Below are 288358 nucleotides of genomic sequence, written 5' to 3' on the forward strand. Positions count from 1 at the left end.
TATAAAATGTAGACTGGCAATGGCAAGGAAAGCATTTCTGAAGAAGAGAAATTTGTTAACATAGAGTATAGTTTTAAGTGTGAGGAAGTCGTTTCTGAAAGTATTTGTATGGAGTGTAGCCATGTATGGAAGTGAAACATGGACGATAAATAGTGTGGACAAGAAGAGAATAGAATCTTTCGAAATGTGGTGCTACAGAAGAATGCTGAAGATTAGATGGGTAGATCACATAACTAATGATGAAGTATTGAATAGAATTGGGGAGGAGTTTGTGGCACATCTTGACAAAAAGAAGGGACCGGTTAGTAGGACATGTTCTGAGGCATCAAGGGATCACCAATTTAGTACTGGAGGGCAGCGTGGAGGGTAAAAATCGTAGAGGGAGACCAAGAGATGAATACAGTAAACAGATTCAGAAGGATGTAGGTTGCAGTAAGTACTGGGAGACGAAGAAGCTTGCACGGGACAGGGTAGCATGGAGAGCTGCATCAAACCAGTCTCAGGACTGAAGACCACAACAGCAACAACATCATAGTGGTTTCCATTTCGCGATCAATCGGAACTTTCCGAATAGGCCTTAGTATTTCCATTCCATAAATCTTTCCTTCAGCTTTATCCTGTAACTCTTTTTGACATCATATAGTGTATGTATCGATCGTCAGGCATATGAACCAGTGCTTCAGGATGACCATGTATAATATTCTAGCATCGTAAGAGATGGGAATTTTTGGACGCCAAGGACGTAAGAGGAGCAGGTGAGGTACCACCTGTACACAATCAAAGTAATAACGGCGCTAACGCTGTGTCCCGCGGTAGCGGCGTGGATTCTTCCGCTATCAACGGCGAGTGCAGAGAGCTGTGCTGGAGGGTTCGCGAGCACCGCTCCGGCGGAGGGGCTGCGGCGCTGTGGGAGGTTATAAAAGGCCGCGGGCCCGCCAGCTGCCAGCAGTAGCCAGAAGCCAGAGCAGAGCAGAGCAGAGCACAGTCATGGCCGTCATTCCGAGGAGTCCCGTGGCGGTGCGGCCCGGAGGCAGCGTGCTGCCGCAGTACCTCGCCGCCGCTGCAGGTGCGTGCCTCGCTGTCCCTGCCAACTATTCCGCTTCCTGACCTTCGCACAAGTTCCCACTATTTTTTTTCTTTTTTTTGAGTTATGGGTTTGAGGCGCCCGCCACGAATTCATCTCCTACCCCAACCTTTTCATATCAGAGTAGCATTTGCAACCTACACCCTCAATTATTTCGTGGATATATTATAAGTCTCTGTATTCCTCTGCAATGTTTACCCTCTACAGCTCCCTCTAATACCATGAAAGTTTTTCCCTGATGTCTTAACAGATTCCCTATCATCCTGTGCCTTCTTCATGTCAGTGTTTTGCATATCGCAACATTCGTCTGCAACACAACATCTCAAATGCTTCGATTCGCTTCTGTCGCGGTTTTCCCACAGTCCACATCTCACTAAAAAAAAAAAAAAAAAAAAAAAAAAAAAAGTGTTCAAATGGCTCTGAGCACTATGCGACTTAACATCTGAGGTCATCAGTCCCTTAGACATTAGAACTACTTAAACCTAACTAACATAAGGACATCACACACATCTATGCTCGAGGCAGGATTTCCGGACTGAAGCGCCTAGAACCTCTCGGCCACAGCGGCCGGCTCTCACTAGCAAACAATGCTGTGCTCCGAAGGTACGTTCTTAGAAATTTCTTACTCAAATTAAGGCCTTTGTTTGATACTAGAAGCCGGCCAGAGAGGCCGAGCGGTTCTAGGCGCTAGTCTGGAACCGCGCGACCGCTACGGTAGCAGGTTCGAGTCCTGCCTCGGGCATGGATGTATGTGATAGGTTAGTTAAATGGCTCTGAGCACTACGGGACTTAACATCTGTGGTCATCAGTCCCCTAGAACTTAGAACTACTTAAACGTAACTAACCTAAGGACATCACACACATCCATGCCCGAGGCAGGATTCGAACCTACGACCGTAGCGGTCACGCGGTTCCAGACTGAAGCGCCTAGAACCGCACGGCCACTCCGGTCGGCTAGGTTAGTTAGGTTTAAGCAGTTCTAAGTTCTAGGGGACTGATGACCTTAGAAGTTAAGTCCCATAGCGCTCAGAGCCATTTGAACTATTTGATACTAAAAGACCTCTCTTGGCCAGGAATGCTCCCTTCGCCAGTTCTAGTTTGCTTTTTATATCCTCCTTGTTTGCCTTTTTATATCCTCCTTGCCCCTTCCATCATGAGCTATTTTGCTGCCTAGGTCGCAGAATTCCTTAACTTCGTCTACTTCCTGATCCCCAATTCTCATGTTACGTTTCTTACTCTTCTCCTTTCCGCTACTTCTCACTACTTTCGTCTTTCTTAGATTCACTCTCAGTCCGTATTTCGTACTCAATACACTGTTCACCCCATTTAACACACCCTATAATTCTTCCTCACCAGCCAACAAATAAGCGCAGTTTAAAACCCAGAAGCACGTGCCGTTATCTTACCTTCCGTGACTGGGCAGGAAACTCATCGACACTTCTAAACCGTTTTCTTCTTCTTGTTTTTAACACATTTAAAGTTTCATTCTCGGATAATTAACATGCCCGAAGTGCATGTACATATTTAAAATAATTTTCGCAACTCCTTTCTGATAGATTCAATTTTAAAATAATTTACAAAAAATCGTAACTGAACCTGCGCCACTGTCGTGCGAAATAGGTTCAACACGAAATATGTCTTAAATCAGTAATCTCGGCGTACCTTCTTGCTGCAAATAACGGCGCTGCCCGACACCATTGTCCCGCTTGGCAGTGTTCGCGTCTCAATAACAGATTGTGGCTGCAGTGGATCTCAGTTCTGGAACATCCCTCACATAATTTTGCGGAAAAGTTTCATCGCCTACGTCAACAAGTATTGCATCACAGTATTCCTCCTTTGAAGAGCTTTCTAGTACGAATAAAAATGTACAAATGTGTGTGAAATCTTATGGGACTTAACTGATAAGGTCGTCAGTCCCTAAGCTTACACACTACTTAACCTAAATTATCCTAAGGACAAACACTCACACCCATGCCCGAGGGAGGACTCGAACCTCCGCCGGGACCAGCCGCAGCGGTTAAAAACATATGCATGTTCCAGTCTGAAAAACCATACTATCTTCAGTAACACATTAACAGAAAATGGTTCTTCTATTTGATGTAAGAGCAGTGGCGCACGTTTATGCAACTGCCCCCTTCTCGAACGTAACTGGCCAACGTCCAACATAGCACTGTGAAAAACTTGGTTCTCAGAGTTACGTAAAGAGCCTACAAATTGCTATCTTTTGAAAACTGTTTATGCAGTTTCAGTTTGAACTCACGCTTCAGTACAAACCTGGAGATAAAAGCAAAACCTTGACGCAGCATCACAGTTTTTCTCGGCACGTAATCGTCAGTGTCACTGGAGGAGCCACTCACAAGTCTGTCATCATTCTCACAATCTGTGAGACGCTTCTGGCTGTACAGTTACAACAGTGAGTTAGCAGCGTCACAGATTTGTTGACATTACCCATAAAGATTAATTTGTGGTATTTTATTTTTATCTGTTGATAATTGATGCTCTATTAATTTCTTATATTTTCTGTTGAAGCTTATGTGCAGTACAGGCAAAAGCTACAACGTCGTCTCCACAATGAAGGTGATTTTCGTACACTCCACAAGTATGTATTCCTTCTACTTTTTCCCATTTCAAGAATTTAGAACTTCCCCTTTTGCTGCGGAAAATAATTTTGACAATATCGATTCTTTATGCTTTACTCCTACTTCGGTACTGGATTTCCACTGTCCTGATGTCTAACGGAAGCGCAGACGTATGCATTTTTCGTCACTCACACGGGCGGCTGAAACAATGCCTAATTTCTCAAGCGCAAGTTTTGATAAAACAGTGTTGAACTCTTTTCCGAAATATATATGAGTTAGGGGTAAAGGAGTAGCCCATGGTAATTTCTCCAGTCTACGAATCCATCTTGTGATATATTTATTTCTAAAGTCAGCTTGGTTCGTTGATTTGTGTGTGGAATGGCAGGTACAGTAACGATTTCCTCATGAAGTTTTATTAGCAGTTTGACAGTAAAGTTAATCTATTAGTACTGAGAAGAAAGCAAACTTTAAAATATATAGAACACTGAATATGCACAGTCCACATAACTGTTATAGTATTATATGCCATTTAACTCTCCTCAAATCCACGAGTAAAATTATATTTGTGTTCTTTCCTAGAGAATATCGGAACGGTAGCCACACAAATCTTTCTTTTTTTTTTTTTTTTTGTTCGTAATTTACTTGAGTGAGGAACAAACTTCCAATGTCTGATGTGTCTCGGATGTTTACCTTCCTTGGAAGAGTCTTATCTTAGGGGCACGCACTATCTCGCTTGTTGTGTCTTTGACTGTTATTTTGTTTAAATCCAATGAATCTTTGTTTAAATCCAATGAATCATAGTGATGATGTTGCACTGGAAACGTCAACTGTTTCGCAGCTATGATATTGTCGGCAACGGCTTGAATATTTATGCAGTTTTTACATCCATATGAATCCTTTGAAATGGTTTGTGACAGCCTTAAACTCCTCACCTTTTTACACAGGACGGTCGGCATAAATGCATTTGCGACTGGCTTTATTCTGTCGTTTAGGCAAAATCAGAGTCTAAAGGGAGAAATGTGTGTATAGTGGCATGAAGTCTTGTTTTGTCGAAAGCAGTTAATTCGAAAGCTTGACACACATAATAGTTTTAAAAAATAAAATAAACATCATAGACTTGGATCGACAATGGAGAAACTTAATACGCACCCTTTTCATGCGAGAAAGCTAGCAGGTAACCACTTCCAACTTTAATAGCCTCGAGAAACTGTACAGGTTATATCAGATTAAATGAGACACACAGTTCACTCCGTAGAACGATAATGACGAGTTTATGTATTTACAAAAGAATATACACAGTATCTGATCAGAAGCATCTGTACATGCAGTCCGCATTCAGTGTCCGGATATTTTTGATCAAATAGTGCACGCAAATGTTCCTTCGTCCTCAGGGACGAGGAAAAGAATAAAATCATACTTTTTTCTGTTACTTAACGCAAACGTATAAATTTATATACGTTAACGTTATTAGATAATTCCTACTGCAATGTAGCTTAACGCTGTCGAACCAAAACATACATTGTTGTCTCCGTAAACATTACTGGGCTCGGTTAGCCCTTTGATGTGTAACGCTTCTTGACATATTACACCTTTGCAACAAGATAATTCATTTTCTTAAATGTTTGCCCAATCACTTTCGTACCTTTTGGTATCGAACTACTCTTTGAAAATGCGCTTTTCGCCTGTTGAAACGTTTTGTGTAACTTCGAGTGTCCAGTCACGTACCTTAACACGGAGAATTTAGCGAACGATCTTATCACCTACATGTGATTCATCATCATCATCATCATCATCATCATCATCACATCATCATCATCATCATTTAAGACTGATTATGCCTTTCAGCGTTCAGTCTGGAGCATAGCCCCCTTATAAAATTCCTCCATGATCCCATATTCAGTGCTAACATTGGTGCCTCTTCTGATGTTAAACCTATTACTTCAAAATCATTCTTAACCGAATCCAGGTACCTCCTCCTCGGTCTGCCCCGACTCCTCCTACCCTCTACTGCTGAACCCATGAGTCTCTTGGGTAGCCTAGCTTCTCCCATGCGTGTAACATGACCCCACCATCTAAGCCTGTTCGCCCTGACTGCTACATCTATAGAGTTCATTCCCAGGTTTTCTTTGATTTCCTCGTTGTGGACACCCTCCTGCCATTGTTCCCATCTACCAGTACCTGCAATCATCCTAGCTACTTTCATATCCGTAACCTCAACCTTGCTGATAAGGTAACCTGAATCCACCAAGCTTTCGCTCCCATACAACACAGTTGGTCGAAAGGTTGAACGGTGCACAGATAACAGTATTGGTACTGACTTCCTTCTTGCAGAAGAGAGTAGATCGTAGCTGAGCGCTCACTACATTAGCTTTGCTACACCTCGCTTCCAGTTCTTTCACTATGTTTCCATCCTGTGAGAATATGCATCCTAAGTACCTGAAACCGTCCACCTGCTCTAACTTTGTTCCTCCTATTTGGCACTCAATTCGTTTATATTTCTTTCCCACTGACATTACGTTCGTTTTGGAGATGCTAATCTTCATACCATAGTCCTTACATTTCTGATCTAGCTCTGAAATATTACTCTGCAAACTTTCAATCGAATCTGCCATCACAACTAAGTCATCCGCATATGCAAGACTGCTTATTTTGTGTTCACATATCTTAATCTCACCCAGCCAGTCTATTGTTTTCAACATATGATCCATAAATAATATGAACACAGTGGAGACAGGTTGCAGCCTTGTCTTACCCCTGAAACTACTCTGAACCATGAACTCAATTTACCGTCAACTCTAACTGCTGCCTGACTATCCATGTAAAGACCTTTAATTGCTTGCAAAAGTTTGCCTCATATTCCATAATCTCGTAGAACAGACAATAACTTCCTCCTAGGAACCCGGTAATATGCCTTTTCTAGATCTATAAAGCATAGATACAATTCCCTGTTCCACTCATAACACTTCTCCATTATTTGCCGTAAGCTAAAGATCTGGTCCTGACAACCTCTAAGAGGCCTAAACCCACACTGATTTTCATCCAATTGGTCCTCAACTAATACTCGCACTTTCCTTTCAACAATACCTGAGAAGATTTTACCCACAACGCTGATTAAAGAGATACCTGTGTAGCTGTTACAATCTTTTCTGTTTCCATGTTTAAAGATTGGCGTGATTACTGCTTTTGTCCAGTCTGATGGAACCTGTCCCGAATCCCAGGCCATTTCAATTATCCTGTGTAGCCATTTAAGACCTGACATTCCACTGTATTCGATGAGTTCTGACTTAATTTCATCCACCCCAGCTGCCTTATTGCACTGCAATCTATTGACCATTTTCTCCACTTCCTCAAATGTGATCCTATTTCCATCATAATTCCTATCCAATTCTACCTCGAAATCTGAAACATTACTGATCGCATTTTCACCTACATTGAGCAACTCTTCAAAATATTCCCTCCATCTGCCCAAGGCATCCACAGGATTCACCAGCAGTTTTCCTGACCTGTCCGAAATACTTGTCATTTCCTTCTTACCTCCCTTTCGAAGACTGCTAATTACACTCCAGAATGCTTTTCCAGCAGCTTGACCCATAGTCTCCAACCTGTTTCCAAAGTCTTCCCAAGATTTCTTCTTTGATGCTGCAATTATCTGTTTGGCTTTGTTTCTTTCTTCAACATAACTTTCTCTGCCTACCTGAGTTCTAGTATGTAGCCGTTTTTGATAGGCCTTCTTTTTCCTTTTACAGGCTGCCTTGACTGTGTCATTCCACCAAGCTGTCTGCTTCATCCTACTTTTACACACTACTGTTCCAAGACATTCTTTAGCCACTTCTAGTACTGTGTCCCTGTACCTTGTCCATTCCTTTTCCAATGACTGTAATTGACTACATTCAACTAACTGGTACCTTTCTGAGATCGCTCTTATGTACTTGTGCCTGATTTCCTTATCCTGAAGTTTCTCCACTCTTATCCTCCTACATATGGACCTGACCTCCTGCACTTTCGGCCTCACAATACCAATTTCACTGCAGATTAAATAATGATCAGTGTTATCAAAGAATCCCCTGAATACACGTGTGTCCCTCACAGCCTTCCTGAATTCCTGATCTGTTATTATATAGTCAATGACATATATGGTTCCCCTGACTTCCCAAGTATACCGGTGAATGTTCTTATGTTTAAAAAAGGAGTTTGTGATTACTAAGCCCATACTGGCACAGAAATCCATGAGTTGTTTCCCGTTCCTGTTGGCCTCCGTATCCTGTCCAAATTTACCCATAACCTTTTCATACCCTTCTGTTCGATTTCCAATCCTGGCGTTAAAATCACCCATGAGCAGAACACTGTCCTTATCCTTTACTCTAACAACTACATCACTGAGTGCCTCATAAAAACTATCCATCTTATCTTGATCTGTCCCTTCACAATGCGAATATACTGACACAATCCTAATTTTCTTGCTAGACACTGTCAAATCTATCCACATCAGTCGTTCGTTTACATACCTTATTGCAACTACGCTGGGTTCCATTTCTTTCCTGATGTAAAGCCCTACACCCCATTGTGCTATTCCTGCTTTGACTCCTGACAGGTAGACCTTGTATTCTCCCACTTCCTCTTCTTTCTCACCCCTTACCCGAATGTCACTAGCCGGCCAGAGTGGCCGAGCGGTTAAAGGCGCTACATTCTGGAACCGCACGACCACTACGGTCGCAGGTTCGAATCCTGCCTCGGGCATGGATGTGTGTGATGTCCTTAGGTTAGTTAGGTTTAAGTAGTTCTAAGTTCTAGGGGACTTCTGACCACAGCAGTTGAGTCCCATAGTGTTCAGAGCCATTTGAACCGAATGTCACTAACAGCTAAAACGTCCAGCCCCATCTTACTTGTAGCCTCTGCCAGCTCTACCTTCTTCCCAGAGTAGCCCCCATTGATATTAATAGCTCCCCATCTCATTACCATTTGTTTGCCAAGCCGTATCTTAGGAGTCCCTGGTTTGTCAGTTAGAGGTGGGACTCCGTCACCTCCAAAGGTCCGAGGGTGAGCACAAAGGTGACCACGACTCAGAATATGTCCGGGATGCCCAGCCTTATTCCAAAGTAACTGGTATCCCGACTGTCGGGACCACTTACTTGGCCACTCATACGTTGCCCGTGGTTCATGAACTAGGACATGACTACAGTAACCCACACCATGAACCACCTACATGTGATTTCTCTCGAAAAAATGCTGTCTAACAAATCTTTGCTTATATGGATAAATTTGAGCTGATTTCTTCAGGATCACTCTTCTTTTTCTATTCTAGTTGGTTCCGTACTTTAGTTGCGTTAGAGAGCTCTTAAATATCGGAGTATCACGCACATACTCTAGTCGGCTTTTTCATTTATCGACTTTCCCACCTCATGGTGGGACAACGTTTGCTCGAAATGGCTCACTTTTCGTATAGGGACGACCCATCTGTAGATATATGATTCACATTGTGAAGGGCGACACACGTGGACTTTGAATTTCATATCTGTCGGTACAGAAATGCGAATAGTACCCACTTAGGGTGAAGCATTGAGAGTGCGAAAAGAGGGTATGTATTTGCAGTTACATAAAAAGAGATCCCATTTAAAACTTCGCCTACATTTCCACGAATAATTCAGGCTCATCCAGCACGGCTGTTCAATACAAGCGCGAGCGCACTAAACTTCCACGAATCATTTTAAATTCACCAAAAGAAAGATCATACCATCGTTAAATTAAAATCAAGTTATAGCATATAACTGCTAATATTCAGCTAGTTAAAAACCGAAAAACTACTTCCGACACTAAAACACACTTCCGTATCTGAACTTCTACTAAGTCTATTCACAGCTCTTTAATATAAATTTTCGTATAGTCGTTGTTGTCGTCATCGATCCGGCGAATGATTTGACGCAGCTGTTCACGCTAGTCTATCCCGTGCAAGCCTCTTCATTTCCGCAAAACAACTGCAGCCTAGAGGCATTTGTGCCTGCTTGATGTAGTCAAATCTTGGTCCACCACATACCCCTCTGTTATCAAACTGACGATTCCCTGACGTCTCAGGATGCGTCGGTTCGGTTGTTTGGGGGGAAGAGACCAAACAGCGAGGTCATCGGTCTCATCGGGTTAGGGAAGGGCGGGGAAGGAAGTCGGCCGTGCCCTTTCAAAGGAACCATCCCGGCATTTGCCCGGAGCGATTTAGGGAAATCACGGAAAACCTAAATCAGGATGGCCGGACGCAGGATGCCTCCTATCAACCGATACGTTCTTAGTCAAGTCTTTGGTTTCCTTCAGTGCTAGATCAGTCTCCAGGTAGGTTAACATGGCGATACCTTACAACGATGTCTTTCTCCCTTCTCAATAACTACTTACCTTTCATGTTCTCCGAATGTTATAAATGTAATCTAGTTGTAGATAACTTTCGTTCGATGTAGTTTATCCCTGCTAGCTACAGAGTTTCAGAGTGTGTATTCCAGCCAACATTTTCAAAAGCTTCCTTTAAATATACATGTCCTATAAATGTAGGTTTCTGTCTTCAGCCTATTTTGTAAAATAAGTCAGTATCGCCTCACGTGTTTCTTCAAATGGTTCAAGTGGCTTCAAGCACTATGGACATCTGAGGTCATCAGTCCCCAAGACTTAGAACTACTTAAACCTAACCAACCTAAGGACATCACAGACATCCAAGCGCGAGGCAGGATTCGAACCTGCGACCGTATTAGCAGCGCGGTTCCGGACTGAAGCGCCTAGAACCGCTCGGCCGGCTCGCGTGTTCCTCCATTACTCTGGAACCTAAAGTGAATTTCCACGAGGTCTGTCTCTATCGATTTCTTCGTTCCTCTGTAAATAGTATTCTGCAACCACGTCATATTAAAACGAAACTTAAAGAGTTGGAAAATATTGTCCATTTGAAGTATTACAACACTAGCCTTGATTCTCGAAACCAACACAGACTCCTCGTCGTATCACGTCCAGAATCGAAGTTCCTATCTCCGCAACTTATATAGGGGCTACCTCCTTCACTGTTTCATGAGACAGCCGCTGAAAGACCATTAGATCACGCACAGTCCACTCACGTAAGTTCGACGTCAACGGAAATAATCATTCACAGACGGCCGGTGGCAGCACTAGCAGCAGAGGGTATATAAAGCGTATGTAAACAGTCCAGTCGCTGCTATAATGCGGAATGGGAGTGATTTATCTGATGTCCAAAATGGCTTGACCATTGGCTTTCGGGCCAAGGATGGAAGCATTTCCGAAATGGCTAAGTTTGTACAGTATTCACTTGCCGCTGCAATTGAAGTATACATACATGGCAAAATGGCGCTATCCAAAACAGGCGCTGAGGAAGATGATGACTGCGGAGATGTGTAGAGGCGAATAGACGTGCAACCGTTGAGCAGCTGACTGTCCAGATGAACCGAGGGGCTAGCAGCATTGTCTCCTCAACGACTATTCAGCGAAAGTTGCTGCTTATGGAATTCCGCAGCAGGCACCTGGTTAGGCATCCATGCCGACTGTCCATCAGCGGCGAAAGCTAGGATTTCCACGCCGATACCGCAACTGCACGTCGACTGTGCGGAGACAGGTGGCGTTTTCAGATGAATCACGTATTACGGTCCATAGGAGAAACGGACGTTGGCGTGTACGGTGTGAAACGTGTGAACGCAACAATCGTCGGAAGGATCCAGGCCAGAGGAGGAAGCATTATTGTCTACCGAATGTTTTAGTGGCGTGCGCTGGATGATCTTGTCATTCTGGAAGGCACAATGGATCACTGCAAGTATGCATCTATCCTTGGGGACCATGTCCATCCGTACATACATCTGATTTTTTCTCGGCACAATGACATCCCTCAGCAAGACAATGCAACATTTCTCACACTCGCAGCATGCGTGCGTAGTTCGAAGAGCAGCAGGATGGGTTTACCTTACTTCCCTGGCCACCAAACTCCCGGGATTTATACAAAGTGCAGAATCTACGGGACCAACTCGATTGGGCTGTATGCGCCATGGATCCAAAACCGACAGAATTAGCAAAAAAAAAAGCAAGCTAGAGGGTTCAGGCTTCTGGCCTAAATGTTACCGTCTTTACGCTTCAGTAGTCTTAAATAGAACGCTGGCCATAAAAATTACATCAGGTAGGATAACAAATAAGGAAATGTTACTCATTGCGCGTATACGGCACAGCAGGATGAAGACATTATTATCATATATCTAGGTGGAGTCACAATGCGAAAATACATTATGTGATCAAAAGTATCCGGACACTTGGCTGAAACTGATTTACAAGTTCGTGGCACCCTCCATCGGTAACGCTGGAATTCAGTATGCTGTTGGTCCACTCTTAGCCTCGATGACAGCTTCCACTCTCGCAGGTATACGTTCATCAGGTGCTGGAAGGTTTCTTGGGGAATGGCAGCCCATTCTTCATGGATTGCTACACTGAGGAGAGATATCGATGTCCGTCAGTGAGGCCTGGCACGAAGTCGCCGTTCCGAAACATCCCAGTGTCCTATAGAATTCAGGTCAGGGCTCTGTGCAGGCCAGTCCATCACATGGATTTCACTGTCGTGGAACCACTCCGCCACAGGCCGTGCATTATGAACAGGTGCTCGATCGTGTTGAAAGATGCAATGGCCATCCCCGAATTGCTCTTCAAGAGCGAGAAGCAAGAAGGTGCTTAAAACATCAATGTAGGCCTGTGTTGTGATAGTGCTACGTGAAACAACAAGGCGTGCAAACCCCCTACATGAAAAACACGACCACACCATAACACCACCGCCTCCGAATTTTACTATTGGCACTACACACGCTGGCAGATGACGTTCACCGGGCATTCGCCATACCCTCACCCTGCTATCGGACAGCCACACTGTGTACCGTGATTCGTCACTCCATACAACGTTTTTCCACTGTTCAATCGTCCGATGTTTACCCTCCTTACACCAAGCGAGGCGTCGTTTGGCATTTACCGATGTGATGTCTGGCTTATCAGCAGCCGCTCGACCATGAAATACAAGTTTTCTCACCTCCCGCCTAACTGTCATAGTACTTGCAGTAGATCTTGATGCAGTTTGGAATTCCTGTGTGATGGTCTGGATATATGTCTGCCCATTACGCATTACGACCCTCTTCAACTGTTGGTGGTCTCTGTCAGTCAACAGACGAGGTCGGCCTGTACGCTTTTGTGCTGTACGTGTCCCTTCATGTTTCCTTTTCACTATCAGATAGGAAACAGTGGAAGCCGGCCGGAGTGGACGAGCGGTTCTAGGCGCTACAGTCTGGAACTGCGCGACCGCTACGGTCTCAGGTTCGAATCCCGCCTCGGGAATGGATGTGTGTGATGTCCTTAGGTTAGTTAGGTTTAAGTAGTTCTAAGTTCTAGGGGACTTATGACCTCAGCAGTTGAGTCCCATAGTGCTCAGAGCCATTTGAACCATTTTTTTTTAAACAGTGGACCTACGGATGTTCAGGAGTGTGGAAATCTCGCGGACAGATGTATGATACAAGTGACACCCAGTCACCTGGCTACGTTCGAAGTCCATGAGTTCCGCGGAGCGACCCATTCTGTTCTCTCACGATGTCTAATGACTACTGAGGTCACTGATATGGAGTACCTGGCATCAGGTGGCAGCAAAATGCACTTAATATGAACAAAGCATGTTTTTGTGGGTGTCCGCATACTTTTGACCACATAGTGTATATAGAGTGCAATAATTAGTGGACAGATTTGTCAGCTCTGTCACCAACAATGGCTCTGTCCTATCTAGGCATCGAGTCAAAATGGGCGTGAATGACAGATGATGTTATGCAATTTCATGGTGCTTCAGCTCTGTGTCAGAGTTTCTGAATCGTAGTGGTTGGTGTGTGGTTGCATGCCAGTCTCTCGGCAACCAGTGATAAGATTTTTTCCATTGAATGAGAGACCTAGAGAGCGCCTGGCCAGGACAACTGTCTCACACCCTCTGTAGCGACGTAGGTCAGGACAGCACGAAGAACGCGGGGTCTTGGGTTATGTTGTTGAAATATAACATCACAGTGTCCTCGAAGAAATGGCACGGCCACCGACCTAAACACTTCAGAAATGTAACGGCTGCTGTCTAAATTAACGGCTGTGCGAACCAGAGGGGATAGTGTTGTGTACCCAATGGCAATCAATACTGTAGCGACCTGGAGGTGAATGAGATGGGAATGGGGCAGAAGTGATGGAGTAACGGGTTGTGGAGACGTAAGCGCTGTCCAGGGGTGGCTGGGAAATTTTCGCTGCAAGATACGAGGGGAGTTGAATTAAGTAATGCAACACTTTTTTTTCTGAAAGCAGTTTGGTTTAATTTAGGTTCAAAGCACCATATTATTCTGCACTCTCTTGGCTACAAAACCATATCTCCTTTTAATGCCACGGCCTAATATCACCTTTCTGGAAGAGTCTGTATACCCGCAGGGTAACACTCTACAGGTCGACATTGGAAACAACGTCTTGCTGCATCAATAACCTCCACAACATCCTCGAAGTTCCTGTGGCGTGCATCCCCCATTGGGTGAAACACATGGAAGTCGGAAGGTGTGAGATCCAGGCTGTAAGGTCGATGAGGAAGAACAGTCCAACGAAGTTTTGTTAGCTCTTCTGGAATGCACAGACTTGTGTGAGGTCTTGTGTTGTATAGCGAGATGTTTGTCTGTGATCCGTTGATCGCCTCGAAACATAGCGAGGTGGCGCAGTGGTTAGCATACTGGACTCGCATTCGGGAGGACGACGGCTCAAACTCGCGCCCGGCCTTCCTGATTTAGGATTTCCGTGATTTCCCTAACGCTTCAGATAAATGCCGGGGTAGTTCCTTTGAAAGGGCACTGCCGACTTCCTTCCCGATCCTTCCTTAATCGGGTGTTGTGTGTTGTCCTTAGGTTAGTTAGGTTTAAGTAGTTCTAAGTTCTAGGGGACTTATGACCACAGCAGTTGAGTCCCATAGTGCTCAGAGCCATTTGAGCCTTCCTTAATCTGATGGGACTGGTGACCTCACTGTTTTGTCCTCTCCCCCCGGCCGTACAAACCAATCACCTCGAATGAGAGTGTCCACACGTTCCAGCATTGTACGAGTCTCAGCTGTGTGCGGCCTGTCAGCACGTGGGGGATCGGACAGGTTTGCAAAAACTTGTTTCGATGGTGACAGACGCCTGATCCAACGACTCATCGGTATTATGATGACTGCAATATGTCCGTAGACATTCTGAAAGCGACTACAAATATCTACGATGCTCTGGTTTCCTTCCAAAAGAAATTCAATGACAGCTCTCTGCTTGGAGCGCACCTCCGTTAGAGACACCAGTTTGAAGGTTACGTATAGCGCCGCACCGATTGGAACTTCATGAAGCTGTAGAAGCTGAAGTGGGAGTATTTCACGATCGTTCCACAAAAAATTCCGCATTTTTCAACAGAAATTGGCTGATAAAAAAACGTGCTGCATCAATTATTCAACGGCTCTCGTACAGCATATTTTATTCACCTTGGAGTACAACGTCGGAGTGATGTGGCGGCCCTCAACAGGGGCGTGGTCTGTTGCCGATGGCGATGTCGTAAAGCCGCGGCAGTGTGATGACCGATAGATGTCCGCGTCCTGCTTTGCTTACACTGGTTACATCATTCAGCAGCGCATGCCTGAGTCAGCTCTATGCGGTCCTGAGTGAGCAGTACCAGCGACGCGTGCGTCTGCAGAATTAACGCAGGCTACAGCGGCTACTGGGTTAGGAGCTCGCGCTGTTATTGAGGGACAGCTGCTGTACCGCTATGGCTGCGAAACGCTGACCTCCGAGGCAGAAGTTCAGAGTTACTGTGGTCGCTGGTGGATGACTTCCCATTGTCGAGCAAGTACGCGGTGGTGGACTTGGAATTGTGAGCTGGTCTGGTCGAGCTAGCTGGCTAGACCGGTGTCGGCTGTTGGCTGGCCCATAGCGTGCTGGAAACCGACGTGGAGGGTGCTGCCAGACTATGCACAACTGTGCTAGAATCAGGGAGTGTTTACGGCGATGAATAGCTCACTTGTTGTGCCGTTTCACTGCTTCCAGACACGTGAAGATCGACACCTCGGTGTCCCAACAGTGTGGAAATACACCACAGGTCGGTCTGTTGTTGCGAAGCGTTTCTGCGATGTCACTATTGCGCGGCTCAGCTCAGCCGCCTCGCAGTGTACAAACAGGCTCGCTTGTGAAACTACATATCAGCGCCTCTGTACCCGTCTGCTTGCCTCACACACTGCTGCCATGGGTGCTGCTCAAAATTTAGCGACGGCGTTACAGTACCGTCACGCCTGGTACGGGGCTTGTATGACGATGACGAATGCAACCAGACAACGTTCGTTCTCCTCGGAGCCTCCATACGCGGATATGTACATCGTGATGCATTATTGTGACAGCTGAAAAGACGACGTGGTCCAAAAGGAATGGAAATGAGCGTTTGGCATCATTGGCCGGGAGGCCCCTTGAAGGGCAGGTCGAGCCGCCTTGGTGCAGGTCTTATTACATTCGACGCCACATTGGGCGACCTGCGCGCCGGATAGGGATGAAATGATGATGAAAACAACACAACACCCAGTCCCTGAGCTGAGAAAATCTCCGACCCAGCCGGGAATCGAACCCGGGCCCGTTGGACGGCAATCCGTCACACTGACCACTGAGCTATAGGGGCGGATGACGTGCTCCAGACGCGTATACAGTGTTTTTGAGCGCATCGACGCTTCTTTGTCCTCTGCTGGGTTAAGCGGAGTCTCAACAACGGTCACTGTATTGACAGCGCTCCGAACCTCGCCTCACTGGGCATGTGGCTACTTGTCTCGAAGTAAGCAAGCCTGTTTACTGGCTGTACGAATTCCGGTACGTGCTGATTGTCGTTACTCCTTCTTACACGAGGAATAACAATCTCAGAAACAATCAAAATTCAAAAGCTACTCCTGAATGAGACACTCGCTACCTAAGCATTCCTTCATCTACATCTACATACAAACTAAGCAAGCCACCGTATAGTGCGTGGCCGAGGGTATGCAGTACCACTACTAGTCTTTTCCTTTCCAGATCCACTCGCAAAAAGAGGGAAGAAAAGACTGTGAATAGTATTTGCAGCTCCATAAGAGAACTAATGTCTCTCGTATTTTATCTTTGTGGTCCTGTACGAGTTGTTGCCGTATGTAGATTCGTTCTGCAGTCAGCTTTAAATACCGGTTCTCTAAATTTTCTGGAAACTGTTCCTCGATAAGAAAGTCGCCTTCCCTCCTGGGATTCCATTTGAGTTCCCGAAGAAAACCTGTAATACTTACGTGTTGCTCGAACCTACCAGTAACAAGTCTAGCAGCCCCTGTCTGAATTGCTTCGATGTGTTCCTTAATTCGACCTGGTGCCGATCCCAAACACTCTAGCAGAGACCTTTATGCACTCTCATTTACAGTTGATCCACACTTCCCCAAAGTTCTCCTAATGAAAGTCGACCTTGGCCTTTTCTACTACAATCCTCACGCGCTCGTTCCATTCCCTATCGCTTTGCGACGTTACGCTCAGACATTTAAACGACGTGACTGTGTTAAGCAGGATACTACTAATGCTGTATTCGAATATTGCGGGTTTGTTTTTCCTATTCTTCCCCATTAACTTACATTTTTTCTACATTTAGAGCTAGCTGCCACTCATCACACCAACTAGAAATTTTGTCCAAGTCATCAACGACAACACCTTCCCGTATGAGAACTTTTAACATTGCAGCGCGTCAGCAATCGTGAATAATTTAATGATTATAAAGAATCCGCCTCGATTGCAGATAGAAAACGGATGTTGACCTAGGTTTCGGCGCGGATAACCACGGCTTCTTCGGAACACACTAAAACTAAAAACTGCCTAAAGAGGCATGGTGCAACATTTTTAGTCAGTTTGTAGTTTTAGTGTGTTCCGAAGAAGGCGTGGTTATCCGCGCCGAAACCTAGATCAACATCCGGTTTCTATTTTAAATCGAGGCGGATTCTTTATAATCATTACATTTCCGTATATCACTGCAACATCAGCAAGCAACTGCAGATTGTTGTCCATTCTGTCCGCCAGTTCATTTACGACGTATCACGCTTCGCTGGGGGACCACTGACGATACCCTTATCTCTGATGAACACTCCTCGCCGAGGACAACATACTGGGTTCTATTACTTAAGAAGTTTTCCAGCCACTCACATCTCTGTGAACCTATACCACATGCTTCGTTAACAGTCTGCAGTGAAGCACCATGTCCAATGCTTTCCGGAAGTCTAGATATATGTAACCTGCCTGTTGACCTTCATTGCAGTATATCTGTTGTGTTGGCAGAAGAGCCAACACCGTGTTGCTAGAGGAGGCCGAAATGCACGCGTTTTAGCTCACGCAGGCTGGCGTGAGGAGGGAAGGACTATACTGACGTGAGGTCTGGAACATGACAAGGAATTAGAATTCAGAAAGCGGACGTAATTAGTTGATACTTAACTTTAAACCATCAATGATGAACGTCGATCTTGACGGTACATGAGTCAGAATATTATCTGTTCTGAAGACATAGTAACTGAATATGGCGCCTTGCTAGGTCGTAGCAAATGACGTAGCTGAAGGCCATGCCAAAGTGTCGTCTCTGCAAATGAGAGCGTATGTAGTCAGTGAACCATCGCTAGCAAAGTCGGCTGTACAACTGGGGCGAGTGCTAGGGAGTCTCTCTAGACTAGACCTGCCGTGTGGCGGCGCTCGGTGTGCAATCACTGACAGTGGCGACACGTATACTAACGGACCGCGGCCGATTTAAAGGCTACCACCTAGCAATTGTGGTGTCTGGCGGTGACACCACAACATCATGTTAGAAAATGGTAAGTGAATTTCGCACGAGAGAATCTTTCTAAAACCGTGTTGATTCGTTCAAATGGTTCAAATGGCTCTGAGCACTATGGGACTTAACATCTGAGGTCATCAGTCCCCTAGAACTTAGAACTACTTAAACCTAACTAGCCTAAGGACATCACACACATCCATGCCCGAGACAGGATTCGAACCTGCGACCGTAGCAGTCGCGCTGTTGATTCGTGGAAACAAGCTTTTCGATCCTAAGTTGTGCAGAAAACCGATGTTTAACATATTCGTTTCTAATTTTGCGTATACGATGTTATCTACAGGAGTCACTTGCATTTTTTTCCCCAATCGCTTGGGAGTTTGCGCTGGGCGTGAGATTCGCGGTAATCATTTACCGACTGTAGGTAGCCTTAGTGCTGTTTACCATTTTGTGGTAGCGCTGAAATGACAATCATTTCCAGTCCAAGCATGCAGTGCATTTCAAGAAAATTTGAAGTTTTTGTATTCCGTCTTCATGCTGCTGCAGTTTTCGGGCTAGCTGTGTACCTGAGTGTATTGAATTCTTAGCTAATGGTGTGGCTACCCTGTTGAAGTGCCTGTCCTAAGAAATGGCCGCGCTGTGTGCACAAACGTCGTACTCGTCAGAGAGGGACGCGGAGTGCGCGCCGCGCCGTGGACGGCGGAACAGCGGCCAGACAGTACAGTAGAGTACAGTACAGATGAGTCAGCGCTCTGACAACAAAGCGCGGGCGGCCGTCTGGCCACCGTTCACAATTATCCCTCCCGTCTCTTCACCGCACTGTCACTGTCTACAGCTACATCTACACTCCGCAAGCCAGGTTTCGGATTTCACGAAACGCTCGTGGGAAAAATGTCTGCCGGTAGAGCTCCGTACATCAAATTTCTCCAGTTCTCGTGATTATTCCGCGAGCCGAATGCGGGAGGAAGTAATACGTTGCCCCATTCATCCTGGAACGTAAGATCTCTCCGTGATACAAACGTCCCTCTTGTAGAATTTGACACTGGAGTTTGTTAGGCATCTCCGTAATGCTCTTCCGTCGAATAAACGATCCCATGACGAAACGCGCCACTCTTCGTTTGGATCTTCTGTCTCCCTCCTATTAATCCTACTTAGTAAAGGTACCGGACTGATGATAGGTACTCAAGAATGGGTGGAACAAGTGTTCTGTAAGCTACTTCTTTCGTGGATGAATTACATTTCCTAAGATTTTTCCGGCGTCTGCTTTTCCTACGATTTGTTTTACGCTGTCATTCCACTTTAGGTCTCTCCGGATGGTTACTCCTAGGTATTTTGCGGTCGGTACTGTTTCCAGTCATTATACGATAATTACTGTTCCCAGTCATTTGTCGCCTATAGTATAGCCGAACAGTTCCTTCATACGCCGCGTACAGAGTAGGCACTTTTATTACTGCAAGTTGACAGACTTCAACAGTCTTACGCTGCCATCGTCTGATCTCCTGGAACTTGCTATAAAACTCCCATTCACATGAAGTCAAAGCAAAAAGGGCATTCCCGACGTAGACAAGCCTTGATAAAAATCCAGTCTATAAAATACACACAGTTGGTAAAATGCACACAAATGATAAATTAGCACACACTTAAAATCCTCGTATCGTCCATGCAAGCTGGTGCCGAGCATGTAGTGTTTAACATAGAGGCTGCAGACCCGCTACGGAATTACCTACACTGAACAGCCAAAGAAACACGTACACCTGCCTAATATCGTGTAGAGCCCCCGCGAGCACGCAGAAAAACCTCAACACGACGTGGCATGGACTCGACTAATGTCTGAAGTAGTGATGGAGAGAACTGAGATCATGAATCCTGTAGGGCTGTCCATAAATACGTAAGAATACGAGGGGATGAGATCTCTTCTGAAGAGCACATTGCGAGGCATCCTAGATATGGTCAATAATGTTCATGTCTGGGAAGTTTGGTGGCCAGCGGAATTTAAACTCAGAAGAGTGTTCCTGGATCCACTCTGTAGCAATTTTGGACGTATGGGGTGTCGCATTGTCCTGCTGGGATTGCCCAAGCCTGTCGGAATGTGCATTGAACATGCGTGGATGCGGGTGATCAGACAGGATGTTTACGTACTTGTCACCTGTCAGAGTTGTATATAGACGTATCACGGGCCTCATATCACTCCAACACTCACGCCCCATACCATTACAGAGCCTACACGAGCTTCAACAGTTCTCTGCTGACATACAGGGTTCATGGATTCATGAGGTTGTCTCCATACCGTACACGTCCATCCACTCGATACAATTTGAAACGAGACTCATACGACCAGGCAACATGTTTCCAGTTATCAACGGTCCAATGTCGATGTTGATAGGCCCAGGCGAGGCGTAAAGTTTTGTGTCGTGCAGTCATCAAGGGTACACGAGTGGTCCTTCTGCTCCGAAAGCCCATATCGATGATGTTTCGTTGAATGGTTTGCTCCCTGACACTTGCTGATACCCCAGCACGGGAATCTGCATCAATCTGCGGAAAGTTTGCACTTCTGCACATTGACCAATTATCTTCAGTCGTCGTTGGTCCTGTTCTTGCAGGATCCTTTCCGGTCGCAGCGATGTCGGAGATTTGATATTCACGGTACACTCGTGACATGGTCGTATGGAAAAATCCCCACTTCATCACTGCCTCGGAGGCGCTATGTCCCATCGCTCGTGCACCGACTATAACACCACGTTTAAACACACTTAAATCGTGATAACCTGCCATTGCAGCAGCAGTAACCGATCTAACAACTGCGCCAGACACTTGTCCTGTATAGGCGTTTCCGACGGCAGCACCGTACCTTCTGTATCTCTGTATTTGAATACGTATGCCTACACAAGTTTCTTTGACACTTCAGTGTATCTCACTGTTGGATGGTGATGTTAACACTCCACTGGCAGTGTGGTGCTGCGTGCCAAACTTGTGAGAGTCATGTTCGCCAGCAGCCTGCATCGACGACACGAGGATTTTAACTGGGTGCTTTTTGTTAACTGTTTGTATTTTATCGACTTGATTTTTATCAATATATGTACACGTGGGGAGTGCCTCTTATGCTTTGACTTCATGAAATGTAACATTCCAATTTTGTAGCAATCTCCAGATCAGATGATGGCAGCTATAAAAGTGTCTGCACTGTGATCGCGGTGTGTGAAGTGTGTTCATTTTCAACCACACTGGCATGTGTATCTTACAAAGCAGTGATACTCTTCTCCTATTTACGCTGAGGCTCAACTCCCAGCCCCTCCGCCAATCGTCGATGTTCTGCAGATCGTCCTGCACTTCACTACAGTACGGTGGTACAATAACGTGTATGCTTAGTGTACCGTGTTGAAAGATTTGGAGGTCTGTACGCTCATGTAAAATTTTGCCTTCCCACACCATAACATGTAGACCGCATTACGCTTTCCCACCTCTCGCCATATGATGGTACGTCCAGCATTGGCGAACATGATGTTTTCGGTGTTCCAGGTAGTTATGGAGTGCGGAGCCATATTGTTTCATGGGCCTGCTGACCTCCAAATCTCTGAACAAAGTACCAGTCAACGTTATTGTTACACTGTACTCCTTCCCCACGTGCTTCGGCCCTGAACTCATATCTATGTATGAAAACTCGCGACCACATCGAACTGCGTAGTGGTGGAGCTCTTGGAGGGAGAGGAATGGCTTTCAAATGGCTCTGAGCACTATGGGACTTAATGGCTGAGGCCATCAGTCCCCTAGAAATTAGAACTACTTAAACCTAACTAACCTAAGGACACCACACACATCCATGCCCGAGGCAGGATTCGAACCTGCGACCGTAGCGACCGCGCGTTCCAGACTGAAGCGCCTAGAACCGCTCGGCCACACTGGCCGGCGGAGAGGAATGGACTGGTCTGCCCCCTCCCCTGATTTGAATCCCATCGAGCACGTTTGGGATACTTTAGGGAGACGTGTTGCAGTCCTTCCACATGCACTGACACCATCCACCAGTTGTCAGCCACGCTCTTTATTAATCTTGTGGTCAGCACGGGAGCACGTTGCAGAGCGCGCATTGCCGTTCGTGGTGATAACGTATCCTATTAAGGACCATGTTTCGCCTTTTGTAATGTTCAGAGGACCGTCATGAGCCGTGGTATAATTATTCTCTCTCATCTAATTCGTATTTCTTTCAGATACCTTCTGTATTATTCTGCAGTAGTTCTCTATGTAGGGTCCAATTTCCATCGAGCTATGTTACTTGCCAGCGACACATCAAGCGGAAGTTAACTTTAGTACGCCAGTGTAGTAGCGGTCCTATAACACCAGTTTACAGTACTCAAACGTTCTTCTTTACTAATCTGCTTTCAACATGACGCATAGCGCTTCTCTCGTAACGTCTGCCGTTAGAGCAGGATGGCCATCTCAGACACACGTGTGACGAAGGGCGCAGCTCTTCTTTGATTATTCTTCATCTCTTCCTCTAATCCTAGCCGGTAACGCAATCAGATTGACGAGCAGGTCTCAAGAAGCGGTCGAACGAGTGTTTTGTTGCCGCTTTTTCGTGGCTCATTAACATTTCCTTACGATTCTTTGAATGAATCTAAGCCTGGTATGTGATTTTGCTACAATTACTTTTGCCTGGTCGTTCCTCTTCAGGACATTTCTGACTAACACACTGCAATATTGTAGGATTGTCACTGTTCCTGACCTGCGAATTCGATCAGGGTATGGCCCTGTCTCGGAAGCTACACGAGCAGGTTACATACACAGACAGAGAGAGAGAGGGGGACAATGAGCAAAATTTTGTGCCTCCATGCATGTTCACTTTGAGAAAATATAGAGACGAGAACTGAAAAATAGATTGAAAATAAAATTAAATGCTGGCATGTTGTACTGATACCATGAGAATTAAGTCACCTTTCACAGAAGAAAACGGTGTTAACTCAGCCATCAAGGAAACGCTACATGAGGTCGTTAGACATGGAGTAAAAGAAATCGTTCATAACAGGGGCGGTGTTACCTCAGACAAGTAAACGTAATTTCTAAGGAACACTAATTTGGTATTGACTCTTGAGGACGCATGTCCCCATAATCGTCCTAGCTGTAAAGGAAAATCTTGCGCCTGTGATTTCTTCTCACTACGGATACGGAAGCCAACGCCAGTCCGTCCTTTGTACTGAAACGGCAGTAAAGAAATACGACGTCGTTTGCAACGGATTTACACACGGTGCGTAATCGAGTGACCTAGGCAGACAGGAAACGGTCGCCCATTCTCTGCCGGGAAAGTTACCGAATGACCTAGCAGTAACGTGGTGAAGAAGTAGAAATCGAAACTGATGCTCCGCAGACTATGGTAGGAATGTCAAAGGCACGCCATATCATTGCAGAGGGCCACTTGTTAAACGTGAGAGTAGTGTAGAATTTTGATACTGACCGCATGCCGGAGAGGTGTTTAGTGTAAGGACCAACTGAGGCCATTGCAGAAGTTACCTTATTGGCGAAGGATGGGAAGCAATGTATATTTACTGTATTAATTTCAAACTATTAATTTATTGCAATATTTGATATCACTGTTATATAAACGGATTTAGTGTCCAAATAATGCTGAAATAATTATCATATTTCTGTCATCCACTAAGATTAAAAATAAAATAAGAAGTTGTCAGTTGTGTTACTAAGTGTCTCAGGGCCACTCTCTAGAGTGTTACTTAATACTGTGAGACGTATGCATTATCGGCAGGACGACTTTCATGGAAGTGCTGTAATACACTTCCAAAAAGAAAGTTGACAACGCACTGGTGACGAGCTTTTCACATCGCGCCCGCAGGGGCTTAGTATTTCCGCACGACAGGCATTGCAGAACTTATGTGAAGACGGTCGTCTTACTGGTCAAAGCTGTTACTACCTAAGGATGTATCTAGCAAATGGCAGGGGGGAGGTGAGGGTGATATAACGTCCATGTCTAAGTCCGAAGTGATTTCACTCGATTCAAATTCGAAGTCCAAGAACAAAGTTAGTCTCTAAGTGAGAACCCGAACAAATATACGTACCAGTCACATAAATGCGACTATTGCCTTTCTTCGTTATCAACGTGCAATATCCACTCAAACGACATCTGGCAGCACTGGCAATGGAGGCTACATAAAGCGTGTCGGGGGGGGGGGGGATGCGGAAAACAGTGCAGTCCTTGTCGTAATGCGGAAACGGAACGATTTATCTGGCGTCCAAAAGGATGTGATCATCGGCTTTCGGGGCAAGGATAGAAGCATTTCCGAAACGGCCAAGTTTGTAAACGGTTCACGTGCCACCGTGGTCAAGGTATGCCGAGCGCCGGGATAACGGTGATGTACCACTGGACATGGATGACAGGCGTGAACGACGGTCGCAGAGATGTATGCGATTGTTCAGCAACTGATGACCCAAATCTACATGTACATATATACTCCACTAGCTACTAAGCGGTATGTGGAGTAGGGCATAATTCACGCCAAAGTCATATTCCCTCCCCCCCCCCCCCCCCCACCCTCTGTTCCACCCGCGGATCGCACGAGGGAAAAAGACTGTCTGAACGACTCAGTGCGAGCTCTAATTTCCCTTATCTGTGAATGGTGATCATTGCGCGATTTGAAAGTTGGTGGTAATAATATATTCTCTAAATCCTCGGCGAAGATCGGATTTCGGAATTTAGTTAGCAGGCCCTCCGTTTAGCGCGTCATCTATCTGCAAGTGCGTCCCACTTCAAACTTTCTATGAGATTTGTAACGCTCTCGCGATCGCTGAATGTACCAGTCATGAATCTTGCCGCTCTTCTTTGGACCTTCTCAATCTCTTGAATGAGACCCAACTGGTAAGGGTCCCATACAGACGAACATTACTCTAAGACTGGACGAAATAACGTGTTGTAAGCTATTTCCTTTGTTGAAGGACTGCATCGCTTCAGGATTCTACCAATAAACCGCAATCTAGAGTTCGCATTGCCCGTTACTTGCGTAATCTGATCATTCCATTTCATATCATTTCGAATAGTCACACCACAGATGTTACCGCTTCCAAAGACTGGGTAGCACACTGGACTCGCATTCGGGAGGACGACGCTTCAATTCCGCGTCCGGCCATCCTGATTTAGGTTTTCCGTCATTTCCCTAAATCGCTCCAGGCAAATGCCGAGATGGTTCCTTTGAAAGGGCACGGCCGACTTCCTTCCCCGTCCTTCCCTAATCCGATGAGACTGATGACCTTGCTGTTTGGTCTCTTCCCCCACACAATTCCCGCCCCCCCCCCTCCACCCCCACAAAGACTGGGCATTTACTTTGTACTCTTACATTAATGGGGATTTTCGCTTAGTTATACGCAGTAGGTTACAGTTACTAATATTGAGAGATAACCGCCAGTCATTACACCACACATTTATTTTCTGCAAATGCTCATTGATCTGTTCACAACTTTCGTATGACACTAATTTCCTGTAGACTACAGCATCATCGGCAAACAGTATAGTGCCGCTGTCAACACCAAGGGGCTACTAGCAGCGTCTCCTCAACGACCGTTCAGCGAACGTTGCTGGTTATGGGCCTTCACAGCAGGCGCCTGGTTCAAGCACTGCTGTTCATCGGCGAAGGAGGCTGGAATCTGCACGCCAATTCCGTAACTGGACGTCCACTGACGGTCGACAAGTGGCCTTTTGAGGTGAAACACGTTTTATTCTCCATCGGACAGATGTTCGTTGGCGTGTGCGGCGTGAAACTCTGAAAGCAAACACTCTGCAACACTCGTCGGAAGGATCCAGGGCGGAGAGTTAAGGTCTGGGGAATGTTTCCGTGGCATTCCCTGGGCGATCTCGGCAGTCTCGAAGGCACAATGGACCAACACAAGTATACAGCTATCCTTGGGGACCATGTCCACTCCCACTCGCAGTTTGTTTTTCCTCAGCACGATGGTATCTACCATCAGAACAACGTAACATGTCACACAGCTCGCAGCGTACGTGCATGGGTCTCAGAGCACCAGGATGAGTTTACCTGGACAGCAAACTCCCCGGATTTAAACCCCATCGAGAATCTGTGGGACCACCTCAATGGGGCTGTACGTGGCATGGATCCTCAACCGAGAAACCTGGCGCACTGGCCACCGCACTGGAGTCGCCACGGATCGCCATCCCCGTCGAACCTTCCAGGACCTCACTAACTCTCCTCTCAACGAAACCTGGAGAATTATAACAGGTTGCTTGAAATCAACTCCAGTCGAATGGCTTTACCTCCTGGCAGGAATAGCACCACCACCTGTTCAAAAATGGTTCTGAGCACTATGGGACTCAACTGCTGAGGTCATAAGTCCCCTAGAACTTAGAACTACTTAAACCTAACTAACCTAAGGACAACACAAACATCCATGCCCGAGGCAGGATTCGAACCTGCGACCGTAGCGGTCGCGCGGTTCCAGACTGTAGCGCCAGAACCGCTCGGCCACCAGCGGCCGGCACCACCACCTGTTCGAAGAGGGATATCAGCGAACAAGGAAAGAAAGGCAGTGGCTCAGGAAATTACTCATCCTCTGAATAGGCATGAACCGCATACGCAACGAGTGAAACCAAGGAAGAGTTTGCTTAGGACATCAAAGGAACTTAGAACCACTACTGAAAGAGCTAGGTTACAACTATGGAGGGCTACGACCTGCCTTCCTCCTGGTTGGAAAAGAGTTGTTGAAGCCTTACCTGCAGGCCATGACAGGGAATGGACAGCTTGGAAGTCCCTGAGTAGACTGAGATACGGAGTTGGAAGATCAAAAGTTAATATGGCAAAAAGGGGATACACTGATCCAAATAATATTCGGTGTGACTGGAGAAGAACAGACAGTCCAGCACATGCTTCGGTGTCGGTCGTGTCCACTCTCCTGTACAGAAGATGACTTTCAACAAACAACAGAAAATGCACTGGAAGTGGCCAAGTTCAAAAAGTCAAAAGTAATTTAATCACAACTGTGTAAAATGTATGTACATGTACCTGTATTTTTCTGACACGAAAATAATAATAATAACTGACTCTCTTCTTGCAATTTTCGCAGCAAAAGGTGCTTATGTGACTGCACAGTGTGATTGAAAGTCCGTACAAAATTATGCGTAATAATGAGACACTAAGAGTAGTAGATGAGTTTTCCTATTTGGGCAATAAAAGATCTAAAGAAAGGCCGGTATCGAGAGGATACAAAATACTATCTAAAATGGCAAAAAAGTATGTCTGAAAAAGAAATACGTCAACATAGAATACAAATTAAAGTGTTAGAAAGTCTGTACTGGCCGTGTTTGGTGTGTAGCGTTGGATGGAACTCAAAAATGGACGACAAACAGTTTATATAACAAGAGAATAGAAGCTTTTGAAATGTGATTTTGAAGATTAGGTGGTTGAATTTGATAATTTATGAAGAGATACTGGATCGAAATGGGAAAAAAGGAAATTTACGGCACAAATTGATCTAGAAAATAGGTTCAGTTGATAGGACACAGCTCCAGGCATCAAGGAATCATCAGCTTGCTAATAGGGGGAAGTGCTAGGGTAAAACTGTAGAGAGAGGGTCCAAGACTTGACAATAACAGACAAGTTGCAATGTGCGTAGGTTGCAGTAGATATGCAGAGGTGAAGAGACTTTCACAGGATAGACTAGTATGGACAACTGCAACAAACCATTTTTCTGAGTGAAGACCACAACGACAACAACATTAATATGATTTAAATAATAAATCAGTGACTCAGTGTCAAACGGAGTCACAGTTTAACAGGCATTGGACGAAACAGGAACCCTAAAATGAGCCCTTAAAATGAGATATCTCCAACGATCATACGAAAATAAACTTATTGGGCCACATGACGGTATTCGGTACTTAAGCTATTACAATGTACAAATCCTTAGTCTAGAAATTACACAGGTGGTTCAGAGCCTTAAACTGAGTATTAACGACTGGAAAGGAGCAATACATGAGAACCAGGCGTTTGCAAATTGCTTATGTTTCGTAGCAAACATCTGCGTTCTTCATAGATGTTGGTTGCGCTTCCTTGGAAATCAGTACACAGAAATCTATGATGTGTCCACGGCGTAGGTTACAACTATTTACAGTTACGACTGCTTGTATTTAGTGAACGGTGCAACAAAGTGCAGAGCTCGGAAACCAGGACAAATGCGGGGCGGAAGATTTCACAACAGGTGTCATCATATTTGGAAGAAACTTATCCACGTATAAGCAATTCGCAAGCTACAGACAACTGCCCAGAGTTTTGGACAAATAATTATTCGAACAGCAGAATATGAGATGGTGGCGGATCGTGTGTGAGGAGATATATCAATCAACAGGGGAGAGGGTAATGTTCGTGAGAATATGTGATGTTTCCCGGTCTGTGTTTCAATCTAGTGACCGACTGTAGAATTCCTTGAAGGAATACGCACTAGAGACCGCCGTAAACAGTTTCTGGCAATGTTTTTGTTGTTGGAAATAGAAATGCCGTGTGGCTATGGGCTCCCGAGGAGTAAACCGTTCGCCTGGTGCAAGTCTTTCGAGTTGACGCCACTTTGGTAACTTGAGTGTCGCTGGGGATGAAATGACGATGATAAGGACAACACGACACCCAGTCTCTGAACGGGGAAAATATCCGACCCAGCCGGGAATCGAACGCGGACCGTTAGGTATGACATTCCGTCGCGCTGACCACTCAGCTACCAGGGGCGGACGTTTTTGTTGTTGTGAGACATGTGGTTGTACTGCGTTGTTCAAAATGACCAGACACTTTCAAGTGATTGTAAACAATATTTGCATTGACGTTAGGTGATACATAGAAACAGTGACTCAATAAGTTCTTTGTGGCATGTTCACACATGTTTAACCTCTGAACCGTTATTTTTTTAAACACGACACTCATCCAGTCTATAGTCCAATAAAATTGGCCCCACTCTCTGGTGCCCTCGTAGATGTCAGTCACAGCTGACCTGACACGCCCTCCTAGGTCAGCGATGCTGTGGAGGTGTGAAAACAGTGTCTTTGATGTAAGGCCACAGGTACAAGTCACACGCTGTGAGATTCGCAGAACGTGAGGGCTTTGCCAGCAACTGGATGATGATGATGATGTTTGGTTTGTGGGGCGCTCAACTGCGCGGTTGTCAGCGCCCTTACTAATTCCCAACCTTTGCTCAGTCCAATCTCGCCACTTTCATGAAATCCAGCAACTGGAGATTGCCAGCTGATCTGCTGCCGATCCACCGTCGTAGTAGCTCTACATCCAACAATTTACGAACATCTCCGTGGAAGTGCGCTGGAACACCATAATGTTTCCATACATATTATAAGGGACAGTCAAATGAAAACCGAATATCCACCGCAGCGGAACCACGGAATGGTTCCATTCAAAACCAATCACCACACGCGTTAAGACATTTATTCCACTGGGAGACGAGAGATCAATTCCTATTTCGTGGAATGCTGTCGGTCGCTGACGGATCTACAACTGTTCCCACTCTTACACTTCCTCGTCCGACTGGAACCGACTTTCACGCATGTATTTCTTCAGGCCGCCAAAGATGTGAAAGTTACACAGTGGAAGATGCAGGCTATAGGGGGGATGTTGCAGTGTTTCCAAACCAAATCGCTGAAGCCTAGCCTGCGTCCGATTGCCAGTGTGGATGCGGCGTTATCGTGCAGTAGGATGATTCCGAAAAAGATTCGTGGGCGTCGGTTTCAGTCGGCTGAGGGTGTACAACAGTGGGTGTGGTTTGGATCAGTAGCGGCCGACTGCGTTCTACGAAACGGGAGTTTATCGTCTCGTCTCCCAGAGGGATAAATGTCTTAACGCGTGTCGTGACTACTTTTCAGTGGGACCATTCCATGATTCCGTTGTGGCGGGTGTCCAGTTTTGATTTAATTGTTCCTCACATGTAATCATATAACACCATACCTCAATACAAACACTTTTTACAAACATCTGAAAGTGCCTAGATCATTTTGAATAACCCTATATTCTGGGCAACGACTCTAACTACTCGCATTTTGAGTTTTGCTCATTGCTTGTAATATATTAAAAATATGTAGAAGATATTGTTAGTTCTTCAGTTACAGAATTTTATGGCTCGTAAAATTTTATATATATTTCTAAAAGTGGTTGTGTAACGTATGGAAGGTGAAGCCATACTTCGTCATTCGAGCACCGTTTTGTACCTTGAAAGAGAAGCTGGTCTTTTACCAATGATCGTGTGATATTTGTAAATTAACTGTGCTTCTTTAACCTCTCAACAATCTGACCTGTCTTGGAAATGAAAAGTTTTCAATAGATTCTATTTCAGAACACATTTTACTCGTAAATGTTTTCTGATAATACTTGTATTTAATTTACTGTCACTTACTGATTGTTAGTGTGTAGTACAGTAATAATGTAAAAGGCTATCATATACAGTACTGAAAAGATGTTATCGATTACAACTTCTTAAAATTCCAATAGAATATTTGTTTATAGGTACAAGACCATATTGTACCGTGGACATTTTTTCACAGTTGGAAAAATGTTACTTTTCCGGAGTAATTTTTGTAATTTCAGAAAAAAACTGCAGCTCTCAAAAAGAGAATGCCATCATTTAAAAATGGAATAAGAAAATATATTAAACTTCTATTACAGGGCCGCCTAGAGGCGTCAGTATAAGTGTAACATGGTGCAATACTCTCCCGTACCTCTCAACTTCTCCGTCAAATAACGGTTAGAAGAATGCAGTTTGAACAGTACAGATGGGCAAAAAATTGCGCCCACACGAAAAACAACGTATGCAAGCAATGGGAACAAATGATTTGGATCCCAGAGTTCGTTAACGTTAATGGATTACATCGCAATGCTTGCATGAGAATGGCGGTCGCCACTTTCAACAGTTGCTATATCAATAAAAGAAACTAATTAGTTGTTTTCGACCATTAGACCCTTATCTCAAAGTTTTGCATTTAGGATTACTGCCGTCTGTACGAGGGTGAGTCAATAAATAAATGTCAAACTAGGATAAAGACGTCAGAGCCGCGTGTACCAGCCTACGATTTGTTATCCTTTTCAACATATTTCGCTTGTAAACTTCAACACATCCCGCCGTTAGAAAAAACGCTAAAAACCTGTAGCACATAGTTCTTGTGACAGCGTTCGCACCTAACGAGCGACCTCTCGGGATATAACAAGTTTATTTGGTTCCTTAAATTGCTGCAACCCAAATGACCGATGAGTCCTGGGGATAGGGAAATACTCCTAGGCGAGGAAACAGTGTGCCATCACTGTGTAACCTGGGTGGCCAGGACGCTCCTTCTCTGCGACTTTTTCTTGTCCTTTGCTGAATTCCTGTATCCAATCGAAGACAAATTTTCATGGAATACAATTCTAAACAGGTAAGGGACAAATTTCACTTTGGACGTTGCAAGATCCCCTCGTTTCTCAACTGATATCTCTTACTAAGCTTAGCCGCGAGTCCGTAGGGGGTGGTATATGTGACGTACAGTATAACTGGCCAGCATTTCCATCCGGAATTTGCGAGTGTAAGTCGGACCTTCCTTGATCTGCCTTGGTTGGTCGTGTCGTCGGATTTCCTCCTACCTGCGTGCGGTGCAGCTCTCGTAAATGTCGTCCCGTGCAGATTCTTCATTGGCGCATTGGATGTCTCTGTCGGTGGAAGCTAATTATCTGAAATTGCTATCGATCAACTTTGGGGTATCTATTTACTCGAAATTAACATTCAGAATGCCGTAATATCACTTTAATTCCTATTAGATCAATAATGAAACACTCATGTTACAAACTACTCGTAACCGAGAGCATGGCTACCATCGAACAAGACAGGAAGAGCTCTTAACGCCAACTGCCGACTTTGGCGCGCAGTCCGTATCTCTTACTAGTTTCGTCACAGTTCGTGGATTTCCGATCAAGTTCGTACTTACTAAGATATGCATTTGTTAATGAACGGGTGTGAATTTTAACGAGGCAAAATTATGATAAATAGCTTTAAACATCCAGAGGCTCCTCCTAGTATTCATGTTGTCATAAATGACTTTAATTATTAAATATAAATAAACAAAATCGGTGACTTTGGCGCCAAGATGGCGGTACTTCCCGTCATGTATATTTCCCAGGCTGACGCTTGTTGCTACGGTCCAGCGCCGAGCCCCACCCCACTACGCGCGACATATGGTCGCTTCGTCACCTAGACAGCCAGCGTGGGAAATGCTCTCCGGTTCATGGCCGGCTACGGACTACAGCACTTTCTATCGTGAATACATCAATAAGAGACAATAATTTTTTAAAACTAGTAAAAATGTCTTCCTCACGTAAGAGGCACCTTACAACTTGTTCTGTGAACAGTTCCTCGATCACAGAAATCCCGTTGTTCTACTCGGATACACACCTACCATCTTGGTCTAACTGCAGATCAATAATCATTGACCGCAGAATACAGTGTATCGGCTATCTTCCACGTGACATGTGATGCCATCTTCGATACGTGTAGGAGCGAAAATTAAAACGATATGCGGTATTCTGACGTTTGCTACTTATTTATTGATTCACCCTCAAATAATTTTGACCCTAAAGTTTTGGCACACTCTGCCGACGCTGGCTGATACAGGCTAACGTTACTTGGTAAATTCTTGATACTGTCATCAGCAAGTGCCCAACATACGAACAGATGTTAGAATAGAACGACCTATGCATATAGCTCCATCACTCATTCCACATCCATACTCTAACAATTTTGATCTTGTAGCCGCAATTCGTTGGAAGATGTCTCTCAACAAACAAACAAACAAACCTGCCTGAAAGAAAAGAAAACTGCCTGCCTTCGTATAAACTTTTCACACTGTGCTATCTTTATTTGACTTTTGCCATTTCAGTCGATTATGTTCTACATACTCCCACAAACTTGACTAACTATTAATCGGGCCTGCATGATGTCGTATATAGTTTGTCAACTGGATATGTGGTACTAATTACTTAGCATCCCTTGTAGCAGCATTCTATCAATTGCTGATGCCAGTTATTAACATTGATACAATTACTGTACCGAAGTAGATATTAGGTAGGCCTAATGACCCAGTTTATACGAATTATTATTTGTTTTCGTACCTTTTTGTATGTCATTGTGTTTCTGTGTCTAACTTGCATGCCATTTTGTGTAACGTGTGTTCTTTGTGTTACAGGTGTGAGAAAGACACAGTAAATATTGTCTTTGATGAGTCTAGTAATGGCGGCATGTTGTGTGTTTAATATGAACGCGCTGCATAGAGGGAGGACGTCTCTCCCGGGCTTTACTTATTTTGCAGCTTTTGTAATAACTCTCATTGTGTTGTATGCCGTCATACAGCGCTTTCCTCAAGCACTGAAATGTGTAAAAGCGTATGTAAGTAAGCATTGCACAATAATTAAGGGAGATTTCAGTCACACCAGTTTCTCCTAATTAGTACATGCTAATTACTTAACATCTATGCTTTTGATGTAAATTCTGTGCTTGAAGATAGCAAAATGAATTACTTGAAAGAGAAGAGCTGCAAAAATACACGAACGGTTCACAGCGGAAGAGAGTGCAACTGCATCATAAATCAAGTGGCCATTGTGATACACACATGCAGATGGGTTACAAATAAGAGATAATGCTGTAGCCAAAACCCAGAATCCCTCCACAACCCTGCTGTATCCTCACCACGTTCGTTTTCGTAGGGGGAATAATGGGGTGTGTTTTACATAGACGTATTACGAAGTGCTATGCTTACAAAGTGGAGAAGTAGCACAGAAATATCAAGTTCAATGTGTTTTCCGAGATAATAAATGCCATGCAGTGCAAGTCGTCACTCACGTGTGTGTGTGTGTGTGTGTGTGTGTGTGTGTGTGTGTGTGTGTGTGTGCGCGCGCGCGCGTGTGTGTGTGTGAGTACAGAAGGCAGTAAATAAAATCAGGAGAAACTGTGTTACAGAGGGGTGGAAGAGAGAGTGAGCAAACAGAATGACAGAAAAAAAAAATTCAATGCAGGATTTGGGATTCGAAGTCGACTGCAGCCTTGAGCTTAGGCTATCTAGCTCAGACAACTCTGCCAGATGTTCCAAACAGGAAACAGGACACAAAAGAATGTCGTACGTCAGTTGTGCTTAGGACTCGTATGTTTCAACATAAGAACGCACCCTCACCAAAATGACAAGGAAGTGATCAATTGAGGAGCTTTCCCACACCGGGAAACCGGAAAAGCGAAATAATTCTCAGCAGCATAGGGAAGAGACAAGGGAAGATGGTCAGACACGCATAACCTCCAGTATTACGGAAGACCAATGGGGCGTTGACTGAAGTGACGCAGTGCTAAAACAATGGACAAACGTATCGAAGGATGCTGGTCCTAACCCTCGTCTGACTATCGAGATACATGTTCTCTGTGATTTCCTTAAACTGCTTTAGGCAAATTATAGAATGGTCCCTATGAAAAGGATATTTCCAGTTTCGTGTTCCAATCCGAATTTTCAATGAAATCGTCTTCGATGGGATGTTGAAATCTTCCATTTTGGAACAGAAGGGCGGTTTACTTTTGATTTAGGTGATTCGCGTCAGGCAGCAGGCGTCTCATGTTGAGGACATCGTTTGAAGACGATACGAGACATTTGGATATTAGAGAAGTGATCCCTAACAAAGTGAGTGCCGAAGGAAACTCTCTTGCGAAACTTGCAGAACCAGCACTCATGAAAGAAAGGATATTGCGGGGACATGGCTTAGCCACAGTCTCCGGGATGCTTCCAGAATGAGATTTTCACTCTGCAGCGGAGTGTGCGCTGATATGAAACTTCCTGGTAGATTAAAACTGTGCGCCGGACCGAGACTCGAACTCGGGACCTTTGCCTTTCGCAGGCAAGTGCTCTACCATCTGAGATACCCAAAGTTTGGAAGGTAGGAGACGAGGTACTGGCAGAAGTAAAGCTGTGAGGACGGGGCGTGAGTCGTGCTTGGGTAGCTCAGATGGTAGAGCACTTGCCCGCGAAAGGCAAAGGTCCCGAGTTTCAGTCTCGGTCCGGCACACAGTTTTAATCTGCCAGGAAGTTTCATATCAGCGCACACTCCGCTGCAGAGTGAAAATCTCATTCTAAATGCGGGTTAGTTTTTCCTATTCATCCAATTTAACTTAAAGTTTTATACATTCAGAGCTAGCTGCCATTCATCACACCAACTAGAAATTTGGTCTACGTCATTGTATCCTCGTACAGTCACTCAAATTCGGCACCTTCCCGTACACCACAGCATCATCAGCAGACAACCACAGACTATAGCCCACCATGTCCGCCGGATCATTTACGTATATAGAAAATAACAGCGGTCCCATCCCACTTCCCTTGGGGCACTCCTGACGATACCATTGTCTCTGATGAACACTCGTCTTCGAGGACAGCATACTGGGTTCTATTACTTAAGAAGTTTCCGAGCCACTCACAAATCTGGGAACCTATTCCATACGCTCGTACCTTCGTAAACAGTCTGCAGTGGGGCACCGTGTCAAATGCTAGACCGCCTGGGTACACTAGCAGTGTGTGACAGAGTAGGACGAGACCGCGGTCGGCGCAGGAAGGGGAGTGGCGGACGCGGGTGCGAGGCTCGGCGAGGCTGAGGGCTGGGTTTTTCCACTTGGCAGGAAGTCGCCATTGGCCCAGATTACAGCCCCACTCCGCGCCGAGCACCGGCCGCCACAGGGAGCGAGCACCTCGCCACTTGGCACTCCACAGTCCACACCCTGACACCCGCCACAGCGCGCGCAAGCACACGTGGCAACCAACTGCCATCCACTTAGATATCATGCAATGAAGTTACGGTGTGTCGATGTCGCTTTTCCCCGACATTTTCGTACCACAAACCGTATCAACCCCAAGATATATTTATCGAGAATATATTTAACGAGACATTGCATCAAAATAGCATATATCACTACATCTACATCTACTTCTACATACATACTCCACAATCCACCATACGGTGCGTGGCGGAGGGTACCTCGTACCACAACTAGCATCTTCTCTCCCTGTTCCACTTCCATACAGAACGAGGGAAAAATGACTGCCTATATGCCTCTGTACGAGCCCAAATCTCTCTTATCTTATCTTTGTAGTCTTTCCGCGGAATATAAGTTGGCGGCAGTAAAATTGTACTGCAGTCAGCCTCAAATGCTGGTTCTCTAAATTTCCTCAGTAGCGATTCACGAAAAAAACACTTCCTTTCCTCCAGAGACACAAATCTAGCAGCCCGCCTCTGAATTGCTTCTATGTCCTCCCTCAATCCGACCTGATAGGGATCCCAAACGCTCGAGCAGTACTCAAGAATAGGTCGTATTAGTGTTTCATAAGCGGTCTCCTTTACAGATAAACCACATCTTCCCAAAATTCTACCAATGAAGCGACGACAACTAGCCGCCTTCCCCACAACTGCCATTACATGCTTGTCCCACCTCATATCGCTCTGCAGTGTTACGCCCAAATATTTAATCGACGTAACTGTGCCAAGCGCTACACTACTAATGGAGTATTCAGACATTACGGGACTCTTTCCTACTCATCTGCATTAATTTACATTTATCTATATTTTGAGTTAGCTGCCATTCTTTACACCAATCACAAATCGTGTCCAAGTCATCTTGTATCCTCGTACAGTCACTCAACGACGACACCTTCCTGTACACCACAGCATCATCAGCAAACAGCTTCACATTGCTATCCACCCTATCCAAAAGATCATTTATGTAGATAGAAAACAACAGCGGACCTACCACACTTCCCTGGGGCACTCCAGATGATACCCTCACCTCCGATGATCTAATCTGTAAGTTTAAATTGTAAACCATCAAAGATGGGACGAAGCTGTAATTCATTTTCTGACGGATCGGTTTGTGTCTATGAGCAACAGCACAAGACATGGGTCGTCACGCAAACCTATTTCTGCCAGCAAAATAAAACTGAAAATGTTTATTTCAGTGTTTATTAATTTTTGTTGTATTTTTCCAGCCATGTGTCAAACGCACGGTATCGTAAGTAGTTTTGACTTATTAGGTGATTCTAATACGTTACATAGTGAATTGTCGTAGCACTACGTGTGTGGAGATCATTCAGTGCGCAGTGTCTAACGTGGTGTTCAGCAGCGGACGACCCCGTTGTGTTCCCATGCTGACCTAGCGAACATAGTCAATTATGATTACAGTGAGACCGGACCGCGGATCAATGGAATCGTGTCGCTTAGTAGGATCAATCGCGTTCATTGTTAAACCACGTCGATGGTCGTGTCCAGGTAGGGGTCATCGAGGCGAGCGGCTGCTCGAAACATGCAGCGCGCCGTGGACGCAGGCCGGTGGGAGCAGTATTATGTTGTGGGGGCAGTCACCTGGGCTTGCATGGGACCTGTGATATTAATCGAAGGCACTATGACAGTTGTGGACTTCGTCAACATTATTAGGGACTACCTGTAACCCCTTATGCTTGATGTCTTCCCCAACAGCGATGTCACATTCCAGCAGGATAATGGTGCATGCCACAAGACCAGAATCGTGCTGCAATAATCTGAGGAGCATGATAGTGAACTCACGTTGTTGTCTTGGCTATCAAATTCGGCTCATCTGAATCCGGTGATATTCAGCTGGGGCGCTATCGGGTGCCAGCTCCGAGCCCACTAACTAACTGACCGTCAATCACGGGAAGTGGGTGACCTGTGCGTAGGCATCTGGTGCCGCAAACTTCTGGAAACCTATCAAATACTTGTCGAAACCACGGCACGCAGAATCACTGCTGGATTGTGTTCCACAGGTGGACGAACATGCTGTTAAGTACGTGGCTCATCAGTGTTAAGCTACACCTTGACGTATACGACACTAAAATTTTTTCATTTCAATTTGCTGTAGTTAAAATGATATTCAGATTAAAGAGTTTCTTATTATTAAGTGTTGATATCCACTGAAAGTCACTGCAATTGTTTCTTGCATTTTATGAACTGGAAACATTTTTAGTCTTCAGCAATGATCCACTTTCCAACCGAATTGCAATGAAATATATGAAAACCATGATATACAGCTTTTTGGCTTCACAAAGTTGTCATTCAAATGAGTGTCCGCTCAGTTTACTTCTATCACCAAATCACAGTAACAGACGGTTTGCTCCAAAACACTAAGCCCCCGATTCCTATGTTCAGTGACGAAGCACGGACGAAATGGTTCAAATGGCTCTGAGCACTATGGGACTCAACTGCTGTGGTTATCAGTCCCCTAGAACTTAGAACTACTTAAACCTAACTAACCTAAGGACATCACACACATCCATGCCCGAGGCAGGATTCGAACCTGCGACCGTAGCAGTCCCACGGTTCCGGACTGCGCGCCTAGAACCGCGAGACCACCGCGGCCGGCGAAGCACGGACGTTCAACTTCTTGTCAGTTACTCGTGCTTTCAGCATTGTTCATCTATTTTCGATCGATGCTCAGGACAGTAGCACGCGAACAGGCGATCAGCTTCGCCGTTTCCTATATGCTCCCTTTCAGGCAGGTCAAAGTCGATTAAGCAGGCGAATTTCCGCATTTGAGCCACTTGTCGCCTCTATAATGATTTCTCCCCCCCCCCCCCAAATTCGCCACTGCTCCGTCATATACACTGGTGTACAAAATTAAAGCAACAAAGCGCTATTTTCCCGTCCTGTGTCTAACTCAGGAAACTGTCAAAAGGTGTCCCTACGATCGTGTTGTGTACGGCAGATGGCATTCAGGTCAACGGACAACCACTCCGGCGATTAAATCAGGGCACCTACCACATGAGTTAGTGTTTACCGAGTAGTCTGACATCCGCAAGCTGCGTACAGTCACAGACGGTGCAGTATGGCACAGAGAAGACGCCTTAGGAGAGGCCATAGGGAGAATGGAAGCAGGACAGTCGCAAACTGACGTGGCCCGATGGCTTAGTGTGAACTGTTCTTTGTTTCTTGGATGTGGCGACAGTTTATAGAGACCGCAACTCTATCCCAAAGACCGGGGCAGGGCCGGCCACGTGCGGCGTCAGAAATAGAGGACCGTTATTTGGTGTACCGTCGGTACCGCCGTAGCACTGCACGGCAGCTGGCATCTGACCTCGCAGCATCGACGGGACGTGTTGTATCGAAGCAAACGGTGTACATAATGCTTCGGAAGAGTAGCCTTTATTGTTGGAGACCTGCTGTATGTGTGCCTCTAACACGTCTTTACAGAAGGGAGCGTCTAGAGAGGAGTCTTCAACAGGCAACGTGGACGGTCGAACAGTGGTCCAATATCGTCTCGATTCAATTTGGAGAGTGGTTCTTGACGGATTCGGCCGGCCGCTATGACCAAGCGGTTCTAGGCGCTCCAGTCCGGAACCGCGCGATCGCTACGGTAGCAGGTACGAATCCTGCCTCGGGCATGGATGTGTGTGACGTCCTTAGGTTGGTTACGTTTAAGTAGTTCTAAGTTCTAGGGGACTGATGACCTCAGATGTTAAGTCCCATAGTGCTCAGAGCCATTTGAACCTTTTTTGACGGATTCGCATCTTGAGGGAATGTGGAACACGATTTCGGGATCCAAACATTGTGGAAAGAGGGTAGTATCGAGGAGGATCCCTTATGGTGTGGGTAGGGATTATGTTTACCACTCGAGCACCTTCACACGAAATTGTGCGAGTGGATCGGCAAGGTTTAACTGCTGTAAAGTATCATGAGGAGATCTTCGGACATCGTGTGCTGTTGTTGCGAGGTGCAGTGGGCCAAGACTTCTTACTGAAGGACGATAATGCTCGACCTCATAGAGCACGGGTGGTTAAGGATTTCTTGGAAACGGAAGACATTGCATGCATGGCGTTGCCTCCTCGTCCTCCTGGTTTAAACCCCATAGAACATGTCTGGGATGCACTAGGAAGATGTGTTGCATCACGTCAGCAGCCACCAACCATTCTCCAAGGCTAGCGAGCAGCTCTGCAAGAAGAATGAGCGTTATTTCCTCCTCATGAGACTTATGACATCATTCCCCACATGCCCCGTCGTTGTCAGGTCTGTATTGCTGCCAGAGATGGTCACACCACATATTACTCACATTAACCACTTGTCGGAATGTGTGCGCAAATCCTTGTAGTTGACAAAAAAAAAGGAGAAAATTTTTGTTTTCCGTTGTGCATGTTGCAGTTGTTTACGTTCTGTATGCTTTACATTGTTTCTACTTTAATATCAACTGTTTAAATTGTTCTGTGGCAAAATAAACTCAACCTTACTATATTTCGGTTTGTTGCTTTAATTTTGAACACCAGTGTACTTCTCTTACCGCTTCACGTGCCCTCTGCGCAAATAGGCGGCATACCACCTCGCGGTGCGCAGTGGTCATAATGTTATGGCTCATCAGTTTAAGAAGCTGGAAATTTGTGGTAAGGACTACGGGACCAAACTGCTGAGGCCGTCGGTCCCTAGACTTACGCACTACTTAATCTAACTTAAACTAACTTACGCTAAGAACAGCACACACATCCATGATCAGTCTAAGGTCGCATATGCTCAAAATGAGCTCCTTCCATCGCAATGCATTGTCGATAACGGCTTAAAATAGAGCGACATACCATTTGTAATGTTTCTTATGGAACGGCATCGCAGGCTTGCTCTACTCTCTTAGAGCATCCAGTGTTTGCGTTGTGTCCTTGACAGCACTCCTGACAAAGTACTGTATAACTGGATTAAACCCGGTGACTGAGGTGGATACTCCACAGCACTTACTCTTCGTCCTATACATCTCGAAGGAACTTATAACACTAGCTACTCGTTTGCTGTGACACAAACTAGTGTTACCCTCTGGGAGGATTTTGGGTTTTGACCGTATGTTTGTCTAGTTGATAAGGGATATCGGACAGTAATTTCGATTATAATGCAATTTATAGAAAACTAAACAGGCTTTACTTTGGGGATAATGAAAGTATAAAAGTTTATACGAATGAAACAATAAACGGTCTAATTAGGCATATTAATTTGAAACATTAGTTCAAGGAAATTGAACATTAGCAGTTGGTGTGCTTTTCGTTAAGATTCCCTTTGAGTAGTACACTGGATACACACAACTACAGGGCGATCGAAGATGTGGGTAGCAGAAGTTACCACTAATGGACAAACCAGTTATCATGTTGTTGTTGTTGTTGTGGTCTTCAGTCCTGAGACTGGTTTGATGCAGCTCTCCATGCTACTGTATCCTGTGCAAGCTTCTTCATCTCCCAGTACCTACTGCAACCTACATCCTTCTGAATCTGCTTAGTGTATTGATCTCTTGGTCTCCCTCTACGATTTTTACCCTCCACGCTGCCCTCCAATGCTAAATTTGTGATCCCTTGATGCCTCAAAACATGTCCTACCAACCGATCCCTTCTTCTAGTCAAGTTGTGCCACAAACTTCTCTTCTCCCCAATCCTATTCAATACCTCCTCATTAGTTACGTGATCTACCCACCTTATCTTCAGCATTCTTCTGTAGCACCACATTTCGAAAGCTTCTATTCTCTTCTTGTCCAAACTGGTTATCGTCCATGTTTCACTTCCATACATGGCTACACTCCATACAAATACTTTCAGAAACGACTTCCTGACACTTAAATCTATACTCGATGTTAACAAATTTCTCTTCTTCAGAAACGATTTCCTTGCTATTGCCAGTCTACATTTTATATCCTCTCTACTTCGACCATCATCAGTTATTTTACTCCCTAAATAGCAAAACTCCTTTACTACTTTAAGTGTCTCATTTCCTAATCTAATCCCCTCAGCATCACCCGATTTAATTTGACTACATTCCATTATCCTCGTTTTGCTTTTGTTGATGTTCATCTTATATCCTCCTTTCAAGACACTGTCCATTCCGTTCAACTGCTCTTCCAAATCCTTTGCTGTCTCTGACAGAATTACAATGTCATCGGCGAACCTCAAAGTTTTTACTTCTTCTCCATGAATTTTAATACCTACTCCGAATTTTTCTTTTGTTTCCTTTACTGCTTGCTCAATTTACAGATTGAATAACATCGGGGAGAGGCTACAACCCTGTCTCACTCCTTTCCCAACCACTGCTTCCCTTTCATGCCCCTGGACTCTTATAACTGCCATCTGGTTTCTGTACAAATTGTAAATAGCCTTTCGCTCACTGTATTTTACCCCTGCCACCTTCAGAATTTGAAAGAGAGTATTCCAGTTAACGTTGTCAAAAGCTTTCTCTAAGTCTACAAATGCTAGAAACGTAGGTTTGCCTTTTCTTAATCTTTCTTCTAAGATAAGTCGTAAGGTTATTATTGCCTCACGTGTTCCAACATTTCTACGGAATCCAAACTGATCTTCCCCGAGGTCCGCTTCTACCAGTTTTTCCATTCGTCTGTAAAGAATTCGCGTTAGTATTTTGCAGCTGTGACTTATTAAACTGATAGTTCGGTAATTTTCACATCTGTCAATACCTGCTTTCTTTGGTACCAGTTATCATAGAAAGCAAGATTGTACTCCACTCATAATAACAACAGTTACGATCACAATCATTATGTAACTCAGCGCTGAGATGTTACTGCAGGACACAATGAACTAAAGTTGGGCATGAAAAGAGTTCTGACTTAACTGACAAATAAATACCACAAATAAAGTTAAATAATACTACACATACACATTTTATACTCCCATTTATATAAAAGTATCAGATTTCTTTAGTAGCAATAAATATCCCAATTATCTTTCTGGTATGAGAAGAATATAGTGGGGACCCATAAACTGATACTGTCTCTCTAGGCAACTCTATGATTATTTCAGAAGCGAAGTTCAATTCACTCAACATTAATTCTTAGCTCCACTTGGAATAATTTATGTTTTCATCCTTGAAAGCAAATTACTCAACACTGAGCTCGAGTAAAAAAAGAAAAAAAAATCGTTCGTGTTAGCAATAAAGGCTAAATTACGTGTTTCAAATAAGTTTAATTTAAGTGCTTTTTTTCATTACCTGTGAAGCAGTTATTTTAGACAATAACATTTGCACTCTCTGTCACTGAATGTTTGCACATTAATACACAGAAACAAATCACTACTTAGTTAGAAACAGGGTACTCGGTTTTCTGCACTCTTAAGAGGGAACCCGCTTCGGTTCATGACTAGGATAAAGTTAGGGTTCAAAACTCGGGTTTATAGCACTTGGATTATTATTGAAAACACTCACACAACTTAACTGGTCCATGCTCTGATTCATACCTGTATGCATGAAGTTGGTGGAGCAGTGGCGAAGTAGTGGTGGCAAGGGACGTGGCGGCTAACTGCACTCACGGCTCTTGATGTTGAATGCTCTTTACAATTTCTTATTGGCGACGGGTTTTTACTGTGTTAGAGCCATCCCGTATTGCCGAGAGTACTATGCAACAGCCAAATCCACATCCGAGGCTACTTTCCATGCAAAACGGCTTCCAAATGCCTCCCTTGGCTCCCTCGATGTTTACCGTGCAACGGCTAGAAAGTGACTGCGTACCGTTCCCACCAAGGAGCCGCCCAGTTCGACCGCCAAAACCACCTTTTACATCGCGCCAAGCCAATTCCTTTGCGGAGGGATTTCCGTACAGCTTTTACCTTTCACAATACAAGTTCCCCAAGCATCAACCAGCTTCCAATATACAAATTTTTATTTATGGACATACATATATTTTAAAATTGCATTATTTTTAAACATCATTTTGCTTTTACAAACTATATATTACAAACTTCAACTTTCCTGTCACAAATCAACTAACAAAGAACAAACACTTGATAATCACAGATATATAGTTAGAATAAACCTATTTCTAATCGATGTTGGTATTACAAACTGAAATTCCGTCACATCAAGTTGAAAGTGACGCCCCATCCTGTTGAAAGTAATAATCTTCATTCGCAAAATCGCGTTAACATCCGCAACATTTCACAATAAAAGTCACCTGTGACACCACCTTCAAAGAAGTACGGCCAGAGTAACTCAATTAACACCGGATTGATACTCCACGATTTACTTATAGATTTTCGTTAGCCCAGTGCACGAACAAAGGATTGGATATTGGATGGTTCATTTTCTTCACACATGTTGATGAACCATTCAAAAAACTCAGTTTGCTTATCAGGATCATCCTCGTTCAGAGCATGGACAAGTGTCGGAATGTAAGGCTTCCATCTCTTCTGAGTTCGCAAAATTCTGTGAACATTGGTTTTGGTTATCCTAGTCTCACAAGAGCATTGCCTCGCAGATTTTGTCGAGAATTCTATGCACGCAAGAATCACTGCATCAAAACTTCCGTTGTCCGTTTCACGTCTCTTTCGTCCACTACGTCCCTTCTTCACGTCATGCACCGTTCCATTGACTTCAAATTTGGCTCGCATTCTTGTAATTGTTAAGCGTGAAGGTGGGTGAGTTCCACCTTCAGTTCTCCGACGCCGCCGAACCTTCTCATATTCTCTGTTTTCCAGTAACAGTTTAGTACCCAAATATTTCTATTTGCTTTAATTACAGAGAGATTCAGTTTGAAAGTTTATGCATTACTTGGGACATGTCCCAAATGACCACACGAGCGATGGCACACAGCATCTCCGAGGTAACGATGAAGTGGGGATTTTCCCGTACGACCATTTCACGAGTGTGCCGTGAATATCAGGAATCCGGTAAAACTTAAATCTCCGACATCGCTGAAGCCGCAAAAAGATTCTGCAGGAACGGGACCAACGACTACTGAAGAGAATCGTTCAACGTGACAGAAGTGCAACCCTCCCGCAAATTGCTGCAGATTTCAATGCTGGGGCATCAACAAGTATCAACGTGCGAAAATTCTACGAAACGTTATCGACTTAGGTTTTCGGAGCCGAAGGCCCACTCGTGTGCCCTTGATGATTGCACTACACAAAACTTTACGCCTCGCCTGGGCCTGTCAACACCGGCATTGGACTGTTGATGACTGGACACATGTTGCCTTTTCGGACGAGTCTCGTTTCAAATTGCATCGTGTGGACGGACGTGTACGGGTTTGGAGACAACCTCATGAATCTATGGACCATGCACGTCAGCAGGAGACTGTTCAAGCTGGTAGAGGCTCTGTAATAGTGCGGGTCGTGTGCAGTTGCAGTGATGTGGGACCCCTGGTACGTCTAGATACGACCCTGACAGATGACACGTACGTAAGCATCCGGTCTGATCACCTGCATCCATTCATGTCCATTGTGCATTCCGACGGGCTTGTGCAATTCCAACAGGACAATACGACACCCCACACATCCAGAATTGCTACGGAGTGCTCCAGGAATACTCTTGAGTTTAAACACTTCCGCTGGCCTCCAAACTCACCACCATGAACATTATTGAGCATATCCGGAATACCTTGCAAGGTGCTGTTGAGAAGAGATATCCACCCCCTCGTACTCTTACAGATTTATGGTGTCAGTTCCCTCCAGCAGTAATTCAGACATCAGTCTAGTCCATGTTATGTTGTGTTGCGGCAGTTCTGCGTGCTCGCGGGGGTCGTACACGATATTAGGCAGGTGTACCAATTTCTTTGCCTCTTCAGTGTAGTTATGTTTATGTTTGTATATAATACTTTTATATTTGACATGCCGATGAGTAGTGATCTTCATGGTACTGGGGTGTACATATGCAGCCTGAAATGACTTGTAACACTGATGGATAATATGTTGTAAAAATTCAAAAGCATATCCCATGATGACAGCATAGGTCTGTCGAAACCTGCCATCCAATAAAATGCTTTTTTAGCAATCTTGGTTTGCGGAGTTCCCTCAGTTACCATAAATTGCAGAATGCTCACAGACTGATCACGTCAGTCATGTATTTGAAAAAGGGGTAAAATCGGACTCTTTTGGCCATACTTCATGCCTCCAGTCACCTACTTTTTCTGTGTTATTTTGGGCAGGGGAAACGTACAGCTGTATATGCCGCTATGAACAATGGCATATAACATGGCAGCACCCTCCGCAATGTTCGCTCGGAAACTGGTTGAGACGGACCTGCATTTACCATCAGCACCTATTCCTGTCGGTTGGAAATCGCCTATCATTGACACAACGTGACACTTGATTTTGATCCCTGTCGGTTAGGATCGTTTTACGAACACTTCCCTTACGCCATGTTACCTCCTACGAGTGGTATACCATTCCTCTTAAACGAGTTGGACAATCCGCGTTGATACCTCAAAAAAAATCGGGCAACTACGACAGTTCATTTCTACCATTCTGTCACGTCTCCACGTCGACTAATCTTACTGCAGTGATCTATCCAAGCGGATGAGCTTCACAAATTGAGCACGTTAATGACACGTAATTCCATCTCTGGCCCTTATGCAAGGAGTTATTTGTCTTGGCCGTGACTGATAGTTGTTAGATGTCCTCGTGAGGCATATCGTGCCAAATTCTGTCCAATTGGCTCGTTATATCGTCAAAATCTCGAGCTGGTTGGAGATCCCTGCCAATAATGCTAAAAATGTTCTCAATCAGAGAGAGATCCGGCAGCCTTGCTGCCAAGGTGGAATTGGTCAAGCACGAAGACATCAGCAGGAACACTCGCCTTGTGTGGGTGGGCATTATCTTGCTGGAATGTAAGCCCAGGACTAATTATCACGAAGGGCAACAGAACGTGGCATATCGTCGACGTACCGCTGTGCTGAAGGGTGCCGAAAATGACAACCAAAGATGTCCTGCCATGAAATGAAATGTCAACCGTTACCATCGCTCCCGGTTGTCGGGCCGTATGGCAGGCGACAGCCAGTTTGGCACCCCACCACTGTCTGGGCTGTCGCGGTGGAGCGGTTTTAAAAAGTTCGCTAGCACTGAGTGAAGCAAGCTGCAAATTAATGTAAACCTACCTCAGAGCAGCGTTCGTTCACCTTCCGTTGCTCTGCATTCATATGTACTATGTAGACGATGTTAAAAGCAGCGTTGAAGAAAACCATCGTCCATACTTACGTTTCCATAGTCCGCGTAACTCAGGTAACAAAATAAACCTGTAAATCTCTAGTAATAACGAGCAAAAGTGGAGGCTTTCTTCCTTCACTGATAAATGTCCGCTTCCCGATACTAATGTTTTTTATTGTCTTTTAGTTGTGGTGTCAACAAGCCCACATAGCACATCTACTACTAGTTCATGTAGCTTATATCACACGCAATACAGCCAGAATATTACGAGTTTAATACAGTCAATACTCTGCTACGAAATGAGTTTCACACTCGATCCTTTTCAGTGGATTGTTCAAATGAAGATGCTCGCCAAAATGTTCTGTAAATGCATACTGAACACGCCACGCAGAATTCTTCACAAAGGCCGATAGTTTCACACGCGGTTCTCTACAACAAACACTTCAAAATCTCCCAAACTTCACAGAACTGTCGGTAAATGCATCTGCTTGCACGGCGATATAAACCGAACACGAAATAACAGTCACTTCTGCATTTTACAAATAACTTTTTCGTACACGTCTAACATGACCTTCTCGTTCGGCAGCTAGTCCACGACTGACTAAATGCCGTTGCTTTCAGGGCATATAACTCATTCCAATGCGCGGGAAAGACTTTACTCTGATTGGTTAATGAAAATGAGCAGCCAATAAGATCAATGTTTCAAGATCATATTCGCGCTTAAACTGTTTTACTCCAATCAACATTCGCAGATACATTTACGTCATTTCATGCAGCAAATTTTAACAAAATGTCCCACCAAACCAAACCAAACCAAACGAAAGCTAAGAGAAAACTATGCTTGAAATATACTTCATAACTGATTATCCTCTTATTACCTTTCTGGCTGCCTTATTACAAAAGCAAACACCCGTAGACATACGTCATCCGCCAGTTAGGCGGATTTACAGTTTTCATGACACCCTAGTGGCATAACACTTGCTAGTTATGTAAGGTGTAATACAATATAGAACTGAAATATGACGTATGCCTCCACACATGCACTCAAATTCACTCTCATTTACTCTCACCCTAACACAAAATATAAAAATTAACTTTTAAACTGTTATTTTCATTACGAAAAAAAGAAAAATTATCGAAAGTTAAGAATTGGAAATCTTTATAGAGTGCTATTACTGTTTTCAAATAACAAAAGAAATATAAACTGTTATTGTTCCTATCTGAATTTACTTTCTTAAGTGTCGGTTAAGTACTTTTAGTGGTTTTTTATATCTCCGAAACTATTAAAGGTAGCGGTATCAAATTTTGACACGAAGTTCGTCTGAATAATAAAAGGCCGTTTACCAAATTTGGAACAAAACAGATAATATTTAACATATTTATTTAGTTTCTTAGCTGAGGCGAATAAGTGATTTCAGTATGCGCCACAGTGAGCATCCTGACGGTCCGCTTTAGCGATTCGTGTGGCTAGGATGCATACGGCAGGCCCCACTATACTGCAGGCTTCCAACACAACTTGTCACAACGTAACAAAACTTAATGCAAAAATCTGCAGTCGCGTAATGTCTGCAACGCTACAGTGTCTCCATACGCGTTTTCTGGGAACATCTGGCCTCAATTCGAAACGGCACTTATCACTGAAGCCAATGCTGCTACAATCAATGAGATCCAGGATTCCACGTCGAGACAATCCAAACAACGGTGGGATACCAGCCTGACTGTCGCCTGCCATACAGCCGGACAACCAGGAGTGATGATCAGGAGTTCAAAATGGTTCAAATGGCTCTGAGCACTATGGGACTCAACTGCTGAGGTCATTAGTCCCCTAGAACTTAGAACTAGTTAAACCCAACCAACCTAAGGACACCACAAACATCCATGCCCCAGGCAGGATTCGAACCTGCGACCGTAGCGGTCTTGCGGTTCCAGACTGCAGCGCCTTTAACCGCACGGCCACTTCCGCCGGCGATGATCAGGAGTCCCATTGCATTTCACAGCATGACCCCTTTGGTCGCCATCCGCGACGCTTACAGCAAAAAATGGCTCTGACAAGGGAACCTCCCCATCGCACCCCCCTCAGATTTAGTTATAAGCTGGCACAGTGGATAGGCCTTGAGAAACTGAACACAGATCAATCGAGAAAACAGGAAGAAGTTGTGTGGAACTATGAAAAAATAAGCAAAATATACAAACTGAGTAGTCCATGCGCAAGATAGGCAACATCAAGTATATTGCGGGCATACTAGCGCCGTGGTCCCGTGGTTAGCGTGAGCAGCTGCGGAATGAAAGGTCGTTGGTTCAAGTCTTCCCTCGAGTGAAAAGTTTAATTTTTTATTTTGAGACAATTATCAAAGTTTAGGTACTCACACATAATCAACTTCGCTCTCCAAAATTCCAGTTCATGTTCGGATTTGCTTGGACATATGCAGGATTTGACGGTCTACACACGGAAGAATTTGAAAACGTTAAAAACATATGTTTTGACAGAGCACAGGGAAAACTGTGCGACTGTGAAACTGTTGCATTTATTTGTTGCAGTTTATGTGACAAACTCTTACGTTTTCATCACTTTTTTGGGAGTGATTATCACATCCACAAGAAAACCTAAATCGGGCAAGGTAGAAGAATCTTTTTACTCATTCGCCGAGTGTAAAAGTTAGGTGGGTCGACAACATATTCCTGTCATGTGACGCACATGCCGTCACCAGTGTCGTATAGAATATACCAGAGGTGTTTTCCTGTGGAGGAATCGGTTGACCTATGACCTTGCGATCAAATGTTTTAGGTTCCCATTGGAGACGCACGTCCTTTCGTCTACTAATCGCACGGTTTTGCGGTGCGGTCGCACAACACGGACACTAAACTTATTACAGTGAACAGAGACGTCAGTGAACGAACGGACAGATCATAACTTTGCGAAAATAAAATTTTCACTCATGGGAAGACTTGAACCGAGGACCTTTCGTTCCGCAGCTGCTCACGCTAACCACGGGACCAGGGCGCAACTGAGCCCACAATATAGTTGATGTTGCCTATCTTACGCATGGACTACTCAGGTTGTATATTTTGCTTATTTTTTTCATAGTTCCACACAACATCTTCCTGTTTTCGCGATTGATCTGTGTTCAGTTTTTCAAGGCCTATCCACTGTGCCAACTTATAACTAAATCTGAGGGGGGTGCGATGGGGAGGTTCCCTTGTGAGTTCTATGGGACTTAACTGCTGAGGTCATCAGTCCTTAGAACTACTTAAACCTAACTAACCTAAGGATATCACAGACATCCACGCCCGAGGCAGGATTCGAACCTGCGGCCGTAGCGGTCGCGCGGTTCCAGACTGTAGCGCCTAGAACCGCTCGGCCACTCTGGCTGGCCTGTGACACTTACAGCACAGCGCGTCATCCTGCGATCCGTTTTGCTGCCCTTTATCGCAAGCCATCCTGGGCACGCATGTCGCGCACGGTAAGAGTCTGTACTGCTTGCCTTCGTGCTTGCCGAACCCTACATTGACCAGCAGAGTCGCCCAGGACTGAGAACGTTTGGTACATCATGGGCAGGGCCCTCCAACGGGCTCGGAATTCTGACGCTCTGAGGCGCCAGTTGGACAGAATTTGGCACGATATCCCTCAGGAGGACAACCAACAATTCTATCTGCTTTCATAAGAGCCAGAGAAGATGGACCTACACGTTATTTACTTCCTCAGTTTGTGAAACTCTTCCTCTTTAATAAACCATCCAATGTATCTAAACTTTTAATCATTTGTTTTTCTGTGCATGTACATCCAGATACCGATATCCGTCCCGTTTGGGAAATACTACGCGGTGCGTCGTTTTTTGTCTTAAAGTGTACCCGCTGACTACTTTCCTGGTAAAAAAGCAAGGAATATTAGGGTTTACAATTCCATTGGCAACGGTCATAAGAGAGGAAGCGCAAGTTCGGAGTTTTTTTTTTTTTTAAGGATGGGGAAGGAAATCGGCCGTGTCCTGTCATCCTGGAATTAGCCTGGAGTGATTTAGAGAAATCACGGAAAATCTAAAGCTAGATAGTGGTCGGATGCGGGTTAGAACTGTAGGCCTCCCGAGTGTGAGTCCACTATGCTAACCACTGCGCCACCTCGCTCGGTGTTTCCCCACTGTGTGTTGTAGTGATCGCTGCTTGTAACGCATACAAAGACTGAAGGACAGGTCTTGTACCTTTGTCGCTAAAGAAACAACTCTTGAATGTTTTGCGATGCCCAGTTACGTGAGAGCTCAACTTGTTGAGCGAATTGCCGGCCGTTACTTTCACTCCAGTCAGACGCGAATGGAGATTGCAATCAGCAGCAGAGCAATAGCCTCGTTAACGAGTTCCCAGCAGGGCACAAATGGGGAAGTCTTATGAGGGGCTTTGCAGGCGATTCATCTGCACGACGGTACAACCGCAACACTCGCGTAAAGCTTAATCTGGCCCGAAATTGGCGTTCTCGAGTCTTCGACAGGAAGCTGGTTACTCGAAGGAGCATTAAATCGCTAATGTTCCATAAAACCTGCCAGTCTGCGCTAGGAGAGAACACACTTCTGCCGTAACGTGCTCCCGGCTTTCTCTCCGAGAACGGACAGGCGCGACGGAATCTCTGTCTTTTTGTCAGATTTCCAAGTCCCCGGGTACAACAGTTCCGTTACAGGCAGTTCTCTAGAACGATCAGGCAGCCCGGCGTAGCAAATGGAATCGGCTGTGTCTGTTGAAATGGTCGACTCGCCATTTGCTTGACGAGACTGAGGGAAGAAATTCAAAAACGTTGGTCGAAGGGTTACGATATCCTCCGGCTTTTTCTGATATGTTTCTGTGAGGGGAAAAGGTAGGCGGAGAGGGAGGGGAGAGTTCGGGAAAGGTGTGGGTGTAGCAACAGAAAAAACTAGAAGCTGAAAGTGATCCGAAAATTGGTAACGTAGAACAAAAGGAGGTCAGAAAAGAAGATATTGGATACAGTGGATATCGAGAAGTGTCGCTTTTCTTCACCTTCTGGAAAGGCACTTCTGTGATCACCTACATCAGTAATATATTCCTGGTTTAGGGGGTTGTTAAGGATATGAAGCCCAACAGTCATCAACCTGAATGTTGGTTTGTACACTAAGTGCCGTACTCGATGAGGTATGCTCTTGTCTTTCTCTGACTTGAGGAACGTTTCGCCCAGCAATTTAGAGGAAACTTATAGCTTTTTGACATGGAATATCAACCACATACACAACAATATAACCACAAGTAAAAATTAAATGCTCCTACAATAATCATAACTTTACCTAAGCGTTATTTAACCCATTACATTTTTGGGCGGAAGCATATCGGTATGTACGTCCATCGACTCACTGTATAATTAGTATTATTTTTGTCCATAATTAACTTATACGATTTAGTATTAGAAAATCCCACAAGAATAGAATGCCAATTTTGGAACATATTTTTATCAGGTAGGTAAGGCGAACTGAGTTTTGTATAGCTTCTTTACGGATGAAAAAGTGGCTAAAAATACACTTCCCACAATCACACACATTTCTAACCTGTTTTCAGCTTACGATATCATCAGGTGACAAATATTGTCGTCGGTATAGGCTATCAGAAAGTTGCTGTCACCTCTAATGAAACGCCTAATATACGAGGGCTATACGGAAAGTAAGGAACGATAGGTCGCAAAATGGAAACCATAGTGAAAATCACAACTGTTTTATTTGCAAGGGTTAGCTACACCTTCCAGCTACTTCCTTCACAGTCGCCGCTCAGACTTAGACATCTATTGTAGTGCTGTACCAACTTTTCAATTCCCTCGTTACAGAAGACAGCCGCCAGAGGTTTTCGACAATTATCTACTCTGGACTACAGCTCGTTGTCTGTGTGAAAATATTGTCTTCAAAGCCAGCGGTTCATTTGAGCAGAGATGAACCTCAGGGGTAGCCAATTACGGTGTGTATTGTGGGTGATCAAACACTTCCCATCGAAAACGCTGCAGAAGCACCTTCATTGCCCCTGCAGAGTGCGGCCGAGAATTGTCGTATAGAACAAAGCGCATGACAGTTATGTTATGTGGATTGCATAGCCTCAGGCGAAATCTTTCGACAGACCCTCATACTTTGCGGGAGACGCTAATTTCTAGCCATCTTTACGTTCTCATTGTTATCTCAGAACTGAAAAGAGCGACATGATGCGATCGACGGGTGTACTAGACACAGTGCCCAACTCGTCTGTGCAAAGCTTCGTCAGTTTTTCATTGTATTTTTCATTTCGCGACCGATCGTTCCTTACTTTACGAATAACCCTCGTACTAAATGAGAATAATAGCAGTGTCCACGATATCACCACTGAGCTGGATAGTTGTGACTCTTGCAGACAGAAAGAGAAAGTCTAAAGTTGCTAAAGGTAATTGATTTGATTGTGTTGTGCATTACCTACTAAGTTAACTGGGATAGACTTTACCTATAATGTGAAGGTCGTGGCATCGCCATGCTGTTTCGATTCAGATGGTATGTCAACTGCGCAGTATTTCCCGGTCGTGAGTTCGGGCATGGGTATTAGGAGCAGAATAATGGGTGTTAATTACACTCCTGGAAATGGAAAAAAGAACACATTGACACCGGTGTGTCAGACCCACCATACTTGCTCCGGACACTGCGAGAGGGCTGTACAAGCAATGATCACACGCACGGCACAGCGGAAACACCAGGAACCGCGGTGTTGGCCGTCGAATGGCGCTAGCTGCGCAGCATTTGTGCACCGCCGCCGTCAGTGTCAGCCAGTTTGCCGTGGCATACGGAGCTCCATCGCAGTCTTTAACACTGGTAGCATGCCGCGACAGCGTGGACGTGAACCGTATGTGCAGTTGACGGACTTTGAGCGAGGGCGTATAGTGGGCATGCGGGAGGCCGGGTGGACGTACCGCCGAATTGCTCAACACGTGGGGCGTGAGGTCTCCACAGTACATCGATGTTGTCGCCAGTGGTCGGCGGAAGGTGCACGTGCCCGTCGACCTGGGACCGGACCGCAGCGACGCACGGATGCACGCCAAGACCGTAGGATCCTACGCAGTGCCGTAGGGGACCGCACCGCCACTTCCCAGCAAATTAGGGACACTGTTGCTCCTGGGGTATCGGCGAGGACCATTCGCAACCGTCTCCATGAAGCTGGGCTACGGTCCCGCACACCGTTAGGCCGTCTTCCGCTCACGCCCCAACATCGTGCAGCCCGCCTCCAGTGGAGTCGCGACAGGCGTGAATGGAGGGACGAATGGAGACGTGTCGTCTTCAGCGATGAGAGTCGCTTCTGCCTTGGTGCCAATGATGGTCGTATGCGTGTTTGGCGCCGTGCAGGTGAGCGCCACAATCAGGACTGCATACGACCGAGGCACACAGGGCCAACACCCGGCATCATGGTGTGGGGAGCGATCTCCTACACTGGCCGTACACCACTGGTGATCGTCGAGGGGACACTGAATAGTGCACGGTACAACCAAGCCGTCATCGAACCCATCGTTCTACCATTCCTAGACCGGCAAGGGAACTTGCTGTTCCAACAGGACAATGCACGTCCGCATGTATCCCGTGCCACCCAACGTGCTCTAGAAGGTGTAAGTCAACTACCCTGGCCAGCAAGATCTCCGGATCTGTCCCCCATTGAGCATGTTTGGGACTGGATGAGGCGTCGTCTCACGCGGTCTGCACGTCCAGCACGAACGCTCGTCCAACTGAGGCGCCAGGTGGAAATGGCATGGCAAGCCGTTCCACAGGACTACATCCAGCATCTCTACGATCGTCTCCATGGGAGAATAGCAGCCTGCATTGCTGCGAAAGGTGGATATACACTGTACTAGTGCCGACATTGTGCATGCTCTGTTGCCTGTGTCTATGTGCCTGTGGTTCTGTCAGTGTGATCATGTGATGTATCTGACCCCAGGAATGTGTCAATAAAGTTTCCCCTTCCTGGGACAATGAATTCACGGTGTTCTTATTTCAATTTCCAGGAGTGTAGTTTGGAGGGATATACCCCAAGCTGACGAGAGATGAGAAAATAACTGCACAGACGCAGAAACGTATGCACAGGAAACCGTTGTCGAGACAAAATCGGCGTGGAGACACGTAGCCAACAGCCTGCTCAAAGTTCCTCAATATCGAGGCTCTTGCTTGTCCATAAATTTATCTGTGAAGTCATTATAAACTAATACGATAGCTATCTTGATGACTGAAAAAGCTTCATGCTGACGAGCAAGGTATTCATCTTCTTGTTGACAGTTCGTAACGACAATTTTGATAGGAAGTCAATGTTGGAGACTTGCTGGATCTCTCTGTCAAACAACAATTTGTTATTGGGATTGGAGGAAATTTAATGAAGTGCAATGGTCCTGTGAAACCTGTCGTTGATATTCTCATCAGAATTTCGCAGAGAATTGATGAAAGTGAACGGTGTTAGAGGAGATCGAAAAGTCATACTCAGAGAAGGCAAGTTTGACATAAGCGTATCCTGGGGTGTATCCTTCATTCTACAAATTGCTGGCACAATGGAACTCCATTTCTCTAGTTCTTTGAACTAATTTTTGCTCGGAAATTGAATGATAGGAATGGTAATTTCTCAGGAAAGGGAAACTGGTACCTTAACCCTCTATTGCCCAAATTATTATTTCCTGTAGAAAAAAATATTTATATGCACAGAATGTTAGAGAATAATGTATTTAACACATATCAGGTGAATTTTTGTTTTTGAAAAAAATTATTTTTAAAAATAGTTCTGTGACTCTGAGGTCACAGTGGGCAGTTACATTGTTTGTGTATAAAGCAGCCATATTGTAACACTCAAGTCACACTGGTCAAGAAAGAAATAACGATCCTAATGCGAAATATAACGATAAAATTTGACGTGACTTCAGAGTCACGGTGGGCAGTAGAGGGTTAATATTTTGTTTGGATAGCTGCGTAGCAAAGAGTAGCGGTTATTGTGACTAGGCGAAACTCATTTCCGTTGTGCGTTGCCGTGTTTTAAGTTTCGTCACGAAATACAAAAGGAAATTTTTGAAAACTCATTTCTTACCACAGATTAATTGGACAAAGGGCTTCAAGATTTGTTTTAATGAAACTGGTGTCAAAGAGGAGCTGAGGAGGTTGTTTCTAGGTTCAGATGGCCGATGTTTGTAACAGTGTTTAAATGAATGTTATTGTGAGGTATCACTTGAGCTGTTCATCACATCACTAAGACTCTATATTTCCGATCACTGGTGACCTACAGAGAAGGAAAGCTCCCCCATAAGATAATGTAAATTTAAGAAAGAAAACCATGTCACGAAACGGAAACGTCTTATTGAAGGCAAACTTATAGGAGTGGCCCAATCAAACATAAAAATACAGGTACCCCACCACGTAAGTGTATATTCATGTAGAAGCTCATCTATCTACAATAGAACAAGCGGCCATAACAATTTGGTTTATTACCATGAAGCACCAACATGTGAATTTACCATTAAGATAAGTACGTGAACATTTCATACGTGGATTAGGCATTGTAATAGTGAAATCTAGCCTTGGCACAGGTGGGGAACACAGTAAAAGCGTAGTCATGAAACTAAATCGCGGATACGCCCACTGACTGCAAGAATGACTATAACTATTAGATGCCGTGTTTCTTGGCTTCCGCAAGGCGTTTGATACAGTTCCCCACAGTCGTTTAATGAACAAAGTAAGAGCATATGGACTATCAGACCAATTGTGTGATTGGATTGAAGAGTTCCTAGATAACAGAACGCAGCATGTTTTCCGAAGTAAGAGTGATTTCAGGTGTGCCACAGGAGAGTGTCGTAGGACCGTTGCTATTCAGAATATATATAAATGATCTTGTGGATAACATCGGAAGTTCACTGAGGCTTTTTGCCTATTCCATGTACTGTTAATAGAAATGACACACCTGAACAGGTCGACTGTGAACGAGCGGTATATTCTGACGACGCTAGACACATAAGAACTCTCGCAACGTTCTTTTGATCCTCCGAATGCTATTACAACATTTGGATAAAATAACACACTACTGCAACATTGGAAGATTAAATCTAAAATGTCATAATATATGGTTGACAACTATGCACAACTACCGTACCCCAAATTGCTTATCAGTGGCAGTGATTTGCCCTCGTATGATTCCTGTGATGTATTTTTGCCTTGAAACTGAATAACACTCTACTTGGAATAACTACACACAAAGGTTGCGCAGTCTTATTCTACCAACCCCTATAGTGAGAGCGCAGCAGCTTCCCAGACTTCGCAAGGTACTGCTGTGGCGTCATCTCATACTTTCAATCGTTTTGTATTGTCCTTAATTGTGTTTAATCGGAAGCTGGTAGGTGTGTCCCCAATAAAGATATTACATCAAACTTATGGCACCCACCTATCTACTCCCTCATATAGCAAATATCCATAATATCTCAAGAAAAATCACAAAAATTGGACCTCTACATCAGAGAAATTCACACACGAAGAAATTAGAGACATTGGCTGCGAGTGGGCCTCGATTAAAATCAATGGAGAAAATTGAAAATTTGTGGTAGACTGGGATTCGAACCCATGTGCGTTGCTTACTAGGAAGACGCTCTGACCACTAAGTCAACAAAACAGAGTGTCCAATGCACCTGCGCGGACTACCCTAGCACGCCTCCCATCAGACCCAAATTCCACGCACTGTTAATGTTGTGACCCTTGCCAATCATTCTCATTACTCTCGGCACTCTGACGATTACCGTAAGATTTCGAACCTGGCGTGCATCCGTACTGAACAGATCACTGGCCGTACTCGCTTTAATTATACACTACTGGCCATTAAAATTGCTATACCACGAAGATGACGTGCTACAGACGCGAAATTTAACCGACATGAAGAAGATGCTGTGATATGCAAATGATTAGCTTTTCAGAGCATTCACACAAGGCTGGCGCAGGTTGCGACACCTACAACGTGCTGACATGAGGAAAGTTTCCAACCGATTTCACATACACAAACAGAAGTTGACCGGCGTTCCCTGGTGAAACGTTGTTGTGATGCCTCGTGTAAGGAGGAGAAATGCATACCATCACGTTTCCGACTTAAAGGTCGGATTGTAGCCTATCGCGATTGCGGTTTATCGTATCGCGACACTGGTGCTCGTGTTGGTCGAGATCCAATGACTGTTAGCAGAATATGGAATCGGTGGGTTCAGGAGGGTAATACGGAACGCCGTGTTGGATCCCAACGACCTCGTATCACTAGCAGTCGAGATGACAGACATCTTATCCGCATGGCCGTAACGGATCGTGCAGCCACGTCTCGACCCCTGAGTCAACAGATGGGGACGTTTGCAAGACAAGAACCATCTGCACGAACAGTTCGACGACGTTTGCAGCAGCATGGAGTATCAGCTCTGAGACCATGGCTGCGGTTACCCTTGACGCTGCATCACAGACAGGAGCGCCTGCAATGGTGTACTCAACGACGAACCTAGTTGCACGAATGGCAAAACGTCATTTTTTAAGATGAATCCAGATTCTGTTTACAGCATCATGATGGTCGCATTCGTGTTTGGCGACATCGCGGTGAACGCACATTGGAAGCGTGTATTCGTCATCGCCATACTGGCGTATCACCCGGCGTGATGGTATGGGGTGTCATTGGTTACATGTCTCGGTCACCTCTTGTTCGCAATGACGGCACTTTGAACAGTGGACGTTACATTTCAGATGTGTAACGACCCGTGGCTCTACCATTCATTCGATTCCTGCGGAACCCTACAGTTCAGCAGGATAATGCACGATTGCATGTTCCAGGTCCTGTGCGGGCCTTTCTGGATACAGAAAATGTTCGACTGCTGCCCTGGCCAGCACATTCTCGAGATCTCTCACCAACTGAAAACGTGGCCGAGCAACTGGCTCGTCACAATACGCCAGTCACTACTCTTGATGAACTGTGGTATGGTGTTGAAGCTGCATGGGCAGCTGTACCTGTACACGCCATCCAAGCTCTGTTTGACTTAATGGCCAGGCGTATCAAGGCCTTTATTGCAGCCAGAGGTGGTTGTTCTGGGTACTAATTTCTCAGGATCTATGCACCCAAATTGCGTGAAAATGTAATCACACGTCAGTTCTAGTATAATATATTTGTCGAATGAATACCCGTTTATCATCTGCATTTCTTCTTGGTGTAGCAACTTTAATGGCCAGTAGTGTACATGTGGTGTCTCTTCTTTTGGGTATGTCCAAAAGAACAGACGCCACATATAGATCAAAATTTCGGTGAACAGTCCAATGATGCTTTTATGAAAAGAGTAAAAATGGCCCTCATACTATACTTGACGGAGTAACATACACCTACATACATCATAAGCAGCCACCCAGCGCGTGTGTCTGCCTTCCGACCCTAGTCACGCAGGGTAATTTTTGGGAGGACGGACACAGTCCAGTGGTGCTTGGGTGCTGTACAACACAGCCATTGAGAGAGGCAGCGAGGTGTGCTGTAGCGGAAGACGGGACGAGGACCTGAGGAGCGCGCGCTGGTGTTGCAGCGAACCTGGCGTACCTGTGCTGCGGCACGTCGCTGGGCTGGTCGTCGCCGGCGCTGCCGCAGCTGCTGGAGGCGGGCTGGCTGTCGCTGGAGGCCGCCTCGTGGGTGGCGTCGCTGCTGCCGCTGCTCGCCGCGCTCGGACCCGTCATAGGCGGGGCCCTCTGCGCCACGCTGGGCGCCAGGTGAGTCCCGCCCTGCGATCTCTCGCTCCACTCTCACAGCCGGGTCCAACTGGCCCAGCCATGAAGACGACGGCAAGTGACAATTACCACATAACATTTGATGAATTCTACACTCTGGCACTGTCTTCGTTGGTCATTTGGGCTCAATTCGAGACGAAACTCGTCACTGAAGACAGCTCTACTCCACTCAGTGAGATCCGAGTCCGAAGACACGTCTGGAAATGACCTGGACAGTGGTGGGATACCAACTTGACTGTCGCTCGCCATATGGCCCAACAACGAGCAGTGACGGTCTCGGGTACCATTTATTTTCACAGCAGGATGCTTTTGGTTATCATCCGTGGCACCCTTACGGCGCAGCAGTATGCCGACGACATTCTACGCCCCATTCTGTTGCCCTTCACGGCGAGCCATTCTCGGCTTACATTTCAGCACGATAATGCCCTCCTGCACACGGCGCGGCACGTTACTTTTTACCGCCCTGTCAATGTCCAGCAATGTTCATATGTCTAGCTAATAGCTGTAGTAGAAAATACTAGACCACTACTGTCTACTGCAGGTCGCAACGTACATAGAATTGCCCGGTAAACGGGATGTGGCTAGTACTGAAATAAAAGTTTTAACTTGGCAATGTAAATTTTCAGGTGTATTTTTACGATAAAGATCACAGTTAATACTGCCAAGTCCGTACTAAGTGGCTACACAATGTAAAGTTCCCACGCACACCACAATCACACACGTAGCCAGTTTATGGTATTTACACCCATTACCAAAGTTAATATAGTTCACTGGATCGTTTAGTCTTAGGTCGCACAACACGCCACGCGGTTTTAACTAACAGTCAAAAGCAATAATTTTGATATTCCGTCCGAAATTCCACACGACTTCCACTATACCGTTCACTTAAATACACTTTGTACTACTTCGCGAACTCGTAATTAGCATTTTTCCGCGATTTCACAGTACTTTCGTCGGAGCTGCTTTCAATGAGATGTTACTAGTTCGAACCCTCAGCCCCGACTAGCTTAGATCATATCAAAGGCTTTGTTCCCAGCGTAGATGGTCGCGAGCCTGCATTTTTCTGATTGGCTGATATCACAAACACCAAATCAGGTTGCAGTATTATCCCGCGCTTTACTTCAATGACCAATCATAGTAAAATATTTCTTTCTATGGCAATTGCTAAGTAAATAAATTTAGAAAAGCATCAAATATAAAATTACTCCTTCTGAAATTACCGATTAATTTGTGTTCTACTCACGATTTTTTAGTACCATAAACTGACTGCACATTTAATTATAGTAAATTCCCTGTATAATTTAACTGGTACTTCGTGAATAAACAAAACAGTTTTCATTTACCTCTGTTCTTCTTCACTTAAACAACACTCACACTGCTAATTACCACATATATAAAACAATTATAATTATGTAAATACATTAAATATTAGTCAAACATAACTTTACAACATTGTTTTGACTACGACTGCTAGCACTGTCCATCAACTGCTGATCTCTGCCGCCTACTAGTACAACTACGTGCAGCTCTGTAACTCAGCTGGTGACATCTGTCGATGACTCATGCCTATAACGATATCGTCCTAACAAGTGACAGGAGCGATGCGAAGGCGCTACGCCTCAACGGCAAGAGTGTCTAATGCTTTAGAGATGGGTCGAGCTCGTTCATTCCCGTGAACTACTTCATTCATTTCACTCTTTGCCGTGAAGCGTTCAAATGAAGTAGTTCATTCGTGAAGTACGGAAGGCTGGCGAAGTTGCCCAGTTCGCCGCTCAGCCGCGGCTACGCTCGCTTCGCCTCGCTCGTACAATAAAGCTTCGTAATACTTCATAATTTTACCAACAGATGGCCGAACTATGCAGTAACGAGAACGCAACTTTTTACGCTCTTACAGAGTCTGAGAGTTAAATAGAACATGGTCGAAGGGGACAAAGGAAAGATAAACAGAGAAACCTGTCACATATAAAGAAGGTATTACATTTAATCTTGCTCGACATTTTCTCATGAAGCGCCCAAAAAAGTCTTTATCTGCCAAGTGAAACCTATTTTGTTGTACTCATGGACTGAAAACTAGGGCTACCAACGAAATGCAGTCCAATTTTGTTCCTTTTAAAGTTTAATCCAAAATAGAATGAGTATGTTTACCACTGTTACAAAGTCTATATACCTACGTAAAGTAATTATTCAGAAGTTTTCCTGTAGATTTTATTTTTGTTGAGAATAATAACCCTCCAAATTCAAAACGTAAATTGTCACCTGTAGGCATTGGTACGATTTCAGGTAAAATCCCTCTTTATTTTCTTTGGAAAGCAGTTTTTGTGTCTGTTCACTCTTATACAATGGCCAGCAACTCGCGATCGCGTAGAAGTAGTGAGATTTGGGGTTTCTTCGCCGATTTAGGTGATGGTAAAGCAAAGTGCAATTATTGTTCTAAGTGTATTTCATATAAAGGAGGAAATACATTTAATCTAGCGCGTCATGTTCGAGTGCTGCATCCAACAGCGTCATTGTCAGTCAGGCGCTTAGCGCCCCCTGCTCCTGCATCTTCCGATATTTGTTGGATGAAAAACCCGGGCAATCCGGAACCAACATCAGCAAATGCCAGAAGCGAACAGCAGTTGGTGCCAGATAATAACAGTATCACTTCAGTATCAGAAAGCAGACCTCAATATCACGGAACATTACCCATGTATTTTCCGAAACCTCTTTCTAACAAAAGAAATCAGGAGATAGATTTCGCACTTCTGCAGACTGTTGTAAAGGATTATTTGCCCTTCAACATAGTGGAAAGCAAACATTTCCAAAATTTTGCAGGCAAACTGAATGGTGCTTACAGAATGCCATCTCGGGAGACCATTTCCAATACGCTGCTACAACAACAGTACGCCATGATATAAGAAATTGTGAGAGCCAAAATTAATTCTGCGGAAGCGGTTGTGCTGACAATGGATGGGTGGACCTCAACTACAAATGAGAGTTATTTGTCGGTGACAGCACACTACGTTAAAGACCTGGAGCTGGCGTCTTCCCTCCTAGAGTGCTTTAAATACGACGAAAGGCACACGTCAGAAAAACTCTCGGAAGAACTGCTACGTGTCACAAGGGAATGGGGCATTCAAGAAAAAGTCGTGTGTGTCGTCAGCGACAACGCTGCTAATATTGTGGGAGCTATAAGACTCACAGCCTGGAAACACATCCCCTGCTTTGCGCACACACTCAATTTAATTGTTCAGAATGGGCTTCCGCACATTCAACCCATTCTGAATTAAGTAAAAAAAAATTGTTGAATTTTTTAAAAGAAGTTCGCAGGCCTGCACGAAACTGAAAAAGATGCAGGAACAGTTAAAAGAGCCAGTTCTGACACTAAAACAGGACACTGTTACAAGATGGAATTCAACCTATGATATGCTGCGAAGAATAATCGAGGTTAAGAATTCCCTAATGACAGTTATCACTCTGAATTATCCGGATCTTCCAAATCTGACTGCAGAGGGCATTTCAAGTGTAGCACAAGCCTGTGAACTGTTGAAAGTTTTCAAAGACTGCACTGAGGAAATGTCAAGTGAAAATGTTGTCACTGCTTCTAAAGTTATACTCCTTAGTCGCTCGTTGAAAAAATGGTGTTGCAGGTTTGTTAATAACACTGAAATTCATGCAGACGTGCAACAGATGGCCGAAAAGTTAGCTGAAGACCAAAAACGACGATTTAGAAATATAGAGGAAAATTCCATTTTCGCGGAGGCAACTGCATTGGATCCCCGGTTCAAATTACATGGTTTTTCTGATAAAAATTCTGCTGAGAAGGTGAAATTAAACCTGAGGGCTGAGAAGGTGAAATTAAACCTGATGGAGGCACTGTGAGAAATTTGTGACGAATACATCCACTGCTACTGCAACAATCTCAGTTCCAACCACTGAATCTACTTCCAGTCTCTGGCTCGAATTTGATGAAGTGTTTTCCAGGCTGCAGAGTAATCCACACCCGAGAGCTGCTGCAATAGTGGAAGTGGACGAATACTTACAAGAGCCCCTGCTACAGAGACAAGGCAATCCACTTCAGTGGTGGTCTGAACGGCTGTCAGTATACCCCTCGCTCTTTGAACTTGCAAAAATACGACTGTGTATTGTCGCAACCTCCAAGCCGTGTGAAAGAGTGTTCTCGAAGGCAGGACACCTTATAACTGACAGAAGAAATCGTCTGACAGGGAAAAAAGTGGAACAAATCATGTTTTTAAACGGAAATCTCTGAAGATTCACCAAATCCGTTGATGCTTATTCATAAATATATGTGTGTATTTTTTTTAAATTTAATTAGGACAATCCTCAAATTGACATTTAGTGTAATTATTACAATAATGTGTACGAGATAAACATTCCTACATGAACGATTATCTTTCAAGCGTGGATTCCACGCATGCTTCAGTTCCAGACTCACAAGGTAAGCATTTTAATTTCATGTTGGCTGTGCGTACTCACACAGCCAGCCTCTTCGTTTGTATTTTAATATTCATTTGTCTGCAAGCGCTGCCAACGGTAGCTTACCCGTGGAAGCGAAGTATAACTGCACAAATAGTCGCTGGTAATGATGTCAGCACTGCAGGAAGCAGCTGACGCTACCTTCCCCTCGCCCCTCAACGCGTAACCCCTCCTATCCCTATCGTTCACCACAAACACCGCGCGATTCGTCGACAGGCAGTGGAGGGAGGACTGAAGTGAAGGGAGAATGAGTGACGTAGCGCCGATGTACTGGGGGAGGGAGAGGGGAAGAGAGTGAGTGAACTAGAAAAAAGTGTGGAGTGTGCTATCTGTGAAGAGTTTGAAGTACCAGTTCTTTGAAATTGAGTGGTTAGTTCACACTTCACTGGAGTGAAGCGTTCATTTGAACGACTCATTCACGAGCTCCCCATCACTATAATGCTTGCTAAACCCTTCCTTGGCCAGCAAGGTCACTAGATCTCTCCCCAGTTGAGAACGTTTGGAGTATTTTGGGCAGGGCCTTCCAAGCAGCTGGGGATTTTGACGATATAACGCGCCAATTGTGAAACCTTCCCTTTGAAAAATTAATGAATTACTGTGCTGATAAACCTCTACGTTATTTGATTTTCAAACAGCTGAGCAAAACTGAACGTACTCAGACATTACTCTCTTTACTTATTCTGATCAACACTAAACTGACACACAACATTTTTAGCGCAACGCAATCTAACTTTCAATAATCCCTACAAGAGAATGGCCCTGACCAACAATAACCTATACCTTTAATGAATCACTTACCTCAAAAAAATCTTCGTTACTCGAACTACTGCAATACAGCGAGCGCCAATACTGCCAGCTAAATAAAAGGTTCTAACTACAGAAGGCCCTAACTACTGATAGGCATAGTTAGCAAATGAAAGATTTTGATAGAGAACAAACATTGTATTTACCTTAATAGCCGGCCGCGGTGGGCGTGCGGTTCTAGGCGCTGCAGTCCGGAACCGTGGGACTGCTACGGTCGCAGGTTCGAATCCTGCCTCGGGCACGGATGTGTGTGATGTCCTTAGGTTAGTTAGGTTTAAGTAGTTCTAAGTTATAGGGGACTGATGACCTAAGATGTTAAGTCCCATAGTGCTCAGAGCCATTTGAACCATTTTTTTTTTATTTACCTTAATAATATTCAAAAGTTATTATATAATATCTCAGTTCATGATATCCAGTATTACAAATTAACTCTTTCTGGCGGACACACGTCCAGATCGTCCGCTCTTAAAATTCTGCCATCTCTCTCCCCACATCCACCACTGCTGGCGGCTCACCTCCAACGCGCAACGCTACGCGCTGTTCACATCCAACTGCCTAACACTACAATAGCGAATATTCCAACAATGCAAACCAGCCACAGACTTCACAGAGCACAGTCAGTGATTTTCATTTAGAGCGCTACGTGGCGTTACCAACATAAAAACCTAAACAGCCTACTTACAAATGGACAGATTTTTGCATGATATCCCTCAGAAGAACATCCAATAATTCTATGAATCAGTGCCAAGCCGAACGACTAACTGCATAAAGAACAGAGGTGGACCCACACATTATTGAGTTGCTTAATTTCTGAAGCACTTTCTCTTGAATAAATCATTCAATTTTTATGACATCTACATCTACGTGATTACTCATGTATTCACAATGAAGTGCCTGGCAGAGGGTTCAATAAACCACCTTCAAGCTGTCTCTCTACCGTTCCACTCTCGAACGGCGCGCGGGGAAAACGAGCACTTAAATTTTTCTTTACAAGCCTGATTTCTCTTATTTCATCCTGATGATCATTTCTCCCTATGTAGGCGAGTGCCAACAGAATGTTCACGCAATCGGAGGAGAAAACTGGTGATTGAAATTTCATGAGAAGATCCCGTCGCAACGAAAAACGCCTTTGTTTTAATGATTGCCACTCCAATTCATTTCCTTGGCACTATCTCCCCTATTTCGCGATAATACAAAACGAGCTGCACTTCTTTGTACTTTTTCGATGTCATGCGTCACTCCCACCTGATGTGGATCCCACACGGCACAGCAGTACTCCACACTAGGGCGGACAAGCGTGGTGTAAGCAGTCTTTAGTAGACCTGTTGCACGTCCTAAGTGTTCTGCCAATGAATCGCAGTCTTTGGTTTGCTCTACCCACAAAATTATCTATGTGATCGCTCCAATTCAGGTTATTTGTAACTGTAACCCTAACCATTTAGTTGAATTTACAGCCTTCAGATTTGTGTGACTTATCGCGTAATCGAAATTTAGGGGATTTCTGTTAGTACTCATGTGAATAACTTCACACTTTTCTTTACTCAGGATCAATTGCCACTTTCCACACCTTACAGATATCTCATCTAAACCATTTTGCAATTCGTTTTGGTCACCTGATGACTTTAAAAGACGGTAAATGACACCATCATCTGCAAACAATCTAAGATGGCTACTCAGATTGTCTCCTATGTCGTTAATATAGATCAGGAACAATAGAGGGCCTGTAACACTTCCTTGGGGAACACCGGATATTACTTCTGTTTTACTCGATGACTTTCCGTCTATTACTAGGAACAGTGACTTTTCTGACAGGAAAACACTAATCCAGTCGCACAACTGAAATTCTATTCATTTGTTTCTCCGTACATGTACATCACAACTATCATTTCCTGTCCCATTTGGATAATTCCTTCGTGGTGCGCCGCTTTTCTTTGTTATTGTTGTCTTAAAGTGTACTTGCATATGAAACATCGAGCCACATGTATCGTTGGATAGGAGACTTCCTAGCAAACAGATCTCAGGACAACGCGTTTAGTGGGGAGGCATCGTGAGTAACAGAGATACTGTCTAATCTTCGTCAAGATACAGCAGTAAGGCCACTGATATGTAGGGCTACAAAACGACACCGACAAACTTTGAGGGGTTGTAGAGGGTGCCTTGAGGAACAAATTGTGTATGGGAACCAGTGTCCGAAGACGCTACAGAGCGTCGAACTTAGCACTGGGCCAGCCCTTCGGAGGCAAACGTAACTGTACGCTGACGGACTGCAGGCAGCACGCCTTGCAATAGACCTGGCAACATTTAGGAAATTGTAAGTGGGCTGCTCCTGTGTCGGCAGCGCTGTGTAGCGCTTTGCATTGGATCCATGACTGCACTTTTTAAGAGACTCTGTGGCTGGTTGGACTCGTTGTTGGAAGTTAATCGCTAGTAGTGTTGGGCAGTTGGAAGTTAGTCGCCAGCAGTGATGGAAGTATTGTTGGGGAGTTGGAGGCTTTAATGAAATTTCATTAAAGAATAATAATCAGTTACCTTTTTTTATTAATTGTTTTTTGTTATTTTATCTTTCTTTCAGTCAGTACGTACGAACTTTGTTGTAGAACGCCTTATTTACGTGTGGTAATAAAAATTCATTTAGACAGAATTAAGTACATTTAAAATTACGTGAATTCATATTAAGTGATTAAGAATATTTAGTTGAGAATTAAATCCTTTACATAATTCGACCTTGGCACACATTTTCTAAATGCAGTGGTTTTTTTTTAAATATTTACTGAATTCTTTCCCGGCGTTAGCTATGGAACACAAGACTGTCTCTATTAGCAGAAAATGGTTAAATATTGCCAAGCCGACGTTTAATTATCATTGATAAAACACACTTCACTATACATTTAAGTTATTTGAAAGAACCAAAATTGTTAAATTTCAACGTTAACTATCCGCCTATGAATGCACAAATGTGAAACTAGTAATAAATTCCGCCAGTCTCAGGATCGCTGTAAAAGAAAAACATTTTCTTAATTCACTGCTAATTTTTATCTGCTCCCGATTTACGGGTTTGGTTAATTTTTCTTAGCGGAACAATTTTTTTAATGTGCCGCCGCTGCAAATCGTTCGGTCGCGGCACAGCCCAGCAACACCGCTAAAAATGCTGAAAATTCTTTAAAGAAATATTATAGATGACATGGGCAAGCTAATTTACATTAGTAATACACACTTTTGTTAAATTATAATGTATTTAGACCACAACAATAATTCAACTTACATTAGTTTGTAATTTCTCCTCTAATGGCGGCTAAATCTAGATACAGACAAAAGAAGTCTACCCAGTAATAAAATGCTACGTCACAGCTTCCTCTCACTCTCAGCTCTCGAGGAAGACGACAAAGAATACACACTACGTGGTGCTTTTTATACTACTGCTGACCATTAACATCTCTTTGTAATCTTACAACATTATTTTCCTCTGTGGCTGAATTTTACATTTTTGCTATCGCAGATATTGACACATTTCGCAATTACATTATGAGTATATAAATATTACAATCATAAATACATTGAGAATATTACTACAGAAAATATTACAATAATAACGAATGTCCTTTACACAAAATTAAATAATATTCTTTGTTAAATAATTACAGTATATACAAATTGCTTCATAGCGGCGTATATAGTACAGTTAAATTTTAGTTTATTAATAGTGTGAGTGTTGCCAGGGAACGTTACAAGGCGAACAGCCAGCAGTGATGGATGTTGAATGTGAGAAGTTAGAATTGATGGAGGGTTGAGGTCTGAAGTGTTAGCGTAGGCTAACAATCTGGAAGTACCCGACTTGGAGATTGAAAATTATTCATGATTATATATCTTTGTACTGGATGTCAATGACGATTTATATTCGTGTTTGAACTGGATGTCACATTATTAAGATAAAAAATACATTATTTGGTTTGCAACAAAATATTTCCGTTGCTAACCACATGCCTATTACTAGTCATTGGCTTTATTAGTTAGAATCTTTTATTTAGCTGGCAGTATTGACGCTCGCTGTATTTTAGTAGTTCGCGTAATGAAGATTTTTGTGAGGTAAGTGCTTAATGAAATGTTTAGGTTATTGTCAGGATTGGTTCTTATTTAGGGCCACTCTTTTGTATTAATTATTTGAAGTCATGTTGAGATTTTTTTGAGCAGTCAGATTGCGTTGCCCTAGACTATTGTGGGTCAGTGTTGATAAGAAAAAGTAAAGAGATGGTTCAAATGGCTCTGAGCACTATGGGACTCAACTGCTGTGGTCATAAGTCCCCTAGAACTTAGAACTACTTAAACCTAACTAACCTAAGGACATCACACACATCCATGCCCGAGGCAGGATTCGAACCTGCGCCCGTAGCGGTCGTGCGGTTCCAGACTGTAGCGCCTTTAACCGCTCGGCAACTCCGGCCGGCAAAAGTAAAGAGAAAGTAGGCTCAGTAAGTTCAGTTTTACTCAGCTGTTTCAGAATCAAATAACGTAGAAGTTTCATCTTCTCAGTCATTCAGCAATTTAAGTACAGATTCGCACATTTAAATAAAGAAGTTTCAAAGTTAGATGGCGCCGAACGCGTCCACGCCCGTCACAACAACACTGTAGACAGCACTAACAGGGGAAAGACAAAACACAGGCGCTAGAAACATAGCGGATATTCGTAAGTTTGTCTCGTGCTGGTGTGGTTCACCTGATTCGAGCAGCGCGATATGCGTTTCGTTTATGGCGAGGCGGGAAGAATTGGGTACGCAGCTTTAAGAGTCTACGGGCAAACATATCCAAATAGCTGTCAGCCTGACCGTTCTATGCATGCGGAAAGTCATCAGCGTCTGGATGCATCAGGCGCTTTCAAAGGACGTCAAAACGGCGGAAGCAGCGAACGAAGCTTTCGCATGCTGTGATCAGAGGGGGACATATCAGACAGATTCGACACAGACCCATCCACAAGCCCTTGCGCTATGGCGTACACCTTGCAAAGCAACCACGTAGCTGTTTGGAAGATGATGCATGAGCAGGAAAGGCACTTATTCCATTTACAGAAGGCACAGTCGCTGACAGCCCATGCGGGGAGTTCGGGCAGTGGCTTTTGTAGCATAGCGCCACGTATCTGTATTATGCTGCATATATTTTGTTCATAGACGAGGCGTCCGTCAACCGTGAGGGTGTGTTTAGCGCTCACAACTGTCATTTTTAGACGGAAGAGAACCCCAACGTCACGCACGGACGAAGTTATCAAGAAAAGTTTACCACAAATTTATGGACTGGCATGATGCACAATTACTTCATTGCTTTCTCCTCGACTCACAGATGATAGCCATCCAACATTCGTTCGAGAAGTGCTGCCGAAATTACCTTAGGAGGTGCCACTTGCAGTCCATCGATGTATGTGGTTTCATCATGATGGGGCACCAACACACTTCAGTCTAGCTGCCGGAACCCAGATAGGACAGATGTTTGGAGATCGCTGGATTGATCGAGATGGCCCTGTAACTTGACCGTCTCGGTCACCTGACATTACCTCTGGAAATTTTTCTTGTAGAGTCATCTGGAAAATGTGGGGTATGAAACCCCAATGAAATCAGTGAATAACTTAGTTATAAAAATACATGCAGTATGTAAAGACGTTCGCACCGCACCCAAAATATCTTTCAGCGATTGCATCAGTCGATGATAAGCAAAAGACAGGCACACTGGAGGCAGACATTATGAACACCTTATCTAATTTTATTTAATTTCTTGTAACAACAAAGTAAATAGTAATGCTCACTCCTTGAAATTTGTTATCTGCCACAGTGAACATTTGTATTCATATTTTCTCTCCTTTAAATTAAGTAAAATTGCCGAATTCTCAAAAGCTCTGCCTTTATTCATTGAGCGCAACTGATTTCCGCAAGCTCCAGTGGAGCAGGCGGCGATAGCTGCTGAGTAGGTAGACTTTAGCCCCCTGTAGTTTCGACGCTGTCGGTATATTTCTATTACATATTGTATACTGAAAAACACTGGAGATTTTAGAGGGTTATAGGAGAAAAAATAAACTGAATGGAATCCGTGTCGGAAACAGTCATTCCCAGACAAGGCCTGTCTACGCAGCAAATAGCTCCATCTTCCGCACTGGCTGTCGTGGCACTCAGTCGCTAACATCGAACAACAAAGACACGAGGTTTATACATAGGAGGTCGGTTCTATAAAGAATCGGGGTGGGGGTTTACTGGATGTATGTACACGGCATGGCAATGTGAATAGCACCCGCTGCCTTTTTGCAGCTAGTTACTTAAAATGAAGTAAAGTAAAGCTGTTACCAACCCAATAGTTGGTTTGAACAGCACAGAGCTTTACTAGGAAAGGCCTATTGGATGTGGTATGCCATTGCATTCATATTCCTGGTTTACCCAACCAGTTGTGGGTGAATTACAGTTTAATGTAGGTTCTTAATCGCGATGCAATCTGGCCTTTTTCACATTAACGTTGTCAAAGGAAAAACAACTTACAGGCACTTTGGCACTGACGAGAACACAGCAAGTGCCAGAACCCAAAAAATTCGCTCAATGGAAGAGGAGTCACAATAAGCGATCATGTGTCGCTGTTTATTTCTAGATATTACACCATTTGTTAGAAGACGACGGTCAAAGTTTTCTAGGAACTTTATGAACCTTTTAGTGGTGGTACAGCGGCTAGCGTTAAGGCTTCACTGTTTTGCGACCCGGGTTCGAAACCAAATTATTGTTTTAAGTTTTGTTACTGTTTTCATTTACCTATCCATGTCCGTAGAAGATTACTGCAGGGATGTTTTCTAATGTATATTGATATAACATTGTCATTTGTCTGCTTTCTGAAGGAAACATAAATGAATAAGAAAATTATTTGAAAATTTTTACGCTGAAATTCCTATAGTGTTTCTTGATTCATAGTTAACTGGAAGCGCCAGTTCTCGGAAAAGTGATTCGTCATCCGTGGTTTCCGCCGATATTATTAAAAACGTGAGAAATCTTCATCAATGTTAACCACATTTCTTTCCCGAGTGAAGTTCCTATGGAGAAATGTCACTGTGGCTTGTCTTCGTGCGATGCTGATGATGGTCGGAATTTCTAAGTTTCGAGTATTTCAACGTCTGGTGTCATCCAATGGAATCAATCAAATCTTCCTGAAGAAGAAATATAAGAATAAAATATAAGAAAGTATTATGAGAATTGATATAAGAATGAAATATAGGAATATGAAAATTTAAAAAGATTTTAACCCCTGAAAATGCCATGCCCACATACATTACATAATAAATGTATGTTACTTATTGTAAAACACAGTTGTAATTATACAATTAATATAACATCCTTGTATCTCCTAGCTTGATAAGAAACATTCGCCTAGTTACCGTCTAATGACACGGATAAATAAATGACAAAAAATAAAATAAAATGATGACAATTGGATTTCTAACACGGGCCGCAAAAATGTGATGCCGCGACGCCGTTCCCTGTGCCATCCCCTTCAGTAATCTTGAGGCGCGCTAAGAGGCATCTGCAGTACGTCGAAAAATTTGAACGTCATTTCTCAGAAACGGTAGAGTATGTACGGATAAGACGAGACATGGTTCAAATGGCTCTAAGCATTATGGGACTTAAAATCTGAGGTCCTCAGTCCCCTAGTCTTAGAACTACTTAAACCTAACTAACCTAAGGACATCAGACACAACCATGCCCGAGGCAGGATTCGAACCTGCGACCGTAGCAGCAACGCGGTTCCGGCCTGAAGCGCCTAGAACCGCTCGGCCACAGTGGCCTGCGACGAGACATGTATTCGCTTGTTTTGACCTCTCTTACATTGAACGAAGTTTCTGGGAAATTAGGTTGTGACACTTACTGTGTTCTCCTGGAGAGTCACGGAGAAGCAACTCGACTATCGTTACAACTCGATAAAATTTCAGTGGTGCAAACCTTAGCAGCTTACTTTAAATGTTAAGGAATGCACTTCTCGAAATAGTGAAACGAATATTCTGTGACTACAGTATCAATACGGTCATATAGGCTCAAGTGAACATAAAACATGTGGCACACTTCAGTTCAAATGTGTTTGTGTGTGTGTGTGTGTGTGTGTGTGTGTGTGTGTGTGTGTGAAATCTTATGGGACTTAACTGCTAAGGTCATCAGTCCCTAAGCTTACACCCTACTTAACCTGAATTATCTTGAGGACAAACACACACACCCATGCCCGAGGGAGGACTCGAACCTCCGCCGGGACCAGCCGAATAGTCCATGACTGCAGCGCCTGAGACCACTCGACACTTCAGTTCATTGGCGGGATACTGCAGAAATATGGTTGATCTCAAAATAAAAAATCTACTCGTGATCCATCTTAGAATGTTGCTCAAATGTCGGAGAATCCATACCATTTAGAATATTGAAAATACAGAATGAAGGGCAGTCCGAAGGGGCTCAAGTGTGTTTTCCTCACGGAGGACCATAACGGGAACGATGATAAATCTGAACTGAAAGATGTTTAAGGATAGATGTCATAAATATTTACAGATTTTCAAGTCAGTACTAGGTGGGGAATTTAGGGATATACTTCAGCCCACTACGTATCACGAAGACAATGTAAAACTAATAACAGCGCTTAAAGAGGCATTTAAGAGGTCCTTCTCGAGATCTATAGGCGAATGGAACGGGAAGAAATCTTAACATGTGGTACAACAGTAGTAAGTAGCATATGCCACGAGCTAGAAATTTTTTTGCAGAGTACAGATGTCAATGTGGAAGGAGATGGTTTTTAATACCAGTTCATATCGTGCGGTGGCTTGCGCAGAACAGATTTAGGAGCGATGACCTTGAAGCGCAAGTACTCCGGAATATGATTGCATGCAATGACAAGCCCTGCTAGGCAGCTGACATGTAATTACACGGCCGGTGTCCGCGGAAACAAACACTAGTGCTGCAGAAGTTTCGAGGCGTAACGGCCGCTTTTCAAACAGTTCCTGTCGCCTCGCCGTGGCCGCCCCGTTGCTTGTGGCAGGCATTGCACTCAGACGCTTCCAGAATGTGCCTCCCGGACGGGAGAAAGCCAAAGGCAGCGCACCAGTTCTGTTTTCGCGAATCAGACCACTTCTGCAGAGAAACGCTCTCGTTCGCTACACGAGAAGTTTTGCACAAACTCTAGTAACACTTCAATTTTTATCGATACCTGGCTGATTCCCAGCGTCACACGGTCATTTGTATTGCTGAGCATTAAAATTGCAAGACCACGAAGACTGCTTGAAACAAACGTTACATTGACGTGAAGTGTACTACATGCTTGGATGTGCGAATGATTAGCACTTCAGCACAACCGTACAGTCTTCACTATCTGATCAAAAGTATCCGAACGCTTCTTAGGTGACATTAATATGGAATGTGTCCACTCTTCGGCTTTATGACGGATTGAAGTCTACTGGGCATCTTCAATGACGTGCTTAAATGTCCGTATGGCGAATGACAGCCCATTCTTCATAGAGATAAACCAGAGAAGAGTTGGACACTGGGGTTTGGAGCGAAGTCAACATTCTAACTCGTCCCAAACGTGTTCCATTTTGTTCAGGCCGGGACTCTGGGCACACCATTTCAGGAACGTTATTGTCCAAAAATCTTCACCTCAGAGATGCTGTTTTATGACAGGGTGCGTTGTTGTGCTGATACGGTCAGTCATAATCTCTGATTTGTTCCTCTGATCTGCGCAATACACAATTCTGTTAAATGGGTTCATATCCTTCCGCAGTTAGAGTTTTCTTAAGCGCTGTACGGGAACCACATCCTAACTACGAGAAAACACCATCATGCCGTGACACCACCTTCTCCGTACTTCACTGTTGGTAAAACAAAGATGGCAGGTAACGTTCTCCAGCCTTTCACCAAACCTAAATCCTTCCACTGGATTTTCATAGGAATAGCGCGATTCAAATCACTCTTCCCCCATTCATTCATTTCCCAGTGGCGTTGCTCTTTATAGCACCTCAGCATTTTGCGGCCCTTCGTGGCAAGCCATTCTGGGCTTACATTCCAGCAATATAATGCCCGCTCGCACACAGAGAGAGTTTCTATTGTTTTTTTTTTTTCGTGCTTGTCAAACCCCACCTAGGCCAACAAGGTTGCCGGATCTTTCCCCAACTGAGAACGTTTGTAGCATTATGGGCAGAACCCTCCAAGAGGCTTGAGGTTTTTTACGATCTAAGCGCCAATTGAACAGAATTGGGCACAATGTCCCTCAGGAGGACAGACAATATTTCTACGAATCAATGCCAAGCCGAATAACTGAGGGCCACATCTTGAGCAACGCTAATGACTAATGTGTGTGAATTCCTAAGGGAGCAAACTGCTGAGGTCATCGGTCCCTAGACTTACACATTACTTAAACTAACTTATGCTAAGAACAACACACACCCCCAGGCCAGAGGGAGGTCTCGAACCTCCGGCAGGAGGGACCGCGCGGTCCGTGATATGGCGCCTCGAACCACGCGGTTACTCCGCGGTGCTTTGAGCAACGTGTTATTGACTTTCTCAGTCTGAAGCTCTTTCTCTTGAACAAATCATTCAGTTTTTCTGAAATTGTAATCATTAGTTTGTCTGCACATATACATCACATCTACTAATTTCCGCCCGCATCTCGTGGTCGTGCGGTAGCTTTCTCGCTTCCCACGCCCGGGTTCCCGGGTTCGATTCCCGGCGGGGTCAGGGATTTTCTCTGCCTCGTGATGGCTGGGTGTTGTGTGCTGTCCTTAGGTTAGTTAGGTTTAAGTAGTTCTAAGTTCTAGGGGACTTATGACCACAGCAGTTGAGTCCCATAGTGCTCAGAGCCATTTGAACCATTTTGAACTAATTTCCATCCCATTCTTATAATTACTTCGTCGTGCGTTTTTTCACCTTAGAGTGTAATTTACAAATTAATTTAATATTACTTTAACACAAACTAGATTACTTAAGTTTTTATCTTCCTCTCCAGCTGCAAGAATCAATAAATACTTTTGTGAACATACTTCTGCACTAGCTGATTACCTTACATAATGAGCGACTAGTACGATGATTTCAGAGATGAATGGTTATTCACAACATACAGAAAGCGAAAACATTTACTTGCACTTCTAATTCCTTCAGGTACGCTATGCACAACAAAACTAATTTCTCAAAATTTCCAGAAGATGCTACTGAACACTGTTCGTGCAGTACGGCCAAACTTAGTTATAAATGTTTATCAGGAATGCCGCCAATCACCCTATCGATTTCGAAAATTGTGGATTTTAGATTAATGTCAATTCTTTTTTATTACTTTCACACTTGAGTACTCTAGATCTAACCACACTCACAGGTATTAAATGTATACGAGACCGTTACAAATCAACCAAGCTTTATCGGAGTCTGCGGTTCCGACCTTGATATCGTACATTTCCGGTCAGTTTTACGTGTCACCTCTGTCAATCCCCACATCCACTACCAGTGCTCTCAGGGTGTCGCATCTTCACAGAATTTTTTCATCTGTTGTAGCCACAATGTACTAAGTTTGATTCAAATGTCTCCTTGTGTTTCAGTGCTATGGTGAGTCGTATGCACACACATGTTTAGAAAAAAAAAAAAAAAACATAATACCTTGAACGATTACAGATAAGTCGTTTATATTCACAGGACATGTACATTACTATGTTTTGCAGAAATGATTAGCATTTCAGTAACGCAGGTTCAGCATCTCTACTGTTGCATTGTAGGTACAGGGTCCGCTATGGGTCCTTATAGCTTTTTCCTTGCGTAATGGCATCGGCGCATGTAAGGCGCGAATGGCGTTCTTTGGCATAGCCGTCCATGCTCCATTCACCTGATTCCAAAGTTTATCGGTGGTGGTGGTTGGCATTGGGTCACAGTGCCGCACCCGTCGTTTCACCATATCCCACACATTTTCGATTGAACAGCCAAGATCGGATAAAATATTTCATTATTTAAGACAACTAGTTCGATTATTCTCAAAATGAGAAAATTCAATCACATTTTCGGTTGGCGACAAGTCTGGTAAAGTGATGGGTCAGGGCAAAAGGCCGACATCCTGTGACACCAAGAAAGCACGTGTTGTGCATTGTCTTGCTGAAAAATGCACGTGGGGTGCTGTGCAGAAAGGGTATGGTTACGAGTCGCAGGATATCATTCACGCAGATCATTCTGGTCACAATGCCCTGGGCACACACCATATGTGATTTGTGGTTGTACCCAATAGCACCCCACACCATAAGGCCTAGAGCTGGTGCTGTAAGTCTTGTTCGAAAGCAGTCACTCTGATGCCGCTCCCGCGGTCTGCAGCGAATCAAAATGCTGCCATCATTTTCAAACAAGCAGAACCTAGATTCCTCCGAAAACGCTATCTGATGCAATTCCTGTCCCCGGCGACGTCGTTCTGTATACCACTGCCGCCTAGGTTGTTTTTCCACATTCGTTAAAGGTGGTGGAGAAGTGGGCGACGCGCACGTAACCCGCGCCGTAATAAAAGGCGATCGACTGTCATCCCTGACAGTGTACGATGTGTTACACAGATCCACTGTTGCACCCGGGCCGAGAAGGGCGCACATCTGTCCTGCAATGCCATTCGGATGAGGTGTCGATCTACTCGGGGGGGGGGGGGGGGGGGGTCTGGGTGGTGCAACCCGACCCATCTTGTGTTCTACGTTGCATGGGGGCTTAATTATAATATAATGCAAATAATTTTAATTTTTTGCTTTAGTAGCTGTATGTCCGATTACGAAGTCTCGTAAACGGTTGGTCCTGACTAGTATTATTACGCAATCTGACTGCATAGAACAACAACAAAGACTGAAATGAAAATTTTCGTTAACACAATTAATTAATTAAGTCCCCAGCAACTATAAAACCTACGAAACCAAAGCACAAGTATAACTGTTCTGTGTGTGGAAGTATGACTCAACGTACGCATCTGGCACGGTTCTTCTTCAATAACACAAGAAATTTTAAATATCATTTATACTGAATTAATTAAAGAAAATAAAAATACCATAATTACTCAAGAGAACCAGAATTACACTCTAATCCAAGAACACAAGCCAGATGCTTTGTTGACTGAACCTGTAATGACGCATTATTTAAAACATGGAAATAATGAAAAAAAAAACACGGAATATTTTACCTTCATATATATTGACGAAAAGCACTCTGATCATTACAGTATTTCCATTCGAACAACATCTGCTGTCTATCCCATCAAACAACTGCATAAAACATGGAGCAAACACTTTTCATTACGACATCTCAGCGAGCACTGCGCTCCGCTACCTCTCAATAATCACAGCCTACTACGAGTTCTGAACAAGCACTGCCCACCACGACATCTCAAGAATCATAGCCAGTGGAGGCGGCGGAACAATACTCTCTAGCGCGATCTCTGGCGCTGTGGCTCAGTGTAGCCACCTTTCATATGCCCTTCCTCCACGGGCTAGAATTTGATGGTATTTTTGCCAGCATTGGTGGTGAAAATACCACCAAATTCGTCAAAAAAAAATACAGACCAAAATAAAAGATAATATTAATGCGTAAATATCATATAACTAGATAAAATTTTGGCTTTGCGCTGACCTTTCAATAACCTAATATATAGAATACAGTAAGCAATACAAATTCTTTCATACATGTGACTTTACATAATAGTTTACACAAGTATTATGTGGTTAAACAATTCAATCAATAGCGTCAGCAATGACGAATATGTGCAGGTAAGAGTCTCATAACTTTTCACAAACAGTAATACACAAAAATCGGTTTATACAAATATTCACATAAACGCTTTCCATAGCTCAAGAATAAGCAGTTGACAGTTCCAGCAGTAGCACCCAGCAATGGTCAACAGGTGCAAATACCAACAAGTAACATTTTTTCAGTAGAAACAGTCCATCAGTGGCACCCAGTAATGTTGAATAGGTGCAGACATCAACAAGTGACACCATTTCAGTATAAGCAGTTCCATTAGTGGCACCAGCAATGTTGAACAGGTACAGATATCAACAGGTGACATCTTTTCAGTAGAAGCAGTCCATCAGTGGCACCCAGCAATGTTGAGCAGGTGCTGACCGCAGTCCATAACATTCACTTTCACTAATCACACTGTTCATCAGCAGAAATTAAACATGTCCTAGTGGCACCAATCATGTAGAAAAAGTGCAAATCACAGTCCATAATATTCCCTATCACTAATCAGTCAGTTACTCAAAGTTCATTAGCACAAATTAAACATTTCCAAGTGACACCCATTATGTTGAACAAGTGCAGGTAACAGTCCATAATATTCACTATCACTAATGAGACAGTTCAGTCATGAACAATAGTTTGAGTGCACACACAATTAACAAAATTATTATCAATGCTCTTACACTAAACATACAAATCATAATAAATGCACAAATGATATCAGGTAGTTGTCATATTAACTATTACAGTACACAATAACAGTAAACCTATAATATTTATGGGTCTCAGTGCAAGCCGCAACAAACAAGTAAAATAATATTTAGGAGATAGGTTGGATCACTTCTCTGGGATTATAAAAGGAAAACACACAAAACACACTCACTCATCTTTCATCCACATTTAGTGCTACTGTGTAGTTGAATAGTGTTAACTGTGTAAATGCAATTCTGTCAAAATTTTATGTTCATCATGTGTATCAAGTAGTAGTGGCAGCAATGTATAACAGTCAATAATAGTTAGTCAACGTCATAGTCATCATGTCAAGACCAATGTTTGCCAAGCCAGATCAAAATGTACGGTTGCTGAACAACTGTCAGTGAGCCAAGATATGCAATTACTTCCTCTCTCCAAAAAAAGTATATACTGCTTAGTGATTTAACAAAATGTGTGTGTAGACAGTCTTCCTTCTACTTAAGTGTTCTAGTCTGCCATCTTCATCCTCCTTGTTCCATATAGACCAACAAAAAAAAAATATGCTCCTCACTTACTTCACCTCTTATCCACCAAACTCCAATAATCATCAGCATCCCATAATCTCAATACTTCAATAACACCTCATACGTCGATACATATAAACCTTATCATCAATATCATTTACCTTACCTCTTGTCCACTAAAACTCCAATAATCATCACTTAATCTTAATACTTCAATAATACCTCTTCAATACGTCGATACATATAAACCTCAGCACCAATATCATTTCACTTCCATAACAACTCTTTCCTCTAGTCAGTCTCCTCGAACAAGTACAGACAAAATCCTAGTGCAACTTCAATTCATCATCCCATACAATCCGAAGACACAGTGTCCACACACAACCTCTGTGTAATCCATCTGACCCAAATATTCTACTCATTATGAATCATAAAATATATTTTTGTTTCCTTGTTCATCATTAAATAAAAGAAATGCATACATGACCTCTAACAGCCTTTAGTTCGAATAACTCTCAGTAATTAAGTACGATTACGGAGTGTGAATGATCACAATATTTCACAGTGTGTACACCACTTCAAGAATCATGGCAGAAGCAAACATGTGGAGTATTTTTTGTGTCAATTGTCACTTCCTATTTCAATTGCTCACGAAGAATGCAGTGTAACAACTGTCAATGGTCTAAACCTAATATTGGTATGTCATGCCGTTAGCTTCCTTCCTATTAGCATAAATTTATACAGCTTCCATAAAACCTCCAGCTCATGTGACTTCTATGAAGTTTCTTGTACTAATGTCATTCGTAGAATTATAGCAGTTCATTTTCTTATCTTAAAAATATAAGGCACTGAGCATAAGCAAAACATGCAATAGCGAGTAAATATACCAGTAGAGAACAGAATGTCAACAAGTGGATGCAGCACAATCCCTATAACGAGTCTCCGTCAAGCGAACAATCTATAATTAATACCATAGTGTGGCCTAAACTCCATGTACGTACACCTCATATCAGCATTTCTATATATAGCAAATTAAAGAATAGTTATGACAACAAAACAGAAATGTGTAAATATGCAATCCATACGCAAAGCAGCAAATATATATCTTACACAATAAACAGGCCATTATCATAAGCAAATAAATGTTCATACGTACTCTTAATAAGTAAACATGAAGGCGCAAGCAGATAAATCACAAAGTATAACTTACATACATAACCACAGTCAGCACAATATATCAGTTGACAATTACAATTTAAATAAATAAGCACAGCAGGCACATAATAAAAAAAATGACATCAGTGAAAAGGCATAGCAGCCAAGCGATGCATAATATACATAAGTAACAACACTGTTCATTAATCAATAATTGTCAAAATCAGCAAATATACACAAGCACGTCGCTTCACAAGTAAATTCATAGAACATGAAATTAGCACAAAGTATGAATCACGTAATTGCGAGCAGCAAATTACGTCTAAAGTACGTACCTAAGTGGAAATATGTTACCTGAAAAATAAACTCAATTAACAGTTACCTTTTTTTTAGTTTATTATGTGGTGTCACCGCTAGACACCACACTTACTAGGTGGTAACTTAAATCGGCCGCGGTCCTGTAGTACATGTCGGACCCGCGTGTCGCCACTGTGGGATCGCAAACCTAGCGCCACCACAAGGCAGGTCTCGAGAGACTGAGGAGACCTCGTCCCCAGTTGTACGGACAACATAGCTAGCGATTGGACGTGCTAAGCCTTGCTCTCAATTGCCGAGAGATAGACAGTAGAATAGCCCTCTGCTAAGTTAAATGGCGACCACCTAGCAAGGCGCCATTTGTATCAGTGCCTATAGCTTACTAATATTCAAGAGAGATGTATTCCAAGGACTAATTAAAAGTTAAGTAACAAGCATCTACGTACTTTTCTTCTTATTCATTTATAAGTCTCATGTTCCAGACTTCACGCCCGCCTGCGTTAGCATTGCGTGCCCTATCGGCTACAGCATTGTGTCTAGGCTGTATGGTCTAGACACAACATATTACTTTTTTCTTCGAAATTACATTCTTCCTGAAATTTTCTCCATAGCAAGTCGTCTTAACGTCGGACACGCACAGAATTTACCTGAAGGTCTTAAATATTTTATACAACCATATCCTGAAAAATACTGAACGTTAATAACATAATTTATAAAGTCACTATAGCTTTATACTGAATTTAATCGGAGAAATTAGATTGTGTATTTGTTTACGTCTGTCAGTGCATTCGCACTGAGCGCTCGATCAGCTGTAGGCGCGTGACGTAGGAGGTGATTGTTTGCGGTCAACGACTGCCTCGTGCGCCGCGCAAACTTCACTGTTGCTTTGAGTATCTGCCGCCGCCGGAACACGGCGCGGTATCCTTGTACTCTCCGCATGTTTACGTATAACTGTTGGTTTCTCGAAAGTATGTCATTCCACAAAAATTTTAACGTTCGATGTGTGATGTATTCCCTTAGAGCGTCAAGATTTAAGAGTTTCTACTTCAACAGTGTTATCATGAATGATTTTGCGAACTCTATATGGACCGTTATAAAGCAGAAAAAATTTGCGACACAACCCCTTTCCTTTGTGAGACAAACGATGAGACTTAATTAATACCTTTTGACCAACTGAAAAAGTTTTTAAACGACCAGGACGTTTAGCTGATTTCTCTCTTCTAGCAGCCGCAGATGCAATATTTTGCAGAGCCAGGTTCACAACTTCAGAATGCCGCAGTTTCCGTGAAGGCGGAAAAGGAACGATTTCAGAAATGCGATTTGTTGGTACTTTATATTTTAATATCAATAGAGGCGGTAAAGAAGTTGAGTCATTAGGAAGTTCATTCAGAATGTTTTGAAAAATATGAAGATACTGATCCCAAGTTCTGTGATTCTGATGACAATAAAGACGGCACAATTTATTGATTTCCTTCATCCATCTCTCTGAAGCGTTAGATTGAGGGTGAAAAAGTGAAATGAAAATTGGTTTAATCTTACGACGCCGTAGAGTACGAAGCCAAATTTTAGAGCAAAACTGAGATCCATTATCTGATATAACCTTATCAACATGACCAACTTCTTTAAGAAAATGTTTGATGAAAGCATTAGATACTGAACGAGCTGTTGCTTTGCGTAAAGGTGTAAAACACACATATTTTGATGTCAATTCCACTGCTACGAAAATGTACGCAAAACCATTAGTAGAACGAACCACTGGACCGAACAAATCGACTGCAGCCATGTCCTTTAATTTCGCTGGAATGATAGGAAACAACGGTGCTCTGCGAGAAACAGTTGACGGCTTAGCCTTTTGACATAATTTGCATTTGGCAAGAACAGAACGAATACGTTTTTCCATATTACTGAAGTAGCAATTTTCTCGTAATTTATGAAAGCATTTTCTGGGACCAAAGTGTGCATAACTGAAATGTGTAAACGAGGTGTGGCCAAATCATCCAATCTAACAAAGCGTCTAAGAAAATTACAGACACCAAGGAAACTACGAACAGCACGTTTTGTGGAAGGAACAGCACAATTACGAATAGCGTCTAGTTTCTCTGGATCAGGAAGAATAGCGTCTGTAGAAATAATGTGACCGAGAAATTTCACCTGTGAACGACCAAATTCAGATTTTTCCAAGTTCACTGTGATGCCAACTCTTGCAAAAATACGTAATAATGAATCCAAAATTTTGTTGTGCTCACTCCAAGAACGTTTAGCAATAAGAATATCGTCAACATATGAAGTAATGTTGTCATGAAGATAAACAGGTAAAATTTCGTTTTAACTACGAATGAATGCTGCAGAAAATATAGTAAGTCCAAACGGTAATTTCTAAAGTCACTTTTGGGTAAAACAGTCAAATCCGGTTATTCTTTACCTACTGTCTAGATAGATTGATAGTAGAAGAATTGTTTTTATAGATACAAAGAATAGGGAAAGAGTAGGCAGCGGTGCAGAAAACTAAAAGGGAAATAGCACCACTACAGCTCGGGGCCCTGTGAGCGCTACGGCACATATTCACTTAGTGTAGTGAATCCCCTGAGGACTTTAATAGCTGCACATAAAATTCAGTTTGTGACTTAGTGGCACACCTGGCGGAAGTGCGTACGTAAATTGATCTAACCATGAACATGGATGTATGTCATTCTTAGAATTGCGGAAGATCTTAAATTTCCGAACAGTCAAAAAGTGTTTATAGTCAAAGTTTTCGCCTCGTGGCGACAAAGACCTACCGCGTCTGTCCCAGTCCCAATGTCGATTATTGTCAAGTTCCCGCGCCTGGCGCTCTCTTGTTACATCCCGTAAATGAAACAAATTACTTTCTTCAAAGCCCTCTGCTATCTGTGATACTAAAATTCGTCTGCTGTCTTTTCCTACGATTTCGCTTTCAATATATTTGTCTTGCTTTTGTAATGCCTCAAATTCCCTTTTGACGCGTTCATTAACTTTTTCCTGATTTTCAACATGCTTATTTATGTTCTGGTACTCTTCGGTTTCTGCAAATGGTAATGGAGCTGTATCATCCGAATCTCTGTCCCCATGTAAACTAAGACTTGTCAATTTATCTGAAATCTCCTCATCTCTTTCCAATAAGTTTACGTCTTCCGTAAGTGTCGCGACTCGGGTTTCGGTATTGTCACATTTAGTAGTTAACTGTTCATACTGTTGTGTTAGGTTATTTAATCTGTCATTTGATACGGATTCCTCGATTCTTTCAAGTATTTCTTCATTACCGTGTGCACGTTGTAAATTCAACTCTGAAAATTTTTGTACTATCACGCGATCTTTTTCTTCCCGTTCTCTGTCCTGTTTCTCTTGTCTGATTTCTGTTGAAACTAAGCTATTATTGTGAGCCTTCAAAATCGGTTGTACTTCTTCTCTAATTTCTTTCTTTGATTCATCTTTCATGTTTTTGAAACATGTCCCTGTTCGTGAGCCTAACTGTGTTGCCATTGTTTCCATCTCGGTTTTACTTATTCCTATCTCTGTTTTAATTTCAGATCGTAACTGTGATCCCAGTGAGTCTAACCGTGTTTCCATTGTTCCCCTATTTGTTTTTAATTCAGATCGTAACTGTGATCCCAAATTTAATATTGCACTCATCAACTGCTGCATGTCTTCTGTCGTTAACAACGTATTCTGAAAATTTTTTGATTGTGAAAAATTTTGAACTGTTTCCGGACTATTTTTCCGACTTATTAAATTGTTTTACACTTCATTATTCACCATACTGTTGTCCTGTGTTGGCGAGTTCGCCATGTCGACAATTTCGTCATTCTCACTATTCATCATTTTTGCCTTTTTCATTGATCGCGTAATCATTTACAAAACATACAAAACTCGTCACTGTACGAAAATTACACACAATGCCTCCTTATTTCCAACAATACCATTCACACGAAATGTTTCCCTCAAACACGATTAACGAACAACTGAAATCTTCCTAACTGCACGAAATTGTCAAACCCGTATACAAGATAACAAAATTAAATTCTGCAAAAAAAAAAATACCATTAGAAGAATGACAATTACCAAATCTACACATGCAATATAGACTACAATTACTAAACTACAAATTACTACAACAATACTACTGTCTACACAATCAGAAGAATTCCAAGGGACGATCCGAAGCAGCGGTCGCCACGTGCATGGGGGCTTAATTAAAATAAAATGCAAATAATTTTAATTTTTTTTATTTAGTATCTGTCTGTTCGATTACGAAGTCTCGTAAACGGTTGGCCCTGACTAGTATTATTACGCAATCTGACTGCATAGAACAACAACAAAGACTGAAATGAAAATTTTCGTTAACACAATTAATTAAGTCCCCAGCAACTATAAAACCTACGAAACCAAAGCACAAGTATAACTGTTCTGTGTGTGGAAGTATGACTCAACATACGCATCTGGCACGGTTCTTCTTCAATAACACAAGAAATTTTAAATATCATTTATACTGAATTAATTAAAGAAAATAAAAATACCATAATTACTCAAGAGAACCAGAATTACACTCTAATCCAAGAACACAAGCCAGATGCTTTGCTGACTGAACCTGTAATGACGCATTATTTAAAACATGGAAATAATGAAAAAAAAACACGGAATATTTTACCTTCATATATATTGACGAAAAGCACTCTGATCATTACAGTATTTCCATTCGAACAACATCTGCTGTCTATCCCATCAAACAACTGCATAAAACATGGAACAAACACTTTTCATTACGACATCTCAGCGAGCACTGCGCTCCGCTACCTCTCAATAATCACAGCCCACTACGAGTTCTGAACAAGCACTGCCCACCACGACATCTCAAGAATCAGCCAGTGGAGGCGGCGGAACAATACTCTCTAGCGCGATCTCTGGCGCTGTGGCTCAGTGTAGCCACCTTTCAACGTCCGTCCGTGAACCATTGTGCACACACTCGTTGCACTGCCAAAACACTTCGTCCCATACGAGCAGCAATTTCCCAGGTAGATGCATCACATTCTCTCATTCCAATAGAACGCCCTCTTTCAGATTCACTGATTTGAGGTACGATTCGCACATACGTCTGCGAAGCATCCTGCATGTCTGCTCAAACCTTCGGTTTATTGCACCAACGAGAGCCGCAGGCACGTTTTAGCGGTAGATGGTGTTGCTTCGCGATATCGATGTTGACCTTGAAGCCGCGGAACATGCTAATGCACATGTCCTGTATGTGCGTCTTATCTCTAGTCGTTCAAAGGTTTTTTTTTTTTTTTTTTTTTTTTAGCATGAGCTTACACACTAACATGAGCGATAAGTACACTACTGGCCATTAAAATTGCTACAGCAAGAAGAAATGCACATGATAACGGGTATTCATTGGACAAATATATTATACTAGAACTGATATGTGATTACATTTTCACGCAATTTGTGTGCATAGATCCTGAGAAATCAGTACCCAGAACAACCACCTCTGGCCGTAATAACGACCTTGATACGCCTGGGCATTGAGTCAGAGCTTGGATGGCGTGTACAGGTACAGCTGCCCATGCAGCTACAACACGATACCACAGTTCATCAAGAGTAGTGACTGGAGTTACTCGGCCACCATTGACCAGACGTTTTCAGTTGGTGAGAGATCTGGAGAATGTGCTGGCCAGGGCAGAAGTCGAACATTTTCTGTATCCAGAGATGCCCGTACAGGACCTGCAACATGCGGTCGTGCATTATACTGCTGAAATGTAGGGTTTCGCAGGGATCGAATGAAGGGTGGAGCCACGGGTCATAACACATCTGAAATGTAACGTCCACTGTTCAAAGTGCCGTCAATGCGAACAAGAGGTGACCGAGACGTGTAACCAATGGCACCCAATACCATCACGCCGGGTGATACGCCCGTATGGCGATGACGAATACACGCTTCCAATGTGCGTTCACCGCGATGTCGCCAAACACGAATGCGACCATCATGATGCTGTAAACAGAATCTGGATTCATCTTAAAAATGACGTTTTGCCATTCGTGCACCCAGGTTCGTCGTTGAGTACACCATTGCAGGCGCTCCTGGACTGTGATGCAGCGTCAAGGGTAACCGCAGCCACGGTCTCCGAGCTGACAGTCCATGTTGCTGCAAACGTCGTCGAACTGTTCGTGCAGATGGTTGTTGTCTTGCAAACGTCCCCATCTGTGGACTCAGGGATCGAGACGTGGCTGCACGATCCGTTACAGGCATGCGGATAAGATGCCTGTCATCTCGACTGCTAGTGATACGAGGCCGTTGGGATCCAGCACGGCGTTCCGTATTACCCTCCTGAACCCACAGATTTCATATCCTGCTAACAGTCATTGGATGTCGACCAACGCGAGCAGCAACGTCGCGTTACGATAAACCGCAATCGCGATAGGCTACAATCAGACCTTTATCAAAGTCGGAAACGTGATGGTACGCATTTCTCCTCCTTACACGAGGCATCATCACAACAACGTTTCACCATGCAACGCCGGTCAACTGCTGTTGTGTATGAGAAATCGGTTGGAAACTTTCGTCATGTCAGCACGTTTCAGGTGTCGCCACCGGTGCCAACCTTGTGTGAATGCTCTGAAAAGCTAACGATTTCCATATCACAGCATCTTCTTCTTGTCTGTTAAATTTCGTGTATGTAGCTCGTCATCTTCGTGGTGCAACAATTTTAATGTCCAGTAGTGTAAATTCGTACGAAAACACTATCTGATGCCATTCCTGTCCCCAGTGCGTCGTTCTGTATACCACTACCGCCTAGGTTGTTTCTGCACGTTCGCTAAATGTAGTGGAGAAGTGGGCGACGCGCACGTAACCCACGCCGTAATAAAAGGCGATGAACTGTCAACCCTGATAGTGTACGATGTGTTACACAGTTCCACTGTTGCACCAGGGCCGAGAAGGACGCACATCTGTATGCAATGCCATTCGGATGAGGTGTCGATCTACTCGGAGGCTGTTCTGAGTGGTGCAACCCGACCCATCTCGTCGTGTTCTACGTCCTTCCGTGAACCATTCTGCACACACACGATGCACTGCCGAAACACTTCGTCCCACACGAGCAGCAATTTTCCGGGTGGATACATCACATTCTCTCATGCCAATAGCGCGCTCTCTTTCAGACTCACTGATTTGAGGTACGATTCGTACATACGTCTGCGAAGCATCCTGCGTCTCTGCTCAAGTCACACTGATCCATTACCTTCGGTTTATAGCGACAATGAGAGCCACAGGCATATTTTAGCAGTAGGTGGTGTTGCTTCGCGATATCGTTGTTGACCTTGAACCCGCGGAACATGCTAATGTATATGTCCTGTGAATATGAGCGTCTTATCTCTAGTCGTTCTAAGTGTTCTGTTTCTTTCTGAGCATGAGAGTAAAGTCGAACATGAGAGATAAATATATATAGGCGGCAGTTTCGACGATACTGAAAGGAATACACTCTTTGAAATTCTGAAAATAGCAACGGTAAAATACTGAAAGCAGAATGCAGTTGTAAGAGTCAAAGGACATAAAAAGGAAGCAGTGGTTGGGAAGCGAGTGAGACAGGTTGTAGGCTATCCCTGATATTATCCAATATCAGGGATAGCAGCGGTGGAAACCAAGTTTCCCAAAAGAGAAGTTGCTGTATTGCCTTAAGTTCTTCCCTTACCAGTCATTGAAGCGTAAATGAGGAGTTTCCATTCAGTGATTAAAACACAGCAGAACTGACAGGACGTGCACTTTAGAAACGTGCGAACATTCTACGTCATTTTCGGTGTAGCCTCCCTATAGTAGTCCACAAAAGCCACCCAACATTTTTGCCACAAGTTTCTCTATTCCATTGTGTTTTATTCATTTCATTACTCGCACTTCGATGAGGCACAAAGAACATAGAACAAATCAACATCTGTTTTTGGATTTTTTTGTAATTACAATAACTGTGAATGTACATTGTGGTTCAGCTAATCTGGTCATCTCAAATGCTTCCAAATTACGTTAAAACAGATAGAATATAACTTCTAAATAATGTTATTTCCCCGAAACTGCTAATCGGATTCTGCAGAGTGGAACACTGTTGAGTTCGTCCCTTTTAGAACTACAGTACTAACTGAAAAAAATTAAATTTAAAAACGATATTGATACCGAAATCTCCGTAATTAACATTACTATGAAAAGACGCCATACGCCCTTTAGTGACGATGTCTTTCACAATAAGTGAATTCGAGCGTGGACAAATTGCTGGTGTTAGTATGGTGGTGGCTTTCGTAACCAAGGTAGTCGAAGTGTTTGTTGTTTCCTTACACCTGTCGGAGATTTATGCCGCATACCGGGGAAAATGGAAAAACGTCATCCGCTAAGTCACAACGCGGCCGAAAATGTGTGCTGACAGAAACAGACGCTCATTGAAGAGGAGTGTGAAGATAAATTAGAAGATCGCGGCAGCAGAAGTCACTACAGAATCGAATGTCGCACCCGGGAACCCTGTCAACATCAAAACAACACGCATAGAGCTCCATAAATAGGAAATTTCAGGGCGATCTGGAATACCAAAACCACTCATCAGTTATGCAAATGCCCGAAACAGGAAAACGTGGTGCCGAAATAAAAAGCCGGCACTATGGAGCAATGGAAGAAAGTCATTTGGTCGGATTTGTCTTGTTTAATGCTGTTTCCAAGTTTTGGCCCGAGTTTACAACCCAAGAGTGAAACATGGTGGGTGTTTGGTGATGATTTGGGTAGCCAAATCGTGGTATTCCGTGGGCCCCATGGTTATTCTGCAACGTCGCGTGTAACCATTTTCGATGAATATGTCCATCCGAAGGCGCAATGTTCGTTCTCCAACGGAGATGCTGTGTTCCAAGAGGACAGAGCCCTTGTCCATAGAGTTCGCGTCGCCCAGGATTTTTTGTGACCACGAGGATGAGGTCGCACCGCCCCTGGCTCAAACTAGCACCAGACCTCAGCATTATTGAGACTGTTTGGTCTGCTTTGGATAGAAGGGTGCATGGTCGCTACCTGCCTCCATCATTCCGTGCACTCGCCACTATATTGCAGGAAGAGTAGTATAAAATTCCCTTGAAAACCACAAGGGGCCTGTATTGATCCGTTTCGAGACTACTAGAATCGATTCGAATGCCACCGGTTTTCCTACACCGTATTAGACGTGGACACGTTGCGGCGGCGCGGTTCTTTCCGTCCCTTTACGACGGACCTGCACCTACCTGTGGAGATTGTCTCAGTAGATCATCAGCAGGAAAGCCGAGCGAAACCTACTCTACTTCGACGTGAACGAGGCTGCAATTAAAGTCACTAATCTACGTTTCGGGAGAAAGCTTTCACACGCAATGAAAGGTTGGAAATTTTGTCCTCAATTAATACATTCTGAAACTTAGGTGAACAAGTATCACTGCCAAGCCCGTGCTATAGTCTCAACACACTCACTCGCAATCCCTTTCACTCACGTTAGCAATTTTATAATGTTGCGTTTCCCGAAAACGTAATAGCTAAAAAAATACTGATTGTTTTTGATTGAAAATGGTCGCCAAATATTAAGTTTGTCGGTACCAAATGCAGTCACAGCTTTTAGCCACCGAACTGCTCAATACGCAACGCCGAATTTATTTTTCTCTTCATAAAATTCACTTAAAAATTCCGAAATTTCTACACACCCATCAGAATAATTATGCCGTCACTTTATAACACTTTTTATGTATTAACACTGCTAGATCCGGCAACTTATTGTTTCCATCAGTACTACTACTACTACTACTACTACTACACACGTCCGAACTGTTTCATGGCTAGGCTTCGACTCCTCTCTAGAATAGTAGAAGTCTTCTCTACCAGCAGAGAAAGGCGCGCGAAGAATATTGCTTTACGATTGGTCAGTTTACTCAACAGCCAATAGCAAAACAACATTCTCCCCCATCAATCCGCGCTTTTTATCAATAACCAATCGCAAAATATTAAACCTAACGACTGCACTTTTTACCGACGTAATTATCTAATATGCTGAAGTTTTGTTTATGCATAAAGTTTTTCACTGTTATTTATATCTGAATTAACTTTCCCTTTACCATAAACTTACTTTACAAATCTGTTCAACAAAAATCCCCTTTGTCCATATCCATACTTCAAAAAATGGCTCTGAGCACTATGGGACTTAACATCTATGGTCATCAGTCCCCTAGGACTTAGAAGTACTTAAACCTAACTAACCTAAGGACAACACACAACACCCAGTCATCACGAGGCAGAGAAAATCCCTGACCCCGCCGGGAATCTAACCCGGGAACCCGGGCGCGGGAACGCTACCTCACGACCACGAGCTGCAGACAATATTAATATTTCTTCGAAATGTTCCCACACTAAATCCTACTACATAACTCGTTAAACAATTATCTTCATATTAACCTTAAACCACACTCACGCATCATTCATACTACTAAAACACATTTATAACATTTTACACACAAAAAGACATAACACTTTATGAAAATACTAGAACAGTTTATGAAAAACATTCTATTACTTTAGTGCACCCTAGTGGGTACTTTAGTGCACTCTAGTGGGCACAATCTAAATCAGTCCCCTATCCAATATTGTCCTCTATCGGCTGATACATAAACTACGTGCGTGTCCAGTCTCGCCTCACCATCTGTGACTATCCAGCTCTGAGACAAATCTCCCACTTAACCGCCTCCAAGGTAGGATCGGTATACGGCGCTACACCTCCATGTGTCTTTGCGGTTCCCATATTTTTGTCTCCTGTATCTATTGCAAGGCACTGTTTCTCCACCGATTGGTGCCTCTGAGATTATATATATATTTCCTTAACATTGAGACATTTTTGTGCACAAATGCAGAATATTGCAGACAATAGGCCTCGATAGGAGGCAGAAAAGACGTATCGCCATATTTTAAAATAATTTTTATTTTATTTTGGCTATAAGAACTAGAGTACTTCACTGGTTCGCAACACACAGATATCAACTTTAATTTAGGAGGATCTTACTAACTTTTCATCTCGGCAAGTGATCTGAGCTCTGAATGAAGATAAAATTTTGAATTGTATTTTATTGTCCCACAAGCCCATCATTCGCGGGATTCCATCATCAGCGGCATTCTTTATTTCCCCGTCAAATAGTTACATTTTTAGACTTAGTTTGTTGATTAAACAGTGGTCTGTTGGTGTGATTCTTTTCCCTCCGGTGACTCAGTTGTGTCCCTCCTGCCTGTACAAGTACACCATTCGTTTGTGAGGATATCACTGCCCAAACGTGTAATAGACTTTATGGACACCGAAATTTGTCCTGTCTGATTACCGAGTTTCTTGCCGCATCGTCGTAAAATACGTCCGAACTGTCTGGCGCAGTCATACGGGATGACACTGGTTCAAATCCCCTCCCGTCCATCCTAATTTGTGTTTTCTATTGTTGTATCCATAGATCGATCAACGCAAATGGCGGGACGGTTCCATCGAAAAGGATGCGGCCAGTTTCTTTCAACACTCTTCCCCACATAGTGTTTGTGTCCAATCACTAATGACTCGTCAACGAACGTTAAACTCTGATCTTCCCTTCTTCCTTTCGTAAAAAAATGGATCCATAATCGTAAGCAGACTTCACAAGAGTTCCGCACAAAATGAATATACTTTCCTGGCGAATTTCCCACTCTGTGCTTCCGGCACATTTCAGTTAGTCCATATTTGTTTCAATCTCAGAAAATACAGGTCGAGTCAGCTGCCCCTACCACGGTCGTTTTATCCAACCCACAATATTACAGCTGGCCTTCATAAACCACGCGCGAGATTTTCATATTCTCTCTTTCGCTACGCGGGAACTATTAGTCCTGCAAAGAAAATGGGTCAACTGAAGGATGGGATACAGCCCGTCGATTTTGACCAGTGAGTCATAATTTACTCTTAGATATTAATGTCTATTTTCGAGCCTTAGGTAGTAAATCGGTTGTCTTCCATGGCGTAGCAACATTATAAATTGAATAAATGTGTTTTTAAAAGACAGGGCTAGACATTGTGTACGATTTTTGTCGCTTGTATTAAATCATTTGTTCGTTACAATTCATTCGGTACTTTTTTTCATTCATGGTGAGTTGGAAGAATTGTTTTTCATTCTGGACAATTTTTACTTTTAAATTTTTGTTTATAGGTATGGATTTATCTATTCATATGAATACGGAAGACTTCAAGCAGTGTTCGTCAACTGCAGTACGGAATACAAATTTTACAATTGTCGCTTTTTTTCCGCCTTCGTTAGCACTACTATTACTACGGTATTTTTCAGTCGATACTAGTACTATCGAAGGCGAAAATACCGATGCATGAAAAGTTTGTATTCCGTACCTCAGCCGGCCGCGGTGGTCTAGCGGTTCTAGGCGCTCAGTCCGGAACCGCGCGACTGCTACGGTCGTAGGTTCGAATCCTGCCTCGGGCATGGATGTGTGTGATGTCCTTAGGTTAGTTAGGTTTAAGTAGTTCTAAGTTCTAGGGGACTGATGACCACAGACGTTAAGTCCCATAGTGCTCAGAGCCATTTGAACCAATCCGTACCTCAGTCGACCTATATAGATCAACTGAAGAATAGAATACTAGTGCTAGGAAAGACGAAAAAGCGACATACGTAAACACTGACATTCTGTACCTCAATTGTACTACGAAGGACAATATAGATCAGCTAAAGTACGGGAAACAAATTTTACCTTTGTCGAATCGCCTTCGTTAGCATTAGCATCCTATTCTTCAGCTGACATATAGGTCAACTGAAGAACAGGATACAAAGTTTACCCATGTCGAGCTTTTCGCCTTCGCTAGCACTAGTATCCTATTCTTCAGGTGATCTATATAGGTCAACTTAAGTACCAGATACTAATTTCACTGTTTCAGGTTTTTTCGCCGTCGCTAGTACTACCATGATAATTTTCAGTTGATATTAGTATCGAAGGCGTATGTCGCTTTTTTTTCGCCTTCACGTAGTTCAACTGAGACACAGGATGCCAATGTTACATACGTCGATTATTTCGTCTTCGCCAGCATTAGTATCCTACTCTTCAGTCGATCTATATGGGTCATAATTTTACAGCTGTAGGATTTTTCGCCGTCGCTAGTACTATTATGATAATTTTCAGTCTATACTATCAACTGAAGAAAAGTAGTAGCGGAGTCCAAAAAATGCAACACCTGTAAAATTTGTATCCCGTACTTCAGTTGACCAACATAGGTCTACTGAAGACTAGGATAGTAGTGCTAGCGAAGGCGAAAAAGTCCAGACACATCGAATTTGTATCCTGTACTGCAATTAACCTATACAGATCAGGTGAAGTTAGGGATACAACTCATACGTCAACTGAGGTACACCATGCTAACGTTACTTCGTCTTTTTTTCTTTTTTTTGCACTAGTATCCCATTCTTCGGTTGAGCTACACAGATCAACTGTTTTCTCTGTCACGCATTCTTTTGTTTCTCAACATAAGTCTTTGCTGTTAAGTCTGTGCAATACATATCTGTGGTAAGTTCTGATGTCATTGGGTTGTATCCCATTCTTCAGTAATTTCGAAAAAACGAACTGGACATTTTTTGTAGCAAATTTGATATACTGGGATAGCTTTCCGCTAGAGGCTATAGTTTTTCGAGTTATTCAAGAAAACATACAAAAGTGATCTTCAAACGCACTCGTACTCCCACACTCAGCCCCCCTGGTCAGACTGTTCCAGTTATTTCCCACATTCGAATTTTTTTGGCCTTGATTGACTGGCCTTTTTACACCACCGGCTGAGTCGAGCACTTACACATTGTAAAATTGACGTTTGTATAAACTTTACCTAACAATTTCGTGGATTTTTAGCAGCATAAAATAAACACATTGTTGTATTCGTCAGGCCGTCTGACTACGAAAGTACTGTGCTTGTAAGGGCTAAATTTTGATCGAACTGTCAACGTAATTAATTTTAGCGCAACTTTTGCAAAAGTTGGTTTTCGTTCATTACACTTATCGGCACGTTTATATTAACAATGTTAACGAAGTAGCCGACTATGCTGGTGGCATAATAGCCTAACCAAAAGGGACGAAAGTAAGTCTAATATCAGGAATAGTCCGTGCAGTCGGAAATTTTTGCACAGTACTAGAAGAGTGCCACGAACAACACATTAGAAGAGGGGTGAGTGTAGAGTGGAGGTGCGTTTCTTGAATAACTTGAAATTCATGGCTTCCAGAGAAAACTTATGCCAGTACAAAATTTAACTATTTTAAATTTCCTACAAAAAGGTCCTACTCATTTTTTCTGTAACGGTGAGAGTTTACGCGTATCGAGCGAGAGAATATGAAAATCTCGTACGAGTGTTATGAAGGCCAGATATAACATCGCGGGTTGCATAAAACGACAGAGTTACTGGCAGCGTTATCACCCTGTATATCGTTTACAATAGATCTCCTCGTAAACTTTCCATTTGCAGAAGTGTAACTTGCGTTCTGAATACGATATTAATTCCATCAGGCTTCGTAATATCTGGGCAGCGTGGAACTGTTCTTAGGTTCATAAACGGCGGTCGAGGGATTTTCCGCGATCGCCCCCCAGCCACGTTTTCAGCTCGGGTGCAGCATGACCCGTAACTCCGCCCGCTGCGCCAAGATTCGCCGAGCGCCGCCAGCTCACCTTCCCGTGGCGGTGCCTTACAGAACTTCACGGTGCTTCTAGAAACTGACGGCTGGCCTTGAAGCGCCATTTCCGTGGACCGCCATGCGCTGCAACTGCTGGAACACTGCAACGCGCGCCGGTTAACGACGGTGGCTGTAACTCGGGTTCAGTAACTACCTATTCATATTTTAGTGCACGCCACTTTATCCCAAACTGAAGAACAGAGCAAGGAGTTGTCATAGTGAAAAGAATTATGTTGTGAGGTTCTACATCTATACCCCACAAGCCACCTTACGGTGTGTGGCAGAGGGTACTTTAGGTATCACTCTCGCTTCCCCATTTTTATTTCCAATCGTGGATTGTTCGTGAGAAGAACGATTGTTAGTAAACCTCCGTATGAGCTTGGATCTCTAATTTTACGTTCGTGGTCTTTTCTCAAAATGTTCACTTGTGCTAAAAACAACACACACACACACACACACACACACACACACACACACACATCCATGCCCGTGGGAGGACTCGAACATCCGGTGGGAGGGGCCGCGCAATCCGTGACATGGAGTTTCAAACTGCACGGCCACACTTTTCTCGAGATATAAGTAGGAGAAATCAATATACTGACTCATTCTTATAGGACATTACGTTCTCGGAACTTTAAACTGTACCGTGATGCAGGACGCATCTCTTCCAGAGTCTTCCTCTGGAGTTGGCTCTAAATCTCCGTTACGCTGTAGCGCTCACTAAATGAACCTGTAACGAAACGTGCTGCTCTTCTTTGGATCTTGTCTACTTCCTCTGTCAATCCTATCTAACTTGGATCCCAAACTGGTGAGCAATATTCAAGTATTCGTCGAGCGAGTGGTTTATGAGCTACGGTGTTTGTTGATAGACTACATTTCTGAAGATTCTTCCAGTGAATCTTCGTCTGCCATCTGCCTCATCCACAATTGATTTTATGTGGTCGTGTCACTTCAAGTCGCTCTATATGCATACTTCTAAATATTGTATGAAAGTACCTGTTTCCAGTGATTTGTCTGCAATCGTATAATCATACAGTAATAGATATTTTAGTCTATGTATGCGCGATACGTTATATTTATTTACACTACTGGCCATTACAATTGCTACACCAAGAAGAAATGCAGATGATAAACGGGTATTCATTGGACAAATATATTATACTAGAACTGATATGTGATTACATTTTCACGCAATTTGGGTGCATAGATCCTGAGAAATCAGTACCTAGAACAATCATCTCTGCCATAATAACGGCCTTGATACGCCTGGGCATTGAGTCAAACAGAGCTTCGATGGCGTGTACAGGTACAGCTGTCCATGCAGCTTCGACGCGATACCACAGTTCATCAAGAGTAGTGACTGTCGTATTGTGGCGAGCCAGTTGCTCGGCCACCATTGACCAGACGTTTTTAATTGGTGAGAGATCTGGAGAATGTGCTGGCCAGGGCAGCAGTCGAACATTTTCTGTATCCAGAAAGGCCCGTACAGGACCTGCAACATGCGGTCGTGCATTATCCTGCTGAAATGTAGGGTTTCGCAGGGATCGAATGAAGGGTAGAGCCATGGGTCGTAACATATCTGAAACGTAACGTCCACTGTTCAAAGTGCTGTCAATGCGGACAAGAGGTGACCGAGAGTGTAACCAATGGCACCGCATACCATCACGCTGGGTGATACGCCAGTATGGCGGTGACGAATACACGCTTCCAATGTGCGTTCACCGCGATGTCGCCAAACATGAATGCGACCATCATGATGCTGTAAACAGAACCAGGATTCATCCGGAAAAATGACGTTTTGCCATTCGTGCACCCAGGTTCGTCGTCGAGTACACCATCGCAGGCGCTCCTGTCTGTGATGCAGCGTCAAGGGTAACCGCAGCCATGGTCTCCGAGCTGATGGTCCATGCTGTTGCAGACGTCGTTGAACTGTTCATGCAGATGGTTGTTCTCTTGCAAACGTCCCCAGCTGTTGACTCAGGGATCGAGACGTGGCTGTACGATCCGTTACAGCCATGCGGAGAAGATGCCTGTCATCTCGACTGCTAGTGATACGAGGCCGTTGGGATCCAGCACGGCGTTCCGTATTACCGTCCTGAACCCACCGATCCCATATTCTGCTAACAGTCATTGGATCTCGACCAACGCGAGCAGCAATGTCGCGATACGATAAACCGCAATCGTGATAGGCTACAATCTGACCTTTATCGAAGTCGGAAACGTGATGATACGCATTTCTCCTCCTTACACGAGGCATCCCAACAACGTTTCACCTGTTAACGCCGGTCAACTGCTGTTTTTGTATGTGAAATCGGTTGGAAACTTTCCTCATGTCAGCACGTTGTAGGTGTCGCCACCGGTGCCAACCTTGTGTGAATGCTCTGAAAAGCTAATCATTTGCATATCACAGCATCCTCTTCCTGTCGGTTAAATTTCGCGTCTGTACCACGTCATCTTCGTGGTGTAACAATTTTAATGGCCAGTAATGTATGTTCATGGTCAACTGCCGCTCGCTGCACCAAGCCTCGATCCTCTGTAGGCCTTTCGGCATTTCGCTGCAATTTCCTAGCGTTGCGACTTCTCTGACAACAGCATCGTCCGCACAAAGCCTAATGGAACTTCCGATATTATCTACTAGGTCATTTATACACACTGGCAAGAGTAATGATACTAAACACTTACTTGCGATACCCTCAAACTTGCTTTTATGTCTGAAGACTTCTTTCCGTTGAGAATGATATGCTATGTTCTGTTTCCTAGAAACTGTTTATGAGACCTGAGTTTCTCCTGGCGTATACAGTTTCGAAACAACTTACGAGAATTCAGCCAGGTAATATTTACAGCTACCGCAGATATTTCGGCGGGAAAAGACCCCGCCATCTTCAAGGCTTGGCAGTTTGTGCCTTGAAGATGGTGTGGTGTAGTCCTGCCGAAATATCGGCGGTCGCTGTAAATATTACCTGTCTGAATTCCCGCAGGTTGTTTGAGAAACTCTTTAGACCATTCACATAGTAGATCCGATACTATGTACGCTTCTATTTTGTTCACTAAGTGGCAGAGAGGAACTGTAACAGCATAAACCTGGTCTCCGGTGTCTACTGCTTTCTGGGTGTCAAGGATGAATAGAGCGATTTGGGTATCACACGGCCATTGTATTCGGAACCTTCGTTGATTCCTACAGAGGAGATTTTTTCCATCTGCATAAGTGTCATAATACGGCAGCAAAGAACATGCTCCAAAGTTCTACATCAGATCGACATTAGGGATAGAGACCTGTAGTTTCGTGCGTCTGTTCGACAACCCTTTTTTTCAGTCTCTAGGAACGCTTCGCTCCCCAATCGAACTACAGTACGATCCTCCTCAGTGAAACAGTTTTGGAAAAAGGCGTTTAGTATTTCGTTCTTTCCTGTGGCGGCCTCCGTTTCGATATCGTTACGGAGATCGTCTGTACAGATGCCATCGACCCATCTACAGATTCCACATAAGACCATTATTTCTTATGAATTTGTCACGTCGATAGACAGAATTTTACTTTTTTTCTAGTTCACGCTTCAGATATTCTTATTACAGTGATTTTGGCTTCGCTCAGGTGTTGTCTTTGGATTCTGACTACGGTTAAATTTGCAGTGAAGTTCTCTTTTCGCAGCATCTTTCTACCATTCCTGTCGAACCACATGGATCTTTCCCATCCGTCCAGCTTCGCTCAGCACAGATCTGTGTAAGGCGTATTGTACAATAGTCTTTAACTTTGTGCAATGATGCTCACAATTTTCCGTCCTGGAGATGAATTTTTCACGTTGGTCGCTCAAGTAATGTGAAATGTGTTTTGGATCGCGAAAAGACCGCCAAGGTAAAAATTAGAGAGATCCGAGCTCACAGGCTTAGCAGCAATCGTTCTTCCCGCGAAGTATTCTCGAGTGGAACAGGAAAAGGGGGAAACGGTACTGGTAGGCACGTAGTACCCCCCGCCACACATCAGACAAGAAAGCGAGTCATCCAGTTCTGAGCTATGTTGACCATTTCAAGTCTCTAGCTCATCGGGAAGTTAGTTTGAAGTCAACAGCAAAATTTGTACCGAACAGACAAATAGACAAGAAATTTGTTTTTTGCGACAACCTCACCTCCGTATCTTTACACGCTCTGGGTGTATCTGGGAGACTTGTCGTAGCAGAATCCTGCTGTATAAACTGCAGGGCACCATTAACGCATACTTTCAAAACCGTAACGAAACGACAAATCTAGAGGCGCCCTTTATTCAGCAGTAAATGATGGATAGCTAATGATGACGCTGAAGTTGTACAAGTAGGGTATTAAACAGCCGTTTCCAACTATCGGGAAATTTTCAACCAAATCCGAAATTCAATACTCCTTCCAACACGGACGTCCTGTATTCCCCTAAGAAAATGTTAGTGTGGTACTGAATGGCATCTGGAAATGGTCGAGACGCTATAACGCCAACGCTCGGCTTTCGGGATATCGCTTTCAAAGAACCTGAGTACCGGTACTAATAGAGTGTACCACACACAAATTACGATCACAAGCGAGCCACGGAGGCCAATGCGGAACGCATCTGCAGCGCGGCAGACAACGGTACTCGCGCGTCAAGGTGACGGGCGAGTAGGCAGAGCTGGTGAACCCGTTTGAGCAGCGTAGCCTTACGCTCAGATGTGGCTTGGCGTGCAGCCTGCGTCGCCGACAAACACCGCACCACGCTGTCTGCACTTTGTCTGAGGTGACATTTACAGCGTTCTTCCTGTCAAACGAGACAACCGTTACTGTCTTCCTATTACGTCTGAGTTTACTCACTTGCTGCGGGTTTCCGCGAAGTCGTTTGGGCCAACTTTCGCGCTCTGAGTCAGTTTCTGTAAAATTCTTCAGGGCTGTATACAGTGTCATTTTGCAAAATACTGAAGTTTGGCCGACAACTGTAAGTGGCCTTCATCAGGGTGTGTAGTGCTACTGGGCGAGTGTAGTTTCAACTGTAACATACTGTTTTCATTTGTGTCGCTACAGTTCCTTATCAAAGTAAGGTTCTTTCTTCTTAACCAATCCCTGTTATTCTACCAGGGAAAGGGGACCTACGGGGTAACGTGGAATCCGAACCACGTGTCAATCCTGGCATGTTTTCACATCACTGAGAGGGAAAGGCTAGCTAGCGTAAAGGCAGACTGAAAAATGCGCTGTCTGAGCGGGATTCGATCCCGCGACCTCACGGTCCCCAGGCTCTCGCTTCACCACCACACCTGCAAGCCCGACAGTCTGTTACCAGAAACTCTTCTTTGAATATTTTAGACTTCCTCCATCACTCCTACCTGGCAATAGAACCAGACTTCGCAGAACAATGCATCAGTCTGACGAGTGTTTTGCACGTTATCATCGTCGTGGGTGGTCTACGTTACCTCAGACTTCTTGCAGTGGATTTAAATCCAGCACCTGCCTTTTTTTAGCCCTGGATTACTAAACCCAAGTAAAATTTACGATTTTAGTCGGTTCGAATTTGCGGTTCCCGCCAATATGGTAATGTCAATATAGGGTGTAAAACACGACATTTTGTACTCATTTTGCATGTGACACACCACTGAACACCCTGTAATTTTAATTAACTAATGCACAAACTGTAAATCATGACTTACTTTCAATAAAATGTGGAGTAGTAAACTTTACAATTGTTTAGTAACAATGTAACATTTCCGCCCTTTAGAGTTATAGTGTTAAGATCACTTTTACGTGGTCGTCCCACTTTACAGTGCTCGTTACCCATACTCCCACATATTTCAAGACTGTGACAGTTTCCAGCTATAGTTCAGCAAACGTGTACTCGAACAATAATAGATCTTTCCGTCTATTTATGCACAGTCAATTGCATTAATTTAGCGTATGTTGACGATCAACCGCCAGTCGCTGCACTAGGCTTCTTCGTGGTTTGTATGAGGCGGAACTCTGAGCCCCATGGAAAAAGGGGTGACCCGGCTGAGTCACTCAATTTGACTCTTAGTTTGATCACGAGGTGTGGCCATTAATTGCACGCGTTCATCACGTAGACTGACGTGAGGATCAATGAACTATACTTGACGGGATGTATCTGGAATATCTTAGGTGATTAGAAAGTTAGTAAACAGGAATACAATTAAATACTTAGCTTTAATTCAGCATCAGCGTGCGGAACGATTGGAAGTGGAATGATCATATAAAATTAGTTGTTGGTAAGGCGGCTACCAGGTTGAGATTCATTGGGAGAGTCCTTAGAAAATGTAGTCCATCAACAAAGGAGGTGGCTTACAAAACACTCGTTCGACCTATACTTGAGTATTGCTCATCAGTGTGGGAATCGTACCAGGTCGGGTTGACGGAGGAGATAGAGAAGATCCAAAGAAGAGCGGCGCGTTTCGTAACAGGGTTATTTGGTAAACGTGATAGCATTACGGAGATGTTTAGCAAACTCAAGTGGAAGACTCTGCAGGAGAGGTGCTCTGCATCGCGCTGTAGCTTGCTCGCCAGGTTTCGAGAGGGTGCGTTTCTGGATGAGGTATCGAATATATTGCCCCCCCCCCCCTACTTATACCTCCCGAGGAGATCACGAATGTAAAATTTAGAGAGATTAGAGCGCGCACGGAGGCTTTCAGACAGTCGTTCTTCCCGCGAACCATACGCGACTGGAACAGAAAAGGGAGGTAATGACAGTGGCACGTAAAGTGCTCTCCGCCACACACCGTTGGGTGGCTTGCCGAGTATGAATGTAGATGTAGATGTAGAACGTCGATCTTGACTTTGTGCAATAATATTTACAAGTGCAGTTATAGACTTAACTGGGAATACTTCTTTACAATTCTGATTGCTTCACACATAGATCAATTCTTAATGCATGAACTGTACGTGGCGCCTGACTAGGTCGTAGCTACTGACTTAGCTGAAGGCTATGGTAACTAGCATCTCTGCAAATGAGATCTCTGAAGCTATAACGAGTGAACCATTCCTATTCGTGTCGGCTGTAGAACTGGCCAGTGCGCTAGCTTGTCTCGTAAGACCGGCCGAGTGGCGGCGCTCGGTCTGCTAGCGTCGACATTGGCGACTCGCGGGTCCGATGTGTACTGATGGACAGCGGCCGATTTCAAGCCTACAGCCTAGTAAGTGAGGTGCCTTGCGGTGACACCACACTTCGCATGTCTTCTTGCACGTTACTACAGTTTTATAGTGTTCCGTCGTCTCTACAGAGTGTTTCCGTAAGAGCGTGCAAAAATGTAACAGGACATAGAGAATGCTCCACTGAACAGTGACGGGTGGAGAACCTGGGTTGGAGAAGCCAGCTTAAGTAGATAATAGAAATAAAATAACATTACTGTTCAGTTTTATATTTACGTTAGTTAACAGTTAACTGCAAATACCGTAACTGACATAATGAAAGTACCATTTGTTCTGTGTCTTGCAAAATGTGCTGAAACTGACGGAAATCAACCTCAGTGCAAGTCTGACATCGACGAACAAGATTCTGACGCACCCTGACAAATATCCCTGGTGTGGTTCTCATATTGCCAGGTCCGCCGTTTCTTCTTTCCGGTGAACCAGTCTCCTGCAGTCGTCAATCGAGGTGTGTAAACACACGTCGTGACGGTTGATGCCTCTTAGGAAATAGTTCCCTGTACAGCCTTTCAGAAGCGAGGCCATATCAACGTACTTCCCCATACACAAGATTCATGTCAGTGAGTTCTGCGAAACTGTACCGGCACTGCTCCATCGTATTGTACTGTACGTCTCTGAACAACACCGAGGAATGGCTGGGGCTGTCGTTGATTCATAGCACGTTCTATCATGGGACAATGTAAATACAGCAGAGCCACCTTATGGACGAGAAAAGTAAACAAAAACTGCATCTTGACTTCCTAGTAATCAGTCTTGGCTCTGAGCACTATGGGACTAAACATCTATGGTCATCAGTCCCCTAGAACTTAGAACTACTTAAACCTAACTAACCTAAGGACAGCACACAACACCCAGCCATCACGAGGCAGAGAAAATCCCTGACCCCGCCGGGAATCGAACCCGGGAACCCGAGCGTGGGAAGCGAGAACGCTACCGCACGATAATCAGTCTTGTACATACTTTATTTCTTGCAAGGAAAGAAGGACATGTAAATAAACAGCACAGTACGTGTTAACGTGTACGCATGTTAGTTGAAACTGAGCTACAAAACAGTAATGCTAGACAAAGCGGTCAACATATTTACTTCCATATCTTGTTAAGCTGACTTCTCCGACCCCAGTTTCCCTAGCTCAAATTCTCCAGTGGAAAATTCTCTATCTCCTGTTACATTTTTGCATGCTCTTACAAAAACACCCTGTATATACCACACAATCATCGGCGAACAGCCTAATTGAGTTTCCGACATCTACCAGTTTCAGTTTGCCTATGTAAAGACTTTCAGTGGCAACAAGAATATGATTTTCAATATTCCTCGTAGTTATTATAGAATTTAAAAATTTAAGATGCTTTCAAAATCTACTCATTAAGACGTATAAACTTCCGGTACAAATTTAAAAGAATAAGGAATATATTTCGGTAGAAGCTGTTTGTCTTGAGGCAGCGTAACTGATGGCGCGCAGTCAGTATTTGAGAATGACAGCACTTAACGACTGCCAACAAACTTTACACATAATTTCAACCCTTTACAAAACTTTTTCCCGCCGACACTCTTCATAAGATAATGAATGGGAAAAAATTTTTCGCTTACTACATTTTCGCGGTCCATGCAGTCTAACTTCAGTATAAGGCATGATATTCTGATTTATTACGTCTTCACTACAGACTCCATTCGCAACACAAATGGTTGAAATGGCTCTGAGCACTATGGGACTTTTAACTTCTGTGGTCATCAGTCCCCTAGAACTTAGAACTACTTAAACCTAACTAACCTAAGGACATCACACACATCCATGCCCGAGGCAGGATTCGAACCTGCGACCGTAGCAGTCGCGCGGTTCCGGACTGAGCGCCTAGAACCGCTTGGCCACCACGGCCGGCTATACAGTATACATGCAGGGTGTAACGGCTATAAGAGCAGATATTTTTAAATGTGGTCCTTAGTATGTACACACATCATTGTGTTCGTATTTCCTCTCTGTATCTAACAGAATTCCCGCAGACACGTCACATAATTTACTACCTGACTTTTCTACACACTCGGAACTGCACCACTGTGTGAACTATACATATTAGTGTAGACTAACCGTTTTGCGTCCACATGTCAAACTTCAACACTTAACCTGCTCCCAGTGGAAAACAAGGATTAGTGGCTTGCTCGTGCCATATGTACTTGAAGGTACTAGCCAACCTAAAAACGTACTACTCGTAACAGCTAGAATTATCAGCCTGTAAATGAAGTGAATACTGATGTATTAATAATAGTAGTACTGTTGTCCAGCACACTATTCTGTCACCCATTAATTTTTTTGAACTCTCTCTCATATATAGGGTTGGAACTTTAATAGTGGCAACTATTTATTTACAGCTCGTACAAAGTAGATATGTGTTTCAAAGTTTTACTGACCTTGAAAGTATTCACCAGCATTTTGTACAACCCGCTGCCAGTGATGTCGAAGTCGTAGGATACTCTTAGCAGTGCCAGTTGTGTTGACAGTTCGACCGGCGCGGTCTATTCGCCGACTAATTTGAAGCAGTCCTGGAACAAATGCTGTGAAGTGTTTCGTTCAGTTTGGAAATCGAGAAAAAAAATGTTCAAATGTGCGTGAAATCTTATGGGACTTAACTGCTAAGGCCATCATTCCCTAAGCTTACACACTACTTAACCTAAATTATCCTTAGGACAAACACACACACACCCATGCCCGAGGGAAGACTCGAACCTCCGCCGAGACCAGTCGCATAGTCCATGTTTGCAGCGCCCCAGAACGCTCGGCTAATCCCGCGCGGCCAGGGGAGTGCAGTAGGTGGTATAGCACTTAGCAGCCCCATCAGTCAAACAAATCAGTAACAGCTTGCACTGTACGTGCTTGAGCATTGTCCTGCAAAATGATGGTCAGGTCCTGCAGAAAGTGTCATCACTTCTGTCTCTAAGCTGGTTGTAGGTTGTGTTCCAAAAATGTGCAGCACAGAGACAGAAGTGATGACACTTTGTGCGTGACCTGGCCATCATTTTGCAGGACAATGCTCAAGCACTTACAGTGCAAGCTGTTACTGATTTGTTTGACTGATGGGGCTGCTAAGTGCTGTACCATCTACTGAACTCCTTTCACTTACGCTCTTGTGAGTTGAACTCGATTTCTAAACTGAAGGAAACACTTCACGGCATTCGCTTCGGAACTGCTACTAATTAGTCGGGCAATAGGCCGCGCCGCTTTAACTGTCAACACAACTGGCACTGCTAAGAGCATCCTACGACTTCCACATCGCTGGCAACGGGTTATACAAAATGCTGGCGACGACTCTGAAGGTCAGTAAAACTTTGTACGAGCTATTAAAGTGCCAACCCTCTTATGTATATGTATATAACGAATCCCTTTATGAGCGTTTCTTTGATGACAGCTCCTCCACCCATTAGCTGCCCTATCTACTATAAGGCTTCAGCGGTATCTTAACATCCGCTAAATCACGGAATACTCTACTTTGTAATCCGCAACTGCAGAACAGCTATCGCTCCAACGAACCTGACTCCGAAAACTCACGTCTGAGAAGATTATGTCCGTTTAGGATTGTTGGAAACTGCCAGTAACACTCAGCCCCACGGTCCCACCATATCCGCCTTCTTCCCGTCACGCCATCCAAGGCCGTATCCCCTATTTCCTGAGTCAAGAGCAACTCCCATAGTAACTTGAAAATTTGAAGCCCTTCATCCAACCAGCACTGTGACTGCAGCACGATTGGCTAGTTTCTTGCCCATTGTAGTTGGCTTAGTCCTCTATAGCTAAAAACCACCCTATACTCAGTGTTATCACCTAGCAAAACCTCTAGAAACCTAATTTTGCCAACTAATTCACCAGTAAAGTATCTGTGGCATAATGGGAAAACCGATGAATACTAACTGAATTAAGAATTAGCCCCGGAACCTCAGCGAAGTATCCATCGTGTACTGAAAATTTTCCCAAATACCACAGTGCATTCTGATTCGGGGAAAATATGCTCCATCTTTTAAATCTGCTAACATAGTGAGTATCTTAGGTCCCACATGCTTCAAACCACATCAGTATCAATGATTCCAGTGGTATCTCGCACCACAGTGAATGCATGTGAAATTACTTTCCGGATTTGCCCATCGAATAGTTACTCTTCCAACAATTTGGCCCTACCGGCTTGGAAAAGTAAAGTTACAGGTTTACTACACAATAAAAGAAGAGGTAATTCACATATTATATCATACCGTTACGCTATACACTGCCTTTAGCAAGATAACCATAAAGTTTTAGAAGGCAAACATTAATTGATCGTCCACCAGTAACAACATTCCTCCTCTCGGTACTTGCAGAACCACACAACTTATGGCACCCACGTCGTAGCATTGGCTGCTTTCGTCGCTCACAATAACTGCTTTTAGTGTGAGCACATAGCAGAACAACACATTCTGTTGTGTGCAATTGAACCTCAGCCCACTATTTCCCCTGCCATAGGTAGACCCACGCAATTTTGTGATGACTGAAATGATACTCCATACAGCACAGGCTATATGACGCCTGATGAAAAATGCCCAAGGCGGTTTTCTACACAACCAGGTAAAATCTAATGAACTACGGGAACAAACGAGAGTTTCCAGTATCTGTGAAAAGGTAAGAAACTTCAGTTTCTCATCAGTTGCAGGGAAGAATATTATTTCCGATCAGTATTAGAGAACTGACTAATGCCTATGAACCAGGATACACACAACAGTACTGTGTTCATAAGACATTTCATTCATCATTGCTGTACTGAAGTTTTCGCCGCATAGAGGTCGAGGATATCTGTATACGTCTTGACCCATTAGTGTTTCCGTTGGCTAATTAACTGTGGATTCTTCAGACTTTCATAGACTGACTAGACGACGTCTTTGCATTAAGACAGTGAACTGGGAACAACTCTTGTACGACACATTTACGGCACTGAGTGCCATGTCTGCGTAAGCAGAAGAAACTAACGATCAAAGTCCGAAAACAATTTATTAGACTGTTCAATTAACCAAAAAACTTCTCCAAGTATAACACCAACACAAAACAGTGACCCGTCTTCGAGTCATAACTATATACCAGAAAAAGATATAAAGCAACTGAAATAATTTCCTACTAGTCTCCGCCAGAGACTTCTCCGACATTCCAAGCCTAATCCAGAGATCAGCGAGAAGATCCAAGCCGGGCTGGCAGCTATCCGAGTCTGCTGGCGGTCGATGAACTGCCGATGTGCGGCCGAGCGCCGGCCTTTATAGCGCTTCGGCGGATGAGTACCTCGGAAATATTTTCCATCACGAGGTTTGACGTGTGAAAATAGTTCCGGGATCTGTAGCGACCTCTTCCTTATGTTTATGTGGGCCGGTAGTGGCCCCTGGTAGCCGCTGATATCTTTGCTGTGGTGGTGTTGTTGCTGTGGCCGTTCATCAATATTGCCTGTCGGTTGTGTAGTGCTTCGGTGTGCCTGCGAGGCGGGTATCCCGCGACTGCAGGCTGTCAGTTTGGTTGCTGATACTCTAGGCGCCGTAATGTCTGGTGAGGAAGGCCACAGCACTGAGGATCAGTCCTCACCAACGCCAAGAGAGAATCCCAGCACTAAGAGGGATAAACTGCGCTTTCTCCAGAAGTGATACAACTTTTCACTCAACTTCTTGAAGAACAATTGTTAAGTTTGCAAGTCGGGTTGCACATGGTATAATTAATGCGTAATTAATCTCACACCCAGGCCTAATGCTCTGAGATATGCGGGGCTATGATTTTAAATGAAAATACTAATAGTAATGATTTTTGAGGACATCATATTCGCCGTTGACTGTAGAAATTCTTTATTTCACAATTGCAATTTCGGCTTTCAGGCCATTATCAAGTGGTAGTTTTGCTTCAGAACATCCGACACGTGTACATGTTATTGTCCGAACTGAACATTTTAACTAGGAGAATACAGCAAGACTAAACGAGCCCAAAGCTTCGTACATCGACCACTTTATAATGGCCTTAAGACCGAAATTGCAATAGTGAAATCGATAATTTCTACAGTCAGTGGCGAATATGATATCCTTTAAAATAATTCAACGTGACTGTGAATCCGAACCGCGATATGTTAAATAATAACTCATTTAGAATAAAATCCTTTTGGGTTTTAGGCCGCAATATTTTAAAAAAGAAGACAACCATAACAATAAATGTTGCGACCGTATTTGCAGCGATCGTCTTCAGAGCAACTACAAGAGAATCACCTCAGAGAACACCGAAGGTCGGTTTATATTGTTGCCTTCGGTTTTAAAATAATGAGGCCTCATTCTAAAAAGAATATTATTTAAATTCACGTTGGCCGCGGAAGTACTGAATTTCCTTGTCTTAATTTAAGTGGTTCACTGCTAGCCGTTTCTTTCTTGGTATATTTCTAATTTTCTAAAGTTGACAGCTGATAAAACGCTTGAGCATCATGGAGCCGAACGGCAATTAAAAACTATCGCTAGGACGGAAGGTCAGAACTGTTCTGATTACAGAGATGACCCCGCCTCCCTGGCGGTGGCCTTCTCCTCCCTCAGTAAAACTAATTCCTTTCCGCGGTTTTTGTAGGCAGATGTAGCAAATTTTATAATTTATTTTGTGAGTAGGTTTAATAAAAACGAAATATTGGTGTGAAATGTTAGTTAAATAATTGATGAAAACTGTTGTACACAACAAATTAAATGTGCCATTGTAGTAGATAAATTATGAACTTTCTGAAAAATTGAAAGTACAACAAAATCTATGTATGGCAGCCTCTATGTACTGGTTTTAGTACAGTGTATAACAAAGAACCGCTTGCATTCGCTCTTTATGAATTATTATTAATACGTCAATTATTAACGAGGAATTGTTATTACTTCAACTTTACTTTGAATGTCCTTCCTTTGGACGAAGCAAACTCATTGATTATGTCACTGAAGTCAAGTTTAGTAGCTGTGTAGTATTCTATCGACAAGACATCTGAATTTGACGATCTGCTTTCACCTTTACTCGACCTTGGCTCAAATGGCTCTGAGCACTATGGGACTTAACATCTATGGTCATCAGTTCCCTAGAACTTAGAACTACTTAAACCTAACTAACCTAAGGACATCACACGCATTCATGCCCGAGGCAGGATTCGAACCTGCTACCGTAGCGGTCACGCGGTTCCAGACTGAAGCGCCTACTCGACCTTAACAATTTTTTTTTTTTTTTAAATCTTGAATCAGCTGAAACAGAATTCACAAGATGCTGCAGTCATTGGCATTGTCAGAGACATTCTCATAGCTACATCGTTGTTTGAATAAACATGTTTTAAAGAAACTTCAAAATATCCAAATTAGAAGCCTTGTCTATGGTCTTGATCACCTCTTGCATCTGGATATTGACCACAGTTATTTCGTTAACTAGCTCCACTGTACCAATATCTGCTATAACGAGCGTCTATATCTACATGGCTGTTCTGCAAATAACACTTAATTCCCTGGCAGAGTATTGATCGTACCACCTTCACACTAATTCTCTATTATTACACTCTCGAATACTACGCGAAAAAAAAAACCAGAATTAGGTGCACATTTTTCAAGATAAAAAGCTGTATACTACAGTAACAACAAAATACCTTACCTAATACTTATGTAAGGCCCACTTCCAGTGGCCTTATGACACCAGATACTCGAGAAACGTAGCCGATGACCAACGACAGAGTACACTTTTATTTACCCCAGCGTTCAACTTAGATCAACAGAGTAGATGCAGCGACTAACAACTCCCGTAACATAGCAATCAGCGACAGAAAGCATTTTCTTGAATTCTTTATTTACGTAGCAGAATATACCAATCGATACTTGGAAGCAGCAACTGGCTGAAGGTGTAACTAAATTACGTATCCCCTTCACATTCCTTTTTCTTGCTTGTTTGCTGCACCGTCGTGCTCGCTCTAGTTCTGAGTCGGCAGAAATCGGAAGCCTTTGTTCAGATACCATTTGCTTCAGCAGCTGCTAGAACACTGTAACTAACAAGCAGCAAGAACCCAGTTGTTGAACAAGAACATGCTGTGTAGGTCGCAGTAGTGTGGACCAAGCGGACTGTTGCCACGTAAACCTTGTTAACGGCTACTTGGACGAAATGACATTGTAGAAGCGATACTGCGACAAAAATGTGTGCGAATTCCTAAGGGATCGAACTGTTGAGGGCATCGGTCCCTTGACTTACACACTACTCAAACTAACTTCGGCTAAGGACAACACACACACCCGTGCCCGTGGAGGACTTGAACCTTCGGCGGGAGGGCCCGTGCCATTCTTGACATGGCGTCTTTAACCGTGCGGCGATACTGTGACAACAGCGTGCTCTCACGGTCGCGATCTGGTCCAGAGAAAGGATTCTAGCAGACATCAAGTTAATTCTCTGAGAGTCTTTCTTTCTCGTTTCTTTTTTAGCTCGGTCAGTTTTTGCGCCACTGCCTCAGTAGGTCCTGCAGAAGAGTCACTAAATAACTATCCTTTCAAGCGTGAGGCTAACAAAAGCAGCCACTTAGTAACGGGCGGGTAATATGGGACAAGCAAAAAGCGTCACAACAGTACTCAGTTTCAATAATTTTATCGTATACCTACGATCTTTCAGTATTTACATTTATCTATTATGTCACTTGTCTTGGATTAGTCATAACCTACAGGGCTATTACAAATGATTGAAGCGATTTCATAAATTCACTGTAGCTCCATTCATTGACATATGGTCACGACACACTACAGATACGTAGAAAAACTCATAAAGTTTTGTTCGGCTGAAGCCGCACTTCAGGTTTCTGCCGCCAGAGCGCTCGAGAGCGCAGTGAGACAAAATGGCGACAGGAGCCGAGAAAGCGTATATCGTGCTTGAAATGCACTCACATCAGTCAGTCATAACAGTGCAACGACACTTCAGGACGAAGTTCAACAAAGATCCACCAACTGCTAACTCCATTCGGCGATGGTATGCGCAGTTTAAAGCTTCTGGATCCCTCTGTAAGGGGAAATCAACTGGTCGGCCTGCAGTGAGCGAAGAAACGGTTGAACGCGTGCGGGCAAGTTTCACGCGTAGCCCGCGGAAGTCGACGAATAAAGCAAGCAGGGAGCTAAACGTACCACAGCCGACGGTTTGGAAAATCTTACGGAAAAGGCTAAAGCAGAAGCCTTACCGTTTACAATTGCTACAAGCCCTGACACCCGATGACAAAGTCAAACGCTTTGAATTTTCGGCGCGGTTGCAACAGTTCATGGAAGAGGATGCGTTCAGTGCGAAACTTATTTTCAGTGATGAAGCAACATTTTTTTTTAATGGTGAAGTGAACAGACACAATGTGCGAATCTGGGCGGTAGAGAATCCTCACGCATTCGTGCAGCAAATTCACAATTCACCAAAAGTTAACGTGTTTTGTGCAATCTCAAGGTTTAAAGTTTACGGCACCTTTTTCTTCTGCGAAAAAAACGTTACAGGACACGTGTATCTGGACATGCTGGAAAATTGGCTCATGCCACAACTGGAGACCGACAGCGCCGACTTCATCTTTCAACAGGATGGTGCTCCACTGCACTTCCATCATGATGTTCGGCATTTCTTAAACAGGAGATTGGAAAACCGATGGATCGGTCGTGGTGGAGATCACGATCAGCAATTCATGTCATGGCCTCCACGCTCTCCCGACTTAACCCCATGCGATTTCTTTCTGTGGGGTTATGTGAAAGATTCAGTGTTAAAACCTCCTCTACCAAGAAACGTGCCAGAACTGCGAGCTCGCATCAACGATGCTTTCGAACTCATTGATGGGGACATGCTGCGCCGAGTGTGGGAGGAATTTGATTATCGGCTTGATGTCTGCCGAATCACTAAAGGGGCGCATATGGAACATTTGTGAATGCTTAAAAAAACTCTTTGAGTTTTTGCATGTGTGTGCAAAGCATTGTGAAAATATCTCAAATAAAAAGTTATTGTAGAGCTGTGAAATCGCTTCAATCATTTGTAATAACCCTGTACACTATCTGAACACACCTGTTAATGGACATTAATATGGGTTGGTTCCACCCATCGACTTTATGATGGATTGAACTCGTTTGGGACGCTTTCAGTGAGGTATCTGAATACACCTGTGGAGAAATTGCAGCCCATTCTTCCTCAAGGGCTAAAACTAGAGGAGGTTTTGCTGGAGAGAAGTGGACGTTCTAACTCATCCTAAAGATATTCCATTGGGTTTATATTGGAATTCTGGGAAGGCAATCCCATTTTACAGTGTGCACTGTGGTACTGATAGGAACAGCCATCGTTTCGAAAATGTTCCTCCACTGTACATAGTACACTGTGGTGTAAGATAAGCTCATATCCTTCCAGATACAGTAACACTACCTCCTCTGTAAGTCACTGTTCGCGGGTAGGGTTCTCCATGAATTCGCCAAACCCAGAAGCTTTGATCTTTTTGCCAGAGGTTATAGCGTGATTCATGACTCCAAATAGCTTGTTTCCAGCCATCCACTAACGAGCGGCATGGGCACTGACTATAGAAATGTATGGTTTATTAGGAGTTGCTCGGCCATTGTATCCCATTCTTTTTAAATGTTGCACACTGTTATTGTACTATCTGAACTGCTGGTAGCACTCTGAAACTCACGAGCGAATCCTTCCGCTGATTTCATGCAGTTTTTAGTAATCACCATCAGCAATGCTCGAGTGTTCCTGTCCGCCAATACATGAGGTGTGCCTGGTCTTTCTTTAGTTGCGGCTGCACCTTCACGTTACCACTTGACAATCACATCACCAGAAATCTACTTCGGCAGCTTTAGAAGGGTCGCAATGTCCCTGACGGATGTGTTACTCGGGTGAAATCTTATGACTAGTCCAAGTTCTATGTCACTGAGCTGTCCTGTCCGACTCATCCTGCTGTTTCTGCTTCTCTATTGAGAACACAACACTCCGTCCCTCTTTTTATACTGGCAGGTCTATCTCTCGTGACATATAGTGCTCAATTATGCATTACACAGCCGTACTCGGACACTTTTGAGCAGAGAGTGAATGCGAGATTTGCTTTGTACGGGTGTTGTAATGTTTCACGACTGAGCGCTACAATTGTTGCCGCACAGTAACCGCGGCTGGCTGCAAGGGCGCCCATAGGGCAGTTTATAGTGGTGGGTCCAAAACCTAAAGGTATGGAGCATTTTTAATACGAGGGGTATTCAATAAGTAATGCAACACATTTTCTTCTCAGCCAATTTCGGTTGAAAAAATGTGGAATTTGCTGTGGGATATCACGGAAAATTTCTGCTTCATCCCCTATAGTTCCATGAAGTTCCGACAGGTGGCGGCGCTTTGTGTAACCTTCAATATGGCGTCTGTACAGGATGTGCGTTCGAAACAAGGAGCTGCCAGTGAGTTTCTTCCGGCGGAAAACCAGAGTATGATATTTATAGACGCTTCCATAATCTCTACGGAGACCTAGCAGTGAACAAAAGCACGGTGAGTCGTTGGGCGAGGCGTCTGTCACCATCACAAGGAGGAGTGGAAAACTGTCCGATGTCCTGCGTGCCGGCTGGCGGCACACAGCTGTGACTTATGCAGTGTTGGAGCGTGCGGACACCCTCATTGGCGGTTCTCGAATGAATTTCTCCTTCTCCACGACAACGCAAGAACTCACACAAGTCTGCGCATCCGAGAGGAGCTCACAAAACTTCATTGGACTGTTCTTCCTCAACATCTTCAGCCCGGATCTCGCACCTTCCTGTTTGGCCCAATGAAGGGTGCACTCCGCAGAAATCAGTACGTAGGCGATAAGTAGGTTACTGATGCAGAAAGACGTTGGCTCCGGCGTCGTCGAGTAGAATGATACCGTGCCGGTCAACAGGCCGTCCCAGTAAGGTGGTTAAGCCCGCCCGGTTGGCCGTGCGGTCTAACGCACGGCTTCCCGGGCGGGAAGGAGCACCTGGTCCCTGGCACGAATCCGCCCGGAGGATTTGTGTGGAGGTCCGGTGAACCGGCCAGTCTGTGGATGGTTTTTAGGCGGTTTTCCATCTGCCTCGGCAAATTCGGGCTGGTTCCCCTTATTCCGCCTCAGCTACACTATGTCGGCGATTGCTGCGCAAACAAGTTCTCCACGTACGCGTACACCACTATTACTCTACCACGCAAATATAGGGGTTATACTCGTCTGGTGTGAGACGTTCCCTGGGGGCTCGACCGGGGGCTGAACTGCACAATAACCCTGGGTTCGGTGTGGGGTGGCGGAGGGGTGAAGTGGACTGCGGTGGTCGTCGTGGGGTTGTGGACCACTGCGGGGACGGAGCCTCTCCGTCGTTTGTAGGTCCCCAGTTAACATACAATACAATACAAGGTGGTTAAGGCCACTGCATTGATCAGACATTATGTTCATAAATAGGGTTCTGTAGCCAAAAGAATGCAGAATAATGAGGTGAATTGGAATCCTGAATAAAATCAACCTGCTTTCAGAAAGAAAAGTATTGCATTAGTTAATGAACGTCCCTCGTATTCTGGAAGACTTGTGGCGTCTTGTAATCGGCCATAAAAAGTTTCAGCTCAGACCCTATTACAAACCTGCATAATAGCGACTGTTCCTTAAAGAACACACCTGACTGGACTATATTGAGAGCCCACTTGCCCGCTGACGCCGCGCTGTCGTGTTGTGTCGGCACAGGCGCGCGCTGCTGGTGGCGGGGCTGCCGTTCCTGCCGGCGTGGCTGGCGACGGCGTGGGCGGCGCAGCACGCCTCGGTGGCCGGCCTGTGCGCCGGCAGGGCCATCGCCGGCGCCGCCATGGGCGCCGTCTTCACCGCGCTGCCCGTCTACGTCACCGAGATAGCACAGGTAAGGCAGGAGCGCCACCCGCTCTAGCGGCCACGGCCACTGCTCCAATCGTTAACGACGCAGTACATATTTGATTTGGTATTTCCTACCTTCCGTCCTCCGGCGCCCACTGCGTCCCGCTAAAAACAATGCCACCTACGGGCACTTGAAATATACTAGACCGTTTGTCTGTGCGGGAAATCATATACTGACCACACAAGTCGCACTGTCAAGCTCGTTTTACACGAGTGATCTCTTGTCTCATTTGATCACGTTATGCGACAGCAGATATGTAAATTGCATGAAACTGGCAAATTCTTATCAATTTTGGTTTGCTGATAACGCATATAACAATGAAAATTGAAACTTAGCTCTGTAACAGAGTCGGTACTGCCGAACCATTAATTCCAGGATGATCGTCACTAATCCGAGATGGTGTGTACGGGATGATGGGTTGCAGAGTACCAGCAGTACAGCAGTCGTGGAAGGGCTCAGTTAACAAATACATTCTTTATTCGGTAAGGTGCTTGTACAGTAATCGATGGCGGCGACTCGATAGCGTGCGTTGACCTCCGAGCAGTGTGACTGCCTCAGCACAGCACGATGTGGTGCACGGACGCTGGTAGGAGCGCTGGTTCAGCAGAGTTGCAGTGGCTGGTGTTGGCCTATAGAAGTGAACGTGACGTCAGGCGTCAGCAGGCAGAGGGCATGCATGTGCTGGCCGGCTGACTTGCTCCAGCAGTCGGTCATGCACATAGTGTGCTGGCACACAGACCCCAAAGACCCCGACACCAGTTGGAGACCTCCAGAGACCACACGAAGCCTCCTAGGGCGTGGCACCCTCTTGATGGCTCTAGCTCAAAATCCCAAATCATGAGGTCTAGCAGCGGCTAGTCGACCAGCCGCTAGAAGTGGCTAGACATAGACAAAGCTGATTGGTGCGCACAAGGGGTGGTCAGCTGGCGTGGGGTATGTCTCGAAGTCGGTGGTACTCGGAGACAACATACCGCTAGGGTCTGAATGACGACTGTTTACAGTGGCTCTGCTCAACTTTGTTGTGACACGTCCTCTACCTTCATTCATATAGGGGACCCAGGCAGCGCATTTTCAGGAAATTTAGCTTGCCACTGTGGCGGACTGGAATCTCGAACCACGCTGTTACATCACTATTCCAGCCCAAGTATCAGGACTGCACAGGCAACTAACTTGCCTGCCTTGCCACAGGTGGTGAAATTTGGTCTGAGGGGTATTGCCACAACAGATGTGGCTTTTGTTTTGCAAATTTTTTCATTCACAAAGAAAAACAGTACAAACTTATTGCTAAAAAATGGTTCTAAGCACTATGAGACTTAACATCTGAGGTCGTCAGTCCGCTAGAACTTAGAACTACTTAAACCTAACTAACCTAAGGACATCACACACATCCATGCCCGAGGCAGGATTTGAACCTGCTACTGTAGCAGCAGCGTGGTTCCGGACTGAAGCACCTAGAACCGCTCGGCCACAGCGGCCGGCAAACTTATTGCTAACATATGTATCATTGCTACATATGTCAATTATGAAACAATGTAACAAAAATATTGTTCAATGCTCAGCTCACACCCGCTCATCATCTTACTTCAGTTAGTATGTGGGTAGAAATGATTCTAACTTGTTATTATGAAGTGATTTTTATACACGAGATGACAAAACTCATGGGCTGAAGCACCTAGAACCGCTCGGCCACAGCGGCCGGCAAACTTATTGCTAACATATGTATCATTGCTACATATGTCAATTATGAAACAATGTAACAAAAATATTGTTCAATGCTCAGCTCACACCCGCTCATCATCTTACTTCAGTTAGTATGTGGGTAGAAATGATTCTAACTTGTTATTATGAAGTGATTTTTATACACGAGATGACAAAACTCATGGGGTACGGATATCTACATGTACAGATGGTGGTAGCATCCGTACACAAAGTGAAAAAGGGCAGTGCATTGCCGGAGTGTCATTTGTACTCAGGTGATTCACTTGAAAAGGTTGCCCATCTGAATATGGCCGCACGTCGTGGATTGACAGACTTTGAGTGCGGAATGGTACTCGGAGCAAGACACATGGGGCACAACATATCGGAAATCGTCAGGCAATTCAATAACCCGAGATCCACAGTGTCAATGGTGTTTCGAGGATATCACATTTCAGGCATTACCTCTCAACATGACAATGCAGTGGCCGATGGCCTTCACTTAACGACCGACAGCAGTGGTATTTGAATAGGATTGTCAGTGCTAACAGACTAGCAACACTGCGTCAAATAACCGCAGAAATCAATGTGGGACGTACTATGAACGTATCCGTTAGGACAGTCCGGCGAAATTTGGCGTTAATGGGCTACGGCAGCAGATGAACGACGCGGGTGGCTTTGCTCACAGCACGACATCGCCTGCTGCGCTTCTCCTAGGCTCATGGCCATATCGGGTGGGCCCTAGATGACTGGAAAACCGTGACCTGGACAGATGAGTCCCTGTTTCAGTTGGTAAGAGCTGATGTAGGCTTCGAGTGGGCACAGACCTCCACAAAGCCATGGACACAGGTTGCCAACAAGGAACTGTGCAAGCTGGTGGTGGCTCCATAATGGTGTGGGCTTTGCTTAAGAGGAATGGACTGAGTCCTCTGGTCAAGTTGAACAGCTCATTGACTGGAAATGGCTATGTTGGCTACTTGGAGACCATTTGTTGCCATTCGTGGACTTCATGTTTCCAAACAACAATGGAATTTTTATGGATGACAATGCGCCATGTCACCGAGTGACAGTTGTTCACAACTGGTTTGAAGAACATTCTGGACAATTCGAGTGAATGATTTGGCAACCCAGATCGCCCGACATGAATTCCATGCAATATTTATGAGGCATAAACGGGAAGTCAGTTCGTGCACAAATTCCTGCACTGGCAACACTTTCGATATTGTGGACGGCTATAGAGGCAGCGTGGCTCAATATTTCTGCACAATATTTTCTGCAGGGGACTTCCAACGACTTGTTGAATCCATACCACGTCGAACTGGTGTACTACGCTGGTCAAAAGATGGTCCGACAAGATATTAGCAGGTATCCCATGTCTTTGTCACCTAAGTGTATAAACCAGGAAAAATTTTGTAAATAAAATGAATCGCGAAAGCGAACATGTAAGCATTTCAAGGGAAAGCTCTCACGATTGAGTGAATCGAAAGCCAAAGAGAATTTTTCATTGGCCCACAGCGTGGAGAGCCTGCCTGGAAACATTTTAAAAATGTTTGTTTCGACTTCTGAAGAAATAGGAGAGAACAAAATTGTAAGTAGCCTATGAGTGGACTGTTGTCATGTTATGAAAAGCTCGGCTGCAACATGTCTCTGAAAATATTTTTCCTTCGTGCCAACCTTTACTTCTTCCCTGAAAATTATGGAGAAGTTTCTGAAAAATTTGATGAACAATTTCATCAGGACCTTGTAGTCGTGGAAAAGATGTATACAAGGAAGTGGCATCCTCCTATTTTGCCATATTACTGCGAGGGTATTGCTAGGGATGCTGGCGGTTAACTTATAATCGGTAAGCCAAGTGAAAATATGTAACTGATTTACAGTTAGATAAGAAACTTCAGGTCAGAATATAGATAACAGTTATTGTATCTTTCTGTTAACTGTGGCTCTTTTCGCCAAAGAAATGGAACAAGAACAGTGACATTAAGCCTCGTGTAGGATGATATCAGGCGGCACTCGTAGCCTCATATTATATGTGGTTCGTCTTCAAAAACATCATAATATTTCTTCGGTATCTTAGCCAGATCAAATCGCTGGTCGAAGGTTAAATAATATCTACGCTCCTTAATACCACGAAAAGTAATTGTTTGAAGTTACTACACAGCTGTGTGTTTACTCTAACTAATAACTATTATTATTTTTAACCCATGGCAGTACTTGCTATTGTGACTGTCAGTTCTTACAGTAATAAGTAAATGGACATATTAACACCATCTATTAGAAAATACCGTTTACCTGAGATCGATTCTTGCGTCTCTGTTACGTAGGAAATCTATGCACAGAATAAAGTCTATCACTAAGTCATCTATTGCTAGGAACCTGCATTCTGTAGCTATGTTTCCTACGTGTGTAGGCAGACGGGACTGTGTCTTCATATTTCTAGATCTGGCGCCTACAGCTACCATGATCTAACAGTTGCTGACACGTTTAGTGGGTACTTTCGTTTCTCATTTATCATCTTATATAAACCACTGAAAATAACATTTTCAGTAGCACATGTATGGAGAATTATTGTAACCAGATATTTAGCTACATTGGCTCGTAGAGCCGATTGTTACATTTGTTACAATAAAGCTCATCCCGAATTTTAACCCCGTCGTTACATTGATGTTGTTGTCTCGGTAGCCAAGGCTGCACCTGTTGCCTTAGCGCCTTTATTTACGGTTACCAGATGAAATACTATCGTTACTATGCTTGAGCTGCACGTCTTGCCCATTTTCTGTCGAGTCTGAATCAAATCAGTCGAATCGAGGATTGTCCTAAGCTCCTCCAAGTTGATTTCAGAGGCGTTTATTAATTTTTCACTGATTTCTCTACGCAACTTATCCTTTAGAATCTGAAACATTTCCCAATAACACAACGGCTTGAACTTTTTCACGCACATTTTGTGTTTTGTTTGTACCTAGTAGTCCATCCATTATAATTTTTGTACAACCTAAGGCAAACCAGCATTAACTAATATAATTTCAGTAATTTAAAACGATATGAGTGTTTCAGAAGATGGCAATGCGTCTTGCGTTTAACAAATTCCTTTAATCATCAGGTCTTTCTTGTGTAACAAAGCCTCTTGCTTACCTGCAATATTTTTATGCTAGGTATTTGTACATATGAAATCTCACCTATGAGATTTAGTACTACAGACATTGTCCGTGCTAATACATAAGTTCTTTGGAACAACTGTGTTAAATTGTCTATTATTGTCTTGTATGAGTAACTTACTGACCTACTTTGGCGCTAGATTCAACATCACTGTTATCGAAATGATCCATTTTCGTCTGATTGCTATCTTTATCATAATATAAATAATTTGGAAAAAAAGTTCGAAGTCCCTACGTCACTATGAAATTGACAGTATTATCAACCATTTTTAATCTTATTGACTGAAAGCACGATTAGTACTACAGTGATAAGCTTAAAAAAACTCTAGCCGTATCTGTCCATCTTTTTCATACAGTATGTACAAAATTTCATATTGAACCCAAAAATCTTTCTAAATACAGTAATTAACTACAAGAGAAAGTCTAGATCAGTCTACTCGCTCAATGTTAAATTAGTTTTTAAAGAGCAGCTTGGTTGCAAGCAGGATGGAATGAAATCTGTAAGATATTATCCCAGCTTGCATTCACCGGCATTGACAGAAGTCATCTCCTCTGGGCGCAAAAGTTGCATCACATAGTTCTTCAAAATAGGTTTCGTTTGTAATCGGTCTCCACACAAATGTTGCTTACCAAGAAACAAAAAAGTCATTAATTATAATTATAACAATATAAATTAATTAAAAGTGTATTATTTCACTTTGTCCTATCGCTATAAAGCCAGTTTATAATTTATATCTTGTTATATATAATTACCTATAATTAAACGAACTTAGCATAAAATATGAAAAATTAAAATAATCTAAAAAAATATCGAGTCTGTAACTTATTCACTATTATTCGCTGAATTGAAGTTCGATCTGTGTACTGCAGGTAAGTGAGAATCTAAGTTCTAAGAAAAAACTTTAGTATATGTATTAGTGATAGGGTTGAATCCAATGAAAATTATCAAGTTTTACTTGATATAACTTTACCACACTATTCATTAAATTATTTCAAGGCATCACAACAAGGCAGCAATATTCCACTGTCGAACACTGTCGGTGCACATCTGTGTACAAGACATTAGTGAGGTGAATAATGGCCGATAATTCCTTTTAAAATTTACGCTGAAGCCGCAAGAAATCATAGTGGACTGTGAGTTTAAAACTCACATTTATTACTGCTTGGAATGTATCGATATAGGGTATTATTCGTAATCAAGTTCCTGATTTATCATTTACGTTGGTCTACTTGTTAGATGGAGCTGTGTTGCCTCCAGGACATAGTGCTTGGCTCACTGTGTTCGCTAACACAGGGCTTAATCATGGGCAGACTACTAGTGGAATAATGTAGGTAGCCTTTCGTGCCAGTGGATTACCCGTTGGCAGTGATTTCTTGGATATCTTTGTTGATTGCAGATGTTTTCCACAGTGTGAGGTGCATGCAGAGTAGGCTTCCTGGTGGCCTTCAGTATGATGACGTAATGGTTTACTGTATCTACATCTACATCCATACTCCGCAAGCCACATGACGGTGTGTGGCGGAGGGTACCTTTAGTACCTCTATCGGTTCTCCCTTCTATTCCAGTCTCGTATTGTTCGTGGAAAGAAAGATTGTCGGCATGCCTCTATGTGGGCTCTAATCTCTCTGAGGGAGCAATATACTGGCTGGCTCCTCGGTGAAGGTATGTTCTCGAAACTTCAACAAAAGCCCGTACCGAGCTACTGAGCGTCTCTCTTGCAGAGTCTTCCACTGGAGTTTATCTATCATCTCCGTAACGCTTTCGCCATTACTAAATGATCCTGTAACGAAGCGCGCTGCTCTCCATTGGATCTTCTCTATCTCTTCTATCAACCCTATCTGGTACGGATCCCACACCAGTGAGCAGTATTCAAGCAGTGGGCGAACAAGTGTACTGTAACCTACTTCCTTTGTTTCCGGACTGCATTTCCTTAGAATTGCTCCAATGAATCTCAGTCTGGCGTCTGCTTTACCGACGATTAATTTTATATGGTCATTCCATTTTAAATCACTCCTAATAACTACTCCCAGATAATTTATGGAATTAACTCCTTCCAGTTGCTGACCTGCTACATTGCAGGTAAATGATAAAAGATCTTTCTTTCTATGTATTCGCAGCACATTACAGTTGTCTTCTTTGACATTCAATTGTCATTCTCTGCACCATGCATCAATTCGTTGCAGATCCCCCTGCATTTCAGTACAATAAGTATTGGGCTCTTCATGATGGCAGTCTAGCTGTCAGGGGGGCAGAGGTTGAGTACTCTTCATGAGTGGAGCTGTGTTGCCTGCCGGACGACGTGCGCAGCCTGTTGGGCTCGCCAATTCAAGGTTTCGACACTGTTGGCCTACCAGTGGAATATTGAAGCTGGTCCTTCTAGACAATGAAGCAGATGGTACAGATTTCTTGGATGTCTTTTGTTGGCTGGAGATGTTTTCTACAGGGTTAGGTGCATGGCACATTACGATTCCTCATGCAGGCCTCCATCATGTGTGACCTAATGGTTTATTGTGTGGAGCTATACATGATGGTGGCCCAGCTCGAGTACACTTGATGAGTGGAGCTGCATTTCTTGCAGGACGAAGTGCACAGCGCATTGGGCTCACTGATACAGTGCTTTAAAACAGGTGGCCTGTTGGTGGAATATTGAAGGTGGCCATTCATGATAGTGGAGTAGATGTTGGTAGAGATTTCTTGGATTTCTTTGTTAGTTGGAGATATTTTCTACAGGATTAGGTACGTGGCACAGTAGGCTTCCTGATGCAGGCCTTCATCATGAGTGGCCTAATGCTTTACTGTGGGGACCTTGTAATGTTGATGCATTAATTTGTTCTGAAAGCGGTGCTGATATTCAAGATAATAAAAGCGGGTTAAAAGCCGTGAGCTATCTGGGGAACTTATCCATGCATTACTGAGCAACTGTTTCACCAGGTATCCAGTCTAGCTTACCAAATTGCCAACCAAACTAACATTAATTATAAACTTTTAATAGTCATCTTAAGACAACCGGTGATATATATACATAAAAAGAGAATTTAAATAAAAAGAAATAAATCAGTTTATATTTGGGCATTTATTTTAACTTTGATCATTGTTCCGTTAAAATTTCAGCATATTAAACTTGATTCATAACTAAACTGGTGCCTTATTTAGGATTGTGAAAATATGAGTTGGTAAACTTATGGAACACATCAAATATAGAGCCAAGATTGGGAGACTGCATACAACACTGCATTCATAAAATAACACACGAAGAACATTGAAACATATGCAAGAGGAAATTAACCACAACCAACCGATTCAATTTTCACCCAAAGAAGTTACATTCGTAGCGCAATCCTGTCCGTCATGAAATTACCACACACTGGTATACTAAATTCATACTAACTCTCTGTGAAATCTTCCCGAAAAGAATAGCTGAGGGCTACTTTGATGATTACACTACATGCTTCACGTGGTCGACTTGGTTTACACAAAGAGTGTAACTCCACAATAATTTTGATAATTAAAATAAATTACATCGAAACACAAATTACAAAAGAAAAACCTCGAACTGGTTACTATCGTCTTACTATTAACCTGATGGGTCAAACGATTGTATAAGCACGTGGTACTGGTGTCACAAAGTACACCCCACATGGGTTGAACATAAAGAAAAGTTGCTATATTGAATAATATTGTCAAGACGAGACGTTTAATCTCACGCACATTCGCATTTAAGATTGATGATCTTAGTTAGAGTTACTGATCAACACCTGGTTTACTCACAAAGTAATGACAAAGCAACTACTGGAAGATATTCAGAACTTCACACTCGAATTACACTGCGTTGCAATTTAAGATAACATTATATATTTTAGATCTAAACCTGAAATAAAGGTGATTAAATTTTCAGTTAGGCTGAACTTATGAAATCCTTTGTCCTACGGACTTACCAGAGACGCGCTTAGCTGGAGATCTTACCACTTCAGACGCTCGCCGTGGACAGACTGCCCGTGGGCCCCTACCGAGGGTGCTTGCAGATACAAAACGGAAGTGACCAGAGAGGCAGCTTCCTATACCAACATGACAAGGGATGGACAGGACCATACCAAGAATAGAAACCTCTTTGCTTTTAGAAAGCGTAGCTACCTGTTCCGACGTTGGTCCTACTGTTCTCTAGCAGACAGGCTTGTCTGCTACCATCAAGCATGCAACTAGAAATACATTTGAAACTTCCTGGCAGATTAAAACTGTGTGCCCGACCGAGACTCGAACTCGGGACCTTTGCCTTTCGCGGGCAAGTGCTCTACCAACTGAGCTACCGAAGCACGACTCACGCCCGGTACTCACAGCTTTACTTCTGCCAGTACCTCGTCTCCTACCTTCCAAACTTTACAGAAGCTCTCCTGCGAACCTTGCAGAACTAGCACTCCTGAAAGAAAGGATATTGCGGAGTTCGAATCTCGGTCGGGCACACAGTTTTAATCTGCCAGGAAGTATCATATCAGCGCACACTCCGCAGCAGAGTGAAAATCTCATTCTGGAAACATCCCCCAGGCTGTGCCTAAGCCATGTCTCCGCAATATCCTTTCTTTCAGGAGTGCTAGTTCTGCAAGGTTCGCAGGAGAGCTTCTGTAAAGTTTGGAAGGTAGGAGACGAGGTACTGGCAGAAGTAAAGCTGTGAGTAGCGGGCGTGAGTCGTGCTTCGGTAGCTCAGTTGGTAGAGCACTTGCCCGCGAAAGGCAAAGGTCCCGAGTTCGAGTCTCGGTCGGGCACACAGTTTTAATCTGCCAGGAAGTTTCATATCAGCGCACACTCCGCTGCAGAGTGAAAATCTCATTCTAGAAATACATTTGCTCATTCATCCTTTCACACAGAGGGGAAGGGGGATGACAGTATCTGATCATATACACTATATAAAAGAAAACGGATGTAGGTTCCGTATGAGACTGTGTGACATGAATTACATATAAACTGTGTTTTAAAGTGTAGTAGTGTGACAGATCGTTCTTGATTATGTGTAAAAGTAACACGTTCCACAGCTCAGTCTCCTCCCAGATAGTCAGAAACACCACAGTAAATTTAGAAGTGGAATGTATGCCGTAAATGACAACAGTTTTAAGAAATTAACATGAAAGGAATCCAACAGAGACCTTTCAACCTCTTCATGATGGAAGCCCAGCTGAGAGAAGGGCAAAGCTTCAGTAAACTTGATGAGTGGAGCTGTGCTGCCTACAGGACAAGGTTCACAGTCCATTGGGTTCACCGATATAGGGTTTCAATATGAACAGCCTCCTGGTGGTGAATCGAAGGTGGCCCTTCAAGACAGTTGATTAGATGTTGGTAGAGATTTCTTGGCGCTGTTTGTTCGTTGGAGATGTTTTCTACAAGGTGAGGTGCATGACACAACAGGCTTCCTGACGCTGGCCTTCATCACGAGTGTCCTGCTGATGAATTTCTGTATGGGTTCCTCAGTAATGGTGGCCCAACTGTCAAGGGGCAAGTCTCGGGTCTACATGTTGAGTGGAGCTGTACCGTTCGGCAGGACGAGGTGCGCGGCACGCTGGGCTCGCTGATGCAGGGCTTCATCACGGGCGGTCTGCTGGTGGAGTACTGCGTGGGGCCGTTCACGACGGCGGCGCAGCTGTCCATGGTGTCGGCGGCGACGCCCGTGCTCTTCCTGCTGGCCATGCTGGCTGCCGCCCCCGAGTCGCCGCTGTTCCTGCTGTCCCGTGGCCGCCGCGACCTCGCCGAGGAGGCGCTGATGCGGCTGCGTGGCCGGCCCGCCGCCGGTGTCAAGGCCGAACTCCAGAAGATGGAGGTGCGTCGACCCTCTCACTGTCGCTTGCTTATAGCCACATAGTACCGCACCTGTAGCGGTTAGACACACAAGACACAAACGGTGATAATCCTAGACGGCCGGCCGGGGTGGCCGAGCGGTTCTAGGCGCTACAGTCTGGAACCGCGCGACCGCTACGGTCGCAGGTTCGAATCCTGCCTCAGGCATGGATGTGTGTGATGTCCTTAGGTTAGTTAGGTTTAAGTAGTTCTAAGTTCTAGGGGACTGATGACCTCAGCAGTTAAGTCCCATAGTGCTCAGAGCCATTTGAACCATTTGAAATCCTAGACGTATTTACAATAGAACTACCTTGACAACAAATGGACGGCAATTTGTTGGCACGTTGTTTCGAGGACGTTGCAAAAGTTTCCCTGGGAAGCCCTCAGACATCCTCCATATACACTCTTGCTCATAAATTAAGGATAATTGCAGAATGGTGTGCCACACAACGTGGCACTACAGAAAACTTTCGCTAATAGCATAGGCACATAGGGAACACACACAATACAGATCTGTAAGTGCATGGTATTGGTGATCAGTTGAGAAAACCGTTCCGAAACACATCTGCTACAAAACTCCACTGTTTCCTGCGCATGTACCCCGACATCAATATGGGATCTGATCACCATAGGCTGCACAACGGGTTGGCATACTCTGGATCAGGTGGTCGAGCAGCTGCTGGGGAATAGCCTCCCATTCTTGCACCAGTGCCTGTCGGAGCGGCTGAAGTGTCGTAGGGGTTTGAAGACGTGCAGCGATACGTCGATCGAGAGCATCCCAGACGTGCTCGATGGGGTTTAGGTCTGGAGAACAGGCAGGCCACTCCATTCGCCTAATATCTTCTGTTTCAAGGTACTCCTCCACGATGGCAGCTCGGTGGGGCCGTGCGTTATCATCCATCAGGACGAAGGCGAGACCCACTGCACCCCTGAAAAGGCGGACATACTGGTGCAAATTGACGTCCCGATACACCTGACCTGTTACAGTTCCTCTGTCAAAGACACGCAGGGGTGTACGTGCACCAATCATAATCCCACCTCACACCATCACACCACGACCTCCATACAGGTCCCTGTCAAAGACATTAAGGGGTTGGTATCTGGTCCCTAGTTCACGCCAGATGAAAACCCGGCAAGGATCATTGTTCAGACTATACCTGGACTCGTCTGTGAACATAACCTGGGACCACAGTTCCAATGACCATGTACTGTGTTCTTGACACTAGGCTTAACGGGCTTTCCTGTGACCGGGGATTAGTGGAATGCACCTTGCAGGTCTTTGGGCGAATAAACCATATTTGTTCAGTCGTCTGGAGACAAGTGTTCCAGTGGCTGCAGTAAGGTCCCGAGCAAGGCTACCTGCAGTATCCCGTGACCCTCCACGGGCACTGATGGTGAGATATCGGTCTTCTTGTGGTGTTGTTCACTGTGGACGTCCCGTACTGTAACGCCTGGATACGTTTCCTGTCTGCTGGAATCGTTGCCATAATCTTGAGACCACACTTTGCGGCACACGGAGGGCCCGTGTGTTTGACCAGCTTCCAATCGCTCTAGCATTCTACCCCTCATAAAGTCATCAATATGTGTTCTTTGAGCCATTTTCAACACACAGTCACCAGTAGCACGTCTGAAAATGTCTGCACACTTATTCGCTGCACCGTACTCTGACACCAACACACCTCTGCGTATGTGGACTGCTGCCAGCGCCACTGTGTGACGACTGCAAGTCAAATGCACCGCATGGTCATACCCTGAGGTGATTTAAACCCGCAAACCGCCCACAAGAGCGTTGTTTCACCATGTATCAGCATTATCCTTAATTTATGAGGATGAGTGTAATTCTGATGTCTCCCCACCATGGTTTTCAAGTCCTGGAAAAAAGACATTAGTGGCCGTTGATTTGCTTCGGACGAGGAGGTGCACGCCTGGGTACAATCACGATTCTGTAGACCTCTCCAAACATTTTTCCATGCAGGCGCTGACCATCCTCTCACGTAGTGAGATAAATCTATTAACTGTTACGGCGAATATTTTTGAAATAATAAACAGTTTACTTACTTTTTCTCAGTCTTTGTCCCTTTCATTTAACTGCCCCGAATACATTTTCAAGAAGAGCACCTACACTATCGAAGATCGCATCTCACGCGTCAAAGTACCTGTGAAGTAGTGTAGGCCGGTGATCTGAGTTACAAGAATTCCACACCACACATTAAAATACCAAATCCATTGACGATCGGCACTACGTACCCACTTAGAATTTTCCGTGGTTCAGTAATGCATATTATGACGGTTCACTGCACTATAATTTATGAGCGTGGATTCATCAGAGAAAATAACACTTCGCAAGGCACAGTGTCGGCATTCCCTAAGGATCAGCAACATGTCAACATGCACGATGGCTTTGTGTTCCTTGTTTATTCCATGTCAATATCCGTGGTAGACTGAACCTCTTTACCGTCCGCACTGGCGGAATGTTACGTGATACCTCGTACTTGTACGTTTGTGACTATTACAGCGCCATCTATCAAAAAGTGGTCCAACTAAAACATTCATATTTCTTTACGCACTACACGAATATGTAATAAAATTGGCGGTTCCTATTTTTAAAAAACACAGTTGATATCCGTTTGACCTATGGCAGCGCCATCAAGCGAGCCAACCATAGCGCCATCTGGTTTCCTCCTTCAAGCCAGACGAGTTCCGTTCTGTATAGTTTTTTCGTTTGATGCTTATTTCGTAAGATATTTGGCCCGGTCACTATCAAGGTCCTATTAGCCATGCGGAAGAAGAGATGTTTCTCACAGTAGCGAAGGTGCAAAAATCCTGAAAGCTCTTAAGGGACGCATTTCAGAGCCAATGTTTACTAGAAAATTTTTTCTTGTTTTCGTCGATACTACCAACTCTCAAAATACGGAATGCTTTTTTTTTTTAACACCCTGTCTTCCACTCTGAATTTAGGATTTTGTGTCTATTCGCTATCTGGCGGTGCCGGCATGCAATGTGGACAGAAACTGTGGCTGTTGCGCAGGCGTGCCTGTCGCCGCCGCAGAGCGACGCTGGAGCTGGAGCTGGAGCTGGAAGCGGCGGCGGCACGTGGGCGCGGCGCTGGTGCAGCCGTGCGGCCGTACGCGCCATCTTGCTGTCGCTGGCCATGGTCACCCTACAGCAGCTCACCGGCATCAACGCCGTGCTCTTCTTCGGCACGCACCTGCTCAACATGGCCGCCAGCGACAGCCCAATCTCCAGCGCACAGGTGATTCCGCCCTCCACGAGTGAAGTAAAGGCTGGGGTCACCCTGGGGAGTTCCAACAGGACCGTTGCTGCTATTGTTATCTACCAGCGGAAAAATTACACTATCGGAGCACAAAGAATGCGAATATTATTCTGGTTATTTAAAAGATTCTGACTGAAAAAGTGGGATTCCAGCTGTCTCATTGGAAGGTGACACTCGCAATGTGATCGGAGATCGATCACGACTGGCTATTGGTCTGTTAACAAACTGGTGTGAGAAGACTAAAATGTCTCTTGCACCACAAAAATCGCTATACAGGGTGTTACAAAAAGGTACGGCCAAACTTTCAGGAAAAATTCCTCACACACAAAGAAAGAAAATATGTTATGTAGACATGTGTCCGGAAACGTTTACTTTCCATGTTAGAGCTCATTTTATTACTTCTCTTCAAATCACATTAATCATGGAATGGAAACACACAGCAACAGAACGTACCAGCGTGACTTCAAACACTTTGTTACATCAAATGTTCAAAATGTCCTCCGTTAGCGAGGATACATGCATCCACCCTCCGTCGCATGGAATCCCTGATGCGCTGAAGCAGCCCTGGAGAATGGCGTATTGTATCACAGCCGTCCACAATACGAGCACGAAGAGTCTCTACATTTGGTACCGGGGTTGCGTAGACAAGAGCTTTCAAATGCCCCCATAAATGAAAGTCAAGAGGGTTGAGGTCAGGAGAGCGTGGAGGCCATGGAATTGGTCCGCCTCTACCAATCTATCGGTCACCGAATCTGTTGAGAAGCGTACGAACACTTCGACTGAAATGTGCAGGAGCTCCATCGTGCATGAACCACATGTTGCGTCGTACTTGTAAAGGCACGTGTTCTAGCAGCACGGGTAGAGTATCCCGTATGAAATCATGATAACGTGCTCCATTGAGCGTAGGTGGAAGAACATGGGGCCCAATCAAGACATCACCAACAATGCCTGCCCAAACGTTCACAGAAAATCTGTATTGATGACGTGATTGCACAATTGCGTGCGGATTCTCGTCAGCCCACGCGTGTTGATTGTGAAAATTTACAATTTGATCATGTTGGAATGAAGCCTCATCCGTAAAGAGAACATTTGCACTGAAATGAGGATTCACACATTGTTGGATGAACCATTCGCAGAAGTGTACCCGTGGAGGCCAATCAGCTGCTGATAGTGCTTGCACACCCTGTACATGGTACGGAAACAACTGGTTCTCCCGTAGCACTCTCCATACAGTGACGTGGTCAACGTTACCTTGTACAGCAGCAACTTCTCTGACGCTGACATTGGGGTTATCGTCAACTGCACGAAGAACTGCCTCGTCCATTGCAGGTGTCCTCGTCGTTCTAGGTCTTCCCCAGTCGCGAGTCATAGGCTGGAATGTTCCGTGCTCCCTAAGACGCCGATCAATTGCTTCGAACGTCTTCCTGTCGGGACACCTTCGTTCTGGAAATCTGTCTCGATACAAACGTACCGCGACACGGCTATTGTCCCGTGCTAATCCATACATCAAATGGGCATCTGCCAACTCTGCATTTGTAAACATTGCACTGACTGCAAAACCACATTCGTGATGAACACTAACCTGTTGATGCTACTTACTGATGTGCTTGATGCTAGTACTGTAGAGCAATGAGTCGCATGTCAGCACAAGCACCGAAGTCAACATTACCTTCCTTCAATTGGGCCAACTGGCGGTGAATCGAGGAAGTACAGTACATACTGACGAAACCAAAAATGAGCTCTAACATGGAAATTAAGCGTTTCCGGACACATGTCCACATAACATCTTTTCTTTATTTGTGTGTGAGGAATGTTTCCTGAAAGTTTGGCCGTACCCTTTTGTAACACCCTGTATATGCTCTTAAAAGGCAGGTTAAATAGGGACCCAATAGTCAGAATTAATGGCCAGGCAGTGTCGCGACAGAGATATGCCCGTTACTTAGGGGTATATCTAGATGAGAATTGGAGTTTCATTCCGCATATTGAGCAAATAACGACAAAGTCCTTAGCTCTGTTCAATAAGATAATATCAATTGGACAAAGAAGATTTCATTTGCCGTCAAAAGCAATAAATATCTATCATAACAGTATATTGGCACCAATAGTAGGGCCCGCATACAGTGTGTGGGCCCACAGGTTAGCCCTGGTGCGGCCTGCCGCTGCTGTCAGGCGAATACAGAGGAACGTTCTGTTGAGATGCATTGGAGCATTCAACACAAGTCCAACAGATGCACTTTTGGTAATCATGGGTCTATGTCCACTAGACCTGATAATAAGGCAGCACGCAGCCTTCTACTGCCTGCGCAAACAGAACATCAACAAGGTGCAAAATATAATGAGCAGTCGTCTGGTAAGCGTTAAAGCCATCCGAGAAAAAATGCTTGACGTTTGGCAGGACGAATGGGATGGGTCCAGTACAGGCCGTAGAGTCCACGGGTTTCTACCCACAGTGAGGGAAAGACTAAAGAACAAGATAATGAACCCCTCACAGGGCCTAGTTCACTTCCTTACAGGCCACGCTCCCTATCCCACGTACCTGCATAAAACAGGGAAAAGGCCAACACCCGAGTGTGACTGTGGTGCCCACGAAGGATCGCCAGAACACACAGTGTTTGAGTGTCCAATATACGAACAGGCTGTCTCAGTTGAGAGACAGCTTCTGCAAACAAGGAATGTAAATGAAATATTGACAAATGGTGAATTATTCAGCAATTTCGCAAAATTGGTAAATAAAAATCTCAAGAGAGGCCCAGCGAGCCTACCTTGGGAGAGGATAAAAGCGCTTCAGACCTAATGCGCAATTGTAAATATGTAAATAATATGTTTCTTTAAGTCTTTGACTTGTAGTAGTTAGCTCAGTATGGTGGTGGGGGGAATAAAAGAGTAGTATAAATGGAGTGGTTTCTTCTAATAGTAGCGGCCCGCCTCCACGTGGCTAGGGACGGGCAACTCTCTGGGAGGATTCCAGAGAAGCTAAGAGGCCGATCATTCACATATAGCACAATGTTGCTTATTAAATAGATAGTGTGCATGCCTTGACAAACCACTTCTGTAGTACTAATAGCAGAGTTAGTTAGTCTTAATACACCCACTCAAAAGTGTCAGACAGTAGGTTATGTATGTTTCATAAAATTGGGAAAAAAAAATTGTCTCATCCTACGAGGGTAATCCCAAAAGTAAGGTGTCCTATTTTTTCTATAAGTACAAAACTCTGTTGTGTGGCAGTTGGTCACACTGTTAACGAAGATTGCTTCACGCGCTGTGTGTGAACATGTGCACACCGCGCTTAGGCGCTCAGTCTTGGCTTGGCAGCCGTTGACAATGGAGCTGCTATTGGATGTTACCGCCAAGTGCGAATTGCGCGCAGTTATTCGGTTTTTGAACGCAAAGGGCATTGCGCCGATTGAAATCCATCGCCGATTGACGGAAGTGTATCGTGAGTCGTGCATGGGTGTCAAAACTGTTCGTAAGTGGTGTAGAGAGTTTGCAGCTGGTTGGACCGAAATTCACGACGGACAAAGAAGTGGGAGACCGTCAATTTCGGAGGGGACAGTGTTGAAGGTTGAGCAAAGCATGCGTGAAGATCGGCGGATCACCTTGTATGATCCCTGCACGTTGGTTCCCGAGGTTTTCCGAAGCCCCGCTCACAGAATTTTAACGGAAACATTGAATTACCGGAAGGTGTGTGCAAGATGGGTGTCACGCATGTCGACTGAGGACCACATGCGGCAACGAGTTGATGCTTCCCGCGCATTTCTTCACCGTCTTGCAACCGAACAGGACAACTTTCTGGACTCAATTGTCACGGGTGACGAAACCTGGGCATACCACTTTACACCTGAGACCAAGCAACAATCACGCCAGTGGCGGCATCCTTCTTCGCCAAAGCCGCGGAAATTCAAACAAACACAGTGTGCCGGTAAAGTCATGACAACCGTTTTTTGGGATCGGAAACGGGTATTGTTGGTCGACTTTATGCCCACTGGGACTACAATTAACGCTGACAGGTACTGTGAGACTCTGAAAAAACTCAAACGGGCAATTCAGAACCGGAGAAGAGGAATGTTGAGCAAGGGCGTACACATTCTCCATGACAACGCTCACCCACACATCGCTCGGCAAACCGTTGCTCTCCTGCAACAGTTTCAGTGGAACATAATCACCCACCCACCCTATAGTCCTGACTTGGCACCCAGTGACTATCACCTGTTCCCTAAGTTAAAAGAACATTTGGCCGGAAAGCGATTCAACTCTGACGACGAGGTGAAAGAAGAGGTTCATAACTTTCTGAACAGCATGGCGCCGAGCTGGTATGACATGGGCATACAAAAACTGCCACAGCGTCTACAAAAGTGCATCGACAGAAATGGTGATTATGTTGAAAAATAGCTAACTGTTCAAGCTTTAACCTGATGTAAACCACTGTAGAAATAAACACGACTATGTACTTATAAAAAATAGGATACCTTACTTTTGGGATTACCCTCGTACCTTCCTCAGAACCTTTAAAACTTTTCCCAAAGGTTTTGACGTGCGAATATATTCCCACTTTTTTTAACGTGCAATTCATCTCAAACTCCAACAATCTCCCCTAACTGTAACTCACTCACACCCACTAGCCCATCATTGTAAGTCGCTCTTACCCGTGCACTCCCAGTTGCCCTTTCTCACTCACTCATTCAGCCCAACTCATTGTCATTCTCTCTTTCTGTCTCTCTACCAGTGTCTCACATGTGACAGCAACAGTCTCCACCATCCTGCCCTACTGCTACAGTCTTCTCTCAGTGTCACTGTCTCCCTTTTGCTCTCTCGTGCTGCTAGTATCCCATTCATTCCTTCCTACTTCTGCTGTCTCTTCTCCCTGTCAGTATCTCTCTCTTCCTCATTGTTATTCCCATATACTGTGTCTTTCATTATCCTTCACTCTTTTTCTAGCACAGTTCTGTCACTGTCAATTATGTCTCACTGCCACCGTGTTCCCCTTTTTCTCTCACACTGCCATTGTCTCCTTCGCTGTTTCCTTGACACAACCACTATCTACTATCTTCCAGAACTTATTACTTTTCTGTCTCTTTGCCGCTGCCACCATCTTCTCTCCCAGCATAAAAATTGCAGATATGGTGGCATGCCAAAATTTTTGGGAGCATTTTTGAAGGTGATGAGGAAGGTAGAATGCGCCAGCTGGTACCCCACTTTTCAATCAGAGTCTTTTACATAAACACGAACATATTCGCATTTTTTTGCTCTGATAGGAGCATTTTTCTGCTGGTTCCCTTCTTTTCCCTGCTGAGCAGGACGTGGAACTCATTTGAAAGGAAATGTATTGGTCACAAAAATTTAGATAGTGTACTTATATGGAACTGAAATAATGCAAAACTGTTTTATTCCTCAGATCGGATTTTACGAGCACAAAAAATTTGTATGTGCTTCAGTGCTACAACTTGGGGTTCTCAGATGATAACGGAGACACTTGACAGGAAATTTTTCCGTTTACATAACTTTATAAACTACTTTTTCGCCTAACAATGTATTTTATGTTTGTATTGTACGTGGACAAGTATGTAAGGTTGAACCTCTTTATCTAGGAAACGGATAAAGATGTGGAGGTTGTTTGAGATTAGTGTCTTAAGAATACATTATAAAAGCTACAGCCGTTTGCTGTGCATAGCTGCCTCGTAACCTCGGCTAGGTTTTGGTCCGCTGGTAACGGCGAAAATATAGTAAAAAAAAAAAAAATTTGTGTGGTTTTCCCATGAACCACCCAAGAACTAGTGGTGCCTTCATAAGTTCCATCAAGCCCTCTGTAGACTACATCAAATGCAAAGCGAACCAACCAATTTGCTCCATTTGCCTAAGCAGGAGGAAGTACATAACATTCATAATTTGACTCTATACTGTAGAATAGTGATACTTCTGCTGGGTAGGCAAATGGTCCATGGACCATTGTCTATCCAGAACACTTGACCCTACCGTTTTATCACCAGCAAAACTCGAGGTATGGACATTGGAGAATCCCACTTCTGTACTCGGCGTTTTAGAACATATTAGGTCACATACTGTCGCATACATACCGATTACGCCAGGTAGAAACAAAAATTAGCTATTACCTTGAAAAAGTCGGTTACAACCATGAAACTTTGTGATGCTGTCAGTCCAGTCTCTATACAGGGTGGGCCATAAGTCAGTTGTCGAAGCTGCCTTTGGTGCAATAATACTAACCAAACGAAAATGCAAATTTATTAACAACACAGAAATAGGTATAGAGTTCAGTAAATCTACAAAAGATGCTCAAAGTAGTTTCCACACTATTCTGAGCAAACACTGCATCATTCCAAAACCTATTTAGAAATTCTGTCACAAATCTTCTAGGACTGCAGGTTTTTACAAATTATGAGTGGATTCGTTCATTCAAACGCTCGAATCACGAATCTCGCCAGAATGAATTTCATTTTGTAGTACACTTCAGACTGAAAAATCCAAGGCTGTGATATCTGGGGTCCGTGGTGCCAATGCATTTATCAAACATTTCATTCAGAAAGCCTCCCACAGTGGGTCTGTAATGTGGAGGTGCTCATCTTGTTACCATATCTACTTTTCCTTAACTACCTCCAGATGTTCAACAAATGGACTATTTTCAGTTCTAACAACACTTTTTGAAGCTTACACTATCTGACCAAACGTATCCGGACACCCCCAGAAACATACTTTTTCGTAACAGGTGCAGTGTGCTGCCACCTACTGCCAGGTACTCCTTATCAGCGACCTCAGTAGTCATTAGACATCGTGAGAGAGCAGAATGGAGCGCTCCAGGGAACGTGGTCAGGTGATTGGGTGTCACTTATGTCATACGTCTGTACTTGAGATTTCCACACTCCTAAACATCCCTAGGTCCATTGTTTCCGATGTGATAGTGAAGTGGAAACGTGAAGGGACACATACAGCACAAAAGCTTACAGGCTGACCTCGTCTGCTGACTGACAAGAGACTGCCGACAGCTGTAGGGGGTTGTAATGTGAAATAGGTAGACATCTATCTACACCATCAAACAGGAATTCCAAACTGCATCAGGATCCACTGCAAGCACTATGACATTTAGGCGGGAGATGAGAAAACTTCTATTTTGTGGTCGAGCAACTGCTCATAAGCCGGTAAATGCCCGATGATACCTCGCTTGGTATAAGGAGAATAAACACTGGATGATTGAACAGTGGAAAAACGTTGTATGGAGTGACGAGTCACGGTACACAATGTGGCGATCCGATGGCAGGGTGTGGGTATCGCGAACGCCGGGTGAACGTCATCTGCCAGCGTGTGTAGTTGACAACAGTAAAATTCGGAGGCAGTAGTGTTATGGTGTGATCGTGTGTTTCACCCCATTTGTTTTGCGTGGCACTATCACAGCACAGGCCTACATTGATGTTTTAAGCACCTTCTTGCATCCCACTGTTGAAGAGCGATTCGGGGATGGCGATTGCATCCTCAACACGATCGAGCACCTGTTCATAATACACAGCCTGTGACGGAGTGGTTACACGACAATAACATCCCTGTAATGGACTGGCCTGCACAGAGTCCTGATGTGAATCCTATAGAACACCTTTGGATGTTTTACGCCGACTTCGTGCGTGGCGTCAGCGACCGGCATCGATAACTCTCCTCAGTGCAGCACTCCTTGAAGAATGGGCTGCTATTCTCCAAGAAGCCTTCCTGCACCTGATCGAACGCATGCCTGCGAGAGTGTAAACTGTCATCAAGGCTAAGGGTGGGCCAGCTCCATACTGAATTCCAGCATTACCGATGGAGGGCGCCACGAACTTGTAGTTCAATTTCAGCCAGGTGTCCGGATACTTTCTATCACATAGTATATTAGGTAGTTCATGGAATTGACAGTACCACTTAAAAAATTCCCACCACTTAAAATCGTTGCCAGTAGAGTTTAACTCTATCCCCATCGCCACATAGTGATTTGAGGAATCCCAGCACACACAGTTGTGTCTGTTCAATCTGCTATTCACCTTAAAAGTTGCTTCATCGAGCCGGAGAATGCTTTCATAAAATTTGGGATCAGCTTCTTGTTGGATTGTGCACAACTTGCAGAATTACATAGATCTACATTAGATCCTCAAGTAAAGAAGGTGTACATGGTCTCAAATTTAGCTTTGTACGCTTATTCTAGCTTCTCCCTTATTCTTAGATGATTTTCTTTCAGGTTTTGTTGGTGACTGTGGAAACATTGCATGACTGTATAAATATTTTCTTCTGCAGTAACAGCCTTTGGTCTACCTGAACGGGGAAGCTCCGTTACTGGCCCAGTCTCTATAAATTTATGAATACCTTTTCGAGAAGGAGGTTGGATGTTCCACAAACATCACTGTAATTATGATTATATTTCCATCAAGTTTGCAAGACAAATTCACGCTCTTCCTTAGTTAATGTTCTATTCATTGTTTCTAAGATAACGACAGACAACATTAACTTCAGATTGCTGGTGACAGCTGACTTATGGGTATGACTCACTAGTCAAATTCACAGCTGACTAACATTAAGCTAGGCAAATAAATTCTTAGGATTTCTATAGTCTGATCAAACTTGCTTGATAGTTGGTGCTTCACGTTTTGGAGGTGTGTTCCTCCAATCAGAGCGCTCAACGCCACGCCCAAACTGTTTGCCGTTGCCAAACTGCCACAGCGAACAGTCAGTTCACTTGCAATTTCTCGTCTGGCCCTTTTTCTAGTTATGTTTGGTTCCTGAATCCTGGATCTGGCCCTTTTGTGTCGCATTTCGTCACACATGATAAACACACCCAAAACAACACACACAAAAGGATGGCAACGAAATAAGACACATTTCATACTCACCAATAGCCAAATGCTACTGGATTCTTTCGAAATTTGGTTTCACATATTCAGTTGTTGTTATCACGGAAAATTAGAAGAGAGATAATACACTTAATATTGAATACACATACATTGGTCACTCGTACATATAACAAAGAATGGCTGTTACAGATGTGGGCGCCGAGAGTTCACATAAGAACAACAAGTCCAAAGAAGGAAGGTGCCAAAGATAGGGCACTCTGCCCGGGAGACGCCCCAAGCCGCCCCCCCCCCCCACCCTCCAGTAGTGCAGAGCACGGTGGAGAGAAGGCTCACGAGATGAAGTCGAAATCTTGGTGCCAACGCAGTGGGTGTAGGCGGTGGCTGGGGTGGGAAGTGAGGTCAGCAGTGTTGGTGGTGCTGCAACCCAGTAGTACCAATGGCTGCACTTGAAAGGTGACGGAATGCAGAGACGAATTGGCGAAAGGCAGGACGGCTGCATCAGGAGGAAGGTCATTGTTGAGGGACCATGTTGGTTTAAGTCTATTAACTGAGACTGTCTGTGGCCGTCAGTGGAGGTGGATGGCGAATGTGTTGGCACTGCAACATAGCTCATGGTGAGGGCCTGAACAGGGTGGCTGAAGGACTGCCCACACAGTGCCGTCCCACAGCGTAATAGAGTCGCACGTAGCTAGGTCCTTGTGGACAAACACGAGGGGGGGGGGGTTGTGGAGATGTGTGACATACATGCAGACATGCTCGACCAGTGTGGGGAGATCATCAGATGTGGCAGAAGGTGAATCCTCCATGAACTAGGCAGGGAGAAGGAGAGGCTTGCCGTACAGAACCTCGGCGAGCGAGGCATTAAGATCTTTACGAGTCGAGCGAATACCCAGTGGGACCCGTGGGAGGGCCTCCAACCAGAGGCCTCCGTGTCACATTAGGGTGGGCTTGAGTGTGTGGTGCCACCACACAATGAGGCCGTTCAACTGCAGGTGGTATGCTGTGGTATCAAACTTGGCGTCGCCACAGAGTTCATAGAATTGTGCAAGGAGAGCAGACTCAAGTTGATGTCCCTGGTCAGCGATGAGAGACATGGGACAGCCAAAGCGAGCAATCCAAGCCGAGATGAAGGAATGGGCGACGATCTCGGCTGTGAATTTCAGTAAGGGGGACAGCCTCGACCCAGCAATTCACACGGTCGATGATTGATAAGATATATCTGTAGCCCTCACACAGGGGAAGAGGATCAATGACGTCGATATGGACGTGTTGGAAACGTCCCTTTGAGATGTTAGATTTGCCTGGAGGAGGTTGAGCGTGCCTACCAACCTTGCCGTGCTGGCACAGCACGCACCTGTGGCTCCAAGTGCGACAGTCGGCGCCCTCAGCTGAGTCACTGGCATCAGTCGTGATCGAGTCAATAGGCCTCAGGGCCAGGGAGGGTGAGTGTGACGGCTTTGGCGAGGGCAGTTTTAAGGTTATCAAAAGTGTTAGGCATCGGTTGGGTTCACTCCACCTTCCATTTTCCATTAGTGCTCTTGCCGGAGAGAGTGTTGGTGAGCGCCATTTGTACGGAGGCAGCTAGAGGAATATGGCGGCGGTAAAAGTTTGCCATACCCAGAAAACAACAAGCTGAGCATAATCCTCGGGGAGGGGAAATTTAAGTATGATATCGACACGAGAACTCGTCGGTTGTAGGCCGTCGGCAGAGTCAGAATGGCCAGGGAAGGTAACGGATGCGGAACATAGTTGAGATTTATCACTACTGATCACCACGCCATTGGCAGCAATGGCCAAATGGACTGCATCGAGGCGAACTTGATGCTCCTTAGTGGAGGAAGAATAGATAAGGATATCGTCTAAGTAAGCATTTGCAAAAGGCACATGGAGCCAAATGGAATCAATGAACCACTGCCATGTCTGTGCAGCATTTTTCAGTCCATAATGCATGTAACAGTATTCAAATTGGCTGAAGGGTGTGATGATGGCCATCTTCAGAACATCCAGTGGATTTATAGGGATCTGGTGGTACGCTTTGGAACAATCTAACACGGAAAAAAGGTAGAACCATGAAGCAACTGCATGAAATCTTGGATATCTGGAATGTGGTAGTTATCAATAATGGTGCGGGTATTAAGGGACCTGTAGTCCCCACACATAGATAACATGCCATCCCTTTTGGGAGCAAGGTGAACAGATGAAAACCAGTTGCTATTGGAGGGGTGGAGGACACCTGTAGCCAACAGATCCAGAATGATCTCCTTGGCGTGCATAAGTTTGGAAGTGTTAAGGCGCCTGGCCTTATAATGGACAGGTGGGCCTTCAGTGGCGCGAATTTTATGGCAAGTGCCAATACTGATGGCTGATAATCACATAGGGAAGTCGGCATGAGGGGTCAAGAAGGTTCTCACAGGCAATGTCAGTTCACTGATCTTGATGAACTGGGATGATGTAGGCAAGGTGTCAGCTGCAGTCAGTGACGGAAGGCATGATGTAGGAGTGAAGTAGCATGAAGAATCAGAAGAGGTGCATGCAGGTGCATTTTGGAGATACATTCACGGCAATGTAAAAAAAACAGCAGGCAGTGGAATGTTCAACACTGGAGCAGGTCGACGAGAAGACGCTTTAGAGTCATGCGCTGAACTGCCTCGCTGAGGGGTTGCAGATAAGCGATGTATGGAATGCCATGCATGTGACAATTCGGCAGAGGCAGAGGTGATGTGGGTGCATAAGTCATCATTCTGGGTACAGAGTTCATTGATCTGGGAGTGCACATACAACAGATCAGAGAGCCATGTGGTTATGCACTTGACCAGAGAAGCACACATGGAAAGTGTAGCCAAGGAGGTAGAGAGCAAAATGGTGCTGAACTTGGGTGTGTACGGAACTGTAGAGCCATACATGTGGCAGAGTGCGGCAGCCTGCAGGTCTGGTGAAAGTCCCATAATGGTGTAGAAAATCCAACCCAATCACAGGTTCATCCATGTCGGCAGTGTGGAAGGTCCAAGAGAAGGTGTGAATCAGGGAGAGGTGAAGCGACATCTCGATGGAGCCGTGAACCGCAATGGGAGGAAGGTTGGCTGCTATAAAGGCGAGGGTAGGGGGGGACAGCACATTGACAGCATGCTTGGCCAGGCTAATGCTAATGTCGGTGCCATTGTCGACGAGAAAGCGGATGCCGGTCGAGATATCTGAGGCATAGAATCATCGAGTCGCTGAAGCTGGTAGTGCAGCGTCGAAAGATAGGTACCGTGAAGGTATGTGGCAGGATGTGGTGCATAAACATGCCTGCCAGTCTCGTTTGGGTAGGCGCAGTGCACAAGGCAGTTGTGGGCGGTGTTCCAATAAGTAGCATGGAACCAACACAGTGGGTAGGCTGGTTGCGGGCGTAGAACAGACTTGCAGCTGACTTCGGCAGGGCCAATAGCCAATTGGGCCACTGCTCAGGCGAGGTCGGTGGCTGTTGGGAGCCTGCTGGCAGTACATCCTGTAGACCACTAGGTGGCAGCTCCTGACAGGCAGCTGAGGTGCCGAGGTGAGCACCCGCCTCTGCCTACAGGGCACTCAATAAGCAGTGATTAGGCTGTCGAATATTTGTGTAAGGCAGGCGGTGAGAGGATCAAGTCACTGATGAGATCCATTTGGGGGTGGAGATGACTCACCAGGAAGACAAAATGGACATCATCATTGGAAATGCCTTGGATGACCAGGAAGTGGTCCAGTAAGGTGAACCGAGTGTTTTGGTTGTCTTTTTGCAATGCAGGTAGTTTAGGGAACCTGCCTCATAACATATGTTGAGGCAGCACCGCCAGATGGAGGTCTGTGCAGTCAGAGCAGGATGTCTCCGATGCCAGAAGTGCGGTAGCGGTGGACAGTGTGTCGCCCGAGGTCTGGGTGGGATGTTGGTTGCATGCAGCACATGATACAGAGGGAGTGGGCGTATAAGCTAGCAAGGTGTGTCCAATTGGGAAGCCTGACGAAGAGCAATGCATGTGTAGTGGCCGGTGCTGTTGCAACAGTGGACGGGTGTCAGTCATGGTGGAGCCACAGTGTGGCAGACCCAGTAACCATAACGGCCGACACTGTTATGAAAGCGAGTGGAAGGCGGTCGTGGTGCAATGACAGTCGTGAAAAATGGCATGGTCGAGGAGACCGGCATCGCTGAAATGGCGTGTGGGTGGGTAGGTGGGGGGGGGGGGGGGGTGAGTTGGGGGCTGTGACACTATGTAAATTAGAATGTGCTATGTGCTACCCCGGGCATAGAAATATTTCGATTCTATGTCCTGGCACTTTGCCGACACGTCAAGCGATCCCTAAACTAATGATGTACATGAAAGATAAACCACAATGTCCTTAACTGGAAGGTCACCCACATTGTGGTTAGGTGGTGTGCACTGTCCACATTGTGGCTGTTCTTGTGGTGCCCACTAGTGGAGGTAAGATTAGGTGGCCGCAGGTGTGGCTGGGCATAAATAACTGTTCACTTTTAACCAAGTTCTAAGGAAGTACACTTGTCCTCTCATAGTCGGAAGTGGCATATTTGATTGTGCCCATTACACTTGCACCGAAAGACACTGGTAGATCCATTGTGGCAGAAACAATACAGTGTGGCACATGATGTTCATAAATGATGAAAACAATCACAAATAATACTCAAGTAGATAATGACAGTGACGGGGTCAGCACTGTGGTTATCATGGAAGATTAATAGAGAGATACCACACTTAATATTGAATACACATTTATTGGTGACACTTACATATAACAAAGAATGGCTGTTACACATGTGCACGCCAAAAGTTCACACAAGAACAAGTCCAAAGAAGGAAGGTGCCAAAGATAGGGCATTCTGCACCAGAGTTGCCACACAGTTATTATTATCATTACAGAGAGCAGCTTATAGCAGATAAACTTCATACAACATGGCACGAAAGCAAACATTTTAAGGGCAGCAAATAGTCACTGCAACTGGTTCTAGGTATATATGACTGAAACAATAGTATCCAAACAAATACCATAGCATAGTGGTAAAGTTATTTTAAATATTTTGTGTATTATTTTCATCATCATATTGACTTTTTTATTTGCTCTCGTTTTTCTTCCTATCATTCTGTTTTCTTTTGGAATCTACTGTGTCACCTATAGCCCATAAATGAGTCTCAACCAGGAGTGCTCATTGGTCACTATCACATCAGCTTATGTAGAAAAGTGAGATGTTGCAGTTCACTTTTAGTGCTGAAACTGATTTTTTTTCTGGCTAGAGTTTGCAAGTACAGGTCAGCTTAAATCACCATGAGCAAAGGGAACATCATTAATACATTGCACAGAGTGGTTGTGGTTAGATTAGGACATGAGCATTAATTCGGGCTACAAAACACATTGCCTGCTGCAGTTCAATCACTGGTCATTTAAAATCAGCTGTTGATAGAGCAACTTGCCTTCTTGCCCATACCTGATGGCAGCAACTTCCAACATTGCTCCATGTTACACAAGTTTGCATGTGTTTGCATGTTGCCTTTAACTAAGTGGTAGTCAATGTTTCAACACTGCAGCACCAAATGACTGATGCCAACTGTCTAGTAATTTTAAATGCACAACAGACATTCTACCTCGAAACGCACCTCATCATCTTTCTAAAAATGCCTGTCACGCAATGATTTCTTCATCTGTGAAAGGAAGAAGACATCACTAGGTGTCACACCAAGAAAATACAGCTATGTGAGACAAAATTTGATGGCCTGAAGAAGCAACATGTGAGACTGTGTCCTAGGCATAATGATGTGTGGCACTGTTGTGGAATAAACTGAACCTTGGACAGCTTCACTTGACACTTCATCTTGTCATCCTCTCGTAACCTTATCAGGAGAATTTGGTAGTTTGCTGCTGTTTTGGTTAGCCCATTAAGAGTAGAATCTGCTAGCATTGCACCATGTCAGCCCTAAAAAACACTCTGCTTCACTTTGCTTGACGATGTTTGGGTCTTCAGATTTATTGGTGGTAGTGAATGCACAAGTTTCCATGGCTCAAGTGATACATCCAGCACTCATCTATGGTGATTAGCCAGCTAAATAAGTCACTGCAATTTAATGCCAGCTACATTTCCACTGCCACCTTATTTCTGCAGGCTTTTTGAATGGATATGAGCAGTCAGAATCCATCAGGTGGTGACTTTTTCCACAGTTAAAAGTCTCATGGAAGATGTTGAAATTGGAGCAAAAACTGATTTTCACTCTCTTCAGTTGGGTTATGCCAGTCTTCAAGCATGAGGGTGTCAACATCTCCTGCACCTCCTGGTTCTTCAGAGGTATGGTCGACCATTTTGTTTTTCATTATTCTGGATTGTTTGATTACACTGGAAATATCTGACCCATGTAAACACTGCATTCTTGCCTTACATTTCCACTAACTCAGCATGAACTGTTGCAGTGTTGTTCCACTTGACGTGCAGAAATTTATTACTGCATGACATTCCACAATTTCAGTAGGCTTCGCCATTTTGTTTTGGCTCCTCTAACAGCAATGTGTTTCAGGTATTTCAGTCAGTACCAGGATTGCAAACATGTATTTGCAAACAAATAAAAACTTAACTATGTGTATTTTTTGAGGTGATAATTAAAACTTCAAGACTACTAACTGAATATTATTATTTTAATATACTGGCACATCCTACATTATACGTAATAACATATAGTGAGCATCTTCCATAAAACACACTGAATGCAAATAGTCCATTTAGCTACTGCCTGTGTTGTCAAAATGACTGTGGAGGGGAGTCAGCTGGACAGACATGATGCAGTTTGCAAGGAGTGTCAGCTCTCACTGATTGGTCTCACTGTGTGCTGTTCCAGGGGAACGCCATCATGGGCTTTGTGATGCTGCTGGCATCATTCGCCACTCCAGCACTGGCCGACCGTGTGGGCCGCAAGGTGCTGCTCGCTGTCTCTGCCTTCGGCATGGCGTTCTCAGAGGTAAGGCATTCTGCCTGACTCCTTCATGTTTTACATTTCTATACAGATTACACCCAGCTGTATCCAAAAGCTTGGAATATGATATGGTTCATGAAACAACTACCAGACCACTACGCACACACACACACACACACACACACACACACACACACACACACAACAGAAATTACTCTCAGCACCAAATACCAGTATGTCTGCATTTTTCAAATAATATAATCTTGACTCTCAGTAGGGATTCAGATTAACAATCACAGCTGTTAAAAATGTTATTTCTTTAGTGCAAACCTTTTCTGAATCAAAAGTATCTGCTGAAGCTGATTCAGTAAACCACAAAATATTACTGGAGAAACTGTGATAATGCACTGTTCAGGCTTGGAAGACCTCCTCGATGAATCATATTTCAGTAATAGTAAACAAATCATAAATTACAACAATGAAATGTCGAATTTCCTCAGTGTTACTCATGAGGTTGCCCAAGGATCAGTGTTTGGACAACTGTTATTTATAATATTTGTAAATGACTTGCCCAGTAACAAACCTTGGAAATCTGCACTTTATGCAGATGACATAACATTCATAATTTCTGGAAAAGATATGAACAAACTGAAACTACAGGACAAAGAGTACACTAAATTGTCAAATATGTAGATTAAAACTAATGAATTATCTGTCAGTTATAAGAAGATTGTGATCATTATTTTCAGAGTATCCAAAATTGATGCATATTGGCCATATATTTTCTTTAGCATTGAACCATTTAAAATTTCTTGGTTGAACAACTTTCCACAATGAATGCTCGAACTTGTTCTCTGACCTTCCGATTGTTTCTTGAATAAAACAATAACAACAATCAACAAACACTACTTTTAACATGAGCTAATATATTTCTCTTCAAATAAGCAGTTGATACCAGTACTTCTATCTTATCATCCATGTATTGAAAAAATGATCGTATGGCATTGTTGGCCGGGAGGCCCCATGCGGGGAAGTTTGGCCGCCGTATTGCAAGTCCTTTTAAGTTGACGCCACTTCGGCGACTTGCGAGTCAATGATGATGAAATGATGATGAACACACAACACCCAGTCATCACGAGGCAGAGAAAATCCCTGACCCCGCCGGGAATCGAACCCGGGACCCCGTGCGCAGGAAGCGAGAACGCTACCGCAAGACCACGAGCTGTGGACATCCATGTATTAACAACTAGCATCTGTGACAAAGTTACAGCATGAATACTTCCATATCATCCAACCAAATTAGTCCTTTTTTCCGCAGCAAACCTTTTTTATATTGTTGTTATGCAGTGTTGAGATGTTGGCACTCTTACACGGTGGTGTGCTGCACTCACAAGAGAATCTATTGTTGCAACCAGCAGGCATTTCTTCTCAGTGCACACTTTTAGATTGCTGTGACCTCTGTCCCATGCTGAAGACAGGCATTGTCTCCTAATACATTGTTTCATATGCATATAAAAACCTGACAAAATCTGAGCATTACATCTATCCTCTTTCTGCTTCAAGCATTATGTGACGAGAAGAACAACATACAGATACTCCCCTGAAGTAGTGGTGTGTATCATTACACTTCTTAATATAGGCCCACCTGGATTTCAATCATAAATTGGAACACTCATACGGAATATTTATCTAAAAAGTTGTCACATGATTTTTATCTCTTGAATAAACTATGTATTTGTTCCTGAAAAGCTATTGCTTAATTCCTTTTATGTTTTCTTCCATTGCCAACTATGAAATGAAATTCTTTTGAAGGATAATTCCTTGGGGATCAGAAATTTTAATATGGTAGAAGAAGACCATAAGGTGCATGCATGGAATTTCCAACACTAAGATATTTTGTAGGCCTTATTCTAATCAGTTAAATACACCAGATGTCCCATATTTCTTCATATACAACATTATATTTTGCACATAGGAGAAAACTATGGTAGATTTAGCCTCATCCCACATTAATAATAGGTATACCTGCAACTAGACTTTAGAAACTACAGTGTAGTTTTGAATATCTAGGTATAAAGCTTTTTAATTCATAACTGTTATGGGTACCTAATTCCCCACTCCATGGCATCAAAAATAAAGTCCAAAATAATTAATGCATAAAACTGTTTGTACTATCATTGAAAAAATTATGTATTTTTCACATATAGTGTTTTATGACAAAAAAAGTAAACCTCCCAAAGGCACTGTCAGATCTCATTGTAACTTCATACACTTACACACCATTGGTAGGTTTATTGGACTTGCAGTTCACTGTGGCAGTTAGAATGGCCACCACAATGCATTTGTGTTGTTCATGTTTAGTGTTATTTCCAACCCTGATGGCATATATAAGTCACATGAATGGCATCAGCTATTGAGTGATCACTGTGAATGGCACAAAGAGGCAATGTGCCTCATTGAGGGTCTCAATTCAGTCAGGTGGTCAAATCATGCAATATCTATATTTGTTGGGCATTCAGATGTGACAGCGACCCAATTTTGGACTGCATGGAAACATGAGGGCAGGCATACTTATTGGCAAACTTCTGATCAACCACTGTATTGTGCACCAAGCACATCATAACATCTTCATAGCTGTGCCTGCCAGCTGAGAACTAGTAATAGACTTCCTGTAACATTCTATGTCATCGTGCACTGTTGATTGGAGATTAGTAACAGCTGGATTAGGGAATTACCATTGCATGCATTACCTGCCATTAATGCAACAACACAAATGGCTATGTTTGGAGTGATGAGATGAATGGGAAGTGTGGACTGCTGATGAATGACATCACACTGTATTCAGTTATGAATTTTGGTCCTCTACCACCCTGGATGACCATCATTGGCAAGTGTTGTGGCATCATGGGGATATGGAGAGAGGTCCTTTTCTTTTCTAATGTTTTGGAGGGGCACAGTGCGTTGCTCATGGTCTCATGGTGTGGTGGATTGGGTCATTACTGTGGTGTGACATTTGTATGCAGCAACAGAGTGATATAATAAATGTTTATTTTATTATTGTTTGATGAAACAGTGATATAGCTCATATAACATAAGTTTATTTTATCATTGTTTAATTAAACAAAGATTAAACTGTGATTTTGTTCATACATATTTACCCTGGTAACCTAAAGATAGCTATTATTTACATGTGCACAAAGAACACCATGCACCCACTCGTGTTATAAAAAATGATGTGCATGCGCATTAGATATTAATGTTTTCTCTAATGTGTAAATACTCAGCGTAAAAGTTTGTTTCTAAAATTTTTTGCAATGAAATTCATTGAATGTAAATATTTAATTATACAAATAAATCTGTCAGATGCAGCCTTACTTGGGGGTACAATAGATACACCACAACCATGCACCAGTTCAAGTGAGGTGGTGCTGAGGGCCTAGTGCATATAGATCATTGAGCTAATTGTCAAAATTGTCAATTTGTACTCAAAGCTACTACACTATTAATTGTCGTTTACACATAAACATGGGTATCCATTTTGTTTATTATGGGTAATAAGTTTCTAAATATTTGTGACTTCAAGTAACATTCTTTCTCATTTAAGTACAGCATACTGGATACACATGCAATTCCTTTTGTTATTACCCTTAGAACCTCAATAGTATAGGCTCACTTTACACCACCTTTTACACAGGGAACTAATTTTAATACCATCTATTGTCTCTCTCTCACTCAACGTATCACAAATCAGTGTCAAGAAGTGCCATTACTCATCTCTCAACTCCACTCTCCTCCGTCCAACTGTTTGAATTCACTTTTTGCCATATTCCACAATGATAATTACCAGCAAGTAATTCTTAGCATCTTTTATTGTAGCTTAGCTTCATCCTTCTTGTACATTGTGCCTCCAACCAGTCCAATAGATGCCACTGCTCATCCCTTCACTCCACTGGCATTCAACAGACTCCATGCCTTGTTTCTCTGATTTTTACTTTTGTATTGTTTTCTCTGGGCATAGTACATAAATTAGATAATGTACACATATACATAATTTGCACTCGTATAAAATTTACATGTTTCTGCTAACATAGATAATATTAATTAAAAATAAAGAAAAAATGAGTAAAGAAAAATTACATCTCACTATCTCCCTTCTTTCTGTTCTCAAAAACACTTGGGAAGATAGCTTATAAGCAAATATTGATGCTTCTTATGTTCAGAATATCCTTTTAACAACAGTTCAGATTCACTTCCTTAAAGACTTCTCTACTAAGAATACAAAAATGATACAAGTACTCAGCTTTAGTTGAGCAAAACAAGAAAAATTACTCTGTTATCACTTTATATGATCTTGCAAAGGTCTTTGTGTAAATCATAAAATTTTACAAGTGAAACTGAAATGGTGTAGCATTAATGATCTTACCCTTGGATGTATGAAGTTGCATCTTAACAGTAGAAAACAGAACTTGATATTAGCAAATTATATGACAGGAATAAGATTTAATTCAAAGAGAGGAAATATTAAATATGATGTGCCCATTCTTTTTTTTTTTTTTGGCCTACATAAATGATTTAACTGGAAAATTGGATGACTCTTCAAATACTGCCATGTTTGCTGATGACGCAAGTATACTGATAAAAGGCCCCAACGCATCCATACCAGACACAGCTGGTAGAATAGGGCAGTAGGCTTAAACCTGCTTCACAAACAACAACTTGATCCTAAATCTTATAAAGAACCATATTATGCTATTTCAAACATGTAAAGATCACTTTCAGATACTAAAAATCAACAGACATACTCTGAATGAGGTTTCATGCCATGAATGATGTTATTGTGCTTTCAGATGGATAATAAACTTAGATCATTCAAACAATGTCTCAGCAGGCTCTAAACAACTCAGTGCACTCTGTTCCTGGCCTCTTGCTAACAAAAGATTCCTAGTAGGTCTGGCAGTGAGACACAGTGGCTGCTCAGCTATGGAGATGGACATAGCTATGATCATTTTTTGTTGAAACAGTCTCATTGGAATGCCTTGTGTTTGTGGTTGATGTACCTCCTACTGTGTGACTATTATCATTTGTGATCTGTAATCAAAAGTGTCTAAATGATTCAGTAGTAGTAATTGCAGTTAACAGCATGAGAGTGTCACAGATGGCTGAGAGGTGGCATGTATGTTGCAGGCACTGCTCGGGCTATACTGCTACAACAAGGAGGATCCCACCTGGCAGCAGTACAGCTGGCTGCCTGTCTTCTGCCTCATCCTTTACATCATTGTCTTCACAATTGGTAGGTGCACACCAACACATCTGTAATCTCTCAGCTAATCCAACCTACATTCAGGTCTTCCACTCGGCACCTTACTTTCTTATTTCTGTTAAAAACACCTTTTGTTCATAACATTCATTGCTCAGCATGCATGCATGACAAGCAGGAAAACACCTAACTGCATTTATGGTTGTAGCTACACATATTTATTTGAAAGATACCATTGCAATAAAGTAATTAAGCTGATAAACTGCAACTCTGTAGTATAACTGAGGAGGCCACAGCTCTTTTTTTTTTTTTTTTCAAAATAGTAGATTTCTTTATAACTTACTTGATTAAATTTAGATGGCATAAGTGTGAACAGCATTATGTAGTGCAGTGACAGCTTATTGTTAATACAGCACTTAGATTAAGTCTCAATGATTTCCTCATTTTTTGTTAATGTATAGCTGACCCTGACAGTTATTCTTAAAGGGATTATGGAACATGATGAACAAACAAACAAATGAATGAATGAATTCCATATAAGTATGATAAAAACTGTGCCAATGATTTATAGGATATAGAAGTAATTAATTAATTAAGAAAATACTGTCTCTGCTCTGCTGAAAAGAAGCCATGATATTCTCACCAATAAGTGAGTGTACATTGAAGTATATAGTGATAAAGGATTTTCATGCCATGATTTCTTACAGTTTCTGTAACAGCATTTGCTATGCATATCCACAGTGACCCTCCATCAATGATTTTCCATTAACTATGTAGATTATGTCTGCTATTCAAACAATGATATCTCAAAGTGCTAACAGGATATGTATGACTGTGAATTCTACAAGCCTAAAATTATAATGGGCAAACAAACAGCCATTTGAATAGTTTTCAGCAATAGATCAAGTAATGAGAAGGCCCTCAAGTATTGTGAGTTTCAGTGCTAACCACATATTGATTATATGGCTCCTATATTACTGTTGTGGGAATATTGATCCACAATAAAGTGCAGGCAATATTAGCTTCACACACCTTATTAACTTATGAGTAAAAATAGGTATAACACACAATGTGGGTAGACTTTACAAGGAAACATAAGCTAATCAGGTGAGAAAAACAATGTCACACAGAAAATGTGAGCTAGACAACACAGATATTTCACACTTCCTTTTACAGTCTCAATCCTTAACTAAATGTGTTGCACACAGCCCCCCCCCCCCCCAGAGAGTGGAAATCCTGGGACAAATGAATATTCATGCTGTATGCTCCTGCCAGCTGGGACAAATGAATATTCATGCTGTATGCTCCTGCCAGCCTTCATATATACTTGTTGTAAAACAGGAAAAAGTGGGGAAGTAGCCCATGGAGGCTGGTCCTCCAACAGTGTGGCCTTGTTAGCAGTTGTGTCAGTCAATGTAGGTGTTGGATGTACATGATTGTATGGTGATGGTGCAGCATGGTGGGCCAGTGTATGATGCAACATAGGCATAGTGTGATGATGGGCTGCTCAGCCCACAGAGTCATCAGCCTGGAGCAAAAGTTTGATGGAAACCTGGGTGATTTTGCCGTTCTTGTGTTCTCATAACAAAAAGGGAGGACCCTGAGGTCGGTAGTCTGGTTGTCGCTGTGAAATCATGTAACAGTCTGTCTATGTATTCACTATGTGATGGGCCTTGCAAGGGTGCAAAGAACCATCTCTTGTGTTGGAGCCTCAAATAGTCCTCATCTTTTATTTTATTTTCTCCACTTCTTCCAGGTGGCAGCTTGGATGATCTAAAAATGATCAGCAGTGCTGACATAGCAGGAACATGAAAACAGGTGTTTGGTAGCATGCCAGTCAGTCACATGTTGCTGCTTTGTTTCAGTCAAAGTTGACACGAGAGTGAAACATTTTAACTTCCATATGTTAGCCACTGTCTTTACAGCAATGGTACATGCACCATTTTGATTGTGGAACACTGCATTGTCTTTAACTATGTTTTTTGTCATTTCCTGCAAGGCCATCACTTTTCCAAGCAAGTTTCTGGCACTGTTCACTATGGTAAGGTAAGAAATTCATTTCTCAACAGTGCTTCTGTGTTGACAAACAAATTCATAGGCATCTACTTGGGCAATGCAGCACCCATAACAACAGATTTTTCAGTTCATGGGGAACACTTGAACAGCTTATATGTCTGTAAACAGTCTCACCATTTAAATGGAACTGAGCTTTCCATGTGGTCATATCAAAGTGAAACTGGTGTAGAAAATCCGCCACAAGAATAGGTTCAGTGACACAGATAATCCTGAAGATACACTACAATTTCTTTGTGAAAGCAAAACTTTTTCACCTCACTGTGTTGTCCAAAAGTAGGTATCTTAGAGTTGTTCACAGCAGTGAGCCAGCAGGCAATAGGAGATCATACTTCAGGTTTCACCTGTGGAACACTAACATCCAACCCCAATTTGACTGAATCTGTTCAGGAGACACAGCTGTATTGTATGTATAAGTGACATGGTATATCAACTTTGTGAACTGTGAACTGTTGAACTGACAAATCAGGAGGAGTCACATTTCTGATAGTAGAAAGGGCTCTACCATCTTGGGAATAATTGTCATAACCCAACACCACATAATGTGAAATTGATGATCCTTTAGTTGCTGTGATGGTGGAATGTAGGCATTCTACATTAGAGCAACCATTCACACCTACATCTTCTTGTCAGTAGTTGCATGCAGTGGTGCATTTTCTTGCCAGCTGTGCAAAGCAGGAATGATAACACTGTCTTATGTGCTGACTGATGTCTTCGAGAGTATTGCGTTGTCCCCCTAATGACATCTGCCTTCACTACACTCACAACACAATATCCAGTTTGTACAGCTCCATTTCAGTTCTCATAAATGGTCAGCAATAAGTAACTGCGAGTCTAAATTTGTGGTGTTACGTGAAACACAGTACTTTTCACTTCAAAAGGTAACTGCTTAAACCATACATGTTATAGCATTGCCTCAGACATTTCAGATTTCACCCCCAGGAATTGAAGATGATGCCAGAACGCATTTGCCAGTAGCTTCACTTGTCAAACCTGTTTATTTGAAGTTCTGTCAGTTTGCCTCTCAATGAAGTACATTGCCTTTAAGGCACATGTATTTGCACAGTAATGACATGACACATTGTACACCATGTCAGCCAATAACAACAAGATTTGAGTGTCTAAACCAATTCAGGTCAGGACAATCATTGATTGTCATCAGTAATACCACTGATATCAAATGAGAGTTCCAGAAGCCAGAACTGTAGGTCCAGTTGATGTGGCATGTATGGCAAAGTGATGAATTTTCCTCATGGCATGGAAAACATGATGCAGCTTCTTGGTCAGTTGTCTGTGAGCTGCAAATCACGTGAATTGCCAGGTACTTGTCCAAAATGTATTGCTATTGGTGGAATGGTAGTCATTTCCTCTGAGTTAACAAACAGCTGTCCTGGTGGGATGGTATGCATGATGGTATTCCATGTTTGATGTGTTTGTCATCTGCCATGACCTTTATTGTAATCACCATTTGTGGGAATGTTGATCCACTATAAATTGGAAACAATTATAATCACACACACTTTATTGATTAACTTTAAGAATACATACAACACACACTAAGGAAGCTCGTTATCTGGAACATAAGTGTGCTGATGGGAAAAACAATCCTGAAAATAATATGAGTTCAACTATAGAAATTTTCCACACTTCCATTTTCAGCGTTAGTCTTGGCCCACTGTGGCACTACACTGTCTCCATTTTGGATTATCACATAGATTCATGGCATGTATAATGCTGCAAGCGTCATGATCTACCTAGAAAACTGTTAATTTAGAACACATCCATAGGATGTCCTATGCCTAAAAAGTAGTAGAGGACTAAGTTATAACCTTCATTTAGAATACGTTTTCATTTATAATTTTACAAAGCAATCCTCCACTAAATACTGCCTTTGTCATGTCTTGCTATGCAGTGATTACTAAATTGTCTGTAGCTGTATTACTTTGCTGAGTAACAAATAGGCACCAGAAGACTTGAGGTGTCTTTCTGATAGAAAAATGTTTTATTGACACTACGTAATACTAATCCTTTCTTTCACCCTTTCTAATGTTATTTAAAATTTTAAACTGTAGGCTGATGACCCTTCAATGCAGTTTTTTTGTTATCGTGTTATAAAAAGCTTACAAAGACCAAGTTACCGTAGTGAAATGTAAGTGTCTAGCTAGTCTTGAAAATTAACAAAAAAGAATGAAGTGCATTCATCTGTTGAAAGTTTTGAGACAGTAATGCAAATTTCTTATTTTTCAAAATTTTAATATTTTCTCAAAATTACTCATGCATCCTCTGAAATGAGTTTAAAAATTTTTGTATGAAATGAGTAGTCAGGAAATTTGTTCCAGAACTTTTCACAGACAGATACAGTAACTTTTAATGGTCCAATAAAATCACATGACTTTTGAGAGAGCACCAGAGGATTTAAGTTGTTTCAGAAGTACCCAAATTTCGTTTCATGAAGGAATGCTCATGTTTTAGTTTTCTGGTGGCCAAGCAGATTGTTGTTGTATACCAGCCCACCACTCACATTGTAACTGGCTGCTTCTTTTATATTCAAAAACATACTTCATCACATCATTCTGCACTTACTGTCCCACCTTCATGTGTGATTTAGTAGACTTTTTTTGTAGGAGGCAACTCACTTTATTAATTTAACATATGTACCTAAACCGCTCAAGAAAACAGGGCGTCTTTTTATAGAGCACTGCCATGACTGCTTATACATTTCAGGCACTACCCACAGGCAAATTGAGGATCTAACAAAGCACCTCAGTTCTTAAAGAGCCAGATTAGGAAACCAAAAGTGAATGTTGTCTAGTCCTTTTGGGCTTTCACCCATCTCCAATTAGCATAATACATATCTGAATCTTCAGTCTGCAGTCACAAAATCAACAGCAAACTGCATGCTGCAGTTGGCCTGTGCAAAATCAACACTTCATGAGTCATATATTTATGGTGTGTTGCTGGTTAGGTGTATTTTTATTTTCAACTCTGCTATTTGTTATACAAAAGGAGTTCTACGGGCTTAGAGCATAAAAGAGATGTAGATAGAGGGTAACGGGGAGGGTTGGAAAGGAGGGGGAAGAGAGGAAGAGGGAGACAGAGAAGGATACAGAGAGGGGAAAGAGATGTGGATACACATGGAAAGGGGAAAGAGGGATGAAAGAGAGAGAGGGTAGAGGGAGCGAGAGAGAGAGAAAGAGAGAGAGAGAGAGAGAATGGCTGTGTGAGTTGAGGGGAGGGAGAGGAAGAATCGTGGGAGAGGACAGGAGAGGGCACTGCATGACCTTGAGAGGGAAGGAGTGGTGTGGACAGTGACATAAGAGAAAATCGAAAAGGTAAGGTATGACAGTGTGAAACAGGTTAGCACAGGTTTAGGTTCAAGGGATTGCGAGAACACAAGATATTCTGAGGAGACAGTTGCCATCTGTATAGTTCAGAGAAACTTGTGCAGCTATAGAGCATCCTAATGGCATACATAGTGAAGCAGAATTTAAAAATCATTTGTGTTGTGGTCCACAGCATGTTTGGCAACTGGATGGTCAACTTTGTGGTTTGCTACAGTTTGGTAGGGGCCTTTCATGCACATAAACAGTTAGGTACCTATAAGGCTCACATAGAATGCTGCACAGTAATTACAGGATAGCTGTTGTATAACATGGCTGCTTCCACATTTGTCCCTGCCTTTTACTGGTAGGAATTGCATGTGACTGGACTGTGGTAGGAGGTGGTACGTGAGTGCTTGAGACAGACCTTGGACCTGTGTCATTCACAAAGGAATGACCTGTGGAGTACAGAATTGTGAGCTGGAATAGGGCAGACAAAGATATTTTTTAGGTTGGGTGGATGGTGAAACACTATTTTGCATTATGTGGATAGAATTTTGAATAGTATATAAATCATCTAAGTACACAATAGGCCTTGGATGTAGGATTGGAGGTTATGGACAATAGATTGGGAGTGTTGGTCAACAAAGACAGATGTTCACTCTGTGGGAACATTGTATCCAAGTAAAATGGGATAACCAATATGTAGACCTGGGGAGTTGGGTTTTTGGAATTTGGTGTGCAGGTACAAAGCAGGAGTGTGGAGGGTTATGGATGTGAAAAGGGAAATGGATTCACATGTCTGGCTTTGGGATGGACCTAAGACCTTCAGGAGCTGGTGGCAGTCATGTTGGACTTCTGGAATGGAATTGTGGTCATAATGTGTTGGAAAGTTGGTGGAGACCCTAAGCCACATATTCATTATGATTCATGACCATGATGGTGGAGAATTTATTGCAGGCAGAATGATAAGGTCTGGATTGGTTTTCAGGTTACGAATACCTGTGCACTGTATAGGAGTCATGTTGGATTCACCGGGGGGGGGGGGGGGGGAGGATTTAGGAAAGCAGGTTGAAGCCAGGTTAGAAGCAAGGAATTCTTGAAAAATTACCAGGGAATGACCAGACAGGAGGGGTGAAATATCACAGTTGGAGGGAAATTCTGTGCTGGGTCTTGATTGGCTGCTGTTGGCCCAGTGCATAGCAATGAAATGTTTCCACAGTAGAAAAAAATAATGGTAAGCAGGTCCTTTACAAGTACAGCATGGCTGAACTAGGTTTTGGGCTAAAGGTGAGGCCTTTAGAAGGTACTGAAACTTCTGCAGTGGTTAGAGTTTTGGTAGAAAGGTTACAACAATATTATGGAACACGTGTTCAGGAGCACTGTGTTTCATGGAGGGGAGAGGAAGTATATGAGGATATGGAAGGCAGTGTGTATCAGCAAGGAATGGTTTGGGAATTCTGAGGGAATGACCATGGAGAGGGGTGGCATGGGGGGGGGGGGGGCGAGGGCGGGGTGGTATTATTAATATCTTTCTTACTACAGACACAAGCACTGTGTTCCAGATAATGAAGTTCTGCTGAAATCTAGACATTCAAGAGCAATTCTGCTATATTTGAATATATTATGCCAATGAAACGTCAAAAACATTGAAGAAGAAGCCCTAAATGTAAACTGCAATTACTTACTATCTTTTTAAATCTTTTATGTTGCTATGTTTCATCCAGATCTTTTTTCTTCTCTTTATTTGCTTTTTTCTCCTCTTCCACCTTTCTTATGTTTGTTTTTTTCATTTTCAGTTCATGAACTTTTTTAGTTAAGTACTCATGTTTGACACATTGATCTTTTCTATCAGACTGTTTTAAAAATTATGGAAACTATTTTTTATTCATTACATTTTGCTTACCATCTGTGCTTATCAGCCAAGTTACAGGAAGTTTCTAATTCTGAAATTGATTAGAAATCTCACATTTCTTAATATTGTTAATATTTCTGTAATTAACTATTCTAAAATTTCATCTGTAGCCTTTGCTGTATTATTAAAAATTTGATAATATCTTGTGAATCATTTATAACAGTGAAAGAAATGTGTTTGTTTTGTAGGATTTGGACCACTCCCATGGACTGTGATGGCAGAAATGCTTCCACCAGGAGTGAAGAGTGGTGCATCGGCTCTCACTGTGTCACTGTGCTGGGTGCTTGGCTTTCTGGTGACTCGCTTCCTTACAGACATGCTGGACGCACTTGGTGTTGAGGGCACCTTCTGGCTGTTTGCTGCTTGCTCACTGATTGCAGGCTTCTTTATTGTCTTTCTTCTACCAGAAACAAAGGGCAAGTCACTGCAAGAGATACAGCAGCTTTTAGAGGGCAAGAACACCTGCAAAGAGGACCCGGGTGGCTCCCATGAGATGACCACTGTCAAGGTGTGAGCACCGCCACGCTCAAGTCTTGGGAGGCCCCTTCACATCACCATGGGCCACCTTTTAATAAAGAGTCTGCAGGCATCTACCGCCCTCTGACTGCCTGCTGTACATGGGGCATTTTGTCTCTCCGAAGCAAACAGCTTCGTCCCAAAGCTTCATCAGATGCAAATGATCAGCCAGGGACAGTAAATGTTTTTGAAGGCATTAGCCCCAATTTTAATTGTCTGTGTGCCCTTTTTCTTTCATCCAAAACTCACCAGTTGCATTTTATAAACCTATAATGATACACTCTTATTAGAAACAGAACTGGTGTTTGAGGGAAGACTAGATCAACATTCCATTTTTAGTTTTTTTTTCTTTTACCATATCTGGTTACGGTTTCTTGGTTGCTTGCCACAGCTCATTTATGACAGATGCAATCAGCAATGATTTCACATGCAAGAAAAGTACTTGAATTATTTTAAAAAATGTGTAAGAGTAGAGCCACTGTGGAGCAAAAGGCATAGCTATACAAATTGCTATAGTTGACATTTGCAATCAAAAAGGTGTATACATACTTTTTGGCAAGGTTCTATGTAATGAATAGCATGCAGTTAACAAGATAGTCTTTTGTACATTCATTTTGTGTAAACACTGCAGATTTTCAGTTCTGCATATCTTTACAGATACAAATAATGCAAGCTAGGCCTGCATTGTATAGTTTTCCATGAACTATGGTGAAGACAGCATGAATGCAACATTTGTATTTATTAGTACAAAATGAGTAATATTCCATAAGAATTAAAACAGTTGAACTGTATGCAATTCATTCAATAACTGTGATGAGATAAAATGAATCAAAGAGTGAAACTTATGAGGAACATTCTTCTTCCATTAAAAATAAAAGTTCCTTGTTCATAGTCATATGCAGGGCTTTCAGATCAGTTTAGTGTCAATTCTAGCAATTTTAGTCATATTTTGTATTTGCGTATGCAGAAAATGTGTATAAAAGTGTTTGAAATATTTGGTGCACTGGCCAAAATAACACTGTTGACTGCCTGCTGTGCAGGTTTTGTGTTTCTGGGCCAATGTTACAAAGCATTTTGTCATAATGATCCACTCACCCAGTTTGTTTTGTGATACTTCATTTGGGTGTACGGCACATCTTTATTTATGAGTTAGAGCAGTATTTTCTTACTGAATAGCTTTTTACATATGATATATCTATCTGCATTTGTACATAGTAATTTTTATAGTATCCAATAATATAAAAAAGGTATAATACTGAACTTTCTGGAGATGAAATAAAGATTGTCGTTCCTGTTCTAATCTGTAGCTTTAAACAACTGTTTTAAAATGTTATTTAAATATACATATATATTCTGTTTAGTAAAAAAATGGATTAATATATATCAGAGAGACTCCAGTGCGAAAACAAACCAGCACTATTTGGGTAATTACTGGAAACATTTCATATTAAAATATTTTAACAAGGAAGATGCATTCTCAACTCACTTAAGCTTCATTCCAACTTGAAAGTATCTCGCATCCTGTTGATTTGAAGAGGAACAGGCTTAGCATGTATTGCATCCTCTCATCCCTGTTGATTTTCAGCAAACTACATCAATCATGTACTACGTAGAATGCATGTTCACTAACAGTTCAGTGTGTTTCTGGTCTGGAGAGATGATTGCATCCTTGCTCTACAATTGCAGGAATGCTAACATATGTTTTATGGATAACTTAGAAAAGAAATTAAATTTTCTGCCTTAATTAAGGAGTTGCAATTTTTCTCTGAGTTGAGGCACACAATATGTCGGGTCACGAGAATGTTCGCTGTATTGGATACATAAATATGGCTAACATTACAAAACAATATTAAGTGCCACATATACATAAAATAAGTAGAAGACCTGAACTTGTTGAGTGATTTATCAATAACTCCAGTCCACCTTTTAAGGAAACAGATACAAGGCACTACTATTATCTTTTAGTAAGCATTGCTTCAGTGGCTGGAGCCCTTATCAGGTGAGCTTGATGGGATATATTGGAGGGATTCAAACATGCTCTACTGGGAACTTAACTAATAGCCATAACCTTATGAAAGTACAAAACAGATATTCAGAGAACTTAAATGGGTTTTTTGAAAGAAGGGTGTTGTTCTTACGAAACCTTGTGGTAAAATTTAAATAATCAGTTTTGAAAGTAGACTTTGTATAATTCTGTTGCCTCTATTATACAGGGTGCATCAAAAAAATCCTGAAATTTGGCACATCTATATTTCTGAAACTAGTAAACACATACAATGAATTTTATTTTTTGATGAATGGGAAACTCAAAAAGCTTTTTTCATACCTTTTCTTAGGTGTTCAATATGCACCCCTTGAATGCATGCCTTATGTCATTGCGGTATTCAAATTGTCCCCACACTGCACCAAGCATGTCTCAAGTTACAACTTCCATAGCTGCTGTTAAGCAATGTCTCAGTTCATTCATTGTTGTTGATGACAAAGGCACATAAACAGAGTCTTTTGTAGACATCCACAAGTAATAATCACATACAGTCAAGTCCAGTGACCATGGAGGCCAGTAATGTAAGGCTGAATCATTTGGTCCAGTGTGACCGATCTATCATTCAGTAACTCTTTGATTTAAAAAATCTCACACTTCCAGATGCCAGTGTGGCAGTGCCTCGTCCTGTTGGTAAATAAAACCATTTGAATCAGTCTCCAACTGTGGTAAAAAAAATTCTCAAGCAAATTGAGATATATGCTTCCTGTAACAGTGATCTCGACAAAGACAAGTAGACCATACACCTTTTCTCGTGAAACTGCACGAAGCACAGTAAAATTTGGAGAGTCCCTCTCACGTTGCACAACTTCATGTGGTTGATCCATAATCTCATATTCCCACATTGTGATGGTTCAACTTTCCATTTAAGTGGAGTGTTGTCTTGTCACTAAACACTAAGTGTGGAAGGAAACTATCATCCTACATTTTGCCAAGAACAAAATTACAGTACTCCATACATTGTTATTTGTCACCTTCATGAGGAGCTTTCAGTAACTGAATTTTGTATGTTTTATTTGTAAACATCAATGTAACTCATGCCAGAAGGACACAGGGTGCATGTTGAGCTGTCAAGCTGCATGGTGAATGGATTTCTGTAGACTCTGTGATGTTTGTCCGCTTTATTTTCTCATTGCTAGTCCTTGGTGTCGACGTACTGCATTGCTAACTTGGTGAAAAATAGGGCGGTGGGGGTGGGGTGAGGGGTGGAAGTTTGACACTGACTACATAAATGATGTAGCTGATAATTGCACAGATGTGTTTCACACTTCTTTACTTTCACTGTTCACAATCACCCTCAATAATACAAGATTACCCTCTTGTATTATTGAGGGTGATAGTGAACAGTGAAAGTAAAGAAGTGTGAAACACATCTGTGCAATTATCGGCTACATCATTTATGTAGTCAGTGTCAAACTTCCACCCCTCACCCCACCCCCCCTATTTTTCACCAAGTTTAGCAATGCAGTACGTCGACACCAAGGACTAGCAATGAGAAAATAAAGCGGACAAACATCATAGGGGGAAAAAAAACAGCTTGCTTTGTCACAACTCCTTGTGAAACTATGGTGGATGCTTTCGACGTCTGTGTCAGAAACTCAGGAATTGCCTGGCTATTTGTCAAACAACTTATTTCTCAGAACTGTTCATGCTATAGGAGGATCCACACCATACCTAGTACGAAAGTCACACTGAACAGTTATTATTGACCTGCACTGCACAAAATGTAGCACATAAAACACTTTCTGTTATCCCAACACCATTTTTACTAGAACTGAAATGGGCGCATACTGCTGCTACCAAACAGGAACCATGTGAAACTCAATAGTTTGCTCTTTCCAATAGTACATTTTTCACACACATTTCTCAAATAACATAATAGTTATGATTTTTTTATACACCCTGTATATCTTGGATATCCATCATGAGAATTAGGTAAGAGAGATTAGGGCACAGGCATGGGCTACATATAAAGTCATTTCTCCTCTTCTTTATTTACAACCGGAAAAAGGAATGATGTGACTAGCATTAACACAAAGTACGCTCTAACATGCACTTATAAAGTGCTTGTGAAGAATATAGGATGACTCAAAAAGTACTTTCGAATTTTAATGTGTAACATCATCCTAACTGAGGAGCATTTATAAATGATACTTGGCTTAAGTGGTTTACAGAGTAAAAAGTATTTTTCCTCAAGGATATTCCATGCAATACATAAGTGTAGCACACAGGAAACCCATAAAGCACCAATGCCAGATCGAAAATAAATTTTCAATCTGCAGTGAGTTGTGGGCTGATTTAAAGCTTGCTGGCAGATTAACACTTTGTGCCAGTCTGGGACTCGAACCAAAGACATTTGCCCTTCCTCATCTAAGAGCTCTATGAACTGTGCTATCCAAACACAACTCATGATCTGCTGCCCTCACAGCTTCACTTCCACAGCACCTCGTGTCCTGCCTTACAAACATCATAGAAATTTTCCTGCATATCTCACTGGATTAGCAGCCCTGGATGAAAGGATGCTGCAGCTTGAGGTAATGTTTCCAGAATTAGTTCTTACTCTGCAGTGGATTATGTGCTGATTTGAACTTCCTGCCAGATTACAACTGAGTACCAGACTGGTACTTGAACCTGGGACCTTTGCCTTTTAAGGGCAAGTGATCTACCGACTGAGATATCCAAGCTTGACTCACCCCTTGCAGCTTTACTGTATGGGAGAACTTCAATGAGGTTTGGAAGGTAGAAGATGTGGATCGGCAGAAGTAAAGCTGTGAGGGCAGATCATGAGTTGTGCTTGGATAGCTCATTCAGAAGAGCACATACCCACAAAATGCAAAGGTCTCAGGTTCATGTTCTGGTCCAGCACACAGTTTTAATCTGCCAGGAAATTTCATTGATTAGTTTGTTCAAACCAAATGCAACCCTTAGAAGTAAGGATCTTCAAAATGTATCATAGGAATGAAACATTCACACAGCAAAGGAGGCATCAGCAGGAACTCATTACATGAAATTCTGTATGTGAAGTGACTAGGCAAACATACAAAAAATAAACTATGGTGGTGCCAACAGGTGGACAACTTAATCATCAAGCTTAGTTGTGCCTGCTTTACATTAAAAAATCTCCCTCACTGAGGTGATCTAAAGATGGAATCACTTTGCACGCTTTCTCTCAGAACTGGCTTATGGCATAATCTGCTGGGACAATGAACCTAAGGACAGAAAAAGTTTTCTTTTCTACAGCAGCATTTGTAGCAGTGGTTGAATCCTTGGCCAGCATCAGAACATGATGATGCAATGACATATTACAAAAAGTTATGTTGTATCTGAGCATGTAATGGTTGTGGTGAAAGGTGGTCTTTATTTAAAACTGACTTTTTATTAATGATCAAATATTACATTAAGGAGAAAATATACTGTGAAGTGATGTAAGAGGTCCAAAATCTGAGAAGAGGTGCAAGATGCAATACAGCTGAGGAAATAAAATATTTATTCCACAGAATGTTTTAGTAAGGATAGTCTGTAAAGTTGATAACAAAACATCTTGCAGAAATTTCTTCAGCAAACTTTGAATTCTTACCCTCGCATGCCAATACATTTTCACATGGTATTAGTGGTTCATAATAAGAGTAAATCTAGAATGTATTGTGAAATTCTCAAAGAAAAAAAGAGAAATGAAAATAACTTCATGTGTTGCCATGTTGTGATTTTCAGCCTGAAGACAGGTTCGATGCCATTCCCCATGACAGTCCTGTGTAAGCCACTTCAGAACTGCTTAACTACTGCAACCTACATCCATTTGAGCTTTCCTCTACAATTTTTAGCTCCTACACGTTCCTCCATTACCAAATTGATGATTTTCTGATGTCTCAGAATGTTTCCTAATGACCTGTCTCTTCTTTTCATCAAGCTGTGTCATAAATTTCTTTTTTCCTCAGTTTGATTTACTACTTCTTCAATAGTTATCTGATCTACCAATCATTATGGACATGTTATGTGCTAATTCAAGTGACCAACTAGACTTTGCTGTCACCAAAAGTGTTCATCATTTAATTTCCTTAAACCAAACACGACAGTGATATGAAAATTTGACATAGGACGTTAGTAAGGCTGGCGGCTACCTGAATTTGCATGCACAATGGCCTGATTGGCTAACTTCAATGTTAATTATCTTAGAACTGGAATAACATACTGATTTTTTTCTCAACAGTTATTTTTCAGCACAACCTACCCCACAACAGCCTTAGAAACGTTTCAGGGTCTTTCTGACCACCCTACATATCCTAGCTTTCGGAACTACTAGCTCCTTTCTCAGAGAGGAACAAATGTTGATAACATTAAAAATCAATTTCAGTGAACTTTGATCCACCAGTCACAATATGAGAGGCAAAAATAATTTGCATACAGTTTTTGCCATCTTGTCTAGGGTTCAGATTGGAATTTTGTACTCTGGTGTGAAGGTATTCAGGAAGCTCTCATCTACCTAATAGTTAGAAACTGGAAATCCCAGACTGTTGAAAATAAAACTGAAACCATCTCATTGGCTACTCCATCTTCAAATTATTTGAGTATTTAAATAAATGACTGAAAATTTCTGATAGCTGCATAGAAAGCAACAGTATTTCTTGTAATGCTGCATGACAAGTAGTAACGTTACTGTGGAAATGACTTAATATTTACAGATGGAGGTAACTGTTTTCTTTGAGAAATACCAATGAAATACAGCAAAAACACTACTTGTTATCAAATATATAACACCAGGAAGGATATCAGGTAAGTTTTTACTTGTTGCACGTGTACAATACAGTAGGAAAAATACATTAATGAAATTTTTAGAAGATTTAGATGTACTCAGGATGCAAAATTTAGTACACAGAGCTGACACTTCTGGAAGCAATAATAGCTCTAATGCGGCTAGGCAGCAAGGCATACTGAGTTTGGAAACAGATAAAGGTATGTCATTCCATGCTGCTTCAAGCCTATGCCATAGTTCATCAATCATCGAGGCTGGCAAGTAGTGGCAAGCCATGACCAAATGTTTTCAATGGGTGAGACAGCTGGAGGACATGCTGGCCACAGCAACAATCAAATACTCTCTTCATTGAGGTAGGTCATTACAGAACGGCCAATATGTTGTGGTACGTCATTACCTTGTTGGAAGGTAATGTCACACAGACTTAAAGAAAGGCACAAACACTGGAGTTAACATGTCAGAAATGTGATGGCTGCTGTATATATTACGAGCCTTGTGAATGAGAGAAGATTTTGTTGTGTAACCAATGACACTTCATACCGTAATGCCAAGTCCTGGGCCTGTATGATGATAACAAATGCAATCTTGCATTGTTCAGTCCCCTCAAAGCCTCCACACATGGATGTGTTATAATGGAATACTTGCTGTTTGGTGCTAAAAGAATTCAATTGAACTGTCTGATACTCCAACCTGACAATCAACTTCTGCTAATCCAAAATGAACAAATATTTGTACAGTTACTAGATAATGATTATACAGAAAAGTACAACAAAACTCCCTTCCTTCAGTCAAAACCGTGTTTAAAAACTATCGAAAGTTATGTTACATGTAAGTATAACCAATAATTATCAAACCTCACAAATTAATCAGAAATTTTCAATGTTCTCTTATGTTTATTTTCTTTTACTATCACTTTCTTTGATAAAATGATACAATCAGTAATAGGTTTGTTACTTACAGTAAACTGCAGGTCAAGCATTTCCAAATTTCAATAATTATTAACTCCAAGATATTAAGAAATATCATCAAATTTATTTAGTAATAAATGTAGCTTTCTGAAAAATTAAAATAATATAAGATACCTTGGACAGTTAATTTAATTAGTAACATGTTTTTTTTCTGTAGCCTAATGCTAAAAAAAGGTGAAAACAGCCTAATCACCATAAAATTTTCATTTACGTAAGTTTCTTATTATTTCAATTTGTAAATATGCTGAAACCATTTAATATTCGCAATTAATTTAAATTTAAATTTATTGTGTTCCAAAAATAAAGTAAGAAAAATAGTCACAAATGAAACCAAAAGATAAAAAACACATGAGACCACATTAGATTCTTCATGAACATTCTGTCCCTGTTTCAATCAATAACTCCCACTTTTTTCTTCTCTTGAATATTGACTGTATATTGAATATTCTTATTGACCTCTTGATAGTCATAAGTCAGTCATCTTAGTTTCTTGTTGTACAGTACTGCTTTTCAGTGACACAAAACTGCAGACATCCCCATATAACTTAGGAACATCTCATTCCATTACAATGCAAATCACTAGTCTGTATGCAGAATTGAGACTCATCTGAAAAGATGATGTAGGGCCATTGCTGTGTCCTATGTTACTGTTGGACACACCACTGTTAGCATACATCTCTCTGCTGATATGTCAAGACAAGCCCCAACAAGGTGTACTGTGATGACAGCTCTGTTGATCTCATCTGTTGATCTGACAAATCTCTTCACACTGTTCACATGCAAACTTATCTCACAAACAAGTCCATTTCCTAACTCAAGTATATGACGTGGCTGTATGAACCTGATGACCAAGTGAGGAATATATCTACCCTCTCAGATGCTAGCTGCGTGGGCCATTGTGATCCTGCATTGTACTAAGTATGACTGTCCTGCATCCATCAATTCCATATTCACATGACAAAGCATAGGCCATTGTGAAATCCCAATATGTGCTGGTAGAAACTCCTGCTTATGCAAGGCACAACATTATCTCACAGACAACCAACATTCAAATGCACTTTGTTAATGAGACCCACTACATAATCTTTCCCTATACAAAGAATGTAGATGGCAATACTCATACCAACTTTCTAGCACACTTCACAGCAGCTGGATATTCACTGCATGCTGCCTTCATGATGCTGCAGTTTTAATGGCCAGGCGAGTATTAAGCTACCAACAGAAGATAATTAGCAACAGTTTGTGTGTGTGTGTGTGTGTGTGTGTGTATGGAGGGGAGGGGGAAGGGGGGGGGGGTGCAAAATGTAATCTGGAAGTAATTTCCATAATTATCAGTGGAAGTAGATTGGAACTAGTTCCAATCTGTTGTTAATATACTTTAAAGAAGTAGCATGAAGTGGCTGTTTCTGTCAACTGATGTGTAACTTGACTAATTCCACATCCCTGATGGCTCTCTTTCATTATCAGAGGAATGCAAATCTTAAACCCAAATTCCAAATTCTCTTATCTCACCTGTATAATGTTTGCTTCAACAGAAAATTCCTTCAAGAATATTAGTATCCTTCCTTCTACAATCACCCCAGTGAAAGCCCAGCCCATAATCATCACCTATTGCTCCCAGGCAGACTAACCTATCAAAACAACCACATAACTGCACTAATGTTTCAACAGCAGAAAGCAGTACTGGTAATGCACACTTGAAGTGCAATACAAAAAAACAGAAAGAAAAAGATTAAAAAAATACAAACAGCACTTGTCTTCTGGTAAGCTGAACAGCAAAGTGACTACATGCACAATTTTCACATTGAGGTAAATCCTACATTTGAGTAAGTAAACACTACACAGATACAAGGTTTGTTCAAAAAAATTCCAGAACTTTATCCGCAAAATTTTTCTTTGCTTTCCTTTTACTTATGCACATGCTCTTCTTTGAAATACTCTCCTCCACAATTGATTTACCACTCACAGTGGCATTTCCACTTCTGGAAGTAGTCTTGGGATGCCACTTTCTGGATCATGTGAAACACCGTCTGTGAATTTTCTTTTATCTCAGCTATCATTGCAAGTCTTAATCCTTTCAATGGCGTTTTCAACTACAGAAATAAAAAGAAGTTCACAAGGGCCAGGCCTGGAGAGTATGGAGGACAAGACAGCTCAGTGATTTAGTTTTTTGTGCAATAGTCATGCAACAACAGGGATGAATATGCTAGTGTGTTATTGTGCTGCAAGAGCCATGAATTGTCACTCCACATTTCAGGCCATTTCCTTCTCACATTTCCTCACAGCTGCTGAAAAATATAGTGATAGTACCATTGATTAACAGTTTCCCCTTCTGGCATGAATTCATGTTGAACTAATCCTTCAAAGTCAAAGAAAACTATCAGCATGGCTTTGACATTTAACCTGATCTGAAGACCATTTTTTTTTTTTTTTTTTTTTTTTTTTTTTTTTTTTTTTTTTTTTTTTTTTGTCTAGGAGAATCTTTCCCAACCCACTGTGAAGATTGAACCTTGGTGTCAACATTATAATCATAAACCCACAACTTGTCACCATTTATGATTCTATTAAGGAACATCTCATTCTCATTTGTACAATCCAAAAGCTCTTCACAGATTGTGTGGGAAGGTCTTTGTGGTCTTGGCTCATGAGCCATAGGACAAACTTGGTGGCAACATGATGAATTTCAAGATGCTGTGCCAGGATTTCGTGACATGATCCAACTGAAATGTTACATTCTTCTGCAATCTCTTGGACAGTCAGTCTTTGATTGGTGCACACAATTTCTTTGATGTTCCTGAGATGAGCATTGTTGGTAGATATTGAGGGCATCTTGAATATTGCTAATCTTTAACTTCCGTCTGGCCTTAAACCATGTAACCATTGATGAGTATAGCTTAAGCACGCATCACCACAGGCTTCCTGCATCATTTGGTGTGTCTCTGTAAAGGTTTTCTTGAGTTTCAAACAAAATTTAATGCAGACGCATTGCTCCTCTAACTTTGCCATCTCGAAATTTGCAATGTTCCACACAATACAGCACTGAACAGTAACTAACAGACATACAACTATGAAACTTCCAGCAGTTATACATTAAACACAGGCATGTGCAGGGATGCCAACTGCATTTCATTTCATACATCATTGGTGGAAAATTATGAATGTTCCAGAATTTTTTGAACAGAGTTGGTATTAATTACAAGCAAGTTTCACCTCACCTGAAATATGAAATGAATTAAAACTTACTACTACAATATTCGTCACAACAATATTAAACTGACAGTATCACAGAAGTTATGAAAAGTATGGTAACTAATTAAAATAAAATGAACTGTTCCAAACACTTAAGAATGTGATGTACAACTTCTGTGACAACCAACTGCTGTCAATGAGGCAGGAACAAAGTTGGTACTTTTTGAGAGGGACTATCCTTGTCATATGAAATAATCTAGGAGAGCCACAAAAAGGCAACAGTTCATTGACTAGATGGAGACTTGAAATCTGTCTTCCTGCTGCCTATTAGTTAGGGACAAAAAAATATACTTTGTGCACTTACGGCCCATCTCTAAATAGAAGTGTAATCCCAAACTAACAGTAATTAATAATTTACAGATATCAGAAAGAGGTATTTTTGATATGTTTTGTAGTTCACATCTTGCTTGAACTTCTTTGGTATCCAGGTTGATAAAAAATTCCAATGCTGCCAAAACACTGACAAAGTCATTAATAAACTGGTTTGTAAACTGACTTCATGCTTGCCTTGCAGTTATAAATAGATTTCATTGTTAGATCTCTAGAAATTAAATGCTACCACATTTTGTGTATGTTCTCCCCCTTTCATTTTGCAGGATGATAGTTATGAACAATGATACAAAAGTCAATAAAGTATTTATTACACACGGACAAACAAAAACAAACAGAGATGACAATTTTATGCTGTACAGACATTGAAATAAAGCAAGTTTAACCATCTAGACATGTTTTACTTGTTCCAGTGCTGAATTTCATATCCCCTTAAATTTATGTCCTTTTTATTTTTTTCATCCTAAAATGTAATGATGCTGATATGGTGATCTAAATACTACATTCGCTGTAAAGATGAGTAGGGCTATACTTTGTTGATATAATGTCCATGGAAACTGTAGCAAAGTGTACTCCTAAATTAACATTATGTACAGAGAATCTTTGTTCATATTTGTCCAGCAACCATTGACTCGGTAAAAGTTGCAACAAAATTCTGCATTTTATTCAAACTGCTGACTGAAAATAGCTGTATGGTACATCAGTGTTTTGTACGATTCACTATAATGCGGTAGAAATGAACCAGTAATGTGATGGGAATGGTGATATACAAACACAGGTTACTGAAAGACACAATACAAGAAACACATCCATTCACAGATGCAGCTCAGAACACACTGCAGCCTTTGGTCAACTCATATATATTGCAGTCCTCAGCTACTGTTGATGGTTATAGGTATCAATATCCCCAAACAGCCCTCCTCTATCCCTCCACACGTAGTACAGAGCACTGATGGGAGGACTTTCACGGGAAGGTGACTGTTGAGACAGTTGGTGTGGACACGTTTCTGGAGTAAGAAGTTTGGTGGCACAGGTATGCATGACCAACTTGCCATAGCTGGTGCAGGTGGAAGGCATGGTCAGACCATTTCTCATTGTTAATTGGTGTTACTGCATGTAACTGACTATGCTATGGTTGTCACTGCTTCAGGGCACAATTGGACCGTTTCTCAGCGGTCAGTATTGTAGAGTTGGGTGCAGTACTTAAACAAACAGATGATACGGTTGCAGATGTTGAGAGAGCTGTCAGTTGTATCCTCCATAAATGTTGGCAGGTGTGCAAGAGGTGACAGAAATGTTGGAGGTGGGCCAGTGAGGTGGGGTTGAATGGCATGTGTGTGTGTGTGTGTGTGTGTGTGTGTGTGTGTGTGTGTGTGTGTGTGTGTGTGTGTGTAGTAAGCCCTGGGATGTGTTCTCTGGTATCATGCTGTATGGGTGATGTGGTTGTGACACCAGGCAAGAATTGGAAATGACAAAGAAAATCAATGACCAACACACGTTCAGTGGTATCAGTGATGCAGAATGTACATGTGAGTTAATGTTGATTTGAGAGGTGTAAATTTCATGTCATGGATCTGTACACTCTGATTATGGAGTTACTGGCCGCATACAGTTGGAGTGACTGTGCTGTTGGCAGTCAATGTGTTATTTTGGGGTACAGAGCTGATGTCAGAATCAGTGTTGATGAGGAAGTATTCACCAGAGTTGAGAACGAGGAGGTATAATCTGCCTCTTCGATGAATGAGTGAGTAGGTGTGTGCAACATATGGAGCAGTGGTTTGGTGGTGACTTATGTAGTTGTGTGAGCCAGTGGGCCTACAATTGCTTGTGCTTGCAGCTTGGGAAATTGTATGAGGCAAGAATTTGCATGCAGTGTCACTGAACTGGATGTGGTATCAGCAGGCTAGTAGCCTTTAATCGACTGCTGTGGTCATTGTTGAGTTGTGTGGTGTTGTGTTGGTGCCATGTGCAGTCTGCCACTGGGCACTAGCAGTCATGTCACCGCTGGTGAAATTTGGCTATGCTCAGCACTGTCTGGTACATGGAACAGGTTGCCAATTTGTTGGGTTCTGTGTGGGTATGGTGCCTGTGCTGTAATAGCATAAACAACCTATTGACAAGAGCCAAGTGTTTCCCCAGCCATTTTGTTTCATGTGGTATTAGCGTTAGTTGTAACTGTTGCAGCAGTTTGAGGATCCAGAGCGTGCACAAAGCAGGGTTGGTCATGAGATTGATGTCAACTGTGGACCACAGATGGAGCCAAAGTTGTGATAGCATCTCGTTTTTGAGCTGTTAACTATGTAGAGCTTCTGGTAGCTGTTGCTCCAGTGTTTTTATAGCCTTTGCAACAGCATTGTCTTAGTTGTATAGTATTTATTTTTGATAGGTGATGACAAGATAATGTTACTGAGTAAGTCTTTGTGTTCTATGAGATTAATGATGAGTCTGATGTATTTGGTGTCATTGTTGATGATATTTGGCAAACACAACACCCACTCAGCTGTGGCGAACGATAGTGCTGGCTGTACTGTTCTGAAAGGTGGTAGTCTTCGTTGAGACACAATTTTGTGTGAATGAGAACTTCTGGAAGTAGTATGATCACAGTTGGCCAGTTCAGTGTTGAAAACACAGGATGTTGTGGTGAGGTAACAAATGCAGAATCTGAAGCATTGTCCTACCCAACAGTTTGTGACAGTGGATGTGGACAGGCTGGAGTTCAGACACATTACACAGCATGTGACATACAGATGATTTGTAAAAAATGTCACAGTTAGTGGTGAGTTCCACTTGATAGGTCAGTACACAATGTATAGATAGCAACTGATTGTTTTGGGATGTGGATGTAGAAAATGTGAACGATTGAGCAAGACATACACTGTAGTAGGTGTGGTAGTTATTAGACACAGTTGTCATATATTGATTCACTGCACTAGGTGTGAATTCACAGGGTAATCTTGGTCAAATAGTAAGTTGTGTTTCTTTGGTCACTGTCGTGGTGTGGTGGCTGCTGATTCAATGGTTGGTGTGTCATTTAACATTGTGATGCACTCACATTTTATTACTGGATGGGTTTGGACACTGTAATTACATTGTCAATGCACTTCACATGAGGTTAATCCAGATGCAGTGGTGTGTGGATCTGGTGGTGTTGAGAATCCAACAAAAGATAACTGCATTGTTAATGTGTAGTAGGCAGTTCAGGATGAAAATTTCTGTATTGTGTGTCATGGTTGCACCTGGGTTCACCACTTTGATAGAATTCACTACAAGACAGTATGAATGTACCAGTAATGAGACAGGAACAATTAGACAGAAAAATAATTTATTGACAAGCACAACACAAGAAGCACATCCATTCACAGACAAAGCTGGGAATGCATTACAGTCTTTGGTCACGTCACAGATGTTGCAGTCCTCACTCACTAGCGGTGGTCATAGGTATATATATTCCCCCAAGTTAACTCAGGATGTGGTTACACTGAATCTGACTAATGTTTTGTTTAACATCATTGACCAGTGTAATAAAGACGAGTTACCAAAGTTGTAAAGCTAAGACATTTTTACAACTGATGGTTGCTCCAGGCTACAAAGTAGAAAATATATAATACATTCACAATGGGTGAGCATGCTTGCTGATGTTATATTGGCTATGCTTAAGATAAGGTATTTTTTCTTCTTTTGGTGTATTTAATATCTGCAACAGCAATACTGAAAGTGTAATGTTCCAAGGCATTTTTGACACTCAAATATTAATACATTCATGATGATGATACTTATGACAAATAATGTTTTAAAATGAAATGTGACATTATAGATGACAAGACAAGATCTAAATATAATTTATATGTGGTCTGTGTTGTCTGGGAATAGCCTAATGTGGAGTTCTTTATCTGGAATACAAAAACATTTATCACATTTTTATGGACATAAAACAGAAGTCTGGGGATCTCCAGAAATCCTGAGCTAAATTTATGACTTCCAATGAGAGAATTTAATGCTAACATACAAGTACTGACTATTATATGTAGATACAAAAATAGCCGAAATCTAATGTTCTATTTATAAAAAAGTTTTTATTTTCTTAATTTCATTGCATATCCAAAAGAAAATTACTGGCTGGAAAACAAACTTACTAAATTTGAAATATGATAAACCCCTAATAAATAAAAATAACTTAGACTTCCAAGGCAGAGAAATAAACTACACAGCCCATACTTTCACATAATCCACTTCCAGTGCAGACTTCTGAGAATCCCATGTTGGATACCAGTTATCTAAGTCCTTGTAGAAACGTAGAATGGACTGCAAAAGAAACAGAATTTTCCATCATTCTTAAGTTGTAACCAGAATAACAAAAATTTTCCTATAAATTCATTATTGTGTACACTGCTCTACAAGACAAATTGCCAGCTTGAAATAATCACAAATCATAAGAATTAGCAATTCAGAAAAAAACATTTGTCATAAACAGTATGCAGCTTCTTCCATAGTCATCTGGCATATTTATCTTATTTTATTTTATCAATTTTAGTTTGAGTTATGTTGATCCAATCATAAAATGCATTTTTAATATTGCAATATTATGAAAAGGAAAGTTGCTACTCATCATATAGTGGAGACGCTGAGTTGCAGATAGGCACAACAAACAGACTGTCACAAATAAAGCTTTTGGCCATTAAGGCCTACACACACACGCCAAATGCAACTCACACACACGTGCAGTCTCAGGCAAGTGAAACCACACTGCGAACATCAGGACCAGCAGATGATGAGAGTGGCGAGTGGTTGGGGGTAAGGAGGAGGCTGGGGCAGGGAGAGGGGGATGGATAGTGTGGTGGGGGTGGCAGACAGTGAAGTGCTGCAGGTCAGATGGAAGGCAAGGGAGAGGTGGGGGGCGGGGGGGGGGGGGGGGGGCGGAGTAGTGGAAAAAGGAGAGAAGTAAAACGACTGGATGTGACAGTGGAATGAAGGTTGTGTAGTGCTGGAATGTGAACAGGGAAGGGGCTGGATGGGTGAGGACAGTGACTAACAAAGGTTACAGGAACATAGAACATGTTGCAGGGAAAATTCCCACCTGCACAATTCACAATTCAGAAAAGATGGTATTGGTGGGAAGGATCGATAGGGCACAGGCTGTGAAGCAGTCATTGAAATGAATGTCATGTTTGGCAGCGTGTTCAGCAATAGGGTAATCCACTTGTTTCTTGGCCACAGTTCGGTTTGTCAGTAACCATTCACGTGGACAGACAGCTTGTTGGTTGTCATGTTGTCATACCCAACAAGCTGTCTGTCCCCATGAATGGCACAGAGAAACTGTGGCAAAGAGTTGTGTGTGTGTGTGTGTGTATGTGTGTGTGTGTGTGTGTGTGTGTGTGTGTGTGTCATCTATTGTTGACGAAGGCCTTAATGGTCGAAAGCTTTATTTGTGACAGTCTTTTTCTTGAGCCTATCTGCGACTCTACATCTCCACTATACTGTGAATAGCAACTTTCCTTTTCATAATGTTGTTATATCCCATCCTGGATTTTCCATTGTTTGATTATTAATATTACCTATAGATAAAAGAAAGCCATATTTGTTCCAAATACTAACTACCTATGTACCTATTGGATATTTACTCCAATCAGTCCTTTAAAAGATTATGTAGCTGACTTAGTAATAAATGAAATTTGCATATGCCATGTTGCCAGCAACTCAGATGATCAAAATTACTTATTCTCTGATAGTTGTGAGAGAGATCAGAGATGAAAACAACATAACACTAAAAGGTGTCACAAAAGAAGAAAACACAGTTGTTGTCAACACACCAACAAGTTTTCTAGATGGGTAATTTGTGAACTCTGAAAGTCAAGTCACTTGGAAGCAACACTGATGCTTAATATTTGGTGGAGTCTCTGTCAAAAAATCAGCTTGTCACTTGTCAGTATTGATCAATTTGACACTGAGCTTTTCCACATTAATTAGCTCATAAATATAGTGGCACCCCATGTCAATGTGTTTTGTTTAAGTGTAATGCACACCACTCTGACTCAGTACAAGAACACTTCTTATCACAGAACACACTTAATGGTTTTTAGCTGTGTTTGATACAAAATCCGCAGAACAATGCCTGAAGGTACCTTGCTACTTGTATTGCTATTGGCAGGGCCATGTATTTGGCTTCTGTAGTTGATAGAGCAACCACTTGTCATCATTTTGAAATCCATGTAATAGTGGTCCCAATCAACTTAAAAATATAATTTATCATTGATTAACCACTGATCAAGATCTGACAGATAATCAGCACACAGAAGCCTTCAGTTTTAGCTTTTCCACTTTTTCAGAGAGTTTTCCCTACAATGATTATGTCTTTGATGTTTCTCGTTATTTATTTGACTACTATCCAATGGATTTTTTGATAATCAGCATTGAATCTACTTACAATCTATAACAGTGTATTCTATGTCTGGTCTTGTGTATTGAGTCACATATAGTAGTAACCCAATCACTTGCTGATAAGGAATACCATGTAACACCAATTTTCTCATCTGTAAATTTTTTCACCTTGTTTTATAGCTTCAAACCAGGTTCGAGTAAATGTGCAACCAGATTGCAATTATCCATACCAAATTTCTTGATTATGTTCCCAGCATATTTGCTTTGATCAACACTAATCGTTTAGTCCTAAACTGAAACAAACTATGGAAACTCCAGGTTGGAATATCAACAATGTAAGGAAAAGATAGATGGCTACACTCCATAATGATGACACATTAAGTTGCAGACAGGTACAATTAAAAGACACTTAGAGTTTAGCTTTCGGTCACAGTAATGTGTGGCAGCTCAGTCCAGAGCTGCTAGACGTGATGGCCATGTGTGTATGTGAGGTATGTTTGCTTCTGCGAATGAATGTGTGTGCATTTCTCTTTCTTTTTCTGATGAAGTAAAAAGCTAATGTGTAAGTGTCTTTTAATTGTGCCTGTCTGCAACTTAATGTGTCATTTTCATGGTAAGTAGCAATCTATCTTTTCCTTACATTCTACACCTGTACTCTGCATATTACCGAGAAGTGCATGGTAGACACATGCAATGTCGATGCTCATCCTAAACTGATTCACTAATTCTTTCTTCACTTCCTCCTTCCACCTGTTATTTTGATTCTAGAAGATGGTCAAGTAATCTATGTGAATGGCCAAAATGAGCATATTTTGTTTCTCAGTTGTGTAGTAGATGGATGGATCACTTTCTGACTTCTTTAGATTAATTTCACATAATGCTACATCTAATGTCTATTATCAAATGCATGCTGCCTGTATTAGATGATAGATTGTCTTCTTTAGTTTGAAAACCTTTGTCTCCTTCCCCTTCTTCATTTAGCCTTTGGTTTTACAAATGTAGTCTGCATCATCATGATCACCACACAGGGATGTGGTTCGAACATCCACATATGGTGTCAAGATGAACTTCAGCTGCTAAAGCTAAAAGGCTACAAAATGAAGAATGATGAAGACCAGTTAAAATCATTTCATCAGATTAGATTAGATTAGATTAATACTAGTTCCATGGATCATGAATACAATATTTTGTAATGATGTGGAACGAGTCAAATTTTCCAATACATGACATAATTAAGTTAATTTAACAACATATGTAAGTTAATATAACAACTTTTTTTATTTTATTTTTATTTATTTATTTTTTTCTTTCTTAATTTATATCTAAAAATTCCTCTATGGAGTAGAAGGAGTTTTCATTTAGGAATTCCTTTAATTTCTTCTTAAATACTTGTTGGTTATTTGTCAGACTTTTGATACTATTTGGTAAGTGACCAAAGACTTAAGTGCCAGTATAATTCACCCCTTTCTGTGCCAAAGTTAGATTTAATCTTGAATAGTGAAGATCATCCTTTCTCCTAGTATTGTAGTTATGCACACTGCTATTGCTTTTGAATTGGGTTTGGTTGTTAATAACAAATTTCATAAGAGAGTATATATACTGAGAAGCTACTGTGAATCTACATCTATACTCCGCAAGCCACCTGACTGTGTGTGCCGGAGGGTACCCTTAGTACCTCTATCGGTTCTCCCTTCTATTCCAGTCTTGTATTGTTCGTGGAAAGACGGATTGTCGGTATGCTTCTTTATGGGCTCTAATCTCTCTGATTTTATCCTCATGGTCTCTTCGCGAGATATACGTAGGAGGGAGCAATATCCTGCTTGACTCTTCAGTGAAGGTATGTTCTCGAAACAGAAGAAACAGAATACCTCGAACGACAAGAGATAGGACATTCATATTCACAGAACATGCACATTAGTACGTTCTGCAGAAATGATTAGCATTTCAGTCTCTTCGGTTCAGCATGTGTCCTGTTGCCTGGTAGATCCTTAAATAAATGTCTGCAGGATGATCTTGGGTGGACTCCAGCTATTATTCTGATTACACGCTTTTGTGCAATAAATACTTTATTCCTCAGTGATGAATTACCCCAAAATATGATGCCATATGAAAGCAATGAGTGAAAATAGGCGTAGTAAGCTAATTTACTAAGATGTTTATCACCAAAATTTGCAATGACCCTTATTGCATAAGTAGCTGAACTCAAACGTTTCAGCAGATCATCAATGTGTTTCTTCCAATTTAATCTCTCATCAATGGACACACCTAAAAATTTGGAATATTCTACCTTAGCTATATGCTTCTGATTAAGGTCTATATTTATTAATGGCATCATACCATTCACTGTACGGAACTGTATGTACTGTCTCTTATCAAAATTCAGTGAGAGTCCGTTTACAAGGAACCACTTAGTAATTTTCTGAAAGATAGTATTGACAATTTCATCAGTTAATTCTTGTTTTTCAGGTGTGATTACTATACTTGTATCATCAGCAAAGAGAACTAACTTTGCCTCTTCATGAATATAGAATGGCAAGTCATTAATGTATATTAAGAACAACAAAGGACCCAAGACTGACCCTTGTGGAACCCCATTCTTGATAGTTCCCCAGTTTGAGGAATGTGCTGATCTTTGCATATTATGAGAACTACTTATTTCAACTTTCTGCACTCTTCCAGTTAGGTACGAATTAAACCATTTGTGCACTGTCCCACTCATGCCATAATACTTAAGCTTGTGTAGCAGAATTTCATGATTTACACAATCAAAAGCCTTTGAGATCAAAGTCCACTCCTAGTATATGGGAATAACTTTTTGCAACAAAACAACCTTATAACCATCAGTTTCACCAAGAGACATTTTTCTGAATTTGAATACCCATTTTGGATGATTGCCTTTCTGCCTGACAGTAGATTGGTCAAAGACCAAGTTTCAATTTCAAGTAAAGACTTACATTCACCATTTAAGGTTTGCTTCCTTTTGTCACAGTCATGATGACTCAGTGCACCTTTACGTAAATTTGGCTCAAGGACACAAGCAAAACCATTATTAAAATATTTGGGGTTCTTTTTCCTTTGACATGATGTTTTTGTAATTTCTAACTGCACAGGTTCAATGTGCTTATCTGTGTTGCCATTCACTGTCTGCTCAGTGACATTTTCCACTAGTTCCAGATAAACTGCACTTCCATCAGCAACAATAGGTCGTGTTGGTTCTCCTGCTTTTTCAACAGTGTTAAGTAATGCTGCTGGCTGAGCACTGTCCATACCATTATCATCAGTCGCATTATCCTTCATGATGTTCCCATAGTTGCATTTTGAATTTTTGATGACTTGCACATCATGGACCTTCACAGTTGTCTTTTGTGAATTTGGATCAGTTAGATAGTATGCATTAGAATCATCACAATATGCAAGAAACTTAAGTTCCTTGGACCTTTCTTTTTAAATGTGTCAGATTTATTTAAAAATAACTCCATAATTCTTCAAGAGTAATATTTTGAACCGATTCTGTTGGAAATATATTCTTTAGATAAATTGCTATATTAACGGTTTCATGCCAAAATTTTTACTTAGTCCTGTATTTGTCAATATCAAAATTGCAATTTCAGTTATTATCTGATTCACACACTCCACAAGTTAATTTTTTCTGGTGTGTATGGAATCGTTGTCTCAAGTCAGGTTCCATTCACCTTTCATAATGACTTCATACAATGACTGACAGACTCCTTTCCACTATCTGTTCAAACATTATGAATCACCTCGAAGAGAAGTGTAGAGTGCTATAGACAAGAGATTTCAAATTGATTCCATATTTCTAGAGTTTCAAAAAGCTTTTGACACTGTACCACACAAGCGGCTTGTAGTGTAATCGCTTGCTTATGCAATACCATCTCAGTTGTGTGACTGGATTTGTGATTTCATGTCAGAGAAATCACAGTTAATAGTAACTGACAGAAGGTCATAGAGTGAAACAGAAGTGCTTTCTGGCATTCCCCAAGTTAGTATTATAGGCCCTCTGCTGTTCCTTATCTAAATAAATGATTTAGGAGACAATCTGAGTGTCCGTCTTAGGTTATTTGCAGATGATTCTGTCATATATTGTCTAGTAAAGTCATCATAAGATCAAAACAAATGGCAAAATGATTTAGAAAAGATATCTGAATGGTGTGAAAATTGTAAATTGACCCTAAATAAAATCAAATGTGTGTAGCCATCCACATGAGTGCTACAAGGAATCCAAAAAACTTCAATTACATGATAAATCAGTCTAATCTAAAGGCCATAAATTCAACTAAATTTCTAGGAATTACAATTACAAACAATTTAAACTGGAAAGAACAACTAGAAAAAGTTGTGGGGAAGGCAAACCAAAGACTGCATTTTATTGGTAGAGCATGTAGAAAATGTAGCAGATCAACTAAAGAGACTGCCTACACTACACTTGTCCATCCTCTTTTGGAGTACTGTTATGGAGCCTGGGATCCTTACCAGATAGGATTAATGGAGTACATCAAGAAAGTTCAAAGAAGAGCAGCTCATTTTGTATTATCACAAATGGAGAGAGTGTCACAGACATGATATAGGATTTGGGGTGGACACAATTAGAATAAACGCATTTTTCCTGTCAGGGGAATCTTCTCATGAAATTTCAGTCACCAACTTTCTCCTCCAAATGGGAAAATATTTTGTTGATGCCAACCTACACAGGGAGAAACAATCATCATAATAAAATAAGGGAAATCAGAGCTCACACAGAAAGACATAAGTGTTTCTTTTTCTGTGCTCTGTTCAAGAGTGGAATTTATTTATTTATTTTTATTTATTTATTATCATCCCAATGATCACATTTGTGATATAGGATTTGTCAGGGTACAAGAGAATTATTGTGAAGGTGGTTCGATGAACCCTCTGCCAGGAACTTAAGTGTGATTTGCAGAGTATCCATGTAGATCTAGATGTAGATGTAGATGAAAGTATTTTTATTTTGTGAATAGTTGCATTTTTTACTCGTCATCTGAAATAAATGAAAGTAGTACAGACTTCTTTTGGTGATATTAGCATGTGACTGTATGACTTCCTTGACAGATCATCCATAAAAGTGAGAAGATAACATGATCCTCTCACGAAGGCATCCTCATTGGTCCACAAATATCTGTATGTGCTATATCAAGTAGATCTTTTGCTCTTCAACTTCATGTATGAGGAAAAGTTTGTTGAGGCTGTTTTCCTTTTATGCAAGAGATACAAACATCCAAATTGATATTCATCTAATCAGTCTATTAGCCATTTTTTGTCTTTAATAAATGCATGCTTACATGACTCATATGGCCCAATCTTTGATACTATGATTCATAAATGATTTCTACAGTACCTGGATCATGACAGACTTCATTTACAAAGAGATGACAAAAGTCATGGGACAGTGATATGCACATATACAGATGGCAGTAATATCACTTATACAAGGTATAAAAGGGCAGTGAAGTGGCTGAATTGTCACTTGTACTCAGGTGATTCATGCGAAAAGATTTCCACTGTGATTATGGCCACTTGAAGGGAATTAACAGACTTTGAACACAGAATGGTAGTTGGAGCTATATGTGTGGGACAGTCAGTATTAGAAATCATTAGGAAATGAAACATTGTGAGATCCACAGTATCAAGAGAGAGTCAGAAATAGCAAATTTCGGTCATTACCTCTCACCATGGACAACACACTGGCCAACAGCCTTCACTTAACGACTGAGAGCAATGGCATTTGCATAGAATTTTCAGTGCTAACAGAAAAGCAACACAGTGTGAAATAACTGCAGAAATCAATGTGAGGCATATGACAAACATATACATTGGGACAGTACACAGAAATTTGATGCTAATGGGCTATGGTAGCAGACAACCAATTCGAATGCCTTTGCTAACAGCACAACAATGCCTGCAGCATCTCTTCTGAGCTCATGACCAGCTTGATTCAACCCTTAATGACTGAAAAATTGTGGCCTGGTCAGATGAGTCCCCATTTCAGTTGGTAAGAGCTGATAGTAGAGTTTGAGTGTGACACACACACCAAGAAGCCATGGACCCAAGTTATCAGCAAGGCACTGTGCAAGCTGGTGGTGGATCCATAATGGTGTGGGATGTGTTTACATGGAATGGACTGCATTCTCTGGTGCATCTGAACTGATCATTGACTGGAAATGGTTATGTTTGGCCATTTGGAGAACATTTGCAGCTATTCATTAGCATCATGTTCCCAAACAATGGTATCATGCCACTGGGCTACAACTGCTTGTGATTCGTTTGAAGAACATTCTGGACAATTTGAGCAAGTGCTTTGGCCACCCAGATTGCCTGCCATAAGTCCCATTGAACATTTACAGGAGACAATCAGGTGATCAGTTCATGCACAACATACTGCAGCAGCAACACTTTTGCAATTATGGACAGTTATAGAGGCAGCACGGCTCCCTATTTCTGCAGGAGACTTCCAATGACTTCTTAAGTCCATACCATGTTGAGCTGCAGCACTAAACCTGGAATAAGGTGTTCCAAAACGATACTTGGAGGTATCTGATGGCTCATTGTAATATATACACGCCACCTACTTGAGTTGCAGTCACTATTGTTGTCTCAGAGACAATTACATCATTTTTATTGTACATGCCACACTTTGCCTCATCAGACAATGTGCACAATCCATATATTGTCGTTTGACTAACTGACAATAAGTCTAAACACTACTACTAAAAGGTGTCAGAAAAGGAAAAAAAAAACATATTTGTTCCCAACATTACCATTCTCCCAATGATTATATGGATATTTTTATTAAAAAATGAATTTAAGACTTGGACATAATTTCTAACCTTAAGAGGGAAATTCTTACTTAAACACTAACTTTCTGCAAAACATTCTTGAATAAATTATTATCTTCCAGATGTGAAGTGAACAGTACTGCCAACAGAATCATAATAAAAGTACAAAGGACACACTATATAGTTTTCAGAACTTATAGTTCCTTCATCATGGAGGAAAGGAAGATAGAGTGGTGAATGTTTACCCTTAGCTTATAAGGTCATTTTTTTAACATACACTGTCCCAGGTGTGGTCCGAGTGACTGCTATATTTAAATATCCACTAAAATTGCATTCAGCAACTTTAGTGGAACAGTTCATATTTTATGTAAATATGTAAATTAATACCACACAAAAAATATATATTCAAATAAATTTTAAAGTTTATTTTTATGAAAAAAGTGCATTTAAATAGAAAACTACACAAAATGAACATAACATTACATGATAATGCTAATGCTATGAAAACTCAAATATCCTTCACTCAAAATTTTACTTTTGTTATATTATTATTGATTATTACCTGCACACATGTAATGATAAAAACATAAAAAACCACGACAAAAAATTCAACAAAATTAAAATTACACTAGTATCTTTAGATGTTTAGTTTTCCATCTCAGAGGTTTTTTTACACTCGCTGGAACTTTTTGTAGAGATTTCAAGTCAGATTGGCTTCTTGCAACAATGGCAAACATAGGGTGTCTTTCTCTTCTTTTTTGAGTCACAGGTGGAGCAGTATAGTGTTTTTCCAATTGTTCTATAACAAATTCTATTGTTGGGTCTGCTACACCCAAAGCACAGTGAAGGATGCATGAAGTTCACAGTGTATGAGAGTCTTGTTGGCTCACTTTTTCTTTGTGGTGCCACCAATGAATTTACAAGGTTTTTTAAAAATTAAAGCAGTTCACCTGAGTATTGTCTCTGTAGGAGCTGTGAAGGACAAACACATTCACCCCACTTATGTCCAACATATGGAAAAATAATGCCACTGGCCATCATTTGAAGAGGCTTTGATGAGGAGCAATATTTGTTTTGATGTATTTCTAGCAGAACCTCTAGCTAAAGATTCAATGCTCAGACTTCTGTCTTTATCACTTTGATCACATCTTTCATCAAGGAATTCACAGTTGGCAAAATAGTTTTATTTTCACTTTCACACTTTGCCTGTGCTGTATTATGTTCACTTTCCATTTCATTGCCACTATCTGATCCAACATGACTTCTTAAACTGACCTCAAACCATTTTAAAACAGTATCCTCAAAGACATTGTCCATTAAACATGAACAGTAGACAAAGACCTGGCTACTGAATCCGTAACACAAAGTTACAGGTATGGTCTCAGAGACCACTAGAATGAAAGAAGCAGCAATAGTATAGGTCAACATCACATTCAAGTGGCTGCTGACAAAGGACACCATGGCAACATCAGGAAAAAAAAATAAAAAAATAAAATGGGCGTGTGGCACTGTTGGATGGGAGGCCCCATCTGGGGAAGTTCATCTGCCGAGTCATAACACATGGTCCATGAGTGGAGAAAGTCTCCAGCCCGGCCGGGAATCGAACCTGGGCCCACTGCATGGGAGGAGAGCACGTAACCACCCAGCTAAACGGGTGGACAGCTTTGGGAAATAACAACCAGACAATGCTGTAATCTCCTGCCCCACCATTATGCATTAGCAACAGAGTAACTGTAAATGCTAGCAGTCTGTGAAACCACACCTGGGACCTTAAGGGTTAAAAGAAAAGGCAGGTCATTCAGCCCACATGATGGGAGGGAACCATCCATAATGAGGACAAGGATACACAAAGATCTCATTTAGTTTACTGAATTTTTCTCTGATGTAAACAGTCTTGATTATTTTACACACTTGTGAATGATGTTCAACAATATCTTACACACTTATTGTGTATCACAATGATTCACTAGGACACTAAGATATCTAAAAACACAGCTAAATTGTACATCTACACATACATGGATACATGAAGAATTCCAAACCACTGTGAACTGAATGGAAGAGGGTAATCCTCATTGTAACACATGTTATGGTATTTCCTGTTTAATGCACATATGGAGCACAGGAAAAACGAATGCATAAATGCCTGTCTGCATTATGTAATTAGTCTAACCTTATCTTCAGAGTTTTTATGAGACCAGTATGTAAGGGTTTGCAGTACATCCTAAGATTTTTCAGTTAACACTGGTGCTTGAAACTTTGTAACCAGGTGTTCATGAGATTGGTGTCTATCTTCAAGCATCCGCTAGTTTACGTTTTTCTCCATCTCTGTGATGCTTTCCCCTTTGGGAGACAAAAATGTGACAATGTGTGTAACTCGTCTTTGTATATGTTCAGTGTCTCCTGTTAGTCCTATTTCATATGAATCCCACACACGTAAACACTATTGTACACTGGATCACACAAGAGCGTTGCAACTTTTTTAACTGATGTATTTCCTGTGTATCCCACCAATAAACTCACATCTGTCTCCTTAATCCAGTCTCAAACTTGATTTGATAGCCCATATGATCACACTTCCATTAATAAGTGTTCATTAGTACTGAGTCAAATGCCTTTCAGTAGGCAGGAAATACTCCATCTGCCTGACTGCCTTGATCCATGACTTTCAGAATGTCATGTGAAACATAGAGTGAATTTGCTTTCACGAGACTGATATTTTCAGTCTGTGTTTACTGGCACTGAGGAGGACATTCTGTTCTAGATACTGCATTAAGTTTGGGATTGGAATATGTTCTAAGATTCTACAACATATGGATGTAAATTGCATTGGATAATAGTTTTGTATTGTGTCTGCTATCCCACTTGTAGAAATGTGTGATCTGCATTTTCTTTCATCTATTAAGCATAGTTGTATATTCAGGACTAACTCAGTCACAAATTCTGTACAGAATCTGGTAGAGACCCCATTGGGCTCGGGGCCTTCATTCAATTTTAGTGATATCATTAGCTTCTCAATGTTAATGATACTATCTGCAGTCATGTGAGAATTGAACTAAGACAGTACTCATGGCTTTTCTTTGTAAAGAAACATTTTAAAGCAGAGTTCAGCTTTTCTGATTTTGCTGCACAGTTTCTGTGTCATATATGGGTGTCTGGACACTAAATTACACACGAGCAGAATTTTTTGAGTTTTATAAGATGCTCTACATAAGACTGCCCTTTTGACAGTCAAATATATTTCATTTAGCCTCTAATATTGATCATATACCAACTGACATGGAGAAGGAAAGTTGTGATGTTCTAGATAACCTTGGTCTTTCAGACTATTCCTCCAGGTTTTGACATTAAACATAACAGTAAAAAGTACAAGTAAAATACTCACATACAGAATTGCTTTGTGTAATACAAAAAGGTTTGATTTTGCCAAACAGTTAAACAAAGGAAGAAGTAAACTTAAGAACATGTATGAATCACAATATCTCATGTCTCTTGTTGGATTTGAAGAAGTCTTCCAAAAATATAAATTTATGCTGAAACACAAACTGAAAGCAGCTGATTGACAAAATATTTAAGGAAATCTGCACTTCCCTACCACCTCATCAGCAAAATCAAACACTTACATTCCCTACATTTGACTTGTGAGAGAAACAGCAACAATCTAAAATATGTAAACTTTTCTCAGAGCGTAATGCAGGGGAAAACACTACTGTTTACCAATTAAAGCACATTTGGATCAATAATGAGTCACCAGGATTACTAAGGGACAAAGCTGAAGAAACCATCAAGCATGTGGTTAGTGTCACAGGAAACTTCAAATTAATGCTAAACATTTTTTAATTGCCAATGTTACAATGACATCTACATCTACAAACATGCTCTGAAAGCCATCGCACAGTGCACGGCGGAGGGTACCTTTTTCTCATACCTTATCTTTGCTGCCCCTATGCAAAATATATGTTGGTGACAGTAGGATCGTTCTGCAGTCAGCTTCAAATAACAGTTCTCTAAACTTTCTCAGTAGGGTTCTTCTTCCCTCCAGGGATTCCCAATAAGCTTCTGAAGCATATCTGTACCACCTGCATACTAATTGAACCTACCGGTAACATATCTAGCAGCTTGCATCTGAATTGCTTTGACATCTTCTTTCAATCCGACCTGGTGTACACCCCAAACACTTATGCAGTCCTCAAGAACAGGTCACACTAGCATCCCTATGCAGTCTCCTTTACAGATGAATTACACTTTTCTAAAATACTCCCAACACAGTGAAGCTGACCTAATGCCTTCGCTGACACAATCCTTACATGCTTGCTCTATTTCATATCACTTTGCAGTGATATTTAAACAACATGACTGTGCCAAGCAGGGCACTACAAATGCTGCATGTGAACATTATGGGTTTGTTTTTCCTACTCATCCACATTAACTTATATTTTTCTACATTAAAAGCCAGCCGCCATTCATGACATCAACTAGAAATTTTGACTAGGTCATCTTGTATCAACCTACAGTCACTTATTTTTGACATCTTCCTGTACACCACAGCATCATCAGTGAACAACTGCAGATTGCTGCCCACCCTGTCTGCAGATCATTTATATGCATAGAAAACAGCAACAGTCCTATCACACTTCACTGGGGCACTCCTGATGTTACCGCTGTTTCCGATGAACACTCACCATCAAGGACAACATACTGGGTCCTATTACTTAAGAAGTCTTCAAGCCAGTCTCATACCTGGGAGGCTATTCCATGTGCATGCACCTTCATTAACAGCCTGCAGTGGGGTACCATGTTGAATGCTTTTCGGAAATCTAGAAATATGGAATCTGCCTGGTACCCTTCATCCATAGTTTGCAGTATATCATGGGTTTCCCATGATGCTTTCTAAAGCCATACTGATTCACAGACATGAGCTTTTTGGTCTCTAGGAAATTTATTATATTCGAGTTCAGAATATGTTCAAGGACTCTGCCGTGAACTGGTGTTAAGGATATTGGTCTGTACTTTTGTTGTTATTATATACAGGAGTCAATAGCACTTTTTTTCCAGTCACTTGGCACTTTGCACTGGTTGAGAGATGCGCGATACATGCAGAAGTAAGTAAGAAATCAATGACATAGAGTACTCTTTGTAAAATCAAATTGAGATTTTATCCAAACCTGATGACTTATTTGTTTTCAACTCTTTCAGTTGTTTCTCCATGCCAGGGATGCTTATTACTATACCATCCACAAAGATTCTATGGAATGGTTGAACGACAGTATGTTTGTATGAGTCTCCTGCATGAACGATTTCTTAAACGTGTAATTTAAAACTTTGGCCTTCTTTTTGCTATATTCTACTGGTCAAAAAGTGGCTGCATGGAAGTCTTACACCTGCTTAGTGATTTTATATAGGACCAGAATTTTGTTGGGTTCTCCTCCAGATCTTTAGCCGAGGTATGATGGTGGTAGCTGTTGTATGCTTTGTGCATAGATATTTTCACAGACATAGGAATCTCTACTAATCATTGCCTGTCATCATTTTTGTGCCTTCTTTCGAATCAAGAGTACAACAGCCTTTGCTTCCTCAACATTTTCTGAATTTCATTATTAAACCACAGTGGGTCTTCTCCATCCTTATTCCACTTACTAGGCACATACTTCTCCGCAGCACAATTTACAATCTGTTCAGACTTCACCCATAACTCATTTGTGTCCATCATTCTCGAACTAAATGATTGCAGTTCATTGCCTAAGTGAGTTGCTAACAACTGCTTATTTGCTCTTTCTAGCAGAAATACTCTTCTAGCTCTCTTGACTGATTTATGAACTTTTGTAACCATGGTCACTATGATGACAACACGCTCACTAATCCCCATCCCGATAGTGACACCATCGATAATGTCCAGCCTGTTTGTAGTTACAATGTCCAAGATAGTTCCATTGCATGTGGGTTGCCAAACTAGCTGCTCAAAATAGATTACTGAAAGCATGTTCAGAAGTACTTCACAAGCCTGTCTGTCTGTGACCCCTCCAATGAATCCATACTGTCCCAGTTTATACTTGGTAGGTTAACATCACCACCAACTAATATTGTATGATCTAGGTATTTATGCACAACTGACACTACTTTCTTTAAATGACCCTAGAACTGCAACAGGAGAGTCAGATGGGTGGCAATAACATTCAACAATTAATTTGGTTTCACCTAGACCTGTTATGTGTGATCAGAAAACTTCACTATCACATCCAATTTTAACCTCAGTACAAACAACCACCCTCTTTTTACAATGTCTAATCTGATAAAAGTGTGAGTTTCTATATGGACAGAAAGCCCAACAGTATCAATCTAAAAGTGAAAGACACATTTATAAAATGTATATAAACAAATGGATCTTGATTAACATTGAAACTGGACTGAGTGAGCATTTTACAATATTTTGAAAGCAAATTGCAAGATCATGCTACACACCATGAACAATGACTTTGGTGCAAAGCAGCTCATGTGCTTCAGGAATAAACTTTTTGTATGCCCATTCGACAATTAGTTTTGGCATAATCTTGTTGGTAAAAAATAGCCAGAAGATGTAATCATTAAAAAAGTTGCAGGAGAGCTCAGCGCATTAATTTTTGTGAGACCAGATCCCACTGTCATTTATTTTTTGGTATGAAAACCACAGTTAAAACCCTAAATAACTGTATCAAAGGTACATTTATTTGAGAAAACTGTAAAAATGCAACAAAACAAGAATTAATATGTTAAGTATTGCCAACACAGATTTAAAAGAAGGAGAAAAAACTATGAAGATAAAAAAAAGTGGGAAAGAAAATTTAGACAAAACCCTGAAGTTTGCTCTCTAATTTGGTACAGATTTATCAATGATAACTTTGTGGTCTGCATTTATGGTCACAAACAACTCTTGCAACAGCTTAACTTCTGTTTCTATTTCAAATTTAGTTGGTTCTTTTCCAAATCGAAGCCATCTTTTGACATTGAACCAACCAGAGTATCTTAATTTTGACAGTTGAAATGCTTCTGCACAGCCTAGATACTGATAGTGAATGTATTTTCTCCAACAATGAATCGCTTAAAATTACTTGCAAATTATTTGTGCACATGTACACATTAGACAATTAATTTTATGATCAAGGACAACTGTATGAAAGATGGAAAATAATAGAAGTAATACTCTGTATATGTGTTTAAGCTATATGTATTACATATCTGGCTATGTTTGAAGTAAGAATAGGCTACCTTTGACTACATCCATACAACAGACAAAAATGGAAATAAGCATATGGCATCATTGGCTAGGAGGCTCCTATTCGGGGAAGTTTGGCCACCAGGTGCAAGTCTTATTTCATTCGATGCCACATCGGGCAACTTGCACGCCGGTGATGACAATGAAATGATGATGAGGACAACACAACACCCAGTCCCCGAGTGGATAAAATCTCCACCACAGCCAGGAATTGAACCCGAGCCCCCTAGCATAGGAGGTGAGCACATTACCACCCAGCTAAGCAGGTCGACATACAATAGATATTGACCATGGATGGATAAATACATAAATGTAATGAGTCAAGTTTTATCTGATATAATTATGATACTGTGATCAATAAGGTATACAGTATAACATACTTGCACATCATTAGATAGCAATAGCTAAAATAATAGAACATTTAAATTAGTACAATTACAGTGATTCCAGCATTGTAGGCCATGTCTGAAATTATTACACCAATTAGTATATCAGCTGTCTCTAGTAAGAGCAATAAATTGCATTTTAATGTATCGTTGTTTTGACAGATATCTGCAACTTTGTTGCAATGATGATTACATGGAGTTAGCACGAACAAAAATCCATAATCCATTATAAGAGGTAAGATGCTAGTATGTGTAATGAGTTCTACAAATGTACATTACATAAAACATAGTACAGTTAATCCAAGGCTTGTCCTTTTATTGAAAGCAATAACAAGTTTTTGTCATCTTCTGGCCTGCTAAGCCTAACGAATCTCAGGATTTTCTTTCAGGGTTTACTCCCTCAGCCTTTGAAGATCCCTCTTCACCACAAGGCAGTGGTTCCACCCCTCATTTGCCCTTAGGAGGGAAAGGGCGCCTCCTTCACCAGCTGTGCCATACCAAAGATGTTCTTCTCCATGGTAGCTACCATTAAGGACTTTGCCATATCCCTGGTAAGAGTTGATAATGGTAAGGATAAATGAGAGGTTTAGGATAGGATAAGAGATAGGCTAATGATAGTTTGTTGTAGGACACACTTCATCTGGCTCCTCATCTTGAAGCAAAGCAAGTGCTATATCATGTGTGAGATACAGAGGTGAGTGAGTGTGCCGGGACTTACCCCAGTTCACTGCTAGTAGCGCCACATCACCTTAACGCGTCTGCGTGTAGCACACAAGTATTGCACCACAATTAAATATGAAATTAAAAATCAAAATTATGTTCAAAACTTTGTTAAAATCTAGTTTAGTTTTATAATGTTTCAAATATCAAGTCCTAATGTTCTAGACTCAACAGTTTACGTAAAAATGCCGTTTTAAGAGAAAAATAAGTGGCACTAAATAATGAAGCTAAAAAGCCAGAATTTGGTCAGAAGGTGCAGTTAGAGCTCATAAATAAGTGGTGCAGGTTTCCAAAACCATAGAACAAAAGTTAACACTGGAATCTACATTTTTAGGAAAAATCAGAGATGCTAAATAATGGACTTAGAAACATGAAAATTTGTTTTATGCTTCAGTCCACCCCAAAAATAATAACTGAAAGACCATGTTAAGCTACCTCTTATAGTTTTTGAGTAATTAAATAAAAAACCAATTTTGTAACTAAAATGTATCCAATTGTTGTTGATTAAGTACCTGTGATTTTAATGATAGAGAATTTTGGTTAAAGTGGCTGATAAAAGATACCAACTGATAGGGCTATATTAAATTTGAGAGTTGTAGTATTAATAACTGCTGACGTAAATTCTAGTAAAGATATGATTCAGAGGTAATGATCTACCAATAGTTCCACTATAAAAATTCTTGAAAGCAAAGTTTTCATTCTAGCAAGCTGAAACTTTTTCACCGCCCGGAGTGGCAGAGTGGTTCTAGGCGCTTCAATCTGGAACCGCGCGACCACTACGGTCGCAGGTTCGAATCCTGCCTCGGGCATGGATGTGTGTGATGTACTTAGGTTAGTTAGGTTTAAGTGGTTCTAAGTTCTAGGGGACTGATGGCCTCAGCTGTTAAGCCCCATAGTGCTCAGAGCCATTTCTTGAAACTTTTTCGGGGATTGCAAACAACTGAATACAAATAAAAATTATGAGATTTCTGAAGTAATTTGTAACTATACTTAAGTTTATGTGCCCGAGAAAGTGGTCGTTCGGAAGCTGCTGCAGTATGCACAAAGCTGTAGACAACAGATGTTGCCTCGGCCGTCTGCTCCGGCACCTATATAAATGCAGCCCGAGATGCAGTAGTAAGGTTCACTTCGCATTCAGCTACTGTAAGATTCATGTCTGTCAAATATCAGATCTTGCTCTGCCTCGGATGACGCCAGAGCCAAAGTGTGTCAAAGCACGTATTTTGTGGTAAAAACAGATAGTGAATTTGTGAGGACTGTATACCATCCTGGATCATTTAGAATTTGCCAGAGTAACTGTTAGTGTGCCATCCATGAGAATTACAATTCTGCATGGCAAGTGGTGACTTTATTTCCAATTTTATGGCGAGAATTAATTTTGAACATTTATTGCAAATTTTCAGTTGAGTATTTTTAGTCAGGGCGAAAGACAATCTGGTAGGAATGTACCATAGATGTCACCTCTGAACTGCTAAATGTGCTGTTAGAATAGAAAGACTTGCTTTCAATTGCCAATAGTGAATTTCCAAGTGTTGTATGTTAGAAACTTTATGCAATATAATTTTGATTGGCACTTCATACTTTTATTTAAAATCATAGTCCTGATCCCGTAAAGAAATGAGAGAACAGAAATTTTTTTTCTTGGACCAGAATGTGGCTGTGCAGACTGGAAACTAAGGTCAGTATGTTTCCCTTTGCTTTCTGACTGACCACAAAATTAGTTGCCAGGCTCGCATGAGGAAAACAATGAACAAACAAATTAACAAACATTACCCGCTGCCCCACAATCTCTTAGTGAAGAATAGATTTTTCTAGAAACAAGATAGCCATAAGATTACTAGATATGGCTGGGATGGCAAATCTAAAACAGTTATAGACTATATATTAACAGACAAATTAATTGGAGGAAAAGTAAGGGACACTAAAGTCATGCCAAGTGAGAACTTGGATAGTGATCACAGGTTACTAGTAGCTGAGATATATTATAAGATGAAAAGTTTGAATGCTGTACAAAGAATGGCAAAAATTAAGGAGTGGAAATTGAAAGAAGAAGAAAATAAGAAAAGTTTCCATAATTTAGTATCACAAAAATTGCCATAAACTAAAAGGGGTAGTGTAGAGGAAGAGTGAAACCTATTTAAAACATCAATAGTTAAGAGTGCTGTGCAGATATGTGGCAAAACAATGGGTAGAGTGAAAGACAAAGAAATCAGTTGGTGGAACAATACAGTAAAAGACACAATTAAAAAACGTAATATGGCAAAGAAAAACATGGAGTTTGAAAAAAAGAAATCAGAACCAGGGGCTGGTGCCAAAAGAGGAACACAAGGTGACAACGCAGGAGACAGAATACCAACAAAAGAAACTCCAAGCAAAGAGAATTGTAAAAGAAGAAAAGGAGAAGAGTTGGGAAATATTCACCCAGAGACGAGTAGGATAGCAAAAGGAACCAAAAACTGCTATACGAGTTATTGAAAAGTAAAAGATCTGAAAGAGAAGACATAAAAGCGATTGAAACAGACGATGGGGGTATTATCAGAGACATGGAAGGTATCAGAGAAGAGATGAATAATTATTTTGAAATGTTATTGAATGGGGAAGGTGCACAAGAAAGTGACACCAAAGTCATTGAATTAGAGGAGGAGGAGGATTCAATATTTTGGATAGAAACTGAGAATTCCCTGAAACAGATGAAAAGTGGGAAGGCAGCTACAGTAGATGAGCTGACAGCGGATATGATTAAAGGTGCAGGAGTCTGTGGAGTACAATGGTTACACTGGGTGCCAGAGGTGATATAGAAAGAAAACAAACTGCTGGATGAATGGAAAAAAGGAATTATAATACCATTGTTCAAGAAAGGTAGTAGAAAGAAATGCACCAACTACAGAGGAATCACACTATTATCACACTGCCTTAAGAGACTGGAAAAGATCATAGAAAAAAGACTGTGGAAAATTCTAGAACACCAATTAGAGGAACAACAATATGTGTTCAGAAGTAATAGGGGAAGAATAAATCTCATTTTCTCCCTCCATCAATTAATGGAGAAGTATTGGGAAAAAGGAAAGGACTTGATAGTAGTATTTGTGGATTGGGAAAAAGCATATGACAGTGTACCAAGGGATAAAATACGGGAATGCTTGAGGAAACATAAAGTTCCTGATTCATTAATTAAAAAAGTCCAGATGCTGTATGATAGTTGTGAGAGCAGTATACAAGTAGGAGGTGGAAGATCAAAATGGTTTAAGACAAAGAGAGGTGTTCAGCAAGGCAGTTCGCTCTCCCCTTTACTTTACATTACACTTATGGATACAATCACGAATGAAATCAAGGAAGAAGAAAATGAAGATCTCAATGCTTTTGTTTTTGTTGATGACATCACCATTTGGGGAGAGAAGGAAATGGAGGTTCAGAGGAGACTAGATTACGGGAACACAAAATTTTAAAAATTCAAGTTAATTGTGAGTAGGAACAAGACAGTGGCAATGAAGATGAGCAGGACACCCACATCTTGTAACATCATACTGGAGGGGGAGAAGGTTGAATGCGTGAAAAGCTTCAATTATATGGGTAGCATCATATCACTCGATGGAAGTTCCAGACTAGAAGTCTTAAACAGAATAAAAAAAGGAGCTATCTTCTTCCACCAAGTGCAAAATCTGATTTGGGACAAGGAAGTCCCTTTAAGAGCCAAACAGACCATGTATAAAACTTATCTCCTGCCAATCATGATGTGTAGTCTAGAGGCCTGTGTCATAAATAAGAGAGTCAAACACAAGCATGTGAAATGAAGTTCCTTAGGTCAGCTCTACAAAAAACTAGGAGAGACAGAGTCAGGAATCAGAATGAGATTTTCACTCTGCAGCGGAGTGTGCGCTGATATGAAACTTCCTGGCAGATTAAAACTGTGTGCCCGACCGAGACTCGAACTCAGGACCTTTGCCTTTCGCGGGCAAGTGCTCTACCAACTGAGCTACCGAAAGGTAGGTAGGAGACGAGGTACTGGCAGAAGTAAAGCTGTGAGTACCAGGCGTGAGTCGTGCTTCGGTAGCTCAGTTGGTAGAGCACTTGCCCGCGAAAGGCAAAGGTCCCGAGTTTGAGTCTCGGTCGGGCACACAGTTTTAATCTGCCAGGAAGTTTCAGAGTCAGGAATGATTATGTAAGGAGAGACCTGCAGGTGACATTGACTACAGAGGAGAGAATGAGTCCTATGAGATTGAAGTGGATCGATCATTTGAAGTGAATGCACCTGACTCGAACTCCATGCCAGTATTTGGAGATTGAGTTACCAGGAAGAAGACCAATTGGGCAGCCTAGAAAGAGATGGACAGACCAGGTTAAGGAAGATCTTAAGAGGAGAGGAGTAACATGGGATGTAGTGGACAGGGAAAAGCTATACCAAGACAGAAACCAATGGAGGCATATCATTCACCAAGTTCCTACCCAACTCGCTGGAGGGAAATCCTGATGACACATTTTTTCATCCATGGGATGAGTTTTTTGATTCCTGTGTCATAGATGTCTCCAAAAAGTGTTTTACCTGGAGGTTTTCCTTCAATTTAGTAAACAGATGATAGTCATAAGCTGCAAGATTGGGGCTGTGAGTGGGGTGACAAAACATCCCAACCAAATGAAGTCAACAACTCTCGTGTCACATGAGTGGTGTGCCGGTGACAAAACATCCCAACCAAATGAAGTCAACAACTCTCGTGTCACTTGAGTGGTGTGGAGATGTGCATTGTCATGGAGGAGACAGACTCCTGTTGTTAGTATCCCATGACATTTGTTTTGAATGGCTCTGCAAAGTTTCTCTATGTCTCACAATATTTTGCATCAATTATTGTTTCACCTCTTTCCAAAAAATCAATGAGCAGAGCTCCTTTTCTGTCCCAAGACACTGACACCATGATTTTCCTTGCTGTTAGCTGAGTTTTGAATTTTTTGGGTGAAGAAGAATGAGTATGGTGCCACTGCTTTGATTGTTGTTTGCTATTTGGAGTATGATGATAAGCCTAAGTTTTATCTCCTGTCATTATAGAGTTGAGAAAAGCTTCACCTTCAGTATCAAAGTGGTCAAGAAAATTGCAAGTGGCATTCACTCTGTTACTTCTGTGTGCTTCGGTAAGCATCCTTGGCATCCATCATACACACAACTTGCAATAATGTAGTTGATCAGTTATGATTTCATGACCAGCAGTTTGTGAAATGCTTGGACAAACTGTATGCAGGTCATCAATTGTCGAATGGCAATCAGAGAGAAGATGTTCTTCAATTTTCTGCACCACATCACCTATTACAACATATGGCCTTCCGCTTCTGTCTTCCTCATGAATTTCCATCGTTCCAAAATGCAAATTCCATACCAATTTCATCACATGCTGCCTTGACATTACATCCTCTCAATAAGCTGAAACAATTTCACAATGAATCACAGCAGCATTTATGCCTTAGCATTTAGGTAGCAAATTAGAGCGTAAACCTCATACTTGGCAGGAGCCAGAATGAGAATACTCATTTCTAGCAGTCACCACAACACTAATCGATGAGCTACTGATCGTTGGGAATGCCTGTTTCTTCTGCTGCCTTCCCAGTGCATGACAATGGTGCCAACATCCCCCATGAACATTCCATGCTAAAGCTACATGCCTCATAACCTCAGTTTCCAGATAACCCTCATGTATAAACCTTCAGTGTTATTTGACAATGAATTAAATGTTTTAATAGTGGAATGCTGTACATCTTTCTGTGCCTGAGTTAGATTTTTGAGATCACAGTGGAGATCAGCCTTATTTCTTTTATTGTGATCACGGTACATTTAATTGCTTTTAAGGTGCACAGGTTTGTTAATAATGAAGCTCATAATGGATTAAATATATTGAGAAATTGTAGTAAGTGTCCCAAGTTTCTTAAAGAGATCAAGGCAGGAACCATATAATTTGAACAAAAATCAGGCAACAGAAAATCCAAGATGTAATGTAACAATATTATGAGAAGGAAAGTTGTGAGAGGCTTTTTGTTGTGCCTATCTGTGACTCAGTATCTCCACTACATGGTGAGTAACAACTTTCCTTCTCATAATATTGTTATAATTTGGACACATTTTTCTGCAGAAAGAGGGAAGAACCCAAAGTAAGTGAACTTTGTGATACTGGTATGTCAATACATGAGATAGTCCTTGTGGCAAAAATACTCAAGAACAATGTTTTTGTAGCCTGGAGTAAAGGATGTTCCCAGCTAAACTGATATTTATGCAGGGAGCTAAGATTTTGATGCAGTGTACCCTTTGTAATTGCTGACTGTCTTGTACAGTAGGTATCTCCTGTGGGAATTCGGGTTCCAAACTGAACTGGATATAATTAATTTTGCTCCGGCTTACAGACAGTGAATTTATTTTGAACCAGGTTAAGAGTTAGTAATTTATTGACATCAGCCTCTAGACTAGTGAACTGTTCATTTTTTATCACAATTCTTGTATCATCAGAAAATGTACTGAACTTGCATGTTTTGTATGACACAGGTAGCTCATTTATACATTTGAGAAGTAGCAACAGACCAAGGACAGATCTCTTGGGGACTACGAGGAGTACTGTGCCCCAGTCAGACTTTACCTCCTCTCCTGTTTTGCTGCTTTCATTCAAAACTTCCTTCTGCTTTCTGCCTTGGAGGGAGAATTTTAGTCAGTTTCCTGCCATCCTTCTATTGTCATAGTGGTATGTTTTGTTGAGACATATTTTGTGATCCACATATACATCTACATCTATATTCTGCAAATCACTGTGAGGTGCATGGAAGAGGGTAAAGCCAACTGTACCAGTTACTATGGTCTTTTTCTGTTCCTTTCACTTCTGGAGTACAGGAAGAATTATTGTTTGAAAGCCACTGTGTGTGCAGTAAATAACCTAATCTTATCCTCAAGATCACTGTGTGAATGATATGTAGGGGATTGTAGTATATTCCTAGAGTCATCATTTGAAACCAATTGTTGAAACTTTGTTAGTAGACTTCTCAGGAGAGCTTATATCTATATTTGAGATTCTTACAGTCCCTAGTGAATGATATAGGAATTGAAATTTTCAAATGATTCCTTTGAGTCAGTTCCTGTAAACTATTTTTGGAAAGGAATCTTCAAATCTTCAAATATTGCCATAATTTCAGTGCTCAACATGTTATATTTAGAACTGACATCTGTTTTACAATAGATGTGCCTCCAGTTTAGATCTCTGAGGCATGATTTAAAGGTCTCAATCATTTCTTCACTTCTGGGTCTGATTACCTTCTGTTAGGGTTCAGTTTTATTCTGGAAACTATTCATATTATTAAAATTAATTCTCTGACTATCAACAACAGAGAAACCATTCAGTATTTTACCCATAATGACACTGCTCACTTTCCCTTGGGCTGCAAAAATTTTTTCAATTAGGGTGGTTGAATTTGGAGTTAATCTGGTAGGAAAGCTGACCACTGGGATGAGGTTGTAGGTGTATATCTAATTTTAAAGGCCTGTCTTCACAGTGCGGCGTATTAGAAAACTGATATTAATATTGTATTATATATTGAACTATATACTGAAATCTCCAAATACTATGACATCTACTTTACATTTAAACAGGTCATTAAAAGCAAGTTAAGGAGTTTTGAAAAGAGGTGAAGGTCCCCTGAAGGTGTCCTATATACAGGGTGTATCAAAAAGAATAATTCGGTTTGGCATGTCTATATTTCTGAAACTAATAAACATATACAATGAATTTTATATTTTGATGAATGGGAAACTCAAAAAGTGTTAGTTTTTTTTCATACCTTTCCATAGGTCTTTAACATACCCCTATTGAGATGCACTGCATATGTCAATGCAGTATTCAGATTGTTCCCACAATGCAGCGAGCATGTCTTGTGTTACAGTTTCCACAGCTGCTATTATGCGATGTCTCAGTTCATTCATTGTTGTTGGTAATGGAGGCACATAAACAGAATCCCACAAGAGCCCACAAAAAATAATCACATACAGTCAGGTCCAGTGACCTTGGAGGCTAGTAAAGTAAGGCTGGATCATTTGGTCCAGTGCGACCGTCCATCGTTCAGTAATCCTTTGATTTACAAATTCCCACACTTCCAGATGCCAGTGTGGCAGTGCCCCCTCCTGCTGGTAAATAAAGTCATTCAAATTAGTCTCCAACTTTGGGAAAGGAAAGTTCTCAAGGATATCGAGATATGTGCTTCCTGTAACAGTGTTCTTGGCAAAGAAAAATGGATCATACACCGTTTTCCATGAAACTGCGCAAAACACATTAAATTTTGGAGAGTCCCCCTCATGATGTACAACTTCATGTGGTTGTACCATATCACATATTCTCACTTTATGATGGTCCACCTTTCCATTTAAATGGAATGTTGCCAAAAACGCAATTACAGTACACCAAACCTTCGTGAAGAGCTTGCAGTAGTTAAATTTTGTATGTCAATGCAACACACACCAGATGGACATTGGGGGCATGTTGAGCTGTTGAGCTGCATGGCAAATGGATTCCTGTGGATTCCTTGAGAAACTATGGCGGATGCGTTCAACACCCGTGTCAGATACTCGGGAATGGCCCAGTGATTTGCCTTTACACAAATAACCTGTTTCTCACAAGTGTTCATGGCATTGTCTAATGCTCTGTGCTGTAGGAGGATCCACACCATTCCTAGTATGAAAATCATACTAAACAGTTATTAATGACCCACACCACGCAAAATGTAAAACTCGAGAGATTGCCCTTTCCAACAGTAAATTTCTCATGCACATACACTATGTGATCAAAAGTATCTGGACACCTGGCTGAAAATGACTTACAAGTGGTGCCTTCCATCGGTAGTGCTGGAATTCAATATGCTGTTGGCCCACCATTTGCCTTGATAACAGCTTCCACTCTTGCATACGTATGTTCAATCAGGTGCTGGAAGACAACCCATTCTTCAAGGAGTGCTGCACTGAGGAGAGGTTTCGATATTGGTCGATGAGGCCTCGCATGATGTCAGCATTCCAAAACATACCAAACGTGTTCTATAGGATTCCGGTCAGGACTCTGTGCAGGCTAGTCCATTACAGGAATGTTATTGTCATGTAATAATTCTGCCACTGTCCATGCATTATGAACAGGTGCTCGATTGTGTAGAAAGATGCAACTGCCATCCCCAAATTGCTCTTCAATGGTGGGAAGGAATAAGGTGCTTAAAACATCAATGTAGGCCGGTGCTGCGATAGTGCCATGCAAAACAATGAGGGGTGCAAGCCCCTCCATGAAAAACACAACCACACCATAACACACCGCCTCCGAATTTTGCTGTTGGCACTACACATGCTGGCAGATGACATTCAGTGGGAATTCACCATACCCACACCCTGCCATTGGATTGCCACATTGTGTACTGTGATTCGTCACTCCACACAACATTTTTCCACTGTTCAGTTGTCCAATGTTTATGCTCTTTACATCAAGCGAGGCATTGTTTATGATTTACCAGCATGATGTGTGGCTTATGAGTAGCTGCTCGACTATGAAATCCAAGTTTTCTCACCTCCCACCTAATTTTCATAGTACTTGCAGTGGATCCTGATGCAGTTTGGAATTCCTGTGTGATGGTCTGGATGGATGTCTGCCTATTACACATTACAACCCTCTTCAACTGTTGGTGGTCTCTGTCAGTCAAGAGACGAGGTTGTCATGTATGCTTTTGTGCTGTATGTGTCCCTTCACATTTCCACTTCACTAACACATCAGAAATGATAGACCTAGGGATGTTTAGGAGTGTGGAAATCTCGCATATGATACAAGTGACACCCAGTCACCTGACCACGTTCAAAGTCTGTGAGTTCTGTGAAGCACCCCATTCTGCTCTCTCATGATGCCTAAGGACTACTGAGGTCACTGATATGGAGTATCTGGCAGTAGGTGGCAGTAAAATGCACTTAATACAGAAAAAAATATGTTTTTGGAGGTGTCCAGATACTTTTGATAGTGTATCTCAAATAACATAATAGTTACGATTTCTTTAAACTGGATAATTCTTTTCGATACACCATGTATTATTACTATTAACAAAGTAGAATTATCTGCAGACAGTTAAGTGACACATACTTCAAACGGTAGTTTTAAACAGAAGTTACGTTACACTTGGCACGTGACTTTGATTTTGTGGCATGAATAAAGTGTTCTTTACTTCCACATGGGAACCTCAATACTACCACATGTAACACCCAGACATGACTTAATAGTAATGGTGAAGGCCACAACACTCCTCACATCACTGAGAAGTTAAGGATAGTTTAAAGATAGACTGTAAACAATCTGTGGCCCAGCCACGAATGGATCCTGTGAACTCTCTGTTTCCAGGCATTAACACTAGATTATCAGGCCTGACAGCATGTAACTGTAGAGTCAGTGACATAAAGTGTTGTATTTGTAAACCAGTTCAAGCATTCCATATCACATAAATATATAGTGAATGTGATCAATGAAACACTTAATGTAGTAATTTTACAAGTTAGGAATGAAATATACTTGAAGCCAATGTGTATTTTACCTTTGTTTCCCTGTTTCTCCATGGCTTTGGATGCTTATGTGATAAACACCCATCAGGAAATTCTAGATGTCCTCCAACTCCAACACCCAAAGTAATGTAGAACTGTAATAAAAGGTGTGTTGCATAGCAGAAAGTATTTTTTACTGTAAGACTACAGATACATGACAATATGATTATTAGTGGTCATTTGCTAATATTTAAATTTGCCTAGCAAATAAATATATGGTGAAATTAATTATAAATGTATTTGTATATATCATATCATATTAAATTGAATGATAGTCTGTGAAGAACTAGATAAGAGAAAACTTTTAAACCTTTACGGTATAACTCATCTTGAGGTACCAACTGTCAATCTCTAGAACTTATAGTAGGTGTCAGGATGAGAGGCAAAAAATTTAACAGGCATCTGACAACTTAAGATACATCACTAAAATCAGAGAGCAACAACTTGTTCAAACGATGGGCAGCCCTGTGCTTAACAGACTGTGTGCACTGTTTGAAATGTTTATGCTTCAGAGAAAACCACGTGTCTCAGGTACTCAATATGGATGTGAGTTAATAGGATATCATTTTCTCACAATGGTTGGAAGGAGTTACACCACAGACAAAACTTGTTTTTCCTAACTTGCAGCCGCTTCTCTTCACAGTGACTCCTGATTCTTTCTCACAATATGTCACTACTTGTGTGAGAGCCTGCACAGTCTACCACTGTTGGTACTGTACAGGCCCACTGGCTGTTGTGCGTGCGTGCAGTTCATTGCCCCAACTGCTCCAACAAAATTCCACCACCTTACCTAGATATTGTAGGCAAAGGAGGCTGATTTACATGGACTGAGCTGGTTTCTCTGCGGGGTACATTCCAATATTCTCAAGGAAAATCCTATGCTTCACAACATCTATAGGACAACAAAGGAATAACTTCCTCATTGTAAAAAAATGACATTGTCAGAGGAGATTGTGCTGAAAACTATCATCTTTTATTTTCTTACTGCAACAATTACAAAAGTATTTTAAAATGCTTTTTTAAATGTCATCACAATAAAACAAAATTCCTTCAGTGGGCTCTCTCTCACTTGTCAGACAGTGGAACAGAACTAACAAGTTTATATAATCCTAAATCAAATTTATAATATGTTACAAGTTCAAAGACTCATATTCAGTCCTAGATATGCAAGTGTTTTGTGCAGTGATCTCCCATTTCAGCAATTCAAGTGGTTATTAATAATGAAAATAAATTCTCTAAATGAGTCTGTAATAATAGTGGTTTTTTTTAACAAAAAGCCCTAGACTGTTTAAAATATTTACATTCATTATGACATTTTGGCTACTACGATCATCAAATATCTAATTAAAATTCAAGTAACATAAGAATGTGAGGTGTTGATTACAAATATGATGATATCATTAGTCAAAAAGTCATAATAAACAAAAATATATTAAGCAATCTGATGAATTTATTCTAAAATCTCCAAATGCTGTGGGCATGTTGGAGAAGTACCTATGAGGGCATTCTGAAAAGTAATGCCTCCAACTTTTTTATGTGAAAATTCTTACAGCTTTTTTCAGTGAAACAAACATTATTATCACACTACATCTTTATTCTTCACGTCTACTTATTTATTTCTCAACATAATTATCCGGGGCACAAACACATTCCTCCCAACGAGAGACCACTTTGTTGATACCATTATTGTAGAATGTTTGACTTTGTTGAAAGAGCCACAACATCACCTCTGATTCCACCACTTCATCTTTATTGTGGTGACCAATGAATCATCTGTAAAAAATGAATTCAAGTGAGAAGTATGCTATCTCTTTCATACTGATCCTGATTTTGTGCTCTTGGGACTATAACAGTAATAAAGGTGTATAATGCTATCCAGGTTGTTTGCATCAAGCTCACCATTGTCCCAAGCATTCTTTTGGTGGTGACTGGGATTAGAATGAGAAGTGTTGACACCACTGGAGAACAGAGGGACAAAACGGGAGGATTATGTTAACAGGCTGCCTCCACATTTCAGTGTTGGTGCAGGTACTGACCCTCCACAACAACAGCAACAGCATATACTACAGCCAACAACACAAGGTAGGACAGCGCAACATGTGAAATTAACAGCGTTCAGGATGTCCAGAACTTTGGTTCTTAGACGCAGAAAGCATTTTTGCCAGTACAAAATCAATAATGATGCATCTTCCCTGAAGATGTTTTGCCCACCCATAACTATAGAGTATTACAAAATTGTTTCATAAAAAACTTCGCCCTCTCTCTGGGGCACAGGACACAAAAGTTAGGGCAGATGATGGTTTAGGCAACAGATCTCCTTGTCAACTTCTACATGAACTTACTAGCAGGGCTAGATTTAATGCCAGAGCAATAGGTACACATGTTGTGTCTTAAAAGACTCCCCATAAACATGAGAATCATTTTGGCTGCAGAAAAAAGGGTATCTTTGCAAGTGCTTCCAGGATGAGCAGAAGCAATGGTGGCATGAATACTAAGCAAGCAACATTATAGACAGTATTACGTCAGCTGGGGGCCCTGAACCAAGAATGTTGGAAACAAGTGAGCATGGTAGCCCAAGATCAAGCATAATGAGCAAGGCACAAGCTACCACAATCGAATAGTTTGCACAAACAGTTCACAGTTTGGTTGCACAGGTGACAGCCCTGCATAACTAAGAATGCATAGGAGAAGCTAGCACAGGCATTGTACAATGGCAAGACTACATGGAATATGACAAGAGTTCATGAAGAAACAGATCCTCTTGATATTGGCTTCACCAAAGATTCAGTGACAAGGTTTGCAAATGTTCTACACCATCTCGGTACCCAAAAGCATTTGACAGCCTCTAAAGGGCACTCCAGGTCATCACGTAGAAATATTAAGTCACCCACATACGTATGTGATTTGCTCCTTGATTCACAGGAGACATTCGCAAATGGTAATCTTTGAAGTGCACACTCAGGTGTTCAGCACAAGATACCCATGTTAACAACATGCAGGAGGCTGATCCAAATGGGATACTGTGTTCCATATGCTTGAAACAACAGGCAAGCAGCTAGGCAGCTTTGAGCTGGTAGCCACCATGGAAGTAATATATCACAGTGCAGCTACACCAGGTTATGAAAATTCCTGCTTTGAAGAGCTCTACTTCTATGGACACTATCACAATCTGAGGGTAGGATTCACAACCATGGAAAACTGGGCAAAGCAGCTATAGTAATGGATAGATGCTCCAAAAAGAAGTTTTTGGGAGATATAGGAACAGATGTCAATGTGTTACCTAAAGGACTGTTCCAACTGGACAGTGGTCCGCCTCAGTAGCCGAGTTTTCAGTGCAGCAGAATGCCATGCAAAGGGGCCCGGGTTTGATTCCCTGTTGGGTCAGGGATTTTCTCTGCTCAGAGACTGGTTTTTGTGTTGTCTTCATCATAATCTCATCCCCATCGCCGAAGTGATGTGAACTAAAAATACTTGCAACAAGCGACCGGTCAACCTGGCAGGAGGCCCTAGCCACGAACATTTCATTTCACTTCAACTGGACAGCACAGCTGCTCCTCTACATTTAACAGCAGCAAATAACTCGGCAATCAAAGTTTACAGAAGCAAATCATTTATGTTAGATCTTGGCTTTCAAGAGCACACAACATGGAATTTCTTAGTAGCTGATGTCACCAAACCAATTCTAGGCACTGATTTCTTACACAACTTTGACCTCGCAGTGGACATTAAGAGAGGATTATTGCAGAATGCAACAGTCACAGCAGCGTTTTAACATAATGAATGGCACAGCCTCGTGGAAGAATTACCACATATCCTATCAAGAGCAAACGCACACACAACATGCAATTTTTCATTCGCACTATGCCATGACAGTCAGTAGCAGCCGAGTCATGCCATCTCATGCCTGGAAAACTAGTGGCAGCTAGGCAAATGCACCAATGCATGACAAGGCCATCAGATAGTCAATAAGCATCACCTCTATGTATGACCCAGAAATGAGACTGTACATGGAGGCTGTGCAGAGACTATCGAGTGTTAACTTTCATAACTATACCAGATAGATACCCTATTCCACATATCATGGATGTGAACAATTCAGTGGCAGCTGCATATTTTTTTAGCATAATCAATTGCACATGGGCACATTCACAAATTCCTGTATTCCTATTAGTCATTCACAAGATGACGATCACCATGCTCTTTGATTTATTCAATTATTGTTAACTGCCCTTTGAGTTGAAAAACATTGCTCAAACAAGTCATGTGCTGTGTGGGCTGAAATTTTCATTTTGCTACATGGATAATATCTTTAATTTTTTGAAGTCTCAGGAGGAATGCAAGTCTCACTTACGTCAAGTTTCCTTGTGACTCCAAAATTCTGGCAGGGTGATCAGTTTAGACAAGTATCTTTTTAGTTATAACAAAGAAAAGTTCTTTGGTTTTTAGGTATCAGTAGATGGGTTGACTGGTGATGAAGCATGTGTCAGCCATACAACAGGTTCCACTGCACGTAACATTGAAGGACTTAAGGTGGTGTCTAGGAATGCTTAATTATTACCACCGTCATCTTCCCCAGGCATCACATTAACAAAACTACTCAAAGGCAAACACTTGGCTGGTGCAAAAAGTTCCTCAGAGCTGATGATATCATTCGACAGAGTAAAAGAGGGTGCTGCAAGGGCAGTACTGCTTTCTCACCCTCAGATTAATGCATCAGACCATTATGGTGGATGGCAGCCAGACAATTGTGGGAGTGGCACTTCAGGAACTTGTTGATGGCACTTGGCAGCCTTTCCCTTTTTCTGCCCTGTTGCTCATACCAATGTAAAAGGCTTTGAGTACTATAGACAGGGAACTTTTCATAGCATATGCAGCTGTCTGTCTCTTCAGATATTCAATTGAAGGCCGCATTTTGACTATTTACACAGACCGTAACATCACTCTTCAGCAAGGAGACTCCAAAAGGCTTGCTGAAATTCCTCAGACACACTGATTTTATTTCATAATTCACCATGGATGTCCACCATATTAGCAGTAACAAAAACATTGTGGCTGATTGCTTATCACTGTGTTGTGTGAGTATAAAAGCAGTAAACAGGAACCGCATTGCCCAAGCATGAACTCTTGACCCAAAATTACATGAATTATGAATGAATAGACAATCTAATTTGACATTCATGCATGTAAAAACATCGGCAGGAGATTTAACGTTATGGTGCAACAGTGCAGATAATATGATGTATGTTATGTCCCAGAAATTTCTGTCAAGCAGTTTTCAAGGCATAATTAGCCTTTAACACCTGGTAGTGAGAACTATGGGGTGAGTGTTGATGAGGAAGGTGGTGTGGCCTGGAGTGAATAAAGACAGCCATAAGTGGACACAATAATGTGAGAGATGTCATAAGTGCAAGGTGGGAAGACATATTGTTGGCCCCACAGGGAACATATCACATCCTCAGCAAGATTTGGTCACATTCATGTGAAACTGGTAGGGCCACTACCCTGCTAAAATGGCCACTACTATTTACTTACCATAGTGGATCACCTTACAACATGGCCAAAGTATTTCTGGTGGCAGACGTCATTACCACAACTGTGGCCAAGATTAGATTAGATTAGATTTACTTTCATTCCAACTGATCTGTATTGAGGAGGTCCTCCAGGATGTGGAACATGTCAGAAAAACAACAATACATGACAAATATTTACAACTAAAACAAACAGGTCCCAAGTGGAATGATTGTCATTTTTTAATGAACACTATATGAAAGTCATTTTACAAATACTAATGCACTGAATTTAAAATAAAAAGAGAGTACTTAATGGACAGATAGCACTATTTGGAGTGCCACAAACTATTATGACTGACAGGTGTAGACAGTGCGAGGCAGCATTATTCTAAGAACTGCTTCATCTCTGTGGGTGCAACCACATCCATACAAATAGTTATCAATATTCCAGCAATGGAATGGTGCAAAGATTCCACTGCACTCTGAAGGTGGTCCTGCTAGGATTGAGGCCTACACTCAAGGAGGAACTAAGGCACTCATTCTTCTCCTTAATTACTCTGTGGAAAAATGTTGCCGCTACCAGCATAATTGTGATCTGACAAACCGACAGACCTCCCAGCAACAATGGAAATTTTGGGGCAAACCTATGTGAAAATATGGCTCTTTTCCCTATGACACTACCAAAGCTGCATGGGGATAAACAGATTTTTATGCATAAGGACTTGTTCAGCTTTTCAAATGTGTCGTTTCATGAAAACTCAGTCCTTCCTCCACTTACACCATCTTCTACAGGTCCATTTACAGCTGTTCAACCCCCCCCCCCCCCCCCCCCACCTTCAAGATATGGCACAGTGACTGAGAGGAAGTGGTCTACATCAAGTGTCTTAAACCAGTGCTCCTGCAAATGGGAGAGACAAACACAACTACCAGTGTATATCCTCATTGCACTTCAACTGGGTGGTGTGTCATCTCCTTTATACTTTTGACCTTTGATGTCTTCCTGGGTTTTAGCACTGTTTTCTGTTAATGTTCTTGTAATTGTGATTGTAATAAAGGCACACAATGCTATCCAAGGTATCTGCATCAAGCTCATCACTGCACCAAGCATTCCTTTACTATCAAAGTGAAACACACTCAAAATGAAGTGCTTGAAGGTGATCTTAAAGTTTTGGAAACAGATGAACATTGAATGGGGCCAAATCAGGAGTGTATGGAGGTTTTTTGATGACAACGAACACAAGGTGATGGATTGTTGCAGATGACACAGTGCCCATGTGTGGTCTGACATTGTCATGCTGAAGGAGAGGGTGCAGCATGTGCAGACAAACTCTTTGAATTCAAAACCCAATTACAGCATGCTGTTTCTCATGCAATGACATGGTTACATTTCACACCAGCATGTTACATGCTACCATTTGGAGCCTTCTAGCAGCAGAGGGCTGCAATAGGTGTGAAGAATAAACATGTAGAATGTTAATAACATTTGTTTTATTTAAAAAGCTTTATGAGATTTACATAAAAATTCAGAGCAATTACTTGTCAGCATACCCTTGTAAAAATAAGAAATTATAAAGAAATGATAAAGAATACCTCTTTGTTAAACAGTGAAAGATTACACATCCAGCGCACTTGTAGATATAAGAAACTATAAAGAAATTGTAAAGAATCATACCTCTCTGTCAAATGGTGCAAGTTTAGACTTCCAAGGAACTGTAGGTGATGAAGCAAATTCTTGCAAGCCACTAAAGCCACCTAGTGGTGGTCGAACTCTTCCAATCTCCATACCATCAACAACAAACACCAGCTGATCTGAAAATTTAATTAGCATTGTGATCCTCTCAGCACCAAATAACAAAAAAAAATTAAAACCATATTGTTATTATTGTGTAAATTTGAACAGCAAAAACAAGTAAACAAAATTATATTTTGGAATGAGGGAAAAATTATATAGACACTACTGAATTACATGATTTATTAGTAGACTGTCAACATTTTTATTGTATCATCTGAAAAATAAACATTGTTCTGCTACTTGAAACCCACAAATGTTAAATGACACATTTGCCTTCAGATTTTTACCTATATTCTTATGCCTGAGGTAAAATAAAACGTTCTTGAACTGAGAAGTCTGTAAATGAAATAGTTAAGCTATCACTCTATTGCATAAAAATCAACATTCTGGCACCAGTCACAAGATACATTGATGAGCCAAAACATTACAGCCAGTGAGACTGAATGCCACCTGGTAGGGTTGCAGGCATGATGTGGTAAGGAAGTATGTAAGTGGAGCAGACACATATCCGGAATCATTCTAGCGATGACAAGAACTGTAAATGGAGAAATCCACTGTCCAGCACAAAGCGTTGAACATGAGGCTCTGCAGCAGATGTCCCCTATTTGTTCCTATGTTGACTCACTGACATCATTAATTATGATAACAGAGGACATGAGATCGTCAAGACTGGATGATGGATCAAAGAGGATATATTACATTGTTGAATGAATAATATTTCTTGATGCGCCAGATCAACGGTTGCCTGGATATACTATCACTCAGGTGAATGACTGTTTGAAACATGCACTAAGTTAAGACCACATGCCAATGGGGGTAGTATTACACTATTGGGGGCATTTACCTGGGCTTCCATACGACCTTCCATGACAACTGCTGACAACATGAACACTATTGCGGAACGTCTGCATCCCTTTATGATTTATGTCTTCCCCAGTGGTGATGGTATTTTCAAACAGGACAACTGTCCATAACACACGGCCAGAATCATGCTATGTGATTTGAGGAGCATGATAGTGAACTCACAGTGATGTTCTGGTTACCAAACTTGTCTAATCTGATAATGATGCAACACATCTGGGACACTATCGGGAGTCAGCTCTGCATCCACAAATCACCAGCCCATAACTCATGGTAGTTGCATTACCTGTGCACAGACATCTGGTGTTACATACCTCTGGAAATCTACCAAGGACCTCTTAAAAACTTATCACATTGCTGTATTGAGTTCCAGATGTGGACCAACATGCTATTAAACAGGTGGTCATTATATTTCGCCTCATCAGCGCAAATTCTAGCACACTTAATAGATGAAATCTTTGGAACAGGAATCACCAGTTCTCATAAACAATCTCAGCAATGCGGATTTTATTTGCCTCTTGAAGTATCTGTACATATTTGAGTATTTCATGTCTAACAAATAAAATACATTTTTATTATGTTTGATTTGTTGGCCAAAAAATAATCATTATGACAGAGCTACAACCATTTACTTCAAACAATATTTACTGAAAAGTTAGTACCAGGCTCATATTAACAATTCACATGCTATAGTACCAGGTGAGGTTAGTTTTCTGACTATACAAAAAGAGCAAAATAACTTAACCTCAAGACTGCGAACAAGAAGATCTGCATAAATAAACTCAAAGACGTTGAAATTTGGCATTCTTGGAATTTTCAACTATTAATAGCATCAAAATTACACAATGCTTGGACTGTTATTGATGGTGCATACAACCTGCCTGAAGAACCATTTGATAATGATATGAACAGCAAGCTGGTTGCAGCCTGAGCAAATTGTGACACAACAACTAAATGAATCATTGCTACATTAGGTGAAGGAAAAAACCATAATTCATATTACAAACTGCAACATGTCGACAGAAATGAGGACAAGTTAATATCTAATTATGAACAAAAATTTGATCCAGTGTTTAGGTACATCATAGTGCAGCAGTGGTTTAGTTTTGCAAAAAAAGCAACTGGCGACATAATGATAGATGTTGCTAGAATTGAAGATCTGCACATTGCTTGAGATTCTAGGTGAGCAAATACCTGATCAGATAATTATTATAAAAATTTTGATGAGTCTCATCACGAGCATACAAGTATTTATTTATTTTATTTATTTTTATTTTTTTTATTTATTGTATTTTTTTTGCATGGAGACACCAACTGGTGTCTTTTGCAAACGTCATAGCATTTTTTTACAAGTTTAGTACAATATATATATATATATATATATATATATATATATATATATATATATATATATATATATATATATATATATACACAATAACTTATTTTAGTTTAATATTAATATTCACTTAAAGAGTATAAACATTTGTCAATCAAGAAATGTTTCAGTTTCACTACTAATGCATGGACTATGGTCTGTTGTTTTTAATTTTGTTCTTTGTCTGTAGTAGCAGTCTTTATTTCTTGTATTATAGGCATGCATATCAGAGCACTTTGTTTCTTTGTTTTGATGTGTCACAAAAAATATAATTAATTTGTAAAGATACAGTGAGTAGACTGTTAGGTATTTATGATGGACAAACATTTCCCTGCATGAATCTCTATACCCTAATCCATGGATAATTCTGATTGCTCTTTTCTGTAGGGTTAATATTCTGTTCATATGTATGTCGGCAGCACAACCCCATATCTCTATCCCGTAATTAATCTGTGGAAAAATGGTTCCATAATAAATTGTTTTTAATGTCTGATGTGGAACTACCTTTGATAACTGGCTGATTAGATGTAATGAACTGCTGATTTTATTGCATAAAAATTTGATATGGTTTACCCATCTTAGATTTTCATCTAGGTGAATACCTAGAAATCTGCAGCCTTCTGTGTCCACTACTTCAATTCCACCTATGTTACTGATAGAGGTTTGGTGTGAGTTTGTAAGTTTAAATGGCAATAATGGATAGGAATCTTTGCAAGCAAGTGAATCAACACTTAGTAATCTGATATCCCTACTTGCCATTGAGGAACATATAATCAACACAAATGATAAATGTGAAACTTTAGCATATGTAGCAAGTAATAGCACTCCTAAAAATTCTGGCAAAAAGCCAGCCATTTTATGAAATCAGGTACTTGTGTCTATTGCCAGAAGCTGCATCACTGGATTTGTGACTTCAAAAAGCTGCAACTGCAAAGCAGTCAACAACCATTGGAGAACCTCTCATTAGAGAAGCAATGTTCATTTCAGGTAATTCAGTACAACTTGAGCAGCATAGTACTGTACATGGATTCAGGACCAACATTCTTGGTCCACCACCTATGAAGAATTTACAGAGGCAAGACCTTTTTATACTGGTGATGGGAAATACAACTTTGGATCTGTTGGTCTTACAAACTTTGTACCACTTTTTTCCATTTTTGAAAATACTTGACACAAAACAAGCTACACATCACAACAGACATTGTAACATTTTACATCTATGATTATTGAGTGCTTGGGAAGGTGAAAATGTGTACTAAGTAAGTTCTATTAGAGTAAACTATCAATTTTGATACTGGTACAAAGTTACACTGTCATTCAGAATAATTTTAGACCAGTCTTAAAAAATGTAGTATTTTTCCATTAGGCTATTTAATGTTCAGGGTAAATTTAGATCATGTCAAAAGGAAATAAGCTGTTAATGCGAAGTGGAAACAAACAGTGTTAATCCAGTCCTACAAGTTTACTTTCAAATATCAAGATATGAGGGGGTACCCAAAAAAAGAAACCAGAATATCATTGCCGTGGATGGAGCTTGCATAGTACACATTTCTATCGCAAGGTGTGTATAGTACAATTCACTGCCAGTTCAGAGCAGCCTGTGTTTTCGACCTGGCTTGTTCTGTTTATCTGCAGTAGCAGTTTATGCTAGCGCTGTTTGTTCTTGTTTTGTTTTTTATGATGGTAAGTTCAAGTGAACAATGTGCAGCTGTGAAATTTTGTTTTCTACTCAGTAAAAATGCTGCTGAAACTGTTTTAATGTTAAAAACAGCTTACCAAGATCACACTATGGGAAAAATTCAAGTGTGCAAGGTTTGCTCCATTCAAAAATGGCAACATGTCGATTGATGACAAACCTCATTCTGGACATTTATCAACTGCTCAAATTGACGAAAATATTGAAAAAATTCGAAAGCTTGTGCTTACAGGCCATTTTCATAAGTTTTAACACTATGCAACAGTGTTCATCAAAAAAGACTTGATTTGTGGCAGACAGGAGACTGGTCCTTCCAACAGAACAATGCACCTGCATGCACAGCCATCTCTGTTAGATAGTTTTTGGTTAAAAATGGCATGGTTCCACTGCCCCATGCATCTTACTCACCTGACCTGACTCCCTGCAAATGTATCTTATTTCCATGCATGAAAACAGGCATGAAATGACTCCGATTTGACAACGTAGTGGAAGTCAAAAAATGAACAAGGGAGTAGCTGTCAGCCATTTCTAAAGATGACTACAAAAATGTTTCAAACAGTGGAAGCACTGGTAGGACAATTGTATAAGTTGTAATGGAAAGTATTTTGTAGGGAATATGGTTCTTTTGTAAACAATTTTGAAATATATAGCTTTTAAAAAATAATTCCAGTTTTTGTTTTGGGTACTCCCTTGTTCTTGAATTGACCTGGCACTGCTCGGCTTATACGCGGAGTGATACATCCAAAAGAATGCCTAAAAACTCAACTACTGTTATGAAAGGAAATGAAACTGAAAGACCTGAACACTTGCGTGACCCAAATATCAAGTATTTGTCCAGCGCTGATACTAAATTGTTTGGCCATAACGACGGTGGACCTTCTAAACAGGCAGAGAAACCTAAATGAAGAAAAGTAGTTTTGATGGCAGACAGTCATGGTCGTGGATTTGCTCGCCTTCTGAACAATCAGTCCAGTTTGCAAACAATCGCTTACATAAAGCCTGGTGCTTCTATGTTGGAAGTTTTCAATCATGTACGATCCACAGACATTGCTGACTTATCCTCTGAAGACTTTGTTGCGCTAATTGGTGGGTCAAATCATGTATATAAAAACGAAACCCACAAAACAAAACAAGAACTAAAAAGGTGCTTAGGACAGTTGACACACACAAATGTTTTAGTGCTGAACATTCCACATCGGCATGACTTACCGTCTTGGTCATGCGTAAATAAAGAAATAATCAATGCCAACCAACAAATTTCATTACTTTGCAAACATTTCAGAAATGTAGAACTCGTAAATGTTAATAATATTGGGCGCAGATTCCACACATTACATGGATTGCACGTTAACAACATGGGGAAAAAACTGCTCATCGGAAAAATTGGAGAAATTATCACCAAGAGGCATCAAACACTCAAAAGCAAAATCATCCTGGATTGGCCCCCCAAATAATCGAAGGAAACAATGCCAGCAAGACCTCACTCACCAACATCAACAACAAAAGAAGGAACTAGGTGCCTCCAATATTCAGGCACAATGAATGCAGTAACAGCTCTACCAATTGCAGACCCAGCTCTAACATCAGCAGCAATATTATCAACAGTAGGAGCAGCAGCTGAACAACTACCAGGGGAGCCAGACACAGAAGAAAATTCTGCTGCAGATGATAATAGAAGAATAGGTGCAGTCGGGAAAAGAAAAGCAGTACTTCCAGCACACCTGAATGATTTTTTATTGACAAGGTAAAGGTAAGTGATCAATTAAATATGCCAAAGTCTAACAATATGCCAAAGCCTAACAAACCCTTTAATTTCATGCTGATTCATCAAAATGTCCAGTCACTGCTAAACAAATTAAGTGAAGTTGAAATTTTATGTACTGATGAGCTAAAAAATGTTTCTGTAGTGTGTATAACTGAACACTGGCTGCCTAAAGATGCAATGTCAGTCACAAAACTTGCAGACTTCAATCTTTCTTCATCATTTTCTAGAATTACATCCAGTCATGGAGGGTCATGTATATTTGTTAAAAGTGGCATTGATTATAGTAACATAAAACCCATTGAACTGTTAGCTGAAGAGAAAATTTTTGAAGTATCCGCAGTTGAACTCTCCGCATTAAAATTAATAATCATCTGTGTATATAGGAGCCCTGATGGGAACTTAAATGATTTCTGTCACCAACTAGAAGCAGCTTTAAATACTATAAAAAACTTCAACAAAACAGTGATCGTAAGTGGAGATTTTAATATTGATTTTCAAGAAATCTCAAAAGACCAGCAAAGCTTCATGACCCTACTGGAAACATATAACATAAAAGCCACCATAGACTCTCCTACAAGAGTTACACCAACAACTAGCTCAACAATTGATCAGATATTAATAAACACAAATGTAAATCACAATTTCTATGCCGGAAATCTTAATACTGGCTTCAGTGATCACTATGCACAGTTTATTGCTTTGCACACCCCAAGTGAAACAACTGAGAAAGAGGAACTTGTAAAAGAAGCAAGGAAATTCACTAACAAACAAATAAACCTTTTTGTACAGAGACTAAGTGAAGAAACATGGTATGAAGTGTATACTTGTGAAAATACTAACAAAAAGTTTGAAAAATTCATGGAAATCTTCATGTCATACTTTGAAGCTGAAACCCACTAAAAAGGAAAAATGTCAACCTAACTTAAAAAAGAACAAATGGATTACAACAGGTATTAGAATATCTTGTGCAGAGACAAGAAGATCACACGATATAGCAAAGACACAGAACATGCCTCATGAATTTCATTTGTACCTGAAGAATTGTAAGGAAAGCTAAAACAATGGCAAATGACAAATACATTGAAAATTCAAAAAACAAATCTAAAGCTATATGGGAAGTTATAAAAAAACAAACAAGTGAAACTAAACAATATAAAAATATGAACTTATGTTATGAAGGACAAATGATTTCTTGCCCAACAGAAATTGCAGGGATCTTCAACAAATATTTTGCAAACGTAAGTGAACAGTTGGTGAGTGGACTGGAAGAACAAAACAAAATATCACCTCCATCATGCAATAGTGTGAGAAATGTGTCTATATCTTTGTTCCTTTCACCCACAAATTCTGAAGAAATTTTATCAGTTATAAAAAGCTTGAAAACAGGGTACTCATGTTGAATTGATGGAATACCAGATGCAATTATTAAAAAATGCTGTCTTGCCTTAGCTGAACCCTTGACACATTTGTGCAACAGCTCACTGGCATCAGGAACCTTCCCTTCATGCTTAAAAACAGCAAAGCTGAAACCACTGTTCAAAAAAGGAAATCCAGAATGTGTTTCAAATATAGACCAATAGCCCTACTGCCTGTATTTTCTAAAATTTTAGAAAAAGTTTTTTATAAGAGATTGTCTGATTTCCTAAATAAAAATAAAATTCTCTCTCCTTCACAGCATGGCTTCAGGAAAGGCTATTCAACAGAAAGTGCAATATTTGAATTTCTTAATGAAATCTATACTAAACTGGATGCAAGTGAGTTTGTGACAGGCATATGTCTTGATTTATCTAAAGCTTTTGACGTCATTGACCATAATGCCCTACTGCAGAAGCTTGACCAGTTAGGAATTAGAGGTATATCCAATGAGGGGCTCAAGACATACCTATGTGGTCGCAAACAGGTGGTTGAAGTGCAATATACTGACCATAACAAAATCAGCTACTACTATTCAGGATATGAAAATGTAAAATATGGTGTCCCTCAAGGACCAGTATTAGGACCCATTCTGAAACTTCCTGGCAGATTAAAACTATGTGCAGGACCGAGACTCCTAACTCGGGACCTTTGCCTTTCGCGGGCAAGTGCACTACCAACTGAGCTACCCAAGCATGACTCACGCCCCGTCCTCACAGCTTTACTTCTGCCAGTACCTCGTCTCCTACCTTCCAAACTTAACAGAAGCTCTCCTGCGAACCTTGCAGAACTAGCACTCCTGAAAGAAAGGATATTACGGAGACATGGCTTAGCCACAGTCGCGGGCAAGTGCTCTACCAACTGAGCTACCCAAGCACGACTCACGCCCCGTCCTCACAGCTTTACTTCTGCCAGTACCTCGTCTCCTACCTTCCAAACTTAACAGAAGCTCTCCTGCGAACCTTGCAGAACTAGCAATCCTGAAGGAAAGGATATTGCGGAGACATGGCTTAGCTGAGAGGATGGGGCATGAGTCGTGCTTGGGTAGCTCAGTTGGTAGAGCACTTGCCCGCAAAAGCCAAAGGTCCTGAGTTCGAGTCTCGGTCCGGCACACAGTTTTAATCTTCCAGGAAGTTTCATATCAGCGTACACTCCGCTGCAGAGTGAAAATCTCATTCCAGGACCCATTCTGTTTCTCCTCTATGTCAATGATCTTATGTACAACAAGTATTACCAAACTACCCTCCAATTTGCAGACGATACAAGCTTCCTTATTAGTGGTAAAACAGAAGAAAAACTAAAAGACTCTGCTATCCAAACAATGAACAGTGTAGAACAGTGGTTCAGCTACAACTAGCTAATTATAAACAAAGAAAAGACAGTAGCACTGAACTTCTATAATGTAAAAGGAAGACACCACCCAAACACAGAAATATAACTTAGGGACAGAGTTCTTGAAAGTGTTGACAGCACTAAATTTCTGGGACTCTGGCTCCAGAACAACACAAAATGGGAGGTACACATTTAATATTTGCAAAGAAAACTAAGCAAAACCTGTTACATGATACGGATCTTAAAAACTTGTTGCAGCAAAGCCAGCCTGTTAAATGTATACTACTCCTATGTGCATTCTGTAATTAAATATGGCATAATCTTCTGGGGCAATACAACAACAAACATTAAACTTTTCAGGATACAAAAGAGAATACTAAGAATTATTGAAGGGGTAAACAATACGAAATCGTGCAGACCCATATTCAAAAAACTGTCAGTTCTTCCTCTTCCTTGCATTTTTATCTACAAAACATCAGTTTTCGTCAAACAATATATCGATAGACACCCAGATATCTTATTAAAAAATGAAGATATACATGCACACAATACAAGGCAAAAATCTGACCTTCATGTGAAACAGGTGAGAACATCATTGTGCCAAAAAGGCACACTACATACTGGGATAAAGATTTTCAATAATCTTCCTAAACATATTAAATCAATAGGTAAACTCTGTAGTTTTAAGGCTGAAATAAAGGCATATTTAATTGATCATTGCTTTTACAGTCTGACAAAATATATAAAAGCCAAACAACAAAAATAAAGATGCATTATTAATATTCTACTTTGTATGTTGCCTGTAATGTTTGTTGTATTTATGAATCTGTGCTAAATTACTTCAATATCTAATCCTCAGGATTGGAATACAAACTGTATTTTATCTTGTAAATACCTAACCATGTCCAATATCCTTGTATATATTCTATACATATAGGATTTGAAGGACTAAATAAAATAAAATATTACTATTGTCAGAAGCTCTCTTCACAGCTGCTGCAATTAAAGGATTATCACAAGCCTAAGAGCTTGGTGGAAGGTGGAAAGACAACTGAAATACTTACTAGAAATCATAAAGGTAATAAAACTGTTAGTTTTAGTAGAAAATAATGCAGATAGGTAAACAGCAGCCATTTGAGACAAAAATAGTAAATGGTACAAAGATATCCTGATTGATAAAAACATTACCCTGATTGACTGCAGTCCACAACAAAGCAGGCAGCTAACACTTGTTCGAACAACACTTGAATATTGTTTGTCACTCTAGGATCCATGCCAAATAGAATTGATAGAGAAAATAGAGAAGATTCAAAGACAAGCAGGACATTTAGTTACAGATTCATTTAGTAAGAATGAAATCTTCATCCAAAGAGATTCTGATCGTATGTGAAATATGCTAGCGGCAGACACAATCAATGCCTTCTCTACACGATAGCAGTTGAGATACTATCAGCCACAGTGCTGCCAAAGGAGAATTACTAAACACATTCTTCCAAAATACCTTCACCAATGAAAACGAAGTAAATATTCCAGAATTCGAATCAAGCACAACTGCCAACGTAGAAGTAGATACCCTCGGAGTAGCGAAGCACCTTGCCTTAACAAAAACAAGATTTCAGTCCAGAACGTTCCTTTGTTTCCAAGAAGCTATCTTCTCAGTACCTTTAAGTGAGTGTAATAGGAGTCCTGTGGTATGGTGTATATGGTATTTCAACAATAGCACTTCCGACTAGCTCACAACAAAGAGGTCTAGGGTCTCACAGGCCAGCCGCGTGCACTGGTCTCAGTTTATTGTTAGCTCCGCCAAGGTTATTCACGCACGCGCTTATCTGCGGAATCTGCTTAGTTTAGTGGTAGAACAGATTTTTTTCGTGCTTTGTACCATATTTTAGTGTGTTGTAAGTGTTGTAACTGCACCATGGCTTATTCTTACGAGACACAGGAGGCGAGAATTAGGAACTTGGTTGAAGAAACAATGGCTAAAAGTGACGCTGGTGATTCTGAAGATGGAGAAATCGACTTCGAAGAAATCCAGGACCCAGAGTGGAAAGGTGATCCCGGTACCGAACAAAAAACGTCGAGTGATGAATCAGAAGACAGTGATTGTGGGGCTGACAGTGATTTGTTTGTCGGTAAAGACGGAACAGTATGGAACTCGCGTGCTCCGCCAAAGAACTCCCGCACACATTGTCATAACATCATAACTCATTTACCAGGTGTGAAAGGTGCTGCGAAAAGTGCTACAAATCTTGTACAGTGCTGGGAACTGTTTTTTTGATGAAAACATTATACACATACTTGCTGACTGCACTAATAGGTACATTCAAAGTATCCAGGGAAACTTTGCGAGGGAAAGAGATGCACAACAAACTAATAAAGCTGAAATAAAGGCCTTATTGGGATTGTTGTACTACGCTGGTGTAAGTGCCCATCGATTAAGTCTACAAGATTTGTGGCGAGCAGATGGCACAGGAATTGAAATATTTCATCTCACAATGGGCTTAACAGATTTCGTTTTCTCCTTCGATACCTCATATTGGACGATAAACAAACGAGAATGGAAAGGGAGAAAACAGATCACATGGCGGCGTTAAGACAGGTGCTCAGTCTAATTGTTGAAAACTTTCAGAAGGCTTATACAGTTTCTGAATACGTGACAGTTGATTAAAAACTAGAAGCATTCCGTGGAAGATGCAGATTCCAACAGTACATGCCAAATAAGCCAAACAAGTATGGAGTAAAGATTTTTACAGCAGTGGATGCCAGAATGTTTTGCACATTCAACATGGAGGTGTATATTGGGCAACAGCCTGAAGGCCCTTACAGACGGGACAACAGACCAATTGAACTTGTTCAGAGACTTTGCCAACCTATCCTGAATACAGGCAATTATTTTACAAGTTACGAGCTTGCAAACACATTGATTACGAAGAAGACGGCCATCGTTGGTACCCTGAGGAAGAACAAAAGACAAGTCCCAAGGGTATTTATTAACACTAAAAACCGACAAGAAAAGTCATCTATGTATGGGTTTCAGAAAAATTGTACCTTAGTCTCTTATGTGCCGAAACGAAATAGAGTGGCGTTACTGCTGTCAACGATGCCCCACAATGGAAATATTGACTAAAATACAGGTAATGATAAAAAACCAGAAATTATCACTTTCTATAACCTTACTAAGGGTGGAGTTGACGTTTTAGACGGAATGAGTGCAACACATAATGTATCGGTATCTGGAAACGCAAGAAGATGGCCAATGGCTGTTTTTTATAGCATCATGAACACATCTGCGATAAATGCTGCTATTATTTTCAACTCAAATCAGAAAGAACAACTGAGAAGAAGAGAGTTTTTGAGGCAGCTTTCTTTTGCGCTTCTGCATGATCATCTTCAGCAAAGAGTAATGTCAAAAATATTGGCAAGGAAGATAACTGAGAGAATTGGAGAGCTATGCAGTGTGAAAATTTCTGAAGTGGAATCAATTGCGACTTCATGAGGACGGTGTGTGGACTGCAGAAGCAAAAACAGAAAAACAAGATATATTTGTAAGAACTGCAAGAAATACATTTGCCTTGAACATTCTGTTACTGTGTGCCTAGACTGTATCGACAAAATATCTGATTGAATACATGCATTATTTTGATAAAAAGCTAAATTGTATGTATCTCCATCTGTGTAAATATTTTTGGCCAAAATATTAAATTTATCCCTTAAATATATTCGCTAAACTGATTTTTAATGATATTACTTTATTTAATAACGTTTCCCTCCATAATATACATTTAAATGCAAATTCAGAAAGATAGAAAGTGCAACGGTCTGTGAGACCAGCTGCGTGTACTGCCGCCCAGTTTCCAGGTGCATGCACTGCCGGGTTAACAATCATATACAATCGTTCGCACAACGAAAGATCCGTACCCAAAGACAGGGAAGTTGCACAATCGCACCAATATTCTAGAAGAGTAGTAGGAGTAATCCACTAAATTACAAGCCCATACCGTAAAAGTCGATATGCAGCAGGATTTTGGAACATATATTGTGTTCGAACACTGTGAATTACCTCGAAGGAAACGGTCTGCTGACACACACTCAACACGGATTTAGAAAACATCGTTTTTGTGAAACACAGCTACCTCTTTACTCGAAGGAACTGTTGAATGCTATTGACAAGGGCTTTCAAATTCATTCCGTATTTATGGATTTCCGGAAGGTTTTTGACATTGTACCACAGAAGCAGCTTGTAGTGAAATCGCGTGCTTATGGAATATCGTCTCAGTTATGTGACCGGATTTGTGATTTCCTGTCAGAAAGGTCACAGTTTGTAGTAATTGACGGAAAGTCATCGAGTAAAACACAAGTGATTTCAGGGGTTTCCCAAGATAGTGTTATAGGCCCTTTGTTGTTTATTATTTATATAAACAATTTGGGAGACAATCTAAGCAGCAGTATTAGGTTGTTTGCTGGTGACGCTCCCGTTTATCGACCAGTAAAGTCAGCAGAAGATCAAAACAAATTTCAAAACGACTTAGAAAAGATATCTGTATGGTGCGAAAATTGACCATTGACCCTAAATAATGAAAAGTGTGAGGTCATCTACATGAGTGCTAACAGGAATCCGTTAAACTTCTATTACACGATAAATCAGTCAAATCTAAAGGCCGTAAATTCAGCTAAATACTTAGGAATTACAGTTACGAACAACTTAAATTGGAAGAAACACATATAAAATGTTGTGGGGAAGACTAACCAAAGACTGCGCTTTATTGATAGGACACTTAGAAAATATAACAGATCTACTAAAGAGATTGCCTACACTACGCTTGTCCGTCCTTTTTTTTTAGAATACTGCTGCACAGTGTGAGATCCTTACCAGACACGATTGACGAAGTACATCGAAAATGATCAAAGTAGGGCAGCACGTTTTCTATTATCGCGAAATAGGAGAGTGTCACTGAAATGATACAAGATTTGGTGTGGACATCATTAAAACAAAGGCGTTTTTCGTTGCGGTAGAATCTTGTCACGAAATTTCAATCACCAACTTTCTCCTCTGAATTCAAAATGTTCAAATGTGTGTGAAATCTTATGGGACTTAACTGCTAAGGTCATCAGTCCCTAAGCTTACACACTACTTAACCTAAATTAACCTAAGGGCAAACACATACATCCATGCCCGAGGGAGAACTCGAACCTCCGCCGGGACCAGCCGCACAGTCCATGACTGCAGCGCCTATAAAGACCGCTCGGCTAATCCTGCGCGGCCCTCTGAATTCGAAAATATTTTGTTGACACCGACCTACGTAGGGAGAAACAATCACCATAATAAAATAAGCGAAATCTGAGCTCGCACGGAAAGATATAAGTGTTCGTTTTTTCTGTGCACTATACGAGACTGGAATAATAGAGAATTGTGAAGGTGGTTCGATGGGCCCTCTGCCAGTCACTTAAATGCGATTTGCAGAATAGCCATGTAGATGTAGAAATGTTCAGTCAACTCCAGTGGCAGATGCTGCAAGAAAGGTGTTATCATCACAATGTGGTTTACAGTTGAAGTTCTGAGAACGTACATTGCTAGACAAGTCAACCTCCTACATATATCCTACAAAAAGACCTGAAGGTAAAGTTAGACAGATTCGAGCCCAAGTGGAGGCTTACCAGCAGTTGTTCTTCCTCTGAACCATTCGCAGTTGGTACAGAACAAATTGACAGTGGTACACAAAGTATCCTCTGCCATACACTATAAGGTGGTTATGGAGCATGGATGTAGAATTGGATGTAAGAAATTTATCAAGAATGGAAATCCCATATCACGGCAATTCTCACGGAAGTTTTGGTGTTGTAATTGGAACCTAAGTTCAGCTGGTTAAAATTGACGATACGGCCCTGAAAGCAAGAGAAAATGGAAAGGCTATGTTTTGTTTTTCCGTCATCCCTGAAAGTTTGTAACATCATCACGGAATCACTCTGCATTGCATTGCTTCATACTATGAAAAGACAAGCACGACGAAGTGGCTCTGGGCAAAAAGTTGCTTGGAAGATGTTCTACACACAGCCATACTATCACACTAAGAGAACTTGCAGTAGAGCCAGATGACTATCGGAATTATTTACTGATGAGCGATGAATCTTTCGACAAATCTGCGAATCGCATTACGCATTATGCAGGCAGCGAAGATACTCTTCATATATTCGGAAAATTACGTTCTCCACAATGCTGGAAGCAATCAATAAACTGGAAAAGAATAAATACGTTATTCTAGACAATCGACGATAAGAATGCAGTGGGAACATATTCACATCTGGTGGACGAAAACTATGAAAACAAACACTGCAAACCGACGTTTCGTGTAAGTCATATCCAATGCAAATCTGTAACGCAACCATCTGTGTTGCGTGCTTATAATTATGTATTGTTTATATTTTAGGACAATTAATCTGTAAAAAAGAAACGCACTACATGTTGTAATGAAACCATGAAAACCGTCTGAAGATGAATCGTAATGATTCGAAACCAGTAACGGTATCTTTTGAATAAAGGAACTGAAAATAAATTTGTGGCTGGTTGCTGTCTCAACACCATCAACATTTTAGTACGGTTTTTCGAGGCAACTATATTATTGCAATGTTCTTTCGTGTTTGGTGCTTTGTTTTGACAGAATGTACCACATGTTAAGCTATACAAAAACTTCTGGGTATTAAAATTGCAATATTGCATGAAGGTGGAATGCAACAACTGTCATCCTGACACGAAGTGCATTACGAACTTGGATACGGAACTGTACAAAGCAAGAAGCGGAACCACCATCTACATTCTGTACACAGGGAAAGGTTTATTTATTTATCTTTATTCATCCAAGGAAATCTCAAGCGAATGCAATGCAGATCAATAGCTCAAAATATACAACACACAGAATACATAACACGCCTTATGAGAATAGGGTAGGTGGTCTATGTGGGTAGGATATGTTACCCATTCAGAAATTGCATTTCAGTTTTGTCTGATTCTGAGATCATGTTATGCCTTATGTGAGAAGAAGAAATGCCAGCACAGCCGGCCGGGACGGCCGAGCGGTTCTAGGCGCTACAGTCTGGAACCGCGCTACCGCTAAGGTCGCAGGTTCGAATCCTGCCTCGGGCATGGATGTGTGCGATGTCGTTAGGTTAGTTAGGTTTAAGTAGTTCTAAGTTCTAGGGGACTAATGACCTCAGAGGTTAAGTCCAATAGTGCTCAGAGCCATTTTGAGCCCAAATGCCAGCACATTTGAGAACAGAAGAGCCCTATGGTTACATTCTATCAAGACTGAAGTTTATCACCTGCTGCATGCTGCACTGTCATGCAAATACAGAATGATGGTTTCAGAGGAGCCACACTCACAAGGGGAGGCCGCCAATTGTGAAATTCAGATTCGATTCATACTGTGCATAATAAAAGCTCATGGCCAGAGGTGTAATGTGGCAAAGCACCAAGATGCACTTCTCAGCCGTTGTCGAGAAAATCGACAGTTAAAAGAAACCGTTGCGGTGAAATACTCTCTACGATTAATAATTTTCTGCAGCGTCATGGCGCAGCGGTAAGCGCTCGGGTTCGTAATCCAAAGGTCACCGGATCGAATCTCCCGCTATGCAACTTTTTTTATTTTTTGTTTTTTGTAATTCAAATGTATACACACACACACACACACACACACACACACACACACACACATATATATATATATATATATATATATATTCTTTTAACTGTCGATTTTCTCGACAACGGCTGAGAAGTGCATCTTGGTGCTTTGCCACATTACACATCTGGCCATGAGCTTTTATTATGCGCAGTATGAATCGAATCTGAATTTCACAATTGGCGGCCTCTCCTTGTCAGTGCAATACAGGATCTCAGATGCTCCACCTACTAGTGCCCAAGATTACAAACAAATTGTTCATTTGGTCATGCAGAATTGTACAAGCATGTCATGTACCTTGTATCAGAAAAGGGGCATGTTTGCTGCAATGCAAGTTTCCATGCAGACTGTGCAGTCACAGCTGGAGCACCACAAACTGTCATCTCAGTGGCTCATCTTGCAACTTCCCTTGATGCTACAGTAGAGAGAGGCACACCAAGAGTCGTGCACCCTGCAGCCAAGGCCAGTTTAAGGCCGAAGTGACACAAGTCACTACTTGGGACGCCAAGCTGAGAGGGACAACAGAGGTATCACAACAGTAAGATAGCTGAACAGAACGTATCACAAATAAAGTGTCAAAATAAATGCCGTGTATTGTTGTATTGTCAATACTGGGCATAATAATAAACTAAACTGATTTTTTTTCCTGTCAGATAAAGTCGTCGAAAACAAAAATAAAGAGGATAAATACGTTTCCACTTGATAAACATAAACAAAAACTTTGATTCTGCTTCAAACACTTAGTTACTTCTCACTGTCATCTTGCATAACACAGTGTTTGTGAAGTAGCTGGTCCTCCTTGTAATTGGAGACACTTTTGTGTGCAGTTAAGCGTACTCCTTACCATATTGCCCAGATAAACCTGTGGAATATTGTCCCATTCCTCCTCAGCGGCCTCTATGGATGCACTGTAACATCACTGGTGATGTGGGGCAGGACGATTACATACCACTCATCTAAATGGCACATGCATTCTGGAGAATATGGCGGAAATTACATCCAACTCATTCCATGCTCCACGAGGAAGGTGTTTACAAGAGTGTGATAATAGGGCGTGCATCGTAGTCCATCAGCGTGAATACTGCTCCAAGATGTTTACCAAGAGTAGGCATAATGCATGCAAGGATGTCATCCCCATATTTCTCACCAGTCATCCTCCCACACATTCGCACAAGGGTTGTACTGCAGCCACACGACACACCCCCAAACATGACGAACCACTTTGATAAAAGTGGTGGTCTGTGATACAGTTAGGGTATGAACGTTGTCCTCGCTGCTTACACATACGAATATCAGTATTGTCAGTGTGGAGACTGATGCGGCTCTCGTCAGGAAAGAGCATTGTGTCACATTGCCGCCTAGTCCAGAAAGTGGTTTTGTGTCCATCCGACATGAGCCCCTCTCTGAACCCAATTTAAAGCATGAGCCGTCGGAGGTCTTCTGGAACATAATCTCTGTTCATGGAGGCTATTTTGTATCATTTGTGTTGACACCTACATTCTTGTAGTTGCTTGGAACTGCTGCTGTAGGTGTGCAGCATTGAGTTGAGTGTTTCTGCTTGCTGTTATACACAGATATCAATGCTACACACCTGTTGCTTTTCTTCTGCAGCCACTTCCGTCAAGATCCTCATCTCCCAGAAACTTGTTCCAGATTCTAGAGACACCACTTTTGTCTCATAGCAACGTTCTCTATGATGTCCACTTATCTGATTCCCTGCTCCATAAGAGTGACTATACGGCGCCACTGATGGTACATTATTGTTGTCCGCACCATCGTGTAGCAACACGACTCTCGTAATGGCAGATACTGCATGTACTGCAATGTTTACATGTGGTGCGGTTGCCGTAGAGTGCTTACGCTACCAAATGGTTCAAATGGCTCTGAGCACTATGGGACTTAACTTCTAAGGTCATCAGTCCCCTAGAACTTAGAACTACTTAATCCTAACTAACCTAAGGACATCACACACATCCATGCCCGAGGCAGGATTCGAACCTGCGACCGTAGCGGCCACGCGGTTCCAGACTGTAGCGCCTTTAACCGCTTGGCCACACCGGCCGGCGATATGCTACCCCTCACAGTAGAAACGTGAGCTGTTTCTGCTATAGAATTACGTTACAAACAAAACGAAGTATTGATATGATATTTCTGGATCACAACTTTCAGTACTAAAGTTTTAGGAATATGCAACATTTATTTTGACCACTGTGGGAGTGGCCACTTGGAGCACCAGAGGCGCCCAAGACCAAGATTTGTATACGGTGTGTGTCACAATTAGTAGCAAGAACGGACATGGGTGAAAGTGTATGAGGAATAGGAGGAAGGAGAGAGAGAGGCGCCAAATGATAAGGCACTACTGTGGAAAAATATTCTCGAACTAGCGCTGCTTGAAACCAAACTGGATAAAGAAGTGGCACTATGTCGTATTTTAAGATGAGTGCTGAGTAAGCGTGCAGCATTATGTTGGGCATATCTGCGTTTGGAGGCTCTGAGGAGAGTGAACGTTGGATGGTGGAATGGATACCACTGGGCACACAACACGATTTATTCTGGTTCACAGCTAGTAATTTGCGCAGCAGGTATATTAAGGCCTTTGGCTCTGCCCTGTCTTTCAATAGACAAAGAAAACTGCATGTTGCCCAAGCTGTCCTGACCTACCCCAGTACAGAGGATATTTGACTGTATCGCTTATCACTATGGTCTCCAGATCACTCACCCATTAAATACATCATGTCATGGGTTGCCAGAACACTATCATGCTACCATTTGCCAGCCACTATGACTGCTGAACTCTATCACAGAGTTGAAGCAGCACGGAATGACGTACCTGTATCAAAGGTCGATTCAACTTAACGCCCAGTCGACTTAGAGCCATAGTTGCTGCCACACTCAGCAGCTGTGTGTAGTACCGTATTTTACGGACTATAAGACGCACGTTTTTCTTCGAAAAATTGCCTCTAAAATTCAGGTGCGTCTTATACTCGAAATTACGATAAAAATACCCAGCGTTTGATTTAAAATTCCCGCCAGTCTTAAATATGGTCATATATTCGATGCCACGGGAAACTTATCTATATCTGGCAACATTGGATTCGACTGGCAGCAGCACTGCACCGATGCGACGAACATAATTTGCGTGGATCCACAAGCTCGCTAATACTGTCTCCCACCCGCCCAGAACACTGTCTAGCCTGTCATGTAACATTGCAGTCTACGGTGCCATTGAACTTGAATTTAAAGTGAATTGTGTTATCGGTAATAATACAATATTTTTGTTAGTATTAGCTAGTTTCACAATGAAAAAAAAAGGGTATTCATATGATGCGGATCATAGCATACGCATAAGAACATGGAAACAGAGCAGCTGAGCGGTATTTCGGCCCTCCACCAACAGAAAGAAAACCACACGCTACTGGCGGGGTAGTAAAGAAGAACTGAAAAAAAAATGATAAAGACTAAATGTGCAAATAGAGGACTGAAAGAAAAATGGCCAGAACTATAAGATGACGTACTAAAATGGATTCAAGAACGCCGTCAAAATGGCAAGCTCCAAATACATGCTCGTAAGCTACCACTACAGTGGAGCTTGACAGACATTAAGGGTGGAGTTGGGGTTGGTACTACAGGTTTATGAAGCGTCATCGACTTAGTATGAGAACCAAAACCAAAATATCTCAAAAAATGCCATAAGAGTATGAAGAGAAAATCTTATTTTTCCATCGCTTTCTTATCCAATGTAGAAAGAAAACCAGTGTGGAACAAGGCCAAATAGCGAATACGGACGGAACTCCTCTGAAATCAGATGTGCCGAGTAAAAGAACTGTTGCCATGAAAGGTGCTAAAACTGTTACTGTAGAAACAACTGGACATGAGAAAAATGCACTACACCATACTCCTTTCATATTGTGCTGACGGTACTAAAATTAATGCAATGATCATTTTCAAGCGCAGAGCAATGCCAAAATCTTATGAAATACCGTCAGATGATGTTGTGCACGTACATAAAAAGGGCTGGATGGTCGAGGCTGGCAGGAAATTATGGATTAACAGTGTGTCGCAGAGAAGGAAAGGTGCTTTATTGAAGAAGAGTTCTTTTCTTGTGCTGGATCAGTTCAGTAGTCATTTTAAAAAATGAAACAAATAAATTGAAACAGGGAAATATAGAGTTTGCTGTTATTTTGAGAGGATTTACTTCACAACTGCAACCTCTTCATGTCTCGATAAATAAACCACTTAAAGTGAACATGAAAAAGGAATGGAAGAAATGAATGATAGATGAAACCCAAAATGAACTCACACCGAAGAAAGCTTTAAAATGACCTACAACCAAACAAGTGTGTCAGTGTAACACTCTCGATTGCAGTGAAGACCAGCTTAAATCTAATAATAAAAATGGAAAAGTGTTGTTTAAAAACTGCTTATAAATTAAGTTGCGTAAAACATGGTAAATTTAACACGCTGCACACGCCCAAATCACCTGCCAATTTAATCGTGTTTTCTTCCTCTTATGATACGTACATGTAAAATTTCATTATTTCCCATCTTCCCTATTGTTGTAATTTTAATGGCTAGCTGTCTATGATCGTACACACATGACCACAATAAAATGGCTGAGTGGCTGAATTTAGACAATAATGTCAAGTACATTTATTTATCAGAAATTGACAGCTTCAGTTGATATGATGGTTTGTTTGGAGGTAAACGTCTCCTGAAATAGAAGTTTCTATTAAATAAACTTTCAACTGTAGACTTCTTAAAAAGTAGTGCGTGCATGCGTGCCTAACAGTATCAGTCTGAAATGTTCAGAAAGTGTTATCTCCAGAGAAATACAAAGAGGCTCAATTTGTAGACTAAAAATAAATGGAGTTAAACCAAATTAGTTTCTCTATTTTTACAGACCTCAAACGTACTGCTACAATTTACAATACTATTTTTTTTAAAAATGGAAAATTTCATTACTCTACCTTTATCCCAAATAACTCTGTAAACATGGAAGTCAGATCCAAAAGGTGTCCAGTTACTCTTTGTGTACATCTCATTCCGAATTTTTGTTTTCAGGCCAAGTCTGCAGCCTGCTTCAAGTAAAGTATTGCCAAGTTGGGCCCCATCTTTTGTTAAATCTTCATTTCCTCGTGCCATTGCTATTCTGATCTGCCCTGATTGATAGTTGAGGTGACCGTAGTAATTTTCTTTTGGTTCAAGCCAGATCTCTGCAAAAGTTAATTTATTATATTTCAGTCAGTGAAAATATTTATAAAATACCCGAGGCGGCATCGACTCCAACACTAACAGCGACTTCCAGTATAAAGAAACAAAGGCAAAGAAGAAGTGTGACTCTTGGCAAGTATTGTTTTTGTTGTCAGGTATGCTAGTGTTCTCGTGCCTGATGATGTGGTGCAAAATGTATTCTGATTCTACTGCATGTACAAGAGTTAATAAATTGTTAAAGTCAATACTTTGTGGTTTCTGCAATTGAATATCATTCGTACTCACTGTCACCCAAATTTCTGCATTTTTGACCAGCGACAACGGTTTATTTTTTCGAACTCAATGAACATGCCACGTCGCTTATCGCCAAGACAATGGATAGTGAAGTGCATGAGAAGCTATTAGGGCCTTTCCCCAGTTTTGACGGAGTGTACCAAGGATTGCATAGTGCAACGAGCTATATGGAACCGCTTCAGTCAGAAAACACGAGTGTAAGTGACTATCAACTGCTTCTCTCATGTATTCTAGCATGGGCTGATACCACGTGGCAACATTCAGTGCAATCTTCCACCGATTTGACTGACTTATCTTAGATGGAAGAAAATCAGAGGTTTATATGTTCTTGTGCTACAGAACCCATACTCGACACCAGTATATGAACACAACAGCAATGCCTTACTCTTCCCACTGCGGTATGTGCTACATTAAAGCAATGAATCGGTTTTTAAACATCGGCAGTGTTCGGCTGGCAAAGCCACACCAGAAGATTTCTGGAGTTGCTACCGCATGGCCGTCGATCGTTGGATACCATTCGCGCATAACCCTGAAACAATAATGTTTGTCTCTTAGAGACGCTTAGAGACGCTTTCCTAACAGTCACACTGTAGAACACACTGCTCCGAGGCTTCCACATTTCTTATCGGACCAACCACATACTTAGTTTCCGGTAGTCGAATCAGTGTTCACTGCCAACAACATTTTCGATGATGCTGCAAAGTGCACCGCTTTACTGTCTCACATACGTGAGCATGCAGCTACAGTCAGCGACGTCATTCTGTTACCATCGCACTTTAATAAATTCGATGCAGCCGAGGCTGCATTGCTTCAAAGACGTGATAAATTACCAGAACAGCAAGCTGAACAGGCTATCTCCTCTGAAAAACTGAACAGTTTTGGCCCCAGTTACGAACGTTAGTAAATGGAAATGCCGTGTGGCTAGGGCCTTCCGTCGGGTAGACCGTCTGCCTGGTGCAAGTCTTTCGATTTGACGCCACTTCGGCGACTTGGGCGTCGATGGAGATGATATGATGATGATAAGGACAACACAACACCCAGAATGAGATTTTCACTCTGCAGCGGAGTGTGCGCTGATATGAAACTTCCTGGCAGATTAAAACTGTGTGCTCGACCGAGACTCGAACTCGGGACCTTTGCCTTTCGCGGGCAAGCGCTCTAACATCTGAGCTACCGAAGCACGACTCACGCCCGGTAGCTCAGATGTTAGAGCGCTTGCCCACGAAAGGCAAAGGTCCCGAGTTCGAGTCTCGGTCGGGCACACAGTTTTAATCTGCCAGGAAGTTTCAACACAACACCCAGTCCCTGAACGGAGAAAAGCCCCGACCCATCTGGGAATCGAACTCAGGCCGTTCGGTATGACATTCCATCGCGCTGACTACTCAGCTACCAGGGGCGGACACGAACGTTAGTGGACGCTATATTAATGACCGACCCTACGCTGTGGGCAGTATGGACAAATAAATTGCCTCGTGAAATTCAAATATTGTTTTATAAGCAACGAAGCACTCCGACAGGAAGCTAAGTTACAGTTAGCAGGTCCTGTTTTCATGTTGCAAGATGATCAAATTCAAGACCCAGCATCCATCATACCAGATCACTTCCAGTCATTTGCCGACACACCATGCACGGAGTAGCGGCAATCGTTTTGTTCCTCCTGAACAGTACTGGACGCGCCAGAAAACGCCTGACACTACCAGTACGGATCATGCTCCTCCTACGGCTGGGATACACTGTGCCCACGTGACAACAATCAGGCAGGCACAGCCTTTGTCTGCGAGTATGGGCAGCAGCCAACAGACTGCGTGCAGCTGGTAGTTCACCCATACTTCGACACCACCATGCACAAGTGCATTTCTCACTGCAAACACTTAAACGCCGCCTATGTCCTACACTAGTTGTCAAAGATAGCAACGATACTAACGAATGCTGTGGAACACAAATATGCACCAAACGAGATTAGTCCCACTACCCATCATCGGCAGCGGCATAACGTGCTTTAAATCCAGTCATATCAGCCAGCATTTCCGGGTAGAATCTGGCTCCGAACTCAGCACTGTTCCGGTCCCCTCTACCGTTCAACCGACCTCAGATATTTCACGTCACCTCAGGGTGGCAAATGGATCGATCATTACAAAATACGGCAACAGAAAGACCTTCGAGTAGACATTAATACAGGCGGACGTGGACGAAGCACTGTTGGAAGAGGATTTTCTTCGCCACTTTCATCTGTATCCATAGACCTCTGACTCAGGCTGTCCCACAGTTCACTGACGCCCTCAAACACCACTGCAGACGCTTCAGCAGTTGATGTTTGTCACTGAAAGAACAACTACACTCATGTTCATAAATTAATGATAATGCTGATGCATGGTGAAACAACGCTCTGGTGGACGGTCTGCGGGTTTAAATCACCTCGGGGTATGGCCATGCGGTGTATTTGACCTGCAGTCGTCGCACGGTGGTGCTGGCAGCAGTCCACATACGCAGAGGTGTGTTGGTGCATGTCAGAGTATGGTGCAGCGAGGAAGAGCGCAGGCGTTTTCAGATGTGCTAATGGTGACTGTGTGTTGAAAATGGCTCAAAGAACACATGTTGATGACGTTATGAGGGTTAGAATACTAGGGTGACCGGAGGCTGGTCAAACACAGCAGGTTGTAGCACGGGCCCTCTGTGTGCCACAAAGTGTGATCTCAAGATTATGGCAACGATTCCAGCAGACAGGGAACGTGTCCAGGCGCTACAGTACGGTGACAGTGTACAACACCACAAGAAGACCGATATCTCACCATCAGTGTCTGAAGACGGCCACTGAGTACTGCAGGTAGCCTTGCTCGGGACCTTACCACAACCACTGGAACAGTTGTCTCCAGACACACAGTCTACAGATGACTGAAGAGACATGGTTTATTCGCCCAGAAACCTGAAAAGTTCATTCCACTGACCCCTGGTCACAGGAGAGCCCGTAAAGCCTGGTGTCAAGAACACAGTACATCGTCATTGGAACAGTGGTCCCAGGTTATGTTCATGGATGAGTCCAGGTATAGTCTGAACAATGATTCTCGCCAGGTTTTCATCTGGCGTGAACCAGTAACTAGGAACCCCTTAATGTCCTTGAAAGGGACCTGTGAGGAGGTCGTGGTTTGATGGTGTGGGATGGGATTATGGTTGGTGCACGTGAACCCCTGCATGACTTTGACAGAGGAACTGTAACAGGTCAGGTGTATCAGGACATCATTTTGCACCAGTATGTCCCCATTTTCAGGGGTGCAGTGGGTCCCACCTTCCTCCTGGTGGATTATAATGCACGGCCCCACCGAGCTGCCATCGTGGAGGAGTAACCCGAAACAGATGGTATCAGGCGAATCGAGTGGCCCTTCCTGTTCACGTCTGGGATGCTCTCAGTCGACGTATCGCTGCACGTCTTCAATCCCTAGGACACTTCAGGAGCTCTGGCAGGTACTGGTGCATGAATGGGAGGCACCACATTCTGCAATTATCCTTAATTTATGAGCATGAGTGTATAAACAGCCAATAAATTTTACTGTGCCACTGGAGGAGAACGTCTCATGATACAAGACGAGAATTTATCCTTGCAGGTATCACTATCAAAGTGACACACTCAGTTAAAAGACGTCAAATGTCAGCTGCTATCACTGTTACCTGCACCTGACGCCAATATAGAGCGCCTAACTTCGCACGACTTCAACCTCACGGATACTCAACGTAATGTGGAGGGCCTGCAAATCAGAGTAGAGAACTTCACCCACAAACCTGGGGATAACAACGAGTGTGTTCACCTCGATGAGCTACTGACACAGGTTTTATTGGATCTGGATTTGATAGACTCTTTGAACAACTTGAAGACACGCTGCTTCTGGAGAGATGCTATCAACGCCATTCAACACTGTATAAATCTGTTAGAATCATTGCAGCCTGCCCCACCTTCTCACTGAAGCTGTCTCCTTTCTGCGCCTGCAATTCACATACACGTTAGTGCCAGTGCAATTTGTGACAGTGCATTCAGCCCCTACACGACCACAGCATTAAGGTTAGCGCGGCCCAACGATTCAGAAACATAGAGGGTCATCATGTCTCTTACAAGGTATATATGAAGGTAGTATCTATTCCCGAAAGAACAGTTACCGTTGATGACCATGCAGCTTTCGTTAGAATGAAATGATAATTAAATGGACATCCTAGCTGCAAACAGGCGTTGATATACTTCCTTGGGGACATGTTGAAAATGTGTGCCCCGACCGGGACTCGAACGCGGGATCTCATGCCATATTTTAAGCAGGAGATCCTTCTTGTGCGAACGCACACACTATGCCCAAACTCATACAGGACTTGGTAGATTAATCTGCCACGAGTAATGAGTATGATGGGCAAACATTTATTAGGCGCTCTACGAATGTAGTGGGGTGGACATGTTGGGAATGTGGGTCTCACGGGGAGCGTGCAAGGGATAAGTCCCTGCAGGCGCACTATCCTCTGTGCCCTCGGTGGCTCAGGTGGATAGAGCGTCTGTCATGTAAGGAGGAGATCCCAGGTTCGAGTCCTGGTTGGGGCACACATGTTCAACATGTCCCCAATGAAGTAAATCAACGCCTGTTTGCAGCTAGAGTGACCATTTAATTATCATTTCTCTTACAAGGCACAGTGCCTCTGTCCAGATAATTTACTAATCGCTAAAGCAGCTGTAGATGAATTGTTAACTATGGACCTTATCCACCACTTGAATGGTTTTTGGGCTTCATCGATCCATTTGGCACCCAAAAAGAATAGCAAGTGTCGTATGTGTGGTATCCACCGTCATTCAGCCACTGGCCGACAGTGGCGGACGTTAACATGCGCAAAGAGCAGCCAGCCACGCAGCTGCAAAGATAACACACACAGACCGGGCATATAGATTCTCCGACTGGCTGTGTAGTCCATTTCGAGGTGACCACTACAGGACCAGTGTTGCAAGATGGAAGCGAGTCTCTACTCGGGCCTCTGGCACCACCACATGCCATATTCCGGAACTACCAGGACGGTATCTAGGCCATTGCAACAGCATCGTACAGCCAATCCTACTCCTGCCTTCGCTCGTTCTTGTGGTTAGAGACCGCTCATACTAGGAACCCTGTAGAGGTTAGGAACGCTCTCAACTATCTTGGATGCAAACTGGAGTGCCCTGTACTTGTGTAATTGCTATGGATTGTGAAGTGCTAGTGTAAACCAGTCTCATTGTGAATAAATGATTTAAGTATTTTGGATGTTACTGTGTAAGCTATTCTGATATAACATTATGTGTAAAAACTATGGGGCCCTCAATGCCAGAACCATCGCTGGTCGATACCCAGTACCCAACATTAAAGACTTTTTCAATTCACTATTGGATACCTCCGTTTTCAGGATCATAAATTGCAAGAATGTGTACCTGCATACAGTGATGGCAGTAGAGGGCATTCCTAAAACTGTTATTATTATGCCCTTTTGGGTTATTTGAATTACTATACATGCCATTCAGTCTTAAAGATGCGGTTCAAATGTGGCAGAGATTCATCAACTCCACACTGCTCAACTCCCGTTCTGCTTTCCACACCTGAACGATGTACTCGTTTTTACTTCTTCACCACTTGAGCACAAAGATCATATTTAACAGTTTTGTAACACCCTGAAACAGGAAGTAACATTTCTAGATCAGAGAGAATCAAACCGATAGAGCAAAGGATTGAATTCATTCAGCTAATACCTCGGCCTTCAACTTACAAGGAACTTCGCAAATTTTTAGGTATGATCAGTTTCTGTTGCTCTCACATTCCACCAGCGGCAGCTATCCGAGCACCTCGCACCAACACCCTTTCCAGTATGAACACAACGGGAAACCAAATTTTTTCGTGAATGGAGGATATGTTACGAGCTTTTCAGCCTATCAAATGGTCATTACTGGAAGCAGTGATATTGCCTCACCCATCGCCATCGGCCCACCTGTCTATCACTGCTGACTATTAGTGACACAAAAATCACTGCAAATTTACAACAAACACTGAATGGCATGCAGCAACCACTAGGTATTTTCTTTCGCAAGTTAAAAGGACTCCAGCAGTTGTAGTCGGCACACTATGACGAATTACTAGCACTTTATTAGGTGGTGATGATGGGTAATGTACTTCAGGAAAACATCGAGGGCTGACCCCTCACACTTTTCGTGGATCACTATCCGTTGATCCATGTAATCCAAAACCCTAATAGGGATGTTTCTCCCCGCCACTTCTGATGTTTCGATTTTATTGCTCAATTTTCAACGAATATCTCACATGTGAATGGGACAGAAAATTTAGTATTAAACTATTAAATCTGCCCTCAGCATGCTCATTGACTTCAACAATTAGGCTGCAGCACAAGACCAACACAATTAAGATACCTGACCGTATAGTACAGCTATGGTGTGGCACATCACAGGGTGAACCATGACCTATGCTCCCAATGTCATTCAAGAAAATTATCTTTGGCAGCTTACACAATCTGTCGCATCCACTTGTTCGCCCTACCACGAGACTGATTATGGAACACTTTATCTGGTCTGGAATTAAGACAAACAGCAGGAAATGGTCACACACCTGCATTACGTGTCAGCATAGCAAAACACAGCACGCATTTCCACTGCAAGCCATCTTTAAAGTACCATAAGAGCATTTTCCACATATTCATCTGGATTTAGTCGGATCTTAGCCAGAATTCATCGGCTATTAGTACATCATATCGGCCATCAGCCATACACTTTGTTGGGTGGAGGCCGCTACAATAGAGTATATAATGACAGAATCTACAAAACAGACATTTACAGACTTGTTGACATCTCACTTTGGTTGCCCTGTGGCCATGACAGACCACAGATGCCAGTCTTAGTCACTCCTTCTTGCAGAGCTGTCCCATGCGACACTTTCATACAACTGCTTACCACCCATAAAGCAATGGGTTGATGGAAAGATGGAACTGCACCATCAAGACCTCTTTGATTCACCAGAAAGCACAATGGACTGACGCATCACCATGGGTATTGCTGGGTGTCCCATGACCTCAAGGCCACCCTTGCAGAGGTTTTATATGGAGCACGCCGTACATAGCTGGCAGACTTCGTCTTACCTTCACCTTTTAGACTTAGCATCCTTGGTGCATAAAGTAAAATGGCTTGTCGCTAGCATCCACCCCTCCCACCCACTTCCACGTAGTGTAAGGCCAGCTTTTGTGCGCAGAGCATTAAGCGACTGCACTCACATCATACTAATGATGACACAGTTCTGTATTCCAGGCTCTACAAAGTCCTCAGATGTGAGGAACAGACATTTTCAATCTTACTGAAAGACAAATTACCCACATTTTCGGCCGCGTGCCTCAGATCTGCTTGGGTGCTGGATGGAAACAACGACGTTTATCTTTATTCCTGCTCAACAGAAACTTCATCTGATTCCAACATCACTACTGAGGAACTTCACGCAGGCAGCGCTGCTTCAACAGCAGAATTCGACCTCCACCAACCAGCCCCAAACATCGCCACCAAACATCCTGCTTCGGCAGACCTCTGCACCCACCAGCATTTCTACGTGACTACATCCCTGAATAGGGCCTGCTTCCTACTCGCTCCGCACTGGAGGCGACGTGGGGGAGGGAGGGAGTCTGTTTCGGTTCAACTCCTGACTTCGACAGCAGCCACCAGTATTGACAAACATAAACAAATACAAGTGTGTTTCTTTGTAAATTATTGTCTCCGTTGTCAGGTCCTATAATGTGCTCGTGTCTCTTGCTATGGTGTAAAGTGCCCTCTGATTACACTGCGTGAACAAGGGTTAATAAAGTGTTGAAATGTATAATTCGTGGCTTCAGTACTTGAATATCATTCGCAATCACCATCACCCAAATTCCTACATATTATTATACAAGGATGCTTCCTCTGACGTAAGACAGACTGTTTACAAATAACAATGACTGTAGCACTTATTGCACTAATGCAAAAAATCCGATGCAGATTTTGTATTAACTTACCAGGGAAAATCCAGTCACCCATAGGTAACTTAGCGCGGATTTCTATAACACCATAGGCAAATGAGAATGAGTACTTTGTGTGTAGTTTGGCTGACTGCACTGGTGGTAGGATTGACCAGGCAGCAGCTGTTTTGTCGCACTCAGCACTGTTTGGCAGGCCTGTGCATCTGAAAAAGCCAATCATTTGAAAATTTAGTAAGTAGCCGTGGTCGAGGTTCAAATTACGGTGAATCTTTGTTCATTGTCTGATAATTAAGGAAACTATACAACTTTTGTAATGAGAACTTGAGTACCAGCTAAGAACGGTGTCATCTTGATGTATTTTTTATTTTACTGAGGGAACATCAAGCAGAAAAATAATGTGCAGGTTTATTGCAGAACAAGGATGCATAAGACAATCCAAACACATTAGAGCACATACTTACTAAAAGCAATGCATGTCAACCATGAACGTACCTTGGAACAGAAATATGTCCATAGTAAATATAATCACTGTCATCTGGAGACAGCAGTGTTGGAGTAATAACCAACTTATCATCTCTCACAACAGAATTCTCTGGGTTCTCTGTATACAGTACAAACTGGTAATCCTATCAACAGAAGTGGATGAAAGTAGTATGTGTTCAATTTTACAACCATGATTAAATACCAGCTACAAATAATTGACAGTGTTGTGAGGCAGATATGAAAAGTCCGCCCACGAGGTGCTGAAATGGGTAAAAACTCATCATTCAAATACACACTTTCTGACACAAATTATAGCTCAGTATCCAGATTTCAGAACTGAAATATTTATTTATAACATGACAGCAAAGTTTAGTAAATAGGGAAAATACATAGTAAGATACAGACACTTCTAAGGGGACAAATTGTTGCTTAAGACTTTGTCTCAGTAGTAACTCATTCAGATGTACCAACTGGAAAATTCACTCAAGGAAACTGTATAATTACAAGGAGGTTGAATGGGTGAAAGTATTTACGTGCACAGAAGTAATTCTATCTAAAATTACTGTGGATAGGCCCATACAAAACTAATAAAACTAAGAAGAAACTGTAAAAGTAACAAAAGATATAAAAAGCTCGAAGTTGGGCACCTATTCTTAGTATAGAGGTATCAATGACAACTGCGTTGTCTGAACTCACAGTGAAGAACTCCTCCGTTTTCTGAAACAGCGTAATGCTTTTCCCAACTCAAATTTTTCCATGTCCAAAATCATATTCCTGGACACTGATCCCCATATCACTTTCAAACCATAGTCCTCATGAAACCCACTGGTAAGGAACAATACTTCCACTTTGGCAGGTGTCACCAGTTTCATACCAAATACTGCACTCCTTAAAGCCTACACATATATAGTAAACATATCTAATCCAACACCAAACCACTCAACTCCTATACCATCTCATTCTTCCTCGATTTTTTCCCACCACCACCTCACAGGTCTTGTACTGTACTCTTCAATTCATTTCTTATTTGTCTTTTTCTTAATTCATCGTCACTTCTCACACTGTAGTTTTGTCATCTCTGAAAACAAGTTGCCCCAGTGCTCGCCAAAGTATTATGCTTGATCGTTGCCCTCTCCGACACCGCCAGCTTTGTCTTTGTAGCTGGCCGAGCGGTTCTAGGCGCTTCAGTCTGGAACCGCGCAACCACTACGGTCGCAGGTTCGAATCCTGCCTCGGGCATGGATGTGTGTGATGTCCTTAGGTTAGTTCGGTTTAAGTAGTTCTAAGTTCTAGGGGACTGATGACCTCAGATGTTAAGTCCCATAGTGCTCAGAGCCATTTGAACCATTTGTCTACGAAGCTTTCATCTGTCTTCTGTTATCCTCATAACAAGTGGGCCCCTCTCATCCTCAGGTTTGAGTTACCCATATTCACATCCCCATCTGACATGCACACGCACACACACACACACACACGCGCGAGCGCGCGTGCGGGAAAAGACAGAGAGAGAGAGAGATGGGAGGAGGAGAAAGAGAGACATCAGTATGTGCATTTTGGGTGACAAATGTGCAGCACCTCAAAAACTAGTGAAATTTTCTGATATATTTTCTTCACTCTTGTTTACTGTTTTCACTCCAGAAATTACATTGACACTTATCAAGACATGCACACACACATACACACGCAAACTATTATTATGTGTTTCAGCAGCTGTTACTACTTGTTCTTCATCTATTCTGAATATGAAAATGTTCTATAGTAAATAGGAAAAGAAAAACTTTTCAAGTTACTTACTGGCCTTCCTGCTAGCTGGACAGCATACTGCCATTTGCTCTGGTTGAATATGGAGAAACTTTCTTCGAATATTAGTTGTCCCTTACAGGTAGGCTTTCCATTGACTGTTGTGATTGTGGGTTCACATATTTGTAGTTTTCCATTTCCAGGCTCAACCAGCTCTGTATAAGGAAAAACCCTTGGCTAAAGTGCTTTAAATGCAGATACAGCAATTGCTGCGTTAGTTTATATGCACAATTTTTACAAGATCATTGAACTACGAATACATGTCGCGAAACTCAGACAAGTCGAAACATATTATGAACACTGCAGAAAACTGTTCTCACAATTACTTGTGGAGTCAAACCCAGAGAGTCATGTTGCAGCCTCTTCCCTACAGTCAGTGTGCTTACCATTGTAAATGTATTTATATTAAAAGCTGTAGGTCTATTGTTTGCTAAAACAATTAAATCAAATTTAAACTGTGACATTCACCAGTAAAATACCAGAATGAAATTAAATTGGCAAGTAACTAGCCATAGGACAGCATTATAGGAAAAAAAATGCGTTGGATGCTGCTCTGAAGGTACCCAATGCCCCACTTAGAAACGTCACAGTATTTCCTGTTGTCAAATTGAGAAAGCAATATCACGCAAATATTGACCAAAATCCATTTTAATCACTACAAAAGTTCATTGTTTTCATGCAAAATAAATAAAAATTTCTGCAGAATCTATACACATGTAAGAATTCACGGCCACTTTCTTCTTGCAGGAATTTCTGTTTGGTACAATTAACAACTTAAAAAGAACGTAAACAGTGATGGAGGACTTGTATACTAGTACTAATAAACGAAAAAGTATTGAAACCTACAAGTAGCATGATATGGGTGGGAGAGGAAAACCTGTGGGACTACATTACCAACACAGCAAATATTTTGGAAGCCACCACCTTGGATGCAACTCTTAATTTTCGAATGGAAAGAGAGTCGTGTGAGACACCAAACAGACAGCAAATTTAACAAGAAAAACAATAATGTCTTTAACACAAGCATAGCTTTATTCTTTCTTGAGTTACATCACATTTGTACAGACCGAGACAAATGCTGGTGGTAAAACATGGGAGGTACAAGATGTGCTCGACCTATTCTCCAGCATGTCTTAAGCTTTCTGAAGTGTAATTCATGCATTCCTCATGTAATTTACCAGAATGCAAGCACAAGGATCAACATGTCATTATCTGAGGAGAGTAATGTTTCTGATCTTCACCGCATACAGCATATCATCAGCAATTTTGCCAAATGACAGTGTAGTACAAGGTTGAACATTCATGATTTCTGCACCGAATTCTAGATCTTGAACTTTCTCCAAGCATGTTCTTAAGAAATATATGGTATCTTGCTTCGAGTTTTTCAAGGTACGATTTTCCAACCATTTCTGTTACAGCCCAATGGTTTCCTATCGCCAACCAGTGGGTGTTACAAGTTTCATGGTGAGCAATAGCCAGGTAGGGGTTTTAAAAACATTTTCATTATTTTTTCATGTGATTTTAAAATTAATTAACTATTATTATTGTTGTTGTTGTGGTCTTCAGTCCAAAGACTGGTTTGATGCAGCTCTCCATGCTACTCTATCTTGTGCAAGCCTCTTCATCTCTGAGTAACTACTGCAACTTACATTCTTCTGAATCTTCTTAGTGTATTCATTTCTTGGTCTCCCTCTACGATTTTTACCCTCTACGTTTCCCTCCAGTCAAGTTGTGCCACAAATTCCTCTCCTCCACAGTTCTGTTCAGTACCTCCCCATAAGTTATGTGATCTACCCGTCTAATCTTCAGCATTTTTCTGTAGCACCACATTTAAAAAGCTTCTATTCTCTTCTTGTCTAAACTGTTAATCGTCTGTGTTTCACTTCCATACATGGCTACACTCCATACAAATAGTTTCAGAAAAGAGTTCTTGACACTTAAATCTATACTCGATGTTAAGGGGCTCCGGAAAGGCTCAAAATCATGAAAAGTTCAATTTTTACTTTTTTGCGTTTTCTGAATCTGCAGACTATTACCTTTTAATAGATATATAATTTATTCAATTCCGAAGACTACAACTATTTTTAAAATTTTTTTGAAATGTGTTCTACATGGGCGTGACCCACTGTGGCGCTGTTAAACTGCTGTCAAATGGTGTTATTATTAACGTCCGTGTTCATCAGGTACATTTTAGTGATGTGGGATAAAGTATGTGTTGTGGCTAACCTGTGATGGTTCAATATATATCGCTGGTGTGATTGTCGATTGTTTCATGTTTATTTACTCTGTCGTTATCTCGAAAATATTCGTAATTAATTCTGTTTCTTGAGTCTCTGTTTTGTTGAAGTATAATAATGAGTAAAAGTAAAGTTATTAGAAATCCTCTGAAGGCTTTTAAGAAAAGGAGAAATGTTGGAAAGCCAAAGGTATGTGTTATTACTGTAAACAATAAAGACGATGAAAATCCCAACATAGCTTGTGTCCCAAAGAAGAAGACAGCTGGTGTATATATAACAAAGGATTGCTAACTGGTGAAGTGTACACTCATAAGCATAGTCTGTCTCATGCAATAATGGAGGTGATAAAACCTATTTTCAGAGACTTAGCAGCACCTGAACTGTTGAAAAAGTGTATTCACGGAAAAACTCAAAACCCTAATGAAAGTGTAAATAGTGTTATATGGTCGAGAATCCCCAAGACTGTATTTGTTGGAATAGAAACACTTCACTTTGGTGTGTATGATGCTGTTGCGGCTTTCAATCATGGCAACATTGTAAGGTGCAAGGTATTTAGAAATATGGGAATGAAGATAGGTTCTAACATGGTACGAGCGATGCTTGCTTTAGACAAGGAACGCCTTCGGGCTGCAGACAGGGCTGTAAAGAGTCTAGAAATACAAGCAAGAGTAAACAGGAGGAGGAACAAGAGGAAGCTGGAGGAGGAGTTTGCAGAGGATGAAGATAATCCTTCCTATGGACCTGGAATGCACTAAAAAGTTAATCCAATCATTTTCGCTCAATTCCCAAAACTTTTATTTTCTCATACTAATTACATGTTTTCTAAGGATCTTCCAAACATATTTGGTTCAAACTTTCAGTAAATGTTACACAGTACCTTCTGCATAATTTAACACAGCCTTTTTCCAAAAAACTGTATATTTTTGAATATATAAATAAAAAATTGCAAAAAAACGTTGTGAATTTTCATTACAATTGAAAAAAAATCATCTTTAATAACTGAACTAAAATTTTGTAAAATCCATGTGTTAAGTTGTAGCCCATATTCCAATAAATAATCTGTAAAAAGTTCAACTTCCTACCTCAAATACTTTGTGAGGAAAGATGTAATTTATAAGCGTTATTTTAACATTGCAAGTATAGGGCGTTCCGGAGCCCCTTAACAAATTTCTCTTCTTCAGAAACGCTTTTCTTACCATCGCCAGTCTGCATTTTATATCCTCTCTACTTCGACCATCAACAGTGCCCAAATAGCAAAACTCATTTACTGCTTTAAGTGCCGCATTTCCTAATCTAATTCCCTCATCGTCGCCTGACCTAATTCAACTACATTCCATTAGCGTCGTTTTGCTTTTGTTGTTGTTCATCTTACATCCTCCTTTAAAGACACTGTCCATTCCGTTCAATTGCTCTTTCAAGTCCTTTGTTGCTCTCACAGAATTGCAATGTCATCTGCTAACCTCAAGGTCTTTACTTCTTCTCCCTGGACTTTAATTCCTACTCTAAATTTTTCTTTTGTTTCCTTTACTGTTGGCTCAATATTCAGAGTGAATAACATTGGGGTAGGCTACAAAACTGTCTCACTCCCTTCTCAACCACTGCTTCCCTTTCGTGCCACTCGGCTCTTACAACTGCCATCTGGTTTCTGGTTTCTGTATGAACTGTATATAGCCTTTCATTCCCTGTATTTTATCCCTGCCAAATTCCGAATTTGTAAGAGTGTATTTCAGTCGACGTTGTCAAAAGCTTTCTCTAAGTCAACAAATACTACGAGTATAAACGTAGGTTTGTCTTTCCTCAATCTACCTTCTAAGATAAGTCGTAGTGATGGTATTGCCTCACGTGTTCTTAGGTTCCTAAGGAATCCAAACTGATCTTCCCCAAGGACAGCTTCTACCAGCTTTGCCAATCGTATCTAAAGAATTCATGTTAGTATTTTGCAACTATGAGTTATTAAACTGATCAGCATCTGCTTGCTTTGGAGTTGGAATTATTATATTCTTCTTGAAGCATGAGGGTATTTCGCCACCCATCTTGCTCACCCATCTGGCTCTCACAAGGCATTCATTAGTTCTAACGGAATGTTGTCTACTCCAGGAGATTTTTTTCGATTTAGGTCTTTCAGTGCTCTATCAAATTCTTCACGCATTATCATATCTCCCATCTCATCTTCATCTATGTCCTCTTCCATTTCCAAAATATTATCTTCAACTACATTGCCCTTGTATAGACCCTCTATATACTCCTTCCACCTTTCTGCTTTGCCTTCTTTGCTTAGGACTGGATTTCCATCTGAGCTCTTCATATTCATTCAGGTGGTCTCTTTTCTCCAAAGGTGTGTTTAATTTTCCTGTAGGCGGCATCTACCTCACCCCCAGTGGCATATGCTTCTACACCCTTACATTTGTCCTTTAGCCATTCCTGATTAGCCATTTTGCACTTACTGTATATCTCATTTTTGAGACGTTTGTATTCGTTTTCGCCTGCTTAATTTACTGCATTTTTATGTTTTCTCCTTTCATCAGTTAAATTCAATAGCTCTCGTGTTGCCCAAGGATTTCTACTAGCCCTTGTCTGCTTACCTACTTGATCCTCTTCTGCCCTCACTATTTCATCTCTCAAAGCTACCCATTCGTCTTCTACTGTATTCCTTCCCACTGCTCTTGTCAACTGTTCCCTAATGCTCCTTCTGAAACTCTCCACAACTTTTGGTTCTTGCAGTTTATCCAGGTCCCATCTCCTTAAATTACTACCTTTTTGCAGTTTCTTCAGCTTTAATCTACAGTTTATAGCCAATGAGTTGTGATCAGAATCCTTATCTGCCCATAGAAATGTCTTACAGTTTAAAACCTGGTTCCTAAATCTTTGTCTTACCATTACATAATCAATATGAAACCTTCCCGTGTCTGCGGGTCCCTTCCACATATACAGTCTTCTCTCATGATTCTTAAACCAAGTATTAACTATGATTAATTTATGGTCTGTGCAAAATTCTACCAGGCGGCTTCCTCTTTCATTCCTTACCTCCAGTCCATATTCACCTACTACATTTCCTTCTCTTCCTTTCCTTCTGTCGAATTCCTGTCGCCCATGACCATTAAATTTTCGTTTCCCTTGACTATCTGAATAATTTCTTTTAACTCATCATACATTTCTTCACTCTCTTCGTCATCTGCGGTGCTAATTGACATATAAACTTGTGCTACTGTTGTAGGTGTGGGCTTCGCATCTATTTTGGCTCCATAATGCGTTCACTATGCTGTTCCTAGTAGCTTATCCATGTTCTTATTTTTTATTTGTTATTAAACCTACACCTGCATTACCCCTATTTGATTTGATTTTTATAACCCTGTATTCACCTGACCAGAAGTCCTATTCCTCCTGCCACCGAACTTCACTAGTTCCCAAAATATCTAACTTAACCTATTCATTTCCCTTTTTAAATTTTCCAACCCACCTCGCCGATTAAGGGATCTGACACTCCACGCTGCGATCCGTAAAACGCCAGTTCTGTTATTATATACATTAAAATTTTTTTTATTACTCTACTTTAGTAATTTTATAAAATAAAGTTAATTCTCTACTCATCGCCACTGCTGTGGAACTGGTGGGTTAATAGAAAATTTTACTACTAACAGAGATACAAAATTGGGCGGTAGGTAAAAATGGTTGATTACCCCTGTGTTACATTCTTTTACGAATGAAAAAAGCATATGATCATTCGCGACACCCTACTACTACTGACAATGTTGTCAAACCGGATATCCAACCCTGACTCATTGTACATCATAAGTATTCGTATTTTTTAAAACGTATTTTACTTGGAAAAGGAACGCTTAGCTTTTGCAGTAGCTATAGTTTTTATTAGCTACATCGGGTCGGCTGTGAATAAGTCACAGTAACTGATATCAGCCCTGCTAACTCTTGTAACAAGACAATTTATATTTGTATTTTAAATGAAGTGCTTATTTATGTTAGCTGCGCTGGAAACAGCAGAGAAACGTCATGAGATAATATTGAAAAACTGTGGTGCTTCATTTTCGAGATCTTAGTCATATGCGGCAGACTTGAAAAAGGATGGTATTGGTACATATGCATCTGTAACATAGATCATTCCTTATAACGTTGTATGTAGCTGTAAATAAATGTCAACTACTGGATAAAGAAGTGTTACGTCTAAGATCAGTTAAGGGTTCTTTCAGCCTTTCTCCTCGCAAAGCTCGACGAAGCGTTTCTCTACTGCTTTAATTCGTTGAGACAGTTCACAATCAATGGCTCATCTTTCACTGATGTTGAAAGCTGCATCAATTAATTTGTAGTATGACTTTTTGATGCTAATATTTCTGAGAGCAATTGAGCGATAAAGCAGTGGTAATACCCACACTCGGGAGGACACCGATTCATATCCCCATCCACCCAACGATATTGAAGTTGTCCGTGATTTCTCCCCAAATCACGCTATTGAAATGCCAGGATGCTCCTTTGAAAAGGACGATCTGATTTCCTTACCCGTCCTTCTCCTACCCGTACTTGCGCTCCATCTTTATTGACCTTGTAGTCGGCGGAACATTAAACCCATGGAGGTAAAAAAAGAAGGGAATTGTCATTACGCCACAAACTTGAAGCCGACGTCCGCCATCTTATAACATTAGGTTCACCGCATTTATTCTGTTGATTGGCGACTCCATAGAGTGCTGTGTGCACAACGCCCCTATACGTGAAATTAGAAGAAAGGTCAGCGTTGGCTGTAATATTGATGGTTTATTGACAGCAAAATCGATTTTCAGTCACATAGTGATCATCTTTAGTGCTGTAGTGTACAAATTAAACTCATAGGCACTGGTGACAAGTTATTATCAGTAACCAAGCTATGAAACGAACACAATAAGTGAGAATCTGAAAAGAGTAAGGTTGTGCTTTTAACACATATTGCTGTACTATGTTCATCTTAACACTACATCATGTATTCTTCCGCGTTTGCTGGAATCTTACTGGATTTCGTTTCACGTGGAGCGGAAGCGAAGCTGTCTCGCGTACAATCAAGTACGATAATATGGATAAGTTTTATGCCGTCGCTACAGGTGTGCAGCAGGCAGGCTACTGATATTTCGGAACTGGTAATGGTGGTGATGGTTGTTATATCCAGACAAATCCTATGTAATGTATTTCTTTGAAAATCGTACGTGATAGACTTGGTGGTTGATGAGCCTTGGGGACAGCGAGGAATCTTTCGTTGCTGTCCTGGCTATGACAGATGGATGGGGGTGAGTTGCCACCGGCTTCCTCCAATGACAGAGGACTGTAGCGCAGCGTTATCTCATATGACTATAAGTACGACACAGCCAGTGTTATTGGACACTTTCTTTGAGTTATCAAAGCTGTACGCTTGGTTGGTTAGGAAGGAGTTAAAGTTTGTGATGTCCGAAGATGGGTGTAATCCCGAAATGCGTAACATGTTCTAATAAAAGAGTCAATTGAACATCTCATGGCTTTATTGCGATTGTACAGCACTGGTTGCCAAGTATTAACATAAAAATGATAGCAGCCCTCAGACGGGATTTTATGTCCTGTGTATCATAATTGGTTTTGTTCAAAATGCACCATTTAAAAGAAAAGATAAACAAGTTTGTGACGCTCATAACTCGTACCTTTGACGACGAAAGTCTGGTCGTCCAAGCGGTACCCCTGCCCATCAACCTGCACGTACAGCCAGTAATTGATGACGTCACCAGGCTTGAGGCGCACCCGACGGTCCTCGTAGACCCAGCGGCTACCCTTCGGCCTGGTGATGTCCACTGAGATTTGGCCAGCCTCCAGCGGTGCGATGGGTTTGTTCAGGTTGGCGTGCACAGCAAACAGCTCCACACCCAGATCATCTGCGGACAAACCAACAGGATGAGTGAGACGCATGCCTTCCCTTCTCATCTATCACATAAGATGTGTGTAAGTCATTTATTTTAGTCTTTTACCGGCAAACCCATAGAAACGAATGCGAAAGAAATAGAAGTTCAGTGCTTCACATGTGATAGTACATAGTGCAGCTTCATTAATAAGATAGCGAGAAATATCCAAAAATGCAAGAGGCACATAGGAGCCACAGGAGGTAAGTACAGTTTCCAGGGTGTACGGAGTTGACTGTAATGCTGAATAAAATGCTCTGTGTAGGGAAAGTGTAGCCATCCTTCTCATTCCTCCACCCCCACCCCCCTTCAACAATGCTTTTTGCTGTTTGCAGATGTAATCAGAATAGTACAGTAGCCTCTACATGGATGTTGACACTGCTCTGGACGTTGATTTTATAGTTACCACCATTGGAATTTCTTCTGTGTTTAGTTCACGAATAACTTGGCTTTGATTATGGATTACGCATTCGTATTAGGGATGAACATAAAAGTAGCGACGAGTTCTTGCCCTCTCGTGTTTACGGCGACATGTCGCAGCCATTGCCAATGGTATTTTAGAGTCATTTATATGCTGGACTAAGCAATTTAAAATGCAAATACTATGTACAATATGTGCGTCAAACAATGTTCGTAACATACACTACTGGCCATTAAAATTGCTACACCACGAAGATGACGTGCTACAGACACGAAGTTTAACCGACAGGAAGAACATGCTGTGATATGCAAATGATTAGCTTTTCAGAGCATTCACACAAGGTTGGCGCCGGTGGCAACACCTACAACGAGCTGACATGAGGAAAGTTTCCAACCGATTTCTCATACACAAACAGCAGTTGACCGGCGTTGCCTGGTGACACGTTGTTGTGATGCCTTGTGTAAGGACCTTTGATAAAGGTCGGATTGTAGCCTATCGCGGTTGCGGTTTATCGTATCGCGTCATTTCTGTTCGCGTTGGTCAAATCCAATGACTGTTAGCAGAATATGGAATCGGTGGGTTCAGGAGGGTAATACGGAACGCCGTGCTGGATACCAAAGGCCTCGTATCACTAGCAGGCATCTTATCCGCATGGCTGCAACGGATCGTGCAGCCACGTCTCGATCCCTGAGTCAACAGATGGGGATGTTTGCAAGACAACAACCATTTGCAGCAGCATGCACTATCAGCTCGGAGACCACGGCTGCGGTTACCCTTGACGCTGCATCACAGACAGGAGCGCCTGCGATTGTGTACTCAACGACGAACCTGGGTGCACGAATGGCGAAACGTCCTTTTGTCGTATGAATCCAGGTTCTGTTTACAGCATCATGATGGTCGCATTCGTGTTTGGCGACATCGCAGTGAACGCACATTGGAAGCGTTTATTCGTCATCGTCCTATTGGCGTATCACCCGACGTGATGGTATGGAGTGCCATTGGTTACATGTCTCTGTCACCTCTTGTTCGCATTGACGGCACTTTGAACAGTGGACGTTACATTTCAGATGTGTTACGACCCGTAGCTCTACCTTTCATTCGATCCCTTGAAACCCTACATTTCAGCAGGATAATGCACGACCGCATGTTGCAGGTCTTGTACGGGCCTTTCTGAATACAGAAAATGTTCGACTGCTGCCCTGGCCAGCACATTCTCCAGATCTCTCACCAATTGAAAACGTCTGGTCAATGGTGGCCGAGCAACTGGCTCGTCACAATACGCCAGTCACTACTCTTGATGAACTGTGGTATCGTGTTGAAGCTGCATGGGTAGCTGTACCTGTACACGCCATTCAAGCTCTGTTTGACTCAATGCCCAGGCGTATCAAGGCCGTTATTACGGCCAGAGGTGGTTGTTCTGGGTGCTGATTTCTCAGGATCTATGCACCCAAGTTACGTGAAAATGTAATCACATGTCAGTTCTTCTGCATTTCTCGTTGGCGTAGCAATTTTAATGGCCAGTGGTGTATATGCAAAACGTTTGGAACATAAATACAGCAATCTGTAGTGACTTAGGTACTATTTAATTAAAATCCCCGCCAATGGACACGGTCGAAAGCGGATATGAAGCACTACAGTCAGCGTCTGTCAGGCGCCACCAGAGACACGGCCAGTGGCTCGAGTTGGCCTGCCCGAAGACAGAACGGACCTAGCCGTGTAGCTGCAGGCCAGTCCAGTACAGTATGCCTCATGTTCACTTATCAGTCACGCCTAGCCTCTATATGGATATTGACACGGCTCTGGACTTTGATTTTATAGTGACCACCACTGGAATTTCTTCTGTGTTCGGTTCACGAAGAACTTGGCTTTGATTATGGATTACGCATTCGTATCAGGAGTGAACATAAAAGTGGCGACGAGTTCTTGCCCCCTCGTGTTTACGGCGACATGTCGCATCCATTGTCAGTGTTAGTGACCCCAAGTTTTGGTAACTTGGCAGCAACGGTAGTCACTGCAGCAGCGGCAATGCCACCAACAGTTTGCAGCTCCAGGAGGAACTGCACGAAGAACTGCAGGCCGCCCTGCTGCAGCTCGTATTGTAACAGCAACAACCATGTCAGTCAGTGGGCATGGTTATGCTCTCACCGGTTTTCGCTGCCTTCGACAAGTTTTGGACAACTAATGTCTACGTCCGTCACATTGAACTACTGTTTTATTTATAGTATAGGGTGATTCAAAAAGAATACCACAACTTTAAAAATGTGTATTTAATGAAAGAAACATAATATAACCTTCTGTTATACATCATTACAAAGAGTATTTAAAAAGGTTTTTTTTTCACTCAAAAACAAGTTCAGAGATGTTCAATATGGCCCCCTCCAGACACACGAGCAATATCAACCCGATACTCCAACTCGTTCCACACTCTCTGTAGCATATCAGGCGTAACAGTTTGGATAGCTGCTGTTATTTCTCGTTTCAAATCATCAATGGTGGCTGGGAGAGGTGGCCGAAACACCATATCCTTAACATACCCCCATAAGAAAAAAACGCAGGGGGTAAGATCAGGGCTTCTTGGAGGCCAGTGATGAAGTGCTCTGTCACGGGCTGCCTGGCGGCCGATCCATCGCCTCGGGTAGTTGACGTTCAGGTTTCATAACTAACCTTTTTCGTAGGACTCTCCATACAGTTGATTGTGGAATTTGCAGCTCTCTGCTAGCTCTGCGAGTCGATTTTCCTGGGCTGCGAACAAATGCTTGCTGGATGCGTGCTACATTTTCATCACTCGTTCTCGGCCGTCCAGAACTTTTCCCTTTGCACAAACACCCATTCTCTGTAAACTGTTTATACCAACGTTTAATACACCACCTATCAGGAGGTTTAACACCATACCTCGTTCAAAACGCACGCTGAACAACTGTCGTCGATTCACTTCTGCCGTACTCAATAACACAAAAAGCTTTCTGTTGAGCGGTCGCCATCTTAGCATCAACTGACGCTGACGCCTAGTCAACAGCGCCTCAAGCGAACAAATGTACAACTAAATGAAACTTTATAGCTCCCTTAATTCGCCGACAGATAGTGCTTAGCTCTGCCTTTTGTCGTTGCGGAGTTTTAAATTCCTAAAGTTGTGGTATTCTTTTTGAATCACCCTGTATTTCTGACAGGCATCAAAGTGATTCACTTTTGTCGTCTAGTCGTTATTTATACGAAGTGGTGCAAAAACTGCAACCACTTTCAGACCCTAATGAATGGTCTTTCAGTGATCTGTGTGTTCTATCAAATAAATACTACGGTCAGCAGACGTACCTTCTTGTTGCTAGGCTCCAGTTTTATCACTGCCATAAACAACAGTGACTGTCAAACTCGGCATGTGTTGCTGAGTTGCAGGATCTCGCACGAAAGCAAAATTTCAAGTGACAGAACTGTAGAGCTTTGTATGTGGAATCATTAATTCGAGAAGTGATTGCTGCAAAACCTACGGCTGAGTCTTATCAAAGTCTTGGTGAAGTGCTTAAAACTGCTAAAACTTTTAGTTTCTTCGGCAGCTCTGCATTCTTGTACCCCATATCAGATAATTCCCTCGTCTGGGCTTTTACAAATGAAATTCAGTTTCCCATAGTTGTCAGTGCCGTCACAAACAGTGCTCGACAGTGATTCTAACTCATCGTCCTCCCTGTCAGATGCATTTCGTACTGAGTCGGTCCATAAGTTAATAGCGTTTTATAAGTGTAATGAACACAAAATATACACATAAGAGAAACTTAAGTCATCAATAATATATTCTCATTCACTATTTAAAACAGTCTACCATTGCTGGGGTAACTTTTCAATTCCGCGGCTGTAGAAATCACGTGGTTTTGAGGCGAAGAACTCGTCGAACCATGTTCGGAGTGCACTTTCTTTCGAACAGGAAGTCCCTTGAAGGTTATTCGATAGAGAGCGAAAAGATGCACATCTGAGGGCGCAAGTTCACGTGAATAAGGTGGGTGTGGAATGACTTGTCAACCCAACTCCAGTAGAGTGTTTTTTGTCATTCTAGCAGAATGCGGTTGGGCGTTGGCGTGGAAGAGCATCGCTTCACATAGTCTCCCTCGTCGTTGTTCTTGGATTGCGTCTGCAGGACGTCTTATTTGTTGACAATAAATGCCAACAGTGATGGTTGCATCTCGGGAAAGCAATTCATAGTACTCCACACGGTCGCTGTTCCACCAGAAGCATAACATTATCTTTTGTAGATGCACACAGGTCTTTGCACGGGAAGTTGCTGCTTTGTTTGGGCTCAATCATACCTTTGTTTTCCTTACGTTAGCATAAAGACACCGTTTCTCATCACCAGGAACGATAGAGGATAGGAAAAAATGGTTCAAATGGCTCTGAGCACTATGGGACTCAACTGCTGAGGTCATTAGTCCCCTAGAACTTAGAACTAGTTAAACCTAACTAACCTAAGGACATCACAAACAGCCATGCCCGAGGCAGGATTCGAACCTGCGACCGTAGCGGTCTTGCGGTTCCAGACTGCAGCGCCTTTAACCGCACGGCCACTTCGGCCGGCAGAGGATACGAATGGTCGGTCTTGTTCACCAGCCAATTGATGACGAGCAAACAGAGATGTACATATGGACACCCACTGATTTTTGTTTTTGGCTTAGAGCATGCGGTACCCATACATCTGATTCTTGAACCTTCCCCATTGTACGCAAATGTTGCATGGTGATGGAATGATCACGCTTCATCACATTTGCCAATTCTCGAGTAAACTGACGTCGATCACTGTGGATTAATAATTTTAAACGACCTTCACCAAACGCCCAAAGGTCTTTCTGAATTTGGAGAATCACTAATGTCAAAACGATCCTCCTTAACTCAAGAAAGCCATTTTCTTGTCATGCTCTGTCTATTGGCAGTTTCCTCATACACGGCGCAAAGGTTTCTGGCGGTCTTCGTTCCCGTCGCCCCTCTCTTGGACTCAAACAGAAGAATATGTCGGAAATGATCCGGTTTCTCCACTTGGCACTCCGTTTTCTAGCGTCCGCAGTACCAGTCACTATCACCAGGTGACAAAATGTAATCTTCAATAGCAACAGTGAACTAGAAATAAAAAATGACAATCGATAATCAACCCCATAGCAACCGGGATACCAACCTGCAAAACAAAAGCGCTACGAACTTACGCACCAAGCTAATATATTTCAGTCATGTCGTCCAGTCGTCCTTCACCTCTCGCGGCAGCCTCAAAGAAAGAAAAAAACAGTCTGTTTTCAATTATTACCTCTGTATTTTGTGTACCAGCATTTTCCTGTGTCCTAATCCTGAGATTTAACCCAGAATGCATGGTTATGTTTGATATGAATGTGAATTCTCGCAGAGTTTGGTTATCTGCTAGTGTAGTCGCGCCAACTAGAAAGGCACGGAAGTTCACTGTGTCTACAGTATAGGTTGTTTGGTCACGGACGTATGATAAAGTTCATTAGAAAGCCTGGTCCTTATCTGGTCAGTTCTCCCCTCCACAAATTTTCTGCAGATCCGCTAACTGCTAGCTGTAATCTGACGCTTTTTTCTGGTGGGCCTGGGTGAGACAGATTGTCTTTGTGGGTACCCTGTGCTAGTATGAGGTTAGATGCTGGAATGTTTTATATGTGAGCTACTGTTTTGTTTAAAATTTTCACTTTCAGTTTTTGGCTCTTAGTGAGGAATTTAGTAGTCATTCCGTACGTAACTTTTCATGAGGGTAAGTAATTGTAATTTCTGCGGGAAACATTTATTGTGTAGTTTGAACATCTTCCACGTGTCGTAGTATTACAAAGAAATCATATCTTTGCTTAACGTTTCCCAGACTAATTTCTCCATCAATGTATCGAGTAAAATCAAGGAATGTTCTTGCATATAATGATGTGTTGAATTTCATAATTTTTCGCTACTAGTGGATTTTCCAAAACTTGTACCTTTGCTCAGTCACAGGTTAAGATGAGCAGTTGAAGAGATCATGCTTCGTGTTCTTAGATCAGTAATAATTTTGTATTTCCTTTGTGGCTGTTCACTTAACTTGTGCAGATCCAATTTAAAGCTAACTTTGCGTTTAAAACAGTCCTTTTTTTGTTCCTGTTGACACATGTGCATTCACGTGCTGGCTAGTTTGTCTTTAGAGTCGTATTTCACAGGTAAACGAACAGATCTCAGTTTTTTAAACTGAACTAATACCTAGACACCTCTAGAATTTCTATTCATGTACTAATTCTCGATGTAACATAACTTTTTACAGGTCTCAATTTTGCAGCGGAATCAATACCTAAGCGCGTGTGGAATTTTTATTCATTTTCATAATTCTCAGTTTAATATAACTTTTCACTGTTTGTTGCATGTAAATCCACGTGGTCCCTAGATTGTTTCTAGGTGCTTATCTGATCTGTAAATGAGAAGATTTCAGTTTTGTAAGGGAAACAAATACACATACTTGTACAGAACTTTTATTCATTTTCCTATTTCTCAACTTAAAATAATTTTTTGTCGTCTTGCACCTTGTAACATCCACGAGATAAATTTTAGCTACAGTGCGACGAGAGGAAATTATGCCTCTAACAGTTATAAACATTATCTATCCGACATATGAAAAAATAGTGAAAACGATGATAAATATTAATTATTTATATAATATTTTATGATGTAATTGGACACATCGCTGTGTATTACACAAAGACAATGATAATTGTAAATTCCTTTTATGATCTGTGTGGTGTCACCGCCAGACACCACACTTGCTAGGTGGTAGCCTTTAAATCGGCCGCGGTCCGCTAGTATACGTCGGACCCGCGTGTCGCCACTGTCAGTGATTGCAGACCGAGCGCCGCCACACGGCAGGTCTAGAGAGACTTCCTAGCACTCGCCCCAGTTGTACAGCCGACTTTGCTAGCAATGGTTCACTGACAAATTACGCTCTCATTTGCCGAGACGATAGTTAGCATTGCCTTCAGCTTCGTCATTTGCTACGACCTAGCAAGGCGCCATTATCATTTCCTATTAATCTTGTGAGGCATGTACCGTCAGACCGATGTTCACCAATTATGGATTAAAGTTAAGTATTCCAGAAGCTACGTACTTATTTTACTAGTCTCAACTCCTTTAACTGTTCCAGACCCCACGCCAGTCTGCGTGAGCTTAAACGCGTGCCTTTCGGCTACCTCATAGTGGCTTGGCTGTCTTGCCAAGTCACAACAATCTGCGTTTGTCTTCCTTTGTTTTTACCTTTTGTTGGTTGGCTTTTGTAGGTTGCGGTCGCAAGACGCATGTCAAACTGATGTCTGTTAAGAAATTGCAATTATTTGTTAATTATTACTTGAGAATAGAGTTCATTATTATTATTATAAATATGTGTGAATAATTATTTGTAACTTTAATTCCTCTCTCAATAAGCATTATATGTGTTAATTATTTCTTTCCGTTGCAAGGAGCGCAGCCATTGACGATAGCAATTTGCATCGCGTTTTTATCTGTGTTTCTTAGGAAAAAATCAAAGGTTTGCTTGATGAAAATTAGTCTAAATAGTGCACAATATGAAAGTAAAGTTTAATAAGTATTTCAAATACTTATCCTGTTAAAAGGAAAGTTGGTCTAACAATAGGAAGTCTCTATCAGTTGTCTGCCGCCATCTTAACAATTATCACAGAGGCAAATTCAAATTACGCAACTCTGCAGACATAAATGCCGAAGGTAATAAAATTGTGTAAAAATAAATGTGCGCCGGTGGTCCCGAACTCATTTTAATGAAAATAGTTCGAATCAGATTGCTTCTTTAAAAACAGTGCTCATAGCACGATCCATAAAACAAACTTTTTCTTGCTGATGTATGGAGCCGAAATTAATTACGCACGAGTTGCGAAGAATATTGTTTCAGCTAACATACGTCAGTGTTGTGCGCGGCTGATATTCGGTGGTTTTAATGATCATTTTGCCGAAGATAACTGTTTCCATCATAATCCATAGTTGTATAGAATCTGTTGTATGAACTGTGATTTAGTGACACACAGCTCACAGACAACACTTTAACACAACGTTAACTTGGATTTCGTTATCAATTTGACCAAATCTTTATCCGGGAGAAAAAATTATTTAGTAATTACTCACTGTAATAAAATAAGATTATCATTTTCATTTAAAAATTAGTTAAATACCAAACCACTGAATAACACAGCGAACGCCACACTGACCAGTGTGGCGTTCACTGTGTTATTCAGTGGTTTCTTTTCTTCTTGTTTACTCGTTTTAGTATACTCTGAGTGTGTACCAATGGCGATTTATCATTTCTTCTTGTGCTGTCAGTAGGATTTTTATAGTATACTACCACTGTGTATCCCGTGTTCCATTTTCCTCTCGTTTATTCGTTTCAATACACTCTAATTATAAACGTTGTTTTATGACGAATCAGTCCTTTGCTACTCACATGTAACTTCGTAGCACGGTACGACATAAAATAATGTCCACTATGAACTGTCAAAACAGATTGTAATACAACATTTCTTGTGTTGAGATGGCTGTATGGAACGTTCCGAAAGCCAATTAAAAAAAATGCATTCATGTCTGAAGAAACATTGTATAACGTGAATTGTCAACACAGAAATTGTACAATAACATAAAAAGAATTACATGCAACGACGGGTTAAAGCTACGACCACATCGAATGTCCGTCTCTGACATGAATTAAAAAAATGGCTCTGAACACTATGGGACTTAACAAAAAAAATGGTTCAAATGGCTCTGAGCACTATGCGACTTAACTTCTGAGGTCATCAGTCGCCTAGAACTTAGAACTAATTAAACCTAACTAACCTAAGGACATCACACACATCCATACCAGAGGCAGGATTTGAACCTGCGACCGTAGCAGCAGAGCGGTTCCGAACTGAAGCGCCTAGAACCGCTCGGCCACAACGTGATAGGAATCGTGTGCGTGTGTGTGTGTGTGTGTGTGTGTGTGTGTGTGTGTGAGAGAGAGAGAGAGAGAGAGAGAGAGAGAGAGAGAGAGAGAGTGAGTGAGAGAGAGAGAGAGAGAGAGAGCTTAGAAGACGTGGACAAGTGTGACATTTGGAAGTTTGGATCGGTCGTGGAGGCGTGTCAGGATATCTGAGGCCAAAATCGTAGCTCAGCTCTCTGTAATAAAAAAAGTGATTAAGGCGATCGCTCCCGTTAAGCGGGAAATACGGTTCGAGTGCCGGTCTGGCATCACCGATAAATAGTGCAGCTGATGTCAATTTAGATTCACAATTTGCGAATCAAATTTCGTAATTTAGCAATGGACAGTGGTGCATTGGCGAGTTAGCGTATGTGTTTCTGCACTGAGCAACGGCATCTTGACGGTAGACGGTTCCTAGTGGCCGAGCGGTTCTAGGCGCTTCAGTCCGGCACCGCGCTGCTGTTACGGCCGCAGGTTCGAATCCTGCCTCGGGCATGGATGTGTGTGATGTCCTTAGGTTAGTTAGGTTTAAGTAGTTCTAACAAGGAGACGGCACGACCGTGGGGTCCGGAATTTGTACGAAACTTTTTGTGGTGAAAGAGGACCCCTAACACCTCACGTGGTTAAAATATTAGGACGCACTACTCGGAAAATCCAGAGAAAAATCGATCCAAAGTTTTTTAGGTGCCTTATGAGTACAAAATGTTAGTCGGTTGCCGAGCCGCCGTCTGGTCTACATGGTTAGCGGTCGGACCCTTACGCCAGAGATCTCGGGTTCGATTCCTCCTCCAGCAGTTTTTTTTCTTCTGTTGCTTGTAAAATTGCAGCGCATTGTTACAGGATAATCGTGGAATTAATTCCCGGGAAGACTGTATAAAAATTCATTCTATGATTCACCATCAGTTATCGTCGCCAATATTCCAAGATATGATTCAATATGCCTGGTTTGCCTCAAAATTATCAGAAACTCAAAACATTTTCGTAAATGCTAATGGGGCATATTTTTGTACAGATTTATTGCAAACGCCCTGTGATTGTAAAAAAAATCCGCTTTTATATGTTGCGCAAGATGTAGCAAAAATTATTGTTTTTACGATAATTACCACTGCGGTTCTTGTTTATAATTATTATATGTATAAAATTTGAATGTTTCCCATTCGAATTTGTTATTGTGATTAAAAACCCAATGATTCTCCTTATATTCTTCACAATGGAAAATGGAAAACCCACCGCCATGAATTGTGTTGTTGGACAAAAAGAAAATAATTTTTATTTAATAATGTAACTAATTTGTTAGAGATAATGTAGGTTTGGGAAACTTTCTGAATAATTGGTGGAATAACAAAAGAAAATGAAACAGAAGAAAAAAAAGTGTCAGTGGAGGAACAGAACCCGAGACCTCTGGCGTAAGAGTCCGAGCCCTAAACATCTAGGCCAGATCGCCGCTCGGCAATGAACTCACATTTTATACTCATAAGGCACCTAAGAAACTTTGGATCGATTTTTCCGGGATTTTCCGAGTAGTGCGTCCTAATATTTTAACCACGTGAGGTGTTAGGGGTCCTCTTTCACCACACAAAATTTCGGACAAATCAACGATCCCACACTCGTGCCGTCTCCTTGTACGTCTAGGGGACTGATGACCTCAGATGTTAAGTCCCACAGTGCTCAGAGCCGTTTGAACCATCAGACGGTTCTCCAGGACGAGTAAGCAGCAACGACGCAGCTGACGATTGGGGGGCTTTGTGGGTCTGCGAGTGGACGGGCGGGCGAAGTGCGAGAGAGCGGTTTCTGGCCTGGACACTGTATTCGACCGTCACTTGTGGATTACTATGCTGCTTGTATACGGAGTCTTATATTAGCCGTTATTCTCACTCTGCTGCTCATAACTGATTTTGACGTTTTTTATGTAATGGTTTGCGGTGTTCTTTCAAGATCCTTTCTGGCGCCAGTTAATTTCATCTCCATGTCAAGTGCAGAAAATCTCGAAACTTGGTCGACGTTATCGGCCCATCTATTACGAGTTTGATTCATTAATTTTATGACGTCGGTTTTAAATAGCTTGTGTTTCTAAACAGCTGAACTTCCGTTTTCAAGATTTGTCTTGTAAATAATGTTGCTCACAACCGAACCCAGCCTTCAAGAAAAATGGTTCAAATGGCTCTGAGCACTATGGGACTTAACATATATGGTCATCAGTCCCCTAGAACTTAGAACTACTTAAACCTAACTAACCTAAGGACATCACACAACACCCAGCCATCACGAAGCAGAGAAAATCCCTGACCCCGCCGGGAATCAAACCCGGGAACCCGGGCGTGGGAAGCGAGAACGCTACCGCACGACCACGAGATGCGGGCGAACCCAGCCTTCCATCCCCACCATACCCAGTCGGTCTGTTAAACAATTGCTAGTATTTTTGGTAACTCTAGACGCCTATAGCAAAAAGAATTTTGAGGAAGAGGTTTCCGAACAAAAACGGAGTTTAGAAAATTTGTAATTCTTACTGCTATAACGCCCCATCTCCCTCACCTAACTTAACACAGAACAATTAGTGACCCCAGCGCTTTAAGTCTGGAGTGTAGCCTTCAGTTAGTCGCACATTATTTTGCTTCCCTGAAATATGTTGGAGATAGTTTTTAACTGAGATGTTAGAATTCACATTCTTCAACTTATAAATTGTAGTATAATAGTGTAAGTAAATGCTGCGTTTGTCTATGACATTTTAATTTATTATTGTAAAAAAATACAACATATGAAATACTGGTTACTAGTTCATCAATAAATATTGTAGCAGGAAAACAAATAAAAGAATACTGTGTGTAAATTCTCTGTGAATTTTTACAGCATGTGTTATCAGCGGCTGTAATGCTGTCTAAGAAGATTAGAGAATCGTTTCAATATAAGGAAACTGCATGGCAAGGTCGATGACACGTTCCTTATAGCAGGACATCGTGGCCTATTAACAGCTACGGAAAGAGTGCGCAGACGCAATCTCCGCGCCTTATCGTGTCCCGCCGGCTGTTCCTTCAACAGCTGCAGGCGCACCTTCCGTCTCTCGGAGTGGCGAAACTTGCTGACAGACGGAAGTCGATTGCCCAAGAGGGTTCTAGTCCCGGCGCGACAGGAAACTTTAGTCGATCAGGAAGATCCCGGTCTATGCATTCTCGGCTGTGGAGTCAAAACGTATGTCTGCTAAAATGTTATCACTGCAGGTGAGCTCAAGTCCTGTCTAACAAGGGAACCTCCCCAACGCACCCCCCTCAGATTTAGTTATAAGTTGGCACCGTGGATAGGCCTTGAAAAAGTGAACACAGATCAATCGAGAAAACAGGAAGAAGTTGTGTGGAACAATGAAAAAAATTAGTAGAATATACAAACTGAGTAGTCCATGCGCAAGATAGGCAACATCAAGGAGACTGGGAGTCAAGGAGCGCCGTGGTCCCGTGGTTAGCGAGAGCAGCTACGTAACTAGAGGTCCTAGGTTCAAGTCTTCCCTCGAGTGAAAAGTTTAATTTTTTTATTTTCAGTTTATGTGACAAATTCTTATGTTTTCATCACTTTTTTGGGAGTGATTATCACATCCACAAGAAAACCTAAATCGGGCAAAGTAGAAGAATCTTTTTACCCATTCGCTAAGTGCACAAGTTAGATGGGTCGACAACATATTCCTGTCATGTGTCGGACATGCCGTCCCTGTGTCGTATAGAAAAAACAGACTTGTTTTCCTGTGGAGGAATCGGTTGACCTATGACCTTGCGATCAAATGTTTTCGGTTTTCATTGGAGAGGCACGTCCTTTCGTCTACTAATCGCACGGTTTTGCGGTGCGGTCGCAAAACACAGACACTAAACTTATTACAGTGAACAGAGACGTCAATGAACGAACGGACAGATCATAACTCTGCGAAAATAAAGAAAGTAAAATTTTCAGTCGAGGGAAAACTTAAACCAAGGACCTCTCATTCCGCAGCTACTCACGCTAACCACGGGACCACGGCGCTCCTTAGCTCACATTCTCCTGGGTGTTGCCTATCTTCGCATGGAATACTCAGTTTGTATATTTTACTAATTTTTTTCATAGTTCCAAACTCCTTCTTCCTGTTTTCTCGATTTATCTGTATTCAGTTTTTCAAGGCCTATCCACTGTGCCAACTTACAACTAAATCTGAGGGGGGTGCGATGGGGAGGTTCCCTTGTAAGAAGGAATGTACAGGGTGGTAAGAAACAGTATGGAAAGCTTGTAAAGGTGCTACAGGGTTGGCTGTGTTGAGACATAGTTGTTAAAAAAAAAGTTCGATATGTTGCACCATTTCCAAGTTAATTAGCATAGAATTAGACAGTCGGGCCGTTGTGCGTGTAAATTCAAGCGGCCATCCAGAGACGGTTTCGCCGAGCGTGGTCATCGTTTGGTTTCTTATACCGAACAGGTCAGCGATACCAAAGCTGAGCCAAAGGCTGAGCAGCCTCGAGCGCTATCATCTAAGCTGTGAGGACAACTAACACTAGTTGTAGCTGGCAGCTCCCTGGCATTTGCGGGTGTAACGGCCTGATTGGCTAACTTTAATGCTAATTAACTCAGAAGCGGCGGAACTTATCGAATTTTTTAACAATTAGTTCTCAGCACAACCTATCAACCCACCCTGCAACACGTTTTCAAGCTCTCCAGGCTGTGTCTGACCAACCTGCCTACACTGTCGGCCATTAAACTGCGATGCCGTGAAGTGGACATGCAAGAAAGTGAAATCACCATTATTTGTACTACATGCTTGGAAGGTCAATTACGCGCATTTCAGCACAATCGTACGACGTTCGCCGGAGCAATGCCTTCAGTTAACCGAATAAAAATGTAAAGCATACGTCTGGAGCGCTTGGAGCAACTTCAACCAAACTTCGTACACTTCTGACTTGTTGTGGTGCCTCAGTCCGATGACTAGTTTCACAATGCTGCTCTCCACGCTACTCCATCCTGTCATGGCCTCTCCATCGCCGAATAACTACTGCAACCAACATCCATTTGAACCTTCTTACTGTATTCATGTCTTTGTATCCCTCTACAATAACTCCCCCCCCCCGCGATTACCTCCAATTCTAATCCGATGATTCCTTGATGTCTCAGAATGTGTCCTATCATCCGATCCCTTCTTTTAGTCAGAATGTGCCACAAATTTCTTTTCTCCCTAGTTCTATACAATATCTTCCTACGCCATCTACCCATCTAATCATCAGCATTCTTCTGCAGCACCGTGTTTCAAAAGCTTATATTCTCTTCTTCTTTAAACTGTTTATCATCCACGTTTCAGTTCCATACAAGGCTACACTCCATACAAATACCTTAAGGAAAGACTTACTAACACAAAATTTATCTTCTTTGGAAACGCTTTTCTTCCCACTGACAGTCTACATTTTATATCTTTCCGCTTCCACCATCGTCAGTCACTTTGCTGTCCAAATAGCATAACACATGTACTAGTGTCTCATCTCCTGACCTTATTTCCTCAGCATTATCTGATTTGATTCAACCATATTCAACTACCCTGGTTTTGCTATTGTTGATGTTAATCTTATAACCTCCATTGTCCTTCCGTTCAAATGCTCTTCCAAATCCTTTTCCGTGGCTAACAGAATTACAATGTCACATCAAGCGTCAAAATCTTTATTTCTTCTCTCTGAATTTCAGTGCCCTCTACGAACGTTTCTTTGGTTTCAGTGTACAGATTGGATAGTATTGGGGATATGCTCGTCCAGTCCTGTCTCACTCTCTTCTTAAACACTCCTTCCCGTTGTTAATTAAAACTTCCGGACTGAGAGGCAGTGGTCGAAAAGTAGAAATTCTTTATCCTGACGTTTCGTTGCCAACTGCGGGAAACATGAGCCAACGATTTGCTATTAGGCCTTGGATGTCCCGTTTATATGGAGCGCATAGAGGGCGCTACCACTCGCCACGTGCTATACACAGCTACACTATGTGATCAAAAGTACCCGGACTTCCCCGAAAACATACGTTTTTCGTAATAGGTGTGTTGTGCGGCTACCTACTGCCAGGTACTCCATATGACCGACCTCAGTAGTCATTAGACATCGTGAGAGAGAAGAATGGGGTGCTCTGCGGAACTCAAGGACTTCGAACTTGGTCAGGTGACTGGGTGTCACCTGTGTCATACGTCTGTACTTGAGATTTCCACACTCCTAAACATCCCTAGGTCCACTGTTTCCGATGTGATAGTGAAGTAGAAACGTGAAGGGACACGTACTGCACAAAAACGTACAGCCCGACCTCGTCTGTTGACTGACAGAGACTGCTGACAATTGAGAGGGTCGTAGTGTGTAATAGGCAGACATCTATCCAGACCATCACACAGGAATTCCAAACTGCATCAGGATCCGCTGCAAGTACTGTGACAGGTAGGCGGGAGGTGAGAAAACTTGGATTTCATGGTCGAGCGACTACTCATAAGCCACACATCACGACGGTAAATACCAAACGACGCCTCGATTGGTGTAAAGAGCGTAAACATTGGACGATTGAACAGTGGAAAGACGTTGTGTGGAGTGACGAATAATGGTACACAATGTAACGATCCGATGGCGGGGTGCGGGTAAGGCGAATGCCCGGTGAACGTCGTCTGCCAGCGTTTGTAGTGCCAACAGTAAAATTCGGAGACGGTGGTGTTATGGTGTGCCCTTGTTTTTCATGGAAGTGGCTTGCACCCCTTGTCGTTTTGCATGGCAGTATCACAGCACAGGCCTACACTGATGTTTTAAGCACCTTCATGCTTCCCACTGTTGAAAAGCAATTCGGGGATGGCGATTGCATCTTTCAACACGATCGAGCACCTGTTCATAATGCTTGGCCTGTGGCGGAATGGTTCCATGACAACAACATCCCTGTAATGGACTGGCCTGCACTAAGTCCTGACCAGAATCGTACAGAAAACCTTTGGGAAGTTTTGGAACCCCGACTTCTTGCCAGGCCTCACCGACCGACAGCGATACCTTTCCTCAGTGCAACACTCCGGGAAGAATGGGCTGCAATACCCCAAGAAACCTTCAGGTACCTGATTGAACGTATGCCTGCGAGAGTGGAAGCTGTCATCAAGGCTTAGGGTGGGCCAGCAGCATACTGAATTCCAGCATTACCGATGGAGGGCGCCACGAACTTGTAAATAATTTTCAACCACGTGTCCGGATACTTTTGATCACATAGTGTATCTCTGACAAACCTCATTACTATCAAAGGTAATCGACTGTCACATCGTTAGTACAAAATCGACCGCCTTATATTATCTAACTTTATGCCATCTTATTTTCTGTTAAATCTCTATGGCTTCTCTGTACATATATGCATAATAATGCGATGCTTTAGCTAGCACGCTCGTCTCGCTAAATTTTATTTCATGAGCACCGTCTTCAAAAAGGTGTTCCGCTACAGCCGATTTGTCGGTGTGCCCCAGAAGGCAGTTCCTTTTGTGTTCGGTTAGGCGGGAGTTAACACTTCTTTTTGTCGTTACAATATAAACCTTCCCACAACTACAAGGAATTTTATACAGCCCAGGGGTTGCAAAAAGGTGTCGTGCGTCTTTCGCTGGTCTTAAACATTCACTGATCTTCTTGGTGGCTCTAATGATTGTTTCAACTTGAAACTTGGCCAGAACTTTCCCAATACGGTCCGTAATATTGTGAATAAATGGAATTTAAACTTTCCCCACCGACTGTTATTTTTGTTGCATGCTTTCGGACACTTTTCTTCTGGGATGGAGTGCTCGATTTATGTCATTATCAGCGTATCCATTTTTCTTAAAAGTGTTCGCAAATGATTTAGTTCCTCGTGCATACAAACTGGCTCACAGATTTTATTAGCCCTGTCCACCAATGTTTTAATGACACTTCTCTTCCGCGTGAGATGATGGTTCGAATCCTTACGGAGGTAGCGAACAGTATTTCGATCTCCAAAAAATTAAGCTACCCATTATTCTTTGTCTGCATAGTAAATTGTATCTTTGGATTAGCACCAAGGAACCATTCAGTTTCTCTTCGCCGTGATGCTATATACAAAAGTGTCCTCCACATACCTATACCACTTCAAAGGACTTTAACTGGCTGACTGCTGCGCCTGCTGTACAAAAAATTCCATAAAAAGGTTAGTAACGGCTGGACTTAGAAGGTTCGCCATTGCCGCTCTTTCAATTTGTTCAGAGAGCACGTTACTATCGGCCTACTGAAAATAAGTCGTGGATAGGCAATGTCGAAACAAAGCTACCATATCAGTGGGAAACGTATCAGCTATGTAAGAAAGTGCTTCTTTAATAGGAACCATGGTGAACAGTGATACCACATCAAAACTGACAAGGATATCACTTCTGCTTCAATTTTTTGATAAAGTAAATAGAATTTTTAGTATGATTATCATTTTTACCGATATACCATAATAACAAGGAGCCAACTCTTGACTAGGGGATCCAAAAGCATTCACTATCGACCTTAGTGGGACATTAGGCTTTGAACCTTAGGTAGCCTGTATTATCTAATAGGGTAAGCTTCCGTTTTGCAAAGATATTTTTTATCCTCTGTAGGAATGGAATACTTTTTTGTTAATAAATTGATAGCTGTTAACACTTTGGTTGGAGGGTATTTTTTCAACTATTTATTTGTGGTAGGATCCAAGAGGACGCTGATCTTCCTGTGACAGTCTTCACTCTTCAACACAACGGTAGCATTACCCTCATCAGCAGTAAATATGACAATATTCTTGCCGTATTATTCTCCCGTAACGCCTTCTTTTCTCCTTGAGACAAATTACTTCTAGGTGGCTTAACTTTACGTAGTATCCTAGCTATTTCCATCCTAACTTCATCATCGAAATGCGATGGTAACAATCAAATCCCCGCCTCTATATTAGCTACAATATCCTCTGTTGGAACCGTCACTGGAGTAATTGCAATTTTCTTTCCTTTCGAGAGAACAGAAGCTTCTTCCAGACAAATTAATAACTGTATGGGAATTGTCTGTAACCGGAGTTTTCTACTGCTCTTCTGCAAATTATCAAGATTCTCGTACGGTTATTAATTTGTCCGGGGTGCCGGGAGAGCGTGCTCTGCCGGCGGCCCTACCCTGCCTGCAACCTACGACGTCGCAGGTTCGAATCCTGCCTCGGGCGTGGATGTGTTTGATGTCCTTAGGTTACTTAGGTTTAAGTAGTTCTGAGTTCTAGGGGACTGATGACCTCAGCTGCTGTTGAGTTCCATAGTGCTCAGAGCCATTTGAACCATTTTGTACACACTTGGGCGATGTGTATCATGCACCGCTTGACAACCGGCGGCCACCTCTACCGTCAAGAAGGAGACGCAACTGTCATCGTAGACAGTCAGGAAGTAGTAGCCGACCAAGACAGACGCAGCAACAGGGAAGTAACCGCTTTCTTGACATTTACGAGTTCCTAACCAGGAGCTAATTCTATTATATCATCTGTGTGCTTTAATAACTTAGTTTCTTGAGTTTCTGCGTGTAAATTTAATATCTAATAGACGCAGTTCTCCCGTTTTCGTTTGCGACGGGCGAGTTATTTAGTTTCACCTGAGTTCTTCGGTAGTTAGGGTTTTGAATATCTGCGTATTATTAGAAACAGTTCCTGCGGTTTCGTCAGGGTCTACAGTAGAGCTGTGCAGCACGTGCCGATAGTCAGCTTATCTGCATCGTTTAGTTTTCCATGATCTTCAGTGTAGACAGGGACTGCGATTGTTGTGTGCGGATGCGAGCCGAGTTGGTGAAACTTCGCTGTCAGCTTCAGGCTGCGATGGCTTCGGTTACACAGTTTGAGGCTGCAGTGGATGGCCCCACTGCTGTGGGCCGGCCGTGGGGATCCAACGGACATCCAGCACGTCCGAGTCCTCCGATCGGTCCTCACCAGTGGCCAACCCAGTTACTGCTCGCTCTGAGGTTGACGCCTCACCTGTGGTCGAGTGGGAGGTCGCCCCGGGGCGAACCAGGCGGGGAAATACTTCCCAGGCGGCTGCACGTAAAGCTTCCCCGGTTTGTCTGACAAACAGGTTACAGGTGCTGTCTGTGGCTGACATTGTCGCTGAGCCAGACGCTGTCGCCTCTACTGTTTCACGGGAAACCACTCAGCCTGCAAGATCCGGGCAATCACAGGGGGTGGGCTTATTGGTAGTCGGGAAGTCCAACGTTACGCGCGTTACGGGACCCCTTAGGCACTTGGCTGACAAGAAGGGAAAGAAAACCAATGCGCACTCCGTGAGCATACCGGGTGGAGTCATTCCACATGTGGAGAGGGTCCTCCCGGATGCCATGAAGAGCACAGGGTGCAGCCAACTGCAGATGGTGGCTCACGTCGGTACCAATGATATGTATCACTTTTGATCAGAAGAAATTCTCGGGGTTTCGACCTGCTAACAGAAGTGGTAGAGGCTGCCAGTCTTGCTTGCAAGATGAAAGCAGAGCTGACCATTTGCAGCATAGTCGACAGGACCGACTGTGGACCTCTGACGCAGAGCCGAGTGGAGGGTCTGAATCAGAGACTCAGGTGGTTCTGCGACCGTGCAGGCTGCAGATTCCTCGACTTGCTCCAAAGGGTGGTTGGGTTTCAGGTCCCGCTGAATAGGTCAGGTATCCACTATACGCAGGAGGCGGCTACACGGATAGCAGGGGCTATGTGGCGTGGACTGGGCGGTTTTTTAGGTTAGAGGGTCTCGCGAAAACACAAGAAGGGCTTCAGTCACAAAGGGTGCAGGCCGAACACAGGAAGAACGTAGATACAGGAAGCACTGAAATCTCAGCCGAAATTTTTGCGAAGAACCTAAGCCGGCCGGTGTGGCCGTGCGGTTAAAGGCGCTCCAGTCTGGAACCGCGTGACCGCTACGATCGCAGGTTCGAATCCTGCCTCGGGCATGGATGTGTGTGATGTCCTTAGGTTAGTTAGGTTTAAGTAGTTCTAAGTTCTAGGGGACTGATGACCACAGATGTTAAGTCCCATAGTGCTCAGAGCCATCTGAACCATTTTTTTGAAGAACCTAACTGCGTTCCGAAAGGATAGGCTAAACACGGTTGACAGTGGAGTGTTTGTTGCTGTCACAAGTAGTTTAACTTGTAGCGAAATTGAAGTATATACTCCCTGTGAGTTAGTATGGGCAAATGTCATTGTTATCAACCGGAATAAAAAAAAAATTGGATCCTTTTACCCACTTCCAAATTTAGATGATACAGTTGCTGAAAGGTTCAAAGAAACTTGAGTTTGATTTCAAACACGTACCCGACTCATACGATAGTAGTTGGTGGTGACTTTAATTACCCACGATATGCTGGCGAAAATACACTCCTGGAAATGGAAAAAAGAACACATTGACACCGGTGTGTCAGACCCACCATACTTGCTCCGGACACTGCGAGAGGGCTGTACAAGCAATGATCACACGCACGGCACAGCGGACACACCAGGAATCGCGGTGTTGGCCGTCGAATGGCGCTAGCTGCGCAGCATTTGTGCACCGCCGCCGTCAGTGTCAGCCAGTTTGCCGTGGCATACGGAGCTCCATCGCAGTCTTTAACACTGGTAGCATGCCACGACAGCGTGGACGTGAACCGTATGTGCAGTTGACGGACTTTGAGCGAGGGCGTATAGTGGGCATGCGGGAGGCCGGGTGGACGTACCGCCGAATTGCTCAACACGTGGGGCGTGAGGTCTCCACAGTACATCGATGTTGTCGCCAGTGGTCGGCGGAAGGTGCACGTGCCCGTCGACCTGGGACCGGACCGCAGCGACGCACGGATGCACGCCAAGACCGTAGGATCCTACGCAGTGCCGTAGGGGACCGCACCGCCACTTCCCAGCAAATTAGGGACACTGTTGCTCCTGGGGTATCGGCGAGGACCATTCGCAGCCGTCTCCATGAAGCTGGGCTACGGTCCCGCACACCGTTAGGCCGTCTTCCGCTCACGCCCCAACATCGTGCAGCCCGCCTCCAGTGGTGTCGCGACAGGCGTGAATGGAGGGACGAATGGAGACGTGTCGTCTTCAGCGATGAGAGTCGCTTCTGCCTTGGTGCCAATGATGGTCGTATGCGTGTTTGGCGCCGTGCAGGTGAGCGCCACAATCAGGACTGCATACGACCGAGGCACACAGGGCCAACACCCGGCATCATGGTGTGGGGAGCGATCTCCTACACTGGCCGTACACCACTGGTGATCGTCGAGGGGACACTGAATAGTGCACGGTACATCCAAACCGTCATCGAACCCATCGTTCTACCATTCCTAGACCGGCAAGGGAACTTGCTGTTCCAACAGGACAATGCACGTCCGCATGTATCCCGTGCCACCCAACGTGCTCTAGAAGGTGTAAGTCAACTACCCTGGCCAGCAAGATCTCCGGATCTGTCCCCCATTGAGCATGTTTGGGACTGGATGAAGCGTCGTCTCACGCGGTCTGCACGTCCAGCACGAACGCTGGTCCAACTGAGGCGCCAGGTGGAAATGGCATGGCAAGCCGTTCCACAGGACTACATCCAGCATCTCTACGATCGTCTCCATGGGAGAATAGCAGCCTGCATTGCTGCGAAAGGTGGATATACACTGTACTAGTGCCGACATTGTGCATGCTCTGTTGCCTGTGTCTATGTGCCTGTGGTTCTGTCAGTGTGATCATGTGATGTATCTGACCCCAGGAATGTGTCAATAAAGTTTCCCCTTCCTGGGACAATGAATTCACGGTGTTCTTATTTCAATTTCCAGGAGTGTACATGTTTAATTCCGGAGGTACGCATAAAATATCATACGAAATTGTGCTAAACGCATTCTCTGAAAATTATTTCGAGCAAGGAACAACATACTATATAAGCTCAGTGGTACCACATGCGGAACCTCTGCTGACTTTCTGCGTTTATGGTTCAAATGGCTCTGAGCACTATGGGACTTAACTTCTGAGGTCATCAGTCCCCTGGAACTTAGAACTACTTAAACCTAACTAACCTAAGAACATCACACTCATCCATGCCCGAGGCAGGATTCGAACCTGCGACCGTAGCGGTCCTGCGGTTCCACACTGTAGCGCCTAGAACCGCTCAGCCACTCCGGCCGGCTTCTGCGTTTAGATGGCGTCAGTCTTGCGTACTCTGCTGCCGAGTACTGCGCACGTGTCTCGTTGGAAAGTGTACATGTGAAGAAGGTTGACACAAAACTGAACGACACAATGCGCTGCATTACTGAATTTCCGGAAGACTTTTGACACGTCTTAGTTATGTGACTGGATTTGTGATTTCCAGTCAGAGAGGTCATAGTTCGTAGTAATTGACGGAAAGTCATCGAATAAAGCAGAAGTGATTTCTGGCGTTCCCCAAGGTACTGTTATAGTCACTTTGCTGTTCCTTAACTTTATAAACAACTTGGGAGACTATCTCAGCAGCCGTCTAAGATTGTTTGCAGATAACGCTGTCGTTTATTGACTAATAAAGTCATCATAAGCTCTAAACAAATTGAAAAACGATTTAGAAAATATATCTGAATGTTGCGAAAATTGGCAGTTGACCTTAAATAACGAAAAGAGCGAGGTCATCCACATGACTGCTAAAAGGCATTCGTTAAACTTCGGTTACATGATAAATCAGTCGAATCTAAAGGCCGTAAATTCAGCTAAATACCTAGGAATTACAATTACGAACAACTTAAATTGGAAGGAACACACAGAAAATGTTCTGGGGAAGGCTAACCAAAGACAGCGTTTTGTTGGCAGAACACTTGGAAAATGTAACAGATCTACTAAGGAGACTGCCTACACTACGCTTGTCCGTTCTCTTTTAGAATACAGCTAAGCGCTGTGGGATCCTTACCAGATAGGACTGACGGAGTACGTCGAAAAAGTTCAGAGAAGGGCAGCACGTTTTGTTTTATCGCGAAATATGGGAGAGTGTGCCAGTGAAATACAGGAATTGGGGCTGGTAATCATTAAAAGAAAGGCGTTTTTCGTTGCACGGGTTCTTCTCACGAAATCCCAATCACCAACTTTCTCCTCCGAATGCGAAAATATTTTGTTGACACCGACCTACATAGGGAGGAACGATCACCACGATAAAATAAGGAAAATTAGAGCTCGTACGGAAAGATATAGGTGTTCATTCTTTCCGAGCTCTATACGAGACTGGAATCAGGAAGAATTGTGAAGGTGGTTTGATGAACGCTCTGCCAGGCACTTAAATGTGATTTGCAGAGTATCCATGTAGATGTAGCCGCCTGAAAGACGCTGCCAGCGTCGCCGCGCAGATGGAAACGCCTGCTTTATCTGCAGCCGCGCTAGGACGCCTGCGACGCGGGTTGCCGCGGAGCCAGGAGGAACGGCAGCGGCCGTAGCACAGGCTTGACCTTCGGCGCCGCCCGCAGCCGTGCAGAACAAGACTACCTCACGAGTTGCCGCGAAGCATGAATCAGCGATCCAGGATGCTGCTGCTGCTGCTGCTGCACTGGCATACTCCCGAAGAGCGCGCCACAAGAATATATGGAAACCTCGCAGCCTTCACGGAAACGCCGAGCTGTGTCCGACGAGGATGACACAACACCACAAATCGCCTGCACCGAGACCATAGAAAAAGTTGCAGAAGGAAGCGGCTGCACTCACTCCAAGCCTGGAGAAGGACGATGAGGGATTTATCGCACCGCAAGGACCAAAGTGCTCCAGTTGGTGCAACCGATGCAGACGGAAAACTGATTCAGTGTCATCCCTGAGTCGGCTGGCCCCTGGCGTGAGTGGCATTGAGCCGTCACAGGGGAGGAAACTTCCTCCCCCTCTGCCAGCCATCGTCCGATGTTGGGGTACGTCCAACGATTTCCTGGAGCTGACTATAGAGATCAAGTCAGCAACAGTCGCAGTTGCCAGAAATGACTTCTTGTAGTTCAAATTCTGCAGCAACGATGACCACAAGAAACTCGTGGACTTGATTAAGAAGGAGGGGCTCCACAGCTACTTGCATCATGTAGACCCTCTCAAACTCCTCAAGATGGCCATCCGCCGCCTCTCGATGAAGGTCGAACCGAGTCACCTCAAAGAAGAACTGGAGTCGCTGGACATGCCCCGATTCTGCACCGTCCTGGTCGACAACATTGAAAATTGTAAGACTTTCCACGCTGAAGCGCATCGCCCGAGTGCGAGTAACCGTCAAACCACTTCGAGCAAAGGAGAGGCGAGCTCAGTTTTGCTCGTGCCACGGCCTCGGCCACGTCGCGCAGTACTGTTTCATGCCACCCCGATGCCCAAATGCACCGCCCGCGCCAGGGTAAAGAGTGCACTCTTAAGAGAGAAGACGTGCCACTCCGCTGCAACTACAGTGAACCACACGTCGCGAGCTACTGGGGCTGCAATGCGTTCAGGAAGCGCAGCAACAACCAGCGAGGAGGGAAGCGCCGTTTAAGAAGGTGTAGCCAGGCACCAGTTTTGCGGATGCCGCCAGGGGGAGGGGGGGAGGCACCCGCAGCCACCCCCCCCCCCCCCCCATCAGCACCAGGCGAAGCCAACAGGCCGAGAGCAGCAGTCGACCACAGCGGCCTATAAGCAGTCAGCCGATGAACTCGGAGTACCAACCTCTCCACAAGTAGCACCCAGAGGGCACGGACGATGTGCTTAGCGTCCTCCTGCCCCCGCTGCACTGCGGCCAGCAAAGCGTGCCGCACAACAGCCAGCAGCCGCCGCCCAGCCGCAGAGGCCGCCGCCACGGCTTCCCCTGCACCGAGAGAAGTCGCCGAAGAACTCCGATTGCTTCTGCGACTGCGATCGCTGAACGAGCACCTGCAGCAAACTACCTGTCCTTGTGACAGCAGTCACGGCGGCCCTCCAGGCCAACACTGTCGCCACGAAGAACCACCAAGTATAGTCGACTCATCTGTGGGCTCACAGTTTGCAGCTTTAACGCTAACAGTCTTTTTCCTCACCAGGGAGAGTTTCTCCAGTTCCTTCAGGAAGAATGATCGACATATGTCTCGTGTGCGAAGCTCACCTCAAAGCTGTCGTGAACGTTCGGGTCGTAAATTACCACTGTTACCGTAACGACAGGTTGACGACCAGTGGCGGCAGCGCCATATACATCGAGAGATCGTCGGAACGTCATGTGATACGCGTGTCCGAGCTAGACACCAAGGACACCGCAAGAGTGGCCGTCAACATCGCTGTCGGGCAGATCCCATTCATTGGGGTATACTGGCCACCGAGGGGGAACCTAGAAATCGCTGACGCATTGCTGAAAATTGGGGAGGGGGGGGGGGGGGAGGGCGGAGGCTTTTCATTGCGGGCGATTTTAACGCTAAACACACGTGAGACGCCCTGCTAAACCCGCAGGACAGGGCAGGTAGTTTAAGCTGTGGAAAGGGGCCAAAATAAGCGGCTGTCAGTTACACTCGAACATACAACCTTTCATTTGATCAAACATTACAAGAGCCAAGAAAAATTTTGAAAAACACACAGCTTTAGCACTGGAACTTAATTAGTGGCTGAAGGCGCCGTACAATCTCATGGCGTAAGGGAAGACCACTTTAATTTAAAAACGGCTGGAAGCCAATAACTTAAAGCTCTACCAGAATCAGAAATTTAAAAGGCAAAGCATTATCTTAAAACAGATCCTTCATTAGGCTGGAGGCCCAAAGAATCTGAAACTTTAAGAGCAAAAAATGTTTCAAATGGCTCTGAGGATTATGAGACTTAACTTCTGAGGTCATCAGTCCCCTAGAACTTCCAACTACCTAAACCTAACTAACCTAAGGACATCACACACATCCATGCTCGATGCAGGACTCGAACCTACGACCATAGCGCCTAGAACAGCTCGGCCACCCCGGCCGGCGCTTTAAGAGTAAACAAATTAAATTAAAAATCGGCTGAAGGCCCAACACTTAAGACTCAATAACATTAATTTTAAAAATGCCAAAGGCTTTATGTGAAACAGTTCTTAGGCTGAAGGCCCAAACCACCTGCCACCTTAAGGGCAAAACAACCTTAGTCTAAAAATCGGCTAGAAACCATAGAAGTACAAACAACAAGAACAAACAAGAAAATGCAGTACACCCAAGGGCGCTCAGAAATTCCGAGGGTCAGCCTGGAATTCAAACGCTAACGCTCGCTTAGGTGAGACAGGCAGTCGGCCCAACCACTGTCGATCCGATGACAACCCAGCTGACAGTCAATGGACCCACCGACAAGATAACGTCCGCTTCACCCGACCAGCTCACAACAGGGAGTTCAGTGGAACAATGTAGAAGATATTGGCGCCCACAACCATTTATACATTGACCTGTCAAACTACACACCGTGCTGGACAGCGACAACACGATGAGGAAAATACACTGCCTGAATTTACGTTAACGGCCAGGGCAGGTAACCGGAACGTTAACGACCACAAGGCAGAAGATTCCACTGGTGCACTTCAGTTCAAATAACCAAGTACAGTTAAACTCCACCGGACGGTGGCTAAAATTTGCCAACTTGAAAACACACGCTGTTGCTCGCGGGAATATCCCAACTGCCGACAACGAACTCCAAACGACACTATGTGGACAGTCGTGACTTGCAGGTAGATTAAGTCAAAACTCAACTTTCATGTCCAGGATCGGTGAGCCACGAACCTCGCAGCAATCAGAACAGCACCACACACTCCGACACCACATAGAGGCCGCCAGCGGGCCCAACCAAACAACGCGCCGCGGAGATTTCCTCGCTGTTCCACGCCAACCGACCAACTGTCCAGGCCTGGAAACGGTGAAAGGACCAAATATACGTCGGAAGATGAGACGAACAACCGAACGACCAAACAACGGTCGTCCCGCACGGCGCCACCATACTACGGCCATTCGATCCAACGATCTATCTTCCCAACTGCGGGACGTGCTCAATGTCGCAATTCTCAAAGGTGTCGAGCAACACATATCCTCCACAGCACCCGGCGCCTTGTCGTCCGACCATCTGCTGGTCCACCTACGAGATCGACATCGAAGGCACAGCACTACCTACCCGCCGCCGCTGCTACAAGAAAATGAACAAGAGCTGTCCCAGAACGAAGTTCTCAGCCAGCTGGAGGACATGCTAGACCCTGACACCTTGGGTCCCGACACCGCAATGGAGTTCTTCAATCGTCAGCTGCTACGAGCTGCAGAAGTAGCCACACCAGGATGTCCACATCGGCAGCAGGACCCCCCCCCCCCCCCTCACACACACACACACACACTCACATTACACACATTGTGGTGGCGATCAGGAAGAACAAGACTTTCCGCGAGTGGCAGCTCACACACCAGCCGGACACCAAACGCCACCTAAACGACATTAGGCGAGACATCAAGGCAGCGGTCGAGGAACACAGAAATCGGTATTGGGCTGGCATGGTGGCAACGCTTAATCCACAAGACGGTAGACGGTAGCGTGTGGTGCGTCGTCAAGAGCTTCCTTCGTCGGCGGTAACGCATCCATCCGCTACAGGTCGGCCAGAACGTCGTCTACAGCCCAGGCGAGAAGGCCAGTGTACTGGCAGTAACAGTTGTTGAAAACTTTGTAGATGTTGTTAACGTGTCAGGATTGGCGAGGAAGGGAAAGCAGTGGGCACCCGTTGAGGTGAAAAATCAAACATATTTTAAATGCATGGATGTTTAATGCCGTAAAAAGGAAAGGCAGGCCTAGAGAAGCCGCCGAAACTGAATGCGCTGCTGCCCAAGAGAGCAGGAGAGGAGAGCGTATGGTCGGGTCGGAAGCTGCCAGCAGAAGAGAGCGGACGGCGTGTCCACTCCCGGCGGTTGGCCGCGGTTCCACCCCCACTTGACCACGTCCAAACCTCCATACTGTTCGGCAAAATCGTAGGTGCGCAGTTCGGTAGCGTTACCTCGTCAGAAACACTCGAATTTAGCTGCTGATGGTTCAACACGGGAGTTCCAAAGTGGTTCTGTCCGGTTTTGCAACGTGACTGATCTGCGGCAACTAGCCGCCAGGCAGAAGGTACTGACGGACATCAAGTGGAAAATAAAAATCAAATTTTATACCATTAAATCCATTCAGTATCGGCCCCGACTGTATACTGTTGACGATGTCGTCGACCTGGATCACATCCGCCATTTGGAGGAAGAGCTACCGACGCATCCGGCAGCAAGGGAGGACGACGAAATCACTCTCATCGTTGAAAAAGAGGTGGCGGAACAGCTGCGGTCGCTGGACACCAAGAGAGCGGGACAAGCTGATGGCGTCGACATCACCTCCTGCATAACCTGCAGACGATAGTCCGTCCGATTCTGACTGGCATTTTCGACAACATCCTTCGGTCTGGAGTCTTCCCTTCTGTATGGAAGCACGCGGAAATCGAGGCAGCACCGAAGACAGACAACGATGCTCGTCTGGCCACCGGCTACAGACGCAGCAGCCTGCGTCCGTCCCTCTCGAAGGTGTTCGAGCGGCTCTACATCAAGAGGCTGCTGCGCCACGACGAAGAAGAGGCGTTCACTCCCGACGAGCAGTTTGGGTTCAGAGCGGACATTCCACCACCCACCAGCTGCCGCGGCTGGTAGAAGAAGCCATGCGCGCTCCGGAGATGCGAGAGTACCTCGGGGCGGTGCTAGTCGATGTTTGCAGGGCCTTCGTGTGGCACAACTGCCTCGTATACAAAATCTTTGCACACGGGGAACCGACGTCGCACGGAGTCCTGATCCGCTCCTACCTCGCCGGACGGACATTTCATGTCCGCACAGACGGCGGAAGATCGACGCGACGGCCGATACGAGGTGCAGTGCTGCAGGGGTCGGTGCTCGGCCCACTGCTGTACTCCTTTTACAATGCCGACAATGTTGTTGTTGTGGTCTTCAGTCCTGAGACTGGTTTGATGGAGCTCTCCATGCTACTCTATCCTGTGCAAGCTTCTTCATCTCCCAGTACCTACTGCAACCTACATCCTTCTGAATCTGCTTAGTGTATTGATCTCTTGGTCTCCCTCTACGATTTTTACCCTCCACGCTGCCCTCCAATGCTAAATTTGTGATCCCTTGATGCCTCAAAACATGTCCTACCAACCGATCCCTTCTTCTAGTCAAGTTGTGCCACAAACTTCTCTTCTCCCCAATCCTATTCAATACCTCCTCATTAGTTACGTGATCTACCCACCTTATCTTCAGCATTCTTCTGTAGCACCACATTTCGAAAGCTTCTATTCTCTTCTTGTCCAAACTGGTTATCGTCCATGTTTCACTTCCATACATGGCTACACTCCATACAAATACTTTCAGAAACGACTTCCTGACACTTAAATCTATACTCGATGTTAACAAATTTCTCTTCTTCAGAAACGATTTCCTTGCCATTGCCAGTCTACATTTTATATCCTCTCTACTTCGACCATCATCAGTTATTTTACTCCCTAAATAGCAAAACTCCTTTACTACTTTAAGTGTCTCATTTCCTAATCTAATCCCCTCAGCATCACCCGATTTAATCTGACTACATTCCATTATCCTCGTTTTGCTTTTGTTGATGTTCATCTTATATCCTCCTTTCAAGACACTGTCCATTCCGTTCAACTGCTCTTCCAAGTCCTTTGCTGTCTCTGACAGAATTACAATGTCATCGGCGAACCTCAAAGTTTTTACTTCTTGTCCATGAATTTTAATACCTACTCCGAATTTTTCTTTTGTTTCCTTTACTGCTTGCTCAATATACAGATTGAATAACATCGGGGAGAGGCTACAACCCTGTCTCACTCCTTTCCCAACCACTGCTTCCCTTTTATGCCCCTCGACTCTTATAACTGCCATCTGGTTTCTGTACAAATTGTAAATAGCCTTTCGCTCCCTGTATTTTACCCCTGCCACCTTCAGAATTTGAAAGAGAGTATTCCAGTTAACGTTGTCAAAAGCTTTCTCTAAGTCTACAAATGCTAGAAACGTAGGTTTGCCTTTTCTTAATCTTTCTTCTAAGATAAGTCGTAAGGTTAGTATTGCCTCACGTGTTCCAACATTTCTACGGAATCCAAACTGATCTTCCCCGAGGTCCGCTTCTACCAGTTTTTCCATTCGTCTGTAAAGAATTCGCGTTAGTATTTTGCAGCTGTGACTTATTAAACTGATAGTTCGGTAATTTTCACATCTGTCAACACCTGCTTTCTTTGGTATTGGAATTATTATATTCTTCTTGAAGTCTGTGGGTATTTCGCCTGTCTCATACATCTTGCTCACCAGATGGTAGAGTGACAATACCAACTTGAAAAGTATTCCCTAGACGCGGAAATATGTAAATAACTACTTGTTACGGTCCACTTCCCACAGAACGCCGCAACCGCCTGCTTCGAATTAAGTATTTACCTGTCTTTGGGGCAACTGCTTCTAAATGTGACCAAAAAGCACTAAGTGCTTCCTTCAACCGTGAGTGTAGCAGCAGCACAATGAAGAAGTTAATAGCGGTAATGGCAGTATTAATCGAAATACACTACTGGCCATTAAAATTGCTACACCAAGAAGAAATGCATATGATAAACAGGTATTCATTGGACAAATATATTATACTAGAACTGACATGTGATTACATTTTCACGCAATTTGGGTGCATAGATACTGAGATATTAGTACATAGAACAACCACCTCTGGCTGTAATTACGGCCTTGATACGCCTGGGCATTGAGTCAAACAGAGCTGGGATGGTGTGTACAGGTACCGCAGCTTCAACACGATACCACAGTTCATCAACAGTAGTGATTGGTGTATTGTGACGAGCCAGTTGCTCGGCCACCATTGACCAGACGTTTTCAGTTGGTGAGAGATCTGGAGAATGTGCTGGACAGGGCAGCAGTCGAACATTTTCTGTATCCAGAAAGGCCCGTACGGGACCTGCAACATGCGGTCGTGCATTATCCTGCTGAAAAGTACGGTTTCGCAGGGATCGAATGAAGGGTAGAGTCACGGGTCGTAACACATCTGAAATGTAACGTCCACTGTTCAAAGTGCCGTCAATGCGAACAAGAGGTGACCGAGGCGTGTTACCAATGGCACCCATACCATCACGCCAGTATGGCGATGACGAATACAAGCTTCCAATGTGCATTCACCACGATGTCGCCAAACACGGATGCGACCATCATGATGCTGTAAACAGAACCTGGATTCATACGAAAAAATAACGTTTTGCCGTTCGTCCACCCAGGTTCGTCGTTGAGTACACCATCACAGGCGCTCCTGTCTGTGATGCAGCGTCAACGATAACCGCAGCCATGATCTCCGTGCTGATAGTCCATGCTGCTGCAAACGTCGTCGAACTGTTCGTGCAGATGGTTGTTGTCTTGCAAACGTCCTCATCTGTTGACTCAGGTATCGAGATGTGGCTGCACGATCCGTTACAGCCATGCGGATAAGATACCTGTCATCTCGACTGCTAGTGATACGACGCCATTGGGATCCAGCACGGCGTTCCGTATTACTCTCGTGAACCCACCGACTCCATATTCTGCTAACATTGGATCTCGACCAACGCGAGCAGCAATGTCGCGATTCGATCAACCACAATCGCGATAGGCTACAATCCGACCTTTATCAAAGCCGGAAACGTGATGGTACGCATTTCTCCTCCTTACACGAGGCATCACAACAGCATTTCACCAGTCAACGCCGATCAACTGCTGTTTGTGTATGAGAAATCGGTTGAAAACTTTCCTCATGTCAGCACGTTGTAGGTCTCGCCACCGGCGCCAACCTTGTGTGAATGCTCTGAGAAGCTAATCATTTGCATATCACAGCATCTTCTTCCTGTCGGTTAAATTTCGCGTCCGTGGCACGTCACCTTCGTGGTGTAGCAATTTTAATGGCCAGTAGTGTAAATGGCATCTTCCTAATCTGCAATGGTATTTCTCGATCTCAGAAATTTCTTGAAACAGTGAAAATTTCAAAACGGCTTCGAAGTGACGTTATGATGTCTAAAAGCATCTTTAAATCTCGCTAATATGAGACTAGCATATTTTCTGTGTCAGAAATCTGCTAATAAATAACCAGTTAACAGACAACTTAATTTTCTCACCGTGTCTCATTTGTAAGCTACGCACATCACACTGGCACTAGCAAATGAGCCCCTCAGTAGCGGCAGTCTCCTTTCCGCAGTCGTGCGGCTCGGCCGTCTGTTGAGGTCCCTGCCGCTGTGCTTGGCGCGTACGCGGTTGTTTACTTCGTCTTACAAGGGGAGGCCGCCAATTGTGAAATTCAGATTCGATTCATACTGCGCATAATAAAAGCTCATGGCCAGAGGTGTAATGTGGCAAAGCACCAAGATGCACTTCTCAGCCGTTGTCGAGAAAATCGACAGTTAATAGAAACCGTTATGGTGAAATACTCTCTACGATGTATAGCTTCCTATAGCGTCGTGGCGCAGCGGTAAGCGCTCGCGTTCGTAATCCGAAGGTCGCCGGATCGAATCTCGCGCCATGCAATTTTTTTTATTATTAGTTTTTTTGTAATTCAAATATATGCGGCGGCTCGTTTCGGCCCATTCAACATCTGTCCTTCAAGTGTAACGAGCGAGTAACGGAGTTTATATTTCATACCTGCCACAGCGAATTTGTGCTCGTGGGGTCTATTCTAATTCGAACGTTTGACTTACGCTATACGTATTCGTTTCGGAATATCGTTTCTACGTCTTCCGTTAACTACACGTGTAAACATTATGAAGACAATTAATAACATTTGTGAAATACAACTTTGTTTGCAGAAAACATAATCATGTTCGAAGTCGCCAGTTTTTCCACGACAAACGACTTTCAGCAACTTATTATATGCATAATTGTTGTTGCAACTGATTGCTGGGAAAATATATATATATATATATATATATATATATATATATATATATTACAAATACTTAAAAAAAATTGCATGGCGCGAGATTCGATCCAGCGACCTTGCGATTACGAATCCGAGCGCTTACCGCTGCGCCACGACGCTGTAGAAAATTAATTATCGTAGGGAGTATTTCACCGCAACGGTTTCTTTTAACTGTCGATTTTCTCGACAACGGCTGAGAAGTGCATCTTGGTGCTTTGCCACATTACACCTTTGGCTATGAGCTTTTATTATGCGCAATATGAATCGAGTCTGAATTTCACAATTGGCGGACTCCCCTTGTTAGCCTTCGCCAGTGCTTGCGCTTACGAAATAGCATGGCTCATTCGTACCGACAATCTACTTTCAAGATCAGCTTTCATAATGAATTTGCACTACCGAAGGCATTCGAAATAGAACGATTTAAACGTGAAGAAATTAAAATTGAACCATAAGATATGACTGGCATCCACTTATCTATCACAAGCAGTGTGGTCTACGTCAAACAGATCAACGACACGGTGTGCGACAAGATGGTGCGCCTACATAAAGATGGAGTTAAATTTAAACATTCAGGCGGCCATGCCGGAACGATAGCAATTGATCATGCGAGACTAGGATTGAGAACTGTAAGAGCATTTGACGTTCCGGCGGAGATCGTGGTTAACGCGTTACAATCGTATGGACGGGTACTTAGTCGCATAGCAGAAAAATGAACAACCTTTACCTTGTACCCGGTACTTACGGTGTGCGACAAATACGGATCGAGCTATCAAAAAATGTGCCATCTTATCTCACAATTGGGGGCTGCAGAGCGATAGTCATTTACGACGGTCAATTGAAAAGTTGCTCAGGTTATGGTCAAGAAAGCCACGTTCGCTCAGCGTGTCTCCGACGAAGAATTGCACAGATACCGACAGGTGAAACTGTGGCAACATCTGTGGCGACGTCTCTCCCTCTCACATATGCAAATGTGTTCCAGAATGACGCCCCACCGAACAGTGACAGAGCCCAACAAATGGCTCTGAGCACTATGGGACTCAACTGTTGAGGTCATTAGTCCCCTAGAACTTAGAACTAGTTAAACCTAACTAACCTAAGGACATCACAAACATCCATGCCCGAGGCAGGATTCGAACCTGCGACCGTAGCGGTCTTGCGGTTCCAGACTGCAGCGCCTTTAACCGCACGGCCACTTCGGCCGGCCAGAGCCCAACAGTTGGACAGGCCAGTCGAAAAGCCGACGACTGCGGATGAGGACGCGAGCATGGTGACGGTGGCGACGGTCCAGCACATTTCCCAGACATTCGGTCATTCCAGCATATAAGCACTTTTTTTTATAGAGTAAAGCTACGTTCAGACGGCTCTGTCGGAAACCAGACGTGCAACGGCGCGTGTCATGCATCGGATACCAACGACCGGACGACAAATGGTTCAAATGGCTCTTAGCACTATGGGACTTAACTTCTGAGGTCATCAGTCCCCTAGAACTTAGAACTACTTAAACCTAACTAACCTAAGGACATCACAAACATCCATGGCCGAGGCAGGATTCGAACCTGCGACCGTAGCGGTCGCGTGGTTCCAGACTGTAGCGCATAGAACCGCTCGGCCACTACGGCCGGAGATGACCGGACGACACAGCAATCCTACTGAGAGGAAGCGTCCTCAGATCAATTGGCAAGTAGTATGGCGATCGATACTCCACGTTTCCTTAGACACAGAGACATGTGCAACGTGGTACATAACATTTAATGGTAAAAATGTCACCCGATCCAGACTCCATGCGATTCATATTGTAAGGTTTTGAGGACAGAACAACAGTGTAAGCTGTTAAATGTTTTTGGTTTAATGTTGCAATCTTATTACAGAAATACAAGCATTTACACATTTTACAATGTGAAAATAGAAGTTTTGCGCCCTAAAAACCAAAAAAAAAAAAAACAATGTGACAATGTTACGACAGTTGTCAAACGTATGCATCTCATCCTCATAAAGTGAAATAATCCTAAACACAAGAATGGTAAATTTTAACAAGAAGTTTCTTTACAAAATCATTCTTATAACTACGTCATGATGTTGGCCAGCACTAAGATAAATCATCCGATTCCAGTCCAAAGTTCGGTACTATTTAGGATGACAATCAAGTCTACGGAGGATGTTTAGTTTTGTGACAAGTTGAGCAAAAGATTACCCAACGTCGCTCGAGTTTACAGTGGACACAAGCTGGTGAACCAACAAGTTTACGCCTCTGCTCGCAGTATTTACCTTAGCTGTGATGAGCTGTCATCTACATGGCTGCTCTCGTCCTCTGAAATTCCTATAAAAACTAATTATACCTTTGCTGATTTTTCCAGCAGAAACTCTCCCTATGTTTCTCGTTATGCGAGAAAACATGTACTCATCCCTAGTCTTGGAATATGGCGATATGCACGCGCATGGCTGGAGCAGCATGCATATTATAATGTCCTCTCAGTCCTCGTAAGAACTATTAAATAACTGGCTGGTTCGTTTCTCCACAGTGTTCACACAAATTTCTCCTCTGCATCGTACAGAGCATTATGTGCCCCGTTCTGCACTTGACGCCAGTTCGGATAAGAGTCCCCGAAAATTTTACTCTTGCCTTTCTCGCAGCCGAACTGTCTTCCCACCTGGGTTCTTTCGTTCTCCACATCACAGCTTTTTTCGACCAATAGGAGCTTTCCTCTTATTTTGTGGAAACACTCTCTGCCAATCGCAAGGGCTCTACCATTAAACTGCGTCGAAATCTCGGCACGTTACTCCTTCCTATTTCTTTTCCTCCAATCGGACGTTTTGTGCCCAGCCCAGACGCCTGAAAGTTATATGCATGCATCACATATGGACCGCTCGCTGTTCACGTGCGCAACTGCATCACTGTTTTTGTTCATATCCATTTGGAATTCCGAAACACAGATTTCTAAAGCTTCTTTCTGTCCTACTTCTGGTGGCTCATTACTTACTCTCCAGTATGCGTCACCTGTCCGGTCGCTGACTGCTGCCATGGGACACCCCCTAAGAGGTTTTTGTGGTGCCTCCCGTGGTGCGGCCTCTGCTTCTGCCTGCACCTGCTTCCACACAAAACGTTCCCTCTCGCTGCTTGTTTCACTTCTGCTCATTGACATGCATTAGATAGGAGTGGAGTGTTAATTCAGTCGATTGTCATCCCTTTTGCACTACATACTTATAGGCAAATTTGCTCATTACCGCCGAAGTAAGTTAGGTGTCATATTCACCTTCCCGCTACAATGTATAAAACACTTATGTAAGGTGCGAAATTGACCTTCATTTATTCTGCCACCTTGCAATATGACAGAATCACCATTGTGCTCTCAGTGCCAAACTCTGGACAGCGATAAACAGCGCCTCATATGCGGCCCCTCGGCAGAAGTGTGGCGCTTGGCGACACAAATGATCGCTTTTTTTCTCCAAATGGGACAACACAACATTGAACCAGGGATTATATTCTTCCCAGATGGGACTTACTACCCACGTATCAAAACGAATGCCGTAACTTGGCTTCAAGGACAGACGATGCTCTATTTGTTCAGAGGTGGCCCAAAGAATTTGATGGACTTTTGGACCTTTTTACAGGAACGACATCAAAAGATTGTGAACAATCCGAAATACCGACAGTATTTCTCTAACTTCCTATGGAGTGCGTTTCAAGAGCCCCCGCATAGCTGGGACGTCCAGAGTAGGAGCAGTTTGACAATTCCACGTTTTTACTTAAAATGCTGAATGCAACCGAAGCTCACAAGAAACTACCATCTCTTTACTTGTTTTTATCATTTCAACACTGACCTACAGAAGTTTCCCTGACAAATACAACTCTTAATTATCCTGTTTATTTATGACCCACAGTATATAAGCGCAACGCAATTTGACTGCAAATAATTAACACAAAAGAATGGCTCTGAATTAGAAGAAATCCTAATAATAAACTACACTTCTCCTTGACTCACTTACCTCACAGAAAATCTTCAAGACACGAGCTACAGCAAATACAGCAAGCATACAGCCAGCTAAATAAAAAGATTTTAACTTCTATAGGCTCTAAGTACTAATTGTCATGTGGTTAGCGAAAGAAAGATTTTGTTGGAGAGCTAACAATGTATGTAGCAAATTTTACCTTACTCATGTGACATCCAGTTCCAAAATTATATAATCATCAATAATTCCATTTCCCGAACATTAGCAGATACATCAATCATCATTTTACAATCCATGTCCAACCAGTACTAAATCTCCATGGCAGACACAGGTCCAAATCGTTCGCTCGCGCTAACACTGCTAACCTCCAACACTGCTAACTATTAACACTCAACTGCGAGTCCGATCAGCCAGAGTCTCTTACAGAGGGCGCACAGTGCTGTCAGCGATATTAATGCAGTCTATAGCGCTGCCAACATACAAACATATAAACAGGCTACTTACAAATTAAATTATCGATGCGAAGAAAGCATGAACAGAAGATATGAATCGGTGGCTACATTGTACTTACGAGAACACATACCCGCATGACAGAACAGGGGTGGATTGGAAATATGTTTCTCCATTGTGATGTGTGATTTTTTAATGTAATGCGAGAATAATGTTCAGTTTAATAGCTTCAAGCAATACCGAAATATTATTTGTGGTATGACAAGACAGTAGTTACCGAAATTTAACTTCACTTATATGTTAAACACTACTGGCCATTAAAATTGCTACACCAAGAAGAAATGCAGATGATAAACGGGTATTCATTGGACAAATATATTATACTAGAACTGACATGTGATTATATTTTCACGCAGTTTGGGTGCATAGATCCTGAGAAATCAGTACCCAGAACAACCACGTCTGGCCGTAATAATGGCCTTGATTCGCCTGGGCATTGCGTCAAACAGAGCTTGGATGGCGTGTACAGGTACAGCTGCCCACGCAGCTTCAACACAGTACCACAGTTCATCAAGAGTAGTGACTGGCCTACTGTGACGAGCCAGTTGCTCGGCCACCATTGACCAAACGTTTTCAATTGATGAGAGATCTGGAGAATGTGCTGGCCAGGGCAGCAGGCAAACATTTTCTGTAT

At 42.5% G+C, this 288358-nt stretch overlaps 2 protein-coding genes across 3 annotated transcripts in view; one reads left to right on the forward strand and one right to left on the reverse strand.

Moving 5' to 3' along the window:
• Positions 1 to 959: 959 nt before the first annotated feature.
• On the forward strand, positions 960 to 160762 carry LOC126253462 (facilitated trehalose transporter Tret1-like). Its single transcript, XM_049954816.1, has 8 exons — positions 960 to 1066; positions 59946 to 60126; positions 116346 to 116514; positions 126905 to 127180; positions 130226 to 130450; positions 146139 to 146258; positions 151398 to 151503; positions 158967 to 160762. Exons 1-8 carry the CDS (start codon positions 988 to 990, stop codon positions 159290 to 159292), a joined length of 1482 nt encoding a protein of 493 aa, XP_049810773.1. The 5' UTR covers positions 960 to 987; the 3' UTR covers positions 159293 to 160762.
• Positions 160763 to 174687: 13925 nt separating this feature from the next.
• The window catches only part of LOC126253463 (beta-1,3-glucan-binding protein-like), a 324996-nt gene continuing 211325 nt past the window's right edge, over positions 174688 to 288358 (reverse strand). Inside the window, exons 2-9 of one of the 2 annotated variants that reach the window (XM_049954819.1) lie at positions 249830 to 250057; positions 241939 to 242099; positions 240154 to 240287; positions 239698 to 239864; positions 231129 to 231374; positions 209924 to 210060; positions 202735 to 202836; positions 174688 to 174934 (exon numbers count right to left, since the gene is read on the reverse strand). In XM_049954819.1, the coding sequence (XP_049810776.1) occupies positions 174833 to 174934; positions 202735 to 202836; positions 209924 to 210060; positions 231129 to 231374; positions 239698 to 239864; positions 240154 to 240287; positions 241939 to 242099; positions 249830 to 250057 (1277 nt within the window). In that variant the 3' untranslated portion in view covers positions 174688 to 174832. The remainder of the gene's footprint in view (positions 174935 to 202734; positions 202837 to 209923; positions 210061 to 231128; positions 231375 to 239697; positions 239865 to 240153; positions 240288 to 241938; positions 242100 to 249829; positions 250058 to 288358) is intronic. The other variant, XM_049954818.1, reaches the window with a different exon arrangement.

The sequence above is a fragment of the Schistocerca nitens genome, chromosome 4, assembly GCF_023898315.1.
Source record: "Schistocerca nitens isolate TAMUIC-IGC-003100 chromosome 4, iqSchNite1.1, whole genome shotgun sequence".
NCBI lineage: Eukaryota > Metazoa > Arthropoda > Insecta > Orthoptera > Acrididae > Schistocerca > Schistocerca nitens.

Coding starts and splice junctions, on each gene's coding strand:
- LOC126253462 (XM_049954816.1), top strand. CDS start 988: ATGGCCGTCATTCCGAGGAGTCCCGTGGCGGTGCGGCCCGGAGGCAGC. Junction 1,067..59,945: donor GTACCTCGCCGCCGCTGCAG/GTGCGTGCCTCG, acceptor CTGGTGTTGCAG/CGAACCTGGCGTACCTGTGC. Junction 116,515..126,904: donor ACGTCACCGAGATAGCACAG/GTAAGGCAGGAG, acceptor ACCGTTCGGCAG/GACGAGGTGCGCGGCACGCT.